Below are 282,422 nucleotides of genomic sequence, written 5' to 3'. Positions count from 1 at the left end.
GTATTATTGGTTTTCAATGGCTAATTTATTTTTTATAACGTTAAATACTCTGGATTAGGTTAAACCCTTTTGATTCAGCAGGAGGGAGCTATTTTAACTCTTCTTCGCATCTGCAGCACCCTATATGCGAAAAATGTTCCATAAATGTGCCTTATGGTGATAACAAATAAGGGAGACCGACTCAGGTCTTTTCCTATTTTCATGCTTCTCCTTTTGCCATTGCCAGTCTCTTTCTGGAGAGAATTGCAAAATAAGTCAAGATGTCCTAAGGCATCTTTGCTTTCTGTCCTTGCTGCCTCCCAGCATCATTGGCAGAGGGGTCTCCTTCCTTAGGCCCTGATGGTCCTATTCCTTTCTAGTAAAACCTGCTCTTGGTTATCTGTAATAAAATTAACGGGTGCTTGGAGAGTTGCCCTTCCAAGGCCTAGAGTTAGAACGGAGGTTACCAACTAAAATTCCCACTGGAGCAGACAAATGACTTAAACAAGGAGAGGGTGGATAGCTCCTTCTCAGCTCCAGTAACTGTGACAAGAAAGGGCATGCTGACCTGGTATTGCCAGTTCTTTCAATTTTTCAGGAAAAGCTGGAAAGCTCAATTTTATGTGAAAGCTCCAAAATTTTTAAGGGAGGCATATAGCATGATACCATTTAGGTAAATTAGACTACAAGCACACGAGCTAGGAGTGGGTTACTCCTAGCTATCTGCCTAATGAAAATGAGTGGATACGTCCATAAAGAACCAAGTATAAGAACGTTCAAAGCAGCTTTACTCATAAAAGCCAAAAATGAGAAACAAGCCAAATGCTCCTTGTTGAATGCTGGTTCCCTAAATTATCACCAAAATCACCTATTTTTGAGATAAACCTGAGTCAAGAATGACTTTGACAAAATCTTTGTAGTATCTCACAGTGGGAAGGGCCAAGGCAAGATAGTTATTGAAATTTTGAAGTCTGCTCTAAGGTGAGTCTTTCAACATAAGGGAGAGGATCTTGGTTAAAAGTAGGTAAGGGTAATGATATACTAGTTTAGGACTGATGGACACCAAAAGCCAAAGGGTTTAAATCAACTAGAAGTATGAATTATTGTTTAATGAGTTTCTTTCAGGAAATTCCTGGAATGAACAAAAAAGGGCTTACAATCTTCTTGCACAAGAGTTTACTAAAATAACAAAATCCATGGGACGCCTGGGTGGCTCAGTCGGTTAAGCGATCGAGTCCTGGATCCTGGGATCCTGGGTCCGAGCCCCACATCGGGCCCCTTGCTCAGTGGGGAACCTGCTTCTCCCTCTGCCTGCAGCTCCCCCTGCCTGTGCTCTTTCTCTCTCTGACAAATAAATACAATCTTAAAAAAAATAAAATAAAATAATAAAATCCCACTGTTAATGCCATTGGAATAGTAGAGTCGTGTTATGTGGACAGTAAGCTGTATGAATGTAAATGATTTGGGTTCTCACCTGCAACAAGAGAATGAATACCTTGCAGTATATTTATAAAATGAACACTACTCAGCAGTAAAAAATGAATAAGTTACTCCTACATGGATGAATTTTATAGGTATAATGGTGAATGAAAAAAGGCAGATGCAGCAGAGCCCATACTGTACGATATGTTCAAGAACAGGTAGAACTAATCTATAGAGGTAGACCCTGAACGGTGGGACCTGTGAGGGGGAGGGGCAGGTGCTAGTTGTATTGCCTGTCAGTACTGCCTGAGAAGGGGCCCGGGACCTTACAGTGTGTTGGAAAAATTCTATGTCTGGGTGGTGGTTACATGGAGATTGAGTTCTATACCTAAGATTAAATTTCTTTATGGACTTTAACATATATGTCTTACCTCAATTAAAAAAAAACACACACGAACACATTCAAAGAAAAAGATACGTATTATACACATGAAAACAGTTGTCCAGGGCTGGGGCAGGGAAAGACTGGGATGTCTAAGGATAAAAGGAAATTATGAAAACAAACAAACAAGAAAGGAACCTTACAAGAATCAAAGATGACAATGCGTCATGAATAGCGATTGTGTAATGATTCACTCAACTTTCTCCTCTTGGGATCCCAAATTATGTGTATTTAAGAGATGATTTTTTAAAAAGATAAAATCAACTATAAAATGTGCATGTATCAAATATTTTGTCTAACTCATTAATGAGGGAACCAGTAAGATGTTACAACCAGTTCAAGAGACAGTTTAACGCGCAGAGACTTTCAGGGAATAAAGACTTTTGAAATGCATTTCCAAATAGAGGCAAAACAGATCTACCCACCAAGTGGATCTATTTATTCATCGATCCAACAATCAGTTGCATTTCACTGGACACAATTAACTTGTATTTATCTGGCAAGAATCATTTATATTATCAGTTTTCTTAAAACTAACAGAATTATAAAAAAAAAAAGACTAAAGACAGTGAATGGAAGAGTTTACTTGGGCAGGTGAGCTAGAGAGGATAAGCACCATTGAGTCTTTCATACTCTTTCTAAATACATATGTATATATACACACATACATTCCATATATATATGTATATATACACACACATGCACATGAATGTAACACTAGGAGGTCTGAGTAAGACTCATATACAGGTCTGTTTTAGCCCTTGAACCTTAAGTTTTCAAGTGCTGATTTAGAAGGCTAAAATGTTCAGGTCCCAAGGGACTTTAAAGTCTCCTAAATGCCTCAGGTTACAGGAATGGCACTTTCTTGCAGATTCTTGACTACCAGTCAGGGGAAAGGATACATTTTAAGAGGCATCTTCGTCTTCCAAATGTCCAGAAATCATCCCCTACCTCCCAGCTGGTGTGGCTGGCCCTGATTCTAAAATCTGGTTTCATTGCATATTTTTATTTTTATTGATTTATTGATTTATTTTTAGTAATCTCTACACCCTACATGGGGCTCGAACCCACAACCCCAAGATCACAAGTCATATGCTCTGCCAACTGACCCAGTCAGGTGCCCCCCATTGCGTATTTTTTAAAAAATACATTATATGAGGGGTGCCTGGGTGGCTCAGTCGTTAAGTGTCTGCCTTCGGTTCAGGTCATGATCCCAGGGTCCTGGGATCGAGCCCCGCATCGGGCTTCCCACTCCACGGAAGCCTGCTTCTCCTTCTCCCTCTCCCACTCCCCCTGCTTGTGTTCCCTCTCTTGCTGTGTCTCTCTCTGTCAAATAAATAAATAAAATCTTTAAAAAAATACATTATATGAGAGGCGCTCATGTAGATTTTTGATAGAATATCAAGATGTCTTTTTCATGGTCATTTGTCTTGTTAGACTTGTGTCTCAGGCAGTGGGAGAAGATGCAGCCCAGTTCTTGATCACGAGCGAAGAGGAAAGGCAGGGAGCTCTCAATTTCACAAAAGGAACAAAGCTTCATTTATAGCATGCCACTGCACATGATAGAATTTCATGAGTCAGTCGATAAGGATAATTAAACGGTGTAGGTCAAGGACTAGACACAACCATTCAACCTCCTTAAAATCCATTAAGCAAAAGCTTGAGAAACATCATTCGAAAGCAGCAATATTAAATCATTGGTGCATTTTTAAAAGTGCCTTATTGCTGCTAAACAATGTCGAGAGAGTAATAAAAATAAGAGCCCAAATCCTCAGCAATATTACTTTACTTCGAAGTTAATTTTTTCATAAAGTAATAATCTTTTCTTCTCCCCCACTGTGTGAATTCCTTCCTCTTGTGCTTTGTTCCTGTGCTTTCCTCTCCTTGGGCTGGCTTCTCTCCTCTTCAAAATCCTTCTTCCAGGAAACATGCCAATTTTTCCCCCACCTTTTTGGCACTGAATCTTTTCAGCAGTTTTCATACATAGTTTCTTCTGGCACTTTTTAACATGTCAGCTTTATTGAACTATAATTCACATAAAATAAAATGTACTCATATTGAACCCAAGTTTGTTGGGTTTTGACAAATGTATACACTGCTATCACCATCACCACAATCAAGAAAGAATGTTTCCATCACCTCAAAAAGTTCTCTCATGCCCTTCGTGGTTAATTTCCCCACGCCACCACCACTTTTGTCCCCAGTTACTGCTGGTCACTATAAATTAGTTTTGCCTGTTCCAAAGTTCCACATAAATGGAATCACGCAGTTTGAACTCTTTGGTGCCTGGCTTATGGGGCTCTGCATATCATTCTTGAGATTGATCTAGGTTGTTATGTATATCCCTATTTTGTTCCTTTTGATAGCTGTGTTGTATTCCACTGTACAGATAGACCCCAATTAGTTGATCCATTCACCTGCTGTTGGAAATTTGGGCTGTTTCCAATGTTTTGCTACTGTAAATAAAGCTGATATGAACATTTGTGTGCAGTTTTTGTGTGGACATGTATTTTCATTTCTCTTTGGTATATACACACACATATATACTCACATGTATATATAAATATATATGTATATATATGCACACACACATACAAATACATATGACTGTATGGTAAATGTATGTTTAACTTTGTAAGAAAACTGCTATTTGTAGTGGTTGTACCATTGTGTATGCTCATACTAGCGGGGTCTGAGACTTTCAGTTCTTTCACATCCTCATCAACACTTGATATTGTCAGATGTAAAATTTTTTTTTAATTTTTATTATATAGCATTTTACTTAAAAAAATCTTTTATTTCACATTAGAAATTCCTACAGTGGGACGCCCGGGTGGCTCAGTCGGTTAAGCAACTGCCTTCGGCTCAGGTCATGATCCCAAGGTCCTAGGATGAGTCCTGCATCGGGCTCCCTGCTCAGTGGGGAGCCTGCTTCTCCCTCTGCCTGCCTCTCCCCCGCTTGTGCTTACTCGTTCTCTCTCTCTCTGACAAATAAATAGAATCTTTAAAAAAAAAAAAAAAGAGGGCGCCTGGGTGGCTCAGATGGTTAAGCATCTGCCTTCGGCTCAGGTCATGATCCCAGGGTCCTAGGATGAGTCCTGCATCGGGCTCCCTGCTCAGAGGGGATCCTGCTTCTCCCTCTGCCTCTCTCTCTCTCTCTGTCTCTCATGAATAAATAAATAAAAACTTAAAAAAATAAATAAAAAAAAGAAATTCCTACAATGGGAAAATAATAATTTATTACTTACAGTTTTATATTTGTGGACAGATCATTTTAGGACAAGTAAAATAAACACATTTGAGGATTAAGTTTCAGTTTAGGATCTGTAGTATTTTGAGACATCTCTAAGGGAAACTCTTCCCTACATGGAGCTTCTCCAGGCTCTTCTTCCTGGGATTTAGAAATTAGTAATGTGAAATACCAGTATTTCCTAATTTTAGTTTCCCTAGGACATATAACCATCCGTAACTGGTATCAACTGAATAGAGAGAGAAGTTGTAAAAAATTAAACACTGACTGATTTTCTGCAAAGTCTTTACTTGTGAATTAACAGCCTTTCCCTTCCTCCACCATTCTCAGGACAGAAACAGAAGTTTGATCAGGTATTGATAGTAATAAAGCTGAATTCCCTTCAAGAATTTGATAAACTAAAAGGCAAAAGCTCATATATAATGTTTAGTTATACTGTGAGTTTTGTGAGAAGCTGGGAGACAACCCCATAAACTCAGCAGAATAAGGTACTCAGTCTCCAAATTTCTTGGATACAATTCCTCTAGAACCTTGTCCTCAGAGACTAAATTCTAAAAAATAACCAGGTGATCAGAGGAGGCCTGTCTTGCCCGTGGGCTTATCTGTTATTTCCTCCTTATTGTGAGTTGAACAGCGTGACCGAGCAGAGGCAAAGAGGTGTATAATCCATTCTCGAAAGTTTGTAAGTCAAAAAGATCAGAGCTTCCAGAGCATGGCAAGAGCTTTGCAGACGCCCACGTCTGAGAGTTGAAATAACAAAGCCCAGTGAGGATGAGAGCAGAGAGTGCCAAAACGCCTGCCCCGGCAGCTTTCTGCAAAGCGTCCCCTTCAACATAGTAACCATTTGTCCAAGGTCCCAGAGGCAGGATTCAAATAAGCAGCTGGAATTAGGCCCAAGAGCAAAACACTGACCACCCTTTCACCAATCCGGTGGAGAGAGGCAGCCTTAGACCCGGAACGGTGGTTTGGTGACAGGTGAATGTGCTGTGTTCTACACCATCCTGGGGGTAGGTTTGTTGTGGAGAAATGCTGAGACATGAGCAGGTCTGGCCACCGGGATTGATGGAGACAGAACTTGGTCCCCTTGTGCACCGCACAGGACACACGGCCTCCAGAGACTCACCATCGATCGCTCTTCTGAAGGCTCAAGGTCACCCCCAGATTTAAAAATGTCTGTTACTCTGATTGTGGTCTTCATCTACATTTGTCTGCACGCTAACGATAGCATGTTTTCCTATGCCTGTATCGTCTTTTGCGAAACTCTGGCACTGTTTGCAGTCTTTTTTCTATTTCTCGAACACTACTAGCTTGCTCCTCCTCACCGGCATTGTTTTGCTTTGCATTTGTTTGAAGTTCTTTCCCCAGATTGTCACAACTGACTCCTTCTCATCAGTGAGATCTCATCTCAAATAACACCTCCTCAGAGACGCGCCTTCACTCTTCATCACCTTACCCTGCTTGGTTATTTTTAGAACACTTTTATAACTATCTGCAATTATCTTATTTACATATTTGTTTACTTTCTGTCATTTTTACATCTATCTCCATCAGGATGTAAACACCACAAGAGTGAGTGGGCCTTTGCCTGGTTCATGGTCAAAAAGGAAAATGAAACCATAAGGACTGGACACAACCAATCAACCTCCTGACCATCCATTAGTTGAGAGCCCAGGAAGCATTATTTAAAAGCTGCAATATTAGATTGTTGGTGCATATTTAAAAGTGCTTTATTGCTGCTGCTAGAACAGTGCATGGACCACTGTAAGTGCTCGATAGGTATTTGCTGAACAAATTGCAGTGTAGATTTCACAAAGTGCTCTCCTAAGAGTCCCACTTCAATCCTCATTTATTCAACTCACATTTGCTGAGAACTATGGAAAAATGCCAACCATTATGTGGATCTAAAGAAGAATAATTATTCCTACTCCCGACTTGCTTATGATCTTTTTTAAAAAATGAATTCTTATTGCAATATTAATATATGTTAATGATAGAAAGTTAAGTGGTACAGAAGAAAAAGTCACTGTTTCTCCAAGCTTCTTCTCAGAGATAACCATTATTGGTAGTTTCCTTTGTATCCTTCTAGAATGTAGATAATCATACACATGTGTATACACACGTAGACACACACACACACACACCCCAAAATGGCATCATAAGAAAGCATAGTTTTAAGTTGCTTATGATCTTATGGTAGAGACTAGGGTTGCCAGACTTAGCGCATAAAAATATAGGGAGCCTAGTTAACTTTGAATTCCAGACAAACGACAAATAAAAATTTTTAGCATAAGTATGTCCCGAATATTGCATGGGATATACTTCTACTGAAAAATTATTGTTGCTTAGCTGAAATTCACATTTAACTTGGCACCCTGTGTTTTACCTGACAACCCTGGGTGGATGCAGACGTTCTAAGGGATAAATTACAATATGGTGCTATATTTGTAGTAACAGAAGTCAAGACACAGGTTGAGGGACCACAGAGGAGAGATTGACACCCTCCATCAGGCAAAAACAGGAAAAACAGACATTTGCACAGGGACCCAATATACGAATAGGAGGTTGATAGTTGGAATTAGAGAAAAATGTCAGGAAAGAGCAAATGCAAATGAAAGAGCTGTGGAGAGATTGGGCAGGTTTGGAAACTAGTATGACATTTATTTTTTTTAAAGATTTTATTTATTTATTCATGAGAGACAGAGGGAGAGAGAGAGAGAGAAGCAGAGGGAGAAGCAGGCTCCCAAGGAGCAGGGAGCCTGATGCGGGACTCGATCCCAGGACCCTGGGATCATGACCTGAACCAAAGGCAGACACTCAACCATCTGAGCCACCCAGGTGCCCACTAGTATGACGTTTAGTGTCAGAGAGGTTTTAGGGCCCAAGAAATTTGTGGGGATAAAATAGCTGGAATGGGAAGAAGGTAAAGGGCAGATGGGATCAGATTATGAAAGATTCTCTATACAAGTTAAAAGAAGGGTTATTATTTTAGAGACCAGCATTTGCCAGACTCTTCTTAACTCTGCCTTTAAAAAAAAATTCTGGAAACCTTTTACAGAAATATATAATCTTGCAAATCCTTTTTGGATTTTTAAAATCAGTTTTATGCTATACTGTAATTGAGTGAACTAAAGCAAAAATATATAACTATGGTATTACAGAGTTTATTTTAAATACACTCCTTAATGTCAGTAATATATGGAGACAAATCTTGACTATTCCCCAATTAACAATGAATGCATGCTGTTTAATTTACTTTTAATTCTGTATTAAGTATGATTTTTCAACTAATAAATTAGGATGTGACATATTATACACAGTGTTTGGCTTTGAGGCCAAGTATATACTAAAGTGTGAAAGTGAAATTTAATTTTGTCCTATATCATCAGAAAGAGTTCAGGTTCTTTTCATGACCTAATGCGTGGAATTCTTGCATTTTTGCAGCTTAAGATATCAACAGATTTGTGTTTATCTTTTAATGTTTTGTTTCTTAATGACAGGATAGGAGACAAGGTTTCAAACTTCTCTTGGTAAATAACACATGGCAGGTATGCAGTATTTACAGTATTTACATCCAGTGAATTAAATTACATTCCAGCCAAAGGGAAAATAATTGCCACTATACTCCCTCTTTTTAACAGTTTTTGTAATTACTTGATGTGCCTTCAAAGCTTTTGATAAGAATCATGCAATTTACAGATCCACTGAAGTTCTACACGAGGCAAATTAGTATTATTATAGTTTTTTCACCCCACCACCTTGTTATATGGCAATATTTATGTTCTACAGGCTTTTTGTCTTTAACCAATGTTTCATACAGCTTAGTGAATTACAAGGCTAACATCCCTGAAATCACCATTCATATCAGAAGACAGAGACTTTCCTACACATGTTCTGTCCCAGTCTCAACTCATCCTTCCCTCAAGACTAAGCACTGTCTTGACTTTATGATATTTGCTTCCTTATTTTTCCTTACAGTTTTATAGCCCAAGTGTGCTAGACTTGAAACTGAATTCTGTAGTTTTGCGTGTTTTTGTTTTAAGGCTTGATTTCTGAGTCTTAATTTACAGGTTTCCTCTTTATCTCTCTTGTTTTTCTCTTTGCTTATTTGTTCTAGAAACATGATGATCGCTCCCATAGCTGCCCACAGCCTGGGTTTGCTGATTATACTCCCTTTTGAACATGTTCTTCTGCTCTCTGTTATTCCTATAAATCGGTATTTGGATCTTGAGGCTTAGTCAGACTCAGATTTAATATTTTTAGTAAGATCATTTCAGAGTTGGGGGTATATTCTTCATTAGGAGGCACATAATGTCCTATGGTCTCTCTTTTAGGCCCTGAGCCACTATAGATGCTTAATGCTCAGATGACTTAATCTTTAGGGCTTGCAAAAAGTAATATTCCCATTCTCGCATTTCTTCTTCATTTATTTGTTAGAAATCATTTATAAAGAGAAAATATATCCTCATCTGTTACTTGATCATGTAGTATATAGTCCATATAGGAAAGGCAGGTTAAAGAATTCTTTCCTTTTACTTACTAATTTTCAAAATGAATAGCATCTCCAAGGTGACCAACTAGCTGTGTGTATGTGTGCACACGTGTGTATGTGATAATGCACTCATGAATGTAAACATTACTGGTGTGTTCAGACCTCCCATAGATATTACCCTCATTCATCCTAAAATTGTCTCATCTTTGGGACAACTCTTCAAGTTGGCTCCCAAGTCCTCAAAAGATATATTTTTGAAGTCTGTTAACAACAAGAATCTGGGTGTCAGAAAAGACCACAAAGGAAATAAGAATTTTGCAACCAAAAGGATTTGGTTTGGCTTGCTTTAAGGAATTTTGTTCTGTAGTCTGTGCCTACTGTATTTCACTGGAAATTGAATTTTCTTTAATACTGTTAGTCTCATACCTGTGTGGGTGGCAAGATTTACCAAAGACAAGCACTGTTAGAAGGTGAATCATAGAAACTCTACCCGACTTTAAGAGAAATCAAAGGTTGTCTGACATCCGAACTATCTTTCTTGCTGCGAAATAACCACGACTGGCCTTGAAGAGGAACCACCCTCTCCTCTAGGTGATGCATAGCTGAGCTTTGGCATAATTCACAGTTTCTGGAGCCCTGGTGCTGTCTGGGTCCGTTTATGTCCTCAAGCCTCTTTGCCCTTAATTGCAGCTTCTCTTCCTAGACTCTGTGTTTAACCCCTTTGAAACTGTTTAGTATAGGGAAGTGTTTGATTTTTTCAGTGAAATATTTTAAACACACAGAAAAACAAAAAAGAGTAATGTTACAAACATCTGTCACTATCTAAAATTCACAGATTTTATTCTTTTGTCATATTTACCTTAGGCCATTTTTAAAAAGAAATACAATATTAAGCATATGGTCCTCTTTGTTCTCTCCACTAGCCCTGCTGACCTCTCTCATTGTAGAAGCAACCACGACTCCAATGTTGATGTATTCTCCTTGCGCATATTTTTATGCTTATGTTTTCTATGTACGTATCTATGAAAAATACTTAGAATTGTTGTATGTTTTCAAAGTGTTTATAAATGTTATCATACCGTACGGCATCTCATCCACTAACTTCCTTTTCTCACTGAACATTTTGTTTTTGGAATCTGTCCATATTGATATATCAAGTTTTTTGACTTTACTGGTACATCGTAGTCCATCATTTGCATATACATGAATATATTTATGTATTCTCTTATTAACGTAAACTGTGTCTCTCGTCTTTCCCTATTGCAACACAATAACATCCTCGAATATGCCTGTGGGAGAGTTTATCTCAGGATATACGATATACGTAGAAGCAGAATTTCTGGGGACACAGGGTATCATAAATCTTCAACTTCACTAGATACTGCCAAATTGCTCTCTGATGTGGTTATATATATTAATTTATATGCTCATCAGCAGGGGTTGAAAGTTCCTATTTCCCCATAGTTAGTGTTATCAGACTTAAATTTTTGTCAGTCTGGGCGCCTGGGTGGCTCAGTCATTAAGCGTCTGCCTTCGGCTCAGGTCATGGTCCCGGGGTCCTGGGATCGAGCCCCTCATCGGGCTCCCTGCTCGGCGGGAAGCCTGCTTCTCCCTCTCCCACTCCCCCTGCTTCTGTTCCCTCTCTCGCTGTGTCTCTCTCTGTCAAATAAATAAAATCTTTAAAAAAAACTAAATTTTTGTCAATCTGATGGATATGAAATAGAACCTCATTGATGCTTTAATTTTTATTTGCCTGATTACTAATGAAGTTGAATATCTTTTCATATATTTGTTGGCCATTCCTTTTTTTTTTTTTTCTGTGAGTTGTAGGGCAGTGCTCTTGAAAATGTCAGAGGGTGCTGACTATAATGGGGATATTTGGGGCAGGAGGTACTACACACCGACGGTCCTCAGTATCCTTCTCCTCAATTTACGTTTTTACCTTAAATCCATGAGACTTCCCTTTCTCCTGTGCTTTTCTTGTGTCAGATATCCAAGAGAATAATATAAGGCAGATCAATGAGACTAAAGAGGAAAAATAAGAAAATGAGCTCAAGGGTAGACATAAAAAGAAAGAGAACAGAGACACTGGAATCTGTTTGCACTTACACATTTCGACTCTGGGCTTGCCTTCATACTCCATAACTTTGCTTTTCAGCATCTCCACTTCTCTCTTTATAGTATTTGAAGGTATGTCTTCATTGTCTGGTGCTTTGGGTAGATGAACAGATTATTCCCAGAGGCGGACAATGTTGTGGGGAAGAGTGGGGCTCTGGAATCAGCTACTAGTTTGATTTCTGGTTCTGTCACTTAGTAGCTTCATCCACTTGAAAAAGTTTGTGAACCATCCTAGATTTCCTTTCTTCAAGACAGCAACAGTACCTACTCCATAGTGTTGTAGTAATGATTTATGGAGTTAATATATGTAAGTACTAAGAACAATGCCTGGGGCACAGTAGGTTCTCAATGCCAGTTATAATTAATCATCGCAAAAAATCACGTAAGGAAAAATATACTATATAAACTCAATGTTCTTATCTTGGGTGGAGAACTTGGAAAGTTCAAATGACATTCCTATAAGTAGATGTGATATTTTCCATGAATGATAGACATAGCAGTAACTTTAGGGTGATTTAAGTGAAAATGATTCAAGTGCTAACAGAATTTCGGCTTGGTGTTGGGGAAAAGATGACTGTATTATGAAAACTTTCATTCATTCATTCATTCATTCATCAAGCATTTATTATGACTTATGATGGACCATGAATGAATGCCCTGTACAAGACAATGGGAAAATAAAAAAGTTAAATGATACTTAGTATCTGCCAGTAAGAAGTTGAGTAGGGGAGGGGCACCTGGGTGGCTCAGTAATTTAGGCGTCCAACTCTTGATTTCAGTTCAGGTCATGATCTCAGGGTCCTGAGACTGAGCCCTACCTCAGGCTCTGCCCTGGGTGTGGAGCCTGCTTGAGATTCTCTCTCTCTCCATCTCCCTCTGCCCCTTTCTCCCCACTTGCACATGCACTCTCTCTAAAAATAAAGTAAAAAGAAGAATCAGAAGAAGAAGAAGAAGAGGAAGAAGAAGAAGAAGAAGAAGAAGAAGAAGAAGAAGAAGAAGAAGAAGAAGAAGAAGAAGAAGAAGAAGAAGAAGAAGTTGTTGTTGAGTAGGGGAAATAACCACATAAGTAAATCAATTAAGTAAAAAAAAATTTACAAGGGTACAGTGGGAGCCTAAAAGAAGAAGTTGCTAATTCTACATGAACATGTTAGGAAAGCTTCTATAGAGAAGCAAGGAAAGAGGAGGGAGACTTCCCCAGTGCCTTTCAAATTCCACAGGTAGCTGCTGTTGGGCTGAACCAGTGGGGAGCTCCGTGGTTACAGGTGGTATTGGAAGGAGAGCCTGGGAACATAGTCAAGGTAAGAGGGTGCTTGAACCAGGTAGTCTGTGGAGTCATCACCAGGTCAGAGATGCAAGGTAGTCATTGGGAGGATTCAAAGTCATGGCCAGGATTGTGAAAGCATGGTTCAGGGCAGGGCCAAGGCCTATCTGGCAATAATCAGTGGAGTTGGGGGTACGGCCCAAAGAAACAAGGGGAGGTTTATTGTCCAAGATCGGGCTGGTGATTTAGGCTCTCTCTTTTTTTTTTTTTTTAATATTTTTTAAACTCTTTGTGTTGAGTTTTTCTTTCTTTCTTTTTTTTTTTTAGATTTTATTTATTTATTTGAGACAGAGAGAATGAGAGAGAGAGAGCACATGAGAGGGGGGAGGGTCGGAGGGAGAGAAGCAGACTCCCCGCTGAGCAGGGAGCCCAATGCTGGACTCGATCCAGGGACTCCAGGATCATGACCTGAGCCGAAGGCAGTCGCTTAACCAACTGAGCCACCCAGGCGTGATTTAGGCTCATTTAATCAATAAGCCTCTTTGGCTGTGCCACGTGCCAGCCTTACCTCAAGGAGCCCTGCCAAGTTGAACAGATGTCACCTAATTTGCCATCTCATAAGTCTGGTTTCCTGGTTATTTTCCCATTTTATTCTAGTTCATGTGGGTACTCTCATCCTGAGCACAATTTTTGCTAATAAGTCCTAAAATTTAAAAATCTTAAGAGTCTCATTTCCATTGGGCCTTATTTAGACATTAAAATACCTGAGTTACCTATATTATGTGAAATGGGTCCTGTGGAAATTGTGTTTAGTGGTTTTGATATAAAATTGCATCATCCTGGGGCTCCTGGGTGGCTCAGTCGTTAAGCGTCTGACTTCGGCTCAGGTCATGATCCCAGGGTCCTGGGATCGAGCCCCGCATTGGGCTCCCTGCTCAGCAGGAAGCCTGCTTCTCCCTCTCCCACTCCCCCTGCTTGTGTTCCCTCTCTCACTGTCTCTCTCTCTGTCAAATAAATAAAATCTTTTTGAAAAAGTTGCATCATCCTATTCAAGGGCTTAATGGAGGATTCCAGGGGAAGGGGACCAAACTGTGATGATTCAATGTGGAGGGTGGCCCAAAAGGAGAGTTGCTTGGAGTCCCAGCTACTGGATTCATGGGCCAGCTTTAAGTGCTAAAAGCATGTCCAGAACTGACATTAATCACCAAAGAAATGCATGCCTGCCTGAGCTGTGGCCACTTGGCAAATAACCCACATTGTATGCCTCGCCTTCTTACTTGTGCTATTAATTTGTTTTCCATGGATCAATGGCTGTAAAGCATGATGAGAATTTTGGCTAGATCAAGAATGATTTATCCATCTCTCCAGCAACGGTCTGCTCACTGGCATTAGCCAGCAGGGCAGTAGCACTTCTGTAACTTGGTTAAAGTTCACAACTGGCGAGAGATAATTAAACCCAGGCATGAAGCTCAGAAGTCTTTGAAAGCTTCTCATAAGGTTACCTTCTACTTCAGGATTTGAGGCTAAATTCCAAAGGTCTTCTTCTGAAAAACTAGAAACTTCCCAAACTGGTGCATTTCAAACAATACTACCAAATAAAACCTCTAGATGGCTTTTTTACCATTAATTCAAAGAACACCTGTCTGTCTCCCTTTATATCTTCTTAATAAATTACTTTTACCCCTAGACAAAGATACCCTCTGTCACTCTGCCAAGTCCTTACCTACGCGCTGGATTCACATTAATAGAAGAACACAGATGGATGTTAATTGCTGCCGTAAGAAAGCTTAGCCTTCTTGGATATGAGGAAATGAGCTTCTTTGTACTGTAGGTCTTTCCTGGAACCCACAGTTAGGCATGGCAAAAGTTACCCTGAATCTAAGGTATAGAACTGGGCAGGAAGAATCTTGCTCACACATGAAGAATAGTTTTAAAATTCTATATTTTCAATTTTCTACTTTAGTGGAAAAGGTTAGGAGTGAAGAGAGAAGCCAGCTCAGCCTTTTTAAGTCTCTATGACCTGAGAGATGAAGGTGTGTGTGTGTGGGGGGGGGGGGGGACAATGGAAGGACATGGTGTGGTACTTACTGTGTTTGAATAAGAATCCAAAGCAAAGAGGAAGATCTACCTAAATGCCATGCGCAGACATGTGAGGGGGTATTACGGGGAAAATCTTGAGGTATGCTGTTGCCAGTTCCGTGCTTTCCTTTGTCTTCTCTACAGCAATGCACAGGAAGGTCAACACACTTAAAGGGACAGTGTGGGATGTGTTTCCTTTTATTTCCTTTGTTCATTTGGCTTTCTGTGTTCTGTTATCATCTGTTTCCAAGGTAAGAAGCAGAATTTCATCACTGTTCTTTCATCCACTCTCTTTCTAGTGAACCAAGCACTGGATCAAGCTTTGATGTCCTTGGAAGCCCACTACATCTTCTCCATCTTGGTTTACTGAGGCTTGGCACTGGGGTATGACGCAGGGGATGAGAGCTTGGTGGCCAGCACATGGTGGAGGCACATGGAAGAGGGGTGCCGGAATACAGGTGATGGAGGAGACTATTTCTGTTTTCCAGAAGTGTTCCTAGCGGAGGTCCTCTAGTCTTTAGTATGGTTATAGTGATAGTATGGCTGTAGTCATAGCCGCTACAGATAGGCTCCTAATTGTTGTGGAAGGGAAAGTTCTGGATAGACGTTGCTGGGAATTATATTGAACTGTTATGGTAACTGGATCTGCCTTTAACTGTTAGGAGTGCTGTCTCAGCAGCTGCACAAGTGGAGAATCTCTGAACCCAAATTTTGTGCTCTATTAGATAAATGGTCTAGGAAGTCCGGGAAAGCAGACAGAATTTTTTTTGAGGTCTTTGAGTAGCATTCTACAAAATAAAAATATAAAGAAGCTACTAGAGTTAGGGATTGTGTTGTTGGCTATTCTATGGAGAGACATTTCCTTGATGATCAAAGAGGCAGTAGCTGATACATATGTTGGAGGAGGACAGTGGTGGAGAGGGAACACACTTTTTTTTTTTTTTTGAGGATAGTCACAAATAGGGTAGTGTTTTTGTTTGGGAAAGGGGAGCAGTCTGAAATGAAGTCCATTGCCAGAATGTCCCCATTTAGATTTAGAGTTGGGCGGGGGGGCGCCTGGGTGGCTCAGTTGGTTAAGCCATCTGCCTTCTGCTCAGGTCATGATCCCAGGGTCCTGGGATCAAGTCCCACATCGGGCTCCCTATCCGGCAGGGCGTTTGCTTCTCCTTCTCCTTCTGCTGCTCCCCCTGCTTGTGCTCTCTCTCTCTCTTCCTCTCTGTCAAATAAATAAATAAAATCTTAAAAAAAAGATTTAGAGTTGGAAAACGATGTATTAGATCTTCACATCACCTTGGCCTATTCCTAACTCAAAGTCTCTGATGATTATGGTTAGGTTTTTTTTTTTATTATTTTATTTTATTTTATTTTTTAAAAGTAATATCTACACCCAGCATGGGGCTCAAACCTATGACCTGGAGATAAAACTTGCACATTCTACCAACGAGCCAGTCAGGTGCTCTAATGGTTACAGTTTTAAATGGAGTCATCTAAGATGGTTTGTGGATGAGAGTCTTTCAGGCTATGAGCAGATCATCCTAGAGACCTTTCAAGCCTTGGCCCTTGGGCCTCCTTAGCAGAGCTCAGGAGCTCTAATAAGACCTATAGCATCGGGCACCTGGGTGGCTCAGTCGTTAAGCGTCTGCCTTCGGCTCAGGTCATGATCCCAGGGTCCTGGGATTGAGTCCTGCATCAGGCTCTTTGCTCCGCAGGAAGCCTGCTTCTCCCTCTCCCACTCCCCCTGCTTGTGTTCCTGCTCTCACTGTCTCTCTCTCTCTATCAAACAAATAAATACAATCTTTAAAAAAAAAAAGACCTATAGCATCTTCTTGGTCAGCTGAAAATTGTGTCTGGATGACTAAAGAGTTCTTATGCCAACAATGTCGCAGGGCCTGGTGGGCTCACAGTGTCATCTATCTTATTTATTATTTATTTATATTTAATTTTTTTTTTTTTTTTTTTTTAGTAATCTCTACACCCAGTGTGGGGCTAAAACTCACAACCCCAAGATCAAGAGTCACATGGTTTTCCGACTGAGCCAGCCAGGTTCCCCATCATCTAGTTTAGATTGAGTTTTCTGCCTGGTGGGGCCATAGCAGAGTGGGGAGAAGCCAAGGATTCAACCTCAGGCTCTCAAGAACTTATTTCCTGGTCTGGCCCCACAGTGGACCTATTGTCATCAGCCAAAGTATACTTAGATCAGGGAGTTTCGTGGTGCCAGGATTGGTGAAGAGATAAGATTATCATCTCTGTCCTGTGGTTCTCAAGCCTAGAGAATCATCAGAGTCACCTGGGGAAGCTTGTAAAATTTACAGAATTTGAAGCCTCTGGAACTTGTTTTACAAAAACAAAAAACACTAACCTTTCTCATGTGGTTCTTATTATCAGCCAGGTTTAGGAACCACCGTATATAATAACTTTCAGATCCAGAATGTTGAACAGAATCCTGTAATTCAGCATATTAATGTTCTTGCAAACCAGGTCATCCAGGGGCCCGGAAGCGCAGGGATCAAAGGGTAATTAAATTGAAGCTGCTGTCATATTTTATACACACTGAGTTTCACATTCATTCTGATACTTATGGAAGCCCTTGTTTTCTGAAGTGCACACTGATGAGAACTTGCCTTGGGATCCATCAGAACACCCTTGTGATGGGCAGGTGGGTGGGAGGGCAGTCACTGAGCTTCCTGGTCTGAAGATATTTCCCAGTAGTCATCATGACCTGATGTTCCAAGAATCTTCCCGGTGGGATGTACCTGCCACCTTTAATTTCATAAGAATGTATTCTCATTTAAACCTGAGGTCAGAATACAATAAGGTACAGGAAATCCCCAAGCAATTTCCTTCCCCTCTATTAACAGGCCAGGTAGGATCAAATAGGTAGGGAAATGAAAAAAGTGTACAGTGATCAAGGCAGAGGAAGTAATGGCAATGGTGGAGTCAGTGGTCATCTTGGTGACATTGGTGGTGGTCATGATGTAGGATTGCTGATTATAATTCAGGTAAATGCCCGAGATAGCGGCTATTGCCCAGGGCTGGCTTTTTTGATCTTTTCACATGATGAGTGGTGAGTCAGCTACTTCTAAAAGGCTAAGAACAGAGTGAACAATATAAATCAAACTTTTATAAATTAAATATTTCCAGTTTGACTCACACTATCATTTCAGTGGCATTAAATCTTTTTTTCTGAATGACCTTTCATTGTCAGTGATGGAAGATTTTAGCCTTAAGTCACTCTGCCCTGTTTGCCTCTGTAACACACAGTTACTTTGCAAAGGAACTCCTAAATGAATACTGGAACTCATATTTAAAGAATCATTTTGTAATGAGTAATTGGCATATGTAACAATTTATTAAATGTTTCTATTTTTTATCAGATAAAACTTTTTTATACTGAGAGTTCTAAGAGAAATATACTATATAATCCATGCCCGAGGCTACATAGCTTATGAGGAATAAATTTAAATTTAAAACATTTTAATTTAATATTTTAAAATATTAAAAGACACATTATATATTCCATTTTTTCTTGGGATGTTGACAGATTATTCAGTTAGGAAATGAAAATAAATAGCAAAAATGTGATAATGACATTCTAGATATTAAAATGACAAAAATAACATTTTGTAGCAACATGAAAATTTTTCTCTCTGAAATTTAAAAGTGCTGAAGACAGGGTACTAGAGAAAAACAGAATGCTTATGAAAGAGAATAATTTCATTAAAAGCCAATTAAAAATACATTCTCCCACAAACTCTCCAATGCAAATTTCAATAAGAAAATGATTTAATAAACCTATAAACGAATAGTCCAATAATTTAAATTATTCTAACTTTCCTATGCTCCCTTTTAGGTTTTTTTGTTTTGTTTTGTTTGTCATTATCATCATCATCCTGCTATTGTTGAGCAATACTGTATGCTTGGCAGTACATTGGACATTTTACATATGGGATTCATTTTAATGCTCACAACAGCCTATGTGATGTCTGTAATTGTCTCCATTTTGTAGACGAAGAAACTGAGGCTCAAAGGTTTTTAAGCAACTGATTCAAGGACACATCGGCAGTGAGTGGTGGAGATAGGAGTGAATCCAAGATCTAAGAACCACTAAGACCAAAATTAAATTCTTAACTACAATGAGATTATTGTCCACAAACATACATATTTTTTACAAGTGTCTGGGTTCTAATTTTTTTTTTCACTTAACATTTTATCACAGACATTTTTCATGTTTGCTACACAATCTTCATCAACCCAACGTTCTGTGATCATTGGCCATGATCCTCCACTGGGATGCACTGCCCTCTAGTGGAATTCTGTTTATAAAGATCTTTTCACCCTTTCCCCAGTCCCCAAGCGTGAAAAGGGATTTTCTATTGCACAAATCTTTATAGTTACTATTTTAATTAATATAAAATATTAAAAGATATTTTTCTATCTTCTTTAATGTGATTATTTCCAATCGGCGGGGGTGGGAAGATAAAGTGAACCCCAGAGGAGTTCAGAAATGCATTCTAAGTAATGAGATAAAAATTCATTGTTCTTGGCATTGAAATCAACATGGCTGCTCTGTTCCCTGAAGTAATAGGATATTTCAAACATCTTCCTTCAAATTACATTAAAGGCTTGAGGAGATGTCAAATTGTGTTAGGACTAACACTGAAAGACAAAGTGGACTCTCCTGGGATCCGTAAAGAACTTGAAAATACATTTAAAACATAGGAAATTAAAACATCAGCATTTGTTATCCTCTGAGGTCACATTAATTTTTCACTTTTATTTTTCTGAGTATCTTTCACTTTGATATCGTTAAAAATCATCATAGTATTAAAATGCATAATTGGGTGGCTTTGGTTTAATTAGGAAGGCCTTGGGTTAATATTGTATTGTTTGGGAGAAAACAACAGGGATAGTTTTTTTATTTTATTTTTTGTTGTTTTTTCTTTAAGTGAATTAGGCCATTATTTCTGCTATTGCTGATCAAAAAAGAAGCCCTGAGCAAAATTGCTGATGCTATCGCCTGGAAAATGGCTGACTGGTGAGTTGTAATTGCTTTGTGTGCAGCCAGCAGGGCATACTGTGGTGAGGAGGGGGAAACCTGCCAGTTTCATCTTTATTAGAGAGCTGGCTCTTTAAAATTAGATGTCTTTTTATGCTTAGTGAATGACCAATAGGAAAAAGGATGAGCAGCAAAGCCAGGCTTATGTGGGATGCATGATTCTTAATAAAAGACAAGAGATGTCCAAGGGTTCTTAAGGAAATTACATTTCTTCATGCCCAACATTAAAATTGTTGATTTCCTTTGAGCTTAGATTTAAAGAGAAAGGAGAGGATGGTCAAAACCTAACAAAAACATTTTTTTAAGACAAATAGTCTAACAAGTAGTACGCAAGTAAAGTACTCGTACAAAGGGTAGTAAGTCCATGACAAAAATGCCCTTTAAGTGTAGAGGTATAAGATAGGTAAAATCATGGAATATTCATTTAATACACTTATTCACTGTGAGTTTTTTCTTTATATCCAGCTACATTGAGGTGTATTTGACATAAAACATTGTGTAAGTTGGAGGTGTTGATTTGATACATATCCTTTTTTTAAAGATTTATTTCTTTATTTTAGAGCAAAAAGAGCATGTGGGCATGTGCACGCACATGGGCATGCTCAGGCACGTGGGCATTCTCACACATGTGCAGAGGAGAAGGGGCAGAGGGAGAGAAGCAGACTCCCTGCCGAGCGTGGAGCCTGACACAGGGCTGGATCTCAGGACCCTGAGATCATGACCCGTGCTGAAATCAAGAGTTGGATGGGTGACCCACTGAGCCACCCAGGTGCCCCAGTTTGATATATACTCCAAATGAATAGCTCCATAATGTAAGCTAACACCTCCATTACCTTACGTAAATACCATTTCTTTTTGTGGTGAAAACGTTTAATATCTACTCTCTTAACAACTTTCTAGCACACAATACAGTTTGAATTACCTTATTGTACATTAGCTTCCCAAAACTTATTCATCTTATAACCAAGAGTGTGTACCCTTTGACCAACACGTGCCTGCTTCCCCTATCATCCTGCCCCTGGTAACCACCACTCTACTCTCTTTTTTTTTTTTTTTTTTTTAGGAGTTCAGCTTCGTTAAACCCCACAAATAAGTGTTATCATATAGTAGTAGTTTTTCTCTGACTTACTTCATTTAGCATAATGCCTTCAAGGTCTATCGATGTTGTCAAAATGGCAGGATTTCCTTCTTTTTCATGGCTGAGTAATATTCTATTGTATATTATACCACATTTCTTTATCCATTCACTTGTTAATGGATATTTAGGTTGTTTCCATATCTTGTCTATGGTGAATAATACTTCAGTGAATATGGAGTGCAGATATCTCTTTGAGATCCTGATTTCATTTCCATTGGATATATACCCAGAAGTGGGATTGTTGGATCACATGGTAGTTCCTTTTTCTTTTTTTTTTTTTTTTTTGTGTGGAACCTCCACACTGTTTTCTTTTCCTTTTTTTTTTTTTTAAAGATTTTATTTATTTGTTTGACAGAGAGAGACACAGCGAGAGAGGGAACACAAGCAGGGGGAGTGGGAGAGGGAGAAGCAGGCTTCCCGAGGAGCAGGGAGCCCGATGTGGGGCTCGATCCCAGGACCCTGGGATCATGACCTGAGCCGAAAGCAGACGCTTAACGACTGAGCCACCCAGGCGCCCCTCCACACTGTTTTCCACAGTGGCTTTACCATGACCAAGTTACATTCCCACCAACAGTGAACAAGGGTTTCCTTTCCTACACATCCTCACCAACACTTTTCATCTCTTGTCTTTTTTTATGATAGCCATTTTAATAGGTATGATGTGATAACTCATTGTGGTTTTGATTTGCATTTCCCCGATGATTGGTGATGTTGAGTACCTTTTCATGTATCTGTTGGCCATCTGTATGTTTTGGAAAAATGTCCATTCAGTTCCTCTGACTGTTTTATAATTGGATTGTTTGTTTTTGCTATTGAAATGTATGAGTTCTTTATATATTTTGATATTTTTAAATATTTACCCCTTATCAGACACATGATTTGCAAATGTTTTCTCCAGTTCTTTAGGGTACTTTTTCATTTTGTTGATTTTTCCTTTGCCGTGCAGTAGCTTTTTAGTTTGACATAGTCCTACTTGCTCATTTTGCTTTTGTTGCTTGTATTTTTGTCATATCCAAAAAAACCATTGCAAAGATCAATGCCTTCTATGTTTTCTTCTATGAGTTTTCTGGTTTCAGGTCTATGTTGAAGTTTTAATCCATTTCAAGTTAATTTTTATGAGTGGTGTAAGATCGGTGTCCAATCTCATTCTGCATGTGCTTATCCTGTTTTTCCGTTATTATTTATTGACAAAACAATCCCTTCCCTATTGAGTCCTCTTGGCTCCTTTGTCAAATATTAGTTAACCATACATGCATGGGTTAATTTTTGGGTTCTCTATTCTGTTCCATTGGTATGTATCCACTTTATGCCAGTACCATGCTGTTTTTATTACTATAGCTTTACCAGTATAGTTTGAAATCAGGAAGTTTATGCCTCCAGCTTTGTTCTTCTTTCTCAGAATTGCTTTGGCTATTTGGAGTCTTTTGTGGTCCCACACAAATTTTAGAATTGTTTTTTCTATTTCTGTGACAAATATCACTGGAATTTTGATAGGGATTGCATTGAATCTATAGATGGCTTTTTGTAGTATAGATATTTTAACAATATTAATTCTTCTGATCCACAAACAGGGGGTTCTTCCATTTATTCATGTTCACTGAGAGTTGATATTCAATGTGTCATATTTGGAATCAAGATTTGCCTAAGTAATGACCTTTGCTATTTGTAGACCATAAATAGTACATAATATCAAATATCAAAGTAAATGTTTCAGTTGGAAGACTTCAGGATTTTGGTGTCTTCTATATGTCCCTCTGCCTTCTATCTAATTATTCTAAATACTGGTAGGATGTTAATACTCTAAGTCAGGATTTCTCAACCTGTGTTGAGGCTAATTCTCTCTGTGTGTGTACATTGTAGGATGCTTAACAGCATCCCTGGCCTCTAACCACTAGATGCCAGTAGCAACCCCTGCCCCACCACCTCATTAGGACAATAAAAAATATCTCTGGACATTGTCAGTATCATCAAAACGCTTGTGGCATGGCTCTTTATTAATGAGGTGGGATAATAGTATAATATGGCAGATTGTGTTTTCCAAAGATCCTTACCCCAATGTAGTATATATACTCCACCCGACTTGGTCTTGTAATATGACCTTGATATGCCTCCATTGAGAGGTGTATGGGTAGGAGATGGGGTCTGTTATATTTTCCCTTGAACCCAGGTGGAACTTTGTAACTGCCTCACCCAGTATAAGGTGGCGGATGTGACATTGTGTCACTGAGGCTAGATTATAAAGAGCAACACAACTTCCCCTTGGCTCTCTCTCTGGAGGCCTGACCTTGGGAACTATCTACTATGTTGTGAGGAAGCCCAGGTCACATGGAGGGGCTTTGAGTGGGTATTACAGCTGACAACTCCAGCTAGGCCTCCATCACAGTCAGCACCCATCTCCAGACTCATGTGAGTTAAAGAAACTTCAGATGATTTCAACCCCCAGCCTTCAAGTCTTTGGCTGAGACCCCAGACTCTGTAGAGACGAGCTCTCCCTGTTTGAATTCCAGATCCACAGAAACCTTAGGAGATAGCAAATTCTTCTTATTTTAAACCACTATGTTTTGTGATAATTTCTTATACAGCCATAGATAATTAAAATATGTAGGTTAAACAGATTCTTAACTATAGAGAACAAACTGATGGTTATCAGGGGGGAGGTGGTTGGGGGGGATGGGTAAAATAGGTGATGGGGATTAAGAGTACATTTACCATGATGAGCACTGAGTAATGTATAGAATTGTTGAATCACTGTATTGCATACCTGAAACTAATATAACACTATATGTTAACTATGTATATATATATATATATATGTAAGTTATACAGATCCCTCCCAAATACATGTATATATACACACACACTATATTATGTATATATATACACACTATATTATATATATAATCAGATTCCTCCCAAATATATATATACGCTATATTATATATACTGTATTATAATATATATACACACTATATATAAATAAATGATAAAGAAAGTCTAATATTACCTTATTAGGATTAGGATTAACCTATAATACTGACGTTACACCATCCATCCCCACAACACAGAGGCATTCCAAAAAGAAAGAATTCTCCGTCTTCCCAAGTTCCATTAAAAACAAAGCAAAACATTCAAAACAACCATATCTATACGCAACTACCAAATTCTTCCCTATACCACCATCTTTATCACTAGTTCACAGAGACATCACAATACCGACTTATAATATGGCAAGTACTGTCAAATTGAATCAATTAACATTTTAGGGGAATTTTCATTCCTACAGGCAAACCACATTCAGCTGCTTAGAAACACATGAACTAAAGGCCATGAGTTTAGTTTTATTTTTTAAGCCACATGGGCATACCCACCTGCTACAAACAAGAGACCTATAAAGGTCAGACTGTAATATAAAAGTCATCTTCAGTGTAATTGCAAACTCTGAATGGCGATGTCCCCTGGAATTAAGTGACTTTAAAATTCTAGAGCAAGATAAATTACTTAGCTTTTTATAGGATTTTATCAGTTAAAGAAGACCTTTCGTGATAAGTAACAGAAAATCCAGCCAACAGCCGGTTAACCAAATGTTTATTTTTCCCACGTAATAAGAAATTTGGAGATTGGGGCCCTTGATATTGGTTCAGAGGCTTGACCGTTATCAGGGCCGGCATTACTGTGATTCTCTTTGCCTTTCCCTTGTGCCTCTTGGATCATGGTCATATTATAAATACTGTAGCTCTGGAGATCCCATCTGTGAGCAAGGCTGGAAGGTCAAAGAGGAAAAGGTAGTGCCAGCAGATTTATTCTTACATGTCTTTGGGCAAAAAAATCCCATGGCCACTCCTAGTGCAAAGGAGACTGGGAAAACATACTTAGCTTTCACAGCCTCTGTGCAAGAGGTAGGCAAGGGAGAAGTTTGTTGGGTGAGCCTGCAGTATCTGAAATTCCTTCAGAAATGACAAGTTATTCTGGTCAAATATTAATAAAAACATTGACTAATAGAATGTATATACATATATAAACTCATCCATCTGGTTATAGCTTATATACATGTACATCTCAGGTTTCAAAACTGGGTGGATTTTTCATTGGCCATTCAATATGTACAGTATGATCCCATTTTTGTGAAAAATAAATACAAACAAATAGGCATTAAAAACAATGTAGAAGAATAGATACATACTAAAGTATTGGCAGAATTGTGCATCTATGCCTTTCTATAATTTCTCACATTTCTACAATAAAACATCAACTTTAAGAAGAAAGAGTGATACATATAGAAAATTAGCATTTAAAATTTTCACTTTAAAAAATAAACACCAATGAGAGAGACTCTCTGTTAACATTAGTATATAGTCTTTCAAATGATATAAACACATATTTGAATATTTAATGTGTAAAAATCCTAATACATGTTGATATTATCTCATTTAATCCAAACAGGCATGTTTTAAAGTTACCACAGAGAATCTTCATTTCTCCTGTATTTATTATCTAATGCCCAAAGTTACAGTGTTGAACACAAAAGCAACAATTATATATAAAAAAAATCACTAATGAACAGATTACTGATAAAATCGCTGCCTGGTCAAATATTGCTGTGCACTCAAAAACTGGCACATGTGTGGGGCACCTGGGTGGCTCAGTCGGTTAAGCATCTGCCTTCAACACAGGTCATGGTCCTGGAGTCCTGGGATCAAGTCCCGGGTCAGGCTTTGGGCTCCCTGCTCAGCCGGGAACCTGCTTCTCCCTTTCCCTCTCCCTCTGCTCCTCCTTCCTGCTCATGTTCTCTCCCTCTCTCTCTCCCCCAAATAAATAAATAAAATTCTTAAAAAAAAAAAAAAACAAAACTAGGGCACCTGGACGGCTCAGTCAGCCTTTGGCTTACATCATGATCCCAGGGTCCTGGGATCAAGTCCCACATCAGGCTCCCTGCTCGGCGGGAAGCCTGCTTCTCCCTCTCCCACTCCCCCTGCTTGTGTTCCCTCTCTCGCTGTCTCTCTCTCTGTTAAAAAATAAATAAAAAATCTTTGAAAAAAAACCTAGCACATATGCTTATTTAACACATCAGTTATCTTTATGTTTCTCATTTACTACTTTTGACTTAATTGAGAATGTGATCTTAGGTAAGTTGTTTACCTCTCTGTGCCTCCATTTTATCATCTGAAAAATGGGGATGTAAAGGTATCTACTTTGTGGATTTCATGGGCAGTTTATTTATTTATTTATTTATTTATTTATTTATTTATTTATTTATTTATTTATTTATTTATTTTAAAGATTTTATTTATCCTACAGTGAGAGACACAGAGACAGGTGTGAGGTGGTGTCTCCTCATGGTTTTGATTTGTATTTCCCTGATGATGAGTGATGTTGAACATTTTTTAGCCATCTGGATGTCTTCTTTGGAAAAATGTCTGTTCATGTCTTCTGCCCGTTTCTTAACTGGATTATTTGTTTTTTGGGGTGTTCAGTTTTATAAGTTCTTTATAGATTTTGGATACTAACCCTTTATCAGATATATCATTTGCAAATATCTTCTCCCATTCTGTAGGTTGCCTTTTAGTTTTGATGATTGTTTCCTTTACTGTGCAGAATATTTTTATCTTGATGAAGTCCCAATAGTTTAATTTTTTTTTGTTTCCCTTGCCTTAGGAGACATATCTAGTAAGAAGTTGCTACCAAAGTGGTTACTGCCTTTGTTCTCCTCTAAGATTTTGATGGTTTCCTGTCTCACATTTAGGTCTCTTATCCATTTTGAGTTTATTTTTGTGTGTGGTGTAAGAAAGTGGTCCATTTTCATTCTTCTGCCTGTTTCTGTACAGTTTTTCCCAATGCCATTTGTTGAAGAGACTTTTTTCCATTGGATATTCTCTCCTCCTTTGTCAAAGATTAGTTGACCATATAGTTGTGGGTCCATTTCTGGGTTTTCTATTTTGTTCCATTGATCTATGTGTCTGTTTTTGTGCCAATACCATACTAAGGACTACAGCTTGGTAATATAGCTTGAAGTCTGGAACTGTGATGCTTCCAACTTTTCTTTTCTTTTTCAAGATGGCTTTGGCTATTTGGGGTCTTTTGTGGTTCCATAAAAATTTTAGGATTATTTGTTCTAGTTTTATGAAAAATGCTGGAGGTATTTTGATAGGGATTGCATTAAATATGTAGATTGCTTTGGAAAGTACAAACATTTTAACAATATTTGTTCTTCCAATCCATGAGTATGGAATGTTTTTCCATTTGTTTGTGTCATCTTCAATTTCTTTCATCAGTGTTTTAAAGTTTTTAGAATGCAGATTTTTTACCTCTTTGGTTAGGTTTATTCCTAGATATATTATTAGTTTTGGTACAATTATTAATGGGATTGATTCTTTGATTTCTCTTTTTGCTGCTTCATTATTGGTGTATAGAAATGCAATAGATTTTTGTATGTTGATTTTGTATGCTGCAACTTTCCTGAATTTCTGTATCAGTTCTAGCAATTTTTTAATGGAGTCTTTTGGGTTTTCTGTATTGAGTATCATGTTGTCCACAAAATAGTGAAAGTTTGACTTCTTCTTTGCTGATATGGATGCATTTTATTTCTTTTTGTTGTCTGATTGCTGAGGCTAGGACTTCCAGTACTATGTTAAATAACAGTGGCGAGGGGCGCCTGGGTGGCTCAGTTGGTTAAGCATCTGCCTTCAGCATGCGTCATGATCCCAGGGTCCTGGGATCGAGACCCACGTTGGGCTCCCTGCTCAGCAAGGAGTCTGCTTCTCCCTCTCCCTCTGCCCCTCCCACCTGCTTGTGCCCTCTCTCTCTCAAATAAATAAATGAAATCTTAAAAAAAAAAAACAGTAGTGAGAGTGGACATCCATGTCTTTTTCCTAATCATAGAGTAAAAGCTCTCAGGTTTTCCCCATTGAGGATGCTATTAGCTATAGGTTTCTTATCTATGGCCTTTATGATGTTGAGGTATATTTCCTCTATCCCTACTTTGTTGAGGGTTTTTATCATAAATGGATGTTGTACTTTGTCAAATGCTTCTTCTGCATCTATTGAGAGGATCATATGGTTCCAACTTTTCTTTTGTTAATGTGATGTATCACCTTGACTGATCTGTGAATACTGAACCACCCTTGAAGCCCAGGAACATATCCCACTTGATAGTGGTGAATGATTCTTTTAACAAACTGTTGGATATGATGTGCTAGTATTTTGTTGAGAATTTTTGCATTTATGTTCAACAGGGATATTGGCCTGTAGTTCTCTTTTTCAGTGGAGTCTTTGGTTTTGGCATAAGGATAATGCTGGCCTCATAGAATGAGTTTGGAAGTTTTCCTTCCATTTCTATTTTTTGGAACAGTTTGAGAAGAATAGGCATTGACTCTTCTTTATTTATTTTTAAAAAATATTTTATTTATTTATTTGAGAGAGAGAATGAGATAGAGCATGAGAGGGGGGAGGGTCAGAAGGAGAAGCAGACTCCCTGCTCAGCAGGGAGCCCGATGCGGGACTCCAGGATCATGACCTGAGCCAAAGGCAGTCGCTTAACCAACTGAGCCACCCAGGCACCCAGGATTAACTCTTCTTTAAATGTCTGGTAGAATTCCCCTGTGAAGCTGTCTGGCCCTGGACTTTGGTTTGTTGGGAGATTTTTGATTACTGATTTAGTTTCTTTGCTGGTTATCGGTCTATTCAAGTTTTCTATTTCTTCCTTTTTCAGTTTTGGTAGTTTACATGTTTCTAGGAATTTATCCATTTCTTCCAGATTGTCTGATTTGTTGGCACATAATTTTTCGTAATATTCTCTTTTAACTGTTTGTATTTCTGTGGTGTTGGTTATTATTTCTCCTCATTTGTGATTTTATTTATTTGGGTCCTTTCTCTTTTCTTTTTGGTTAAGTCTGGCTAGGGGTTTATCAGTTTTATTACTTTTTTCAAAGAATGAACTCCTGGTTTCATTGATCTATCCTACTGTTTTCTTAGTTTCTATATTATTTATTTTTGCTCTAGTCTTTATTATTTCCCTTCTTCCCCTGGCTTTAGGCTTCATTTGTTGTTCTTTTTTTAGCTCCTTTACGTCTAAGTTTAGATTGTTTATTTGATATTTTTCTTGCTTTGTGAGGTAGGCCTGTATTGCAATATACTTCCCTCTTATTACCCCTTTTGCTGCATCTCAAAGGTTTTGGACTGTCATGTTTTCATTTTCATTTGTTTCCATGTATTTTTTAAATTCTTCTTTATTTTCCTGGTTGACCCATTCATTTATTAGTGGCGTGTTGTTTAGCTTCCATGTATTTGTGTTCTTTCCAAATTTTTTCTTGTGATTGACTTCAAGTTTCACAGCATTGTGGTCAGAAAATATGCATGGTATGATCTCGGTCCTCTCGTACTTGTTGAGGCCTGATTTGTGACCTAGTATGTGATCTGTTCTGGAGACTGTGCCATGTGCACTTGAAAAGAATGTATATTCTGCTGCTCTGGGATGAAATGTTCTGACTATATCTGTTAAGTTCATCTGCTCCAGTGTGTCATTCAAATCCATTGTTTCCTTATTGATTTTATGCTTAGATGATCTGTCCATTGCTGTAGGTGGAGTATGAAAATCCCCTACTATTATTGTATTATTATCAAAGAGTTCCTTTATGTTTGTTATTGTTTTATGTATTTGGGTGCTTCCAAGTTGGGGCATAAATATCTACAGTTGTTAGGTCTTCTTGTTGGATAGTCCCCTTTATTATGATATAGTGCCCTTCTTCATCTCTTGTTACAGTCTTTGGTTTAAAATCTAGTTTGTCTGGATGCCTGGGTGGCTCAGTCGGTTAAGCATCTATCTTTGGCTCAGGTCAGGGTGCTGGGATCGAGTCCCGCATCGGGCTCCTTGCTCGATGGGGAGCCTGCTTCTCTCTCCACCTGCTCTGCCTGCAGCTCTCCCTGCTTGTGCTCTCTCTCTCTCTGGCAAATAAATAAATAAAATCTTTTAAAAAAAAATCTAGTTTGTCTTTCTTTTGATGTCCGTTTGCATGATAGATGTTTCTCCATCCCCTCACTTTCAATCTGTTGGTGTCTTTAGGGCTAACCTGAGTCTCTGGTAGGCAGCATATAGATGGATCTTATTTTTTTTTTTTTATCCTTTCTGACACCCTATGTCTTTTGATTGGAGTGTTTAGACCATTTACATTCAGAGTAATTATTGATAGATATGTATTTAGTGCCATTTTATTACTTATTTTGTTATTGTTTCTGGAGATTTTCTCCAGTCCTTTCTGGTCTTTGTCACTTTTGCTCTTTCCTTCCCACTCAAAGGGTCCCCTTTAATATTTCTTTTTTTTTTCCTCTTCGCTCTTTAGTATTTCTTATAGGGCTCACAAACTCCTTTAGTTTTTGGTTGTCTAGGAAACTCTTTATCTCTCCTTTTATTCTGAATGACAGCCTCGCTGGATAGAGTATTCCTGGCTGCAGATTTTTCCATTCAGCCTGTTGAATATATCATGCCACTCTCTTCTGGCTTGTCACGTTTCTGTGGAGAGATCTGTAGCTAGCCTTATGGGTCTTCCCTTGTAAGTTAGGGACATGTTCTGTCTTTCTGCTTTTAGGATTTGTTCTTTATCACTATATTTTGCAAATTTAACTACAATATATCTTAGTGTTGGCCTGCTTTTGTTGATTTTGATGGGAGTTCCCTGAGCCTCCTGGATATAAATGTCTGTTTCTTTCCCCAGATTAGGGAAGTTTTCAGCTATTATTTCCTCAAATAAACCTTACCTTATCTTCCAGTCAAACCCATAGACCCCTAAAACTCCAGTCTTTGAGCCCCACTGGGTGCAAAAACTCATGAAAATCAGCCCCTCTCGTTTTCCCAGCCAATGGCTTTGGGGAGGTGTTCTCCTCGTGCATGTCCCTGTGCACTCTACTCTTTCTTGCCTCTCACCCGTGACCAGGGCTCCCTCCCCACTGTAACTAACACCCATGATCCGTTTCTCCCCCAAACCATGTCTCTGTACTTCCTGCCTTCCTTGATGTGGCGTCTTTTCTCCCTCTAGTTGTGCAGCTTGTTCTGTCAGTCCTTAGGTCGATTTCTTGGGTATTCAGAATGATTTGATTTTATCTAGCTGTGTTCAAGAGATGAGGCAAGCCTAGGGTCCTCCAACTATGCCACCATCTTAGCTCCCTCCAGTGGTAGCTTTTTAAAATTATTATTATATGCTCAAGTATAAACGTCAAATGGATTTTGGATATATGAGCTCAGGGGCTGAGTAAGGGTTTGAGAGAAAAAAAATTAGCATTATCAGCATACTGATATTTAAAGCCACAGAACTGGAAAAAGTCACCTAAAGAGGGAAGTTAGATGGAGATCAAGTAGCTAGAAAAACAGAGGATGCTCTAAGCATACTATTGAATCAATCCCAACTAGTAGGCACCATATTTACTGAATCATTTACTTAACTCTACAGAAAAACTCTGCTCATGATGCCTATTTAACGTGATAATCAATGTATTTTCTACAAAGATTCAAAAGAAAAAAATCCCACCTTGAAGTTGGTCTAGGGAAAATGTCCCGTTTCCCCCGCCCCCCCATATTAATTAGTCTATTTTTCTTTACCAGACAATGGGAACTATGTAAATGACAAATTTACTTTTGAGAATTAGTTGCTGCAATTTCAAAGCTAAATTGAAAATTTATTTGAAGTTCAATTCACTAATTCCAAGTACTATTTCTTTGCTCCTTTTAATAACTATTGATGGAGTGCCTGGGTAGCTCAGTTGGTTAAGTGTCTGCCTTCGGCTCAGGTCATGATCCCAGGGTCCTGGGATGGAGCCCCACATCAGGCTCTCTGATCGGCGGGAAGCCTGCTTCTCCCTCTCCCTCTGCTGTTCCACCTGCTTGTGCTCTCTCTCTCTCTCTCTGTCAAATAAATAAATGAAATCTTTTTAAAAAATAACTTTTTATTTTTTCCATTTTCATCATCTGATTAATTTTGTAAAGTCAGTTCAAATCCTTTGTCAGAGAGCATTGGTGGAGGAATGGAAGTGGAGAAAAAGTGGCAAAGGAATGGCACTGCTAGATGGATTCTGTTTGCCCTCATCCCCCATCACTCACCATCCCTCTCAGTCCCCCAAGTGGCTTTCTCTTTGTTCCTAATCTGTCCAACTTCTCTCCACCAGAAGGCCTTCACATTTACTCTCTCCTCTGCTTAGAAGACTCTATCCCCTACTCTTTTTGTAGCCAAAACCTGCTCATCTCTCAAGTCCCAGATTAAGTGCCAATAGTTCAGGAAGTTCTTCCCTGAATGCACCCCCACTCCCCCATTATATAGTCTCACATACCTTGTACTTTTTCTTCATAGCACTAATTATCTTTATAATTATTTGATTTTTCTGGACAACTATCATCATCTTTTTCTTTTTAAAGATTTTATTTATTTGACAGAGAGACACAGCTAGAGAGAGAACACAAGCAGGGGGAGGGGGAGAGGGAGAAGCAGGCTTTCCGCGGAGCAGGGAGCCAGATGTGGGGCTGGATCCCAGGACCCTGGGACCATGATCTGAACCGAAGGCAGACGCTTAATGATTGAGCCACCCAGGAGCCCCTATCATCTTCTTTTAAAAACTTTATTTAGCCTTTGCATTCCCATTTATTCAAGAACAAAGTTTCACCTAAGGTTACACATTTGAAGGTAACTGGAGGCTAGCTCTCTCTAGTCTGTCTACCAGTCCTTTATATAGACATGAAATAGCTATAGGTCAGGCCACTTTGGTACTTTTAAATAAGATACAGAGAAGCAATAGCAGAATGAAATAATTACCAATTTTAACAACACTTTCTGCCATGTCTTTCCCTCTGAAATACTCATCCCATATTTAAATTTCCCCAAATATGTACATAATACCTTTATAGCTTTTTCTAATCCTGGATTGGATTAAGGTTTGTGCATTGTGTTTGAATTTTGTGTCTCTTTAGAGTCTTTTACTCAAGAAAAGTCTCTCCATTTTTTTCAGGGTATTGACTTTTTGAGGAATCCAGGCTACTGTTCCATTATCTGGTTTTGTCAGATTGTTTCCTGATGGTATTGCTTAAATTATTCCTCTATCTCTTTTATTTTTTATAAGCTGGAAGTTAGGTCCAGAGAAGAGCTATTGAATAAAAATGTGATATGAGCCACTTACATAATATAAAATTATCTGGTAGCCACATTTTAAAAAAGTAAAAAAAAAAGTTTAACTTTAATATTTATTTATCACAACATATCTAAAATATTATTTTAACATATGGTCGATATTAAAAAGATATCAATGAGACTTTCTTCAACTTTTTTGGGCTAAGTTCTTTAAATCCTGGGGGTTTTTTTGTTTGTTTGTTTATTTTTTTGTGAGTAAAGCCACAGAAGCTTATTAAGTGAAGATACAGAAAAAGCTCTCAAGAGTGGGAGGGTTCCCGACAGGGTTGCCAATGAGGGCTTTTAGGGTTGGACTTTTATAGAAAGCTAACCAGGGAACTTAAATCCTTTTAACATTTCTACTGATTTCACCACTGAGCAGGGACTAGTGATAACACCTTCAAGGCTTACTTCCTTTTTAGGGTCTGGTTAGTCTTTGTTGGTCACAGGTGATTATCATTAAAAAAAAAAGACATCCACCCCACGTGCCTAGTACTGGGCGGTCTGGTTTGTTCCTTATCTCTGGTTTCTCCACACCTTCACATTTTTGGGATTTCTGTGAGCCTGATCAAATAGGCCCCTGTCTATCTCTCCCTACCTAGTCCCGCTTGTCCCTTACTCATTCCTCCCCCTGGAATAATAACCCTAACTGCCCTTAGGGAATGGGACAATGACCACTCTGGCTGCTTCCTGTTGAAATGGGGTGGCAAGCTGTGTGGCAGTTAGAATCTATCCAGGGGTCAATCCTAGCGGCTTGTGGTATGGCTCCAGGGGGTCATGGTGGGCAGCAACGGTACATGCATCAGCACATGCAAAAGGATGCACATAAAGTATTAGGCCCAAAATTATGATCACATCCCTTAGATAAGATCCCCAATTACCAATTTTGTCAAATGGATCAGTGGATATCTTGATCTTATTTAATTGATCATAAATGTCCCCTTTTAATTGGGACACCTTGTAGGAGTTAACTGTCATGTTGAAACAACACATGTGAGGAAATTTTTCACACCCCAAAGGGTGTAGCAATAATAGTCTTGAGAAGTCCTTCTCTGACTTCATTTAAATTCTTGGCTGAGTGCATCCAGTGCCTGGGAAGTATCAGTTAGAGTCCTGCTGAGCAAGTATACTGTTTTGCTTATTTTATATTGCAGTTTTAATGTAAGATCTGGAAGTCCCATAGGGAGTTTTGAGGCTCTTTCTACCAGGAGGGCTGTTGGATGCTTGGTTAAAGCCTTTGTTTACAATTGTATGTCAGTAGAGGTGGCTTCTAGGATAAATGACTATCAGGGAGGAAATCATCAAGAAGCCCTTTTTGTTTGAGGTCCAGCCTTAACACTATCCTCATTACAAGGAATCACTGGCAAATGGGAGAAGACTTATCTCAGGAGATAAGGGCATCCCCAAGTGCATCATCCAATCTAATCATAAAGAAAGTGAGGCCATCCATTATCTCCATGGGTACGCTCTGGCTTTTATTTTATTTTATTTTTTTAAATAAATAAAAAAGATTTTATTTATTTATTTGACACAGAGAGAGAGATAGTGAGAGAGAGAGAGCACAAGCGGGGTGAGCAGCAGGCAGAGGGAGAGGGAGAAGCAGGCTTCCCGCTGAGCAGGGAGCCCGATGCAGGACTCGATCCCAGGACCCTCGGATCATGACCTGAGTCAAAGACAGACACTTAACCGACTGAGCCAGCCAGGCGCCCCACTCTGGCTTTTAAAGAGCGATTTTGTCATCCCAGCCACATAGAATTGGTCAAGGTGATAGCTGAGTTAGCTGAGTTATACAATTGTTGGGGAATCTATCCCATTTCCCAGTTCAAGTAATCATATGCCCATGGGGTCCTGTTATCCCCACAGAATAACCAGCAAGGAGATTTTCTATACATGAGCTGTGTGGCAGTTTCTCTGAAGTTTACCTCAGGTTGTCTAGCTTAGGCAAACAAAGACAATCAGAACCAAAATTTAGCATCCAGGGGCGCCTGGGTGGCTCAGTCGTTAAGCGTCTGACTTCGGCTCAGGTCGTGAACCCAGGGTCCTGGGATGGAGCCTCGCATCGGGCTCCCTGCTCTGCGGGAAGCCTGCTTCTCCCCCTCCCACTCCCCCTGGTTGTGTTTCCTCTTTCGCTGTCTCTCTCCCTGTCAAATAGATAAATAAAATAAAATTTAGCGTCCACAAAGGTGTATTATTGAAACATAATTTTTCTCTATAATAACCCTATTTCCAGAGATAGCCAAATAAGACTAATTTGTTTGAAAAACAAGTCCAGTTTTAATGGCATAATTACTTACATAAGCTCAGCAAGAATGATCATATAGATATTTTAGAATCTGCTTTGCTGAAACTTTTATAAGGAATCTCTAGTTTTTTTTTTTTTAAGATTTTATTTATTTACTTGACAGAGAGAGACACAGCGAGAGAGGGAACACAGGCAGGGGGAGTGGCAGAGGGAGAAGCAGGCCTCCCGCAGAGCAGGGAACCTGATGTGGGGCTCGATCCCAGGACCCCGGGACCATGACTTGAGCCGAAGGCAGATGCTTAACGACTGAGCCACCCAGGCTCCCTACACCAAAACTTTTTTAGATAGCAAATTTGTGAATCAGTTAAGCACAAAGCATGTTTACCAACAGACTCAAATATTCTTAGTTTTTTGCCATAAGAACTCAGAATCTTATGTCCAGCAATCAATGCTCTAGCACTTTTCCCATTTGGAAAAGACCTAGATGTCCAATGAATTTATTCCCAAAGTCTTTGAAAGCTATTTTAAGAATTTCATATGAAAACTTTGATGAGACAGACAATCATCATTTTAGTCATCTTTTTTTTTTTTTAAGATTTTATTTATTTATTCATGAGAGACAGAAGGAGAGAGAGAGAGAGAGAAGCAGAGGGAGAAGCAGGCTCCCAAAGAGGAGGGAGCCCGATGCGGGACTCGATCCCACGACCCTGGGATCATGACCTGAGCCGAAGGCAGACGCTTAACCGTCTGAGCCACCCAGGCGCCCTTAGTCATCTTTTTGCTAACAAATTGCAACAGAGATAACACGAGCTTATTTGACCTTTGGCAAACCTCGGCAGAATAAAAGTTTCACATTTGATGCTGATAACTTTAAAGACATGTCTGTCTTAATTAAACCAATAAACTTGGGGTGCCTGGGTGTCTCAGTTGGTTAAGCATCTGCCTTCGGCTCGGGTCATGATCCCGGGGTCCTGGGATTGAGCCCCGCATTGGGCTCTCTGCTCAGGGGAGAGTCTGCTCCTCCCTCTCCCTCTGCTGCTTCCCCTGCTTGTGCTCTCTCTCTCTCGGTCGAATAAATAAATCTAAATAAATAAATAAATAAGCCAATAAACTTAACTTAGTTTAAATACCAAGTTGTGTTCCACCTGGGTCCACTTTTAAAAAGTCAATCAGTTTGGGGCGCCCGGGTGGCTCAGTCGTTAAGCGTCTGCCTTCGGCTCCGGTCATGGTCCCAGGGTCCTGGGATCGAGCCCCGCATCGGGCTCCCCGCTCAGCGGGAAGCCTGCTTCTCCCTCTCCCACTCCCCCTGCTTGTGTTCCCTCTCTCACTGTGCCTCTCTCTCTGTCAAATAAATAAATAAAATCTTAAAAAAAAAAGAATTAAGAACATTAAAAAAAAAAGTCAATCGGTTTGTTCCCTGTTGTCAATTTTTACCTGAGACACTGGTGGGGAAATCTGAAGTGGGAGTGTATGCAGGTGGTACCCAAGGTACAGAAACAGGAGGGGTGGGGCAGACAGAAGAGGCAAAGTGCTTCCAGAAGACAGAGAAAAAGCGTTCCCAGGGCTAAAGCTCATCCACTTGGACAGATGAGTAAATGCCATATTTTTCCACCAACAACTGGGATTAGGCAGTCCATGTCAGGCTGGAGAGGACAGGGGATTTCCCTGAGACAAGGGGAGTTTCAGCAGCTGCTTGGAAATATTCCTTAAAGTCCCTTCCTGAGGTAGACTAACAACAGTTAGCTCTACCCAAGGAGGGAATTACGTTCCCCCATCCAATTCCTCTAACATCTTGGGTTGAGGAGGGGTCAGGCCAGCGGGAGTAGCTACTCTTACCCATCCATCACCTGATCCTCCTTTTCTCCTCCAGCTTCCCCCCATGCCCCCACAAAATCTGGCTCAATCATAAAGGCTTAGTGAGGTTAACAGTTTAAACTTTGATTCAGTTATGTTCCCTCACCTTATCCCTGGGCGCTTTTTCTGTCCGTATGCCTGAGGTCCCATTTGCATGCATGGCCCTGTTGAGGGGTGCAGACCCCGAGATTTAGCATCATCATAATTTCATATTTCTGTTGTTGGAAAAAGAAAGCCTCAACTATATTACCCATTAAAGTCCCAGCTGCTAATGCAACCAATCGAGGAATTGGCTGGGGGTCTATAATTACCTCCTTAATGCCCAAAGAATTCCAGTAAATGCCCAGGAAACACTGGGCTCCCTCTAACTTATATGAAGAGATAGCTCTAATCCTGCTTGCCAATAACTTGGTTCTTGATCCCTGGGCCGTGATTAAACCTAAACTGTACCTAACAGAAAAACATATGTCTTAGCAGGCAGCAAAAGTGAGGAAAAGACTCTCCTCCTAAACAGTTCTCACGAAAGACATCTTTAAATGAAAAAAACCTTGTATCTACATAGGCAACACTCTTCCTGAAATGAATCCCTAATTAAAAGGGCATAGTGATCACCGGAGATCGAAAGGGCCCTACTATAGGCAAAGTCCCTGAGGTGGGAGAAAGCCATTTAAGAAAAGCCGATGAACAGAAAGCAGAACTGGATAGGGTTAGGTCAACATATCCTTCTTTTGAGGAAGGGGGATTGATCAAACCTTTGTCCAGAAGCCTGTCACCTGAGACTTTAAGACCAGTGGCCACGCTATTCACCTGTAGCTGGCTGACGGGTGCCTGATTTTGTTGTTTGTGAGAAGATGTCACCTAAGGGAGAGACATCTCCCAGGAAAGAAGAGTCCGCTTTTACTCACCCTTCGGTGGAAGTGATCCCGGGTTTCAGCACCAAAATGAAGCGGGAGAGCTAGGTTCTTGTCTCACGGAGTCGAAGAATGAATCTTGAGGACAATGGAGAGTGATTAAAGCGATAGAAGTTTATTAAGTGACGATACAGAAAAAGCTCTCAAGGGGCGGGGGGTCCTGACAGGGCTGCCCTAAATCCTGTGTTTTTTATACACTTCTCCATTTTGAGTAGCTGCATTTCAAGTGCTCAATATTCAAATATGGCCAGTGGCTATCATATTGGACAGTGAGGTCTAGAGGCTTGATTGGATTCAGGTTAAACATCCTTGGTAAGAATGCTTCATGGATGATACTGTGTACTGTCCATTGCATTATATCAGGAGCCTCATAGTACCTCTGTCCTACTATTAGTGATATTAAGTTTTATCATTTAGGTAAAGGGTTTGCTTGCCAGAATTTTCCACCATAAAAGATTCATTTTCCCCCCTTCCAAATGTAGAAAGTAATCTGTAGCTATTCCTTGGGCACCATGAGTCTATCCACACCCTTTGCCCAATGATTATGGAATCCATTGACAGTCCTTGTAGGAACCAATTATTATGCTGTAATTACAAAATGGTAATTTCTTATAATTCCCTTTGCATCTGTTAGCTGGCCATCTTCTACAAAAAAAGAAAATGTTTACTATTCACTGGAAGGTGTTGTTTACATTAGGAATTTTCCTTTACTCCTTTTCCTTAGGATGCAAGGATTACAGAGAGTCCACACGGGCACCTCGTAGGACTGGAAGTGCACTGGTGACGTGAGTAGCCAGGAGAGGTAAGGAAGTTTAGAGATCTGGAAGATGAATGGATTGGTTAAGCTAAGACTACTGTGGCAGGTAGATATCAACATTTCACTGGCTTAACACATAGGAGTTTACTTTTGCTTATGTAAAAGTTCTATGTGGGTGTTCCTACTTAACAGGTGGTCTTTCTCCAGGCTGTGATTTGGGGACACATGCCCCTATCATCTGGTGGCTCTGGCATTACCTAAGGCCTTGAAGTCCCTGCATCTAGGCTGAAGGAAAAGAGAGAACAGAGAAGGTCATTCACCTCTTAACTGCCTTGACCTGGAAGTGAAATACATAATTTCCACTTATACTTGCTAGAGAGAGCTAGTCAATTAGCCCCTCTTATATGCAAGGGGTGGGGTATTCCTCTAGTACAGCTACTTTCCTGAAACGTCTATTTTCTGTAGAAGGGACATTTAGTCATCTCTGCCACAATGTAGCTGAGAGGCCGTTGACTAGAGGATAGAAGTGTGTTTGCTGGCTCTTTCTCCTTTTTACTCCACTAGTGGCAAGTAAATTTTATTTTTTGATTTACTCTCAAAAGGACTAGGTGAGATTCCTTTTAAAAAAAGCCTCCTGGGCAGCCATGATTCCTATTTAAAAACAGGAAAAAAAAAAAAAAAGAAAGAATGGGAAAGAAAACCATAGAAGTGAGTATAGAAGTCATACTCTATGTATGAAAAATATTTCACGAATTACTTTACAAAATGTACTGGTGGGGAAAAATAGATGTGGGGAAAATGCAAGAGTGATCTAAATTGAGAGAGATTTATCCCATTTCTACACCGTAAGCTCTCTATTGAAGAGATGTTTAAAGCACTTACATACATGATATCTAGTATCTGAGATATGGATATAATCCTAAAATACTATCTCTAAATAACTGTGTATGTAGCAATTCTTTTTTTTAAAAGATTTTATTTATTTATTTATTTGAGAGAGATAAAGAAAGAGAGCACAGGTGTGCAGGGGGAGGGGGAGAGGGAGAGGGAGAGAAAGAATCTCAAGCAGACTCCCCACTGAGCACAGAGCCTGATGCAGGGCCAGATCTCATGACCCTGAGATCATGACCTGAGCCGAAATCAAGAGTCAGATGCTCAACTGACTGAGCCACCCAGGCACCTCATGTGTGTAGTAATTCTTATAAATATTTTAGACATTCCTAGTCCTAGAACTCATGATCTTGGCCCTAGTGGTCACAAACCTTATAAGGCCACATCTACTGATTCAAATATCTACTGAATGTCTACTGTGTGTCAGATACTATTCTGGTTGCTGAAGATACCTTGGTGAATAAGAATTACACAATCACTCACCTCATGGAGTTAATGGTCAGGTGGGAAAACAGACCTTAAACAAATAGTCAGCTCCCCTTCCCCAAATGAAGTGATTTCAGTAATAATAAGTGCTATGAAGAAAAGTTTTGTGTCGATGAGATTATAAAATGGTGGTGGTGGTGGTGGTGGTGGTGGTGGTGGAGAATTTCAGGAAAGACCTTCCAGGAGTACTGGCACTTAATTTGGGACTTGAAAGAAGAGCAAGTTTTGCTACATTGAGTGGGGGAAAGGGTGTTCTAAGTAGAGAAAAGAGTAAATTTGAAGGCCGAGTGGTAGAGAGAAGTTTGACAAGTTAGGAGCAAAGGGAGGCTATTGTGGGGGACTGAGAGGGACAATGAGTAATGCCAGTTACGGTGGGGTGTAGGGGTAGGAGTCAGATCATGCAGGGTTTTGTAGGCCAAGCTAAGGATTTTTAAGTTTAGCCTAACAACAAGAGAGGAGAATCTGGAAGTATGGAAGCATCCTTATGATTACACGATTATAATCTTTATGATTATAGTTGTAATTAAAAAAGATTACTCTAGCAGTAGCTATGTTAGACATGAAAACATTTTACAATAATTAATACAGTACTGGCAGGTCAATTAAATGGCAACTCAACGTACAGAAGAGAAAGTTCAGCAGAAGACCCACCCAAATATATATAGGAAATTTGTATGTGGTAAATATGACATTTCAAAATAAGTGGGGAGAAAATGGATTACTTATTAACATCTTGGGATACCTGAGTATCCTTCTTGAGAAAGAATAAAGTTGGACCTGTACTTCAGAATTTTTTTTTTATACTGCAGAAATTTAAGAACACAAAATGAAGTCATAAAAAACCCAGAAGAAATCATGGGAAAAGTACAAAAAATAATATTGTGGGTGGGGAATGCCTTTTCTGAGTAGGTTTCAAATCTAGGTATCACAATAATGGTAGCTTGTCCTAGGCCCTGGAGAGATGGCAGTAGATAGCTTCAAGGCATATTTTAGAGGTGGAATCATCAGGATGATGATATTGAATGGGGGTGGATGAAAGAGGGAGAGCGTAGAAAGATGTCTAGGTGACTTAATGACTTCTAAATTTGTAGTTTGAGGAATCCAGTGGGTGGTAATGTTGCCTCCTGAGATGGGGAATAAGGGAGGAGGGATTGCTGCAAGGATGATAAAAAAAAAATTCAGCTTTGTGTTAAAATATTTTGTGCTTCAAAGGACACAACCAAGAAAATGAAAAGACAACACAGAGAAAAACTATTTGCAAACCTGATAGGGGAGTTATATCCAGAATATATAAAGAACTCTTAAAACTCAATAATGAAAGGACAAATAACCCATGAAAAAATGGGCAAAAGATTTGATAGACATTTCTTTAAAGAAGATACATGGATGGCCAATAAGCACACAAAAAGATGATTAACAATATCATTAGTCATTAGGAAAATGCAGATAAAAACCACAATGAGATATTTTACACCCACTAGGATTGCTATAATCAAAAAGGTAGAAACTAACAATAGTAAATGACCATATGGAGAAAATGGAATCCTCCCATATTGCTGGTAGGAACGTAAAATGGTGCAGTAACTTTAAAAAACAGTTTGGCAGCTTATCAATCTGTTAAACATAGAGCTACCATATGATTCCATAATTTCATTCCTATATGCTTACCCTAGAGAAATAACACATGGCCACACGAAGCCTTCTACAGGAATGTTCATACAGCATTATTCATAATCAAAAAGTAGACACAACGCACCAAATGTCCACCAACTAATGAATGGATAAACAAAATGTGGAATCTTTATACAATAGAATATTTGGCAATAAAAAGAAATTTAAGTATTGATACAAGTTACAAGAGAGATAATCCTCAAAAACATGTGAGGTGAGAACAGTCAAAAAACTACATATTGTATACCGTGTATATGAAGTATCCAGAATAGGCAAGTCTATAGAAACAGAATATGGATTAGTAATTACCTAGGGCTGGGACGGGGAGGAGATAGGGAGGGAATAGGAGTGACTACGTATGATTACAAAATTTTTTTTGGGGGGGTAATGAAAATGTTCCAAAATTAAATTATAGAGATGATTGAACCACTCTGTAAATATATAAAAAGCCATTGATTTGTATGTTTTATTTTATTTTTTAAAGATTTTTTATTATTTATTCGAGACGGAGAGTGAGAGAGAGAGCATGAGCAGGGGGAGAGGCAGAGGGAGAAGCAGGCTTCCCGCTGAGCAGGGAGACCGAGGTGGGGCCCGGTCCCAGGACCCCGGATCATGACCTGAGCCGAAGGCAGACGCCCAACCATCTGAGCCACCCAGGCGCCCGAGTTGTATGTTTTAAACAGGTGTACTTTATATTATGTAAATTATATCTCTAATAAAGCTCTTAAAAAAATTCAACTCGTGATATATTAACTTTCTTAAATAAACCTGTGAATTCTCTTAAAGAACTCTGTTCTGGGGATGTCAGAAGCCGCAGAGTTTGGGGAACGATAGAAGACCAGGATGGGAAATAAATTGACAGAACATTTTATTTTCTTCCTCCAGGTGCTTCGAATGAGGCCACGCCCTTTCTTCGTTCCCTAGCAACCAACTCCCTCGGCACTAGCTCTCTTCCTCAAGCCTTACTCTGTCGTCACTTCCGCTCTGCGACGGGAAGTGAGGTTAGAGCCGGCAGCTTTCCCGGGAGTTTGGCGTTTACTGGTCGGCTTCCGCTGAAGAAGTGGTATTTCCCTGCAGCCTTGCGCTCTATCCCGGGTCCCACCTGCCGGCCTGGTGGTGAGGCTCTGGAGTCTAGAGGTCTTCGAGGGTCCAGAGATACGCGCGAGAGGAAGGTGAGGCCCGGGAACGCATGGTTCCCAGGGCAGAGTAGGGTACTGGCGGGGACAACTCTTGGGGTATATGTGGCATCCCTTCAGCTTGGCTTCGTTTATCTACTGCGGCACCGAGAGCTTTTCACTTCTCCCCTGCGGACCACCTTGGTTTCTGGAAATTGGGACTTTTCGGCCTCCCTCCCCCAACGTCCCACCTCCTGCCTTTGAAGGAAGACCCCTCATACAGAAGGCTCGCCCAGGGCTCCCCTGGCTGCTGACTCCCAATCGCGCGCAGACCCTGAAGTGATCCGTCATGACCTCAGTGTGAGCTAGTGACCAACTTGTGACACTTTCCGGAGTCCTAGGGTAAATGTTTATCTGCGCGTATGGTCGTGTGTGTATGAGTGTCCTTTATTTCCTGCAAATTATGAGCTAGGGGAATCCTGGGCTGTGTTTGGCAAGTGTGTGTTTTGGCTTTTCTTTAACTTTTCTGCCAGTGTTTTTTCCTTGTTCTTGCACATCAGACGACTTCATGCCGCCTGTTAGGTGGTAAGAATTAGCACACTGGAATTCCAGCACACTGGAATTAGGCTGGAAGCGCCCAGAAGTTACTGATTTCTTTTTTTTTTTTTGGATCTTAGCTTGGTCTTTGAGGAGTTCAGTGACCTATTTGATTTAGGCGATTTTTAGTCCGTTTTAAGTTTTTATTTTTAATTATTGTCACTTTTTATTTTTAAGTTTTTAATGTGTTTGTGTCTTACATCCAAGACCACAGGTTCTTCTTGGACAGAGACTGTCATATAGTATTGTTGTGACCCTCATAGCCTCAGGCACAATGCTGAACACAGAGTAAAGGCTCATTAATTTTTAAATTTAAATGGTGGAAAATACACATTCTAACATTTTCAACTTAATATTGAAGGGGTCTCTTTAAAGATAGTTCAGCTCCTGGAAAGGAAAACATAAAATAACAAAGTCTTTTTAGATAGATGTGTTTAAAATTTAGAGGCTGCCTAGAAGACTAGATACAGTGCTTTCAGTGGAAGAGAAATGTGCATCTATCTTTTAGGAAGAGAACGTAAATAATGGTGTTTCATTGCTTGTATCTTTTCTTCTCCTCCTCCTCATTCTTTTTATTTTATTTGTCTTTTTTTTTTTAAGTAGGTGTTGTATCCTGACTTACAGACCTAGAGGTGCTTGTTGCCATTATGGGAAATCAGCTTGCTGGCATTGCTCCTTCCCAGATCCTTTCTGTGGAGAGTTATTTCTCAGACATCCATGACTTTGAATATGATAAAAGCCTGGGAAGTACTCGGTTTTTTAAAGTTGCTCGAGCGAAGCACCGAGAAGGCCTGGTGGTTGTGAAGGTCTTTGCAATTCAGGATCCCACATTGCCTTTAACCAGCTATAAACAAGAGCTGGAGGAACTGAAAATCAGGCTTCATTCTGCACAGAACTGTCTACCTTTTCAGAAAGCAGTAGAAAAAGCGTCTGAGAAAGCAGCCATGCTCTTTAGGCAGTATGTGCGAGACAACCTCTATGATCGCATCAGTACCCGTCCATTCTTAAATAACATTGAGAAGCGTTGGATTGCTTTCCAGATCCTAACAGCGGTGGACCAAGCACACAAATCTGGAGTCCGTCATGGGGACATCAAGACTGAGAATGTAATGGTCACCAGTTGGAATTGGGTCCTTCTAACTGATTTCGCCAGTTTTAAGCCCACTTATCTTCCAGAGGACAACCCAGCAGATTTCAACTATTTCTTTGACACTTCTAGGAGGAGAACTTGCTATATTGCTCCTGAACGTTTTGTCGATGGTGGATTGTTTGCCACTGAGTTAGAATATATGAGGGATCCTTCAACTCCACTTGTAGACTTAAATAGTAATCAGAGAACAAGAGGAGAGTTGAAGAGGGCAATGGATATCTTTTCAGCAGGTATTCGAATTGGTCAAATTTGCCAAGGGGGGATGTGCCTATATTTTAACTGGAACATTGAAATGTAGCTTTTAGAAAATCCCATATGTTGAAAAATTATTTTCTTCGTATCTCATACACTATTCAGATAGATACAGCAGTTTTTCTTTGGACATGTTTAATTGCCTAGGAAATGTAGAGTGGTTCATTTATTCAAATATTTAAAAAAGATTTGAATTCTTCTGTATGTATCAGGCATGTCTTTTTTTGTTTGTTTGTTTTTGAAGTAAACTCTACCCCCGATGTGGTGCTCAAACTCATGACTCACGATCAAGAGTCGCATGTTCTACCCACTGAGCCAGCCAGGTACCCCAAGGCACTGTCTTAAGTGCTAGAGGTGGGTGGACAGTTATGACCCTCTTTTCAAGGTGTTTACATTTAATGGGGAGATAGATATATTGAAAAAGGACATTTCAATGCAGAGTGATTTGCTGTGGGGGTGATAAGCACAGGGTGCTGTTATAGGAGTATAGAAATATTTAAGTTAGTCTCCATGGTATGGGTAGAGAGGCAGTATCAGGAAAGGCCTCTTTATTGGAAAGATCATATAAGTTTTTTAAAGATTTATTTATTTTAAAGAGAGAGTGCTCGCTTGTGTGTGCACGAGTTGGGGGAGGGGCAGAGGGAGAGAATCTTCAAGCCAACTCCCCGCTGGGCAGGGAGCTTGACTTTGGGCTTGATCTCAAGACCCAAGAGACATGACTTGAACTGAAACCAAGAGTCAGATGCTTAACTGAGCCCCTGGAAGGATGAAGTTTTTTTTAAGATTTTATTTTAATTATTAGAGAGAGCACAAGAAGGGGTAGAGTCAGAGGGAGAAGCAGACTCCCCACTGAGCAGGGAGCCCGATGCGGGACTCGATCCCAGAACTCTGGCTGGGATGAGGACCTGGGCCGAAGGCAGTCACTTAACCAGCTGAGCCACCTAGGCGCCCTGGAAGGATGATTTTTAAATGGAACTAAAAGATGATAGGGAGCTAGCTATGGCAAAGATAGCTTGTTTCAGGCAGAGTGTTGCTTATACAAAGACTTGAAGACCAGAGCATGAGGCACTGATTTATTAGGACACTTCAAGTAGTTTACTCTATCTGGAACATAGAGTGTAGAGTGTGAGGTAAGCATGCCCCAGATCAGAAAGGGTCTGGCATGCCCGTGCTAGCCTACAGGGGCATTATCAGATAAGTATTTTAGATAAACCCTGTAGCATGGAGAGTAGATTGCAGGAGAGCTACCTTGGAGAGGGGAAAACTAGCTAGAAGTAAACTGCTGTAGCCCAGATAAGACATGACCCTGACAAGCTTAAAGTTGTGATAGAATTGGAGAGGGAGTGGAAAAAAGAATACTTCAGAGGTAAGTAGAATTGTTAGGACTTGGTGATTGATTGGTAGGTGAAATCAAGAACACTCCTTTCACCCTGGCTTGGGAAATTGGGTGGATTGGCAATGATGGTCACTGATGTAGGAGAGATGGGAGGATGAACAGGTAAAGGGGATGGGAAGATGAAGTCTCATTAGATATGTTGAGTTGAAGGTGTCTGGGGGATACCCTGGAGGAGTACAACAGGCAGTTGCTTATAAAGGTTTGGTGCATAGAGGTTTGGGATGGAGTTGGAGATTTGGTAGTTACCAGGAAATAGGTAGTGATTGTAGCCAAGGTAATGGGTTTGTAACCAGTGAGAGTTTGTAGAAAAGTGAATCTTAAGCTTTTTGGGGATCCCCTTAGAGGTTTTGATGAAATCAATGGCCTTCTCTAGAAGAAAGCACCATACATTAATACACATTATTTCATATACACACACCACTTGAAGCCAGGCCATGGAGTCTAGATTCTTTATGAACTTTTGGGAAGAGAAATGGGCTGAAAATGGTATCCTGAGGAATACCATGTGAACTCTGTATGTATCAGTGCCATTTTTCATGAATTTTGCAAAGGTTGGGTTTAATCTGTAGGTCCACTGCAAAGAAAATGTAAATTGAATGGTATTTTAGATTACTTAGGAAAAGTAACGTAATTAATGAAGAAGTGTATTTCATTGAGGGTAGTGAACAAGAATTGTTACACAGGTTTGTAACCTCTTTTGGTCCATTCAGCTTACTGATCTGTGTCCTGAGATAATACTGAGGGGTGTTTTTTGATAAGCTTAGAGTTAGCTTCCAGGCTGTGAATATAACAAGATTAGAAATGTAATTCATCAGAGTCCCAACTTTATTATCAGTGAATTTATCAAAATTTTTGGCAAACCATTTTTACTTTTAAAATTCCTGTAGCTTAGAAATGTGATCACTTTAATCTCAGGATCATTTATAGGCTTTTTTTTTTTTAACTGAGGTATAATTGGCATATAACATTACATCCTTGTGACTTATTTTATAACTAGAAGTTTGTTAGAGTTTTAAAATTTCAAGGGTCAATGAAAAGTTTATCATTTCTGTGTGCATTATAGTTCCATAAACTTGCTCAGCATTTGTTTTTCTAGACTAAGAGTCCTATACTCTATTGGCTGAAGATAGGCCCTTTAAATTTTTTTTTAAGAGGTGGGTGGTATATGTCCACTTTGTACTGCTCCTAAGATTTGATGTAGGCTCTTTGGGTTTTGAATGTTTCTTTTCTCCACCTTGATGCACATCCATGGTTCCTGGCTGCTAGTTTTGGAGAAGGGTATATATTCTCAGTCTCTGGTCACATAAGTGGGCAGAACCCTTTTCCTGGAGATCTTTCATTCATTGCTTGACAAATATTTGAGTATTATCTGTCAATTATGTATGAGACACTGTGTTGTGTACATGTTGGGAATACAGCTCTGAACAAGACAAGTTTTTGCCCTTAAGGAGCTTATGTTCTAGTGAAGTAGAGAGAGAATAAACAAGTAAACACGTTAATTTTCATTAGGTGATAAGTGCTGTGATGGAGTTATGACTTTTAAGTGTTATGACAAAGGTTGGTAGGAGACAACTTTAGATAAAATGGTCAGAGAAGACCTCCTCTATGAGAAGGTAACATTTGAGCTGATACCTGAATTATAAGGACTTAGTGTTGATGAAGACACCTTGAACAATTTGTTCCATAGGGAAATACCACCTAATAACACCTTTTCCAGAAACCATTCTCAAAGTTGCAAGAAAAAAGTCCTATATTCACCTCTGTATTAGTTTGCTAGGGCTGCCATGACAAAATATCTCAGACTTGGTAGCTTAAACAAAATTTATTTTCCCTCCATTCTAGAGGCTGGAAGTCCAAGATCAAGGTGCCAGCAGGCGTGATTTCTCCTGAAGCCACTCTCTTTGGGTTGCAGATGGCCACCTTCTCACTGTGTACTCATAAGGTCTCTTCCTTGGTGCCCCTTAAAAGGACACCAGTCACAGTGGACTTATGACCTTATTTAACTTTAATTACCTTTTTAAAGACCTTGTCACCTGTATTTAGTCAGGTTAAAGGTACTGGGTGTTAGGGCTTAAATATATGAATTTTGGGGAGAGGGAGAGACACAACTCAGTCCATAACAATCCCCATTTAGTTGTAAATAGTCAAATGTAGCTATGTTTCTTTCCGACTTTTTACTTGGAAATTATTTCAAACTTAGAATACTTTAAAAACTTGCAGAAGAGAATCCCCAGATTCACTTGGTTAACATTTTGCTCCACTTGCTTTATCACCTGTACATTTTTTTTGCACCCTGCCCCACCCCCCATGATTTTCCCCTGATTAAGTTACATACATCATGGCCCTTTACTTCTAAATACTTCAGTATATATATCCAAGATCCTATTCTCTTACATAACACATAATTGTATGTTGCAGTTATTAACTGCAGCAAATTTAACATTGATAAAATAATTTACAATTTTAATTCTAATTTGTTTTTGACCCAATAATGTCCCTTACGGCATTTTAACTGCTCCAGGGCGGGACCCAGTCTGGGGTTTGGTATTGCATTTAGTTGTCATGTCTCTTTAGCTTCCTTTGATGTAGAACATCTTCATAGCCATTTTTTGTCATCATGACATTGACATTTTTTGAATACTACCTCTCCCCTTAAATTTTTAAAAATTATTTTTATGCTTTTTATTTTAAATGATAGAAGTTGCAAAAATAGTGAAGAATGCTTCTCCCAGCTTCCCCACTAGTGATATCTTATGTGACCAGTACCACCTCAAAGTCTGGAATTGACACTGGAGCATTATTGTTAACTAGATATAGACCTTACTCAGTTTTCACTGGCTTTTACCTGCATTGTGTGTTTGTGTGTGCTCACGCATGTGCTCATGCACCTCACTCCACCCCTTTGTTTTTTCATAGGATGTACCTCATTTAGGGTTTGTCTGATTTTTCTTTTTGATTCAGATTATTCATTGTCAGTATACCGTATATGTGATGATACATCTTCACAGTATCACATCTAGAGACAAATGATGTTTGTTGGTGATGTTAATTTTGATCACCTGGTCAAGGTCTTGCCTGGTTCTACCCTCTATAGTTACCTTTTGTTTTTTTAATCCCTTGCAACTAATAAGCAGCCTGTGGGAAGAAACTTAAAGACCATGCAAATACAGAAATATGCAAATACAGACCAGTCATCACAACTTCCTTCTTGATTTGGCATCCATTGCTGATTCTTGCCTGATCCAGTCTTTGATTACAAATGATGATTTTCCAACTCTAGTACTTCCTCCACAGTCACCAGTAGGCCCTCAGCATTCTGGCATACTCAAGTGTCCTCTCTTTCCCCTCATTTTTTTTTTTTTTTTTAATTATTGGTATGGACTTACTAATTCCTGCACACAGTTTGCTGGTATTTTTTGGAGGATTTTTGTGTCTATATTCATCAGGAATATTGGTGTGTGTAGTTTTCTTTTCTTGCGATGTCTTTGGTTTGGTACCAGGGTAATTTTGAATGAGTTGGAAAGTGTTCCCTCTTCTCCTGTTTCTTTGGGACAACTTGTGAAGGATGGTTAAGTATTTTAACATTTGACAGACTGTGAAGCCTCTGTTAAGGCATCTTGTCTTAGGCTTTTCTTTTGTGGAATGTTTATTATTAATCCAATTTCTTTACTTTATAAGGTCTATTGAGATTTTGTTTCTTTTTAAATCAGCTTTGGTAATCTGTATCTTTCCAGGAATCTGTCCATTTTATTTAGGTTATCTAATTTGTTGGCATACAGTTGTTCAAAATATAGTTCTTTTTCATTTCTGTAAGGTTGGTAGTGTGTCTCCTTTTTCATACCTTATTTTAGTAGTTTGAGACATCTATCTTTTTAGTCGGAGTCTGTCAATTTTGTTGAGCTTTTCAAAGCACCAACCTTAGATTTTGTCGATGCTCTCTATTGTGTTCTATTCTGTTTCACAAATTTCCATGCCAGTCTTTATTATTCCTTTCCTTCTGTTTGCTTTGGTTTTAGTTTACTTTTCTTGTTTCTTAAGGTTAAGGTTAAGTTATTGTCCTGCACGCTTTTAAAATATAGGTGTTTATAGTTAACACATTTCCTCTAAACATTGTCCTAGTTGCCTCCCATATGTTTTGTATGTTGTGTTTTCATTTTCATTCATCACAAAGTATTTTTCTAATTTCCCTTTGATACATTTATTATTTAGGAATGTGTTGTTTAATTTCTACATATTTGTGAATTTTTCAAGCTTTCTTCTTACTGATCTCTTATTCCATTGTGGTTTGAAGGACATGATTTGTATGATTTCAGTCCTTTTTTAAACTTACTGAGGCTTGTTTTATGGCCTAGCATATGGTCTAACCTGGAGAGTGTTCCATGTGTACCTGCGAAGAATTTGTATTCTGCTGTTGTTGGGTGGAGTGTTCTTTTGATGTCTGTTTAGATCCAGTTGGTTTGTAGTGTTGGTCTGGTCTTCTTTTTTCCTTCTTGCTTATGGTGTTTTTTTTTTTTTAAAGATTTTATTTATTTGTTTATTTGAGAGAGTGAGAATGAGAGAGAGAGAGAGAGAGCACATGAGAGGGGGGAGGGTCAGAGGGAGAAGCAGATTCCCCACTGAGCAGGGAGCCCGATGTGGAACTCGATCCCGGGACTCCAGGATCATGACCTGAGCCGAAGGCAGTCGCTTAACCAGCTGAGCCACCCAGGCGCCCGCTTATGGTGTTTTTAATAGCTATTTTAAGTCTTTTATTCTAAAACTTGTTACAAATAGGTAGAGATTAATTTAAGAACTTTATTAAGTGTTTATTATGTGTCAGGAACTATTTTAGTTCCTGGAAATTTTTTTAGTGAGCAAAATAGATGAAAATCCCTTCCTTGTGGAGTTTACATTCTGGTGGGTATACAAGATGGTAAAGAAAATAAATACATAATATATTTAATTTGGCAGTTGGTGCTGTGTGGAAAAACAGCAGGGAAAGGGAAAAGGAAACATGCCAGTCAAGAAGTATGGGGTAGTTGTGGTGGTGGGGCTTGCCATTTTAAACTGGTTAGTTTACTAACTGCTAATATCCTAAATGACATTTGATGAAGGACCTGAAGAAGGTGGAGGTGTAAATCAGGTGGACATTTTGGGGAGTAGCATTCTAGGTAGAGAGACCAGCAGATGCAGATGCTGTGAACTAAGGTTATTTAAGGATCTTTTTAAGACTTGTGAAATATAGGAGTGCCTGGGTGGCTCAGTTCGTTGAGTGTTTGACTCTTGATTTCAGCTCAGGTCATGATCTCAGAGTCATGAGATCGAGCCCCACATGGGGTTCCACATTGAATCTGGAGCCTGCTTAAGATTCTTTCCCTCTGCCAACCCCCCCTCCCCCGCAATCCCACATGCACCTACACTCTTTCTCTTTCTGTCTTAGAAAAAAAAAGACTTGTGAAATGCAGGTCATATAATTCAGTGAAACTGGTTTGTCCTTTTTGGAATGTGGATAGATTTTTTTTATTCCTTGTTTGAAGGTTATGTAAGTGCAGAATGATTGGGTTATCTTTCCTTCCCTTTCTAGTCTTATACCTATACTTTGTAGCACTCCTCATGTTTGTTTACTTGTTTATTTTATGTCTTCCTAGAATGAAAGCTTCATGAGGATTTTATCTATTATATGCACTGCTAGTGTCTAGTGTATAGTAGACACCTAATAACTTTTTGTTTGATGGTGAATAAATGAGTTGTCAGATGTGAATTCTCAGTTCCTTATGAACTTAATGTCTAAAATAAGTCCATACTTAAAAAAAATCATTATTTCCTGTGACTTGTAATCTATCTGTAAATATATGTATGTATATATTATATACATTCATTTTAAATTAGAGAACTAGGAAGTAATTTCATTTGATTTTTATTTTTTAAGATGGAGAAATACTCATTGGGCTTCTTTTGACTTTACACTGAAACTGATGATAAGGCAATAGACATTTTCCTGTCTTGCTTGATCGTAGTTGTATGTTGCATTAAAATTTTTAATTCAGTTTACTTAGGGATTTTCATTTTGAGTTTTGCAAATTTTCTGAATTCTTGATCTGTATTAAAGATATCTTGTATTGCATATTTAATGGATTTATATCTGTTATTTTCCAGGTTGTGTTATAGCTGAGCTTTTTACAGAAGGTGTACCGCTGTTTGATCTCTCTCAACTTCTGGCTTACAGAAATGGACAGTTTTTCCCGGAACAAGTGCTAAATAAAATTGAAGATCGCAGTATCAGAGAATTGGTAACTATGCTACAAGTATTCTCCACTAGGTTTTAATAGAATTGTGTTCTCACTTTTGCATTAGACAGCTCTCTGGAATTTTATGAATTTGGAACAAAGCAATAAAGCCCCATAGACAATTACGAACAGCCTATTTTTATTTACTTTGTTAGGGAGAAGTGTATAATACTTTACCTCTTTTCAGGCACAGAGCTCATTTGACTAAATTTTATATGTATATAAACCATGCATAATGTTATACACACACACACACACACACACACACACACACACACACACGCACACACGCACATACGCATGTCTTCAGCTCTGCTTTGGATAGATTTGGGAGGAGGTAAAAGAGGTGCCTTAGGGTTAGAGAGGTTGTCCAGGATAGAGCTTGCTAGTAAGAAATGAAGAAGACATACATCTAAAATGAAAGAGACAGGAAACATCACCTTGAATATAATGCAGTATTATAGGGCCATTTCATATAGAAACACCTAGCTTGGTATGTCTCTCTTGAGGGTGTTCTGGAAAGGAAGGCTATAGAATCACTAATTAGTATAGCAGAACAGATATAAAGAATTCTGTGGGAGGTCACATAAGCCATATATCCACCTTACTGTTTGAGGGGATCTTTATTAAGTCCATCAATATAGTAACTGATGGCTTATAATGATGATGACTCTCAGTCATGGAAAGTTATAGTATATTAAAATATTCTGTAGTTAGGTAGGGAAATATAGAATACATTTAATTTCTCTTACAAATGGCAAGTATTAAAAAATAAGATGTTTTAGAGGAAGCCAGTTTAGCTCATCTTCAGTGAACCGTGCACTGGTTTAGGAGTTGGTATACCTGGCTGTTCTGTCTTTGGGTTTGGCACTCATTTGTCACATTACATTGGCTAAGTGACTTCATGAGTTTGGGCCTGCATTTTCTTAACTATGAAAGGAGTGAATCTGATGAATCTTTAAGGCTTAATCTGAATGTAACAGGAATTCTGTTTAAGTCACTTTTCCTGATATTTATAGTTCATTTGATTCTCTGCAAGTTCAATGCTAGGTGCCTATTTAGAATATAAACAGAAAGCTCTAACTAGATATGTTTTTATGATATTTTAAGTATTTAAATAATGACTGATTCACTGAAGATCTAGGAAAAATTAAGCTGTGCTCTGTATATTGAAAGAAAATTATTTCCCTAAGATGTCAGAAAAGATGACAAATTCACATTAGGTATATCATCTCTAGGGTTTATAGGATTTAACATCTCTACTACACTTGAGAAGTTTAAACCACTGATTCCCTTTTTGACTAGATCCTAGAACTACACTTAAACCATGTAGTCCCTTGGACTTGTGGTATTAAGACTCTAAATCAGAACTCTGATATATAAATAGATTTTAGTGGTTCTGTGATTCTTTTCAGACTCATGTGTAATTTTATATGTAAAAATGTTGTGTATACAGTTTTTTTTCTGGAGAAAATCCCATTGTTTTCCTCAAATTCTCAGTGGTATTACCCCACTCAAAAGTGTTTTAAGAATCCTTGAGTTGTGGGCAGCAATGTATTACTCCCCTGTCTTAGTAAATGGGAATGCTGAACAGGGTATATCTCCCTTTGTGTCTGGGCCATCTGTAATACATTACTCTATGATTTCCTGTTGCTCTGTAGGATAGTAGTAGAGTCCGGTTCTGAAAGTAGTTTGAAAGGCAAAGACTGAGAAGAGTCAGAGTTACCTCAAAAATTCTTTATGTCATATTTAAGTTGCCCTTGTAGCTTTCATCTGATTTAATCTGCTGTTCTCAAATCTATTTTTTACTCCTTTTCTCCCCTTGGTGTAGGTAACTCAGATGATTCATCGTGAGCCAGATAAACGTTTAGGGGCAGAAGATTACCTAAAACAGCAGCGTGGCAATGCCTTTCCTGAAATATTTTACACATTCCTTCAGCCCTACATGGCCCAGTTTGCCAAGGAAACATTTCTTTCTGCAGATGAGCGCATTCTGGTTATACGGAAGGATTTGGGCAACATTATTCACAATCTCTGTGGACATGATCTGCCAGAAAAAGCAGAAGGAGAGCCTAAGGAAAATGGGCTGGTTATCTTGGTGTCTGTTATAACGTCCTGTCTGCAGACCCTTAAATACTGTGATTCCAAACTTGCTGCTTTGGAACTTATTTTACATTTGGCCCCAAGATTAAGTGTAGAAATTCTTTTGGATCGTATTACTCCATATCTTTTGCATTTCAGCAATGACTCTGTTCCTAGAGTGAGGGCTGAGGCCTTGAGGACGTTGACCAAAGTTCTTGCTCTTGTCAAAGAGGTTCCTCGCAATGATGTCAATATCTATCCGGAATATATTCTGCCAGGCATAGCCCACTTAGCCCAAGATGATGCTACTATTGTTAGACTAGCCTATGCTGGTAAGAGTTTATTGTTCAAGTAATAGCCGCTCATATTTTTGAAGTTAGTGACTATAATACCTCTTGTTTCTCTGATTTATTTGGGGATTCCAAGAGTGAATTATAGTCCTTGAACTATTTGTGTACATTTTAATAATTTTTGTAGGTTATCTGTTCCTGGGACTCAACTTTTGATTGTACTCATTTTTGAAGTGATCAGAATTATCAAGTGAAAAATATGTAATATTCTATGATTTTACATGGTATACTACATTTAATTTGGAGTGAGACTAATGTTTACAAGTATGTTCTGACTTAGTGTCTTTAGGTCTTTATGAAGTTTCTCTGAACAGATATGCTAGTTTGAATATCAACTGTAGGATACAAGTCTATTGCCATTCAAAAAGATGAATTTTGCTGGATAATTAGGTGTTGAAAGGTTAGCCTATTACCAGATTTTAAGGTCCTTTTAGTTACTATAGTGCTTGAGGTGTGTGGCTTCTTTGTGATGAGGTTATAACACATCCACCTGTTTTATTTGTAATTCTTACTCAAAATTCATGTTTTTACCTCCCCAAATTAATTCTGCATACTTCTTTTTGCATGGAAGATGTCACTGAAACATTAACACAATTCATAATTTATTTCTAATATAATCTGGAAATCACAGATTCTGTTTTGGTCTTTGTAAATAGTACATAAAGTGTGGTGATGATATTGTCACTTTTTTGAAAGGTACTTGCTAGGTTTATTAAATTTACTATTTGCCTGTCATTATTTTAATGGAACATATGAAAAATGGTTTTTGGACTCTGGCCTTTTCTCTAGGTACATCCACAAAGTGGTGGTTGTTGGGTTTTTTATTTTCCCCTATACATATATTTTTATTTATATTTATCCATTGCCTATTATTTATGGTTTCTGATTTCCATAACTGTATAGGTATACATGTCAGGCCTAGAAAATTCAGGATTTCTTTAAGAAAGGTACATTTGAGTTTATAATTTGTAACATAGCATATTTATAATTCACTTGGCAAACATAATTAAACCAGAAAAATAAATAAAAGTTTATAGGTTTTAAAAACAAGCTGTATCTTTCTTTAGAGTTTTATTACCTACTGTTGGTCTTAGTTTGTTCTCAGTTGTGTTAAATGGGTAAGGTTCTGATGTGTAGCTGCTATATCAACATTGTGACAGTCAATTACTAATAGGGATAGCATAAAAATAACTACTATTTATTGAAAAGCCTGTGTCAGAGCATCTGCTGCTCAAGGTTGCAAGGATTTGTTGCAAGAGATATATAAATTTTAAGATAGATTTCAGATTCTAAGATATATGGATTCTAAGATCTATATATCTTTTGCAACTAATCCTTGCAACAACCTTGAGCAATAGATGTTATATTACGTTCATTTTACAAGTGAGGAAATTGGGAATGGGAGACGCTAAACAATATGACCTAAATGTATCTGGTCTCATTCTTTCTCAGTTCTCAGAGCTGCTGTCTGTACCTTGACTCTGAAGCAACTCTGCTTTTCTTTGGTCTTCTGGGTCTTTATGATGAGAGTCTATGGTAACCCAGGGTCAGTGTTGGTACCTTGCAGTGTCCCTTCATCATGGCTTAGTGCATGATAAAGCTGTCTTTTTTTCAGTAGAGCCAGAAGTCTATTTGAACTTTTATGGTTAAGTATAATTAAACCACACACGTCAGTAATTATAAAAATTTAAAATTAATTTTTAAATGTCTTTTACAGTATTCTTTTTAGACTCAGAGGTGGTATAGATTTGTATCTTGTGTAAACTTTCAAGTGTGTTGTGGTGTATGAACCTAAATGGGGAAATAGTCATAGATGTACTCAGATTTTAGAAGTGCCCAGGAAAGTAAGAGACTTTTCCTAATAAAGATACATCCATTAAAGTGGGTACATTCGTCTAGAATTTGACCTTATTATCAGGGGATGGCCCAAACTCTCCCATCTTTAGGGTGAACTTGCATTACAGGTATTCACATCTTGGGTACTTAGAGGTAAATTTTTGTTCTTCAGAACAATGTTGAACCTGTTGCGGGTTGGGAGGGGGTGGGACTCCAAGATAAAAGTAATCACTACATTTGATAGTTTTAGCAATCTCAACTCTTGTGAGATGCACCTCAATTGTAGTGGTGTTAAAAATTAAGGAAAAAGTGAGTCTGAGAATTGATGAAATAAGGTAGTTAATTAAGCTCTGTGTTCGGTGCTGTTTATTGCTAAGGAAAAGAGTGCAGTCTTTTCCTGGTATGGTCATATGTTAAGCACAGAAATGGGAAGGAAGGAAGGATAGAGATATAAATAAAAAATGGAAAGGAGAAGAAAGTGTAAGCAGATCTGATAGCAAATGTGACCGCAGAAATTAGATATTTGCACAGTGGTAAGGAATATCACAGTCTTAGGAGATAACAGAGAAAGGAGAAAATACAACTGCAGAAACATGGCAATGCTTTGGTTCATAAAGAAATTCAGAGTATCACAAGGAAAGCAATCTAATAATGGTTGATTCAGTTTAGTAACAGCTCTTTTGAGGTAGATGTGACCTATGTATGTGTGAAACATACTCATATGTTAAGCAGCCACCTAGTAAGTGTCAGGGGCCGAGATTTGAGACGGGTCTGTGATTCTGAAGCCCAGCTTAGCCTGTTTTTATTTATATTTTAAAGATTTTATTTATTTGTCAGAGAGAGAGAGAGTGAGAGAGAGAGGCAGGCAGAGGGAGATGCAGGCTCCTGCTGAGCAAGGAGCCTGATGCGGGACTTGATCCCAGGACCCTGGGATCATGACCTGAGCCGAAGGCAGACACTCAACTGACTGAGCCACCCAGGCATCCCAGCCTGTTAATTTAATGTGAATGTTTCTCTGTCAGTCTAATGTATATCTTTCACCTGTTAAGATACTGTTTATAGGTCTCCGTAGAAGGATTAAGCTTTTCCCTCAGTAGATTTGAATGCTATATTTTGGGATATTTTGTATTTTTTTTCCCAGTCTTACTGAGATATAATTGACCTGTATTACTGTATAAGTTTAAGGTATAAAGTGTAATGGTTTGACTTACACATATTCTAAAATGATTACCACAAGTTTAGTTGGCTTCCATCCTCTCATATAGGTAAAATGAAAAGAAGCAAAAACAGAAAAAAGTTTTTTTTCTTTGTGATGAGAACTCTTAGAATTTGCTCTCTTAACTTTCATATATATCATACAGCAGAGTTAACTATAGTGTCTATGCTGTACATTTTTGTGTTTTTAAAAGAAGTTTATGTTTCATTATTAAAACTGTTAGTTGTAGGGGTGTTTGGGTGGCTCAGTCGGTTAAGCGTCTGCCTTTGGCTCAGGTCATGATCCCAGAGTCCTGGGATCGAACCCCACATCCTGCTTCGTGCTCAGTAGGGAGTCAGCTTCTCCCTCTGCTCATCACCCCCTTGTGCTCTCTCTCTCATAAATAGATAAAATATTTAAAAAACTGTTAGTTGTAGATTATAAGATTAGTTACCAAAAATCTGATTAGGTTAAGTGCTAAATTGGAAAGTCCTACTTTTCCTCCTTAGTTTTAAGATTGTTATTTATATGTATAAAGACAGGAAGGGAAAGTTATAAACATTACAAGGATTTAAGATTATAATCATAAATTTTCCCTTTTTTGTAGAAAACATAGCTCTGCTGGCTGAAACAGCTTTGAGGTTCCTGGAATTAGTACAGTTAAAAAATCTCAATATGGAAAATGACCCAAATAGTGAAGAAATAGATGAAGTTACGCATCCCAATGGAAATTATGACACAGGTAGTATAATTTTCTCTTCCAGATTTCTTATTATTTGGAATGAATTACTAATGTGGACTTGAAAGAAACTATCATTGTAATTTTCATGTAAGATGAAAGAATACCATATATATATATATGGTGTGTATTTCGTGTGTGTGTGTGTGTGTGTGTGTGTGTGTGTGTGTGTGTATGTGTATGAAAGGTACCTGGTGTTTCATTTTTCTCTCTACTCTGTATACACAGTATGCTAGATACACTGTTACCTAACCAGAAAATGATTAGCTTGTTGCCACAGATTCTAAGTTCAGTTGTTTTTCAGCCACAATTGATTTGTGTCAATAGTAAAGCTAGCTGAATGGTATAATTCTTACAAGATGAAAGAAAAAAACATTGACATCATCATAGCTAAAGCATCTAAGACTTTTCTCCTTATGTGAGTATACTTTGAGTATCCTCAATCATAAACTGTGTTTTTGTTGTACTATCTATGATTTACGGATCAAACCCCACACCTTTTGCTTTAAATGAACAGATGTGATGGTAAACTCTTTGAGGTCAAAGTTTCTGTCTTAAGTTTCTTTACATACAAACAATTCTTAGCAGACTTTTAATTAATGTTTATTGAGTTAAAGATTTAGAAGTAAAATAATACACTTAGATCTGTTCTAGGATATTTCTAGTTCAGGGAAGCTAGAGAAATCTAGTTTTAGATTTTTATGCTATACACAACAGTAATGGCTCTATTACTTATTAGAAGGGCGTCATATTTAGCATATATTCTCTGCAGTTGAAGACAGTGGAATAATTTTGAACTTATAGAAGAATGTATCAGAAAGGAAATCCTCGCTTTTTTCATGGTATTACTTAGAAAATGATACTGTTCTACATTCTATAACCATGTAATTGGATGTTTATAGATAATGAAGTTAGGTGTTAAACCTTTTTTGGAGTTAATCTAAAGTTTGTCTTAATGCAAACATAGTATTTTGCATATCAGACCACCTTTTCTCTTGAAAGTGGCGACACCAGGAGGTGTCCTGGTGTCCTGGTGTCCACTCCACCAGGAGTGGCCTCTGCCTTCATTCATTAAGCCAGCAGATAATTGTTAAACATTGGCTTTGCATTAGGCAATTGCTCTAAGCACTAGAAATACAGCGGTGAATAAGACAGAAAAGATCCTCCTGTTGAGTTTACATTTTAGAAGGAAAAGGAAAAAGGGGGGGTGTGTAGGAGATAAAGTCAGAGAGGAAGGTGGTGGCCTCATCATGTAAAGCCTTGACAGGATTTGCAGTGTATTTTCTGCTTTCTAAAAATTTAATAAAACTGACCTTAAAAATGCTTTTTAAAAGTATTAAATTGTGGGCAAGTATTAAATTGTACCATCAGTTTATATCCTTAACAAGTCTAGTATTTTGAAGTCCTTGATCAAGTTGATTTTACTGGTGGCAGTATGATCTTTTTGGTATTTTCCCATAGTTTTTCTCCTTGAGCCTCAAAAATACATCTGTTTAATTAATGAGTTGGAACCATGCTTGTGGCATATGCTTATCAGGGTGGTGTTCTTCAGGGTTTTTTTTTTTTTTTTTAAGATTTTATTTATTTACTTGACAGAGAGAGACACAGCAAGAGAGGGAACGCAAGCGGGGGAGTGGGAGAGGGAGAAGCAGGCCTCCCGCAGAGCAGGGAACCTGATGTGGGGCTCGATCCCAGGACCCTGGGATCATGACCTGAGCCGAAGGCAGATGCTTAACGACTGAGCCACCCAGGCACCCCTGTTCTTCAGTTTATATTTTGGTTTCCCATCTATCTTTCAGAGCTTTGAACAGTGGAAAAATTTAGTGATTATAGACTTTTTATGGTGGCTTCTCTAATTGTTCTTTTTCCTCCAAGGAGTAAGAAAGAAGCCTAGGTGTATATCTTGGGGGAAAAAAACTGATCCTATCTTTATTTTATTTTTTTTTTTTAGAGCTGCAAGCCTTACATGAAATGGTCCAACAGAAAGTTGTCACTTTGCTAAGTGACCCTGAAAATATTGTGAAACAAACCTTGATGGAAAATGGAATAACACGGCTGTGTGTATTCTTTGGACGTCAGAAAGCCAATGATGTTTTGTTGTCCCACATGATCACTTTCCTAAATGATAAGAACGATTGGCATCTTCGTGGAGCTTTTTTTGATAGTATAGTTGGTATGTTTTACCATTTGTTTTAAAATACATCTTTAAGGTTTTGAATTGTTCTCTCAAGTAGTACTTCTGTGAGGTCTGAAAGATAGGTGACAAGACTACCAATTTCATTAATAATGAAATGAGCTCCTAGTGTTTCTGTCTTTATGCTGCTTTTGGATGATAAAAATATCTTAGCTAATCAAGGGATTGGTTAATTAAATTGTGATTCATTCATATGAAGGAATATCATGTGGTCATTAAAAATAATGTTTTAAAAGAATATTTATGACCTGGGAAAGTACCATGAAATACTATTAAAGTGACCAAAGTATTGGTTCTATTAGGTAATATAACAAATATGTTTATAAAGAAGTCTGGAATATACTAAGATTTGTATAGTGATTATCTCTGGGGCTGGGATTGTAGGTGATTATTTTCTTTATGTTTTTGATATTTGTCAAATTTTTTATAGTAAATATGCATCAGAAAGTAACTTACAGTCAGAAAATAACAGTTAAGCTACAAGTGTAAATGAAAATCAATTTAATTAGGCAGAAAATTAAAGCTTGCAGGCTATGCTTTATGTAAACTGAAAATGTGTGAAAAATTAAGTAGTTTTTTTTCTACTTTTTTCAAAGTGTTAATTTTTTATTTTGTTCATTTGTTTTTCAGATTCCACATATAACTGAAATCATGGTATTTGTCTTTCTCTGACTTTTTTCACTTAGCATAATACCCTCTAGATCCATCCATGTTGTTGCAAATGGCAAGATCTCATTCTTTTTTGTGGCTGAGTAATATTCCATTGTATAGATATACCATATCTTCTTTACCATTCATCTATTGACGGATACTTGGCTTGTTTCCATGTCTTGGTTATTATAAATAATGCTGCAATAAACATAGGGGTACATATATTTTTTCGAATTAGAGTTTTTATTTTCTTTTAGGTAAATACCCAGTAGTGGAATTACTGGATCATATAGTATTTCTCTTAATTTTTTAAGGAACCTCTATACCATTCTCTGCAGTGGCTACACCAATATACATTTCCACCAACAGTGTACAAGGATTCCTTTTTCTTTACATCCTCGCCAACACTTGATGTTTCTTGCTTTTTTGATTCTAGCCATTTTGACAGGTATAAGGTGATGTATCATTGTGGTTTTGATTTGCATTTTCCTGATGATTAGTGATGTTGAACATCTTTTCATGTATCTGTTGGCCATCTGCATGTCATCTTTGGTAAAATGTCTGTTTAGGTCCTCTGCCCAGTTTTTAATCAGATTATTTTTTTGGGTGTTGAGTTGTATAAGTTCTTTATACATGGTAGATACTAACTCCTTATAAGATACATCATTTGTAAATACTTTCTACCATTCAGTAAGTTACCTTTTAGTTTTGTTGATGGTTTCCTTCACTGCAGAAGTTTTTGATTTTGGTGTAGTCCCAATTGTTTATTTTTGCTTTTGTTTCTTTTGCTTGAGGTGACATATCTAGAACGTGTTTCTGTGGCCTGCATCTAAGAAATTACTGCCCATGTTTTCTTCTAGGAGTTTTATGGTTTCATGTTTTACATTTAGGTCTTTAATCCATTTTGAGTTTATTTTGGTGTATGGTTTAAGAAAGTGGTTCAATTTCATTCTTTGCATGTAGCTGTCCAGGTTTGCCAGCACTGTTTGTTGAAGACACTGACTTTTTCCATTGTATATTCTTGACTCCTTTCTCATAGATTAATTGACCATATAGGTGTGGATTTATTCCTGGGCCCTTTATCCTGTTTCATTGATCTGTGTGTCTGTTTTTGTGCCAGTACCACACTGTTTTGATGACTACAACTTTGCAGTATATCTTGAAATCTGGGATTGTGATAGCTCCAGCTTTGTTCTTCTTTCTCAAGATTGCTTTGGCTATTTGGGGTCTTTTGTGGTTTTATAAAAATTTTAATATTTTTCTGGTTCTGTGTAAAATGTTGGCATTTTGATAGGGATTGCATTGAATTTGTAGATTGCTTTGGGTAGTATGGACATTTTAAACAATATTTTTCGAACCCATGAGCATACAGTATCTTTCCATTTGTATCATCTTCCAATTTCTTTCATCAATGTTTTATAGTTTCCAAAATCCAGTTTTTCACCTCCATGGTTAAATTTATTCCTACACATTTTTTTCTTTTCAGTGCAATTGCAGATAGAACTGTCTTCTTACTTTCTCTTTCTGCTGCTTTGTTACTAGTGTGTAGAATTGCAAGATTTCTGTGTATTTTGTATCCTGCAACTTTACTGAATTTATTTTCATAGTGTTTTGGGGAAGTCTTTAGAGTTTACTATATATAGAATCATATTATCTGCAAATAGTGACAGTTTTACTTATTCCTTACCAATTTGGATATCTTTTATTTCTTTTCATGTCCAGTTGCTGCAGCTTGGACTTCCATTACTATGTTGAATAAAAGTGGTGAGAGTGGACGTCCTTGTCTTATTCCTGTTCTTAGAGGAAAAGCTCTTAGTTTTTCACCATTGAGTATGATGTTAGCTATGGGTTTTTTATATATGGCCTCTATTATGTTGAGGTATGTTTCCTCTTAAACCCACTGTGTTGAGAGTTTTTGTCATGAACAGATGTTAAATTTTGTCAAAGGCTTTTTCTGCATCTGTTGAGGTGACCATATCATTTTATCCTTTGGTTTATTAATGTGATGTATTGATTTGCAAATACTGAACCATCCTTGCATCCCTGGAATAAATCCCACTTGATCGTGTGTGGTGAATGATTTTTTTTAATGTATTGTTGAATGCTCATTGAATGGGTTGCTCGTATTTTGTTCACGATTTTTGCATGTATGTTTATCATAGATATTGGCCTACAGTTTTCTTTTTTTTTTTTTTTTTCTTGTGGTGTCTTTGGTTTTGGTGTCAGGGTAATGCTGGCTTTCCTTCCTCTTCTTTTTTTTGGAATAATTTGAGGAGAATAGGTATTAATTCTTTGAATGGTTGGTAAAATTCACTTGTGAATCCATCTGGTTCTGGACTTTGTTCTTTCCGAGTTTTTTTTTATTTAAGATTTTATTGATTTATTTTAGAGAGAGAGAGAGCATGAGCAGGGGGGGGGGAGAGGGACAAGCAGACTCCATGCTGAGCATGGAGTCCAACTTGGGGCTCAATCCCAGGACTCTGAGACACAGTCTGAGCCAAAACCAAGAGTCAGCCACTTACCAGACTGAGCCACCCATGTGCCCCTCTTTGGGAGTTTTTTGATTACTGATTCAGTTTCATTACTAGTAATTGGTCTGTTCAGATTTTCTATTTCTTCTTGATTTACTTTTAGAAAATTATATGTTTCTAGGAATTTATCCATTTCTTCTAGTTTGTCCAGTTTGTTGGCATATAATTATTTATAGTTTTCTCTTATCATCTTTTGGATTTCTGTGGTGTCAGTTGTTACTTCTCCTTTGTTTCCAATTCAGTTATGAAATAGTATATGCCAAAGCCATGTTGTTATGGTTACCAACTAACCTTTTTTTTATATCATTTTGCATATGATTGTAACAGCTTGTCTGTTAGCTTAAAAGATTGAAAAACTATTCTACATATTGGAAAGCTTCACTGGTATCTGAACTTTCTCATGTAGTTGCAGAAAGCTGTAGCGTATAGATTTTGGTTCCCAATAATCTCGGAAAGTAACTGCTAAAAGGTTTGTCTTTGTTTTTTTCCCAAAAAATAAAAAAAGAAAAGAAACTCATATAGCACCAGTATTGATATTTCTGCAAATGCTGCCATGTAATGTTTTGGAGAAAAGGATCCTTTTCTCCTTTTGAAAAGTTTCAAAATTGTATACTGTTCTTGCTTTGTTACTATTGGAGATTATTGATCTCTTTATAGTTAAAAAATTAAAAATTTTTTGATGTATAATTGATATATAATATATTAGTTTCAGATGTACAACAGTGATTCAACATTTACATATATTATAAATGCTCACCACGGTGAGTGTAGTTACTGTCACCAAACAAAGTTATTGCAATATTATTGTTTATATTTTATGTTGTATTTTACATTCCATGACTTACTTATTTTATAGTGAAGTTTGTCCCTCTTAATCCCCTTCACCTATTTCACCCGTCTCCTCACCCCTCTTCTGTCTGGCAACCACCAGTTTGTTCTCTGTATTTATGAGTCTGTTTCTGTTTTGATTTTTCATTTTGTTTTTTAGATACCATATATAAGTGAAGTTATATGTTATTTGTCTTTCTCTGTCTGACTTGTTTAACTTAGCGTAATACCCTCTAGGTCCATCCATGCTGTTACAAATGGCAAGATTTCACTCTTCTGTGACTGAGAAATACTCCATTGTATATATGTACCACATCTTCTTCATCCTTTCATCTGTTTTTTGTTTTTTTTTTTAAAGATTTTATTTATTTATTTGACAGAGACACAGCGAGAGAGGGAACACAGCAGGGGGAGTGGGAGAGGGAGAAGCAGGCTTCCTGTGGAGCAGGGAGCCCAATGTGGGGCTCGATCCCAGGACCCTGGGATAATGACCTGAGCTGAAGGCAGATGCTTTAGCGACTGAGCCACCCAGGTGCCCCCATCCTTTCATCTGTTGATGGACACTTAGGTCCCTTCCATATCTTGGCTATTGTAAATAATGCTGTAATGAAAATGGGAGTACAGATGTCTCTTTGAGAGCCTGAATTCATTTATTTGGATATATACCCAGAAGTAGAATTGCTGGGTAATATGGTATTCCTGTTTTTAAATTTCTGAGGAACTTCCATGCTGTTTTCCATAGTGGCTGTATCAATTTACATGCCCACCAGTAGTGCACAAGGATTCTCTTTTGTCCACATTCAGGTACTTTGCCCATTTTGTAATTGGATTGTCTGTCTTTCTGGTGTTGAGTTGTGTAAGTTCTTTATATATTTTGGATATTAACCCCTTATTGGATATATCATTTGCAAATATTTTTTCCCATTCAGAAAGTTGCCTTTTTGTTTTGGTTTTTTCCACTGTTTGTATAAGTTTATTGATTCATCTCATTCTTGCATCTCAGACTCCTCTAACTCTATTCTTACTTATACTTTGTATCTCACATCTTTGTCTTTCTTGCTTTCTTCTTTCAAATCTTATTTTTATTTCTTTTTTGTGGAAAAGGTGGTGCTTAGAACTTCCATCTGTTGATCAGTTCATGTGTATTTTGAATCATGCCTTAATGTTTTTAATTCTAAAATAATTTTCATTGTTTTTATTTTGTTTATAAAAGTAATACATGTTTGCTGTAGAAAATTTGAAAAATAAAGAAACCAGGAAGAAAATAAATCACCTTTAATCTTAAAATCCTTTATGATGTCTGTTAATGTGTTGGTGTTTTAATTCTGTAGGTCACTCTCTCCTCTTTCCATCCCATTTTTGCTATCTTGTCATATATGTCATGAGGCACTATTGTGTACCTGGTAAGAGTAGGTATTCTGGAGCCATATTGTTGGATTCATGTTTTGGCTTTGTCATTTACTAGTTGTGGTTGATGGGGAAATCATTTAATGTCTTTTTTCCTTAGTTTTTGTATTTGTAAAATGGGCATAATACTAGTACCTATCTGGGGACTCCTGGTTGGCTTAGTCGGTTAAGCGTCTGCCTTTGGCTTGGGTCATGATTCCCAGTCCTGGGATCAAGCCCCGCTTCGCTCCCTGCTTAGCGGGGTGCCTCCACCTGCCCCCCCCCCCCCCCCACCGCTTGTGCGTGCATGCGTGTGTGTGCTCTCTCTCTCAAATAAAATCTTAAGAAAAATAACAGTACCTATCTATTCTGTTGTGAAGATAAAATGAACTAACATATGTAGTAGTGCTGGGCACAGAAGTATTATGTATGTATTATATTACTTTTTAATCTTATTTTTTAATTTTTTTTCTGGTGACATATTCTAAGCATTTTCTCATGTCATTAAAATTTTTTTGAAACCAGCGTGCCTGGGTGGCTCAGTTGGTTAAGCATCTGCCTTTGGCTCAGGTCATGATCCCAGGGTCGTGGGATCGAGCCCCACATCAGTCTCCCTGCTCAGCGGGGAGCCTGCTTCTCCCTCTGCCTCTGCCTGCTGCTCCCCCTGCTTGTGCTCTCTCTGTCAGATAAATAAGTGAAATCTTAAATTTTTTTTTGAAACCATAATTTAATAGATGAAGATATTCCATTATATGGTTTTAGCAAAATTTATCAATTGTGGATATTTAAATTATTTTTGTTTTTTTCCTTTCATATAGAGATAATATTTTACATAAGTATTTGCTGCTTATTATTTTCTGAGGATAGAAGTCTGAAATTTTAATTATTGGGTTAAAGAATATGAATATATTTTTAAAACTCCTGATATATTTTATAAGCATTTCAAAAAACGTTGTATCATTTTCCATTCTGATCAGCATTGTTTGACCCTACTGCATACCCTTTAACATGGAATAGGCTTCACATAATCTTTGCCTGTTGGTATGGTAAAATGATAACTTGTTTTGATGGATATTTCTGTGCTTATTTGTGGAGGTGAAAAATTTCTCATGTTGATGACTCATTCATACTTCTTATTCTGTACTTTTTATTTATTGGTCTTTTTTTTTCTTAAAGATTTTATTTATTTATTTGACAGAGAGAGAGAAAGCAGAAGTAGGCAGAGAGGCAGGCGGAGGGAGAGGGAGAAGCAGTCTCCCCGCTGAGCAGGGAGCCCAGTGCGGGGCTTGATTCTAGGACCCCGGAATCACGACCTGAGCCGAAGGCAGATGCTTAACAACTGAGCCACCCAGGCGCCTCTGTTTTGAGCCTTTTATAAATGTACATTAAAATTTTTAATCAGTGGCAAATACTTTGCTCAAGTAACTTGTTAGGTTAATAATCTGTTGGGTGCACATCTTTTTTTTATAATGCTTTATTTTTCACACTTAACTGTTTAATTGTTCGTTATTTTGGTCTGTGGTATAAAGTGAAATCTGATTTTCCTCAGAAAAATAATCAGTTTTCCTGACACTAAACATTTCATTTCTTTCCCATTGATTGATGAAGCTTATGTTATTATGTGTTGCATGCTTGTGTCTTTCAGTTTTAGTTTTCTTGGTATCTGTTCTGTTCCCTTGATTTCTCATTTGTGTACTCAATTTTATATTCTTTTATTATAGTTATATTTATTATATCATAATTATTATTATTTTTAAAAACTTTTTATTTATTTATTCATGAGAGAGAGAGAGAGAGAGGCAGAGGGAGAAGAAGCAGGCTCCCAAGGAGCAGGGAGCCTGATGCGGGACTCAATCCCAGGACCCTGGGATCATGACCCGAGCCGAAGGCAGACGCTTAACCATCTGAGCCACCCAGGTGCCATAATTATTCTAGATTTATAAGCAACTTTAGTATCTAGTAGGTTAAGCTCTCCAGATGTCAATCTTATTTTCCAAAGGATTTTGAGCTATTTTGGCTCATTATATGTTTCTAACTTTGTAAATTTCCTAAATATAATCCGCTGGGATTTTAGGTAGTATTTTTCCTTTTATTAAAGAAAAAATTTCTGTAATTACTTATCAATTATAGGAGAAATAAGCTTTTGTAAATTATTCAAAGTCTGCAATGTATTAAAAGCAATAGTTGCATTTTCCAGAAGCAACCACTCTGGATTTTGTTTTTAGTTTGATATCTTCAGGTGTTTATTGCCATATCTCTAATATTTTTCTACTACTTTTAAGAATTATTGACTTTAGACTTTAGTCTCTTGACTTTTTTTCTATGCCACATGAAGGTTTTTTTTGTTTTTTTTTTAAGCTTTTATTTATTTATTTGACAGAGAGAGACACAGGAGAGAGGGAACACAAGCAGGGGGAGTGGGAGAAGGAGAAGCAGGCTCCCTGCCGAGCAGGGAGCCTGATGCGGGGCTTGATGCGGGGCTTGATGCGGGCCTTGATCCCAGGACCCTGGGACCATGACCTGAGCTGAAGGCAGACGCTTAACAACTGAGCCACCCAGGCTCCCCTATGCCACATGAAGTTTTAACTCATACCATTTCCTGATCCCTCTTCCCCTCTGGTTTTGAGATGTAGATCACTATTTTCAGTGCTTTAGTTTTTGTGTGTTGTTTTTATAACTTTGAATAATTAAACCTACTTCTTATTGATCTACTTCTGGACTACAAGGAGATGAGTGCCCCTTTCTCTTTCTCCTTTTCCTTGTTGGTTGGTTCTTTCAGCCAATTATTGATTGACAGTTCAACTAACAAATGCATTGCATAGTTGATAATATTTATATTTTGTTCTGTAGTCATAATAAAGTCTTGTGCTTGTATAGACTGATTCTGAAATTTCAAAGCAAAATTTACATGATTATGTGTAAATTTTATTGACTTTAAAACCAAGTAGTGTACTATATTTGCTTCGCCACAGTTCTAATGCCATGACTCCTTTATCACTTGATGAAAATATTTAGCATGTCATCAGTGGATTCTTCTTCCTGTCTTCTGCAGATTATTAAGGATATTGCACATTTTTTAATTTTTATTTATACCATTATTTTCTGGAACAATTTTTTGTTCTGGGCTTTCAGATTCCTTTGTTTTCCTTTCAAAAGAAAGTGATACATCTTCTTTACCTTGTCTAATATCAAGCTTCTTTCTTACCAGTTTTACCTATTGCTTGTAATCTGTTCCATTTTTCTTTTTGATAACATTTTTGAAATTTATTGGCTTTTTGTTCTAATTTGGCTGATTGATTTCTGAATCTTTGCTAGCTATTATCAGTTTATCCCCTTGAATTCCTGGGTTACTGTATCTGTCATTTTTGTATATTCTGCATTTTTTTTTTTATTTTGCTGAAGAACATCCTCAAGAAACTTTCTTAGGTAGGGTTGCATGGGAAGTCAACCTGGTTAGTCTTTGTATGTTTTAAAATGATTTTGTTCTCTTATTTTATTGGCAGTTTAAGTGTAAAGTTTATTTGACAACTTTGGAGGTCTTGCTCTGTTGTGTTCTAGCCTCCATTGTTCCTAAAGATTATATTGTGAAGATCGTTTTCATTGTTCCTCTTTCCTTTTTAGGGGACATATTTTTCTTTCTCTAAGTTCATAAGATCTTTTTTTTTCCCTTGGTGTTCCAGAATTTCTTGGTGATTTGCTTTGGTATGGATCTTTTTCATATATTGTGCTGAGTAGGAAGTGCAATGGCCTATCCTGGATTGTTGCTCAATATATTTGGGTTTTGATTAATTTTATTGTTTAACTTAATGGCATTTGTACTTTCAGGTATAGAATAATCATATAATGTTGCTTCTCTTTCAGGTGTTGCTGCGTATGTTGGTTGGCAGAGCTCCTCAATTCTCAAACCCCTGCTGCAACAAGGTCTTAGTGATGCTGAGGAATTTGTTATTGTTAAAGCTCTTAATGCCCTTACCTGTATGTGCCAGTTAGGGCTGCTGCAAAAACCCCATGTCTATGAATTTGCCAGTGATATTGGTAAGTTTCTGTTTCTTGAAATTAGAAGTAGAAAATTAAGGGTGTCTTAAGAGAAATAACAAATGAGAGAGCGTTGTAAAAATTCTAGGCAATATAGAGTCAGATTTTCAACTTTATTGTCCCTTGTGTGTGTGTGTCTGTGTGCACACTTAAGTGCACGTTCATGTATGCTTGCATGTATACAAGAGACAGGCAGGCAAACAAACAAGATCATTTGGTCCTCTAGCCCAGCTTGGGAAATAGCTCTTTTTTTTTTTTTTTTTAAAGATTTTATTTATTTATTCATGAGAGACAGAGAGATAGAGGCAGAGGGAGAAGCAGGCTCCCAAGGAGCAGGGAGCCCGATGCGGGACTCGATCCCAGGACCCTGGGATCATGACCCGAGGTGAAGGCAGACGCTCAACCATCTGAGCCACCCAGGCACCCCTAGCTCTTTGTTTTTATCTGTACTTAAGTCTTTAACTTGAAAAATAGATTGTTTTGTTTTCTTTTTAACATGATGTAGATAAAGTCTTTAACTGTTTTGGAGAGTCAACCTATTTTTTGAACAATTGATCACTCATCAGGAAGTTGAAATTGAATGTACAGGATTGTCTGTGACATCTGTCATTGCACTGATTGCCACCTAAGAATTCATAGTGTTGAAGTTACTACTAACAATTTTATTAACTGATGAAAAGAATTAATGTTTAACCTTTATAGTACTTAGCCTATTTCCCTCAACTTAAAATTCAGAATAAGGGCAAACAAGTAAATACGACACTTTCTAAAATTAAGAATATCTGGAACTTTTAGTCTTCTTATCACTTCATTTTAAGATAGTAAGCAATATAAGATACTAAGTTGGCTCTGTCTTGAGAGGACATGAAATCTTAGAAAATTGCCTTTTTTGGATAAAATGCTTAATTGCTGCTAAATGCTTTGCCAAAGAAAATTAATAGAAAGCCAATATTGGTTAGATTTGGTTATAGGTTATTCTTGAGGCAGTCATCAGAGAAAAAAGACAAAGGTGTTACGATTTATTTTGATTGTTGAGAAAGTAGGTAGTAGCTTGTAGAGATGTATAAAATTTCTGGAATTTTTTTTTTAAACATTCTGTTTTTTAAGGTTTTATTTATTTGTCAGAGGGAGAGAGCACAAGCAGGGGGAGCGGCAGACAGAGGGAGAGGGAGAAGCAGGCTTCCCGCTGAGCAGGGAGCCCGATGTAGGGACTTGATCCCAGGACGCTGGGATCACGACCCGAGCCGAAGGCAGATGCTTAACCAACTGAGCCACCCAGGCGTCCAAAATTTCTGGAAATTTTGAAGGCATGAATATAGCTTTTTAAAATATATTTGTGGAAAATTTATATGGAGGTTTCTTATTTTACACTCTAAGAGCTATAGTTAGTTGTTCTTTTAGTTTATAATCTTAATTTGGTTTGAATTTTTTATGAATACGTTCAAAATAATTACAAATTTTAGAAATTGTTGAGTATTGGTACCACAATCATGATGAGAATCTCGATTACATTGAATTGTTTTTGGTTTTTCATATAAGCTAAGGAGTGCCGTGTAGTGTAAGGACAGATATAGAAAGCAGTGTTTCCATAATAATATTAAGGAGAAAATGTATTGTCTTAACATGCATGTCATGCTATATGGAATGTTTTCCTGCTCATTTTCATTTTCTGAATTCTCACATAGTGCTTTCTTTTTTCTCCTATGAAAGTGGCATTACCTTTATGGGTCAAGTTTTTCTTGCCTTTGACTTTGATCCTCCTTATTTTAATGAATATTCTCTGTATATAAATATGTACATGTATGTTCTAATTTCATATAATTTTTCTTTTTTTTTAAAAGACTTTACTTGAGAGAGAGAGAGAGCATGAGTTGGTGGGGAGGGGTACAGCGAGAGCAGGGAGCTGAGCAGGGAGCCCGATGCAGGGCTGCATCCCAGGACCCTGGGATCATGACCTGAGCGGAAGGCAGACACTTAACGACTGAGCCACCCAGGCGCCCCTCATATAATACATTTCTTCTATTGCCTAATTACTTGGAAACTTTTTTTGAGACTTAATGTAGCTTATAATTAGCATTTTATTTATCTGAAAAATGGATGTCTCTCAATTTTTAAGCAAAAATCATCATAAATATAGTTTTTTATCCCTCTTCTCAAATTTTACAGAGATTTTTCTGTGTTCTGCTGTTTCTTGTCATTGATCATAGGATGAACATATGGGACACTCTGTATCTTTAGCATTAAAATAAGTGTATCTTTATCTTTAGGTATAGAATAAACTCAATATGGTACAACTTCTTGGATAGGGACCTCCCTTAGAACTGGAACTGAATTTGGTACTATCTGGGGGGGGACAAAGCTTTGCTGAAAAAAATCAAGTAAATAATTATCCGTTGGCATTTTGAACTATTTCAAAGCAAAAACAATTTTTAGTAATTTAGAAACACCTTTAGAACATAAACTGTATACATCTCTCTGTTCTGTTTTTTTATAAATTTTTTATTGTTATGTTAATCACCATACATTACATCATTAGTTTTTGATGTAGTATTCCATGATTCATTGTTTGTGCATAACACCCAGTGCTCCACGCAGAATGTGCCCTCTTTAATACCCATCCCCAGGCTAACCCATCCCCCCACCCCCCTCCCCTCTAGAACCCTCAGTTTGTTTTTCAGAGTCCATTGTCTCTCATGGTTCAACTCCCCCTCTGACTTACTCCCCTTTATTCTTCCCCTCCTGCTATCTTCTCCCATCCAAGTACTAACCAGGCCCGACCCTGCTTAGCTACCGAGATCAGACGAGATCGTCTCCTGCTATCTTCTTCTTTTTCTTTTTTCTATATATGTTGTATTATTTGTTTCAGAAGTACAGATCTATGATTCAACAGTCTTGCACAATTCACAGTGCTCACCATTAGCACATACCCTCCCCACTGTCTATCACCCAGCCACCCCATCCCTCCCACCCCCCCATCACTCTAGCAACCCTCAATTTGTTTCCTGAGATTAAGAATTCCTCATATCAGTGAGGTCATATGATACATGTCTTTCTCTGATTGACTTATTTCACTCAGCATAACACCCTCCAGTTCCATCCACGTCATTGCAAATGGCAAGATCTCATTCCTTTTGATGGCTGCATAACATCCCATTGTGTATATATACCACATCTTCTTTATCCATTCATCTGTCGATGGACATCTTGGCTCTTTCCACAGTTTGGCTATTGTGGACATTGCTGCTATAAACATCGGGGTGCAAGTACCCTTTCGGATCCCTACATTGGTATCTTTGTGGTAAATACCCAGTAGTGCAATTGCTGGATCGTATGGTAGCTCTATTTTCAACTGTTTGAGGAACCTCCATACTGTTTTCCAGAGTGGTTGCACCAGCTTGCATTCCCACCAACAGTGTAGGAGGGTTCCCCTTTCTCCACATCCCCGCCAACATCTGTCGTTTCATGACTTGTTAATTTTAGCCATTCTGACGGGTGTGAGGTGGTATCTCATTGAGGTTTTGATTTGGATTTCCCTGATGTCGAGCGACGTTGAGCACTTTTTCATGTGTCTGTTGGCCATTTGGATGTCTTCTTTGGAAAAATGTCTGTTCATATCTTCTGCCCATTTCTTGATTGGATTATTTGTTCTTTGGGTGTTGTGTTTGATAAGTTCTTTATAGATTTTGGATACTAGCCCTTTATCTGATATGTCATTTGCAAATATTTTCTCCCATTCTGTCGGTTGTCTTTTGGTTTTGTGGACTGTTTCTTTTGCTGTGCAAAAGCTTTTTATCTTGATGAAATCCCAATAGTTCATTTTTGCCCTGGCTTCCCTTGCCTTTGGGGATGTTTCTAGGAAGAAGTTGCTGCAGCTGAGGTCAAAGAGGTTGCTGCCTGTGTTCTCCTTTAGGATTTTGATGGCCTCCTGTCTCACGTTTAGGTCTTTCAACCGTTTGGAGTCTATTTTTGTGTGTGGTGTAAGGAAATGGTCCAGTTTCATTCTTCTGCATGTGGCTCTCCAATTTTCCCAACACCATTTGTTGAAGAGACTGTCTTTTTGCCATTGGACATTCTTTCCTGCTTTGTCAAAGATAAGTTGACCATAGAGTTGAGGGTCCATTTCTGGACTCTCTATTCTGTTCCATTGATCTATGTGTCTGTTTTTGTGCCAGTACCATACTGTCTTGATGATGACAGCTTTGTAATAGAGCTGGAAGTCCGGAATTGGGATGCCGCCAGCTTTGCTTTTCTTTTTCCATATTCCTCTGGCTATTCGGGGTCTCTTCTGGTTCCATACAAATTTTAGGATTATTTGTTCCATTTCTTTGAAAAAAGTGGATGGTATTTTGATGGGGATTGCATTGAATGTGTAGATTGCTCGCATTGACATCTTCACAATGTTGGTTCTTCCAGTCCATGAGCATGGAACGTTTTTCCATTTCTTTGTGTCTTCTTCAATTTCTTTCATGAGTATTTTATAGTTTTCTGAGTACAGATCCTTTGCCTCTTTGGTTAAATTTATTCCTAGGTATCTTATGGTTTTGGGTGCAATTGTAAATGGGATCGACTGCTTGATTTGTCTCTCTTCTGTCTTGTTGTTGGTGTATAGGAATGCCACTGATTTCTGTGCATTGATTTTATAGCCTGCTACTTGACTGAATTCCTGTATGAGTTCTAGCAGTTTTGGGGTGGAGTCTTTTGGGTTTTCCACATACAGTATCCTATCATCTGCAAAGAGTGAGAGTTTGACTTCCTCTTTGCCGATTTGGATGCCTTTGATTTCTTTTTGTTGTCTGATTGCTGTGGCTAGGACTTCTAATACTATGTTGAATAGCAGTGGTAATAGTGGACATCCCTGCCACGTTCCTGACCTTAGGGGAAAAGCTCTTAGCTTTTCCCCATTAAGAATATTCGCTGTAGGTTTTTCATAGATGGCTTTTATGATATTGAGGTATGTATCCCCAACTCTATACTCTGAAGAGTTTTGATCAAGAAAGGATGCTGTCCTTTGTCAAATGCTTTTTCTGCATCTATTGAGAGGATCATATGATTCTTGTTCTTCTTTTGTTAATGTATTGTATCACGTTGATTGATTTGCGGATGTTGAACCATCCTTGCAGCCCAGGGATAAATCCCACTTGGTCGTGGTGAATAATCCTTTTAATGTACTGTTGGATCCTATTGGCGAGTATTTTGGTGAGAACTTTTGCATCCATGTTCATCAAGGATATCGGTCTGTAATTCTCCTTTTTGATGGGGTCTTTGTCTGGTTTTGGGATCAAGGTAATGGTGGCCTCATAAAATGAGTTTGGAAGTTTTCCTTCCATTTCTATTTTTTGGAACAGTTTCAGGAGAATAGGTATTAATTCTATTTTAAATGTTTGATAGAATTCCCCTGGGAAGCCATCTGGCCCTGGGCTTTTGTTTGTTGGGAGATTTTTGATGACTGCTTCAATTTCCTTAGTGGTTATAGGTCTGTTCAGGTTTTCTATTTCTTCCTGGTTCAATTTTGATAGTTGATACATCTCTAGGCATGCACCCATTTCTTCCAGGTTATCTAATTTGCTGGCATAGAGTTGCTCATAATATGTTCTTAGAATTGTTTGTATTTCTTTGGTGTTGGTTGTGATCTCTCCTCTTTCATTCATGATTTTGTTGATTTGGGTCATTTCTGTTTTCTTTTTGATAAGTCTGGCCAGGGGTTTATCAATCTCGTTAATTCTTTCAAAGAACCAGCTCCTAGTTTCGTTGATCTGTTCTACTGTTCTTTTGGTTTCTAGTTCATTGATTTCTGCTCTGATCTTTATGATTTCTCTTCTCCTGCTGGGTTTAGGCTTTATTTGCTGTTCTTTCTCCAGCTCCTTTAGGTGTAGGGTTAGGTTGTGTATTTGAGACCTTTCTTGTTTCTTGAGAAAGGCTTGTATTGCTATATACTTTCCTCTCAGGACTGCCTTTGCTGTATCCCAAAGATTTTGAACAGTTGTGTTTTCATTTTCATTGGTTTCCATGCATTTTTTAAATTCTTCTTTAATTTCCTGATTGACCCATTCATTCTTTAGTAGGATGCTCTTTAGCCTCCATGTATTTGAGTTCTTTCCGACTTTCCTCTTGTGACTGAGTTCTAGTTTCAAAGCATTGTGGTCTGAAAATATGCAGGGAATAATCCCAGTCTTTTGGTACCGGTTGAGACCTGATTTGTGACCTAGGATGTGATCAATTCTGGAGAATGTTCCATGGGCACTAGAGAAGAATGTGTATTCCGTTGCTTTGGGATGGAATGTTCTGAATATGTCTGTGAAGTCCATTTGGTCCAGTGTGTCATTTAAAGTCTTTATTTCCTTGTTGATCTTTTGCTTAGATGATCTGTCCATTTCAGTCAGAGGGGTGTTAAAGTCCCCCACTATTATTGTATTGTTGTCAATGTGTTTCTTCGCTTTGGTTATTAATTGCCTTATAAAATTGGCTGTTCCCATGTTAGGGGCATAGATATTTACAATTGTTAGATCTTCTTGTTGTATAGACCCTTTAAGTAGGATATAGTGTCCTTCTTCGTCTCTTATTACAGTCTTTGTTTTAAAATCTAGTTTGTCTGATATAAGGGTTGCCACCCCAGCTTTCTTTTGGTGTCCATTAGTATGGGAAATGGTTTTCCACCCCCTCACTTTCAATCTGGGGGTGTCTTTGGGTCTAAAATGAGTCTCTTGCAGACAGCATATCGATAGGTCTTGTTTTTTAATCCAATCTGATAGCCTGTGTCTTTTGATTGGGGCATTTAGCCCATTTACATTCAGGGTAACTATTGAAAGGTATGAATTTAGTGCCATGGTATTGCCTGTAAGGTGACTGTGACTGTATATTGTCTGTGTTCCTTTCTGATCTATGCTGCTTTTAGGCTCTCCCTTTGCTTAGAGGACCCCTTTCAATATTTCTTGGAGGGCTGGTTTTGTGTTTGCAAATTCCTTTAGTTTTTGTTTGTCCTGGAAGCTTTTTATCTCTCCTTCAATTTTCAATGAGAGCCTAGCTGGCTATAGTATTCTTGGCTACATATTTTTCTCGTTTAGTATTCTGAAGATCTCATGCCAGTCCTTTCTGGCCTGCCATGTCTCTGTGGATAGGTCTGTTGCCAATCTAATAATTCTACCATTGTAGGTTACATATCTCTTCTCCCGAGCTGCTTTCAGGATTTTCTCTTTGTCTCTGAGACTCCTAAGTTTTAGTATTAAATGTCGGGATGTTGACCTATTATTATTGATTTTGAGAGGGGTTCTCTGTGCCTCCTGGATTTTGATGCCTGTTTCCTTCCCCACATTAGGAAGTTCTCTGCTATTATTTGCTCCAATATACCTTCTGCCCCTCTCTCTCTTTCTTCTTCTTCTGGGATCCCAATTGTTTTGTCTTATCGTATCGCTTATCTCTCGAATTCTGCCCTCGTGATCCTGTAGTTGTTTCTCTCTCTTTTTCTCAGCCTCTTTATTTTCCATCATTTGGTCTTCTCTATCGCTGATTCTCTCTTCTGCCTCATTTATCCTAGCAGTTAGTGCCCCCATTTTTGATTGCACGTCATCAATAGCCTTTTTGATTTCGACTTGGTTAGATTTTAGTTCTTTTATTTCTCCAGAAAGGGTTTCTCTAATAACTTCCACGCTTTTTTCAAGCCCAGCTAGTATCTTTAAAGTCATGATTCTGAACTCTAGGTCCGACATTGTACTAATGTCTGTATTGAGTAGGTCCCTGGCAGACGGTACTACCTCTTGTTCTTTTCGCTGAGGTGATTTTTTTCGTCTTGTCATTTTGTCCAGAGGAGAATAGATGAAGAAGAGAACAAAATGCTAACAGGTTAATAACTTCTCCAGGAAGTATACTCTATACAAATCAGAAAAGATCTGAAACCAGGGGAAAAGAAAGGGAAAGAAAGAAAAAAGAAAGAGAAAAAAAAAACACAAAAAGAAAAAGATAAAAACAAAAACAGAACAATACAAAAAAACCAGAATATGATCAGATATGATCAGGCTAGTGCATAGATCAGTGCCACACAGTAGATTTTGGGCGTATTTTGGTCTGTTAGAAAAAAGTGCCTCCTAAAATTTTAAAGAAAGAAATATATGTACAAAATAAGGGTTGATACAATGAAGAGATGGAAGATGAATGTAAAGATAAAAATTATAAAAGATTTTATAAAAGGAATTGATAAGTTGTTTGAAAAAAGAAAGAAGAAGATTAAAAAAAAAAAAAGGGAGAGAATGTGATCAGGCAGGAGATTAGAACCAAGCCATACACTAGTGATTTAGGGTATATTTTGATCTGTTAGAAGAAACTGTATCTCAAAATTTTAAAGAGAGAACAACTTATATATATATGCCAATAATAAGGGTAACTACTATGAAGGGATAAAATATGACTCTAAAAATGAAAAATAAATGTTTTTTTAAAAAAGGGATTGATAAGGTGTTGGTTGAAAAAGGGAAAAAGAAAAATAAAAAATACAGTTAAAAAAATTAACTTTGAAAAAGTAATAAATCATAGTAAAAAAAGCCATGAATTCTATATGCAGTATTGCCCTAGCGCTGGAGTTCTCCTGTTCTCCTTAATCAGTAAACTTGGTCTTGGCTTGCTGGCTGTTCGTGCTGATCTTCTGGGGGAGGGGCCTGTTGCTGTGGTTTCCAAATGTCTTTGCTGGAGGCGGAATTGCCCCGCCCTTGTCGCTCTGGGCTAAGCAAGCTGCTCGGGTTTGCTCTCAGGAGCTTTCGTTCCCTGCAAGCTCTCGGTACAGCTTTGGAGGACCAGGGTGAAAATGGTGGCCTCCCAATCTCCACTCGGAGGAGCTGAGAACTCGGGGCCCCGCTCCTCAGTGCGCCCCCAGAGAAAAGCAGTCACTCCCGTCTCCCTGGTCCCTGGCTGCACTCCGTGCTCACCCAGCCTGTGACCGAGCATTTCTATCTCTGGCACCGGACCCCGTGTGGAGTCTCCAAACCCAGCAGATCCCTGCGGTGCGCTCCCGCGCCGCTCCTTCCCAGGGAGGAAGGGGAGTCTCCCCGGCTCTGCCGCTTGTTGGGTCCCTGCTGGAAGAGCAGTGGCCTGATTGGGCTGCAGATCACATTTTATGGCCACCCCGAGCTGAGAGCCCGCGCCTCGGCTCTGTCTCTGCAGCCGGCTTCCCTTCTCCGATACCTGGGAGCTCTGCCGCACTCAGGCACCCCTGGTATTTCTGTGACCCCGAGGGTCCTGAGACCACACTGTCCCGCGAGGGTTCCACCCCCCGCTTAGCCACTGGAGCGACGTCCCTCAGCGGAGCCGACTTCTAAAAGTTCCGATTTTGTGCTCCGCCGCTCTATCACTTGCCAGAAGCAGTCGACGGAGGCCCCACTCCCCCGCCTTCTATTCTCCCGAATATCGCCTCGGATTCACTTCTCCGCACGTCCTACCTTCCAGAAAGTGGTCACTTTTCTGTTCAGAGAGTTGTTGCTACTCTCTTCTTTGATCTCCTGTTGAGTTCGTAGGTGTTCAGAATGGTTTGATCCCTATTCAGCTGAATTCCTGAGACCAGACGAAATCCAGGTCTCCTACTCCTCCGCCATCTTGCTCTGCCCCTCTGTTCTGTTTTTATGCATAGACTATTGTGGTGATTATTAAAGGGAATGGTGGTGGTGATAATGGCATCATGATTTCTTTGACAGTTTTGAAAAAAAAACTACACTCTTCCCACTTAGGTATTATGCATACTCCCCTTCCTTCATGCTTGTTCCCATATAATTGGAATGTATTGGATCGAGAAAAGATCAAATACACTGTTTATAGGAAATCCTCTTGAGTGCTTGAGGTTCTTTGTGTCAGGTACTTACTGATACAATGATGCTGTACAACAGTCAACCATAAAATCTCAGTGAATGCTATAGTAAGGTTCTCATCATGAATGTGTGGGCTGCATGAGTGGCTCTGCTTTAGGCTTTGTATCTCCAGATTGTGGTGACAGTGATCCATCTGTCTCATTCTGTGTCCCATGTTAGATGGGCAGCAGTTTCTTGGGTTATGTTGTAGGTGATGGCAGAAGCATGAGACAGGAAGCCTAGCTATGTAGTAAATTTCAGGCCTCTGTAAGTGTTATATCTGCTAATATCCCATTGGCCAGAGCAGGTTGATATGACTGAGCTAAAAGCAAGAGGCAGAAAAGTACCCTTTGTATACCATGAGCACAAAGCAAAGAGTGTGGTTGTGTAACAGAGATAATGTAAAGAATTGGGACCAGTAGTTCAGGCTCATACAGTGCCTAACTCCTGCCATGTCATTTTGGGTTTAGCTACTTTCTGGAGGTTCTTCAGTATTTTTCCAGTCTTCATTTTGCCTGTTGTCAAAGGGAAACTACCAGCCCTCCTTTGTTGTTGTATCAGAGGCTGCATGGTGCTTATGAAATAATCAAAACCTCCTTCATGTATAATTCAAAGAATTGGAAATGGGAGAACTTCAGAGACAGATATTTTGAACAAATTTTTTCTCCTCTCTTTTATATAAGTAATATTGGCATATGACAGTGTTCTTATTTCTCTTTTACCCTACATTTCTTGTAAAATTAATATCCTCTAAATGCTGATGTTTTAGCATACTTAGAACAATTATATATATTCACATGTATTTTTTCTTTTAGAAGTTTTATTCTAAATCAAGGGTTTAAAAGTTTTAATTTTATTCTAAATCTTACTTTGATTAATTGAAGTCATTGATTTTTTTTTAAAGATTTATTTATTTTGAGAGAGTGAGAAGGAGAGAGAGAGAGAGTACATGAGAGGGGGGAGGGTCAGAGGGAGAAGCAGACTCCCTGCTGAGCAGGGAGCCCGATGCGGGACTTGATCCCAGGACTCCAGGATCATGACCTGAGCCAAAGGCAGTTGCTTAACCAACTGAGCCACCCAGGCGCCCTGAAGTCATTGATTTTTAAGTGTAATACACAAGATAGTTAAAAGGGATGAAAAGATATTCATTTACTTTTCTGGTTTAATATATATATATATAAATTTTTATTATTTTTTGAAAGATTTTATTTCCTTGAGAGAGGGAGAGCAGAACGAGAGAGAGAGAAAGAGAGAAAGAGCACAAGCTGGGGTGAGGGGCAGAAGGAGAGGGGCAGAAGGAGAGGGACAAGCGGACTCCCCACTGAGCGGGGAGCCTGATGCCGGGCTCGATCCCAGGACCCTGAGATCATGACCTGAGCTGAAGGCAGACGCTTAAACGACTGAGCCACCCAGGCATCCCTAATCTTATATTTTAAACTCTTTAAGAATGGGCATCATATTTTCTGCCTTTAGTTCTATTCATAATGCCTTGTGAATGAATTTATGAATGATATATTAGGTTTGATCAAACCTGTTCATTTAAAAGAATGTCAGATAAATAGCTCTAAAAATTCTTTTATGGTATTATTGCTGATGTGTATGATAGAGAATATTATAATATTAGTATATTGAGTTGAGTTTATGCCATAGGATAATTGAGTATGTGAAGACAGCTGATAGTAACATTGGGGTATCCCTTTATCAGTTGTGTTATAAAGTGAAAATTTGTTTATCCCAATAGTTTGAAACTGTGAACATGGTTTAAATCCATACCTTTTTCTTTTCCTGTTTAGCCCCATTTCTGTGTCATCCCAATCTATGGATACGCTATGGTGCCGTAGGATTTATCACAGTGGTAGCTCATCAAATAAGTACAGCTGATGTATACTGCAAACTGATGCCTTACCTAGACCCATATATTACTCAACCAATAATACAGGTATGCTTGTTCCAACTTGGCCTCAGTCCTCTCCAAATTGTACCCGTTAAAAAAAAAGGTTTAGAAAGTCCTATTTAATTTAAATTTTTAAAGATCGAATTAGGCTACAGCATTTTAACATTCCTTTAAGCTAGTCAATGTTAATGGAACAGACAGTATTGAAGGTGAGAAAAGTTCAAGAGACGTGTTATACGTCATGTTATGCATAATGTAGCACTCAATAGTTCATGCTTTATTATGTGCAGTGTTGTAAAACGTGCTATTAAAGTGAAATACAGTGGAAATGTATACCGATGGGCCTCTAGTTTTATTGTAAAAAGCATAACTGATTTTAGCCGAAGTTAGCATTTTATAATAAATTGGAAAAAGCCTTTTACAGATGTTCGTTTTCTTTGGACCAGTAACTGGTTCTGTTTTTTTTTTTTTTTTTCCTGTTCTTTTTCATTATTTTAATCTAATATTTTAAAGTCTGATTTAATCTTTTTTTTTTTTTTTAAATCTAATGACTTGTGCCCCCCTCCTCTCTTCCTATAGCATAAATTTCAGGTTTTTGGTTTGTATAAAGCAGTTGTTTACCCAACGTGTCAGCACTTACATGCTTTATCTTCCTAGAAAGCTGACTATCAAAAAATAATCTAAATTGAGTGAACTGTTGAGAGATGATTCTGGCTGTTAAAATACTCTGAAATTTTTTTTCTTTTCTTTCTTTCTTTTTTTTTTTTTTTTTACTAAAACTCTATTTCCCTTTTGCAAATTCACATGCTTCTAGCTTCTGCTACTTTTATATTCCAATGTACCTTTCCCTTGGTTGGAGAAAATGACCTTGGATATATTCTGGAAATGAGAAGGCTTTGGCTGTGCCTTCCATCCTTTTCCCCAGAGATTCATCCTTTTTTGGGGATCATCATTCTTTGTTTCATAGTTTATAGAATTATTAATTTTTATCTTAGCAATTTATATATATACATATATATGAAAGATGGATAATATTACTAGAAAATGTCTTTTTAATTATTTTTAATTTTATTTTTATTTATTTTTTATAATATATTTTTTAACAGAGAGAGACACAGCAAGAGAGGGAATACAAGCAGGGGGAGCAGGAGAGGGAGAAGCAGGCTTCCCGCTGAGCAGGGAGCCCGATGCGGGGCTCCATCCCAGGACCCTGGGATCATGATCTGAGCTGAAGGCAGACGCTTAACGACTGAGCCACCCAGGCGCCCTTAATTAATATTTTTAAAAAGCTTATTTATTTTAGTAGTATCTCAGTACCCAACATGGGGCTCAAACTCACAACCCCGAGATCAAGAGTTGCATGCTCTTCCATCTGAGCCAGCCAGGCAGCGCCCCAGCCTTTTCTATTTCTTTTACGTTAAAATTTTTTTTATATTTTTATTTTTCTTAAAGATTTTATTTATTCATCTGACAGAACACACAAGCAGGGGGAGTGGCAGGCAGAGGGAGAAGCAGGCTCCTCACTGAGCAGGGAGCCCAATGCGGGAATCGATCCCAGGACCCTGGGATCATGACCTGAGCTGAAGGCAGTTGCTTAACTGACTGAGGCACCCAGGCACCCCAGTTTCTTTTGAAGTTCAATAAATTTTTTTGAAATCTGGTCTAGGGATTCTCAATACTTTTGGCTACTTACTCATTTTAGAAGTTTGTTTATTAAACTCTTTTATAACACAACGTGGAGAAAGTATCCCTGGGGAAATAAAAATTGTAGTAACTTAATGGTAGTTTACTGTAGTAAATCTAACATTAAAAAAAATCTGACATTAGGTGGTTTTTAGAAATCTACACCACTCTTTGTTTTCTCGGGAATATTTATGTATTTCTCAGGAGATATATATATATATTTTAGTAGTATCTCAGTACCCAATATGGGGCTCATATTTTTTTTCTTTTTTCTTTTTTCATTGCTTTATTTTTTGAAAGGCTAGGATTGGGAGTTGAGAGGCTAATTATCCATATGTTTTATAAATCTGCCTTTCTACAGTTTGAATTAGACAAAAGATACCCTTTTATGCTAGTTTCCACTGGCCAGCTTATCAGGTAGTTAAATATGTCTAAAGAAAATGATCTTGGTTGTGGTTAGTATGCTCATCCTTTTTATTATATATCCATTGACAGGGAGGGTGTTCTTGGGGATAATAAAAGGAAGGATTTCATGAACTCTGTGGAGAGAGTAATGTTTTTTAGAAGGGGTTGAAGCTACTGGGAAATGTGATGATTGCTGGGCAGCCCTGTGACTGTTGAGCATCTCTTCTCGGTCAGTACCTGCTGGCTGTCAGACCTGTGAGCCACAGGTACTTTTGATCTAGGAGGTCATCTGACATTTTGGCATCCAGAAAAAGTCTCTGTCATTTTCTAGATTTTTCCAGCCTGGGTATATACTATTATTCTTCCAGTATGGAATACACATATGTGTACTCACATGCTAACTATGTAAAGAAAAACCTTAGCTCTTAAAGGTCACTAGTATTCTTTTTTCTTCTAAGCAAAAATTGCAAATGTTGATTTCGCCCATTTTTTAGAAAATAAATACCTATATTAATTTTGCACAGTTTGTATTTACTGAATATGAATATAACTGTACTATATGTTGTATCTTTGGCTAATTCTTTTTATTTTCCTAATATAGATTGAAAGGAAACTTGTTCTACTCAGTGTTTTAAAAGAGCCAGTAAGTCGTTCTATATTTGATTATGCTTTGAGGTCTAAAGATATTACTAGCTTGTTCAGACATCTTCACATGCGCCAGAAGAAACGAAATGGTTCTCTTCCTGACTGCCCTCCACCGGAGGATCCTGCCATAGCACAGCTTCTGAAGAAATTGCTCTCACAGGTTGTATCACCTTTCTGAAATCTTACATTTATTTATTTATTTTTTTCCCCCCAAGATTTTATTTATTTATTTGACAGAGAGAGACACAGCGAGAGGGGAAACACAAGCAGGGGGAGTGGGAGAGGGAGAAGCAGGCTTCCCACAGAGCAGGGAAACTGATCCCAGGATCCTGGGATCATGACCTGAGCTGAAGGCAGCCGCTTAACGACTGAGCCACCCAGGCACCCCTGAAATCTTACATTTAAACAAAAATTTCATAAAAACGTTTAAGCATCCATTTAGTTATTAAAAATATTTTTGGTTGATTAGGTTGCATCACAACAAATGAGTAAATAAACCTGGCAGATATCGTATACATTTACCTTGGAATCTAGGAGATACTAGGATGATGATAAGGCATTGGTTTGAGCTAAATAAGGAATGATGGTAGACCTATTAAGTTTGTTTTGTGATTATTGCCTATATAAATAAGGGAGAGAGTAGATATAACCTTAAATTTGAGTAATATTCTTGATTCAGTTCCATACTTCACCAAAAAAAAAAAAACAAACCAAGAAGAAGAAAAAAATTCAATTAGAAGAAACATTGCAGAGCACAGATGCAGGACAGAAAGATCGTGGTTTATTTCAGTCCAAATTTAGAGAGTTCTCACTTTATGCAAACAGCTGATATAACTGGGATTTATAATGCATCTTAGATTGAATAAACCAGGTACTACTGTATATTAAAAGCCTATGAATTTGGATCAATTAACAAATCTTGTTAGAACTAGGAAGTAATCTTTTTATTATACTTGGAATTAGTAAGGCCTCTTTAGAAATAGTAAATCTAGATTCACTGTCCTGTTTTAAGGACAGTGGGAACTTTAAGTTCCCATATATGGAACTTAAAGAAGTCAAGATAGAAATGAAAATGGTTAGAAATAAAGAATATGATTTCTGAATAAATGCTCCATGAGCCAGAAAGCAAATGAGAGATAACTTTAATGACTGTCTTTAAGTCTGTAGGACATTTTGATTAAGAGAATACTTGTCAGTCATGAGCAGGGAGCCCGATGCGGGACTCCATCCTAGGACCCCAGGATCATGACCTGAGCTGAAGGCAGAAACTTAACTGACTGAGCCACCCAGGTGTCCTGTTCACCATGCCATCTTGCCTCAAAATAAAGGATAGGGAACGAAGGCTGAGAGGCTTACCTAAGTTTTTTATGGGCTTAGGAGGAGTCCCTGTGCAGTTCGTCTCCTCCAGCCCCTTGCATGCTTTTTGTCTGCCTTCACTTCATTTTGGTCCCTGCACTAACCTGAGTTTCTTGGGATTACTGAAAGAGGCTTGGAGTCAGGGGAGACTTTGGAGGTAGGAATTGAATCCCTGTTCCTAATGTCAGGGATATAGAGGGAAGGATGCTTTTAGCCTCTGCAAATGGGAATTCTGAATACTCCTACAAAATATTTTTTAATTGGGGTTTTACAGTGCTCTTTTGTATAGGACTGCACTTGAGATACATCATGGGTGAAATAGGCTTTTCTAGACCAGCCTAGCATTGTCTCTATGGGAAAATATGTTCAGGGTTCTGGTTAATAGATTTTTAAAGTACACTTTTGGAACTTATGGAAGTTAGAATCTGCTTGAACTCCAGATTTTCAATAGAACTTACCATCTGGAGGTGATACATGGCGGGGCTATTTTAGAATCTTGTAGAACATCTACAAGAGCTCTCTGTTTTGTTTGTATCCATTTGATCATGCGCTAATACAGAATAAGAATATTCTGGTTTCACTCCTTTAAAAAATGACAAATACTTCAAATTTTTAATTTTTTAATGATTTTTATTTGGTAGTATAGACACAAGATATAAAATTGAAAAGGTGTTGGAAGATCTATAATAAAATGTAAGTTTTCCTACAATCCCTGATCCTCAGCCACCCAGTTTCTTTCTCTGTTGATTGTGAATTTTATGTTATTAGAGTGCTGAATTCCTTTATATAGTGTCAGATTGTTGTGTTGTACAGTTAAGTTACTTGGAATCACTTTGATCCTTTTAAGTCTTGCTTTTTTTTTCTTTTTAAAATTTTTAAATCTAGTATAGTTAACATACAGTGTTAGTTTCAGTTCAGATTCCATACAAATTTTAATATTATTTGTTCTAGTTCTGTGAAAAATGTTGGTATTGTGATAGGGATTGCATTGAATACAGATTGCTGTAGATTGCTTTGGGTAGTATGGACATTTTAACAATATTAATTCTTCCAATTCATGAGCATAGAATATCTTCTCATTTGTGTTGTCTTCTTCAATTTCTTTCATTGATGTTGTTTAGTTTTCAGAGTATAGGTTGTTCACCTCCTTGGTTAAGTTTATACCTAGGCATTTTATTCCTTTTTACTTACTTATTTATTTGTTTATTTTTATTCTTTTTTTATTAACATATAATGTATTACTTGTTTCATGGGTACAGGTTTGTGATTCATCAGTCTTACACAATACACAGCGCTCACCACAACACATACCCTTCCCAGTGTGCATCACCCAGCCACCCCCATCCCTCCCACCCCCTTCACTCCAGCAACTCTCATTTTGTTTCCTGAGATGAAGAGTCTCTTATGGTTTGTCTCCCTCTCTGGTTTCATCTTGTTTCATTTTTTTACTCTCTTCCCCTATGATCCTCTGCCTTGTTTCTCAAATTCCACATATCAGTGAGATCATATGATAATTGTTTTTCTTTAATTGACTTATTTTGCATAGCACAAGACCCTCTGGTTCTATCCACATCATTGAAAATGGCAAGATATCATTTTTTTGATGGCTGCATAATATTTCATTGTGTGTGTGTGTGTGTGTGTGTGTGTGTGTGTGTGTGTGTGTGTGTACACACACACCACATCTTCTTTATCCATTCATCTGTCGATGGACATCTAGCCTCTTTCTATAGTTTGGCTGTTGCAGACATTGCTGCTATAAACTGGGGTGCAGGTGCCCTTTCAGATCACTACATTTGTATCTTTGGGGTAAATACCAGTAGCGCAGTTGCTGGGTATTAGGGTAGCTCTATTTTCAACTTTTTTTTGAGGAACCTCCATACGGTTTTCTGGAGTGGCTGCACCAGCTTGCATTCCCACCAACAGTGTAGGAGGGTTCCCCTTTCTTTGCATCCTCGCCAGCATCTGTCATTTCCTGACTTGTTAATTTTAGCCATTCTGACTGGTGTGAGGTAGTATCTCATTGTGGTTTTGATTTGTATTTCCCTGATGCCGAAAAAGTTGATCACTTTTTCATATGTCTGTTGGCCATTTGGATGTCTTCTTTGTAGAAATGTCTGTTCATGTCTTCTGCCCATTTCTTGAGTGGATTATATGTTCCTTGGGTGTTGAGTTTGATAAGTTCTTTATAGATTTTGGATACTAGCCTTTTATCTGATATGTCATTTGCAAATATCTTCTCCCATTCTGTCAGTTGTCTTTCAGTTTTGTTGACTGTTTCCTTTGCTGTGCAAAAGCTTTTTATCTTGATGAAGTCCCAATAGTTCTTTTTTGCCGTAGCTTCTCTTGCCTTTGGCGATGTGTCTAGGAAGAAGTTGCTGCAGATGAGGTCGAAGAGGTTGCTGCCTGTGTTCTCCTCAAGGATTTTGATGGATTCCTGTCTTACCTGTCTTACCTAAATAGGTCTTTCGTCCATTTTGAGTCTATTTTTCTGTGTGGTGTACGGAAATGGTCCAGTTTCATTCTTCTGCCTGTGGCTGTCCAGTTTTCCCAACACCATTTGTTGAAGAGACTTTTTTCCATTGGACATTCTTTCCTGCCTTGTTGAAGATTAGTTGACCATAGAGTTGAGGGTCCATTTCTGAGTTCTCTATTCTGTTTCATTGATCTATGTGTCTGTTTTTGTGCCAGTGCCATACTGTCTTGATGATTACAGCTTTGTAATAGAGCTTGAAGTCCAGAATTGTGATGCCACTAGCTTTTCTTTTCTTTTCCAACATTCCTCTGGCTATTCAGGGTCTTTTCTGGTTCCATACAAATTCCTCTCGGTAGCATAGACATTTTCACAATATTTGTTTTTCCAGTCCATGAGCATGGAACGTTTTTCCATTTCTTTGTGTCTTCCTCAATTTCTTTCATGAGTGTTCTATAGTTTTCTGAGTACAGATTTTTTGCCTCTTTGGTTAAATTTATTCCTAGGTATCTTACGGTTTTGGGTACGATTGTAAATGAGATCGACTCCTTAATTTCTCTTTCTTCTGTCTCGTTGTTGTTGTAGAGAGATGCAACTGATTTCTGTGCATTGATTTTATATCCTGCCACTTTACTGAATTCCTGTATGAGTTCTAGCAGTTTTGGGGTAGAGTCCTTTGGGTTTTCCACATAAAGTTTCACATCATCTGCAAAGAGTGAGAGTTTGACTTCTTCTTTGCTGATTCGGATGCCTTTTATTTCTTTTTGTTGTCTGATTGCTGAGGCTAGGACTTCTAGTACTATGTTGAATAGCAGTGGTTATAGTGGACATCCCTGCCATGTTCCTGACCTTAGGGGAAAAGCTCTCAGTTTTTCCCCATTGAGAATGGTATTTGCTGTGGGTTTTTCATGGATGGCTTTTATGATATTGAGGTATGTACCCTCTATCCCTACACTCTGAAGAGTTTTAATCAGGAAAGGATGCTGTGCTTTGTCAAATGCTTTTTCTGCATCTACTGAGAGTACGGTATGGTTCTTGTTCTTTCTTTTACTAATGTAGTGTGTCACATTATTTGATTTGTGGATTGCAGCTCAGGAATAAATCCCACTTGGCCATGGTGAATAATCCTTGTAACGTACTACTGGATAGTATTTTGGTGAGAATTTTTGTATCCATGTTCATCAGGGATATTGGTCTGTAATTCTCCTTTTTGGTGGGATCTTTGTCCAGTTTTGGGATCAAGGTAATGCTGGCCTCATAAAATGAGTTTGGAAGTTTTCCTTCCACTTCTATTTTTTGGAGCAGTTTCAGAAGAATAGGTATTAAATCTTCTTTAAATGTTTGGTAGAATTCCCCTGGGAAGCCATCTGGCCCTGGGCTCTTGTTTGTTGGGAGATTTTTGATTACTGCTTCATTTTTCTTGCTGGTTATGGGTCTGTTCAGGCTTTCTATTTCTTCCTGGCTCAGTTTTGGTAGTTTATATGTCTCTAGGAATACATCCGTTTCTTCCAGATTGTGTAATTTGCTGACATATAGTTGCTCATAATATGTTCTTATAAATGTTTGTATTTCTTTGGTGTTGGTTGTGATCTCTCCTCTTTCATTCATGATTTTATTTGAGTTCTTTCTCTTTTCTTTTTGATAAGTCTGGCCAGGGGTTTTTCAATCTTATTTATTCTTTCAAAGAACAAGCTCCTAGTGTTGTTGATTTGTTCTACTATTCTTTTGGTTTCTGTTTTATTAATTTCTGCTCTAATCTTTATTATTTCTTTTCTCCTGCTGGATTTAGGCTTTATTTGCTGTTCTTTCTCCAGCTCCTTTAGGGGTAGGGTTGGGTTGTGTATTTGAGACCTTTCTTGTTTCTTGAGAAAAGCTTGTATTGCTATATACTTTCCTCTTAGGACCGCCTTTGCTGCATCCCAAAGATTTTGAACAGTTGTGCTTTCATTTTGTTTCCATGAAATTTTTTAATTCTTCTTTAATTTCCTGGTTGACCCATTCATTCTTTAGTAGGATGCTCTTTAGCTTTCATGTATTTAGTTCTTTCCATCTTTCCTCTTGTGATTGAGTTCTAGTTTCAAAGAATTGTGGTCCGAAAATATGCAGGGAATGATCCCAGTCATTTGGTACCGGTTGAGACCTGATTTGTGACCCAGTATGTGATCTATTCTGGAGAATTTTTCATGTGCACTTGAGAAGAATGTGTATTTTGATGCTTTGGGATGGAATGTTTTGAATATATCTGTGAAGTCCATCTGGTCCAGTGTGTCATTTACAGCCCTTATTTCCTTGTTGATCTTTTGCTTAGATGATCTGTCCATTTCAGTGAGGGAGGTGTTCAAGTCCCCTACTATTATTGTGTTGCTGTCGATGTGTTTCTTTGATTTTGTTATTAATTGCTTATGTAATTGGCTGCTCCCATGTTGGCATAAATATTTAAAATTGTTAGATTTGATCTTCTTGTTGAATAGACCCTTTAATTATGGTATAGTGTCCTTCCTCATCTCTTATTACAATCTTTGGTTTAAAATCTAATCTGTCTGATATAAGGATTGCCACCCCAGCTTTCTTTTGATGTCTGTTAGCATATTAAATGATTTTCCATCCCCTCACTTTCAATCTGGAGGTGTCTTTGGGTCTAAAATGAGTCTCTTGCAGAGAGCATATCAGTGGGTCTTGCTTTTTTATCTAATTAGATACTCGTGTCTTTTGATTGGGACATTTAGCCCATTTACATTTCAGGCCTTTTGGTACAATTTTAAATGGAATTGTTTTCTTAATTTCTTTTTCTGCTGCTCTGTTATTAGTGTATAGAAATGCAATTTATTTCTGTGTATTAATTTTGTATCCTGGGGGCGCCTGGGTGGCTCAGTTGTGAAGCGTCTGCCTTCGGCTCGGTTCACGATCCCAGGGTCCTGGGATCGAGCCCTGCATCGGGCTCCCTGCTCAGCGGGAAGCCTGCTTCTCCCTCTCCCATTCCGCCTGCTTGTGTTCCTGCTGTCGCTATCTCTCTGTCAAATAAATAAATAAAATCTAAAAAAAAAAATTTGTATCTGCAACTTAACTGAGTTCATTAGCAGTACTGAAAGTCTTTAGGGCTTTCTCTGTATAGTAACATGTTATCTGCAAATAGTAATAGTTTTCTTAATTCCTTACCAGTTCAGATGCCTTTTATTTCTTTTTCATGTCCAGTTGCTGTAGTTCAGACCTCCATTACTGTGTAGAATAAAAGTGGTGTGAGTGGACATCCTTGTCTTTTACCTGATTTTAGCGGAAAAGCTTTCAGTTTTTCACTATTGAGTGTGATGTTTAGCTGTGTGTTTTTCATATAAGGCCTTTATTATGTTGAGGTATGTTCCAGCTAAAATATTTTGTTGATAGTTTTTTATCATGAGTGGGTGTTGTATTTTATCAAATGCTTTCTCTGCATCTCTTGAGATGATCATATAATTTTTATCCTTCATTTTGTTAATGTATTATATTGATTTGCAAATATTGAACCACCATTGCATCCTCTGGAATAAATCTCATTTGATCATGGTGAATGATTTTTTTTTTTAAATGTATTGTCAAATTCAGTTTGATAATATTTTGTTGAGGATTTTTATACGTATGTTCATCAGAAATTTTGGTCTGTAGTTATCTCTTTTTGTGGTATCTTTGTCTGGTTTTGGTATCATCCCCATAGAATCAATTTGGACATTTCCCTTCCTATTCTAGTTTTTGGAATAGTTTGAGAAGAATAGGTATTAACTCTTCTTTAAATGTTTGGTAGAATTTACCTGTGAAGCCATCTGGTCCTGGGCTTTTGTTTGTTGTGAGTGTTTTGATTACTGATTGTTTTATTTCTAGTAGTTGGTCTGTTCCAATTTTCTATTTTTAATGTGTTAAATAGATTTTTATTATAAAAATACTTTAATAAATGTAAACATATAACATAAGTAATGTAGAGTAATATAAATATTTTATAAAATTTTTATATAGTCTGAATTTTGTTTCCTGATACTGTATTTTTGCATTTAGGTTCATGAATGATTTGTTCTTCAATTTTCCTTTCTTGCAGTATCCTTTAGGTATATATACCATATACTAAAGGAAAAATCCTGACTTATAATCTTGTCTTGAAATTACTCCTAATTCTTAACAGTTCACCTAAATCCTTCCTGTTTAAGGACGATTGCTCCTAGTAATGTCAGTTTGCAATTTCTGATTTAGGTATGTGTCATATGGGAGTCTGGGAAGTCTTAGTATGATTGTATTACTGTTAATACAGAATCCCCCCATGGTGCACTTCTACTGTTTTTTATTGAGATAATTCACATACAAAATAATTCACATTTTCATCATCTTGGAAGGAAACCCCATGCCCATTAGCAGTTATTCCCCATTTACTTCTCCTTCCAGCCCCTGGCAATCACTAAATCTACTTTCTGTTTCTAGGAATTTGCCTATTTTGGATATTTCCTATTAATAGAACTGTACAATATGTGGCATTTTTGTGTCTGGTTTCTCTCACATAGCAAACTGTTTTCAGGGTTGCTCCATGTTACGGCATATGTTAATACTTCATCCTTTTTCTGGTTCTTAGGATGACCCTCTTTGTGTGGACTAAAATAGAGACCTCTCTCTTACGAACTAAAATGTTGTATAACAAAAAGAATAGAACTCTTACTACAGCTGTGAAATTGTCTACATTAGCAAATTTTAGGAGGATAAGTAAAAATAAATGAATTTCAGGCCAATATTGGAAAAAATTCGTCAAGGATCTTTCTGTGATTATTGTACTTTAATACAATTTTATTTTATTGTTTCCTAGCTTTCTAACTTTCTGGGGTTTGTGTCCTATTATGACCGTGGGTTGTGAATATTATTTTAAACTCCAGTAGAATTTGGATTAAGGCCTCGAGAATTGCCATTTTATTAATTTTCTTTCCATTGGCATAATAAAATCATTCTAGAGGATTCTGTGGATGGTTTGAAAGTTTAGAAAAAAATGCAGAACTATTCCTTTTACCAGAATATTTGTTTCACATGGAATTATTTTAATTATTTAGTATTTATTGGCTGTCAGTTTCAAGTGTTCTAAGTGTCTTGGGTAGATTAATTGACTAAATTTTCAAAATAGCCATAAGAATAAAATAAAATTTCAAAATAGCCTTATAAGACTGGTGCTAATAATTATCCTCATTTTCTAGATAAATTAGTAGAGATTTAGGGAAATTGGGTAACTTGCCCAAGGTTACACAATTTGACTGTAATAGAGTTTGACTGTACTTAGGCAGTCTGACCTTAATTATACTGTTATCGTAGGGTGTGTTCCTTGCATTTGAAGTTTAGCCAGCATGTATCAATTTCTGAAGTGTGTAGAATGTTTTATGTATCATAGAGTACCTTCACAGTGTCTCATTTAATATTCTCAGCACCTCTAGGAGCAAGGTTGAAGTAGGTATACTTTCTTTTACTTAATATTGTATTTCCAGAATTTTTTAGATAGTAATGTTTGTTTATTCAGAGTTACATATTAAAGATATACTAGAGGGCGCCTGGGTGGCTCAGATGGTTAAGCGTCTGCCTTCGGCTCAGGTCATGATCCCGGGGTCCTGGGATCGAGTCCCGCATCGGGCTCCCTGCTCCTTGGGAGCCTGCTTCTCCCTCTGCTTCTCTCTCTCTCTCTCTCCCCCTCTCTCATGAATAAATAAATAAAATCTTAAAAAAAAAAAAAGATATACTAGATACCAGGCACTGTATTAAGTTCTTTGGAGAGTTCGAAGATGAATTATACTGAATGCTCCCATTTAGAAAGAAAGTTAGGATATAAATTATGATACAAAATAGAAAGTGCCACAATAACAGGGTGTTCTGGGAGATCAGAATAGTGAGATGTTGTTCTGTATTGATACTTTCTTTTTCTCTTATCTTATTGCTTGTTTTATTTTAGCATTCTAACTCTTAAGATTTCACAGTAATGGCTTGACCATTCAGTTGTTAGTCATTCCAAGGCCTATTATTGCTTTTGAAAATAACCTAGAACATATGTTTTTATTTGGTTTTAGGGAATGACAGAGGAAGAGGAAGACAAACTCTTGGCACTGAAAGACTTCATGATGAAATCTAACAAAGCAAAGGCCAATATAGTAGACCAGAGCCATTTCCATGATAGTAGTCAGAAAGGTGTAATTGACTTAGCAGCATTAGGCATAACTGGGAGACAAGTTGATCTTGTTAAAACCAAACAGGAACCTGATGATAAGCGAGGTTAGTATATTTACTGTGTGTGTGTGTGTGTGTTTGTGTGTGTGTTTGTGTTTAGCTTGTTATTATTATTTACTTCATAAGGCTAGTTGTAGCTAATTAGTAGTAAAATAAAATCACATTTTCCAAATATAGAACATTCAAGTACTGTGGGTGGCTCCATTATGTAGCAAGAAAATTTGGGGGAGGAAAAGTGGAGAATTGAATTAACAGTTAAATGGTTGTATAACCTGTCCAAATCATGGCTCTGTGTGCTTAATTCTGGATTCAAACCAAAGCTTGACTCCAAAGCTCTGCTCTTATAATGAAATCATGTTGCCTTTATAGAGATATATATTGAAGATGAAATCCTATTTTTCAATCCTTTAAACACAAACCCAGGGTCAGCAGTATATGTTAAAATGAGATAGTTATCTAGTTTGTTTTAGTAGGTAATACCCAGTGAATTGAAAAGAACAGTCTTGTTATTAACAATGAAATACAAAAGAGCAGACACCAGAGAAGACTTAATTATTTGAAATCTCAAGATTTAGAACTGTCAGCTATTGTGACAAGGATGTTGATTGACATTGACTGTATGAGGTTTTTAAGATCTTGTGTGTTCTTCCTTTAATCCTTTCTGAGATGTACTTACTTCCAGGTACATGCCTTTAAAAACCATTCTATTCTAGTACCAGATTTTAAGGGCAGCTGAATTATATTTAAAATAAACCTCTAACTGCCAAACTTGGGATAAAGTATTTGGAACTTAATTCTGTGGTTACATTGATAATAAGGAAAACACTGATACAGATTGTAAGAAAAACACAAGTACCCCAAAAGAAAAATATCGAAGGATTTGAACTTCTAACTGATAGAAATGTATGTTTGAAAAGGTAAATAAATGCAAAACAATAAGATGCCATTTTCTGCCAAGTGATTAGCAAAGGCTGATAATACCTATTGTTAGCAAGGGTATAGGGAAATAGGCATTTTCATACACTGTTGGTAGATAAATTGAACATAACTCTTTTTAGAAAGCAATGTCCTTACTCTTTGAGTCACCATTTTCGATTCTGGAAATTCCCAAGAAATACTGACAGGCATGTGAAGAAATAAGTATAAAGAATGTTCTCAGTTTAAAAAAGAGAAATAATTGAAGTGTCCATTAATAGGGGGATAGTTAAATAAACATTCATTGTATTTAGTTAAGAGAAAAACAGGTTGTGAAACACTTTGTACTATTTTATTTTTGAAAAATGATACGGTGTATCATTAAACTATATAGCCTGTGAGGTTTAAAAAGTTATGGAGGCAATTCATATTATATTTTGGTAATGCTAGAACTTTGTGTTATTTAATGTACTTTTCATAATTGGAGAAAGATTTTTTAAAAAGGGTTTCTCTTTACAGTCAAGAACTAAGTGTATAGCAGTTGATTTTTACATTTTGTTTCCTAAATAACTGATAACTAGAAATAGGTCATATTTATCAGTGTGACCAGTGACATTTGAAAAAGTTGTTTTTATTGTTGGTTCTTGAGATAAAACGGTTATTTGAAATTGCGATAGCCTTGGGAAACTATGAAGCAATTAGGTCTAATTATTAATACCATTGAAAGTGCATCTGTTCCATCTGTCCCAGAGATAAAGTGAGAGTTAATGAGTTGATGTGTAAATATAAATAGGAGATCATAAAGAACAAATAGGATGTGAAGCCCATTGCTGTCCTTCCCCCACCAAAAAAAATAAATAAAAGCGTATATTGGTTTTAGAGGTTTCCTTTAGACTGACTATTCTGAATCTGTTTTCATAGCTAGAAAACACGTAAAACAAGACTCAAATGTAAATGAGGAATGGAAAAGCATGTTTGGGTCACTGGAACCACCGAACATCCCACAGGCCCTACCTAAAGGAAGTGACCAGGAGGTGATTCAGACCGGGAAACCACCTCGTTCTGAGTCCTCAGCTGGCATTTCTGTCCCTTTGTCAACTTCTCCACAGGTACTATCACCTAGGCAATAATCCTCCTTTTGTCTTTTCAATACCATTCTACTGTTTTGGGTTGTTTAAAGGCTGTGTACCATAGTGGAAAGATCAATATAGTGAGTTATCCTTTAGGGAGGATATGTTTCTTTTTTTTTCTTCAAATTTTTATTTAAATTCTACTTAGTTAACATATAGTGTAATTTTGTTTTCAGGACTAGAATTTAGTGATTCATCCCTTACATATAACCCCCGGTGCTCAACACAAGTGCCCTTCTTAATGCTCATCACCCATTTAGCCCATCCCCTGTCCACCTCCCCTCCAGTAACCCTCAGTTTGTTCTCTATTGTTAAGGACATGTTTCTTCCTAAAAACAGGTTTATCTTTAATTTTATAGCCAAGGGGAAGTCTGATTATTGAAAGCATCAAAACAGGTCTTGTGTTAGAGTACTCACCAATAAAGTGATCTAAAATTGTGGGTTGAAGACATCATTATGAACGGTGATTATAATTAGGTTATAGTGAACCTTTTAAATCTGCTTTTATTCTTCCTCTAATATGACATATCTGTAAAATAGCAAAAATACTCCTGGAAGAAAAGTCCGTAGTTTGCCATGTGTGAGAAATGTTATGATGATTTTTATACATTTGAAATAAATTTGTAATTTAAGGTAACTCTTCCCTAAGCCAATCATATTTTAAATGAAAAATATTAACTGAATGAACTTATAGAATTCTATTTCTTTTCACTTAAATTAATGAGGATTTTTGTTTAATGTTATTACTGTACTGATAGTTTTTTTTTTTTAATAATGTCGAGGCTTGGAAGTGTAATATTTGTGGTTAGTCTTTTTTTTTTTTAAAGATTTTATTTATTTATTTATTAGAGAGAGAGGGAACAAGCAGGAGGAGCAGCAGAGGGAGAGGGAGAAGCAGACTCCCTGCTGAGCAGGGAGCCCAATGTGGGATTCGATCCCAGGACCTGGGATCATGACCTGAGCCGAAGGCAGATGCTTAACTGACTGAGCCACCCAGGCGTCCCTGTGGTTAGTCTTTATTTTAGTGAGGTTTTTACTGAAAAAATGTCATTGTTTTTAAATGGATTTAAAAATTGGTACATTAATAAGAAAAGCGGATATAATGAACAGACAGAAAGGACATGGGTACAGTTTTATCATTGAGTATACTTTGCTTATGACATAAATAGTTACAATTCTGTTTTCCAGCTTCCAGAAGTGACAAATGCCCAAAATAGAAAACCAACAATACAGGTTTTAAGTAGTACAATTTTACCGTCTACCTACCAGATTCGGATCACAACTTGTAAAACGGAACTTCAGCAGCTCATCCAGCAGAAGAGGGAGCAGTGTAATGCTGAGAGGATAGCTAAGCAGATGATGGAAAATGCGGAATGGGAGAGTAAACCACCACCACCTGGTAAAATGCCACTGCTAGGTAGTTGTATTCTATCCTGGGTGCTGAAGCCTGCAATCTAATGCAGGATAATTAAGGAAGTAACAACAAAACTATCACTTGGAAGCCCAGAGGAAGAAGCATTAAGTGAGAAATTTTAAGTCATTATTTGTGGAGTTTGGATCTTCTTGGCTGTGGGGGCAACTTGCAGTGTCTTGTTGAGGCTCCTTAGTGTTTCAGCCTGTCTGTGGTCCATTTTCTCCATTTATAGTGCTAAGTTTTACCTGCCTGTTTAGTGCCATGCCACTTTTTCATAGACTGTCAGTCTTCTTGGAATAAGCTCCAGCTTTTAATTCGAAGGGTTTAACATCTATTTATTTTCTTTAAAAAACGGTAAAGCATTTGTAAAGTAATGGGTACTTTTATTATTATTATTTTTTAAAAGGTTTTATTTATTTATTTGAGAAAGAGAACAAGCAGGGAGAAGGACAGAGGGAGAGGGAGAGGCAGGCTCCCTGCTGAGCGGGCAGCCTGACATGGGGCTCTATTCCCAGGACCCTGGAATCGTGACCTGAACCGAAGGCAGACGCTTAACCGACTGAGCCACCCAGGCACCCCAGTAATGGGTACTTTTAAAAAAGAAAAAAATCATTTATAATTCCACCACTCAGTGATTATCAACATTAACATTTTGTGGAAACACTGCTATATTTTGAGAAGATTTAAAAGAAACTTAGATATTTCAGATGAAAATGTGGCTCAGCTATGTTAACAGACTTGCCCAGTATAAATGTGGTGGAGCTAGTTTTTGATATTAGATTATGGATTTTAAAAACATTTTTAATGAGTTTTTGTATATAGATTTTAATAATAAAAATTTAACTTAGAAGAAATGCATAGCATGCTTATGTATAGAGATTTAAAATCACATGAATTCCTATGTGCTTCCATGGTGTACTCCAGGGGAAAAAGCTGGTAGAGATAAATGATTTAAAGATTTAAAAAGTATTATTAAGTGGTAAGTGGCATCTCAGGTCAAATAATATCCTGGAATAGAATCTGTCTTTATAAGTAGCATTTTATACTTAAGTGGAGCTATACTCTTTATTCAGTAATCACAAAAAAGGTATCAAGTTTTGAGGTTCAAGAAATGTGCAGTGACTGTTGGACGTTTGAGTTTTTTCTTTCCACACTTGAATGATTGTGTGAAATTGATTTTCTCTGGAGGGAAATATTCAGTCTAGCGTGGCAGATTATTCAGACTTCATGGCAAAGTGTTTTTGATCACCTTCAAATCTAGTATATCCTCCTTAAAAATCACATTCAGCTGTTCTTCCCACACATGTGAGCGAGAAATCCAAGAGGAAACGTTTTTTTTTATCTTAGAGTTTGCCGGGTTTGGCAGTAGTCTTGGTTTCATTTTTGTTTTCTCATAAAAAGAAATAATTTTATCCTAAAATGACATTGTTATCACTTAATTAGACACTCTTCCAAATCCCCATACAGGACCATCTTTAGCATAGCTTTTTGTTTTTTATTTTAAAATTGATTAATATTAAATATTTCACTTAATATAAAAGTTGACTCATCAAACATTGAGGACAGTTATGTGTAAGACCTATACTAGGTACTGTGAATGATTCAGAATGGATAAGACCTGGTCTCTGGCCTCAGCAAATCTATAATTTATTAGAGGAAATTAATCATACACAAAAAGAATATACATAATAAAAGAAGTGTATAGATGTCATAAAGTACTAGAAAATCCATGGGCATTCTGAGGCTATAATTTCATAATACTATTTAATTAACATGTTGATACCACACAATAAATGATTGTAGGTAGAGAAGAAATCAACATTTCGGTGTTTACTGTGGACCTGGGACAATGTTAGACACTTTATACATCTCATTTATCCATATCCACCCTTTGGGTTAAGAAATATTTCCCTCATTTTACATTTGAGGAAATTGAAGCTCAGGTAGTTTAAATAAGTACCCTAAGGTCACACATTGTATTATGGTGGATCTGGGATTTTGAGACTTTGAGAACCAGGTTGCCTCCCTAGTACCCAATTTCTAGGTTTAGGATAGCCATTATCTCTGGCTGTTGAGCAAGTAGTCAGGGTTTTTCCAGGTGGTAAGTGACTGTTGGGCACTAGGCATTAGAGGAGGGCCCCAGCGCAGTCCTTCTAAGGCTCTTTGATCAACACTTAATTGCTATCTTGGATGTCTTAATAAATAATAGTAAACTGTCATGGTCTTATAGACCACTCTGTATTTTTTTTTTTTTAAGATTTTATTTATTTAATAGAGAGAGACAGCGTGAGAGGGAACACAAGCAGGGGGAGTGGGAGAGGGAGAAGCAGGGAGCCTGATGCGGGGCTTGATCCCAGAGCCCTGGGATCATGACCTGAGTTGAAGGCAGTCGCTTAACCAACTGAGCCACCCAGGCGCCCCTAGACCACTCTGTATTGTCTAGCTATTGGTACTCTTTGTTTAGAGAAACATTCTTATGATTGTTCTCATGCTGGTTGTTGATGACTGTAGCTGGAGGTGAGAGGAATATTGTATTTGTAAACTATAGTTTAAGACCTACTCTTTGCTTTTCCTTAGGGTGGCGTCCCAAAGGGCTACTAGTTGCACATCTTCATGAACACAAATCTGCTGTGAATCGAATTAGAGTCTCTGATGAACATTCACTTTTTGCAACATGTTCAAATGATGGCACAGTGAAAATCTGGAACAGTCAAAAGATGGAAGGGAAGACCACCACTACCAGGTAATAATGCTTGGGAGCAGAATCCATTTAGTCAATCAACAAATGTTTATTGAGTGCTCACTCTGACAGGTGCTATTTTAGAACCAGGGATATAGCAATGATAAATGGACAAAAATACCTGTTCTGTGGAGCTTTCCTTCTTGTGAGAGGTAGCAAACAATAAACAGTGTAAATAAGTAAAACATATAGTATGTTAAATGGTAAAAAATGTTATGGAGAAAAATATAGCAGGAAAGAGGGATACGGAATAGAGTAGGGGTTGGGGTAGATAGAATGTTAAATAAATTGACTAGAGACTGCCTCACAGAAAAGATACCATTTGAGGAAAGACCTGAAACAGGTGAAGGAAAGAGTCATATGTATATCTTGGGGAAGAGCATTCTAGGCAGATGAAAGAGGGATTTCAAAGGCCCTGAGGTAGAAATATGTTTGGCATCTTTTGAAGAACAGCCAAAACGTCTGTGTGGCTGGAGCAGAGTGAGCAAGAGGGAGGAGTAAGAGGAGCCAGATTACATAGGGCTTTGTAGGCTACTGTAAAGGACTTTGACTTTTATTCTGAGTGAGATGGGAGCCTTTGGAGGGTTCCAAGCAGAGGAGACATGATCTAAGTTAAATTTTAACAGAATTACTGTGGCTCTTGTATTGAGGATACTGAAGCTGTCAGAGGCTCTTACGGTAATTCAAGCAGAGGTGGAGGTAGTGGGAAATGATCAGATTCTGGATATATTTTGATGGTAGAGCCAACAAGATTTGCTAAATGGGTTAGGTGGAGCATGAGCAAGAGAAAAGTAAAAAATGATGGAATGACTAGCTATGTAAGGAAAACACTTACTATACCATTGCCCCACTGTTATGGTCACGATGGAGACTAGTTTTGACTTGAAATCTCTAAGACTCTTTGTGCATGATGTAGTTTTGGTGAGTGTGGTTTAGATTTGTACACTTTTATAGTTACGTCCCTCCTTGATATGCAGTCTGTTTGTGTGCCAGTTCCCCATTCCCCCATCCCCATTAGTCCTACCATATTCGTATTTGTTCTGTGCCTAAGTTTGGTCTGGGTCTGAATAGAAAGCCACTCGAAATCAAAATTGAATTTCATGTGTAAAAAAGATGTGGATAATCTCTGGTGCTTTTCTCGTTATCAGTTCAGTGACTACAGCTAACCACAAAATCATCAAACAGCTAACCACAAAATCATCAAACAAAATATCTTTGATAACTAAAATAAGTTGAAAGTTTACTCTTAACAAGGTGGTACAGTTTTGTGCTGTTCACTCTTTAAAAGAGCTCTATGTTTTTACTTTATGCCCAATTATTTTCATGTTCATTCTTTCTTGGCTTGCATTGGTTGGAACATAAATCAAAACCAGTAACAGAATCCTGGCTCTGTTTAGTAATTTTTTGTCAACATTTTATTATGAAATTCCAAACCTATAAGTAAAGTTGAAAGAGTTTCACAGTGAACATTCATATACTTGCCACACAGATTCTGTAATTTTACTGTATTTGCTGTGTCATGTAATTATCCATTCTCCTATCAGTTCATCTTCTTAAAATATATTTCACAATAAGTTGCAGACGTTAGTGCATTTCCCCTAAACACTTCAGCTTATTTATCATTAACTAGAGATCGGTACGTGTTTATAATTTTTTTGTTTGGCATGAAATTCATATGGTATAAAACACACAGATCTTAAGTGAACCATTCTATACATAACATAAACTTGGCAACTTAAACCACTCTCAAGATATAGAGTGTAGCCATCACACCAGAAGAATGTCCCCTAATACCCCTTCACAGAAAACCCCTGCCTTCTCCCTGCCTACAACCATTCTTTTGATTTTTTTTTTTCCCACCATTGTTAGCATTTTCATTAGTATTTTAAACACTTCTTCTGGTAATTATTTTTCAAATGGCTATTTGTTGTTATCATCATCAGTTGAATTCATTGTCCCTTTTATTAGGAGGGGAAGTTCAGTTGACATGTGTAAACCTCTCAAGAAACAACTGGAATCATTGATTAAAAAGTCTCATTTGTTAATTCCCAAATGATTTTTATTACTGAGCCGTGCCTTCTGTATTCCATTGTCATATTTTAGAGAGTGGTATCCCAGTGTCACATTTCAGACAGTGGTATCCCAGAAAATGTGGCAATTCAGCTGACTGTATAGTCTTTGGGAAGTTTGTATGATAATTAGAAGATTGGATTTCCTGCAGATGCAGCTTCTCTCTTCGCTTTTCTGAAACACCTGCTGTCTTGTTTGTGGAGTGCTGTAGGCCTTGGCTTGGGGGTGCTTCATTCCACAGTGGGGAAGAGGAGAAGGGAACAGAATGTGTTACCCTTATCATATGCCTTCATGAACTGGATTAGGGGAGAAGCAGGTCATTATTATCGCCAGATCCAAGTGGGGAACAGCTGGTGGCTGGGAAAGAGCAACAAAACTTAGAAAAAGTATTTTCTTAGGAAATGTTACTAGTATATTCTGACTACTGAAGTTTTTCCCCTATGCGTTATGTTGGCTGACCACCCAGTTCCCAGTCCTGACTTTCTCATTGAATATGATTGTGATTTAGGCCACCCAGCTCTTGGCTCTGCCATTTTCTTCTTTCTTGAGTTAAACTTTTGGTTTGTCTGTTGGGGACTAGTCTGTGAAAAATTGCTGTTTTTCTAAACTTTTACATAAAGTTTTTAAAAACGTAATCCTTTATAGCATGGTAAATTATATTTTCCATATATGCTTCTTGTGTTACCCTATTTTTGGCTCATTTAACTTCTCAGTTTTAGAGGAGGTTGATGAATTTGGTACTTCTTGAATGTGATGATAAAACATCTCAGTGGAGTTTTGTTTCAATGAAGAGTTGACACAATTTGAGAGGTGTGCAAGAAAGTCACAGTGTTACATATTTTAGAGTTGCTGATAGTGTTGGAGTTTGAAGTTTTTGAGTGGTGTGGCTACTCTGAAGAAAAGGGAGCATAAAGGCCTATAAAAGGCCTGAGGATGCCTGAGACCTTAATCTTTACCAGTTGAATTTTGGGGACAGGAAGATCGTGGTCAGGAAAGGAGAAAGAAGAAGCCATTTGAGTTACATTAAACTGCAATAGAAGAAAGAGTTTTAAGAAAGGACCTTAGAGGCAGCTCTCAAATGTAATAAAAAAGCCAACTAGCATGAAAACCTAGTAAGGCCATTGGGCATTCTCACACAGTGCCCTTTGGTGGAATGCAATTGATACAGCCATCATCCTTGGAGGGCTTTTTGACAATACAAGCATTTAGGATGTCCATATCTTAAGGAAATGACTAAGAATGAACTCAGAGATTTAGTTTTTAAGGGCTGTTCAGATTGGCTTCCTTTATAATAGTAAAAAATTAGAAACAAACCAGAGGTTCAGCAGTAGAGGTAAAATTGGATAATAAGTCCTGGTGCAAATACAAAATTGATGTTGTGGGAATAAGTTTTTTGATATAAAATATATTGATACATTGTGTGAGAAAGTAGGTTTAAGAAGGAGGTTTAAGAACTCATATAGGGTTTCTATTTTTGGAATGACTAAGGATTTCTAAAAATCTCCTCTTTAATAAAATTAGAACACTGGTAGATACTGTCAAAATCAACCCTTTCAGGGGTACCTGGGTGGCTCAGAGGGTTAAGCGTCTGCCTTCGGCTCAGGTAATGATCCCAGGGTCCTGGGATCAAGCCCTGCATAGGGCTCCCTGCTCAGTGGGGAGCCTGCTCCCCCTCCCTCTGCCTCTCCCCCTGCTCATGCTCTCTCTCTATTTCTGTGTCTCGAATGAATAAATAAAAAAATCTTTAAAAAAATCAATTTTTTCAGAACTCTAGAAATTAACTAAGTCCTGCATTAGTCTGAAGAGTGTTATTCAGGAAAATCAACTGACTCTTAGAACAGTGAGCCATGTGTCTCTAATTTTATCCCCTTTTACCAAGCAGTTCAGTAGCTTTGAAAACTGATAGTCCCCCAACCTTTTATCACGCTGTGCAGTAACTTTGAAAATCAGTCCCATAACTGTGGTAGCCCTGAAAACCAGCAGCTTAGTAGTGACTGGAGGGGTCATAATGGCTGAAAGCCCCATTTCTAGAGAATTGTCACTATTTGACCTTTCTGCCTGTTTGCTGAAAGCTCCATCCTCCTCAGGGTCTATCTTTATTTGATCTGACTCATCCTGTTCTTTGAGAAAAACTCTGGCCACAGGGCATTTGTTGAAATTATCAGTGCTGTTTGTTTAACATTGCAGCAGCCTAAGGTGGCATTAGCAGTTGTAGCTGAAGAAGGCTAACAAAAAACTTACATTAGGGAATGATATGTCTGTAGGGGCCTTTGAAAAGTTCAGACATATTCATGGGTATCTATAAGGCCACATGCATGTATAGGGTTGTGTGCATGCCCAGGAAAGAACTGAGAATACCCTGAGTTCTTGCCTCTGGCTGACCTTGAGGCTCTGTGCAAGCAGGAAATGAAAGATAAGGCAGAATTGTAAACTGCTTTGTTGAAGGTATGCCACAAACACAGAGAACCTCAACAAAGGCTAGAACACTTATCATTTCAAGGCATGTAAGGAAATGTCTGTCTAGTCATTAGCCAACCACTAAGTTAACTGAACAAAGACTTTAGTGGCTATGCATGAGAAAGAATATGGACTTTAGAGAATTAATCCAGGGAGAGTCACTAAATAAACAGCAACAACCTTGGAATATTATTTCCAAAATTTACAGTAGAATATCTAGTTTTGAACAAAAAAATTGCAGGTCAGGAAAAGAAACGGGAAAGTATAGTCTGTATACAGGAAAAAAAGCAGTCAGTGAGTGGAAACTATTCCTCAGTAATCCCAGATATTGGACTTACTAGACAAAGACTTTAGATTAGCTATTAAAAATACTTTCAAAGAATTAAACCATGTCTAAAGAATTTAAAGTAAATTAAGAAAATGTCTCACCAAATACACATATCACTTAGTAGATAGAAGTGATCAATAGAAATTCTGAAGTTGAAAAATAAAATAACTGAGATAATGAAATAAGTGAAATAAATGAAAAATTCACAAGAGAGGCTGAACAGATTTCAGCTGGCAAGAGAAAAAAATCAGCTGAGGATATATCTGTTGACATCCAACCAAAGGTATAAAAACTAAAAAAGAATAAAGAAAAATGGACAGAGCTTCATAGGCCTGTAGAACACCATTAAATGTGCCAACTACACATAGTAGGAGTCCCAGAAGGTGAGGAGAGGGAGAAAAAGGAGGAGAAAGAATATTTGAAGGAACAGTGGCTAAGAACTCCCCAGATTTGGTGGAAAACATTAATCTGCACATTTAAGAAACTCAGTGAACTCCAAGTAGGATGAAAATCAAAGAGAGCCATACTAGACACAAGATAAGCAAACTGTTGAAAGACAGAATCTTGAAAGCAGTGAGAGAAAAGGGACTTACCTCATACAAGGGATCCTCAGTCAGATTCACAGCTGACATTCCATCAGAAATGATGGAGACTGCAAGTCAGTCAGATGACATATTCAAAATGTTGAAAGAAAGACTGTCAACTGATAATGCTATATCCAGCAAAATTGTCCTTCAAAAACAAAGGAGAAATTAAGACATTCCAAGGTCATTAAAAAACATGGAATTTATTGCTAGGAGATTTCCCCAAATGGAATACTTAAAGGTGTTTTTTTGTGCTGAAAGAAGAGGACATGCAACAGTAACTTGAATCCACATGAAGAAATAAAGAACATTGATAAGGTAAATATATAAATAAATATAAAAGACAGTACAAATTATTTTTATAACTCTCTTTACCTGTTGTCTTATTTAAAAGATGACCACATAAAGAAATAATTATAAAACTGTGTTTATGGGCTTATAGTATATAAATATAGAATTTGTGTGACAATAATAGTACAGAAGAGGGAGGAAGGAACAGAGAGATTGGAGAAAGTTTTTGTGTATTAATGAAATTGGTATTAACTTGATCATCTTTAGATATCAAATATATTTCCCAGGGAACCACTGGAAAAAAAACCTTTCAAAAACATGTAGTATAAGAAACAACAAGGGAATTAAAATGGTATACTAGAAAATACATTTTTAACATAAAAGAAGGCAGTGATGGAGGAATACAACAACAATAACAACAAGACCTGTGCAAGCCAGAGAAAACAAATAGCAAAATGTCAAACATAAGTCTTACCTTATTGGTAATCGTATAAATGTAATCAAAAGGCAGAGTTGGCGGAAAGTATGAAAAAACGTGATATGACTATGTGCTGTGTATAAGAGACACACTTTATTTTTATTTATTTTGTTAAAATTTTAATTCCAGTAAACATACAGTGTTATCTTCGTTTCAGGTGTACAATACAGTGATTGAATAATTCTATACGTTACTCAGTGTTCATCATGACAAATGTACTTTTAATCCCCTTCACCTATTTCATCTATCACCCCCACCCACCTCCCTCTGGTAACCATCAGTTCTCTGGAGTTAAGAGTCTGTTTTTTTGGTTTGTCTCCTTTTTTTCTTTGTTCATTTCGTTTCTTTAAATTACACATATGAATGAAATCAGATGGGATTTGTCTTTCTCTGAGTGGCTTATTTCACTTAGCATTGTACTCTTTAGATCCATCTGTATTGTTGCAAATGGCAAGATTTCATTCTTTGAAATGAGTAATAGTCCATTGTGTATATATACCACATCTTTATCTGTTCATCTATCAGTGGACACTTGGGCTACTTCTATATTTTGGCTATTGTAAATAGTGCTGCAGTAAACATAGGGGTGTATATATCTTTTTGAATTAGTGTTTTCATTCTTTGGGTAAATACCCAGTAGTGCAATTTCTGGATCATAGGGTAATCCAATTTTTAATTTTTTTGAGGAACTTACATACTGTTTTTCACAGTGGCTGCACCAGTTTATATTTCCACCAACAGTGTATGAGGGTTCCTTTTTCTCCACTTCTTCACCAACACTTGCTGCTTGTGTTTTTGACTTTAGGCATTCTGACAGGTATGAGGTGATATCTCATAGTAGTTTTGATTTGCATTTCCCTGATGATGAGTTATGTTGAACATCTTTTCATGTGTTCTTTGGCCATCTGTATGTCTTCTGCCCATTTTTTAATTGTATTATTTATGTTTTTGGTGTTGTATAAGTTCTTTATATATTCTGGATACTAACCTTTTATCAGATACGTCATTTGCAAATATCTTCTTTTTTTAAAATTTTTTTAAAGATTTTATTTATTTATTTCACAGAGACAGAGAGAGAGGGAACACGAGCAGGGGCAGAGGGAGAGGGAGAAGCAGGCCTTCCACGGAGCAGGGAGCCTGATGGGGGCATGATCTCAGGACCCTGGGATCATGACCTGAGCTGAAGGCAGATGCTAACGACTGAGCCACCCAGGCGCCCCGCAAATGTCTTCTCCCATTCAGTAGATTGTCTTTTAGTTTTGTTGATTGTTTCCTTTGCTGTGCAGATTCTTTTTTTTTTATTTTTTTATTGTTATGTTAATCACCATATATTACATCATTAGTTTTTGATGTAGTGTTCCATGATTCATTGTTTGTGCATGACACCCAGTGCTCCATGCAGAATGTGCCCTCTTTAATACCCATCTCCAGGCTAACCCATCCCCCTACCCTCCTCCCTTCTAGAACCTTCAGTTTGTTTTTCAGAGTCCATCGTCTCTCATGATTCGTCTCCCCCTCTGACTTACTCCCCTTTATTCTTCCCCTCTTGCTATCTTCTTCTTTTTCTTTTTTCTTAACATATGTTGCATTATTTGTTTCAGAGGTACAGATCTGTGATTCAACAGTCTTGCACAATTCACAGTGCTCACCATAGCACATACCCTACCCAATGTCTTGTCACTCAGCCACCCCATCCCTCCCACCCCCCACCACTGCAGCAACACTCAGTTTGTTTCCTGAGATTAAGAATTCCTCATATCAGTGAGGTCATATGATACATGTCTTTCTCTGATTGACTTATTTGACTCAGCATAACACCCTTCAGTTCCATCCACGTCGTTGCAAATGGCAAGATCTCATTCCTTTTGATGGCTGCATAATATTCCATTGTGTATATATACCACATCTTCTTTATCTATTCATCTGTCGATCGACATCTTGGCTCTTTCCACGGTTTGGCTATTGTGGACATTGCTGCTATAAACATCGGGGTGCACGTACCCCTTCGGATCCCTACATTTGTATCTTTGTGGTAAATACCCAGTAGTGCAATTGCTGGATCGTATGGTAGCTCTATTTTCAACTGTTTGAGGAACCTCCATACTGTTTTCCAGAGGGGTTGCACCAGCTTGCATTCCCACCAACAGTGTAGGAGGGTTCCCCTTTCTCCACATCCCCTCCAACATCTGTCATTTCATGACTTGTTAATTTTAGCCATTCTGACTGGTGTGAGGTGGTATTTCATTGTGGTTTTGATTTGGATTTCCCTGATGCTGAGCGACGTTGAGCACTTTTTCATGTGTCTGTTGGCCATTTGGATGTCTTCTTTGGAAAAATGTCTGTTCATGTCTTCTGCCCATTTCTTGGTTGGATTATTTGTTCTTTGGGTGTTGTGTTTGATAAGTTCTTTATAGATTTTGGATACTAGCCCTTTATCTGATATGTCATTTGCAAATATTTTCTCCCATTCTGTCGGTTATCTTTTGGTTTTGTGGACTGTTTCTTTTGCTGTGCAAAAGCTTTTTATCTTGATGAAATCCCAATAGTTCATTTTTGCCCTGGCTTCCCTTGCCTTTGGGGATGTTTCTAGGAAGAAGTTGCTGCAGCTGAGGTCGAAGAGGTTGCTACCTGTGTTCTCCTTTAGGATTTTGATGGACTTCTGTCTCACGTTTAGGTCTTTCAACCATTTGGAGTCTATTTTTGTGTGTGGTGTAAGGAAATGGTCCAGTTTCATTCTTCTGCATGTAGCTGTCCAGTTTTCCCAACACCACTTGTTGAAGAGACTGTCTTTTTGCCATTGGACATTCTTTCCTGCTTTGTCAAAGATAAGTTGACCATAGAGTTGAGGGTCCATTTCTGGACTCTCTATTCTGTTCCATTGATCTATGTGTCTGTTTTTATGCCAGTACCATACTGTCTTGATGATGACAACTTTGTAATAGAGCTGGAAGTCCGGAATTGGGATGCCACCAGCTTTGCTTTTCTTTTTCCATATTCCTCTGGCTATTCGGGGTCTTTTCTGGTTCCATACAAATTTTAGGATTATTTGTTCCATTTCTTTGAAAAAAGTGGATGGTATTTTGATGGGGATTGCATTGAATGTGTAGATTGCTCTAGGTAGCATTGACATCTTCACAATGTTGGTTCTTCCAGTCCATGAGCATGGAACATTTTTCCATTTCTTTGTGTCTTCTTCAATTTCTTTCATGAGTATTTTATAGTTTTCTGAGTACAGATCCTTTGCTTCTTTGGTTAAATTTATTCCTAGGTATCTTATGGTTTTGGGTGCAATTGTAAATGGGATCGACTGCTTGATTTGTCTCTCTTCTGTCTTGTTGTTGGTGTATAGGAATGCCACTGATTTCTGTGCATTGATTTTTTAGCCTGCTACTTGACTGAATTCCTGTATGAGTTCTAGCAGTTTTGGGGTGGAGTCTTTTGGGTTTTCCACATACAGTATCCTATCATCTGCAAAGAATGAGAGTTTGACTTCCTCTTTGCCGATTTGGATGCCTTTGATTTCTTTTTGTTGTCTGATTGCTGTGGCTAGGACTTCTAATACTATGTTGAATAGCAGTGGTAATAGTGGACATCCCTGCCACGTTCCTGACCTTAGGGGAAAAGCTCTTAGCTTTTCCCCATTGAGAATATTCGCTGTAGGTTTTTCATAGATGGCTTTTATGATATTGAGGTATGTATCCTCTATCTCTATACTCTGAAGAGTTTTGATCAAGAAAGGATGCTGTCCTTTGTCAAATGCTTTTTCTGCATCTATTGAGAGGATCATATGATTCTTGTTCTTCTTTTGTTAATGTATTGTATCACGTTGATTGATTTGCGGATGTTGAACCATCCTTGCAGCCCAGGGATAAATCCCACTTGGTCGTGGTGAATAATCCTTTTAATGTACTGTTGGATCCTATTGGCGAGTATTTTGGTGAGAACTTTTGCATCCATGTTCATCAAGGATATCGGTCTGTAATTCTCCTTTTTGATGGGGTCTTTGTCTGGTTTTGGGATCAAGGTAATGGTGGCCTCATAAAATGAGTTTGGAAGTTTTCCTTCCATTTCTATTTTTTGGAACAGTTTCAGGAGAATAGGTATTAATTCTATTTTAAATGTTTGATAGAATTCCCCTGGGAAGCCATCTGGCCCTGGGCTTTTGTTTGTTGGGAGATTTTTGATGACTGCTTCAATTTCCTTAGTGGTTATAGGTCTGTTCAGGTTTTCTATTTCTTCCTGGTTCAATTTTGATAGTTGATACATCTCTAGGCATGCACCCATTTCTTCCAGGTTATCTAATTTGCTGGCATAGAGTGCTCATAATATGTTCTTAGAATTGTTTGTATTTCTTTGGTGTTGGTTGTGATCTCTCCTCTTTCATTCATGATTTTGTTGATTTGGGTCATTTCTCTTTTCTTTTTGATAAGTCTGGCCAGGGGTTTATCAATCTCGTTAATTCTTTCAAAGAACCAGCTCCTAGTTTCGTTGATCTGTTCTACTGTTCTTTTGGTTTCTAGTTCATTGATTTCTGCTCTGATCTTTATGATTTCTCTTCTCCTGCTGGGTTTAGGCTTTATTTGCTGTTCTTTCTCCAGCTCCTTTAGGTGTAGGGTTAGGTTGTGTATTTGAGACCTTTCTTGTTTCTTGAGAAAGGCTTGTATTGCTATATACTTTCCTCTCAGGACTGCCTTTGCTGTATCCCAAAGATTTTGAACAGTTGTGTTTTCATTTTCATTGGTTTCCATGCATTTTTTTAATTCTTCTTTAATTTCCTGATTGACCCATTCATTCTTTAGTAGGATGCTCTTTAGCCTCCATGTATTTGAGTTCTTTCCGACTTTCCTCTTGTGACTGAGTTCTAGTTTCAAAGCATTGTGGTCTGAAAATATGCAGGGAATGATCCCAATCTTTTGGTACCAGTTGAGACCTGATTTGTGACCTAGGATGTGATCAATTCTGGAGAATGTTCCATGGGTACTAGAGAAGAATGTGTATTCCGTTGCTTTGGGATGGAATGTTCTGAATATGTCTGTGAAGTCCATTTGGTCCAGTGTGTCATTTAAAGTCTTTATTTCCTTGTTGATCTTTTGCTTAGGTGATCTGTCCATTTCAATCAGGGGGCTGTTAAAGTCCCCCACTATTATTCTATTGTTGTCAATGTGTTTCTTTGCTTTGGTTATTAATTGCCTTATATAATTGGCTGCTCCCATGTTCGGGGCATAGATATTTACAACTGTTAGATCTTCTTGTTGGATAGACCCTTTAAGTAGGATATAGTGTCCTTCCTCATCTCTTATTACAGTCTTTGTTTTAAAATCTAATTTGTCTGATGTAAATATTGCCACCCCAGCTTTCTTTTGGTGTCCATTAGTATGGTAAATGGTTTTCCACCCCCTCACTTTCAATCTGGGGGTGTCTTTGGGTCTAAAATGAGTCTCTTGCAGACAGCATATTGATGGGTCTTGTTTTTTAATCCAATCTGATAGCCTGTGTCTTTTGATTGGGGCATTTAGCCCATTTACATTCAGGGTAACTATTGAAAGGTATGAATTTAGTGCCATGGTATTGCCTGTAAGGTGACTGTGACTGTATATTGTCTGTGTTCCTTTCTGATCTATGCTGCTTTTAGGCTCTCCCTTTGCTTAGAGGACCCCTTTTAATATTTCTTGGAGGGCTGGTTTCGTGTTTGCAAATTCCTTTAGTTTTTGTTTGTCCTGGAAGCTTTTTATCTCTCCTTCAATTTTCAATGAGAGCCTAGCTGGCTATAGTATTCTTGCCTGCATATTTTTCTTGTTTAGTGCTCTGAAGATATCTTGCCAATCCTTTCTGGCCTGCCACGTCTCTGTGGATAGGTGTGTTGCCAATCTAATAATTCTACCATTGTAGGTTACATATCTCTTCTCCCGAGCGGCTTTCAGGATTTTCTCTTTGTCTCTGAGACTCCTAAGTTTTACTATTAGATGTCGGGGTGTTGACCTATTATTATTGATTTTGAGAGGGGTTCTCTGTGCCTCCTGGATTTTGATGCCTGTTTCCTTCCCCACATTAGGAAGTTCTCTGCTATTATTTGCTCCAGTATACCTTCTGCCCCTCTCTCTCTTTCTTCTTCTTCTTGGATCCCAATTATTCTAATGTTGTTTTGTCTTATCGTATCGCTTATCTCTCGAATTCTGCCCTCGTGATCCTGTAGTTGTTTCTCTTTTTCTCAGCCTCTTTATTTTCCATCATTTGGTCTTCTCTATCACTGTTTCTCTCTTCTGCCTCATTTATCCTAGCAGTTAGTGCCCCCATTTTTGATTGCACCTCATCAATAGCCTTTTTGATTTCGACTTGGTTAGATTTTAGTTCTTTTATTTCTCCAGAAAGCGTTTCTCTAATAACTTCCACGCTTTTTTCAAGCCCAGCTAGTATCTTTAAAGTCATGATTCTGAACTCTAGGTCTGACATCGTACTAATGTCCGTATTGAGTAGGTCCCTGGCTGACGGTACTACCTCTTGTTGAGGTGATTTTTTTCGTCTTGTCATTTTGTCCAGAGGAGAATAGATGAATGAGAGAACAAAATGCTAACAGGTTTACAACGTCCCCAGCAAATATACTGTATACAAATCAGAAAAGACCTGCAACCAGGGGAAAAGAAAGGGAAGGAAAGAAAAAAGAAAGAGAGAAAAAAAAAAACAAAAAACCAAAAACGGAACACTACAAAAAAAGCAGGATATGATCAAATATGATCAGGCTAGTGCATAGATCAGTGCCACACACTATATTTTGGGCGTATTCTGGTCTGTTAGAAAAAAGTGCCTCCTAAAATTTTAAAGGAAGAAAGACATATATGTACAAAATAAGGGTTGATACAATGAAGGGATGGAAGATGACTGTAAAGATGAAAATTATAAAAGATTTTATAAAAGGAATTGATAAGTTGTTTGAAAAAAGAAAGAAGATTTAAAAAAAAAAAAGAAAAAAGGGAGAGAATGTGATCAGGCAGGAGACTAGAACCAAGCCATACACTAGTGATTTAGGGTATATTTTGATCTGTTAGAAGAAACTCTATCTCAAAATTTTAAAGAGAGAACAACTTATATATATATGCCAAAAATAAGGGTAACTACTATGAAGGGATAAAAATATTACTCTAAAAATGAAAAATAAAAAATGTTTTTTTTAAAAAGGGGATTGATAAGATGTTGGTTGAAAAAGGGAAAAAGAAAAATTAAAAAAAAACAGTTAAAAAAATTAACTTTGATGAACTAGTGAATCATGGTAAAAAAAAAAGCCATGAATTCTATGTGCAGTATTCCCCTAGCGCTGGAGTTCTCCCTTTCTCCTTGATTGGTAAACTTGGTCTTGGCTTGCTGGCTGTTCGTGCTGATCTTCTGGGGGAGGGGCCTGTTGCCGTGGTTCCCACATGTCTTTTCCGGAGGCTGAATTGCCCCGCCCTTGTCTGTCTGGGCTAAGCAAGCTGCTCGGGTTTGCCCTCAGGAGCTTTCGTTCCTTGCAAGCTCTCGGTACAGCTTTGGAGGACCAGGGCGAAAATGGTGGCCTCCCAATCTCCACCCGGAGTAGCTGAGAACTCGGGGCCCCGCTCCTCAGTGCGCCCCCAGAGAAAAGCAGTCACTCCCGTCTCCCCGGTCTCCGGCTGCTCTCCGTGCTCACCCGGCCTGTGACTGAGCGTTTCTATCTCTGGCACCCGACCCCGTGTGGAGTCTCCAAACCCAGCAGATCCCTGCGGTGCGCTCCCGCGCCGCTCCTCCCCGGGACAAAAGGGAGTCTCCCCGGCTCTGTCGTTTGTTGGGTCCCTGCTGGAGGAGCAGTGGCCTGACTGGGCCGTGGATCACAGTTTATGGCAACCCCGAGCTGAGAGCCCACGCCTCGGCTCTGTCTCTGCAGCCGGCTTCCCCGCTCCGATACCTGGGAGCTCTGCCACACACAGGCACCCCCGGTCTTTCTGTGACCCCGAGGGTCCTGAGACCACACTGTCCCGGGAGGATTCCACTCTCCGCTTAGGCACTGTAGCAGCGTCCCTCAGCGGAGCCAACTTCTAAAAGGTCCAATTTTGTGCCCCGCGACTCTTATCACTTGCCAGAAGCAGCTGACGGAGGCCCTCTCCCCCGCCGTCTGTCCTCCCGAATATCGCCTTGGATTCACTTCTCCACACGTCCTACCTTCCAGTAATAGGTCGCTTCTCTGTTCAGAGAGTTGTTGCTATTCTGCTCTTTGATCTCCTGTTTTTTTTTTTTTTTTAAGATTTTATTTATTTATTTGAGAGAGAGAGAATGAGAGATAGAGAGCACGAGAGGGAAGAGGGCCAGAGGGAGAAGCAGACTCCCCGCCGAGCAGGGAGCCCGATGCGGGACTCGATCCCGGGACTCCAGGATCATGACCTGAGCCGAAGGCAGTCGCTTAACCAACTGAGCCACCCAGGCGCCCTGATCTCCTGTTGAGTTCGTAGGTGTTCAGAATGGTTTGATCCTTATTCAGCTGAATTCCTGAGACCAGACGAAATCTAGGTCTCCTACTCCTCCACCATCTTGCTCCGCCCCTCCAGATTCTTTTTATTTTGAAGTATTCCCCATAGTTTGTTTTTGTGTCCCTTGCCTCAGGAGACATAGCTAGAAAAATGTTGCTATGGCCCATGTCCAAGAGATGTACTTTAGATTCAAAGACACAAATTGGTTGAAAGTAAAAGGATACACCATGTAAACAGTACCTAAAAGAGAGCTGGAGCAGTTATATTAATATTGGACAAAATAAACTTTTAAGACAAAAATTGCTACTACAGATAAATAAGTGACATTTTATAATGATAGAAGAGCCAGTGCATCAGGAAAACATAACAATTGCAAACACGTGCACCTGATAACACATCCCCCAGATGAACCAAAAACTGAGAGAATTGAAGGCAAAAGTAAGATAATTCAATAGTAGTTGAGACTTTAATACTCTGCTTTCAGTATGGATAGAACAAGTAGGCATAAGGTCAACAAAGGAAATAGAAGATTTGATCAACAGTACAAACTAACCAGATCTAAAGATTTTAATAGAATACTCCACGCAGCAGTAGCAGAATAAAAATTCTTTTCAAGTGAACATGGAACACTTTCCAGATTAAACCATATATGAGGCCATAGAACAAGCCCCAGTAAATTTAAAAGCATTGAAACATCAACATGTATGTTCTCCAACCACAGTGGAATGAAACTAGATATCAATAACAGAAAGGTTTGAGAAATTGACAAATATGTGGAGATTAAACACCACATGGCTAAATAACCAGTGGTTCATGAAAATGAAAACACAACATGCCAAAACTTACGGAAAGCAGCTAAAGGAGTGTTTAGAGAGAAATTTATAGCTGTAAACATCTATATTTAAAAAGAAAGATCTTAAATCAATTAACTTAGCCTTCACCTTAGGAAACTAGTAAAAGAAGAGCAAAGTAAACCCAAAGCAAGTAGAAGGAAGGACATAATAAAGACTAAAGGGGAAATAAAGAAAAATCAACAAAAGGAAAGGTTTATTCTTTGGAAAGATCAAAATTGTTAAACTTTTTCTTCAGTAACCAGTATAAAAAAGAAAGGACTGAAATTACGAAAATTAGGAATGAGAGAGGAGTATTACTACTGACATGATAAGTAATAAAAGGAATTATGACAAAAATACTATGAACAATTGTATGTCAACAAATAACCTAGATGAAATGGACAAATTCCAAGGAGACGTAAGCTGTCAAAAAATGACTCAAGAAGAGGGACGCCTGGGTGGCTCAGTTGGTTAAGCATCTGCCGTAGGCTCAGGTCATGATCCCAGGGTCCTGGGATCGAGCCCCGCATGGGTCTCCCTGCTCAGTGGGGAGCCTGCTTCTCCCTCTCCCCGTGCATACCTTCCATGTGCTTAGCCTTCGTTAGCCTACAGTTGGGCAAAATCATTTAACACAAGGCCTATTTTATAATAAAGCATTGAATATCTCATGTAATTTGTTGAATACCGAAAGAAAAACAGAATGGTTCATAATGGTTGTAAATATGTTGGTTTTTTACCCTTGTGATCACATGGCTGCCTGGGAGTTGCGGCTCACTGCTGCTGGTCAGCATTATGAGTAGATTGTATGGCGTGTCCTAGCAAGGAAAAGATCAAATTCAAAGTTTAAAGTACGTTTCAACTGAATGCCTGTTGCTTTCATACCATCATAAAGTTGAAAAATGTAAGTCAAGGACCATCTATAGTTGTCAGGAGCTGGGAGGAACAGAGGATTTGGGGAGTGACTGCTGATGTATACGGGGTTTCTTTTTGGGGTGATATAAAGGTTCTTGAATTACATAATGATAATGGTTACAAAACTTAGTGACTACACTATCAATCTCTTTAAAAGAGTGAATTTCATGATAGGTAAATTATATCTCAGTATTAAAAGAGAGGGGGAGAGAGCAAACAAATGCAAGAGACCCTGCAATACTGGTATTCCTTTCTCTCCCAGTGCCTTCTGCCTGGTTCTCTTTACTCATTTACCATACTGGTTGGGTCCTGTAGGCACTATGTTTGAGAAATGTGTCCAAAGACTTATACACAGATATTTACAGCAGCATTATTCATAATAGCTAAAAGGTAGAAACAAATGTTCATCAGCTGATGAATGGATAAAGAAAATGTGGTATTTCCTCGAATGGAATAATATTTGGCTATAAAAACGAATGGATGAACCTTGAAAACACTATGTTAAGTGAAAGAAGCCAGATACAAAAGGCAACATGTAATATATGACTGTGTCCATATGATCTCCAGAATAGGCAAATTCATAGAAAAGAAAATTTGTTTCCAGGGGCTGGCAGGAGAGGAAAATGAGGAGTGAAGGCTAATGGATGTGAGGTAGGTTTCTTTTTTGGGTTTCTTAGGAATGATGAAAATGTAGAATTAGATAGCGATGATCTATGCAGAATTCTGTTAACATACTAAAAATCATGGAATTATACACTTTAAAATATTATTCCTGATGGTATTGTGTCCCAACAAAGCTGTGATTAAGAAAAAGTGAACTAGAGAGTAATGATTAATAAAAAGAAAATACAACATATCATTCCATATTTATTTAAAAAGCAAATATGACTATATTATAATATGCATAGAAAACCCTTTGGAATGTTATATAACAAAATGTAAATAGTGTTTCTGGATAATAGAATTATAAATGTTTTTACTTTTCCATATTTTCTGTAGTTTTAATTTTTTGTAGTATGTATTAGCTTGTATAATAAAATGAAACAAACAGAAAAGATGGAGATGAATAAATTTGGTGATTAGGTAGGGGCTTGTGATCTTTCAGAAGTATGGCCCTGTAGAAGGATGAGTATGCACCTTATGAAGGGGAGGTACTGAAGGTATTGAAAGAGGGAATTGGTGATCATGGGAGGCATCATGTGTAGTTCATATGTTGAAGAAGTTTGGCAGTGAATTTGAGAAAGGGAAGTAGACAGCTTGAGAGGTCAGCATGTATGTGGGAGAGACTGAATATTACAATAAATATTTTGCATTTATGAGTATTTTATTATTTACATATTATTTGAGCTTCTCTGTGTTCCAAGTAGAGAAGTTAGGGCAGTCCTGTTCTGTAGATGAGTAAACTGATAACACAGCAGGGTAAGTGGCTTGACCGAGGTCATATGGGTGGTCAGTACTGGAACTCAGGTCTTTCACTCCAAAGCCAGTGCTTTTCCTGCTGTGGTCAGGCTGCATCCTAGGATTTACAGAATTACTGAAGGGTGCAAGAATAGGGCTTAAGGTATTGCAAGAGTGGAAGGAGACCTGGATGAGGACAACTGAATGGGAGCTCCAATTGTAAAGGAGGATGGACAGTCTTTCTGTGATAGAAGTGTGTGGGGATGGCCATTTGAAAATATAAGAAAAGATTTTGTGCCAGTGCTTTTGAGCAGAATTCTAAGGTTTGTTAGAACAAGGAGGTGAAACAGACCTCAAAGAAGTAATTTTGTTGGTTAATAGCCATGTGGATATTTACTTAATGATAGCAATAGTAATGCTTTTATGGTCATTGCAGAAATGCATTCTGTTTTCTTTCGTGCAGATCTACTCTTACATACAGCCGAATTGGAGGACGTGTCAAGACGCTTACATTCTGCCAGGGGTCCCACTACTTAGCCATTGCGTCTGATAATGGTGCCATCCAGCTTCTTGCGATTGAAGCTTCTAAGCTGCCCAAGTCTCCTAAGATTCAGCCTCTGCAAAGCAGGTATCTATCTTTTGTGTTTTTTTAAACTGCATTTAGTGCACTAGGGTAATTTAATCCTACCTTGCCAGTGTAGTTTGGATCAACTGAGGGCCTATTAGATTGTACTTCTTTTTTTTAGCACATAAAATAAATAAAACTCTGTTTTCAGCTCAAACCTGTCACATGCAGTTAGTTTCAGAAAGCTATGTCTGCGTATCTTTCCTCCGAAAGGTCAGAAGGGCGGCTTTGAACTTGCAGCTCATCCCAGTCTGGAATCTGTTTGAATAACCTAATTATCAGTTGCATCTTCTGTCTCAGCTGTGAAAAGCACAACTCTGGCTTGTTGATTTTGAGAATGTGAATGTTCTTCATTAAAGAAAACTCAAAATGTTGTCAGCATTTTGTCACTTGGCATTAAAATGTCTGAAGGGGATGGGAACATGGAGTGCTGCTTTTAGTCAAATGATTTGCTTATCATTGTAAAACAAAATACTGGCTTTAAAAAAAAATTTATTGTTATGTTAATCACCATACATTACATCATTAGTTTTGGGTGTAGTGTTCCATGATTCATTGTTTGTGCATAACACCCAGTGCTCCACGCAGAACGTGCCCTCTTTAATACCCATCACCAGGCTAACCCATCCCCCCACCCCGCTCCCCTCTAGAACCCTCAGTTTGTTTTTCAGAGTCCGTCGCCTGTCATGGTTGGTCTCCCCCTCCGATTTCCCCCCCTTCATTCTTCCCCTCCTGCTGTCTTCTTCTTCTTTTATATATTGCATTATTTGTTTCAGAGGTACAGATCTGTGATTCAACAGTCTTACACAATTCACAGCACTTACCGTAGCACATATCTTCCCCAATGTCCATCACCCACCCACCCCATCCCTCCCACCCCCCACCACTCCAGCAACCCTCAGTTTGTTTCCTGAGATTAAGAATTCCTCATATCAGTGAGGTCATATGATACATGTCTTTCTCTGATTGACTTATTTCACTCAGCATAACACCCTCCAGTTCCATCCATGTCGTTGTAAATGGCAAGATCTCATTCCTTTTGATGGCTGCATAATATTCCATTATGTATATATACGACATCTTCTTTATCCATTCATCTGTCGATGGACATCTTGGCTCTTTCCACAGTTTGGCTATTGTGGACATTGCTGCTATAAACATCGGGGTGCACGTACCCCTTCGGATCACTACATTTGTATCTTTGGGGTAAATACCCAGTAGTGCAATTGCTGGATCGTATGGTAGCTCTATTTTCAACTGTTTGAGGAACCTCCATACTGTTTTCCAGAGTGTTTGCACCAGCTTGCATTCCCACCAACAGTGTAGGAGGGTTCCCCTTTCTCCACATCCCCGCCAACATCTGTCATTTCCTGACTTGTTAATTTTCTGGCTGGTTTTATTTAAGAATTTCCTTCACTTCTTACAAATTGTGGTTACCCACAGATTAAACACAGGGTAAGACATTTAAAGATAAAGCAGAACAAGTTTTCAACTGACCAGTATGTGCTGCACACCGAGGATTCCAAATACAAATAAGATATATTAGGCTCTCTAAGACACTACAGTCTAAGGGAAGAAGCAGACCAGTTAACAGATGATTTCAGTTGCAGTGTGATCATGTGCCCATGTTATAGGGATGCGGGGAGCCAGCTTGCAGGGGTTAGGGAAGAAGGCCTGGAGGAGGGGAGACCAGATGTGAGTTAGCTAGCCAAAGCAGGGTGGTCGAGAAGGACATGGCAGGCAGAAGGGGTAGATCCCACAGGAGGAAAGCAGAATGAGCGGATTTGTATACTTTCGTGGATTATAAGACACAGCGGTTGGGGTAACTAAGGAAGGAAAGGATGTATGTTGGATCATCTAGGATATATTTATTGTTTATATATTATTTGTAATTTTGTTTTGCCTTTGCAATGAAAAATATGCGTTATGTTTAACACATTCACTGAACAGATTTGGGCAGCTTTTGTTTAGGACATTATATATTGTTTTTGACTGAAGAATACCTGCTGGTTTTCTTTACAATTGTTTCAGCAGAGGATGACTGTACAACAGTATAACTGTTGAGTTCCGTGGACCTTAACCAACAGCTGTTGGCAGATTGTGTCGTGTGACGGCTGTGCTGGCAGGACACACACACAGACGTGCACATTCCTCCTATAGGTACCTCATAGCTGATGGCACTTTCTACTATGAATGTTACTGTCTTTACCCTAAGCAAACATGGACTTTGTAGATTGGGAGATTGTGCCAGAACAGTTTTTCACTCTAGATTTCATTCTGTCTGATAGCAGTTGCTCCAAAGAAACCTTGCCTGAGTCTTTATGTTTGCTTCATTCAGTTGGATCAACTGTTGTCATGCCTTTTTTTTTTTTTTTAAAGATTTTATTTATTTATTCATGAGAGACAGAGGGAGAGAGAGAGGGAGAGAGAGAGAGATAGAGAAGCAGAGGGTGAAGCAGGCTCCCAAGGAGCAGGGAGCCCGATGTGGGACTCGATCCTAGGACCCTGGGATCATGACCTGAGCCGAAGGCAGACGCTTAACCATCTGAGCCACCCAGGCGCCCTGTCATGCCTCTTAATAATTAGAATTTATAGCACCTTTTCACATTTTATTTGGCATTTGGACTTTGCATCATCCCTCTAGGGGAAATACAGTCAGTATTAGAATGTTTGTAAATATAGTTGTTTATCGAAGACACAGAGGCCAGCAAACTATAGCCTGCGGTATGGGCCCATAAGCTAAGAACAATTTTTGCATTTTTAAAAGACTGTAAAAAAATGAATATGCAATAGAGATATGTGACTTGCAAAGCCTAAAATATTTACTCTCTGGCTCATTACAGAAAATGTTTGCTGACTCTTGATCCAAGAGCTAAAACTAAAATAATGTGTGCTGCAAAAGCATGATATATACTGATCAGGGAGGCTGGCCAATATGTTTATGAATTCTTTTTAGTTTAAAAATGCCTCAGCTTGAAAAAAATAGGCATACCCATATAATGGAATAAAAAGGAATCAGTGTTATTTTATTACTTTTATTGTCAGTAATGAAAGGAATAAACTATGGATGAACGCAACAACCAATGAATCCTAAATCCTTTTTGCTAACAAAAGAAGTCAGACCTAAAAGGCCATTTATTGTATGTTTTCAACTGTGTGACATTCTGGAAAACATAAAATTGTAGGGAGGAATTGAGATCAGTGGTAGTCACAGGTTGGGGATGGGGTAGGAGTTGACTACAAAGGGGCTGCACAAGATAATTTTGGGGGTGTGGACTTGTTCTGTGTGGTTCTGTGGTAGAAGATCCATGGCTGTGCATCTGTCATAACACACAGAACTGTATACCACAAAGAGTGACTTTTACTCTAAGTTTAAAAAAAAAAAAACCCAGATACAGGATGAAAGGTAGAATGCAGTCTAAAATCAGTCTACTTATTATACAGAGGAAGCATATAGTCACACTGAAGAGTGTGGGCGATAAAGGAGCCAACCTAATACCTTTGGAACACAGTGGTTTAGTTGGACACTGCAAGGCAAATGACAGAAGGAACTGAACTCAAACACTGTGTTCTAGTTGGTTGTTCACAGGAATATAGTTTATCAATTCCAAAACCACTTTAATTGTATACTAAGGTTGAACAATAGGTAATTATGTAAGTAATGAGAGCCAGGTTTCTCACTGCTGAAGAAAGAAGAAATTCATATTACAAATAGGAAAAGGGGATGGCTAGAATGAACCCTGGTGCTGGATAGATATCAATATGGACTCAGTATTGGGGTGCCTGGGTGGCTCAGTCATTAAGCATCTGTCTTCGGCTCAGGTCATGATGCCAGGGTCCTGGGATTGAGCCCCACATCGGGCTCCCTGCTCGGTGGGAAGCCTGCTTCTCCGTCTCCCACTCCGCCTGCTTGTGTTCCCTCTCTTGCTGTTGCTCTCTCTGTGTCAAATAAATAAAATCTTTAAAAAAAAGTATGGACTCAGTATCAATATGGACTCATGATACATGTATATGCATATGTATATATATGTGTATGTTTGTATACATATGCACACATACACATAAAAAGATACTGAAGTACAGATAATATGTGTAGGCATGAGTGTCGTATCTATATTTTCTAGCTCTGGCCATTGAGAGGGACTGGAGCAGGGACAGCCCCTCATAGCAATGAACACTTAACACACACAGACTTTGGTTTTTAAACACCATTCTCCCAGGCACCTGGGTGGCTCAGTCGGTTGAGCATCTGACTCTTGATTTTGGCTCAGGTCATGATTCTCAGGGTCATGGGATTGAGCCCTGTGTCAGGCTCTGTGCTCAGCAAGATGCTTGATATTCTCTTCTCTCTCTCTCTAATAAATAAATCTTTAAATACCATTCTCCCATAAAAGGAACCAGGGCTCCTTGGAGAACTGGTCGATTCCAGGGCTGGGCAGTGAAAATACAAGATGAGTCTTGAGTATATTGTGATGCCAGAAAGTTAGGAAGTGGTTCAAAAAAGCATATTGAAAGGGCATTGGAGCCAACCTGAGAGAGCTTTCTGTGGCCAAAATTGGAACAACTTGAGCAACAAAACAGTAATAATACTATTACAACTCAGAGAATAAAATAAATATCCATGAGTCCATACTGATATAAATAAGTAAATGAATAAATAAAATTAATGGGGGAAGAAGTGACAATTCTTCTTTATAGAAAAATTCTAATCAGTAAGTATAGAAGGAATGAGGGAAATAGTGACCATTAGAACACCACACCTATGATCTATCAAAGGATCCTAAAATTTGTTGACAAAACTTTAAGCAGAAACGGGATTTTTATATGGTCTCAAAAGTATTTGCCCTAAAGATTAGGAAGTTATAAATGGAAAGATAATTTTACAGTAGTTATAAATGGAAAAATAATTTTACAGTGGAAAATCTTGGTAGACACCACCTTAGCCAGATGATTAAGGTTAACATCACCACTAATATGTTCTAATTAATATCAGGTACCTCCTCATAAATGCACTGAGAAGGATTTTATTTTGTGGTCTTCCAATAAGGCATAAACTGAGAACACATGGGCAAACCCAAATGGAGGGACATTCTCTAAAATAACCAGTAGTCTTGAAAAATGTCACAGTCGTGAAGGACAATCAAAGGCTAGGGACAGATAGAGACATGACAACTAAATGTTATGTGGTATCTTGTTTTGGATCCTGGAACAGTAAAAGGACATGAGTGGAAAGCTAATAAAAATCTGATTATGTTCTATATTTTACTAGTATTGTACCAAGGTTAATTTCTTAGTTTTGATAAATTTTTTATGGTTATGGTAGGGTATTAACATGAGGGGAGCTAGGTGAAGGATATACAAGAATTCTCTGTACTATTTTTGCAACTCTTCTGTAAGTTTGAAGTTATTTTAAAAAATGCCTCAGGTATCAGTGGCTTGATGGGGCAGCGTTGTTATTTCTTGACTATGGTTAGAATATAAATTCATCTTAAATAGAGGCTGGTGCTATGTTTTCAGTGACCAGAAAAGTCTTTACCTTTTGCTTTGTGTATTTCTTTAGAATTCTAGACCAGAAGGACGATGGCTGTGTCGTGGATATGCATCACTTCAACTCCGGGGCACAGTCCGTTCTGGCCTATGCCACTGTGAATGGCTCTCTAGTTGGTTGGGACCTCAGGTCTTCAAGCAATGCGTGGACACTAAAGCATGATCTGAAGTCAGGCCTCATCACTTCCTTTGCTGTGGACATCCACCAGTGCTGGCTCTGCATTGGTGAGCTGACTTCAAAGTCATTGACTGGGTTGCGAATGCCACTGATACCTGGAATTGCCTTCTTGTAGAAGTTTTTTCCTTTTTCTTTATTGATAATTCTCTCTCTCTCTCTCTCTCTTTTTTCTTTTTGGAGAGGAAGAGCACGGGGGTGGTGGTGGGGAAAGGAGAGAGAGAGGGAGAATCTCAACCAGGCTCCACGCTCCGCTCAGAGCCCGACACAGGGCTCAGTCTGACCACCCTGAGATCATGACCTGAGCCAAAACCAAGGCACCTTCCCCATCTCCCTTTTTTTTTTAAGTGATTATTATGTTACAACCACTTCCAATTTAATTTTTTTCATTTAAAAAAAAAAAAAAGGATTTGAAAGGTATCAGTATCCCAATGCATAAAAGTTTCCTTTTTCTCTTTGTTCTTAAATGAGCCTCTTTATAATCATTATAGTGATCAGATTTGGGGCCATTCTGTTATCCTGCAAGGGAAGCAGCAGGCTTGGTTTATGGATGAGAGCATTTGAGTTTGGGCAGACTTGGTTTCAAATTCCAGTAACCCCAGGCAAGCTGCATAACTCCTCTGAGTGTTAGGATCCTCATCTTCAAATGGGGCTAATCCTTTCAAGGGCTGCTCTGAGGATTTAATGAGGTAAAAGCATCCATCACAGGGGGCCTGGTACTGGAGAAGAGCTAAACATCGGTTTATTGCCCTATTATTCCTTCTTGCCTCCCTTTCTTAAAGGCTGAAGGTGTATCATGTGATCTTGCTGGCTGCTTTTCTGTTTTAGTTTCACGTTTTACCCTCATAAGGCTTTGAACCTGCCCCTTGAGAATGTATCACATCTCACTTTTTCCCATTTGCCATACTTTCTGAAGAATTATAATCTGTTGTGCTTGAATTTTGGTTTCTAGATTCCCTAACTTACATTTATGATATTAAGTATCTGCCCTTTTCTTTATTTCTTTTTATATAGTTTATATGGAATACATTGTGTTTGCCTTTTGTGTGAATAAACTGCACGGGTACAGGAAGATGTGATGCCAGGCCTATGAGTAGATATGAAACTCTGTGAGCAACTTAGTAAATGGCAGTGATGGCTCTCAGGTACCCTGATCAGTTTTGAGGGCGCTAACTACCTACGGCTGTTTGAGCCATTGTCCTGCCACTGCAGGGTGACAGAGGGACTCTGTTGCTCTTTTGCCTTTTCACACTCCCAGTATCTCCATTAAATTGGAGACCATTTGCAACGATGTGGATGGAACTAGAGGGTATTAATGGTGAGCGAAATAAGGCAATCAGAGAAAGACAATTGTCATATGATCTCACTGATATGAGAAATTCTTAATCTCAGGAAACAAACTGAGGGTTGCTGGAGTGGAGGGGGTGGGAGGGATGGGGTGGGAGGGATGGGGTGGCTGGGTGATGGAAACTGGGGAGGGTATGTGCTATGGTGAGCACTGTGAATTGTGTAAGACTGTTGAATCACAGACCTGTACCTCTGAAACTAAAAATACATTATATGTTTAAAAAAAAAAAAGAAGATAGTAGGAAGGGAGAAATAAATTGGGGGGAAATCGGTGGGGGAGACAAACCACGAGAGACTATGGACTCTGAGAAACAAACTGAGGGTCTGGGGGGGGTTGGGGGGATGGGTTAGCCTGGGGATGGGTATTAAAGAGGGCACGTTCTGCGTGGAGCCCTGGGTGTTATATGCAAACAATGAATCATGGAACACTACATCAAAAACTAATGATGTAATGTATGGTGATAAACATAACATAAAACAAAACAAAATAAATAAAATAAAAAAGTAATAAACCAGTCCAAGAATACGCTCTGTGCCTCTGTCAGGACCAGCTGTTCAGTGTCAGGGTTGGCATTATTCTTTGGGGATGGGAGGCTTCTCTGTGGGGCTTGTCATGGGCAGATGTGCAGGTACTCCAGTTTCTGCTGTGATTGGCTACCCATACCTGTTTCCAGAATCTTTTGGAGAAAAGGGCACATAGAAATGATTGATGGCTGATGATAGGTACAAAGCTGCTTGCCACTGTGGGGTTGGTAAAGTGGTCACTGAATGCCAGTAAAACATCTTTGGTGATTTAAGGCATTCTGAACATTTTGACCTATCAGATGTGGTTTTATATTTTCTCTAGACCTTTTGTTTTTTGTGTGTGCCTTTGGCAGTTAATACCGGTGTAATTAATGAATTATTCAGTTTCAATTTACATTAGACAGTTATGTAGTAGCATTGTGATGAGCACTTTATATCTTTATTTAACAACTAGAAATGCTGTGTGACACCAGGGAGGCAGCTTCATGAGAACAAAGAGTGAGTAACACATACACAAAGCTAATGCTATTATTTGTATAAATGCAACTTGATGTACTTTAATCATTATATGGTAAGCTTTTTGACTTTTTTTTTTTTCCTTTAAGGTACAAGCAGTGGTACTATGGCTTGTTGGGACATGAGGTTCCAGTTGCCAATTTCCAGTCACTGTCATCCTTCCAGGGCTCGAATCAGACGCCTCTCAATGCACCCTCTCTATCAGTCTTGGGTGATTGCAGGTAAAATGGAGGGCTGGCTTTCAGGTGTTGGGGACTTTTTTTTTTTTGAAAGTGTGTAATATCCTGCTGCCAAGACTCATATTCTTAGAGTTTTTATTTTACATGTGAACCAAATGCTTGATTTTGTTTTGTTCTGATGATGGAAGTTCCTACCACTGCTATCTCACTGTCATTTCAAATTTATTATCTTTAAAAATGATCTTATTGCTACCATTATCTTCCATTTGTTTTCTTTCTCCAATATTTTAAAGCTGCCACCATCTTCTTAGAAATCTAAGTTAGAAAACTTAACTCATCCTTGTCAGTTGCTATTTCTTGTTGATGTGTTTTTGTTGTGTTTTTTGCAAGCTTCCCTTCCGATCCCTCCCCTCATTGGACATTTGGATTTTCTTGTTGGCAGGTTTTTGAAACTTACTTTCCTTATCTGTAAAATGTGGTTAAAAATACTTTTCTAGCGGAGTTGTAAGAATTTGAGAAAACATTGTGAAGCACACAGTCTGGCATACATGTAGTGCTTGATAAATAGTAGCTCTTGTTATTCTTATGTCTTCTCATTGGTTGTCTTGCATCTAGACTCTTTGGTCCCTTCTCATACACATAGACCAGCTCGTACGCTGCTGCTGTCAAAGTCTCTGTTGCCAAATTTGATGGCCATTACTCTGCTCACCTCTCATTTGGTCAGTTGATAGTTTCCTCTTTCTGAACTACTTTCCTTACTTGACTTCAAGGACATCACTTTCTTGCTTCTCCTATTCATTGATTTGCTGCTGATTTCCCGATTTTCTTTTCTTTTTTTTTATTATTTTTTTTTTCGATTTTCTTTTAAATTGTGGCCTGCTCAACTGCCTCAGGGCTCAGTCTTTGGTCCTAAACCCTCTCCTCCTACACTAGCTTTGCTCTGTGATCTTGTCTAGTCCCATGCTTTAAATACGTTTATTCAGTTTTATAGCTACTTAAAATCTCCCCTAAGATGTCTAATAGGCACTTTAAATTTGACATGTCCAAACTGAATACTTGGTTTCTTTACCCTGAGACAAAACCATTCTTCCCACAGTATTATCCCAGTAAATGACAGCTCTTTTATGCACAGTGCTCAGGAAGAAGACTGGTGGTGTCCTTGATTCTTCTCTCTCATCTTCCTTCTAGTCCATCAGCCAATCCTCTATGGTCCTAAAATATATCCAGAATCTGACCACTTTTTACTATTTCCATCACTGTCTCCCTTATCCAAACCACCATAATCTCTTGTCCCTATTAATACACTATGCTTTAACTCCGTTTTAATCCTTACTTCTTAAGACTACTGCTCAGTACCTTCTCGTTCCAAGTTACAGCCAAACTCCTTACTAATGGCCCAGAGGCTTAATGGGTACCTCTCTGACCTTTTTTTATTGGTCAGGGTTCCAACAGGAAACTGATGGCATACTCAAGGTAGGATAATTTGAGGATTTATTTTCAAAGGAACTATTGGTGGAAGTGTGGGTGTAGAGGTATCATAAAAGCCCAATGAAATAGGGCTGGTATCCGAAGACAGGAGGGGAGGGAATGGTTACTGGAGTTTGCAGAGAAGGTGAGTAGAGAGGGCCACCTTGAGAGGAAAGGTGATTTTGACATGAGGGACACAGCCAGTCTGAGGTGAGACATTCATCTCTCCCTTTGGCCTCCTACTGTGTTTTCCATAGGCCTGTATTAGTTTCCTATGACCATTTTATTCTTAGGTAATAATAAATAACCACAAGTTGGTAGCTTAAAATAACACACATTTATTCTCTTAACAGTTCTGGAGGCCAGAGTTTGAAATGAGTTTCGCTGAGCCAAATTCAAGATGGGAGCAGGACCACATTACCCCTGTAGGGTCTAGGGGAGAATCCATTCCCTTGCCTTTTCCTGCTTCTGCAGCTGCTTGCCTTGGCTTGTGGCCCCCTCTTCCATCTTCAGAGCCACCACCATAGCATCTTGCTCCATTGTCCTTTTGTCTTCTGCTGTCAAGTCTGCCTTCCCCTTCTAAGGACACTGTGATTGCATTTAGGGCTCACCTGAACAACCCAGGAAAATCCCATCTCGAGGCCCTTAATTTAATCATATCTGCAAAGTCACTATACGATATAAGGTGACATTTATAGTCTCCGCAGATTAGGGCCTACTTATTTGGGGGGCTTTTAGTTTACCACAGGCCAAGCCCATGTAGAAGCCAGAGGGCACAGCAGCCTGTTGATGTGGCCCCCATGGATCAGCCTTGGAATGGTGAGTGGAATGTGGCTAGCCCTCCTGTGCCTTTTCCTGCCCCTCCCCCATGCTCAGGCTGCCTCAGCTATAGGGGCTTTCTGACTTTCTCCTTGAACTAAGCACATTCCTGATTCAGGGCCTTTGCATTTTTTTTGGTTTATTGTCCCCACTAGAATGTAAGTTCCATGAAACAGGGAATTTTTTGCATTTTTTGCCTCATCTTCCTCAGCTCCTAGGACAGGGATGAGCTCATAGTAAACATTGTTGGTTCAGTAAATGTTAGTGAAGGAATGAAGTATTGTCACTCCTCCTGCTCAAAAATAACTAAGGGATAATGTCTTTCTCGGGCCCACAGTTTCCTTTTTCCATAATCTTTCCCTGCCTTCATCTCCCACCCCTTCTCTCTACCACAGATGTGCTTCAGTCACACCAATTACTCATTTTCCTAAAGAACACAAAGCATTCTTCCTGCCTGAAATGATTTACTTGTATGCCACCAGTATCTGCCCAGCTCTGCTTGTTCTTTCAGTCCCAGTGAGAACGTCTCCACGAGGTGACCCCGATTTTTGCCAACCAAGGGGATCTTTTCCTTGAGTTCAGGGGGAACTCTGCAGTTCTTTTTGCTGTCATTGTCTTAGCTTTTATATATATTTTTTCTCTACTTCTAGACTGTAGGTCTCTTGAGGGTAGAATCTGTTTAGGATTCACCTTTCTACCCCACAGTTCTCTTCACTGTGTTGTACAACAGTAAATATTTACTAGGAAATATTTTTTGCCCTCCAGTCTGGTGACAGGGTCATGATGTTATTTAAAAGTAGAGTGAGCATTTTTTGCAGGATCGGAAAAATGGAAAGCGGTACAGGCTGACGTGGTTATCTACCAAGATGTGGAAGCTCTGAGAGTAGTGCTCTGGTCTGAATGATGGTTCTGGCCTGTTTCCCTCAGCTGTGCAGGGCAACAATGAAGTCTCCATGTGGGACATGGAGACTGGCGACAGAAGATTCACTCTCTGGGCTAGCAGTGCACCACCACTCTCCGAGTTACAGGTTTGCCTCCAGTTTTTATTCTAAAGGCCAGTTGAATTCCCCACATCCCAAGCACTTTCAGGCATTTTACCAAACCTTGTATCTGTTGGGCTTTTGGGTTGTGTTTTAAATTAGTATTAGGTGGCTTTCCTGTTCCTCAGGCTTACTAATGCCTGGGGGGTTTGGTTGCTAGCTCCATAAGGTTGGTGAGGTCTCTGTGGAGCCCCAGTAAAAACCTGGGATAATTGGAACGTGACCCGCTTACCTACACTTTTTTCAGGTTGCCACCCCGGGTGCTTTCTGGGGCAAAGGGTAGGAAAGAGGTTTTTTTCTCCTTTAGTTGGAGTCCTCCCAAATAGAAAATGTTAAGAGGCTGAAGGGGTTTTGCCTCTTTATTCAGAATGATACCAAGCAAATGCATTTTAAGGTCCCAAAGAAAGACGTCTAAAAGATATACATAAATGGTCTCATTTCTTCAGTTAATCAGGTGCCTGGAAAGCTGCCGCCAGTTGACTTGTTTCTAGAAATGGTGCCACTTAGGGAATACACGGTTATCTTTAATTTGATTCCTATTTCTTTCTTTTTAAAGCCCTCTCCTCACAGTGTCCATGGTATCTACTGTAGTCCAGCGGATGGAAATCCCATCCTGCTAACAGCTGGCTCAGACATGAAAATAAGGTACAATATCTGATAAAGGATACTTACTGTGTAACACTTAAAAGGAGAAAGATAATATGTGGATACTCTGGTTAATACCACGGTATTATAAATGTAATGTTTAAAATCTTCCACATCTTGCAGGAATAGCTGTTAATACTTCATTTGTCCCTAATTTTATGCTATTCTACGAAAAATCTCTTCTCCTAATGCCAAAGAAAATAAGTTATGTATTAATGAATGTAAGTTAATGATCATTAGTTCCTCCCCTTCTCCAGAGATGATCAATATTTGTTTCATCTTCCCTAGGTTTTGGGACCTGGCTTACCCAGAGAGGTCCTATGTTGTTGCAGGAAGTACTAGTTCTTCGTCTGTGTCCTACTATAGGAAAATAATTGAAGGCACTGAAGTTGTCCAGGTACAAGCAGTCTTGTTTTCTTTCAACTTCTGTAGGCACAAAAATGACTGGCAGTATTTAAGGAATATGTTTATTTTCTCTTGGCTTTTCTGTTTTTGAAATTCACTTTTATTAAGGTATAATAAACATATTAAAGGCACACACATAAGTACATAGTTTGAAGTAAGCACTTAATGTACTTGCTCAGTCCTCACAACAATTAATAAGTACCTTTATTACTTTCCTTCTACAAATAAGAAAGTTAAGCACCATGAAGTAACTTGTCTAAGATCATCCAGGTATTAGGCAGCAGAGCTGGGATTCAGTCCTGGTTGTTGGAACTCCAAAGCTTGTGTTCTTGAGTTGGGCAAAAACTTCAAGTGAGATAATGAATCTGGAAGTGCCTGTGTCTAGAAGGTGCTCAGTAAATGAATGAAAGCTTCCTTTATGACAGATTAATATTTACGTCAATATTCTGGTCATTTATACCCCTTTATTATAGGCTTTCCCTTTTTCCTTTTGATAGGGACAAAAGGTAATACAGAAAATTTATAAACAGGCCGAGAATCTGTACATATTTATAAGTGGCTACTCGTGGAAAACACTATCATTTTGGACTCTTTACTCAGTTTGTGAAAGGTTGACTACTTCACAGGAAGTTTTAGCTTTAACGACAACAACCTGTCCCAGAAGCAACAATATTAATATGAGGTACAATGTGATACAGGCTTTTAACTTCTGGCTTTCTCCTTTTTTTTTTTTCTTCCTGACTTATAACCATGAAACAGGAGATCCAGAATAAGCAGAAGGTAGGACCGAGTGATGACACCCCTCGGAGGGGCCCAGAATCTCTGCCTGTGGGACATCACGACATCATCACAGATGTGGCCACGTTCCAGACAACACAGGGCTTCATTGTAACTGCATCTAGAGATGGGATTGTTAAGGTGTGGAAATGAAAACCTAGTGGTTTGTATAATTTGTAATAAAGTTATATGTATACTGTAACTTGAGAGCAAAGGTATTTTTAGAGGACAGAAGTGAAATTCATTTCCTTTTCAAAATTATGTATGTATATTACCGTTTCATGATTAAACAGATGCCCTCCAGGGTGGTTAAGGAAGTTGCACTCAACTAATATACTCATGCATATCTCTGCAGGAATCAGCCAGACAACAGTATCTGGGACTTTTTATTGTATAGGTCAAAGAGGTGAGGAATTCAGATTGCTAAGACTTATATTTTACTTTGTATTGAAAAAGATGGTTGTAAGCTATTACGGTGTAAACACATTTTTGCTATTAAAAGTGCTATTCAAACCAGCCAATAAACTGTATTCAGGCATCTGAAGGTTTTTTTGTTTTGTTTTGTTTTTGTTGGTGTTTTAAACAGTAAACTTTGAGCAGAAGAATAAACTCCTCGGCAGTATTTGTTCTGAAGAAATGGACTCAGTGTCACAAAGAATCCGTGACAGAAGTAGGCCTTATACCCTCATTTCTGGACTCTCAGTATTTTGTTCTTTCTGCTTTATCATATCTTCCTGTTTCACAGTCTGCCTTGTTTTTTAACACTAGAACTGATCTGTGTATCGGCCCTCGAAAAATGTCCCTCCTTGGCCATCATTACTATTTTTTATAGGCTCTACTATGAATTCTGAAACTTGGCCCATCAGCTTGCTTTTATCCAGTGTCAGTTATTAAATGCAGGAAAAAGAAAAGGACTAAGCTGTTAAAAACATGCCAAACATCTACACTTTTAAAGACCAAAATTGGCCTTTCCCACAAAATAAACCCCTCAAACTTATCAATTATTATTTGTACATGAACCTAATTGTCTCTTCACATTTAATTGTCATCCATTTGCTAAAGGGTTTATGGTGTTTAAGATACTTCGTTTTTAAGTTAGTTACATGAGTCTGTAAACCAAAAAGTTAAGTAGATAATCTGCCTCTGGGGGAAAATAGTACTTAAATACGCAAATTTACTTTTATGTAATTATATGATTCAGTTATGGTACATGACAATTTGCAGTGCATAGGTCTGACTTCACGATTCAGTGCATTTGGTTTTGTGTTTACCTGTCTAAACTCATCAGAAAACCCTGTCATTCACAGAGGCCTGAGTTAGAGGAGTCTGGACCTTGACAAGGCTAGATAGCTGGTGGAACAGGATTTGCAAATTTGACATTGTCCTGTTACATTGCATCTGCTTCCCTTCGTGTCTGTTAAGACCATATATCCAGAGTTTCTAGCTACGAAGTCAGATTTCGTTCTGCAGAGGCTGGAGGTCACTTGTTTGAGACAAACCTTTGGACCTAGAAGGGCTTCAAGCCTGGAAGCTTAGCGAAGCCACATGACTGACAAAACATGCTGAGGGGAAGATGGAGTGGTCCGATGGAGATGTAATCCTTTTCTCCCCTTATCTTCCTGCCATCCATTCCTCTTCCCACTTAAACTCCCCTTTTAGAAAAGGGGGTCATTTGGTTGAATTGTTACTGAGTATTGCAATCTAAGGTCATGTTGAGTTGCATCTTTTTTTTTTGACTTTTTTTTTTTAACATGTCTTGACTCATAGCTTAGTGCAGAGATAATAGGAGGCATGTCCTTTATAGTCAATTAATTTACATGTCTAAACCAGGAAGCACTACTGCTTATTTGTGTGATTCTTGGTTTAAATAGGGGTTTATTTAATTTACATTCAAATTTTTGCGGCTTTTCCCTTCTAGAGAAAGAGGTAAATCATGGGAAATGCTAAAATTAGGGATTTTAAAAAAGGAACATTTACACTATGTTTCAGACCCTTCATCTGTTAAGGATTAAAAAGACCCAAAATGCTAAAATAATCTCAATTACCAAGGTCAAAAATTTTTGGTGTATTTTACTTATCAATGCAGAAAAAATAGACAAGTACATTCTTAAAGTATCTCTAGCAGTAAACAGGAAGAGTTTTTGCTTAATCCAAAGTTAACCAGAAAAATCCTTTTATTAAAATACCTCTTAGATATTGCTCAATTTCCTTCACTTGAAACAAATTTTTCCTGAACCCCTAAGCACCGCTTAGGATATGAAGAAACCTGATGTGCTCTATTCTCCTCTGTTTCCTGAGTATGAATATGACATTTTAACTCCTTGCCCATCTGAAGACATGGGGAGCTAACTCTATGAAGTTGCCTGAGTAAGGATGGCAGAAGTGGTTTTAAAACACAGTGGAGATGGCCTTTCTTTCCTAGCTTTTATAAAGAGAGATAGAGAAAAGAAAATCACCTACTGGTCTTAGGTTCCAGTAGCCATCTGCCCCATGCATCCAAGCAGGGTCTCCCTCCTTGAAGAGAGTGGTGTTCTGCCAAGCAGGGCCCTTGCTACCAACTCTGGAGCCAGCTCTGGGAATTTGAGGTAAGGACCAAACATTGTGTCTAAATTAAATAACGCTAATTTGGTCTTTAGTTGTTGAAAAATATTAGCCCATCATAAGATTAAGAATTAGTTTTGTGATTTGGAGGTAGGAGGGAGCAAGCCTGTCAGAATGCTCTTGGAGGCTAGGCATTCAGAATGCCTAGCTTTCCTGCTTTAACTTAACTCTCATCTCTGTACATCTCTGCAACCCCAAATGGATTTGTGGATTAAAACATTAACAACTTTATCTTTTCCAAACTCAATATGCATTTAAGCCTCTATTTAGATCTCGGTCAGTCCTGTTTGGTACTGTTCACTATTGACTAAATAGCTACCTGATGGGTAAAAGTTAACTCAGCTTCACCCATGACCAGTTGTCTTTACTCTCCTTGTCTAAAGAATATATGGATTAGTGAAAAATAATATATATATAACAATAATGGTAAAGAATAAAAGTCCATCAAAATAGCCAGGCAGGAGGCTGTATATAATGAGGGAACTTCTAGCTCAAAAGTAATTATGTTTAGGGGGAATTAACAAGTTTTTCAGTGAATTAAGGAGGAATTGGAGCAGAGAAAATTACTCTCTGCTTCTTACCTGTCCAAGCAAACAACTGCAGAAAGTGGGAGGAAACCTTCCAGCATAAGCCTATCAGAAAGCTAGACACTCCACACAGGGACAGTGATGTGTTTAAATGGTATCATGGAAAGCCAAATTATCAAAATTATGACATATAAGCATCAATTTGTAAATGTAAATTTGGGGGTTTTTCAAAACATCAACCTTTGGTTAAACTGATGAGCATTAAACACTAGAGAATGAAACCTTGGTTTGCAGAAAGTGGACTGGACAGATACCTGCAATCAAAAGAATTAGCATTGGCTCATGTATATACTATTTAAAATTTACCTTCAGATTATATCTCCATTGGACTTCTCAGAACACTTCTTTCATTCTTCCATCTTTTAATGATAACAGTTCTTAAATGTATCAGAGTGCTGGAATTATGAGAAGTGCTCAAAGAAATGGACAAGATCAATCTTAATACCAATGAGTGCAAGGGATCAAATTGCCTGATAATCTACAACCTGTGTTTTGTCCAGCTCTCCAGAGTGGACGTCTGGATATGGGTAGATATCCAAATAAAAGTTGCCCATAGTTATGGCAGTGACTTTAGTTACTTAAATCCAGAGTCTTACCATGCTTCCTAAGGCTAAATTCTTCAAGCACGTCCTTTATCATGTTGTTTTGAAGCAGCTTTTATCATCTTTTTTCCATTTTTAAAGGTATGGAATGTGTTTCTGGTAAGATTTCGAATAGTATCATCTCTGCTGCCTCTTGCTACTCTTGAAAGATACTTTTTATCTTGAAAGAACTTTGCCTTCTGTAATGCATCTTCTTTGAAGGTAGTTTTATATGGTCCAGGAACAAAGCTGTACAAGAGAAACATCACAGAAGATAAATGCCATTTCAACTTTAATAGACTAATTAATTTTGTCTTCCTAAATGTTGTCCCCATTCCTTGTTGCATCCTTCCTTCAGGGTAATTTTATTAAGACTATAAAACGAGATTTACACTGGCAGATATATCAGAAGTTGAGACTGAGACATAAGATATTTTGTCAAAATATGCAAAATCATTCCAACAGCAAAGTTCCTTCCTTCATGGAACATGTTCCACCCAGAACTTCATACAGTTGGCTTCTTCTGATTATTCAGGTCAGAGGTCAAATAGTACACCTCATTAGAGACTGCTACATCTATAGTTTTCCTAGTCTACAGTCTCCTGGTTGCTCAGTACAATATGCTCATTTTTCTCATATCACTGTCTGAATTTTTATTTACTTATAAACTTCTTTATGATCTGTTCTCTATTCTACCCTCCCAGACAGAAACCCAGGCAGAAAATTTCACAAGACCATATCTGGTAATCATAGCAATCCCAGGAATCTTAGAAGAGCATATGGTAGATACTCAATAAACATTTATGAATTGTTAAACACTACATCAAAAACTAATATGTTGGCTAACTGAACATAAAAAAAAATCAAACACAATTATCTAATGAAAACATGAGTGAATGCCACTCCCTTCTTCCCTCTCTCCCTCTCACCCATCCATTCTTCCTTCCTTCTGTCTGTCCATCTATCCATCCAACCAAATGTTGACTCTCTATGGAAGGCACTATGTTATGCATAGTGGGGGATACAGAAATAACACCCAGTCTGGCGGGCACATAAAGAGTTTGTCAACAGTAAAGGACAGCTGGGGACGGACTCTGGAAGGCCAGAATGCCAGATTGACAGGTCAAGGAATCATAGAAGCCAAGTGCTGACTGAAAGTCCTAACGTAGCCAATAAAACCGTGCTGGGGGAAATGTCCTATAATCTTCACGGACCAGTATGGCAGCCACTAGCTACATCTATCTGTTGAGCACTTGAAATATGGTTAGTGTGACTGAGGAACAATTTATAATGTCATTTAATTGAAAGCTAGTGGTTACTGTATTAGCGCAGGAAGGGAACCATTTCAGACCACCTTATTTTACAGGAAGGTGGTAGAAAGAGCTTTAAGTCCATAAACCTTCTATTCAAGCTGCTCTACTTACTGGCGGAGCGGCTCCGGGCAAATCACTTTAAACTAGAGTGATCCTTGTGTCTTCAGGTTTTAAATGGGAATAAAAACCACCCATGTTGTGAGCAACATTCAAAATCCCCTAGACTAATTACCATGGTGCTCTATTGCTTACAGATGAGGAAACAGACTGCATGTAGAGGTGAGTATCAGGGACAGAACTGAGACTGTAACTCAACCCTCTTAAGAGCTTGGTGTTACTTCCATTGAACTTGTTTTTTATTTGGGACACCATGGAAAACTATCAAGATATTTATTTTCAAAAAGATTTTATTTGAGAGAGAGTGTGCATGAGAGCACAAGCAGGGGTGCGGAAGGGCAGAGGGAGAGGGAGAAGCAGACTCCCTGCTGAGCTGGCCGAAGGCAACCACTTAACCGAATGAAACACCCAGGTGCCCCAACTATTAAGATATTTAGAATAGGAAAGTGAAATGAAAAAAGTCATGCTATCAGGAACACCTGGATATGGGTGCAGAACCACAGGAAAGCAGATGGCCTGGGGCAGGTTGGACAGTTAAGAAGGTATGAGGTGCTTGGCACATAAGCTCTTTGTAAATATTTTTAGAATGAATGTGTGAGAGCCTGGTAGCATAAGAAGAGTAGGCTTATCAATACTGATAAATCTCAAACATTTGCTGAATTGTGGTCAAGGGAAGAGTCAAGAGAACTCCAAAACATTGACATCAGAAAAACAGTGCCAGTATTCACTATAATCCATTTCTTCATATTTGGATTTTTCTGCTTTTACCAGGCTTAAGTCTGATCTCTCGCAAAAACAAAAATATTTAGAAAATAAGTGAAAGATTAATTAAAATTAGTTCACTTCTTTCTCTCACATACACATGACATACATGTGTATGTGCATACACACACACTCCACATATTCCTTTTGCCTCTATAATGAGAGCTAGAAGCAAAGGAGACATCAAATCAACAAAGAACTATGCCATTATATACTATATGTCTGGGCTTCTGAAACTCAAATCCCAAAGTATATCTCCATTCACTTCCATCAGTGCTATCTGGAATATAGCAAGTTGATCAACAAACTTCTCCCAGTTACCAAGAAAGCTAAATTTCAGTGCAAATACAATTTCTCACACCTCCCATTTTTGCTCGATTTTCTTATTTCCAGAACTAAATATTAGGAGCTCAAATTCTCCAAAGTCATAATTGTTTATATGCATAGAACATGGCTCCACCAATCATGGAGAATGTAATTCTTTTGATTCTGGATCACACCGTTTTCATGTCTTGGGTTCCCCTTCCCCAACTTCCCCCTTTCCATTGGATCCTTTTTATGATAAGTTGTTATCTTTGTTATCTTCCTCCCTCTCTCTGTTAAGAAAAAGCTGCTAAACTGGTAAGTATGACATTGCTATCTTTTTTCCCCCTCAAATACTTTTATTCTCAAAAGGTTGGAACATGGGGCGCCTGGGTGGCTCAGATGGTTAGGCGTCTGCCTTCGGCTCGGGTCGTGATCCCAGGGTCCTGGGATCGAGTCCCGTGTCGGGCTCCCTGCTCCTTGGGAGCCTGCTTCTCCCTCTGCCTCTCTCTCTCTCTGTCTTTCATGAATAAATAAATAAAATTAAAAAAAAAAGGTTGGAACATGATAAATATCGTATCTCTGAACTTTTTTTCACTGTTGTACACAGGAGCTTGTATTTGATAAGCATTTGGTAAGAATCATTTGATTACCCTGTCTGGGAACCATATAGAATTTCTGTTTTTCCTTTTATTCCATATCGTTAAGCTACTTCTTTACTGATTGGTAAGTCCAACAATAGGTAGTCAAGATAAAGAAACAGGAATGAAATACAGCCAATCATTTCACATCTTGTGCCCAACTCCAGGAAAGCTTGTGGAAAGATACGGAGGCTAGACAAAATAAGGTGGGTAGGACTCTGTAGATTTCAGTTCTCTGTGATCACAGATTCCTCCATCTATGCAGATGATCAGGAGTCAAGTATGCTGCATTAACTAGTTGACTGGATGCACTGGAGTAGAAAATGCAGACAAGATCGCCTCTATTTTGAGAATCCTTTTGAATAGGCATTTTGTGTGTCTAGAAAACATACTTTGGAAGGTAGAATTACAACAGATGTATTATTCATATGGCATTGGTGACTGTGCCCATTTTTTACAATTTGATTGTTCTGGCTCTGGTCTATCCGTGCTTGAAGTCTGGCACAAGAGCTTCCCTGCCTGGATGAAGCAATAAGCAGGTGGCTTTCTGTCTTTTATTGTCTCTGAGCGGAACTAAGCACTTACAAAGAGGCTGCCCTACAATCTCACCCTTACTGGCCATCTGTCTCCTTGGTTGCTTGTGTTCAGTTCCTTTCTTTTCTATCTGATAAGAACCAGATTCTACCTGTATTTCTCAAAATCTCACAGTGGAATGATCTAATTCTTATGCAAGTCATTCTGAGGCTTGGCAAGTCATCTTTATGGCCAGGCATCTTGCCTAGCAGGCATTCTCAGCTCCCTCAATTATGTGCTCAATTCTGCCTCACTTCCCTTGAAAGGCTAAGACAGGGAGTTTCAGAAGCAGCTGTGTGGCTTGTTACCTTTTATTATGGTCTTTGGTCACTTAGAGAAGGCCTGGGGTGTCCTAGGCTAAGGCACCATCAGGGAGCCCACCAAGAGTGGTATGGATTTCATGTCTCAATTCCTGATGTTCCAGCCATTTCCTGTCATTTCCCTGTTTCAGATACGTAGGAGAAGCTGAGCCTCCAGAATAGCTGGGCAATGTGAAGAAGGGGAAGAAACATCCTGTCGAAGAGTACTGTGAATCCCCTCTACTCATATTGATCTTTAAACAAAATGTATGGTAGGAATAGTTTCCAGAAATGTCTTTTAATTTGTATAGGCTGGCTTTAGAATCTGCCTTCGGCAGTTAGGGCCAGCTACATATTATGTGGAGCCCAGTGCAAATGCAAATGGGAAGCTCCTTTCCATGCTGCCAGACACCTGCAGCAGGGGGAGCCCTGCTCTTTGAGGACCGACTGTACAGGCCTGGTATAGGCCTGAGTTCAGGAAGCATTTGCTGCTGGACAGTTCCCTACTTCCCAGCAAGGTAAGGAGATTTGAGGCAGAGACTTCTCACAGTTTCTGGAGCTGGGGCATCTGCATTGAGAGTGCCTCTTTGGCCCTGATCACCACACAGAAATGCAGACACTGCACACTAAAAGTAGGCACACACTATCTGAGGCATTTGCCTAAGTGTGATTCCCATGGGCTGGTAGACATTTGATTTTACTCAGATGTGGGGTGCACATGCGTGTGTGGTAGTACAGCATGATTTTCCACTGAAACACTCTCCTAACTACAACTCTAATTCCAAAAAAAAAGTAAGTAATGTTCGTACATGCCAAAAATAGATATGTATATGATTAAGTTTTAAAAGAACTTTTGCCAGATTGGGATCATTCCCTGCATATTTCAGACCACCATGCTTTGAAACTAGAACTCAATCACAAGAGGAAAGTCAGAAAGAACTCAAATACATGGAGGCTAAAGAGCATCCTACTAAAGAATGAATGGGTCAACCAGGAAATTAAAGAAGAATTAGAAAAATTCATGGAAACAAAATAAAATGAAAACACAACTGTTCAAAATCTTTGGGATACAGCAAAGGTGGTCCTAAGAGGAAAGTATATAGTAATACAAGCCTTTCTAAAGAAATAAGAAAGGTCTCAAATACACAACCCTACACCTAAAGAGCTGGAGAAAGAACAGCAAATAAAGCCTAAACCCAGCAGAAGAGAAATAATAAAGATCAGAGCAGAGATCAATGAACTAGAAGCCAAAAGAACAGTAGAACTGATCAACAAAACTAGAAGCTGGTTCTTTGAAAGAATTAATAAGATTGATAAACCCCTGGCCAGACTTATCAAAGAGAAAAGAGAAATGACCCAAATAAATAAAATCATGAATGAAAGAGGAGAGATCACAACCAACACCAAAGAAATACAAACAATTATAAGAACATATTATGAGCAACTATATGTCAGCAAATTAGATAATCTGGAAAAATGGATGCATTCCAAGAGATGTATAAACTACCAAAACTTTACCAGGAAGAAATAGAAAGCCTGAACAGACCCATAACCAGCAGGGAAAATTGAAGCAGTCATCAAAAATCTCCCAACAAACAAGAGCCCAGGGCCAGATGGCTTCCCAGGGGAATTCTACCAAACATTTAAAGAAGATTTAATACCTATTCTTCTGAAACTGCTCCAAAAAATAGAAATGGAAGGAAAACCTCCAAACTCATTTTATGAGGCCAGCATTACCTTGATCCCAAAACTGGACAAAGACCCCCACCAAAAAGAATTACAGACCAATATCCCTGATGAACATGAATGCAAAAATTCTCACCAAAATACTATCCAATAGTACATAAGGATTATTCACCATGACCAAGTGGGATTTATTCCTGGGCTGCAAGGTTGGTTCAACATCTGCAAATCAATCAATGTGATACACTACATTAATAAAAGAAAGAACAAGAACCATATTGTACTCTCAATAGATGCAGAAAAAGCGTTTGACAAAGCACAGCATCCTTTCTTGATTAAAACTCTTTGGAATGTAGGGGTAGAGGGTACATACCTCAATATCATAAAAGTCATCCATGAAAAACCCACAGCAAATATCATTCTCAATGGGGAAAAACTGAGAGCTTTTTCCCTAAGGTCAGGAACATGGCAGGGATATCCACTATCACCACTGCTATTCAACATAGTACTAGAAGTCCTAGCCTCAGCAATCAGACAACAAAAAGAAATAAAAGGCATCCGAATCAGCAAAGAAGAGGTCAAACTCTCACTCCTTAAAGATGATATAATACTTCATGTGGAAAACCCAAAAGACTCCACCCCAAAACTGCTAAAACTCATACAGGAATTCAGCAAAGTGGCAGGATATAAAATCAATGCACAGAAATCAGTTGCATTTCTATACACCAAGAAGACAGAAGAAAGAGAAATTAAGGAGTCGATCCCATTTATAATTGCACCCAAAACCATAAGATACCTAGGAATAAATTTAACCAAAGAGGCAAAGAATCTGTACTCAGAAAACTGTAGAATACTCATGAAAGAAATTGAGGAAGACACAAAGAAAAACATTCCATGCTCATGGATTGGAAGAACAAAGATTGTGAAAATGTCAATGCTACCTAGAGCAATCTACACATTTAATGCAATATCTATCAAAATACCATCCACTTTTTTCAAAGAAATGGAACAAATAATCCTAAAATTTGTATGGAACCAGAAAAGACCCCGAATAGCCAGAGGAATGTTGAAAAAGAAAAGTAAAGCTCGTGGCATCACAATTCTGGACTTCAAGCTCTATTACAAAGCTGTCATCATCAAGACAGTATGGTACTGGCATAAAAACAGACACATAGATCAATGGAACAGAATAGGGAGCCCCGAAATGGACCCTCAACTCTATGGTCAACTAATCTTCGACAAAGCAGGAAAGAATGTCCAATGGAAAAAAGACAACAAATGGTGTTGGGAAAATTGGACAGCCACATGCAGAAGAATGAAACTGGACCATTTCCTTACACCACACAGAAAAATAGACTCAAAATGGATGAAAGACCTAAATGTGAGACAGGAGTCCATCAAAATCCTAGAGGAGAACACAGGCAGCAGCCTCTTTGACCTCAGCCGCAGCAACTTCTTGCTAGACACAGCTCCAAAAGCAAGGGAAGCCAGGGCAAAAATGAGCTATTGGGACTTCATCAAGATAAAAAGCTTTTCCACAGCAAAGGAAACAGACAACAAAACTAAAAGACAACTGACAAAATGGGAGAAGATATTTGCAAATGACATCAGATAAAGGGTTAGTATCCAAAATCTATAAAGAACTTATCAAACTCAACACCCAAAGAACAAATAATCCAATTAAGAAATGGGCAGAAGACATGAACAGACATTTTTCCAAAGAAGACATCCAAATGGCCAACAGACACATGAAAAAGTGCTCAACATCACTCGGCATCAGGGAAATCCAAATCAAAACCTCAATGAGATACCACCTCACACCAGTCAGAATGGCTAAAATTAACAAGTCATGAAACGACAGATGTTGACAAGGATGTGGAGAAAGGGGAACCCTCCTATACTGTTGGTGGGAGCGCAAGCTGGTGCAGCCACTCTGGAAAACAGTGTGGAGTTTCCTCAAAAAGTTGAAAATAGAGGTGCCCTATGACCCAGGACTTGCACTACTGGGTATTTACCCCAAAGATACAAATGTAGTGATCTTAAGGGGTACATGTACCCCAATGTTTATAGCAGCAATGTCCACAATAGCCAAACTATGGAAAGAGCCAAGATGTCCATCAACAGATGAATGGATAAAGAAGATGTGGTATATATATATACAATGGAATATTACGCAGCCATCAAAAAACCCAAAATCTTGCCATTTGCAATGACGTGGATAGAACTAAAGGGTATTATGCTAAGCAAAATAAGTCAATCAGAGAAAGACAAGTATCATATGATCTCACTGATATGAGGAATTCTTAATCTCAGGAAACAAACAGGGTTGCTGGAGTGGTGGGAGGTGGGAGGGATGGGGTGGCTGGGTGATGGACATTGGGGAGGGTATGTGCTATGGTGAGCGTTGTGAATTGTGTATGACTGATGAATCATAGACCTGTACCTCTAAAACAATACAGTATATGTTAAAAAAAAAAAAAGAAGAAGTTAGTAGGAAGGAGGGGAAATCGGAGGGGTAGATGAACCATGAGAGACTATGGACTCTGAGAAACAAACTGACGGTTTTAAAGCGGGGGCAGTGAGGGGATAGGTTAGCCCGGTGATGGATATTAAGGAGGACACATATTGAATGGAACACCGCGTGTTATATGCAAACAGTGAATCATCGAACACTACATCAAAAACTAATGATGTAATGAATGGTGACTAACATAATAAAATTAAAAGAAATAAAAGAACTTTTGCCTTTATTGATACTCCTGAAAATATCATAATTAAAAAATATTAAGTTCCACTCTGATTCCTTTCTTTGGGTGTATATATATATATGTATTTTCTTCTTCTATAATATCTCAAGAGTGATGTTTAGCTCATTAGCTTTTAGAGTTATTAAATTTTCCCTAACACAAGAATTAAGACTATAAACTTTCCTAAATTATGACTTCTGACATATCCCATAAATTTTGACATATAACATCTTGATTATTATACAATTCTAAGTATTTTAAAGTTTTCATTATAATTTTTTACCTTAGTTATTTAGCAATGTGATTTTAATTTAAAAATGTATGGATTTTTAAAATATTTTTATTAATCTCTAACTTAATTGAATTCCGATCAGTTTGGATTGTATGACACTAGTTCTTAGAGCTTTGTTGACAACTGCTTGATAAGTTAAAAACTGTTCATTGAACACCTGGTGAACTCTCCACCTTGATTCAACTAGTTGTTAATGTTACATGTGCTCTTCAGAAGAATGTCTCATTTTTCTATGCAGGGTTCTAAATGAACCTATTAAATCAAGTTTGTTATTTATGATGAAATCTTTAATATCTTTACTCATTTTTGTCGGCCTGACTGATCAGTATGCAAACTGGTGTACCGAAATCTCCAACTCTAATGATAGTTTGATGGCAATTTCTCCTTATAGTTTTTCAATTTCTACTTCGTATATTTTAAGATTATTTTATTACCCTCTTAGAAATTTAGAATTGTTATATCTTCTTCATGAATTGAACGCTTTGTCATCATATAGTGGCTTTTTATCCCCATAGTACTGTTTTGTTAAAGAGAATATTTTACCTGATATTAATATGTTATATTCTAGCTTTATTGTTTTGGTTACTGGTAGGTTTGTATATATCATCTTCTGCATATAGCAGTATATATTATGTTTCCAGATTTTTTTTTTTAATTTGCCTGGTATATTTTTTCCATAATTTTACTTCCAACTTTTCCATGTCCTTATTTTGTGGTGGTGTCTCTATAATTGAAGACAAGTTATAGCTGGATTTTATTTTGTTTCTTAAGTCCATCTATCTCTATAACTGGCATGTTTAGTCGATATTTATTATGACTCCTGATATATTTAAATGGATTTGATTCTGCTGTTTTACTTTGTGCCTTCTACTTGTCCTCCCCCCCTTGCCTTTTTATTTAAAAAAATATTTATGTTGTTGTTTTTATTCTATTTTCCTGCACTACAGTTTTGGTAGTTAGCTACATTCCATTTTTCTTTTTCACAGGTACCATCACAATTTCTAATACATTTTTAAGAGAGTCTAAAGTTTTTCAGTAGTCAGCCCAAACAATTCAAGTTCCTAGAGCCCTTAACTCCATTTACCTCCCGATGACATGTATTATTATTATTGTCCTGTTTTTCAGTACCACCTTTTTTACCCTTCAGGCTCAACTTCATTTTTTTTAAATAAAAGATTATTTTATTGTCCAATATATTTTCTCAAGTTTAAGTAATATTAATATGTATAGTCTTAGTACAACAGTTTTTTTCTGTAAACCACCAGGTGCCTACAAATATCTTATTTTCATACCTTTGTTAACAAGTATGGCTTTTGTGTAACCCTACAAATTAGATATTACTATTGCTTAGAAATCTAACATTTAGGTCTTCCTAAATATTGTCAAGTTTTGATCATTTATTAGTGTTGCATCTCAGCCCTTCCTTCCATAGTCATTTTTATGTTCCTTGAAGTACATACTTTAGAAGTTCCTTTAGCAAAGGTCTTTGTGGTGAACTGTTTTTTGTTTATCCTAATTATTTTTGTTATACCATTATTTTTTAAAGTTGGTTTAAGTTGATAAAAATGTTCTTCCACTACTTTAAAAGTTCTTAACAGTTTTGTGGCTTCCACTATTGCTACTGATAATCCAGCTGCCAACCTAATTGTAGTTTCTTTGTAGATAATCTTCTCTTTCTTTCAGTCTGCCTTTTTCTTTGGCTTGATGTCTGCATTCCACTACGCCATGCCTAACGGCTCTTTTTATTTATCCTGCCTGTTGTACCTTGTCTTTTCTTCACCTTTTAATTCATATCTTTGATAAGTTCTCGAAAATGACCATCTCTTGATGTATTTGAACATTATCTCATTTATTATTTCTATTTTATCTGATTTCAAGAATTCCAATTTGATATAGATCTTTCCATTCTGTTCTGTCTCTAAACTTCTTACATTTATCTTCTCTGCATTCTCAATGATTTCTTCAGCTTTATTCTCCAGTTCACTGTGTTTCTCTTTAGATGTGTCTATTATTCTGTTTAATTCATCCACTGAGTTTTATTTTTTAATTCACAGAATATTGTTAAGAACAAAACCATGAATAAATAAATACCTTTATACTTTTCACCTATTTGGTTCTCCAAATGTTACCATCTTGTTACTCTGTGTGTATACACACACACACACACACATATATATGCATACACACATCCATATATGATGTGCGTACACACACACACACACATAAAACCCCATCCTATTTCCTTTTAGGGAAACCACCTGAAAATAGATTGCAGATATTATACGTGTTACTTTTAAATGCTTCAATATACCTATCTCAAGAACAAAAACATTCTCTCATATGAACATGATAGTATTACTACACATAAGGAAATTCACATGAATTAATAATATCTCCTGACATATTGTTCATACTCAAATTTCCCCAGTTGTCCACCAGAAGTCATTTATATGAGCTTTTTTTCTGACCTGGGATCTAGTCAAGGTTCACACCATTACAATTGATGATTATGTCTCCTTAGTCTCTCCCATTTTAGAATAGTACCCCACAACTCCTTGCTGCTCATGACATTGAAATCTCTGACTAGGTCAGCTGTTCTGAAGAAATCTCCATATTCTGGAACTGTCTAATGGTTTCCTCATTATGAGACTTGGGTCAAACATTCCCTGCAAGAATCTTACATTCAAGGTGATGTATCTCCCCCTGTATCACCTCAGGAAGCACATAATGTCAAATCTTGGCCACAGTGGGAACTGCCAGATCTTACCATGTACATGCATATTTCCTTTCTTTGTAATCAATAAGTTAGTAATATGTGAATGGTCTGGGAGACTGTAAAATAGCCTGTTCCCAAACAACCTGTCACCCAGTGGTTTTAGCATTCCTTGATTCTTATCTAACTCCATTATTACACTGGAGATTACAAATTGGTGATTTTTAAAAAAGATTTATTTATTCACGAGAGAGAGAACATGCATGAGCAGGAGGGGCAGAGGAAGAGGGAGAGAGATTCCCAAGCAGACTCTGCGTTGAGCACAGAGCCCGACACAGGACTTGATCTCACGACTCTGAGATCACGACCTGAGCCAAAATCAAGAGTTGGACACTTAACCAACTGCCCCACCCAGGTGCCTCACAAATTGGTGATTTTTTAAAATTCTACCATTTTCTTCTATATTTATTAGCTAGCATACTTCTATAAAAAAGAGCTTTCACTATGCTCCTCCCTTTTCGGATCTCTATATAGACTTGTAGATTTTGAAAATTCATTCTGTTATAATGCATTACCATTATTCTTTGTGATGTCAAACTGTCCAAAATCAGGCCAGTAGGAATCTTTTCAAGATAGCTCCTTTGTCTTTTTGACATGACATTGCTAGTTTTTTACTACTTCCTTGCTTTCCGGCATAATGAATATTTGAGAGTCATATTGTACTTTCCCTCCTACAGTCTAGAATTAGCTTTTCTCTCTCCAAGAAACCCTGGTTCCTTTGAGTGGGGAATGATATTTAGAAACCACTATCTGGTCATTAATTATGCTCATTGCCACTCAAGTGTCCCATTGGTTGTTTTAGTTCCACATTTAGATTTTCCACTTTTAAAAAATCTCTGGTTGTTTTTCAGATCAACCTGGTCATTTTTTATTATCTCTTATTCCCCAAATTATATTTTAATATCATGTACCTGTAGATTTTGTCCAAATAGGATGGAGAAGGAGGGAGAGGGAGAAAAGGAGGAGGAAGAAATTATAGAGAATGAGGAGAAGAAAGGGGGGCACATTGTTTATCAAGTTTTCTCAAGCTGAAAATACCTTCGCCACTGCCGTGGGGGCGGCTTCAGATCTGTAGAGCTCAGTCTATTGCACTTCATTTTGAAGTTTATGGGTGGATATTTGTTGATTGCACCTAGGAAGAGAAAAGTCTGTGATGAGTCCCTTATTCATGGCTATTAACATTACGGCAATCTGCTCTGTATGCAAAGTATCACTTCACTGTTTTCGATATTCATTAAAGGAAGATACCAACTAAGGTGGCCAACTGAGATGAAAGCAGGTTTCTCAGGGGAGTCTCTAAAACTAGGTTTAGAAAATACATCTCTGCTGAATTTATAGGCAGAGCATTCAACTTATTTTTCAATAAGATGACTTTAGCTGCTAAAGTTGGTCAACGTTAGAGGAGATATTATGAGCTAGTCCTAAAGTCTGGTCTCTAATTGACATGAACTATTCAGAATAGTTATTTTTTATTTGCTCCTTTGCAATATCAAAATGCAAAGGGAAAGCGATATTCCCTTTATGGTTTCTGTGTCATTAACAACAGTAACAATAGTGCCATCTTGGGTTTAATTCATTAGTGGCTCACTTCATTTGGAAGGACAGTGATTTTTTATAATAACAAAGTATGCCCCTTCCCACAAAATTTAAACATTTAAAAGCCATTTTTGATGGGAAACTTCAAAAAATGTATCATTTATTACCTTGAAGCATTAAATTGAACAGACTTGGTAAACACAATTAAATCTCTTCCTTGGTGATCAAGGGTCATTAAATAACAAGTTCGTCCTGGGTTGTGATATAGCACCGTCCCTAAAGCTGCTGTTGCAGAATGGACTGTGTGATTCTAGACTGAATGGCCCAAGACTGTGATGTTGTGCATTTTATTTCTTATCTGTCCTAGTTCTAAGCATCAGGTTGTCAGTTTTGTTTCTCTTAGAAAATGTGTTATTTCGGATGTGGACTGTGCTCGATAGCCGCCTCGATCACAGCATGGTGTTAAATAAGAATCAGAGAGGAAGCTGCACTAGAATCCCCAGGAGGGCAGTGATGGTGTCTGTTTGGTCACTCCTTGGTACCCCCACAATCTGGGGCGCCTGGGAGGCTCTGTTGGTTAAGCATCCAACTTAGTTTTGGCTCAGGTCATGATCTCAGGGTCCTGAGACTGTGCCCTGTGTTGGACCCTGTGCTCAGCGCAGGGTTTGCTTGAGATTCTTTCCCCCCATCTCCCTCCCCCCCTGCTCCTCCCCCATAGCTTGTGCCCTCTAAAATAAATAAATGTTTTTTTTAAAAAAAGATAGCCCCACACCCACATTGTGAGTGGCTCAGAGTAGGTACCTGATACATATGCGTTGATGTAGAATGAGCATGAGTCTGTGGGCTTGTTATATGATTATGTTAAAGCCTTTTTCAACTTCTACTTTTACAGTTGTATTTCAAAGACGGGAGATTTCTAGATCCTTAAGTTCTAGAAAAGTAGTGTATAATTGTGTCACAATTACAGTTTTCTGAAAGCACTTTATATCTCTCTCACCTACCCCAAGTAATTCTTAAAACATCTCTTTTCCTTTCCCTGGGTGGTGATAGGGTGTCATTTTTATCTATTCGTACAGTTTGACTAATTACCATGAAACACCACAAAGAATTTTGGGGGACTGAAGAAGGAAATTCCATCTTAAATGTTCTTTCAATTTTTTTTCCTCACAAGGAGTGTTTCTTTACAAGTTTCTCAGTCTTTCAAAGTGTTCTTTTGTTTTCCCCTTATAAATGCCTTGTAATTACTTTTTTTCAGAATGATTCCTGGCCCCCTTTTTTTTTGCCCTTTTCTCTAGCTCCTCTTTCTGACTTCCTATTCCAAAACACATCCACATAAATTTTATTCTAGGAGCTTGTTTCTCCAGTGTTTCTCAAACCATAACGTGCATATGAATCACCTGGCAATTTGATAAAAATGCAGTTTCTGGTTTAGAATGTCTGGAGTAGGGCATGAAATTCTGCATTTTTCATGAGCTTCCAGGTAATGCTGATGATGTAGGTCCTAGACTCACATTTGGAGAAGCACAGGACTAGGGGACATGACATCAGTACCATCAACAATTTCCCAAGGTTCCTTAGACCTCACCTATAGTGACTAGTCCGTCTTTGCAACCTTAACTCGTCTCACTGTGTAATGTCAGTGACAAGTTTGAGACTCTATCAGAATCTCCTGTAAGCTACACTGGGTGTCCTTCAGCCTGTGTATTTACTTTTCTTCATCTGGACTCTAAGGGCTCATTCACCATGAGAATGTTCAGAAATCTGACGATTTTTCAACCTCCAGAGTCATAGTAGGACATGGCTTCTTTTTACCCATTCCATTGCATACAAAGTGAATTGCATACTTTCAAGGCAAAATTTCTCCAAGAAATACAGCCCATGTTTCTTTTTTATGAGTACCAGTTACACTAATTGCTGGCATCATAAAAAGTCATCAACAAGGCTGAGAAAGTTTTGCAAGGATGTATCTTTCATTCTGACAGGTAAAATGATATCCCCTAATACCTCAAACTCTGCCTTTGGAACTTGTAAAAAAGCAAAGCTGAGAATTGTTGAATTTTTCTTTGGCTCTCTCTTTTGGCGTGTTAACTGATGAAGCTTTCCATCGAAGGGCAGGTGTTAATGTTACATGGCAAGGATTTCTACTTTATAGCTAAGGTCCAGGCGGTAACTTTACACCCCCAGACTATATTGCTCTATGCAGACAGATGTGTGAGCAGCTGCTTGTTATGATTGCTTCTCCATAGGAACCAGAGGCATAAAAAATTTGAGCCAGAAAATTAAATGCTAGGAATCAGAGGTTTCCTCTCTCCACCATTACAAATTTTCCTTTCTGACCCTGCAGTGCCCTTGAAGATAGAGATTTCCAAGAATCCATGTCAGTTCATCAACCCTTCTTTGGGAATACCAAATAATACTCTTAATGTGTAAGAAAGAACAGATTTTATGACTTACGCCTGATTGAGTTTACAAAGGATTTCACAAACTTCACACTGTATCTGTGGTCAGGTTTATGAATTCGGCCAAGCTGGACCAAGTGGTGATCCAAAGGGTAGCTGGCTAGATCTTCTAGTTCCTTGTCATTCCAAGCAGGGCCAAGGGAAAACACAAATAGGGTATAACCTTGACATTTGGCTCTCAAGGATTCTTTCTTTAAGGTTTCCCTGTCCAAGTGACTGGTTTCCCCAGCGGATATCACAAATATGACTTTGTTTCTTCTCATATTGGGTGTATTTAAAAAGATATTGTCCAGGGTCCACTGTAACGCATGACCAATGAAAGCATCTCCATTTAGTTGTTGAACTGATTCTTCCAGGTGCCTCTTCATGAGGCGTTTACTGTTGTAGGTGGTAAGGTTGAACTCAGTTCTAACAGGACTCTTCTGAGTGTTGGGTAGGAAGTTGGGGGGAGCATGGCTTAATAGGGCCACTCGGTCTCCAGTGACAGAGGTCTCAGGCTCTGGGGTGATCTCAAAGTGATCTAACAGTGCTCCCAAAAATTGTCTTATGTCTTCAAATTCAGCACTTCCCATATGCCGGGAGCTGTCCAGAAGGAAAGCAGCATCCACGTAAGACTGTGCAGGGGGTGGTTTGGCTTGATCGCAAAGAGCGTCTGGTTTGCATACATCTGCAGACCAAAAGTCACATAAGGCTACTAAAACAGACTGGACAGAAAAGATAGCATCTCAAATATTCTAACATTTGAAAACTGCATAATCTTTGATATTAAATATCAAAGATTACTAAATGACTTTGATATCAACAACAAAAGATTTCCTAGTCCATAGTTTGCATCTATATTTAAAACGTACAGATTTTACACCCAGTTGGTGTATTGAATTCCATTCGCTAAGGCATTTGACTTTTAAAAATTAGGCTGCTTTCAACAGAAGCTTAATCTTGGCTGTATTTTAAGTTTATAAAGATTGAAGTGGACAGTTTATCTCATATAAGAGTATACCTTATCATGACATAAAAGCTAATGATCTCTCTAGATAGACAAGATACAGGTTAAACCAATTGTCCTTATCATTATGCTCACACTGTTCTACTATGAAATGTAGTATGCTTAACGAGAGTGGGGAAAAAAGCAATGAATTCTTTTACTTCAATTTAAATAAAGGTTTGTAACTCAATGTCCATCTGGGTGTGGACACTAAGGACAAAGCTACAGCTCATGTTTGTCTCTCCAGTGTGCTTATTAGTTCAAAGCTCAATACGTGTTTGTAAAATACATGAATATAAATATTGCATATTAGTAAGCTTTCATAAAATATGGGGTCATTTTAATAGATATGCATATCTCATTTATCAAAAGAATGTGTAGTAATAAAACAGGAGTTAATTCCATTGAATCTGACCACAATGAATATTCAGAGGAATAAAAAAATTTGGAACTGGAAGGATCTTAGAGGTCACCTAATCTAATTTAACAGAAGAAACTGATGGTAAGAGGGTAAAATCATTCTGCCAAACAATACGCAAGTGTTTCTAGAAGTTTCTACATATGAAGTCAGGGTTTATTGTGAGAGACAAGGCCATGTGGTATGGCAGTGGGGAGGCCCCTTGGTCTAAGAGCCAGGATGCCTGGGCTCTGGTCTTACCCAAGTCACCACTGGGCCTCAATTCTGCCCAGTTAGGTGGGTGGGTCAGATTCACCCAGAGAACCCTTCCTGGGCCAACCTCTGCAATCTTGATGTTTCCAGTAATAGTTGCTGGTTAAGGCTGAGAATGCCTCTTTAAAAACTAAAGAGAAGAGAAATGGAATGACAGTGTGTGGACAGCTGGTACTTAGATGTGCGCCTGGGGCAGGAATAAAAGCAGTCAGATGAAAGGTTGAAGATCAGAATGCAGATCCTTGGGGATGTAGCAAACTTCCTCAGTTCAATCTTGCTCATGGACTCCATAAAGATGTGGCTTTGCACAAGTTATGTTGCCCTTACAGAAATTCAGTACAATTTTACAACCATGTTTAATGGTCGAATGACAGAACAGTCAGCTGCGTGCTGGGCAGTTCCTAAAATCAGAGACAGCAGGCTGCCCATTTGCTCAATTTTGTGGTGTTTTTTAATTGCAGGAAACGACAGCCAAAATATCTTCCCTTATATGCCCCAGAGACAAAACAAGGATTTAAGCCAAGAAATGGGGCCAAAATCTCTCCCCGGTCACACATGTACAACTTCTGACTGTAACATACCAGCACACAAGTGTAACTGATGTGTCTGAAAGCCATGCTGAGCCTGGGGTGGGAAGCCCCCCTCACAGAACAGTCAGCCACTGCCTTGAGTAGGAGGGCCAGTGCCTAACCAACCCTGTGCTACTGAGGGGGACAGAAGGAGGGAGGGAGGCAGAGAAGGAAGGGAGAAGGTGGGGCAGGGGTAGAGGGTAAGGGAGGAGAGAGTCTAATGAGTAGAGGGAAGCAGAGGGGGAGACAGAAAGAATAGAGGGGTGTCTGAAGCAATCCCACTTCTCAGAGTTATCACCTCCCTGTGAGGTCACTTACATGGCAAGAATTAGCATCTCATTAATACACATGGAGAAGGAAAGGAATCAATCATTTTCTTCAAGACCAAATACCAAGTCCCAGGGAGAATGACGGGATCTCTGTTACTCATAAACGGTTGCGCTGTGAGGCCAGCCTTCTTGGGTCTCCTCTGGCTGTACCGTCTTTGCAAATTATCTCACCTCTCTAAGCCCCATTTTTGTCATCTGTCAAGTGGATCTAGTAATAGTTCAAATGTCTCGGGGTGATTATAAGGGTGGGATGAGACAATGAGAAGAATGCTTGGAACAGAATAAGCACAATAGCTTCAACATTAACTATCACCAGCACCACCACCAATGTTACATCAAGCAATCAGAACAGCGCATGGTTCATAAATGCCTGGCAACTGTCACAATCACACCCACTGGAGACTGCAGTGGCTTCCACTGTCTTCATAATTATTGGAACACTCAAATTACCAGCATACGCACCCACAGCCGCCTCTCTAGCTAGACGTATAGATGGTATATAAAACACGGCAATGGGCAAACCAGCATGGTCAGTCTTTCTGATGCCTTTTTGCAATGGAAAATGCATGGATTTCTACTAATTCCCACTTGTACTATAAAGCATTTCTTGGGGGGGGTGTTGTGAACGTTTGAGATTTAGAAGACACATAAATATACTTTATAGCATGAAAACCTTGGCAGTGAGACGGCTGAGTTTTTCTAATAATCGTTGTTGTTTCCTGGAAACTGCAGAAGTGTGGAGGGCCTGGAATGCAATCCTCCTGCTTGGATACCTGGGAGGAGCCCTGCTGGCTGGGGCTCTATCTGTGGACCATGCAGAATGAGGAAGTGAACCCAGAGCCCCAGGGAAATCTTCCCAAGGCCACTAGTACCCTTGCTGCCAAGGTCCAGCCATTCCTGCCAACAGTGACTCAGTGTGCTTAACAGGCCTGATCAAATTATAGTCTCTCCGTGGATCTTACCATAGCAGAAAGTACACCGCTGGAGTCTCTCTAATGCTGGCGTGTAGTCGGTCCCGGATGGAACCATTATGAGTTGGAATGTGCCAGTGTCATCAATCTGTAAGAAGCAGAAGCAAGAAAAAGAACAGCTTAGTGGATGGGGCTGCAGGAATCCCCCGGGATTGTTCAGAGCACTGAGATCTTTTGAGTACAACACTGCTCCTTCTAAAGAAGGTCATAGGGAAGCCTAGCGTGTGTCAGGGTGGCCAAGAGCCCTGTTTGGGTTTAAGCCCTGGTGTTCCCTTTAGCTGTAAGTCAGGTTCTTTTGTCTCTGTTTCCTCACCCACAAAATGGGATACTCACACTACAAACTAACAGGAATAGAGTGGGCATTAAATGGGTTCATAATTGAAACGCACGTACTGGCACAGGGTGGGTGCTGTGTGGATCATTAGAAACCACAAAGCACTTTCCTATTCATTACCTCAACAACCCAGTGAGTTTGTTCTTATGTGCATCATGCCCATTTTACAGATGAGGAAGCTGAAGCTCAAAGGAAGGTGAGAGGACTGATCAAAAGACAATGGACATGGAAGCCATTGAAGGAAGAGGGTCAGAGGACACCCCCCCACACACATACACCCCAAGTCCCAGGGAACCAAGTGAAATCACAGAATGTACTTTACAACTGTCTCTGAGTTCCGATTATGAACCAGGCATGGAAGCTAGCTTTGCAGACCCAGATCCACATCCAGGGGCTCCCCTTTGAACAACTCCCAACACCTTCCAGTTCAGTCCCATTGTTAATAACCTCTCTGGGGAGTTTGAGGCTGGAGAGCAGGGATAAAATAGGGAGGCTTCAAATAATGAAGAATAATTAGCTTGTCAGTTAGCAGATTCACAGATCCATTGATGGCTGAGGGGAAGTTATAGATATGGTCTTATCTAATGCCTAAGAGATGGGACAGACAACATTTCCCTACTCTTTCTCAGGAAAGTGTCCTTTGCATACTTTATCCATGAAGATAGGACTTGGGCAGCCATGTTTAAGTGTGTGTTTGGCGGGGGGCTGGGGGGAAGGGGGGCCGGGGGGGAGGGGGGCGGGGGCGGGGGACTCCATCCCTCTGCAGAGGAGATTGCACCAGGAATGAGAATCTGAGCCAATTGGATCCATTCTCTCAGGAATTTGGAACTGGGGTCCTGAGGGCAGTGAGTATGTTAGTCGTAAGCACTAATAAAGCTGTAGGCTGGCCATGTTCTAACTGAGGAGCAATGGGAAGGAAATGAGGGAAATGGGAAGGAGGAAAGGTGGTGGGGGCTTTCGCTAAGGCTTGTCTTTGTTTCTGCCCATCTTTTCTTCTGTGTTTGCCTTCATGAGCTGGATGGGTTAGAGGGGGAGACTCAGAGGAAATATGTGGTAACTGAAGCTTTTGGCATGATTTCTAGGCAAAATATATAGAAAAAAGGATGGTTAGTGTCTGGGAAAGGCTGAGCAGAAAGAAACAGAAAGGAGGGAAGGTGAGCATTGTTGTGGTATGAGAGAAAAAAAAAAGATGCTGTGATGATAGGGCAGTGGAGCTGGGACCGGGGTGGTGGTGCCAAATGGGGACATTCTGCAGTGGAATGCCAAGGTTTCCCATTAAACCCCCTTCCCATTTCAGCTGTCTCCAACCACAAGAATAATCTGTAATGTCAATATTATACTTAATGTTTCTCTCATTTGCAATGCTAAACAGCAGAGTAAAAAGGAAAAAAAGGCTAGCTGCAAAAGAGATTTCTCTTATAAGTCTATTAGAAATAGGGAGACCCAGTCTAAATTAGAATTCTCTATGGGCAGCAAGTAAAATTTCACCAGAAGTAAGAGGTTGTTGCCAAACACACTTAAAGGGGAAAACCTGGAGGCAAAACAAAGCTGAGATTGAGGTTTTCCAGTCAAAAATGGCCTTCTGTTTCAGAAGGGATGAACAGCTCATCACTCAGTTGATACCATCATGAGAAATTTCCAAGAGGGAGGTCACAGTCCGTGTGCTAAGGGAAATCAGTGCCAGTTGTCAGAACATCTGTTTCCAAATGCTGCTGCATGTGCCTGCATGGGGCCTGAATTTCACAGTGGACTGCTGAACTCTCAGACTAATCAAGATTTAGAAAAGCCATGATAATTATGAAACAAATTAGGGTTTTAAAATATGGCCTCCAAATAAAAATTCATTGTCACTAGATTTCTGAGTTCTGTTCCTGAAATAATAAACCACAGTTCAAGTGTAGGGAAGCACAACTGAACAGAATGGATAGAAGAAAGAAAAAGAGGACAAAGGGAGAAGTGGTAACATAATTTCCCTTCTGTAATGCCAGATATCAGTGGTGGGTTCTTATCAACTTGTATACATGCCTCTATTTTGAACCTTTCTAGACAACCCTGCTTCATTCCATCCTCTAATGGCAGCTGCATGAGGGTGTGTCTTTTGGTTTTCCACTTTGGTGTCTCCATAGCCTAGGATAGCACCTGGTATACATGAGGTGCTCACTAAGCATTTGCCGGATGAACGAACCTTGGCACCAATTCTGACTTCTGTATGCCTCTCTAGTTCTACTCAAGAGGTGTTTGGAGCCAATGCTGCTCAGATTTTGGAGGGTCATTGTCAAGAATCTGAATCTTCATTGGTGCTCTTTTGAGATAAAGTCCTTCAAGAAAGGAGCAAAGAGCTTCTAGCTGATTTGACTAGGAACTCTGAGAGACTGTTAACACTCAAAAGATTTTAAAACAAACCAACAAAATATGTTTTCTCAAGTTATAGGCTATGCACACACCTTTGAGTGGGTGGTGAAACTGTTTACTTAAGTTTATATCACCAGTACTATCAATTATTTGTATTAGGATATTGTCTCTTGTTTTGTGACTAAATAAAGCCAAGGGACAATGGGGCTGTCAATAAACAGAAGGAATTATGAGTCTGTGTGTAACCATACCTACTCACAGAATTTTTGAGCTGCTGTGTTTCATAGCAGCTTCATTTATTTGCATGGCATGGCCCAGCCTTTTCTAACTGGTGTGCATTTTCCTTTCTGAGCCTGGTTTATCAACCTGTCCATTTGCATGTTCAATGACACTAATAGCAGCATCAGCTCCTTTACAACATTTTTGTTAAATAGATTTTAGTTCATCATCAAGCAGATAAATAATAGCAATAGCAAGTGGAGCAAAAATTATCATTCTTGAATATTTACTATGCACTAGGCACGGAGGCATGGTGTCCCATCATTTCATCTACACAACAGCTCCAAGGAAACAGGCACTGCTTTCCATACTTTATAGATTAATACTCTATTTCAATTCTGTTGTGCTTATTTGACACCTTCATAGAAAATTATGGAGGTGGAAAGCGCCTCAAAAGACACCTGCAGATTGAAAAGTGAAAGGATGAAGAAACATTTATCATGCAAATGGATGTGAAAAGAAAGCTGGGGTAACAATACTTGTAGCAGACAAAATAGACTTTAAAACAAAAATGGTAACAAAAGACAAAGGACATTAACAAGCAGATATAACAATTATAAATATTTATGCATCCAACATGGGAGCACCTAAATACTTAAAGCAGTTAATAACACAAAGGAAGCAATCAATAATAATGCAGTAATAGTAAAAGACTTTAACATCTCACTTACATCAATGAACAGATCATCCAAACAGAAAAATCAACAAGGAAATGGTGGCTTTGAATGACACATTGGACCAGATGAATTTAACAGATATATTCAGAACATTCCATCCTAAAGCAGCAGAATACACATTCTTCTGAACAGATTCAGAACAGATAACATATTAGGCCATAAAACAAGTCTCAGAAATTCAAAAAGATCGAAGTCAAACCATGCATTTTTTCCTGATCAAAATGCTATGACAGTAGAAATCAGTCACAAGAAAAAAAATCTAGAAGGAGCATAAATACATGGAGGTTAAACAACGTGCTACTAAACAATGAATGGGTCAACCAAGAAATCAAAGAGGAAATGGAAAAATACATGGAGACAAATGAAAATGAAAACACAATAAATAATCCAATTCTTTGGGATGCAGTAAAAGCAGTTCTAGGAAGGAATTTTATAGCAATACAGGCCTACCTTAAGAAGCAAGAAAAATCTCGAACAACCTAATATTACACCAAAAGGAGGTAGAAAAGGAAAAACAAAACCCAAAACCAGTGGAAGGAAGGAAATAATAAAGATTAGAGCATAAATAGATGAAATAGAAACTAAAAAACACAATAGAATGGATCAATGATACCAGGAACTGGTTCTTTGAAAAAGACCAAAAAAAAAAATTTGATAAGCCAGATTCATCAAAACAGAGAGGACTCAAATAAACAAAATCAGAAATGAAAGAGGAGAAATAACAACTGACAGCACAAAGAATTAGAATATTATGAAAAATTATATGCCAACAAATTGGACAGCCTAAAAGAAATGGATAAATTCCTAGGAACATATAACCTCCCAAAACTGAAGCAGGAAGAAATAGAAAATTTGAACAGACCTATTACTAGTAATGAAATTAAGCCACTAATAAAAAATACTCTCAATAAACAAACTCCAGGACAGATGGCTTCACAGGTGACTTTCACCAAACATTTAAAGAGTTAATACCTATTCTTCTCAAACTATTCCAAAAAATAGAGGAAGGAAAGCTTCCAAATTCATTCTATGGGGCCAGCAATACCCTGATGACAAAACCAGATAAAGACACCACAAAGAAAAGAGAAGTACAGGCCAATATCTCTAGTGAACATAGATGCAAAAATCCTTAATAAAATATTAGCAAACTGAATCCAACAATACATGAAAAAAATCATTCACTGTGATCAAGTGGGATTCATTCCTGGAAAGCAAGGGTGGTTCAATATTCACAAATCAATCAATGTTATACATGACATCAATAAGAAAAAGGATAAGAACCATGTGATAATTTCAATAGATGTGGAAAAAACATTTGACAAAGTACAATATCCATTCATGATAAAAACTCTCAACAAAGTAGGTTTAGAGAGAATATATCTCAACATAATAAAGGTCATATATGAAAAACTCACAGCTAGTATCACAATGCTGAAAAATTGAGAACTTTCCCTCTAAGGTGAGGAACAAGGCAAGGATGTCCACTCTTATCACTTTTATTCAAAATAGTACTCGAAGTCCTAGCCACAGCAATCAGACAAGAAAAAGTTATAAAAGGTATCTGTATTGGTAAGGAAGAAGTAAAACTGTCACTATTTGCAGATGACATAAAACTACATATAGAAAACCCTACAGACTCCCCCAAAAGACTACTAGAACTGATAAATGAATTCTGTTAGTTCACAAATACAAAAATCAATGTACAGAAATATATTGTATTTCTATACACCAATAATGAAGCAACAGAGAGAGAAATTAAGAAAGCAATCCCATTTATAACCACACTGAAAAGAATAAAATACCTAGGAATAAACTTAATGTAGGAGATGAAAGACCTTTCTTCTGAAAACTGTAACACATTAATGAGAGAAACTGAATATGACACAAATGGAAAGATATTCTATACTAGTGGATTGGAAGAACAAATATTGTTAAAATGTCAATCCTACCCAAAGCAATCTACAGATTCAATGCAATCCCCATCAAAACACCAACAGCATTTTTCACAGAACCACAAATAATCTTAAAATTTGTATGGAACCACAAAAGACCCCAAATAGCCAAAACAATCTTGAAAAAGAAAAAAAAAGCTGGAGGTATCACAATTCCAGATTTCAAATTATACTGAAAAGCTATGATAATCAAAACAGTATGGTACTGGCACAAAAATAGACACAGATCAATGGAACAGGATAGAAAAGCCCAGAAACAAACCCATGATTAATAGTCAATTAATCTTTGGGAAAAAGACAGACTCTTCAACAAATGGTGTTGGGAAAACTGGACAGCTACAAGCAAAAGAATGAAACTGGACCACTTTCTTACACCATACACAAAAATGAACTCAAAATGGATCAAGGACCTAAATATGAGACCTGAAACCATAAAAATCCTAGAAGATCAAGCACAGGCAATAAGTTCTCTGACATTGGTGCAGCAGCTTTTTTCTAGATACATCTCCTGAGGCAAGGGGAACAAAAGCAAAAATAAACTATCGGGACTACATCAAAATAAGAAATTAATGCACAGTGAAGGAAGCCATCAACAAAACCAAAAGTCAGCCTACTGAATGGGAGAAGATATTTGCAATTGACATATCCCAAGGGCTATGTATTCAAAATTTATAAAAAACTGATATAACTCAACACCTAAAAAACCCAAATAATCCAATTAAAAATAGGCAGAAGACATGAACAGACATCTCTCCAAAGAAAACATCCAGATAGCCAATAGACACATGAAAAGATGCTCAACATCACACAACATCAGGGAAATATAAATCAAAACTACAATGAGATGTTACCTCACACTCATCAGAACTGCTAAAACCAAAACCTCAAGAAATAAGTATTAGCAAGGATGTGTAGAAAAAGGAACTCTCATGCTCTGTTGGTAGGAATGTGAACAGGGGCAGCCACTGTGGGAAATAGTATGGAGGTTCCTCAAAAAGTTAAAAATAGAACTACCTTGGGGCATCTGGGTGGTTCTGTCAGTTAAACATCTGACTCTTGATCTCAGCTCAGGTCTCGATCTCAGGGTTGTAAGTTCAAGCCCCTCATTGGGCTCCATGCTGGACATGGAGCTTACTTTAAAAGAAAAAAAAAAAAGGAGCTACTCTACAATCCAGTAATCACACTACTGGGTATTTACCCAAAGAATATGAAAACACTAATTCAAAGGGATATATGTACCCCTCTGTTTACTGCAGCATTATTATAATAGCCAAATTATGGAAGCAGGCCAAGTATCCAGTGATAGATGAATGGATAAAGAAGACATGGTATTATATACAACAGAATATTATTCAGCCATAAAAAGAATAAAATCTTGCCATTGGCAACAACATGGATGGAGCTAGAGAGTATAATGCTAATTGAAATAAGTCGGTCAGAGAAAGACAAATACCATATGATTTCACTCATATTTATAATTTAAGAAACAAAACAAACAAGCCAAAAAATAAATTCCTAACTATAGAGAGCAAACTGGTGGTTACCAGAGGGGAGGAGGGTAGGGGGGTGGGTGGGGGAAATAAGGGGAATTAAGAATACACCAATCACAGGGTGCCTCCATCGGCATCTGGCTCTTGGTTTCTGCTCAGGTCACAATCACAGGGTTGGGAGATCAAGCCCCACCTCAAGCTCCATGCTCAGCATGGAGTCTGATCCAGATTCTCTCTCTCCCCCTCCGTCTGCCCGTCCCTGCACTCTAGCTCTCTCTCTCTCAAAATAAATAAATCATTTTTTTAAAGAATATACCTATCATGATGATCACTGAGTAATGTATCGAGTTGTTGAATCACTATCTTGTACACCTGAAACTAATATAACACTATATTTACTTTATTGGAATTAAAGTTAAAAACTTAGTAAAAAAGAAAGTTCCCATGACAATAAAAAATTTTTATAACTGTGTACGGTGATAATGTTAACAAGGCTTGTTGTGGTGATCTTTTCACAATATTGACAAATAATAAATCATGTTGCACACCTGAAGCTAATATAATATTATATGTCAGTTTACCTCAAAAAAGGTCCTCTTGATCCCAGGTGGTTTATTTATATAGCCTCCCAACCAAAGAAGCTATAATAACCAGGATGGCTTTTCCTTTATAAAATTTGGATAGTTATATGATTGGTGAAGTTATAAAATCAGCCAATTGGTTTTCATTGTATAGCAACTATTGCAACTGGCCACATAAGTGACATCAGTGAATGTTTACTGGCCTTTCTGATTTAGTAGCTCTATACCAAGAGGCCACTCAGAGAGTTTCTTGGAGAAGCACTAGAATAGCAAACCTGGGGTTCAAGTCCTGACATTGCCACTTCTTAGCCATGTGAACCCAGGCATACAATTTAACCTCTCCAGGCTGTTTTTTCATTGATAAAGTGGGCGTAATTATACCTATGCCTTACATACTACCTGTGAGAATTAAACAGGGTAATGCATACAAAGGGTTTAGCATCTTCCTGGTACACAGAAATAAATAGTGTAGTTCAATACTCTTTTACAGAGGCTTTGGAATATAGCGCCCCCCTCCCCAAAGTGATGTGTAAGGCTTAACCATCTTACCGCAAATGCACGCTTGATGGAGGGCACGTTGCTGAATGCGATCACGACCGGAATGATGTCAAGGGCACTGAATTCCATAGTTGCAGTGGCAATGGTGTGGGCATCTGCCGACTGACCGCTGCTGAAGAAGGTGGCGATTCTTCTTGTGTGAGCCCCTGGAAGCGTTCTCTTGAAGACATTTCTGGAGATAAACCTCATCACTTTGCCGATCTCCCTGATGTCTGAGGACCTCTCGTAAGGAATAGCTTCAATCTCCCTGAGGAGCTGGTTCTTCTTGTAGGCGTCTGAGAAGCGGATGAGGTGCCGGACGTGAGAGGTATAGGTGAGGATAGCTATGCGAGCGCCCACCGGGCAGCTGTTCTCCCGGACCCTGACGCCCCTCACCAGGGAAGATAGCAGCTCCTTCATGCGCTCAAATTCCTGTTTGGTGACATCTCGAGACTGGTCCAAGGCAAACACCAATTCGGTGGGATGCACGGGGCATTCTGGTTTTCCTAAAGGAAAACCTTATGTAGCATGCTTACTTAAACAAATTTTTTTTTAAAAAAAAGATACATAGAGGGCAAAGTAATTTTAAATGTTAAATGTGCAAATATTTAAACAATAAGCATTAAATGCTAAAATGAGCAGTTGAAATATTAAACGTTTAAATCTTGAATGAAAATGCTATTTTAAAAATTGAATTTGCTTTTTTAAATAAAGCCCAAGAGAAAGTATCATTCAATTTGAGTTTTTATGCAATTTGTAAGTTAATGACCAAATTCCTTCTAAGTAATTTCGAAGAATTTGAGTAAGTAATCCTCAAAAGCTCATGGATATGCCCTTTTACTTACAGAAATTGGATCACTGGCATTATGTTTATTGCTGGAACTTTATACAGTTAGCTAAACTAAAACATATGTGTTTTTACTTAATAAGGAAATGTAACAGGAGTTAAGAAAGGAATGGGTCCAAAAGCTCTGTTAATGACTTCAGAGACATTAAGAAGAGAATGGATGTGCAGTATATAGAACAGCCCATCAGATGTGGAGAATAGGTGCTGCAGAGACGTGTTAGAGACCTGACCTGACTATGCACTAGCCATGTGACCTTGTCCCAGCGACTTATCTTCTCTGGGCCTCATTTTGCTCATCTGTAAAATGCCAGTCCTAAGATCGGCCACTGCAAAGCCCTGTACTGAGGATTCAAAAGCACTTAGGACAACAGGGCCTGGCACATGACAGGCGCTCAGTTAATATTAGCCATTACTATTAGAATTATCATTACAGACTTTTTCATTGTGAGAACTATATCATTTAAAAGAATGAGGAAAGCTTTCAGGGATATATTTTTATTTAACAGTTAAAAAGGCAAATTTAACCAATAAATATACCTATTACATAGAGAAACTGAATTGTTAAACTTGAACATTAAATGTTAAATTCAGACTTATTTATTGAACCCAATTCATTCATTTTAATCCCAGTACCCTGCATTTATCACAGTTGGCACTTTATATCTGTCTGATTATCTGATTAATGTTTTCCTCTCCATGAAGTGTGAAGATGGGGACTGTGTCTCTCCTGATCTGCCAGATTATTAGTTCCTGCCATTTATCAGGGTTCTAATAAATGTTGACTGAATGAAGAAGAAGCAAACAAAGGACAGTTCTTTTGCAGCAGGTACAGGAAGAACAGAACTTTTATAATGGGGGAGATTCCTGGTATTGAAATGTAGGTTGGTAAAAGGAAATCTCAATGATGTACTTCTCTTGGAGGGGTGCCTCCTCTCATTCAGATGCCAGCAAGTCAGATTCAGAGATAATAAAAGCAGCTTGAGGCCTACCAGCTCTTTATGAGAACTCAGAAACTCAGATTTGTTGGGGCTGGCCTGGGCTGGTCAAGGAGTGAGTCCTCTGCTGTGACCAGCTGAGCTTCGTTCCCGTCTTGGTGCTAGAGGATTATCTCCTTCTGGTCCTGGACTCTGTGACCTAATAGGCTAACGGACCAGTAAGAATAAACATTTAACCCCAAACCAAACTGCATCTCAGTGGAGACAGGACATAATTTATTAGCCTCTGAGTCTAACTTAGAAGGCTTGAGCAGATGTTAAAAAATATTGAGGTCATGTCAACTTTACAATAAAGGGTGGAAGTTATGACTAAACATGGAAGTGGTTCTGCCAGCTTTTTGTTTGGGCTGTGATTTGCATATGGGAACAACACAACAATAATGCCCCTTCAGGTGCAATTTAGAGATAAAGGGAAAAAAGACTCACAGCACTGGCTGAACTATGAAAAAATTCACGTTTTCAGGAAAAAATACCTAAAAGGTAATTCAACTTGCAAAATACATTTTCTGAAATCCAGCAAGCTGCCAGGAAACCAGAAGATTCTGAAGAACACTGGGCTGGCTTGTGGTGGTACGTAGGAGGCCCTCCTCAAGGCACAGATGACCACATAGAGACCTCGTATGGCTCTGTGGCTATACACCGTACACTGATGGCTACTGGTTGGCACAGAGCAGGTGATGACAAGGACAGGGAAAGAGAAGCCACTGACATGTACCTAACGCTCTGCAATGGCAGCCCTCTTCAGGCCACCATCACATTTGTCTGGAATACCACCACACCCTCCTCACTCGTCCTCGGGCCTTTAAACTTATCCTCCCCTACAGTCTACTCTTCCACAGTAGCCCAAATAAGCGTTCACAAATCCTTCATCAGCTCATGTTCTTCCTTCAATACTTTGAATAAACCCTTTGATACCCTCTCATTGCAATTTGAATCTAAAAAGTTCAGCTTGACCTGGCTTCTGCTTGCTTTATTTTTTCACAAGCCAATCTCCCCTTCCCTCACTGGACTTGCATCATTTCCTAGGAAATGCCTACATCTGTCTTGTATCATGACCGTTGCACTTGCTCTTCTTTCTCCTGGCTCTTGTAAAGCTGGCTTTTTTTTCTTCTTCAGTCCAAACTCTAATGTCACTGCCTCAAAGAGGAGCCCTCCATCCTAAAGCAACTCTCCCCTCCCCTAACATTCTGTGAGAGAGCATCCTATTCTTTATCCCTTTCACAGCAACTATAGGATTCTGTATTTCTTTGACGTGTTTATCATCTGGATCCTCTGCTGGAATGGAAGCTTCTGAAGACAAGAATTATGTCCATCTTAATCAGCCCTGTTCCCCAGTGCCTAGTACACCGTATGCTTTCAATAAATGTTTGTTGAGTGAGTGAAGATGCAACCAGAGGGCATGGATTGATGGGTTTAGACAAAAGGTATAGGGTATAAATGTGTAAGACGGTAACTGTTGTTACATCTACATTCTTAACCACCAGACTACAGAGACAATAGAGAAAATGAAGGGAAGGAGATATGTTATTACAAAAGACCTAATGGTAACATAAATAGTATAATGTTAATCATTAAAATATTAATAAAAAATCAGACTTGGTTGAGAAACAGCTGTGAGACTCAGCTAAAGCAGAATGATTTATTGGAGGCAGGTCTGTGCAACCAGTATGAGGCAGCAAAGACAGCTCAGAAAAAATTTATATCATTTGGCAGGCAACACATTGTTTTAACTCCTCTTTCCAGATGTATGACATTTTGGAACTTCATTATAACTTACTGTAAATAAAGATTACTCACCATGTCTGCCAGCTGGGGGAGAAGAACAAAGGAGATTGGGTTATTATTTGGTAGAACAGAGTTCTGTACTGTGTAGGGAAATCATGGCAGTAGAAGCTCTGCCCTGTATGCTTTTTGTAGGTGACTCAAACATTCAGGCAACAGAAAGGGTCTGGAGAAAAGGCAGACGGGTCCCAGCATCTTGGCAAAAACCAGGCAGGATGGGAGAGGTGGGACAACATACAGCCGTAAATCAGTGGCCTGCAGCCAACTGTCAGAGGGAAAGAACCTTTGCCTGGGAAAGAACGTCACACTGCAGAGAGGTACACTGAATTTGGAAAGGTTAAAAGGGTCTAACCTCTCCTTGTTCTAATTTTTCTCCAAGTAGAGATCTATAGAAATGGATTTTATATATATGCACATATATAATTCTGTACAGATAGGTATTTGTGTGTGTGTATAAACATTAGAGGTGGGTTTACTCTGAAGCAGATGAAGCATAAATATGCTTTAGGTCTGCACTGTCCAATATGGAAGTCACTAGCCACATGTGACTATTTAAATTTTAATTAGAATTAAATGTATTAATTTCAGCTTCTCAGTAGCACTACCTTTCAAGTACCCAAAGTCAAAGGCTAGTGGCTAGTGGCTCCCATATTGAACAGTGTGGTAGAATACCTCCATTACCGCAGTACGTTCTATTGCCTTTGACATCTCACCTTCTCATTTGCCCAGTGCAAGACCCTGAGAGGGGACCTAGCCATGTGTTCACATGATCATGTGCTTTTACAATATGCAAAAGTTGTTGGTTGTGATTTCCTTTCCTGTTCTGAACAACACTTTCTTTTGAAATAATTTTATACCTACTTTTGGATTTATAATTTTGTATTGAGCCTCTTAAATTATAAAAGATTGGGCCTCATCACACTTGGATCTACCTGTGAGTCATTATAGTTCACGTGGCTCTAATGTCAAAAAGTGAACTGTATTAAGTCAGCCCAAAGCAACCAGCCTTCATGACTTATCATATATATTTTGATTTTTCATCATGGGTGGTTCCATTATGGTACAAAAAGCTAGAGTTGAGTCAACACTGCATTCAAAGCTTTAAATAGTCTGTGTCTTTGAGACCAAGGCTCTCTACAGAAATGGGCTCCAAAATACCTCAAAGGAATTTTTCATTCATTGTGTTTATTTGGGAAGTCATTACACATTTGTAAATAAACACTAAATAGTCAATTCTTCCCTCATCTTATATGTGGAATTCCTTTAATGGTGCTAACATATATTTTGATAGAAGACACTGCTATAGGAGTCTTAAAACAAATTCAAAAGAGCATTTGCCAAACCAAAATGCCTTTTTGCTTTAAAAATTTGGAGGGAGAAAAAATATATATGCAAAATGAGTAATTTTATGAGCAAATCAATCATTCCAACAAAAAGTAATCAAGCATACCTTTCCAGAAAAGAATAAACAATAAACCAAAGTAAGTGTTCCCACCCATCAGGACACCTTATTATCACAGCTAGCTTTCACACCAGATGAATTCAATCCTGTGTTACTGTCAGATGTTAATCATTTTTAAAAGTTCAGTGTGACTCTCCATTGATTGATTTCACCATTAGAAGAGTTCTGACCTCATACCTCAATTTTCCCTAGGTTAAAAGCACTAGATATAGTATTAATTAGTGCTTGGAACAGGTTCTAATAGACGTGAAGGCAGTCAGAGAAGGAGTTAATAGTCACCAGTCTATGTTGACTCAAAATATATGCAGTGACATCTCTAATGTTAAGAGATTGGGTAGTAAATTGGCTCAATTCTGAGTGCAGACTTCACTGCTCTTCTTCTACAAATGCTTTGACAACTTGGGTGATCGATTTAAGCAGGATACTTACGGCTGTGGTCCCGTACATACTGAATGAGCTCACACATCTGCAGTTCAAAAATAAAACAAAGAATTAACCGACCGACTGCCAGGTCTTCAAGTCTAAAAATAAATTTAACGGAGTACAGAGCATTCTGTTGGAGTCAGGAGATACATACAGAAAATGAAGCCAATCCTCTGGCCCCTTTCACACCCTAGGAAACAAAAGAAATGTAGTCTCATTGCTCTGCACACACTCATCAGTAGCCAGAATGTGCATTAACCTCAGAAAGTGAAGCTTTCTAAAGTTTTTATTCTTACTAAGTTAGAGGGAAAAAAGAATACATGTAGAATGATCCTCATTGCTGAATTAAGAGTAACATTCATCTAGCAAGCTTGATGAACACAAACCTCCAAAGGCCACCCTCCTCCAGCCCCATCTGTGGACAACAAGGGTCATTCAGAATCTAAGGATGGAGCTGAATACTTAACACTGGCAAGAAGAGCTTTGGAGCAGGTTTATGGCTTAGATATAGATAAGGCTGAACCATCTATTATAACTGCCCATCCTTAAGGGACAGAGTTCCTCAACCCCATACTTTGCCTTGGCCACTGAACAGCAGCTGAACTGAACCTTCCTCTGTTTCCATCACTGGTTGGATGACAAAGGGACCAAACTCAAACTGTATATCTGGAAAGGTAATCCCAATAGTCTTCCAAAAATGAATGAATATATGAATATATACATATATATATGTATATGAATATATACATATATACACACACACACAAGGTGTGTGTGTGTGTGTGTGTGTGTGTGTGTGTGTGTGTGTGTATCTGTCTGGATTGGGAATAGAAAGAACAAAGTGGAATTGGTTTTAATTTCACACATTCAATTCCATCTTTGGAACAGGAAGAGTCTGGCTATTCTCAAAGAGAGACACCCAAGGAAAAATGCAGTGAAGTCCCACCCAAACTCCTGGAGAAAATAAGTTCCATGTGAATACAACTTTGATCATTTATTCCCTGTTTATTAATTTCCTCTCACCTCCCATCATTCACTAACTACTTATTGAATTAGGAAGAGGACAAGGACTGGGCAAATAAAATTCACCAATAATTGAGAAATCACATTTTAGTCCAATACTTTTCATTTCCTCTCTCAAATTCCCCTTGTCTCATAAGAAATGGTGACTGATATTTAATCATTTCCCCCTCATATCTCTAAGCACATAAATGCGGAAAAACAGTGAAAATAGTTACCAAGTGTAAAGACAGAAAGCATGCACATTTGGACAATGAAGACTCCATGCACTTTTTATTTAGAAAAGGATCTGGTGTGATTTATGACTTTTCAACTTACCTTGCGTCCAGGAGGTCCTGGCTCCCCCGGGGATCCCATCTCTCCTGGAGGCCCAGTGGATATCTCAAAGCAAAATTAATTAATTAGTTAATTTATTTATTTAAAGATTTATTTATTCATTTATTTGAGAGAGAGAGAGAGATACAGCGAGAGAGGGAACACAAGCAGGGGGAGTGGGAGAGGGAGAAGCAGGCTTCCCTCAGAGCAGGGAGCTGGATGCAGGGCTCGATCCCAGGACGCTGGGATCATGACCTGAGCTGAAGGCAGCCGCTTAATGACTGAGCCACCCAGGTGCCCCCAAAATTCATTTATTTTAAAATTATATTTATACATATATGTATGTGTTTGTGGGTTTTATTTTTTAAAGATTTATTTATTATTTATTTGACAGAGTGAGCAAGCTTTAATTTGTACAAGCATTACCTATGAGACAGGGAATAACTGTGGATGTCCTTTGGGTATTCGGGTATTCTACAGTGTGCTGAGTTGAGTGAAAAAAAAACCTCACTGGTCATATTTTCTTTAGGAGATATAGACTAACCTCCCAGGAAAAAAAAATGGCAGACTGAACATATGCATTGACTTCTGCTCCCTCTCAATGTCATTAAATTGATAGTAAGTAGATTTTTTTTAAAAGGCCAAAAAAAAAAAAAAATGGGGAGAATGAGAAAGAAGACAATAGCCACAAACCTCCAGAGGCTAGAAAGCAGATGTATATTTGTTAAATGACTTAGCAGATCTGATAAAGCTGTATCCTAAGCCAGTAGCAGGGAAAGCCAAGAATCCATTCCCAGAAGCCTCAAGAATTGGCAGCACCAGGTACCTCCAAAAGAGGAGGTGAAGGGGAGGGGCTAAATAAGGAGGACTGGTTGAAAATCACTTTAGGAATTCTCCAATCTCTCCATTCACTGCAATTGGATGACTATCCCTTTTTCCACTCCAAAACAGACAGAAGTAAAGCTGAGGGATCTGCACCAGGGAACTCCAGGCAGAGTTGAGGGCCCATGGTACCCTCCTGAAAACAGGGTGATCCAATGAAGATATGTGAAATAGACAGGAGACCCCTCAGGGGGTTTCTTTTCCTTGTGGTTTCATGAAAACTACAGCCGGACCTTCATCCTCAGGCAGGAAATTGAAATAATCTTCTCAGGGGAATCTGACCAAAGAAGGAAGACCTAAAGACACAGATATCAGAGATCCGCTAAGTAAAGAATTCAGCCATATCACTCTTCAGTAAAACTTGTAGTTGATTAGCTTTACCAATGTCTTTGGGGCTTCCAATTAGCCTTTTTGTCTTTAATTCTTAAATAGGAAGAGTTAGTCCATTCTCCAGACATGCTGGAAATAGAGATCAATACAGAAAAAAAAAAAAAACTACAGGAAAAAGACTATGTTGGACAAAGAAGACTGTAAAAATACTAATATATATCCTCAGAAAGCTAAGAGAAGATTTTTCAACCATGAAACAAGACAGGACAGTATAAAAAATATTTGGAGAATAAAAACAAGCTCTTTAAAATTAAATCATGAGAGAAGCATTATGAAATAGTCAAAGAAATCTCCCAGAAAAACCCTCAGTTTTTTTCCCAGAGTCCATGGTCTCTCATGTTTCATCTCCCCTTCTGATTCCTTCCCCTTCATTTTCCCCTTCCTTCTCCTAATGTCCTCCTTGCTCTTCCTTATGTGCCACAAATAAGTGAAACCAGATGATAATTGACTTTCCCTGCTTGACTTATTTCACTTAGCATAATCTCCTCCAGTCCCATCCATGTCGATGCAAAAGTTGGGTATTCATCCTTTCTGATGGCTGAGTAATATTCCATTGTATATATGGACCACATCTTTATCCATTCATCTGTTGAAGGGCATCTCGGCTCCTTCCACAATTTGGCTATTGTGGACATTGCTGCTGTGAACATTGGGGGTTGCATGTGGCCCTTCTTTTCATTACATCTGTATCTTTGGGGTAAATGCCCAGTAGTGTAATTCCTAGGTCATAAGGTAGCTCTATTTTTAACTTTTTGAGGAACCTCCACACTGTTTTCCAAAGGAGCTATATAAACTTGCATTCCCCCCAACAGTGTAAGAGGGTTCCCCTTTCTCCACAACCTCTCCAACATTTGTTGTTTTTTTGCCTTGTCAATGATGTACTGTATGGTCACTAACATAATAAAAAAAATTAAAAAAATAAATATTAAAAAAAAAGAAATCTCCCAGAAAAGTAGAGCAAAAAGACAACCTGAGAAATAGGAGAGAAGAAAGAGATAAGGGGCAGAGGGGATTGCCTTTTTTTTTCCCCCTCTCATATGAAACCTTGTGAAATTACTTGACTCTTTAAATCAGTGATTCTCAACTAGGGAGAATTTTGTGCCTCCCCACCTCCCCCAAGGGGAGATCTGACAATGTCTGGAGACATTTTTGGCTATCATAATGGGGAAGGGTGGAGAAGGGCTGTGCCACTGACATCTAGTGGGTAGAGGCCAGGGAAGTTACTAAACATCCTACAATGCACAGGACAGCCCCCACAACTAAGAATTACCCAGCCCAAAATATTAATAGTGCTGAGATGAAGATATCCTGCTTTAAAATATGTGCATCTGTAAAACTGGTAAATACACACACACACACACACACACACACAGAATAAGGTTAAAAATCATGACAAATTAAAAAAATCCTTCAGTTGGGAGGAAAAAACAAGGTGAAAATTTAAAAAACAAACTAAAAATGTAATCATTCCAAGAAAACTGAAGCACTCAAAATTGAAGGTAAAACTTTATCAATAGAAGCTTCTACCAATAGAAACTTCAGCTCTTTCAGAAGGAAAACCTGGAAGTTTTCAGTGTCTAAATTTCAACTTCAAACTCAGAAATATTTACATAGATAGGGGAAAAGCAGCTTGGAAGGTGAAATAATAAGGTACAAACAGTGTTTAATTGTGGGGAAAAAAGAAATTCAAGTAATCAAAGGCCAAAAGAAAAAGTTCACATCTTCCCACTGGTTCATTGTTTTATAAAAATGATTAATGTGGCATTGGGGGCCAAGAACCCAACGAACAGCTGTGAACTTGTTAGCATGCTTCCAATGTTCAAGAGTAAAGTACTTCATTAACAAGCCAAGGGAAAGGATTCAGAGATATTTCAATGCAGATAACATGTGGATTAATTTGAAAGTCTTTTCCAATTATCTTTCTAATTATATCAGTCATTATTTTGAAATCATAATGTTTATTTTTTTTAAAGATTTTATTTATTTATTTGAGAGAGAATGAGATAAAGAAGAGAGAGCATGAGAGGGGGGAGGGTCCAAGGGAGAAGCAGACACCCTGCTGAGCAGGGAGCCCGATGCGGGACTCGATCCCGGGACTCCAGGATCATGACCTGAGCCGAAGACAGTCGCTTAACCAACTGAGCCACCAATGTTAAAGGACAGTCATCCAAAAACATGCATGAGGAAAAGAATTATAGCTGAGATGCAGTCCTCTTAGAAGCAGGATGGAGGGAAAGAGCAGTTTTATTATTTTGTATCCCTAAAAACCCAATAAATAATGACCACATAGGCAAGAGGTGTCTCAGATGGTGTCATAGTTAGACCCTAAACTCACCTCCTCCCAAGGACACACTGAATCTATGACTACCTAGAGAGTAATTCCTCCTGAAAAAGAACTGAGGGCTGACTGAACAGCTTCTGCACAACAAAGGATAAAGGGACCACAAAGAGAATGGCAGGAGAGATGGAGACACAGTAACCATGGAAACCCCACCCCTGATGCTATGAGCTACAGTGCTATGAACATTCTCCAGGATAGATTACATTAGGCTACAAAACAAATATCAATAAATTTAAGAAAACTGAAATTATATCAAGCATCTTTCCCACCCACAATGGGATGAAACTAGAAATCAATCACAAAGAAAACTGGAAAAAACCACAAATACACAGAGGCTAAACAACATGCTATTAAACAGCCAGTGGGTCAATGAAGAAATCAAAGCGGAAATAAAAAAATACCTGGAGACAAATGAAAATTGAAACACAACGATTCAAAATCTTGGGGATGCAGTAAAAGCAGTTCTAAGGGGGAAGTTTGTAACAATACAGGCCTACCTCAATAAAAGAGAAAAATCTCAAATAAATAATCTAACACCTTAGAGAGCAAGGAAAAAAAAAAAAGAACAAAGCAAGTCCAAAGTTAGAAGGAAGGAAATTATAAAGAGCAAAGCAGAAATAAATGAAATAGAGCCTAAAAAATCTATAGGAAACATTAATGAAACTAGGAGCTGGTTCTTTGAAAAGCTAAACAATATTGATAAACCTTAACCAGACTCATCAAGAAAAAAAACTCAAATTAGAAATATGAGAGAAGATACAACTGACACTACAGAGGTACAAAGGATCATAAGAGACTAATCTGAAAAACTATATGCCAACAAATTGGACAACCTAGAAGAAATGGATAAATTCCTAGAAACATTGTTTCCAGGACTGAATCAAAAAAGAAAATCTGAACAGACCAATGACCAGTAATGAAACTGAAAAACTCCAAAAAAACCCCACAAATATCCAGGACCAGGTGGCTTCACAGGTGAATTCTACCAAATGTTTAAGGAAGAATTAATACCTATTCTTCTCAAACTACTCCAAAAAAGAGAAGAGAAAGGAAAACTTCCAAATTCATTCTATGAGGGCAGCATTACCTTAATACCAAAACTGGAAAAAAAAACCAAAACCACTACAAACAAAGAAAATTACAGGCCAATACCCCTGATAAATATAGATGCAAAAATTCTCAAAAAAATATTAGCAAACCTAATTCAACAATACTCATCCACCACAATCAAGTGGGATTTGTTCCAGGGTACAAGACTAGTTCAATACCCACAAATAAAACAACATGATACCAACACATTAACAAATGAATAAAATCATATGACAAAATTCAGCATCCATTTATGACAAAAACTCAACAAAATGAGTTTAGAGGGAATATACCTCAACCTAACAAAAGCCACATATAAAAAATCCACAGCTAACAACATACTCAATGGTAAAAAAAAAAAAAAGCATTTCCTCTAAGATCAGGAACAATACAAGGATGTCCACTCTCACCACCTTTATTCAACATAGTCCTGGAAATCTGAGCTGCAGCAATCAGACAAGTAATAAAAGACATCCAAATTGGTAAGGAAGAATTAAAACTGCCATTATTTGCAGATGACACAATATTAAATATTGAAAACCCTAACAACTCCATCAGAAAATCATTAGATTAAGGAATTCAGTAAAGTCACAGGATACAAAATTAATATAAGAAATTTCTTGCTTTTCTATACATTAATAACAAGGTAGCAGAAAGAGAAATTAAGAAAACAATCCCACTTACAATTGCATCAAAAAGAATAAAATGCCCAGGAAGACATTTAACCAAGGAGGTGAAAGACCTATACTATGAAAATTATATGACATTGATGGATGAAACTGAAGATGACACAAGAGAGTAGAAAGATATCCTATGCTCATGGATTGGAAGAATTAGAATGTTAAAATGTCCATACTACCCAAAGCAATCTACACATTTCAGTGCAATCCCTATCAAAATACCAGTGGTATTTTTCACAGAACTAGAACAAGTAATCCCAAAATTTGTATGGAACCATAAAAGACCCTGAGTAGCAAAGCAACTTTGAGAAAGAAAAACAAAGTTGGAGGTATCACAATGTCAGATTTCAAGATATACCACAAAGCTGTAGTAATCAAAACAATATGGTATTGGCACAAAAATAGACACATAGCTCAACGGAACAGAATGGAAAACCCAGAAATAAACCTATGCTTATATGGTCAATTAATCGATGACCAAAGAGGCAGGTATATACAATGGGGGAAAAGACAGTCTCTTCAACAAATGGTGCTGGGAAAACTGGAAAGATACATGCAAAGAATGACACTGGACCAATGTCTTATACCATACACAAACTCAAAATGGATTAAGGACCTAAATGTAAGACTTGAAATCATAAAACTCCTAAAAGAAAACATAAGCACTAATCTTCTGGATCTGTCTGTAAGGGAAACAAAAGCAAAAATAAATAATTGGGACTACTATCAAACTAAAAAGCATTTGTGCAATGAAGGAAACCTGCAACAAAATGAAAAGGCAACCTACTGAATGAAAGAAGATATTTGCAAATGGTATATCCAATAAAGGGTTAATATCCAAAATATATAAAGAACCCATACAACACACACACACACACACATACAAAAATCTGATCAAAAAATGGGCAGAGGACTTGAACAGACATTTCTCCGAAGCTGTACAGATGGCCAACAGACACATGAAAAGATGCTTAACATCACTAATCATCAGGAAAATGCAAATCAAAACTACAGTGAGATATTACCTTACCAGTCAGAATGACTGGTATCAAAAAGATAAGAAATAACAAGTGTTGTCAAGGGTATGGAGAAAAGGAAACCCTGGTACACTGCTGGCAGAAATGCAAATTGTTGCAGCCAGTATGGAAAACAGTATGGAGGTTCCTCAAAAAATTAAAAATAAAAATAGAAACACAATATGACTCAGTAATTCCACTTCTGGGTGTTCACCCAAAGAAAACAAAAAACAGTAATTTGAGAAGAGACCTGCACCCCTATGTTTACTGCAGTATTATTTACAATATCTAAGATATGGAAGCAATAGATGAGTGGGTAAAGAATGGATATACACACACACACATACATATATATGTATATACACACACACAATGGAATATCATTCAACCATAAAAAAGAATAAAATTTTGCCATTTGTGACAATATGGATGGACCTAGACGGTATTATGCCAAGTGAAATATGTCAGAGAAAGACAAATACCATATGATTTCATTTATATGTGGAATCTAAAAAAACAACACAAAAGAATAAAGAAAAAACCAGAACAGAACAGAAAAACAACAAAAATAGAAACAGACTCATAAATACAGAGGACAAACTGGTTGTTGCCAGAGGGCTGGTGGGTGGAGGAATGGGTGAAATGGGTGAAGGGGATTAAGAGGTACAAACTTCCAGTTATAAAATAAATAAGTCACAGAGATGAAAAGTACAGCATAGGGAATATAGTCAGTATTATTATAATAATATTATATGGTGACAGACGGTGACTACACATCGTGGTGAGCATTTTGTAATCTATATAACCGTTGAATCACTATGTTGTACACCTGAAATTAATCTTGTATATCAACTATATTCAATAAAATTTTAAAAGCCCTGGAAAGAGAGTCATAGAGGTGGAAACAGTCAAGTGTAATGCAAAAGAGAATGAACACATAGGAGGGCAAAGAAGCTGCTACAGGATCCCTTAGAAGAGCGGGCAATTAAACAATGAGCTAGGAAAAACAACAATCTCTGTACATAAAGTTCTTGTTATACTTGATAAAAAATCAGATCAGAATAGAATTCAGTACAATGACAAAACTGGAAAACCACCTCAAGTATCAAGTTAAATCACTTTGTTTTTTCTTTTCCTGCTAGTTAACATGGTGTTAAGATCAGTTTACCCAATAGAGCTGTGCTGAAGAAAAGAAACAAATTTATCGAGAGGCAATTAGTAGAAGAATGTCTCTTTCACAAAGCAGCCAGGTCATTTATACACAGTGTAAATATAGAGTCAACAAATGCAAAAATCCATTCTTAACCCACTGGAACCCAAATATGCTGATGTCTATGAGCTATACTGGACACTTGCGTTCATTCTGAGTGATCCAAAGCTTTAGGAAATTTCCAAGCCCTTCCATGGAATAACAAGGACATATTCAGTCATAAATGGAAACTTTCTCATAAAAATTAAAACATACTCTCTTAAGCTAAATGGGAAGACGACCTTTTAGGGTATACCTCATTAAAAGTAGTTTAACAAAACCTTAATAGTGAAGAACAAGATGCCAGGGGGGCATTAGGCTGCACTAAATCTGCCAAGGAGACGGGATTAAACTAACCATATTTTGCCAGTGCAAAACTGTTTTTGACCACAAGGATTCCTAAAACAAAATCCTATTTCCAGAGTTAAGAATGGTACATTGGCAGGGCGCCTGGGTGGCTCAGTCGTTAAGCGTCTGCCTTCGGCTCAGGTCATGGTCCCAGGGTCCTGGGATCGAGTCCCACATCGGGCTCCCTGCTCCGCAGGAAGCCTGCTTCTCCCTCTCCCACTCCCCCTGCTTGTGTTCCCTCTCTCGCTCATGTCTCTCTCTGTCAAATAAATAAATAAAATCTTAAAAAAAAAAAAAAAAAAAAAGAACGGTACATTGGCAGCCAGAACAGGTGAACTTGTTCACTAAAAGCAAACACTACTTTGCCTTCTTGCTGGTGTTGGAGGATGAGTCATATATCCATCTCCCTTCCCCAGGTTTGCCTTTAAGAATACACACACACACACACACACACACACACACACACACACACACACACACATTTTTCAAGTCTTGGGGGAACAAGTGACAGCTCAAATGAATTTAAAAGCATGAAAAGGACTTCCCAAAGTAGCAGAGGTGGTAAGGCATTAGAATCTAAGAAGCTTACCATCTTGCCTCTAGCTCCCTTGGGCCCAGTTTCTCCTGGACCCCCAGGGTCCCCAGTCTCACCCTAAATAAGTTCAGAAAAATACAATGATAATTAAAATCAAAGAGCTATATCTCAATTTTGTTTTTAAACTTAGTCCAACATGAAGACATTTTTCATACACATTTTAATCTTCAAAGTCATCTTTGAAGCCTCTTCCCTCCTCTCCCCTCTCCCTTCATTTTTATGGCTCTCTGCACAGTACGCTGCAGCCTCACTGTTTGACCTCTGTCTCCCTCTCTCCAGCCACAACACAGCCTCCTCCGAGACATGAACACAGCTCTTTATTTTGTCACCTGATCCTATCACAGGACCTGCCATTTACTGAACTCAGTAAATATTTCTAGTAAAAGTGAAGGCATTAGTAGAAGGCATCATTACTAATGTATTATTGGAAGGTGACTTATAATCACACTGGAAAAACTGAGCCAGGTGAAGAATTCAGATTTTGGTTTTCCTTACATTTTACTTTCCTTTGAGCAAAGAAGAAAATACAAATGAGAGAGGAGAAGGAGTCCATGTGAGAAGAAAAATAAGATTTCTTCCTTTACTTATGAATTTAAAAACTAGAAGTGAAATTTTTTAAAAAGCCTGCTTCTTTCTTCCCCCATTTTCCTCATAAAGGTTTCTTTTCTCTTTTTCTTTTTTTCTTTTCTTTTTTTTTAAGAGAGAGAGAGAACATGTGCATGCAAGTGAGGAGGGGTGGGAGCAGAGGGAGAGAGAGAATCCCACACTGAGTGTAGAGCCCGATGTTGGGCTTGATCTCACAACCTCAAGATCATGACCTAAGCCGAGATCAAGAGTTGGATGCCTAACTGATTGAGCCACCCAGGAGCCCCTGAAGGTTCTTTTTATTCATTTATAATTATTCTTCTATTGTCCTATGATACATTTCATAGCCTCAGGAGTATTTCTGATTGATCTCTGCTTAATATGAAGTACACAGTACCTTAGGTCCACTTTCTCCAGGAAATCCTTCTTGCCCCTATAATTGACAGTATGGAAAATTAATATATGCACACATCACCAAGGTAGGTTCGTGCTGACTTTAATTTTACCTGCTGCCTTATTTGGTTTTAGTATATCTGAATCAAGAAAGGGCCAAATCAACTGAAAATGAAACTGTACAGCACAATTTGAGAAACTAGCTCCAATTTCTAAATTAAGCTATTTACACCAAAATATCATGACAACCTAGATAAATGGATAAATGTGCACATCTCAGGATTTATATAAATCAGCTCTTCTTCTACTGAAGGCACTTGACACGATAGCTGGCTAGATGGAAAAGTGTTTCTGAAACAGTCTTAACACGTATTTCAGTGGAGACGGGTGAGAAGCCTAGAACCTAAACTTGATCACTGGCTTTCTAGTCCTCTGCTTACCCTAGTTAGTCCACAGACTATAATTGAAGACATCTGACAATCTCCCCATTTGATGAAAAAAATTTTATTTAAAATAAAGTTTAGTTTCTATTACAAGTAATATCTCCTCAAACATATATAAAATACAAAAGAATAGAAAGAAGAAAAATCATCTAAAATCTCACTACCCAGAACCATTATAAATGTTTTGTCATATTTTCTTTAAGCTCTTCAAAATGCATTTTTAGCATAATTGGGAAAAATACTCTTGATTTTTTTTTATATCCTGATTTTTTACTTGATAGTGTCACATAATTTCTTTACATGAGTATAAACTTCATAAAAAGTCATTTTAAAGAGTGGCTAATATTCCAGTGCTATAAGCTACTTAATATTTCCCTTTATCAGATACTGAGATTGTTTTCAATTCATTCTCTATTCCAAAGAGAAATTTCACTGGAAATGTCTCATTCATTAGCGATTTCTTTTTTCAAAAAAATTTTAGCTTTTTGGGGTTTGTTTATCCTTCCAGACGGCCTCTTGCATCATTCCTAGTGGGATTTCACTTGGAATTAAATTGATCCTTTATAATGTTTTAGACTTTCCAACAAGAATTTGGATGTCTTCATTTAGTGAAGTTTTATATTTCAGTCATTTTTTTTTTGTCCCAGGTCTCAAACATTTTGCAGAAAGGATATTCTTAACTCTATTATGTTTTTTGTGGGTATTGTTATTATGGTTTCTAAGTGGTAACTGTTAGTATATAGGAATCACTGGTTTTGTAAATTTATCTATCTTACTTCCAGACACTTAAGTATTCAAAATATAAAGTTATAATTCTGAAATGAAGTTAAAAGTTTTTATTTTTGAGTTATTGCTTGGCCCAATGCATTTAGAAAAACCCTGTAAAACCTCTTCCTAATGGTTAAACATATTAAGAAGAGAACAAACTTTGCAATGCATCCCTAAGTAAATCCGAGCACAGAGCTGCTAAGATTGGATGCACTGTTCCGGCTGGAACAAGTCAGGCCCTGGCTGCACATCTTTGCAAAGGAACAGAAAATTAATTTTCAAGTTTCAGTTGTTGCCTGCACCTTAAGCCATCAAATTGTTTTTTCTTTTACCACATTCTCCAAAGGATATCAACAAATAAATTATCAAAATCTATCTCTAAATGTCCAAGACTGCCCTATTCACTGCCTTTTTCCCTCTTAAATATGGCAAAAAAAAAAAAAAGACCAGCAAACCCCAAACAAGCAACAAAAAATAAATGGAAATGCCTAGCTTCCAGTCAATGTGTCTTACCTTTGCTCCTTTACTTCCAATGCTACCATAACCTGGATTGCCATCACCACCCTGTAAACAAAGGCATTAATTACAAATATCCCAGACTACAAATTAGAGACAGGCTTACCACACAAGAACAAAACACCCAGTTTTTTGGTTTGATTAGGAGAAAGTAGGAAGCAGGACTCTCACTCTGGGGCTGGCCACTAACATTTGGTGATAATGGCACTGAAGGCAACTCTCAGTGACAGATATAGACAGTGCACTGTCCCTGAGGCTTACTTGTATCATCTGTAAAATGGGACTAAAAATGATCACTACTCATGGTGTTATTATGAAGACTGAATGGGAAGATTTCAGGCATACAGTAATCTCAATAAAAAGAGGCAGTAGTGTTAGCTCTTCTGTTTGACGCCTGTATTTTAATACCTTAGCTCTAATCCGCTTTCAGTTTTCTAGATGAGAATAAGACCTCCTAAATGCAGTGGCTACTGTCAGATTCTCGCAGAAGCTCTTTGTGAGAAGTCCTGAGCACTGGGGGAGTGTGGGCTGGGTTTCTGATGAATAGGTTCTGATGGGAGGAAAGAATGGAAGAAGGGTTATGGGGATGCTAAAGACAAGTTTTGTCCAATTTATCATTTGGCTTCAAAAGCATCCCTGTCAGGATGTTTTGTACCTGGGAAGTTGTCATCTTAGGAAGTTTGGCCAAGGAACTAATCCAAGTTGAGGATAATATCTCAATTTCCAGAAAGCTATCAGGCTAGACTGGGGTGGTATCTTTAATGCACATGGGATATCTGCTGAACTAAAAGATTCCAAGGGCCAGGTCAAAAGTAGTGATCCAACACAAACCGGCAAGCCTCGAGGACCCGGGAGGCCAATAGCTCCTTTTTCTCCCAAATCTCCAGGTTCTCCCTGTCAAACAGAACAATGAAACATGTCCTCATTAATTTGTTGTTGTTGCTTTTTTTCTTTTGTAAAGGAAACTGAAAGTGATGGTACTAAGACAACAGTTAGGTGCATCCATGTGTATCACACACAGTGACAATAGATTTGTCGTCATGACTGCGAGTTGTATAAGTAATGCAAGGAATTGTTGTTGTTGGCCAGTGAGGTCTCCTCCATTGATGACTGAAGCCCCAGCAAGTCTGATGCATTGTTTAGTGCAAGCTGCCATCTTGGCAGCTCAGTGCCATGAACCACACCCTTGGAAATGTCTTCCATGAGTCAAAGAGGAAACTCTGTACTATTTAAAAAAATTAACAAAATGTTTCCAAGATGATCCATCAAATCATCTGGCTGTCCCCAAAACAACAGACTTACTAATCTAGTTTGAAATGCTAATCAAGATAACCAAGGTAGCACGACATCCATGGCAATAGTTTCTGACTTCTGACTAGTAGAACGTCTACCGTGGGTTATAAATCAATCTCAGTATTACGTTGAGTCAAGTTCAGCTACTTGGGAAAGTTAAAGTTAACACAGCTTTAGAAAAGAAGGTTAACTCCTTTAAAAAAAAAAAATAAAACCTTAAAATTTTAGATTTTAGATTTATAGAAATTTTAAAGTAGTACAGAGAGTTCCTATACACTCAACATCTAGCTTCCCCTATTGTTAACATTGTATTAGTTACATTAGTAGGGCACATTTATCACAATGCATACATGAATATGCATTCAATATTATTAACTAAAGCTCATACTTTATTCAGATTTTTTTTTCAGTTTTTATCTAATATCCCTTTTCTGTTCCAGGGTCCTATCCAGGATACCATATCATGTCTCCTTAAGCCCTTTTAGACTGTGACACGGTTTATCAGATTTTCCTTGTTTTTGATGACCTTGACAGTTGTGAGGAGTACCACTCAGATATTCTGTAAGATGTCCCTCGTTTGGGGTTTTTCTCATGACTAAGTTGGGTTTTATGGGTTTTGGGAGTAAAGACCACAGAGGTAAAGTGCCATTCTCAGCACATGTCAAGAGAACATACTATCAACATGGCTATCATTTTTGATGTTCACCTTGACCATTTGGCTGAGGTAGTGTTGGTCAAGTTTCTCCACTGTCTAGTTATTCCCCCCACCGCCCTTCCCATAATGTACTCTTTGGAAGAAGGAGTGTGGAAGTGTGTGCAGCCCATACTTAAGGAGTGGGAATGTTAACTCATTTTTAAGGATAGAAGGGCAACCCAGTTAAATGTGAAAAGTGCAAATGGAGAAATGTCCACCAGCATTGAACTCTGAGAGTAAAATAGAATAGGGTTCCACAGACGGGAAGCAGAAGATCACCTTCCCTGATATCTTTCTTTCAGGGTAGTGGCTCTCAAAGTATGCTCTGGAGGCCACCTGCCTCATGATTACCTCAGGTCCACACGCAAAGAAAATTCCTGGCCCCCACTGGTATAGAATCTGGTAATGGAGCCCAAGAATATGCCTTCTTAAGATAAGCTTCTCAGCTGGATCTTATACACAGTGAAATGTGAGAACATCTGCATTAAGGTAAGGAAACAAGAGAAGCCATATGGCACGTCCAGGGTCACTTTGTTATTGGTACAACCAGGCATTGAGCCCAGGATTAATTGCTGAGTTGCTTGCCTTCCTGGGAACTTGAGCTTATTGGAATAAGGTAGGAATAAGTGTTTGGGGGCTCATCTCAGTTAACAACGAATCTTGAGGACTCAATGTATCTTGGGACTTTCCAAAGGATTTGGGCTTGCTTTGAGGGTACTTATTTCCAAATTCTTGCCCCTTCCCCTTTGAAAGTCCCTCTTATTAATAATGATCTTTTTGGCACAACTACCCTGCTCCTACCTATCTCCTTCTACACTCTCACCTATAATTGGCCCTAGGAGCCCTCCGTGCCTGCCTACCTCTCTCCCGATTCTTTCTGTCACACCCTTTGGAGTGCTTTCATTTCATAAGCAAACCTTCTCTATGCATCCATGACATCTGCACACATACATCCTTCCTCACTATAAGATAAATTTGGTTCTCATCAGTGACACCACTTCTCCTGCAGCCTTCTTGAGGACAAGAAGGTAGCAATTGTCTATGTTCCAAACCTTCCTTTTCAGACTACTTATTGCTAAAGAGTATGCTCTAGGAATCCTTTCTTGTTGGAGTTGATTATCCCTGTTTTCCACGTATCTCATTTCACCCTCCAGTCAATGGTCCTTGCAACTCAACTGCAGGCCTCCATCATTTCAGTCCTTCTTAGCAGATCTTCATTACAAAGCTAGTCCCTCATTCTCATCCTCTGTGTCAAGAAGCTTCTCCATTAATTATCTACTCTGACGTCTTCAACCTTCTTCTTTCTGTTTTTGTCTTCTCTGCTCATATACTATACAGTCCATCCTATCATTGAAAACAAATACCCAGCTTCAGTCTGTCCTAGCCTGGCAGTTAATGTCCTCCCCAAGCCTAGCTTCTTCAAAGAAGAGTTTATAGCCCTGAATCCATTTCTTTCTCGCCAACACATTACTTAGTCCTTTGTAGGCTGTCTCCCTTTCTTTCTTCCCCTCTCAAGTGCTACATTTTTGAAAATATTCTTTGGAGCATCTTAGCCACCAGAGGCAATGGCTTCTTCATTCCCGCTTCCTTACCTGTTCTGCACCAGCTGATACATTTGACCTCTCATTCCTCAACTCTTCTTCTCAGCATCCAGTATGCATTTGTTTCTTTCCCCTCTTTTCTAATAATTCACTGTCTCCTCTTACCCTTCTCACAAACAGACCCCACCAAGAGTCTTTTTAAAACTCCAAATGCCTCTGAAACTGCATCTCCAACCAGCCCTAAACGCTTTCCTCTATTCCCCCAAACAAGTGGTTCCCTTCATTCCAACACCACTCTTTCTCATGACTTTCCTGCTTCTGGGATGGTATTACACTCATGCCAGAAGTCCACAAGTCATGTAGCCCTCTTCTCTCTACCTTAGTTCCCTACTAGAAGAGTCCTCCAGAATCATCATGAGCCCCTCCTATCCTCACCCTGTTAAGTCATCGATCGCTGCTTGTCTTAGAGACTGTTAGAACATACCCACTTGTCTCCTAGCTGCCAATCCCTCTGCCTTCAAAATATCTCTACACTGAGTAGCCTATTCAAAATCCTCCCAAGTCTGGCTGTGTTCAGACACTCCATTAAAAAAATTGTAAACAGCACTGTACTGGCTACTTAATAAAGCGAGTGACCACAGACATTTTTTATGTCCCTATGAGAAAGGATCATTTTTTTCCCCCAAATACCCACACCCAGGATTTTCCAACCCTGTGCTTTCCTTCACATAATTTCTTCTCCCTGAAATCCTCCATGCCTCCTCTCTGCTTGCCAAAGTCTTTCTTATCTTTTAGGGTCTGCTGCAAGTCTGCATCCTCTACGATGTTTCTTTCCCCAGTCCAGAAATACTTCACTAATACTATATTTAAACCTCCAGTCTCAGACCCATATCCTGGTCTACTTTATGTCATAGATTATTGTCTTGAAAATATTCTTAATTCTGTGGGGATTGATTCCATGTCATATCTATTATACAACCCAGAAATTCTTTCATTAAGCAAATATTTACTAAGCAATTATGTGCCAGGAACTCTTCAAAGTACTAGGGATGCATCAGTGAGTAAACAGTCAAAGATCTCTTCTCTCCTGAAGCTGGGTTTCTAATCCAACAGAATACCAGTAGAGTGAATTTGTCTTACAAGATGTTCAGCAAAGGTTTGTATGCATGGAAGAAACAAAGAAGAAAAGAAGAGAGGAGGGGAGGGAAGAAGAGAGGGGCAAAGGAAGGCCTGCCCCAGAACAGTCTTCTTTCCCTGAGGTCCCCCCGGCTAAGACTGGGTGTAGCCCCTCATGCAATTATGCTGAGCTGGAATCCTTGACCTCATTGTGGTCCACACCCACATCCTTAGATGTTGCTGGCTCTCTAAGAATCAACCTAGGGTGTAGGGCAATAAGAGGCTCTCCTTTGTGTTGAAAGGGCTCTGGCTAACACAACCAGACGTACTTACTTTGAGGAGAAAACCTTAACTTTGGTGGGCTTAAAGAATGTGACCTACTTTATTTCCTTGGCTTCCCAAATGGCCTGGACTCCCTGCTTCTCCTCCTGGTCCTGGAGGCCCCTGAAACAAAACAAGGATTGCAAATATAGCAGAACATAAAGCAACTTTCCCCTAAAATCTTTGTGTCTCTTCTAAGAGGAAAATGAACCACAGATGGGAAAAGAGTTATGGCTTTATTGATTTCTGTTAAGGAAAAAAGTTTCACAGCTGTCAAATAAAAACTAGTACAGAAAATTAATAAAGTAATTCATGCCAGATGTGGCCTAAATGATCATGCTTTCTTGTGAGTCTTCTTTTCCAAAGAGATTTTACATTCTCACTGTTTTGCTTTTACAGCAGATGTTGCTAAAATGTCTAACATTTAAAGAAGGCATTCCAAGTGACATTTGCCTTTAACTGTATTCTGTTTGGTTCCTTGCTTTCGTAGAAAGCATTTTTTAAGGTAAACTTATATTTATTTGCAAATAATACAATTTGTTCAATAGAAAGCTCAAGAAACATCACCAAAATAATTAGCATTAATAACAAGATATGTTCAGGTGTACCAGATAAATATTCTGAAATAGTTTTCTCTTTCCTACTGATAAGTTAGAAAAGTAAATGTACATAAATTCCCATTTACCATTAGAAGAAAAACACCTGTGAATATGTAGAATTTAATAAGAAAGATAAAAGACCTATATAAAGAAAGATTTAAGATCTTACTGAAGAATATAACAAAAGTTAAACAGAGGAATGAACATACCACACATCTATATGGAAAATCTATTTGATATAATAGAAGTCTCCTTAATGTACTAGAAAGCATGTTTTATTGGGATAGCTTTAGAGCTGAACATTTAAAAATCCCAATTCAGAGACAGCCCAACCGCTTTCCTATGTTATTAACACTTGGGATCAGATTTTTCCTCCTTTGGTTAAAATGTTTACATAGGTACTTGTAAATAATCCCAGCACCAGTGAATTTAAATCATTTTCAGATTTTTTTTGGCCATGATTACTGTAATTAAAAAATAAATAAACCAAATCTGTGTAGTAAGCATGATACTTAGCAAATTTTATTCAGAAAAAAATTATGACATTAGTCTTTTTATCTTTAAAAAATTAAAAATGTAGTAAGTTGGACATAAACATTTCCTAATAGGAAAGACTGTTGAACAGTATATTGGTCACTTAGGGAAGATAATAATGATCTTTCCACAACCTTCCATTTTTTTCCTCTCCCTTCTTTATCTCAAAAGAAGAATCTCAATTTCTTCACCTTCCATAGCTCTCAACCCTTTCCCTTCAAACTCTCACTTCCACCAGTGCATGGGGCTAGCTCCCATGACCTTCATATTCAATCCAATTAGACTCTTTTCTGTTCTTACCTTATTTGAATTTGATCACGTATTCTTTGAAACTTTTCCATTAATTTCTCTAACACCATGGACTTCCTCGTCCCTCTCTGGTCTCTTCTCCATTTGCCTCTTAAATTTCCATGTACTCTGAGGTTCCAACCTTGGACCTTATTTTCTCACTTAATTCCTTCTTCCTGAGTGACACCCCTATAGATTCACATACCACTTTACAAAATAACTCCTAAATAGATGGATCTCCTGCCCAAACCACTCAACTAAATGCCAGACTCATATATTAAAATGTCTATTGGATATCCCATAGGAATTGATTACCAGAGATAATTATATTTACTGTAAGTCATGCTTAGTTTCATATTCTCTTTATTAAGGAGTGGTGTCACCCCTTTCCTCCCTGAAACCTAAGCTGGAAACATAGGAATCAACCTATCCCTTCCCTTAGCTCATCTCTCAAAACCTATCAGTTACAAGTCCTACAGATTCTATTTCCTTTCTGTACCCATCTCTCTTCCACTATCACCTACCTTCTCTCTTCCATTTATATTGCTATCACCTACCCTCAGTCCTTCCTGCTTTCTGTCTAAATTCCTGGATTCCCTGACTGTAGCCTGGCCTCTCTCTAATCTATTCTTCTCTCCTTTTCCATTTTGATTTAAAATGTCTGGTTGATGCTGCCACTTTTTATGAAATTCTGAATTCTGAGTAGCTTTCAGAATAAAGTTGATGGTCTTTATTTACTAATATATAAAATCCCTCAAAATGTTGGTATTGCAGGTCTCCATAGTCATCTGGGACTACTTCAATCACTGTATGTTTATGCTCAAACCATCTGAAGTCACCAAATACTTCTTGTTGTCTTAGGTCTTCATAGTTGTGCAAGTTCTTCCCTTAGTTGGTCCATTTTTCTGTCTGGAGGGAGACACAATCTCCCTCTTGTGAAAATCTTACTTTTAGCATCACTGTTTCAAGAACACCTGAGCCCCCTGGCTCTACTGGGTCTCACAACTGTCCCACAGATTCCTCTACTCTCCATGTAATTGTTCCTTTCTTTCTTTCTCTCATCTTCTAGAAAGTATCCTTGAAGGAAGGGCCATGCCCGATTGGCTTCCTATCTCTGGAACTTAGTAAATATCTAGAACCCATCAACCCACCCATCCATTCATTTAGCTATCCATGCACCTATCCAGGAATAGCTCCTGGGGTTATGAAATGATGGGATGAAATGATGTGTTTAATTTGATTTTCCACATGATATTTTTTCTGTAGTTCACAGAAGGATAAAGTAGAAAGATTTCAACTGTCCTTGACAATAAGGGGCAAATTGGAAACCTTGCCTAGGAGCTCACTTTCTGGGCTTCCTTCAGACATAATGAACTCTATGAGATGAAGGAGATTTCGGGGAGATTACCTTATGTGTAGTCACTTCAAGCACATACAAGCACAATGAGAGATTATCCTGTTTGAAAGCCCTCCAAAATGGAAGATTTCTTGGATGGATGGATGCATACATGCAGACAGGGCATGGTCATCAGAACATCAGAAAACCTGATTCTATTTCCTGTGCAGGACCACACAAAATACCAGATTGGTGTTTGTGACTCCTTGAATGGGCCTCAAGCTTCAGTGAATTGTTACCCGGATATATTAACTACTCAAATACTGCTGGTTGTATAGGGGACCATATTTTTAAAGGAAAGATGAAAAACTCCCTGCCACCCCAAGATATCAGAGTCAAAAAGTTGCTTTGATTTGAGGGCAAGAGCATCTATGGAGCATCTATGGAATATAAACAGAAGATCAGGGCATTTAAAGGGAAAGGGCACCAGCTAGAGGTGAAATCTTTATTGGCTTTGTTGTAATGGTAGCGTTTTATTGAGCATTTATTTTGTGCAAAGCACTATGCTAAGAAGTATATATTGACACTATACAGACTTTCTCAATCACAATGAGATACATATTATCGACACCGTTGTTTACCAATAAAATCAGATTGTCAAAGCATTTAACTCCAAATCACCATTAATAGGAGGGTAAGATGGGAACCAAACCTGATTCTGACTCTACACTGAACTCCTGGCCACTCTTCCTGCTGTTTTGAGGCCTGTATCTGGGACAGGATTCCCAAACTCTACTAATCATGCACCACCTGAGACTGGAGTTTTAAAAATGTGAATCTCCAAACTTGATGCAGGAGACTGGGGCCAGATCTACCCTCCACTCTCGGGACTTGGGCTGGGGGTCTTTTGCTCATGTTTAGACTCTGCCACAGAGTCTTCTGCAATCACAACTGCTTAATACAAGTGTTAAGTGATGATAGAAAGGAGATGTTTAGAGTTTAAATGTTTTTAAAAACTGTCCTTAGATAGCATCTTATCAGAAAGGATCGCAGTAGGAGTTTGGGATTAATGGCTGGAGCAGTGCCAAGGACACTAACTTTGGATGGAATATGGCTGGGGAGGTGCAAGAGGTTCTTCTCGTGTTTAAAAGGAATCCTGTCACTTATTTTCACGGGGGTAAAACCCTGCCTACACTGACAATCAGTAAATTGTCAGGCTGGGCTGGAGCCACCCAAGGAGATTAAACCCTCAATATCTTTAGGAGTCAGATATGAGCTAATTCTGAGAAAATAAAAGTCAAGAGGCCAGCAAGGGTGGGCTAATGCAAGAACAAACCCCAAGATACCTGAGATGTTGATCTTGACAGTGCTAGTCTAAGACACAGCCTCTAACCTCAACTTCTAATCCATCATGCATCCTATACTCCTTCCATGTTGAACCATTTATGCTTCCCCAAACTCACTTTGATATCTCTTTTTAGAATACCTGGGTCCTTTTCCCAGATGCCTGTCTCTCCCTTGGTCACCTGGAAAACACCTCCTTATCCTGTAAAAGATAAAACATTCGGACACAGGACCAGAGCATGGGGATCCAGCTAGATGGGATGGCAGGCACAGGGGACCTTCCTAAAGGAAAGGATCAGAAACATTCACAAAGGAAACGAACCATGTTCACTGAGAAACAACTGGCAGATTTAGAATTCTTGTTCAGCAAGAACCCATACCCCGCTCCCAGCCTTCAGAAAGAAATGGCCTCGAAACTGGAGATACATCCCACCGTACTGCAGGTTTGGTTCAAGAACCACAGAGCAAAAGTCAAGAAAGCCAAACAACAGCAATTAGCTGGGGCGGAAGTCAAGGCCCGCTCTTCCAAGAGACACACGGATGCCGCTCCAGGAGCCCCCGATGGTGCCTACCCTGCTTCCCTAGTTTATACAGATCACCCCATACCTTCCTTCCAACTCAGCATATGCTCCAATTTTAAGGCTCTCTCAGACCATCCTTCTGGCCACAAAATAGTCCATTTCGGCTGCTGCCGAGATCCTAACATCTACTCCCTATGTCCCATTACAGAATCCCAAATTCTTTCCACAAGCTTCACTGCTAATTCTTTGGGTTCTTCATCTCCACAAAGAACTTAGTGAGCAAAGCCAGACACAAAAGGTCACCTACTGTAACGATTCTCAGTGATTCCAGACAAGAGACAGAGTCAGGATCTACGCAACATGGAGGCATTTCAGAAACGGGCTTCGTGAAAAAAAAAAAAAGACCCACAAGTGCCCGTGGGGTGGAACTGAGTGGCAAGAGTCGCTCAACAAAGTATTGCGATGGGGATGTTTCATGTTGTAATTCAGATGGCAGGAACCTGCATGTATAAATTCATCCAAAGACACAACTGTAATATTGTATAACATACACCACAATAAAAAAATCATGTGACAGGACGGAAGCATCAGCTAATGCCACTGGCAGTAACCATTTTGCAATATATAAATGTATCAAATCAACACATCATACACCTTACACTTATATCTCAGTAAAGCTGGAGACAACTTTTAAATTATATCTCAATAAATATATACAATGAGACTAAAAAAAAAAAAAAAAAAAAAAAAAAAGATAAAACATTCTTCTCCTGCTCTAATGCCATCCTTGCTCCCACCACTCTACCCTGGGTGTAATTCCATTTTAGCACTTAGTACATCACATCTCAACTATTTGTTTGCGTTGGTGTCCTTTATGAGATTGGGAGCATGTCCTTTTTTTTCTTTCAGATATTTTATTTATTTGAGAGGGGGAGAGAGAGCGCGAGTGCACGTGTAAAAGCAGGGGGAGGGAGAAGCAGACTTCCCACTGAGCAGGGAGCGAAATGACGACACCAACACTGGGGCTGGATCCCAGGATGCTGGGATTGTGACCTGAGCTGAAGGCAGAAGCTTAACCAACTGAGCCACCCAAGTGCCTTGGGAGCATGTCCTTTTATCCTACTATAGGATCCTACTATATATCCTACTATATAGGACCTACACACAGGAAGCACTCAGCAAATATCTGAGTAAAAGGAATGGTTGGTGGATCATCCAACCTAGATTATGCAGAATGATGAAATCTATTCATTGCAGTTCAGATTACATATTGTTTTATTGTTATTATTATCATGGCCTTCCTTGGATTAGAGACTCTCATGCTTTGGGCATAAAATGTCCCTGCTAAATTAGGTAATACTGATGTTATATAGTAATAAACACTTACATAGTGCTTACTATATTGCAGGCACTGTTCTAAGAACCTACCTATATTAAACCATTTAATTTTCACCTGATGAGGTAGCTCTTGGATAATAATAAGTATTATCATCCTTATTTTACAGCAGAGAAAGTTGAGGCACAGAGAGGTTAAATAAATTACCCAAGGCCACACAGCTAAGAAGGTACAAACCTTGCAATCAAACCCAGGCAGCCTGGTTTTAGGCACTATGCCCTTGACCACTATATTATGTTTTGTAAAGATGACAACAGAAATTCTACTTTGTGTCCCAAATTTGCACGGAATAATTCCAATATTTCTTGATATTGCATGTGACATTAGTGAGTATTTCACTAAAAACAACTAAGAATAATTCCAGCACTAACTTGAATTAGAATGTATGCCTGATTTTCCATTCCTTTTCTAGGCATTGATTATATTAGTGCAGTACCCTAGGGTAAACCAAACAAGAAGGGAACAAAAGAAGGTATAAAAGAATATGCCATTCTTTTCAAAGTTATACCTTCTTTTTCATTGTGCCATGGACTATATTTCTTTCATGTCATAGCCATGTACTTGGTTGGATTAGCACCTTTTGATTTATGCAGAATGCCCCAACACTGCATAAATTAATAAGCCTTCAGAACACTGTCAACAGAAATCACATGCCTTTTTCTAAATGTATAGTCTAAGAAAAAAATTAAAGTCTTCAATTAAAAAACACTCCCGTGAGGCGTGCCTGAGTGGCTCAGTTGGTTAAGCATCTGACTCTTGATATCAGCTCAGGTCTTCATCTCAGGGTTGTGAGTTCAAGCCCCATGATGGGCTCTATGCTGGGCATGAGCTTACTTAAACAAAATGAAACAAAAAACACTCCTGTTATTTCACCTAAGTGGCTGGTTCTTAAGCCTATGTCAGTAGATTTATAGAGCCAATAAAGAATAACGCTCTCTTATATATCTGATTGTGTTGGTCTCCCATGGTTTTCCTCTGGAAACAACAATTTGAGATCCCATTTATCATGTCCTGAATATAGAAAATTCTATGTATCTTTGAACTAGCACTTTCACTGTGTTGACAAGGGTATTTCAAGAAAAGCAAGCAAAGAAAGAAAGCCATGATTTCTAGCCAGATAAATAGAAGAGGGAGAGAGAAGTGGTGCCTTTTGACTAACGCTGGCAATGCCAAGAAGTTGAATGATTTATAACTATAACCAATCTTGCCAAAGCAAGATTAAAGGGGTCTCACTCAGACGAGTACACTATAGGGCAAATGGAATAACTTATTTGAGTAACAGCCACTTGGATACAATTTTGGATTCTAGAAGGAGGGAATTACCAAGTTCTTTGGATTTCAACCCATCTACATCTCAATATTTTATATAAACAGTTGAGATAATCACCTGATATATGTTTCCCTTGGCATTTGCTGGGTTTGTGGTTTGTTTTTTTTTTAAATCCCAACTAGTGGTGCCAGCAAGTTTTTAATGATTCAAGGATGTGAATACAAAACCGTTACTTTTCATCAATTTAGTTCTACAATGAAATTTTTAAAGTTTTCATGCTGTTTGAAGGAGTACGTTCATCAAACTGGGAACAAATATCCTCATGAGCAGTAATTAACATGCTTTAAAATATTGTATCATGAGATATAGGTTTATGCAAATAGCTTCTTAAATATTTTGATGATGAGCACATTCACTTAAGTGTTGGGCCACTGCCTAATGGACACAAAGTAATGGATTAACTTTATCCCATTAGTCAAGTGCAAATCCCAATTGTGTCTCATTCATTCATTTACTAATTGATTCATTATATAAATACATGTTGAGCTCTACTGTGTGGCAGCTCTGTTATTCTAGGCTCTGGTATACAGTATAAGCAAAACAAAGTTCTGACCCTCAGGGAGACAAAAAGCTAAACAAATATAATAGCAATTAGGCAATGGCCAGATCATGTAGGGACCTGCTACTCAAAGTGTAGTCTGGGAATGAGTAGCATCAGCACTGCCTGGAATCTCATTGGAAGTGTAGAACCTCAGGCCCCACCCCAGACCTACTGATCAGAATCAGCACTTTAACAAGTTTTCCTGGTGATTCTCAGGGACTCTGAAGTTGGAGAAGTGATGTGGGAAAGTCAGTCCCAACAATGGGTGTGTCTATTAGAATTGCCTGGGGCGAATTTAAAGTTACTGATACCCTGGCCTCACCTTCAGAGATTCTGATTTAAATGGCCTGGAGAGGATTCCAGGTGGTGGAGTGTTTTATAATCTTCCCAGGAGATTATCATGTGTAACTAGGTTGAGGAGCACTGAAGAAAGTTGTATTCTGGGTGCGATGGGAAGACCCTGAGGAGATCAGGGGAGTGGCATGACCTGATTTCTACAGAGGAGAAATTCTTAACCTCACAGTAATGGCTGAGGTGTTGAGGCAAAGAGGGCTAGAAGCTATCTTCCACCTCTGCGTCTGACAGAAAGACAGCCCACTCTGCAAGGTATGTGGCCATCACATTGAACACTGAACTCAAAACTTTGCTGGTTTACAGGCAGTAAATAACTCCTTCTGCAGAAAAGAAACTGCAAGGACATCCATATTAAAGCCAGGATCAGAGCCAGATGCAGTCACTTTCTCTCATTACATACCTGAGGACCTTTACTTCCCAGACCTCCTTTTTCGCCTTTCATACCGGTCTCTCCTCTGGGACCCTACATACAGAGCATACAGAGAATTAAAGCATTATTTTCTTTCTAAAAGAGAACACTTGAATATTAACTTGAATATTAAAGATAGACATGATAAGTCAGTCACATGGACATAAACTGGAAAGAGAACTCCATTCATGCCCTTGGCTCTGTCTTGATCTGTGAGTTGTCCTTCTGTGTGTGTATATAAGGGTCCAATTTGCAATTTAGGCAGTTGGGGGCATTTATAGTCGACTGAATAAATACTGAACTGTTGAATTTTTCAGTATTGCTTTCTAATTATCCTAAGCCTCTTTAGACTCCAAATGTATATATTTCTTATGTGATAAAGAAAATGATTCTTAATTACATAATCTGAAACTGAAATATTAAAATGAATTTTCTATTCAATAACCACACTGAAGACTGGTCATAAGATATAGCATGTGATAAAATGAAATCTGGATATTTCTACTTCTAGAATATTATGTTGCCTATTAATTGTGGCCTCTGTACATTAGGCAGAGAAACCTTCATGCTGTGTTTGGTTTTTCCGTCTCCTTTTAAATTATGTCATGAAGAAAGAGTCTGTAAAGTGGAAGAAGGGATGCTGTCATATTATTTGTTTGGCATGAAATAAAACCAGCCAATCTATTGAAATGCTTCCCCACAACCCCAGTGGCAAATATTTCTCACTTGAAGATAAGAAAAGTGAACTTTCCCCAGCTGGCAAGTAAAACAAAACAAAACAAAAAGCAATCAAGCTCAAAAGGGTCAGAGGTCCAAGGAGGCGGATGGTTTACTGCTCTGAAGTCTTGGTAAAAATGTGAACACAATTTCTTATCTGACATCTAAGGATATTTTGCCCAACTTCCATGCACCAAGCTGCCAACACATAATAGTTAATTTTTTTTTAGATATGTGGATTAAAACTTTGAAAAATTATAGAAACTGCTTGTCCTGCATTTGCCAAACAGCAAAATTATTTCTCAAGATTTCAAAACAAAGTTTGTAGAGAAAAAAATATGTCCTAAACTTTCTATAGTCTGACCTCCTTTCCTTCATCTTAGCATTTTCTAGGACTTCCTTTCCCTTCTCAGTATTATTCCAGGCTCCATTTGGCTCTTTCTGGCACATGCTTCTTTCCCTTCATGTGATCAGTGTAAGAGCCAACCATGGCTTAATTCCTCGCAAAGGAAAAAGTGCTGGAGGCAGCTCTCTGGGGAAGTGAGCAAGAAGGTAGGCTGAGTGCCACACTATAGATCACCCCGCTGAAGACTTCAGCTGTATTTGGAACAATTCTTTCCTAGAGTAGAGCCAGTTTTTCTACCACACAGGCGTCCAGATATGTAACACTGAGTTCTTACTATGCTACATTGACCAAAATTCCTAGTTTTGAGGCTCAACATTTTCTTTGGCTTGAGGTTTCCCCTAGAATATCCTAGCTAGCCTGAACTCATTGCACATCCCTGCATGTTCATTCTCTTTTCACCCCCTGATGGGACAAAACTTAGATAAAGCAGACCAAATTCTGGACAAGTCAAGACTATGGTGCTTCCTTACTTTATTTCCTGAAAACACTTTAAACATCTGTATTTCTGCAAAGAGGTTTGAGGGATTCCATCAAGACTCCAGATTCTTCTTTATGTTCTCAAACCCTGATTAGTTCTGATATGTACCTGAGGGCCCTTAAGTCCCCATGAGCCTTCAAGTCCATCTGGGCCTGGGATGCCTGTTTTCCCCTGTGGTGAGAGAATCAACCTGTTAGCACTGTTTCCTGAGAATTTTGTCTCCTTTATGTACAAGATTATATATTTTCAATCACAATGTCAGTGCAGGATCTTTGGCAAAAATATTAAAAATAAAGAAATAAAAATTTCTATAATCTCATCAAGCAGGGATAACCAGTTACTATGTTGGTATATTTGCTTTCAAGTCTTTATACATATGCACACTCACACAATTTTTTTTTTGGTAATGTTTGTAATATATCTGACTTGGGCATTTGGCCTGAAAAAACTAACAGTTTACTTTACATTTTCTTCAAAAATCTCCAGACATCTTACAACATTATATTTACATTCAAATAGATTAAATATCTATGGGTCAAATGTTGAGAGCATCTTCACATTGTCCTTGAACTCTGACAGAGATAAGAATTCCAAAGAAGAGGAAGGATTAAAAGGTGTAATTTAGTCAACTATTGGGATAGCCTAAGTTTATGACCCAGTTGTTACACAGATGTGATTAAATGTCCCTTGCTAATTGCCTTTTCCTAGAACTCAGAGGAATTTCTCAACACTTTCTCTCCCCAATCTTATTTCATGATATTATTCTGGATTTGCTCTCCTTTTTGTTGAAGTCTAAACTTGAAGTGTGTGTGAGTAATGTCTGTGGATGGTAAACTCTCTTAGTCTTTGTCTGAAAATGTCTACATGTTCTATTCGCAGTTTAGCTAGGTATAAAATTCTAAATTAACAGCTATTTTTCTTCTGCCCCTGCATATATCATTTTGTTTTCTGGCGTGTTTTATTGCCAAATACAAGTCTGCTGCAATCTAATTTGTTATTCCTTTCAGGGGTAAAAATGCTTTCTCGCTCTGGTCATGTTTAAGATGTTTTATCTTTAGCATTCCAGAGTTTCACCATGATGTGATCGAGAGTGGATTTATTGTTTATCCTCATTGTATTTTCAACCTGAGGATGTGTGTTTCCTTGTTTCCTTAATTTCATAAATTCTAAGTCACAATTTCTTTTTCATAAATATTATAGGTACATGAGGCATGTATATCACCAACATGTACAAAGAAGATGTGATACAATATTTGGAATAGTCAACTTTTGAATAAAACAGTCAGAAGTCCAATATGTATTAGGGTTTCACTGTACTCTCAGTTTAAAAAGGGTTTATGCAAATTGTAAGATTTCAGAGTTAATTGAACAAAAATCTACAATATCACTCAACTGAATTATTAGTTTGCACTTGAAACCCAAGGTTAAATTTAATAGTAATTGGGCCAACTAGTGTCTCTTGTCATTAATTTTTAGTCTTTGATTGGAATGCCCAAATCTTCATTTTAAGATTTGAGTTCTTGAAATTGTAGCCTAAAAGATTTCTAACATTTTATTCCACAACCAGTATCATCAAAAAGTGGAAGAACTTTAGTCTTGAAAGAGGTTTCCCAGAGCCTTTATTCTTACTCCTTGATTGGACACAGAATACTTATCATTTGGAGTTAAGAAATAAATAATTGTACCTGTGGGCCTGTATGTCCTCTTCTGCCATGAGCTGCCTAAAATAGGAGGAAAGGTAGGTACTCTTAACTGAAAAAAAATGCTTTTTATATTTAAATTAGTAATGAACACCTTAAGGCACTCACCTTTTTTTTTTAAAGTACCCACATATTGCTTAAAACATTTAATTATCCACTGCACCACGACAGTAAAATGTTGCCAACTCTGCATTTCTTATTCTAGGGCTATAGGTAATTAAAATCACATAGACAACTGAAATCTGTACATACTTAAGAGAACAGATTGTGGTCAATAATTTGTCCTCCATTAAACTATTACTAGAGCTGATCATAAGCTCCAAAATTGGCTGATTTGAATTTAATTTCTTTGCATTTTTCCAAAGTACTATCAAGTAAGCCAAAAATCAGGAGTGGAGTGGCCAAAAGGCAGGAAGCCAGAGGAAAACTTGGGAGAACAGACTCCATTGAACTTTATTATAGATTAATTTCAGAATCTAAATATAACCAGACTAATTTTACCCTCTTCCCCCCAAAAAGCCAAATAATAAGCTTATCTGTCAAAAATTAAAGAATCAGCCCAAGCATTCAGAAGTTCTCAATTCAGTATGTTAATGAAATATTCAATCAAAATAGCAGCACTACATAATCAAGTGAATTTTTCCTAATACTCTCATATGTAAGGTCAGGGTCTGGGTATATTTCAGATCAACATTTTGTAGATCTGGAAATCACACAAAGACATTTTATTGTCTAACTTAGGATGTCTCAGTAAAGTGATAGCAAGACTGACACCAGGATTTGCAAAAATCAGTATATATCAGATGACATTTTCTTGATGGACATTTGAGATATTCAGATCAAAATTCTATGTGAGGCCAGTGCTGCAGACTTTAAATTCTTCTAACCATATTTTAGTTAAAATCTACTGTTATCTAAGAAACAGACTGTGTATATCTGGAGAAATGGAGACCTATCTCTTTAAAACCGTGATGAGCCTTCTTGACATGAGAGTTTAAATCCTCTCTATCAGAGGGAGGAAGAGAAGCTCTCTCCACTCCTTTAGTACAAGGGTTTATCTGTTCTGGTTCAATTCACTATAGTTTCATTCAGAAAAATACCTACCAATAATCTATTACCCACAAAGTATATTGTATGGAAACCACGGGAGCATAAAGATTTCACACACATATACACACGCACAGTTCTTGACCTCAAGGGACCCTCATATTTTGGGTTTGGGGTGTGAAGAGATAAATATTACAATATTTACAAGGCATAGTATGGCAAATGCCATAAGAAGGGGAAGATGGAAATATGGGTTTCAAAGAAAGCAATTCTATCCAGTTTGTCAAATTAGGAAAATATTCCTAGAGGAAGATTGTTTTTCAGTTTGTTTAAGTAATCTCTATACCCAACATGAGGCTTGAACTCACAACCCCGAGATCAAGAGTCATGCTCTACTGACTGAATCAGCCAGATACCCTGGAAGATATTTTTGATACGAGTTTCACAGAATGTGTAGGAGTTTTATTTTTTTTATTTATTTTATTTTTTAAATATTTTATTTATTTATTCATGAGAGACGGGGGGGTGGTGGGGAGAGAAAGAGAAGCAGAGGGAGAAGCAGGCTCCCAAGGAGCAGAGAGCCCGATGTGGGACTCGATCCCAGGACCCTGGGATCATGACCTGAGCCGAAGGCAGGCGCTTAACCATCTGAGCCACCCAGGCGCCCCGTGTAGGAGTTTTATAGGTAGAAGAAAATGAAAGAAGTCTTTCTAGAAAGGGTATAGCCTAAGTAATGAACTAGAGGCAGGAAAAAAGGAAGAGTATTTGATGGTGTGTATTTGACCATTTCTGGGTCAAAGGTGTGAGAAGAGAGGGGTTACTAAGGTTACTAGGGTTACTAAGCTGAAGGGTTCATATTCCCTTTAGCGGAAACCACTGGGGCCCTTAGAGGAGGAAATGTGCATGGCCAGACTTGGGCTTTAAGTGGATACATCTGGGTGTGGTAGGCACAACTGAACCTATATTCAGGCAAAATAAAGAGCTTCCTATAGGATATGATTTAAGGGATATGAAATAGGACCTGACATCCAAAAATCTTTCTCTGGTCCACTGTCACAGTGTTTGAAATAACATCAAGAAACATTTGGTGTCTGTGTCTTTAAGGTTTGACTTTGAAAGGTCTTGATTAAAATTAGTCATCTCAACATTGAGCTCCTGCTCCCTAGAGGCACTGGGGTGAGTGGTAATAAGTAAAAACCGATTTCTGTCCCTAGGCAGGAGTTTATAAGCCTAACAGAAGAGACAGACTTTAATCCACCATTCATGCATAATGGAAACATCTCTAGAAGTCATCACCTAGCACTTTCATTAATGGCTATGTGGGATTTAAACTTTAAATAGAAGTCATAATTTTGAGATACCTTGGGTAAGTGTGAGAGACTGAAAGAAAACAAGGAAATGGGGGAGATAATTTTACACTTTTGTTTTACATTTTTTAATGCTTTAGATGGGAAAGATTAAATCCCAAATGTCTTCATGGTTTACCCATGGGCTTGTAGTTGTCTGGTAACTCATCCAGACAGTCTAACTTATCTGTGAAAGGAAATGTGAATGAGCACATCAAGAAAGAAAATAACCCCAAAGGCATCCTGAGAGTAAGAAGACCCAGAACAGGATACTCAGTCTTGTTGGTCCCTCATAGCCTGGTTTCTGATGGTTTACCAGGACCCACTTTTCCAGATAGGTATGGACTGATTTGAGACACAATCCCCCGGGAAAAAAATAGGACATTCTTAATGGTAAAACACCACATTAATACTGAATCTTAATGGCAAACACTCATTCTCAGTGATGACTGCTTGCCTGCCTGCCTGGGGGCACTTCAAGCTGCCCCTGAAAGTAGTGCCAAGAGAGTTGGAAAGGGAAAAGCGAACTAACAGCCCTCTAGACTGAATAGGACTGAGGGCCATGTTTGAGGCTACAGTTGCTTCTCATGATCCATGGCACAAGAATCTGTTCTAATTCTCAGTCAGGTTTGGCTCAGAAAGAACCAATCTCCCATCCCTACCTCCTGCCCCAGTGCTGTGGCTTTCTGGTCCTGAGCCTACTCCCTCCACCATCCCAATCCAACCCATTAGAGATTGCGGGTAGAGCACCAATTACAGTTGTTATCCCTACAGTTCCATCCCCCTCTACAAGAGTGGTTTCAAACTGCAAGAGGGGGATTTAGCAACCCCCCTTCTCTGGCAACATTTGGCAATGTCTGGAGATGGTTTTCATTGTCACAAGTTGGGGGTGCTGCTGGCACCTAGTGGGTAGAGGCCAGGGATAAAATACTAAACATCCTACGGTGCACAAAACAACTTCCCACAACAAAGAATTATCTGATCCAATGTCAATAATAGGTTGAGACACCATCCCTTGAATCTGTAATATGATTCTAGGTGCCTTGAGAATAAGGACTAGGTCTTATTTGATTTCGTAGCTCTAATAGTAGAGTTGCTGATAGACCTTAGGCGTTCCATAAATGTTTGTCAAATGAATCAAGGTCAGATTTGGTCAACTGCTGTTACTTCCCTGCATGCCACACCCTACCACCATCCTCCAATCACTTTTTAGTTCAGCAGAATCTTACTGCACCAAAGAGTCCTCAATACTTATCATCTATCTATCTTTTAGAGTTTTCCAGTTAGTGGTATAAATTTTTCTTCCTTCTGAAAGGATAATGACTTTACTGTTATTAAAATGATACATGCTGATTTTTAAATATTCAAATGCAGAAAAAAACAGAATAAAAATTTAAGTCATCCCCCCCCCAAAAAATTGAAGTCATCCCAATAAAACTATTGTTAACATTTGGTAATCATGATTCCCAACATCTTCTTATGCATGTTTACAGATAGAGTTCTAAATAGTAGTACTTTTGATTAAGAAAGGATGATGGTATTTATGCTATTTTAAAATTAAAATATTACATTTAATTTTACTTGAATTTAATAGAAGAACAAAATAAATGGGGGCTGTATTGCCTGAATTTTCAAAGGCTTTATCATATTAATTATTATATGTACAAAGAGGACAACTCAGGTGGGTATGAAAATCTTGGACCCCTGGATTTCCTTCAGAAATCTACCTATTCTACTGCTCTCCCTTTTGGCCCTGATTGTTGTGAAGAAGGCTGAAGACAAACTGGGTTTCCTATCTTTTTTGCTTGGAAATTCTTGGAGATTCTTCCTTTACGTAATAAGTTTGGTAATTTCACTAGGATGTAGCTCAGTGTTAAAGTTTTTGTATCAATTTTTTTTCTGAGTCAGAATATGCCTTTTCTTACCTGCACATTTGAGCCTTTTTTACAAGAAATTCTTTTATTATACTTCTGAATATTTTCTACATTAGTCTGTTTAACTCAGTAATGCAAATTGTACAGTTGTTGGCTCTCCATTGTCCACCTCTATCATTGCTTTTGTGGTTTCTTGATTACTATATGCCCAGCTATATTTTCAGTCTTATTTATTCTAATTTTTTTGTTGCTCTTAACCTATCTTGCACGTTCATGACCCCCAAACACTACCAGCTTGCTTTCTTCACTTTCTATGACCTTGTCAGTTCTTTAGACTCTTTTTAGAGCAATCACATTGCCTTAGTTTTTTCGAGACTTTAGAGAACTATTTGCCAGAGTCGTTCTGTCTTTTCCTTGAATAATTCCTCTCCCAATAAGGGTTTATTTGCCCTTTGCTCATGGCATTTTCCTCTTCTTTTTATGCATAAGTCTTAATAATCATTTAATAATGAAGATTAATATTTCTGATTATTAATCACGTTTGAAGAGGGCCACCTATTTACTGAATAACTGTATGTGGTGTAGCTGGACCTAGGTCAGTAGCTTTGATATAGATATGTTGTCTCAAACCCTTTCTCATCATGAAGTATTTCTTTTACCTCATGCTACCTCTCCCTTCAAATCTGGGCATTTAAGAGATTTATGGAACTTACATAAAGCCCCTTAAATCATAGTTTTGCAATAGTCACTGTTTCTTCAATCTTTGCAGCCTCCATGGACCAGACTGCTGGCTGTAGATATTAAAAATGAAATATTCTTTAGTTTCTCATGATTTCTGCCTCCTCTGCCACACTGTTTCTATGGGTATATTCTCTGATCTTCTCAAAACCTGAAAGCTACTTTTAGAAAAATCTGATCCCTGCTTGAGGTCTGAGGTATATGTATAAGCTTTCCAAAGTCTCCCTTCATTAAGATCTAGATTTTAAAAGAACTGGCCAATATTTGCCATCACATGTGGCTTGAAGTTGTGGTCATTCTTTGTTAATCTCTTTTTAATTTCTTGTGTTGTTTTTGGTAAGTTGCACAAAAAGGAATAGTAAAAAAAACCACACTGACTTTGCCATCTTTAGCTGGAAGTCCCACTTTTACTCCTGAATGACACTGCTGAATCTATAATGCAAATGGGGACATATTTCTCAGGAGTTGTGCAGTTTAAATAATACATGGTGATGCTGTGTTAGCCTCTAGAGAGCCTATAGCCTCTATAAAACAATAAAAGTACATCTCCCATGCCAGGAAATCTTGAATGATATTCTTTAAGTTCAAAATATTTTCCCAGGGTATGTAAGCTGGCTACACCCTTTTAGAAAGTGAAATGAATAGCAAATGTATTGCTTTATCTTTAGGTGCATTAACACAGCAGCAGTAGTAAAGTGCTTTCCCAGCAACTAAATTCTGCACACTTTAAATGTAACTTCTGTTTTCATTTCCATTTTCTCTGCCTAGCAAAGAAGAGTTCCAAGCTACAAAAATATCTTCTTGATTAAGTAAAATAGCTGGTTCTATGAACTTCTGCTCAGAAAATACGATGCATAAGTGCAATATATCAAACTAGTTTTTATCTGTGCTCAATAAATAGCAGAAAGAACTGAGGAGGGAGGTGGAGGAAGTTGGAGAAAGTAGGTAACTAAGAATGGAAAGGAAATGCCGCAAAATGAAAAAAGACGGGTCTAATTTAGAACCTGATTCAAGCACTTAAGTGTATTTTATTAGAGTTATCTCTTCTTATTAGATAAAAATTTTCTTTTATAATTTCTGTGCTCTTCCAAGTAGTCAGGCACAGAACTGTTTTCGAAAAGTGCTTGTTGAAAAAATACAACAAAACAAAACAAAATAAATAAGAAAGACCCCAAAAGGTTGCATAAGCAAGTGACCCAATTTCATTCTTAGTATTTCCACAGTATGGAGGTTCCTCAAAAAATTAAACATAGAGCTACCTTATGATCCAGCAATTCCACTTCTGGGTATATATATCCAAAGGAAATCAGAACACTAATAAAAAAGATATCCACACCCCTGTGTTCATTGCAGCATGACTTACATAATAGCCAAGACACGGAAGCAACCTAAGCATCCACTGATGGATGGATGGATAAGGAATATGTGATGTGATATATATATATATATATATAACAAAATGTATATATATATGTATATATAACAGAATATTATTCAGCCAAAAAAAAGGAGATCCTGTCATTTGTGACAACATGGATGGACCCCGAAGGTATTGTACTAAGTGAAATAAGTCAGAGAAAGACAAATACTATATGGTCTTGCTAATATGTAGAATCTCAAAAATACAAAAAAAACCCCCCCAAAAACCAAAAAACAAAATAACTCCAAAAACTTGACTCCTAGACACAGAGAACTTTTGGTAGTTGCCAGAAGTAAGGAGTTGGCAGTGGGGGGGGGGGGGCACTGTGGATGAAATGGGTAAAATGGGTCAAAAGGTACAAACTTCCAGTCACAAAATAAATCATAGGGATGTAATGTACAGCATGGGGACTATTGCTAATAATACCATTTCGTATATTTGAAAGTTGCTAAGAAAGTAGATCTTAAAAGTTTTCAGTACAAGGAAAAATTTGTAACTACACGTGGTGATGAGTGTTAATTAGATTTATTGTGGTGATTATTTCACAACCACATATACAAATCATGTTATACACCTGAAACTAATGTTATACATCAACTAAATCTCAATTAGTACTATACATATATGCTTTAAAATTGAGCACAAATAGAAACCAGTTTAGTATACTGTATTTATTATGCACTGTATTGTCTGAGAAGTTCACAGAATCAGCTATTATACTCCACACAAAGAAAATGTTTTTGTGTCTTGGAACACACACCTTCCTTGCAAGGCAGAGAATGTAGAAGTAAGAACAGAGGACTTATACCAGGACTGACTTTCCTAAGTAGTTATAAAATTGGCAGAGGAATGGAGTTTGGGACTTAAAATGACATCACTGGCAATGGCAGTTAGCCTAGTGAGAAGGCCAAACTTTCACCACTCTTTCCCTAGTTGGCTGCTTTTTTGTTCTCTTTGCCCAGGCTTTTCTCCTGATTGGTAATTTTCCTTGCAACCAGCACCTTCCTGCCTCAGCTTTTCAGGGGCTTTCCACAAGCACTTCGCCAGCTGTGTTCTCAGAGCTATCCCAAGTGTCCCCACGGTCACGAGCCCCAGCAGAACCATCCCGCCCACTCCCCACAATCGGCCATTTTTATCACAATATAGGCTACCAGAGCAGTGGGTCTCCTTGTCTAGAAGGGCTCTTACTGTCTTTCTTCTGGAGCCTGGTGTTCCAGGGGGTCCTGGCCAGCCTCTTCTACCCTGTCAAGTGAAAAGACAGACAGGTGACAGTAATTACACAGCACTGACATATTTCCTCTTCAACATCTGCTTGTGCTGCAGGGAGGATGGATGGGTACACACCAGCTAGGGAGCTATCCTCCCTTTGGATGTGGATTACTTCTACTGTTTATAAACCATATGTCTATGCAGGAAATGAGAGACTACAGGACAAAATGCTAATGACATGGCTTCATCTGTTCATCACCACTGTCTAACTTGTCTTTGGGTATAAGTTATAGAGTATCTGCATCAAACTGTCTCCCACTGTGTTGCCACAGAGTGGATAAATGAAGCACGCCATGTGTCAGGTATGGCTACTACTGGTTTGGATTTCTACCTTTGGACTTCTTGTTCTGTTTGGCTAACCTGTGTAGATTCACACCTGCATGTGAATAAAATCCCACAATACTCATGCGTCTTCCCGAAACAGAAAATGAAGGAAATTTATGAATCTATAATGAGACATGTGAGACTTACATTTCCCACTTAGTAAAAATGGCAGGTAGCATTTACTGAAGGTTTACGATGCGGCAAGGTCAGTCACTGAATTCCCACCATAACCTTTAAAAGTAGGCTATTTATCCTATTTTGCAGATGAGAAAATTGAGGTTTACAGAAAGTGGCCCAAGGCCACAGAGCTGGTAAGGCACAGAGCATGAAACAGGACCTGGGCCTGTCCCCAAAGTAAAGTTCTTCCTACCACATCAGAGCTCTCCCCCAGGTGAAGTCACCAAGGGAACTTCCTCATCAAAAAGATCCAGAGAAACACATTTTCCAGATAATTACACTTTTAAAAAATTCCAAAAAACAAGGTAAGATGATCAAATTGTGGTTTGTGAGATTTCATGGGATTAATCCTAAGAGATTTGCCTTGAGCATGTAAGCTGTATAGATCTACCGGATCGTTTTCTTTTTATCATGTCTTCTTAGGGTATATGACTCCTGTATCCTGGGAAGGCCAACAATTTACTGGCTTGTTCTTTCCATCAGCTAGCCCTGCATTTTAAGATGGGAATTAGATGTTTGCATTCATAAATGAAGACCTCAAGGGCAGGGCTTGGTGAAGCAAGTCACCCCAAATTCAGAAGAACAAGGGAATGTTTTTTGAATCCTAGAGTAGCAGATAAAGAGGAGAAGATATTTTTGCTCCTAAAGATGTTTTTTCTGCAGCAAGTATGTCACATCATTACAAGTTTACTTTCAAATGCCCACATAATTACTTGTCTTCCACGTTCTCCTTTCAAGCCCTTAGGTCCTTCTATGGTATTGTCAAATCCAGGAACTCCCTAAAAAACACAAAATAAAGAGAAAAATTTTGAATCTCTCTCCTTAAAAATATAACTGCATGTAACACATTTACTCACTCCCCCCTTTAGAAAATTGACAAAACTGGTCCAATCCATTTAAAAGCATAGATAGGTAGAAATTACAAATGGCTTACACATGATTTCTTTTCCTCCTGTGTTCTGCATTATCAGAAGAGAGTGGCGACCTAAGGTGAGTGTTGGGGGGATGTGGCAGGGTGGGGGGAGCAAGAGCTCACCATAGAAGGCATTGCCAAGAGAAGCAAGGGTGACATGTCTTGTGTTTATGACAATTCTCAACCTGGGTCTGGAGGTACCCCTTCTTACTACTGCCATCCTTTCTCTTAATATTTGCTCTCCTTTCTTGGGGCCTACACAGGTTTATACTTGAGGTTGTTAGATTTTTACTTTCCCCTACCTTTGGGTGAAGGGAGACGGTTTGTAAGGGGCTCCACCAAAAGAACACAAGTACACTGAGCAGCACTGAGGACTGTATCTGCCATCCATTCTCTCTTTCTCCTCTTGAACTTCTGGCAGCTTTCTAGCCCCATATGTTCACTGCTACTTTTCCAGTTTTCAGAAAATTCTGGCATCTTGAGTTTCCCCCAATATTCACACAAACATTCTAGCAGGAACTCATTGTGGGACATTATCCTTAGCAGGCCAAACAGAAAGCTTTCTATCTTGGATAGTTAGGACCACCGATAGAGCAGTATCCCCATGATGCTGGGACAATCAATTGAGCCAGTCAGTTCAGTCAACACTCCAATAAATTGAGAGGGGACAAGAATTATCCAGTCCTGCTGCGTGCCAGCTGCTGGGCTGTTTGGCTGATAGCAGCCCAGATTACCTTCATCAATCAATAAGTAATTTGAGATCACCAACAGGGACATGTCATTGTTCCAAATACTGAGAAAGATTTTTAAACAAATAGTTTCTACACTTACAGTTTATAGGCTACCAGAGAGAAAAAGATGAGCTTAGAATTTACTTTATAACTGAGATTACCAGAATTTATGTGAAAACTTAGTTCTTTCCCCCCACATACCAAAGCCAAAGATTATTTTCTATAATTTCTGTTTTTAGTTTAAATATTTGTCTGTTAAGTTCTCCAAGCATGGTATACCTAAATCACAATATTAGAGATTGTATTTTGGCAAAAAAGGGAGAAGGAAGATAATGTAAAGTCCAAAATTTTATTCCACTGGATGTATAAATAACTTATTGAGGCCCAACTCCAAACTATTTAATTGAAGAGCTGGCATTTAAAAAGTCATACGCTAGCATATTCTACAGAATAGAATATCCTAGTTGTTTGGTCAGTCTGAAGATGATCTGTCCAGTCTTTCAGTTTTTTTCTATGCAACTGGACAAAAGAACATCATCTAACACAAATTTAAGATTTAGCATGGGCTTCTAATGATGATATGTTTTAGAATCATGAACCGTACTACACTCTGTAGCTCAAATGATCTGGTTCAGTTTTCTCCCCAGTATCACATGAGATTACATGAGATTTTTACAAATGGGAAATTCCAAATGGCCAAACTAGCTTTCACGTGATCGGAAGTTCTGTCTGAATAAGCACAGATTTTCAGGAATTTGTGCCATTTGTATGCATTCCTACGAATAATCTGATCATGTGTGGGTTCTATTTATTCAATCAATCTTGCTCTCCCAAATTTTTCCTGAAATAGTAACCCATAAAAACCACATGTAAAAAGACTCAGAGAATTGTCTTCGATTTGAGATGTATACTCCCAAGAGGGTGGGAAGAATTATCATGCATTAAAAAACTAAAATTAGTATCGTGACAAACAGCACATTACAGAAGTTCTAGTGGGTTGAATTTTCAGCCATCTCAAAGTCATAGAACCTTAAAAAAAAAAAAAAAACCCGTCTTACATTATTCAGATTCTTCTGGAAGTGTTAAGTAATCATACAGACAATTTGGCAGACAACTGGGGGGATTCTGACCAAAGTACATGGCAATTTTATAGCAATATCCCAAGGAAATTTTTGGCCTTCATATATAGATGACTGAAATGTCTTTGAACTATTATTTATTATTTTTATTTATGGATAGTTTTTTATTTCTAATTAGATACTTAGAAGTTGTTTCAAAACTCTCAGGTCATCAGACTATTATCAGAAAACATCACTTATTAAACAATGTAGTCTTCAAGAGCCAATTCCTCTGCTTTTAAAATAGTTATCTTCAATGTACACCTAAGATTTATATTTCTCAATATATTGCACTAAATTCTTTCTCAGATCAATCCAGTGTCTTTAATAACTCCTCCTCCAATAGACAAAGTCCTGTGAGTTTCCCAGTTGCTCCACTTATCGGCACTTGTTATTGTCAGTTTTTTAAAAAAATTAGCCATTCTGATGTGTGTGTGTGTGTAGTACACTGCTATGGTATTTTGCTGGTGGAAGTGTAAATTAGTACGGAGTTTTTTGAAAACTGGTTTAAAAGGTTTAAGCTTAATGAGACTGAATGAACTATTGTTACTGACAACTATGTGGATAAATCTCACAAGCATAAACTTGAGCAAAAGAAGCCAGAAACAGAAGAGTGTATCCTATATGATTCTACTTACTTAAAGTTCAGGGATATTGGTAAAACTAATTTAAGGTTTTAGGACAGTGATTACCTTTGGGAGAGGCTGGTAGTGATTAAAGTAGACATGGGGGGCAGTTTCTGGGATGTCCTATTTCTTTACCTGGGTGGTGATTACACAGGCACATTTACATTCATCAAGCTGTGCATGTGTAACATGTGTACTTTTCTGAGGTTACAGTTCAAAACTAAGTTCTAGAGATAATGGCCAGCATAGTGACTATAGATAACAATACTGTATCATATGCTTCAAAGTTGCTAAGAGACTAGATCTTATTTGTAATCATCACAAAAAAAGAAATGATAATTCTGTGACACGATACAGGAGTTAGCTAACCTTGTGGTCATAATCATATTGCAATATATAAATTTACCAAATAAATATCTTATAACAACTTAAGTTTACACCATGTTCTATGTCAATTATATCTCAGTAGAAAAGTTTAATAAACAAACCTAAATCCTAATTCATTAAGATTTTGGAGACTTACTTTTGTGTGGGTGGGGTGATGGAAGTCCTATAGTACTGATGTTTCACTGGACTTGGCATATCCCCTACATTGGTGTGGGTCATGCCTATTTAGCCAGGTTATATCCAGGAAAGCAGGCACCTTTGTGTCATAGGTTTTGCCTGAAATGGTCCTAGCTGGCTTGGATTCAAGAAAATTAAGTTCATATTCTTTTTTTTTTTTTTTTTAAAGATTTTATTTATTTGACAGAGACAGAGACAGCGAGAGCAGGAACACAAGCAGGGGGAGTGCGAGAGGGAGAAGCGGGCTTCCCCCCGAGGAGGGAGCCTGATGTGGGACTCGATCCCAGGACCCTGGGATCATGACCTGAGCCGAAGGAAGATGCTTAATGACTGAGCCACCCAGGCGCCCAAGTTCATATTCTTAACTGACAAAGACCCTTGGAGAATGGAAGAAAAGAGATGGCTTTGTTTCTTCCACCCTATCCATATTTTGAGGTACTCAGAGGAGGAGAATGGAAGGGACTAGAATTCCTTCGTGGCTCTGAAGCACAATAACAATTCTGAATATGTATTCTCAAAAAAAAAACCAAATGCACCAATGATGGACAAGATCTTCTCACTGCCCATGCTCATTCCATAGATGAAGAGGATCTAGCACAAGGGAAATGCTTTTAAAATTCCACAACAGTTGTGCTTGTGATGATCTAAACTCAGGATTGCTATTGTAGTAACGTAAAGTGGGGCTCTCTTCTTATCAGAAGCTGAGGGGAACCAAGCCCTGTTTAGCTTACAGCCCACGCAGCGCCAGCACTTACAGGGTCTCCTCGCTGGCCCTTTGCACCTCGGTCACCAGAAACCCCTCGCTTTCCTGGGCTTCCCTAAAGATAATACAAATCAGAAGAAGGATAAGAAAAGAATTTTTAATAACATTAGCAAAAACAAAGAGCTTGTCTTCTCCCTCATTTGAATAATTAAAATTTTTCTACTAGAGTTATTATTTTTTAAGATTTTACTTATTTGACATAGAGAGAGAGAGACACCCAGAGAGAGAACACAAGCATGGGGAGTGGGAGAGGGAGAGGCAGGCTTCCTGCAGAGCGGGGAGCCCAACGTGCGGCTCGATCCCAGGACCCTGGGATCATGACCTGAGCCGAAGGCAGACACTTAACCATCTGAGCCACCCAGGTGCCCCTAGAGTTATTTTTAAGCTGGACAGACGGACAACCAAAAAATAGTTTCAGGCATCATGTAAATAATTTAAGAGTGATCTCAATTATTTACCACAGTGAGGAAGTCTGTGTTCCAGACACATTTGTTGTCTTAGTTTTTACAGCTACTTTATAAACCAGGTATTGTTTGTATATTTCTTTTAACGAAGCAGCTGAGATTCAGAGACGTTATCCGTTTTCTCCAAGGTGGTTGTATCAGCTAGAAACTGGGTTTCTGACTCAGCTGTTCACACCCCAAAGACAGACAAAGTGGATGATGGAAGTATGGCTGCTGTTGGTGTCTGTTCTAAATGGGAACGAGTGGCATACACTTGTAGTGTGCTGCCCCACCCTACAGACTCTTGTTAACACCCTGCTGCCATTCTTAGTGTGGTAGCTGCTTTTCATTAATGGCCCTAATTCTTTACTTCTGTATCTATGCCCTTTGCCATGTGACTCTGTAATGCTTTCCAGCTGTAGTGGGACAAGACTCCCTAACTCCCGAGTTTGGCCATGACTTAATCTGGCCAACAGAAAGAGATGGAAGTGTTGCTATGAGAGCTCCAAGTCTAGGTCTTAAGAGACCTTGAGAGAACCTGTGTGTTTCTACTTGCTCCCTTGTGCATCTGCCATGGCCATGAAAAGGTGATGGAAAACAAAGCCAGACAATGCTTCCTGGTCCTAGGAGGAAGATAAGAGACATGTGGAATAAGGCTGCCAGCCAATCTACAGACACCTGAGCCAAGATCAGCCACGCTTAGCCTAGACCAGGGATCTGGGTTACAAACCTCAGACACATAGGAAATAAATGTTTATTATTGCATGCAGTTGAGGTTTTGTGATTGTCACAAAGCAATTTTGTGGTGCTCACTGACTGATACATTTAGCGTAGCTGTTTTACTCTGTTAGTCAGACCTCTAATTGCCAGGACATTTTTCATGTTGTCTCTTTATTGAATCTCTACCTGGGATCCTTCATCACCCTTTTCTCCTTTTTCTCCAGGAAGACCACTCTCACCCTAAAAAACAGAAGAATAAACTCAAATTTCCATTTTCTTGATGAGAAATAGTTCAGAAGGGCCTTTTTGGGACAAAGAGAAGGCTTTACCTGTTCTCCATTTAACCCGCCAATTCCACTTTCTCCAACTTCTCCCTGAAAAGACAGATGTGATCAGAATAGAGTGTATTACACATTCAGGTGGAAAGAAGTCAGACCCCAAACAAAAGTCTAGTTTTGTCTTTCCTATACAGCCTAGTCCTGAGTAATAACAAAGATTACTGAGTAATAGAAACTGTGAACAAATAATACACATGGCCTGCAATAAAAGACAAGAATAAGCAAAATCAAATGGCTGGCAATAAAGGAAGATCAAGAGAAACTTCATTTGTATGATCTACTGTTCAGTAGTTTCAAAAATTAAAATATGTCTAGATAAGAGATGGGCAGATAAATGGATACCATTGGTACCATACCTCCTGTCCATTTAGTCCCCTGTTTCCCTGAAAATAGAAAGGAGAATAGTGGTTAGTGTGAGAAAGTGGAATTAATGTTGGGAAGACTTATCAATGCCTAATGCAACCCTTACCTTAGGACCTTTGGCGCCATAGCATCCCTTAGTACCTTGCTCTCCCACTGGTCCACTGGTTCCTCTGTCTCCCTGAGAAAGAGAACATACCTAGATGAGCTTTTTCCATTGTACTCTGGATTCTTAGAAATTGTACAAGTTTTGTGTTGGAAAAAAATGTGTAACTGCTCATGGTTTACAATCCAGAATTCATGCTTATTAAACCGGAGAATGGAAGTAAATCAGAACTACTCTGATGAAGCCCTTTGCTTTGGATCCCACCTGGATACTGCCCTGGGTAGGGTGGTATCTAAATAAAACAGACATACAAACAAGTGGCAGCTAAAATGTATTCTCAAAATTTCAGCAGCTATTCCAGGAACAGATAATGAAGAATTGGTGAGGCACCAGAGAAGGATGCTCTAGGTATGATCTAACTAAAATCTAAGCATGATTTCTAATCCAAAATCCATATTCCTTCTCTTTCTTTAACCAAATTATCATTCCTACAATCCTTGTCTTGGTAACCCCACTAGTCTGTGCGGTCTTGTGATCTGGAAACAAAGAGATCATCCTCTGCTTCTCTCTCCCCAGGTCACAATTACTTACATTCATCCTCTTTAACATACCCCCGTATACTGCCCCCAACTAAGATTAGGACTGCTTTGTCCTACACCTACTACTGCAAGGCTTCTACCTGTAACCCCTGCCTTATTAGCATCCATACATTGCCCGAGTATGCTTTCTAAACCCATGCCCCCATCATTTTTACTCCTGTGCTTAATATCATCCAACGACTGCCCATCAACTGGAAGACACCAAATCTTCTGTAGGATATTCAAGATTCCCAATGACTCTGGGTCTTGCTTGTCACGTAACCTCCTCACTGTGTCCTGGGTTCCAACCATGTTGGCTATGTGCCATTCTACACACACACACACACACACACACACACACACACACGCAAATTCTCTGACTCAATCACATACCCTTGAACACATTGTTCTCTCTCTAGTAATATGTTCTCCCCCACAAACTTTGTCTGAAGAAATACCTATTTGTCCTTCAGATGTCTGCCCAAGCATTACCCCTTGTTTGCAGCCTTCCCCTCCCAAGCCTTAACTACTACCAAGGCTGTTAGGTATTTGCTCTGCTATGCTTTGCCACAATGCACCTCATTGTACCATTAGAAGACTTGTTGTGGTTAGCAGCTGGAAACATGGTTGTCTCATTTGCCTTTCCACTCATCTGAAGTTACCTGAGATAGGAATCATATTTTTTCTTTTCCTTATTTTTTTATTTCTAGGGTCTAGACACTGTGCCTGAAACATGGTAGAATGCCTTAATATATATTTGTTAGATGAATACATGAGTGGAGAAGTTCATTTATTATGGTAAATGGTAAGATGCTCAATATATAATTGTTAAATGAATGCACAGATGGAAGGAAGAAAGGAAGAAGGATGGATGGATGGATGAATGGATGGGTGGATGGATGTGAGAAAGAGTGGAGGTCCTTGATAAATAATGTGGGGAGTTGGTTTACCTGTGCAAAATGGATCAGGAAGGGGGAAATGGCAGTGATTTGAGTCCCCTGGTGAAGAGAATAACTTTCGCATTAAGTTCATTGTGCAGCGTTGGTGAACAGCCAAAGAGGAGACAGTAGGTTAATAAACCATTATTGACCACCAGAAGCAAAGCCCGATGAGAATTAGAAAAGACCTCAGATTTTGTACATGAATTCTTAGACTCTGACTTTTCTTGTTTCCTTCTGAATTGACACAAACGATTTCCTATTTGCAGATATGTTCTCAGGAATAAATAGAGGTGAAATAAACCTTGACTTACAGTAATGCCTTCCTCTCCCAGATAGCCCTCACTGCCTTTAAAACCTGGGGATCCCTGGAAATAAGGAAACAAAGAATGCATTAGAACTCCACAGACCAAAAAACAAAGGTAATCAAGCAAAGATCTTTAACTATAGTTTTACTTTATGTAGAATTACAGGAGTTTGAAAAAAAAAATAATCCTCCCCCCACAACCTAGGCTGTATTTATACACATAAAAATAAATGTAGTTTTGAAACAACTATCCAGATAACTCAAGGGTGTGTGCATGTGTGGATCATAATGCTGTTCATAACTCTCTCTGGGGTTATATATAGTGCTGGAATATTTTTTCTCAGACAAACCTTCAAGTGAACACAGCTATATTTGCCCTTAACAGACTAGAATTATCCTCTTTTCATTAAAAAAAATCTTTTAGGATTTATGCTATACATAGAAAAATAGACCACACACATTTCATTCTTTCTGAGCCTGGCTTTTTTTTTTTTTTTTTTCTTTTAAATCTACCATTCTCCTTACATAAAGTTGAAGCATTCAGGAAATAGTCTGAAAATTTTCTTCAGAGACACAAACATGTTGATTTGGGAGTTATGGTGCTATCTACAAATTATTCACAAATCGAACACACATGTAAATAAGCAGTATTGAAATTATTAAACACATCCACAGTATGTTTATGCATATTTTAGCATTTCCTAAAGCCCCAAATCATATTTTTTTATGAGTACATATATTTTTTTTTGGTTAGGAAATACATAAATCTATTTTTGGCTACTGTTTTATGATTGGCATTTTTGTGCATACATCTGTGAGATTTTTGGTCTGGCTAAAGCTGACTGAAACATTGCCACATCTTCTGTGAGGACAGGGTGAGCTGACCTAATTTGCTTATCAGCAGACTTACCCAAAACATACCCTACTTCATTTAAATGACTCTGCAGTCATTAAAAATGGAAATCGAAAGGACACTGATATTCAGGAGGTTTTCATTATTCAACACAGAGATCACCGTTGATTTCTGGGCGTCGTTGTCATCCCTGCTGGAACACTAGATAATCAAGGATCTTGGCAGTTGTCCCTCCTGACACTTGTATTGAAAGTTTTTTAGAAGACTCCAATTTAGAATGCCAAGGGAAAGCCAAGCCTATCTAGTTGTCATGGAGAATAAGTGGTTACCTCAGAGGCTCTATCTAGAAGCTAAAATCATCCTTTATTTCCACCTAACCCCATGTCTGAAAGACATACTACATTCAAATAAGGTGAGCCATAAATCTTAACTAAAATCACCTTTTTCCCTGGTGGTCCAGGATCCCCCATTATGCCATCCCCTCCAATGCACTTGCAGAATAAACAGCAGCACGTCCTTTCAGCAACATTAACCTTGGGGAAGAGTAAGAAATACATGACATTGGGTGGCATTGCTTCCCAAATCACACATACATGCTCAACGGTGTCATTCAGACTTCTTCCACAGTTTCAGAAACCTGTTCCCCATTAAAGTAACCATGCTTCAGAGAGAGTGCATGAGACATTCTTTAGCTGCTATCCTTCCTTCTGTGGTCTGCATTCTCCACCCTATGAGGACTTCAGAATCAACTCAAAGAGGTTCCTTTTATTTTTTTAATTTAAATTGTAGGTAGTTAACATACAGTACAATATTGGCTTCTGGAGTAGAATTCAGTGATTCATCACTCACATACAACACCCAGTGCTCATCATAACAAGTGCCCTCCTTAATCCCATCACCCATCTAGCCCATCCCCCACCTCCTATCAACCCTCTGTTCTCTGTTAAGAGTCTCTTACGGCTTGTTTCCTCAAAGAGGTTTTTGTATCCTCAAAATGCTATTAGCTTAGCCATGGCCAACTCAGTGCATACTAATTTATTAATGTGATCTCCTGATCCCACCCCATCCCAGCATTGGCCATGGTGTTGCTGATTACCTTATACAATTCTGCCCCCAATATTTTGTTCAATAAAATGAATGCTGTTTTCTCCTTTCCCTATTTTGTGAAATTTTTGCATGCTAAAGGATTTAGACAGTGCCCGATGTCATAGTGCTTAGAATGGAGTCCAATGGTAAACACTTCCAGGAAAGTTTTTGTGACAGGATTTCAAAAACACCAACTACACACTCCACATTTCCAAAACCCTTGCTGTAGACAATGGGGGAATGGGGAGAAGATTCCCCTTTATACCCTGGCTGAAAAACCATATTATATATTGAAAAATATCAGTGAATTTTATCCTGAACCTAGTCATCCTTTGAAAAATTGACATATTCCACTGCATTTGTACAATTAACCCACAAGATTTATTTTTAGGAAAATTTGCAGTAAACACCGTGCTTGGCCTTGGTGGGGTAGAATTAATCTTTATGTTGAAAAGTTTCCCATCAAAAATCTAGTGTGATGAAAAATGAAAATATTTTGTCATAATAGTCATTTAGCAATTGTGCTTCTATGTCTATTATATAATGTTCCTTTTCAGCCATTAGAAAAAAATTTTCCACTGAAAATATCAGAAAAACCAATAAAACTTGAAATGTGTGAAATCAAATAACAAACTGGATTCTTTGATTTTATATTAGATAATACCAATTTTCTTCGGATCACTAAAACCCTACAGCATTAGATCTTTTATTATTAATGTTAAAATTGAACTGTTTCTAAAATTAAGTTTTTCTTTGACAATCTAGCATTGATGTGATACTGAAACACTGACAGGCTTGTTTTGAGGAATAACTTCCTCCCTCTATGAATTACCAATACGAATTTCAAAGACGGGGGAAAAAATAGTAGGGAAAAAAAGACCTTTTGTAAAAGAGACAGTCTTCCCATGTAGAAAAAGCAATTCCAACAAAACTTCCATATTCTTGAAGTAATTATTTTCACATAATTACTACACTTAACAAATGGTGTTTAAACATCTATTTATATACAAATCCTACAGGTGAAAAATACCAGGAGCTAGTGTGTTATTGGAAAGTGTCTTAATGTGCTGATTACAGAATTCATAAATCATAAGCAAATGAGAGATCATTAGCCAGTTATTAAGGTGAAAGTGGTGCCACATAATCTGGTAATCCTTCACCACTCTAGTTTGAATCCTTGTACATTTCTGAAAGAAATAGGACTAGGCTGCACTTATGTAGACGTTAGGTTCTAAAAAGAGTTCACAAGGCGAACATTGCAGTCAAGACATTTACAAAGCTTTTGATCGCACATACAGTACAACATAGAAGGAGGTCCGTTATCATGTTGCTCTGTTCTTCCTCCAACATCGGGGCAGGTTGCTCTTCCTTTGGTTGAACTCCAAGTGCAATCGGCTCTCCCTTACAAGCCATGTTGCAGGGAAAATACACATCTTAAACACGAGAGTTATACTCACTGCGGTGAGCTGTGACACTTAGGATCCACAAGGGGTGTGAAAACCAGCTGGCTGAGGGAGAAGTAGATTCACCCTGTCACCTCAGATTCCCTCCAGCGCTTACATTCAGTGACTGTAATTCAGGCAGGATTGTAGGTGCTATAAATTTCTTCCCTTTTTTGCCAGCATATTAATTAAACATGCTTTGATGTATCTCTACCGTATTACATTTTTTTTCCCAAAACATCCTCTTATTTAGGCTGTTTACTAATTCAGAAAAGCCTTTTTTTCATACCCAAGTGAACAAAATTAGTTCAAATTCATAAGCATAAATACTAAATCTATATACAAAACAAATAGAAAATTTAAACTCATCAGCCTTTTCTAAGTAACTTACCAGTTGCTTTGACAGTCGGCTCCCAAGGTCCCTCATTCCAATAGTGAGCTGGGTCCTGTACTCAAACCCTTTCCCGAATTCAATGTAGAGGAGATCAGCCAGGTCACTTGAATCTGTGGCTCCATCCAGAGCAACAGTTATGAGGGCATTCAGGCCTATCCAACACAGTTTACAATTCTCTGGGTAAGGTGGTTTTGGCTATTTTAATCTTTTTGCATATGTATCTAAACTGTTATTCTAGAAAAACAGTTGCAAGAGGAACACTCATTTTATTGTCTACTTCCCCCAACCGTGCAATGTATAACTGACAAGTGACAAGACTATCATCAGAGAACAAAAGGAATTACATTTTTCAAAGCTAATTAAATTGGAGGCAGGGGATATTACAACAGAACTTCCAATTCCTGGATGATTTGAAGTGAGATATAATGATTTAAAAAGGGTCCATACAGTATACTAAGATACAGAAGAACTGATATATCAAGAAAGCAAATGTTCTAAATTTTTGCCATTCAAAGGGGCATCCTTGGGCAGCAGCACTTACATCACCTGGGAACTTCTCAGAAATACAGAATTACCTACAGAATCAGAATCACCACATGATTTATGTGCACATTAAAGTTTGAGAAGCACAGATATAATGACCTCTTAAGGATTCAAGAATCCAGTTGGAATTATAGTAGGAGACTGTAAGACCGTAAGAGACCTCTTGTCAGGCAGTTAGAAACAAATGACATATAATCATCCAGAGCTGTAGCTCATAAACTTTAGAATTTTATAGACCATTATAGACCAGAATATTTCAAAGAAAACTGTAAGGGACTAACAGAGGGTTTTGACTTACTTAGCCAAGTATTAATTGATACAAACATGAAATGATAAAGTACTGATTGATATAAACATGAAATGACACCAGTAATAATCCTGGCAATCCTTATGGTGGAGGTAACCATAGTAACAACTGTGCTCTCATTTATTAATAGTTACTATGTGCCTGGAAGTCAGTTAAGTGCTTTCCATGCATTAGCTTACTTGTAAGCTACAAATCCAACTGTATGAATATGTAGAATTATAGCCATATTTTACAGATAAGAAAACTGAGGCTTGGAAAGGTTATTTGACTGGCTTGAGTGGTATTTTTAGTTTTTCACCTGGACAACCTGATTCCAAAGCCTACAATCAAAAGACATTTTAATAACAAAAGTATACTAAGGACATAATCAGAGTAAACAGCAGTCCTAAAATTGAATAAACTTAGCTTTATTGGCATAAGTTTCCTCATTTCGTTATGGATGAGTGAAGACATCTTTAGATGGGACTTGGAAGCCAATGGACTAGAATAAGGAAATGTTCACAGACCCGAGAATTAAGAATGTTTTCTAAGTGTATGTATGATTCTGAATGAATGATTTTGGGTGAGAGGAAGAAGAGAATGAGGAGAATAAAGTTTCAGGGACATATTGGGGAGGCTCAAGTTCTAGGAGAGGAAAACAGAGAGGTTGGCTGAAGCGGAATAAATGAAGAAACACCAAAGAATAGGGTGACCAGCTTGTCCTGATTTACCAGGACTTCCCTCATTTTAGTGTTGATATCTCTGGCTTGTCTCAAATAAACAAGGTGTTAGTCACTCTTCTAGGAATGAGAATGACAAGGAGACAAGGGACGGCGGAGTGGGCTGGGATAGACAGTGAGGAATGCTGAGCTCATCAAAAGAATTTACTGATCAAGAGAAGGCAGGCTAATAGATCTATTTATAAGGGGGGAAATCTCACATCTGATTTTTCTTGTAAGCTCCGAGATGTGTGAAAATGTAAGAATTATGAGAACCATGGGATTGTTGATCTGCCGCAAATAATGCATATAACTATTATTTGTAACTGCTTTCCTCAGGATGGGGGACTCTGATCCTGCTCCTTTCAGACTCATCCAATAATAAGACAAAAGATTTTAAATACAATTCCTAAAAATAAATTAAGGAAGAAAATATTTCAAAAATTGAAAGAATGTAAGAATCACTATTTAAAGAAATGAAATGAATTCAAACCCCAATTCATGTGGATTAGTTAGAAAGCCACATCCACCACTGAGTATCCTTTTCTCCAGGTCTCCTCTTGTCTCATGATGAGTGCACAGTTTATACACATAGATACCTGGCCCCAAATTCGGGAGGCTCTCCTAGGCTAATGGATCATAGGGCCAAGCATCAACTGAAATCATGTATGTTTAAACATGGGAAGCCAGAGCTAGAGGTACTCCTTGTCCATATTGAGAGCCATTTAACACTTTTCAAAAAACATTATGGCCATCATCCCTTTATCTCTCCCATTCAGAGATTCTGAATTTTTGAGGATATTAAAAATCTAGCTTCTGAAGTTGAAACTCATTTAATAGTTTTTCTTTGGGAGTTGGGAAAAAGAAGGTTGGTCTTAGAAATCTGGGTGTTCTGAGGGAAACTTCCTGAAGAAAACTCTTACGTTGTTTGCAAAAGATACATCTTTTTCACCACAAAAGCTGAAATTATAAAAAAAAAAATCACACCCCAAAAAACAAAACCCTACCCACCAAATTAAGCACTCTAGGGTCTTATTCTTAGTCTTCATTAATATCTCCATTGTAGATCATAAAGAAAGTCCAGGACTTGAAAGAGTAAAAAGAAAGCAGCTTTAGCAAATAAAGGGCAAAATAAAAAGTCGTACTTTACAGCTGTAAATACAGCTAATTTTGCAATTTGTTTAAGATTGAGGAGAGAGAACAAACAGAAAGGACTGATCTCCCTAGCTTCTAGTAGCTAACCTGGGAGCAGCCTAAGCAACTGTCTTAGGCCAGGTTCTCTAGAAGCAGAGGCTGAGAAAGGGATTTGGATGCATACAATTTATTGAGGAAGCACTCTTTGAAGAAGGGGTTAAAAAAGCAAGATAGAGCAGGGGAAGGAGCTGAGCAAGACAGTGTTTCAGCTGAAGACTAGCTGAAGACTGATCCCATGGGGAACTCTGGAACATAAATTATACCACAGAACTGGGGCCATTTTGAGGTAGGGTCCAATTCCGTGTACTCTACCTGCTGCCTAGGGGTGGGGTAGGGAGTAACCTTCCAGGTGACATGGCTTCCACTGGTCAACAGCAATTCTTCAGAGAAAGGAGAACCTGTGAGTTTCTGGCAGCCAACAGTCACAGTAGCTGGAGGATGGGGAAAACTGCTTAGAAAGGGGGCACTGATAGCATCCACTTACAGGAAAAGTATTTCTATTCTTAGTCAAACCAGAACACATGGGTTCATTTTTCTTCCACTGATCCATATTTTGTAAGAACTGACAGTAAGTCAGACTGGGCATTTGTTCCTAAAGCAAAAAGCCCAGAGCCAATGCTTTAAAAACTCCTAAGCACCATGGTTGGTCCATCTGTGGTCTGAAGGAAGGAACTAATTAGAAAACTCCAAAATATGAGTAGACTTGTCCAACAATGCTTGAGATTGGAATGAAACTCTAACAGTGTCAAAAGAAAATAATCCAATTCTTCTATTCCTTGGTCAAGGAGAAATACACTGTTCACTTCTGCAGACCCTAAAGAAGTAGCAATATTAGATGATGTGGGCCAAGGGATACAGGAATATTCTCCAGGAAAGCTTAGGAAGACATACAGTATTATAAGAGAAAGGGTAGGACTTTATATTCAGTGCTGTTTCACATACATAGTGTAAGAAGAAAAAAGTAGATGCCAGAATGTTCTGAGAGCTCATTTGCTCTCCCAAGAGCATATTGGTGGACAAATTCAGGGTTATTTGAGTGCTTAAAAACTTAAGAGCCAGAATTGAGTTCTGAGGTTATAAACTCAGTAAACATTCCTTTCCCACTCTTCCCCATGCTCAATACCTTCATTTCTAAGTTCATCAGATTTTTGTTCAAGCTTTTCAATGTCATCATCCAATCCATCTGAAAATAAGAGAACCACCTAGGAAAGTATTCAAAAAGAAAATTGAGTAAAAAGGATGTCATCGCAACCATAGACCAGCAGATATAGTAAAACCAGCTTACCTTTCCTCGAGTAGCTGATTTATTCTGAAATGCATCCCATAGAGAACTCAAGAGGTTTGCGTTGAGAAGAGATGGTCCTTTAACTGTTACATCCTTCAAGCTGTTCAGTATATTTTCGCTATAGATCTCAAACTTGGGTGAATATTTTTTCATGGCATTGGTCACTTGAAAAGCCACACTAACTTGAGTCTCTGTGCCCACCTCACAGCTTACCCCATTGAGGGAGCTGATGGTACGTAAGATGTCTTGAAGGTAGGTTTCTATCCAAGACTGACCTTCAAGCAAAGTCTGCCCATTTTCATGAGTTGAGATGTCAAATCCCACCACAACGTCCACAAAACAATCTAGGGTTCAAGGGAAAATAATATCTTATTAGACCAACAGATACCTTTATTTGGCTTGTTTGCCATATCTGAATCAAGGTATTTGAAATTCTTATTTTGATTCCATTTATAAAGTTGGAAAACAAGGAAGAACATGACTGAATAAAGGAAGAAGCTTAGAATCACTCTTTTATAACCGGTAAAAGTGTAAGTATAGAATATATTTTTAAGCTGGTATAAAATCTAGATGATTTTGTAACAAAGTTCTGAAAGACTTTATTGGGGCCACTGAAAAAGCCACACAAAATCATTTAAGTATCTAAAGTTGTATGTGGAAGTGTTAATAGTCTGAAAGAGGAAATTCATACCATGCTACTTACCAATTGAGGTCACTTGACAAATATTAAATTATAACTATAAGGGAAGTATAAAAATATTTGAATAGTCATTTAGAAAAAAATAAATCACAAGGGACTTGTCTAAAGGAATGACTGTGAAGATTTATCTCTCTAAAAACAATCTCTGATTCTTCTTTTTGTCTTCTAACATCCACTCAGAAAAGAAAAAGGAAAAAAGAAAAACTCCAAGAGATCCTTTGGCATCTTGCTTAGTTTATGTCAAAGATGGCATTGCCTTCAGAGCTCAGGCACTCAGGAAGCTGAAGCCATTGCCATTTGGAGATTCAATAAATACCTAGAGAGGTTTCCCATTTAGAGTGCTTTGCTTTTATCCTTATTAGGGCCAGGGACATGTTAAGCATTGGAGAAACTAGAAGGGGCTTGATAATTTAAGCTGAGCCTCCTAAAGGGGAGATAATCAGAGGAGGATAAAATGATAATTCATATGCACTCTTCTTTCCAGAACTTTTAGGTTGGCTAAAAACTTCAAATTTTCCAGCAAATTCAGTTGGATACAAATTCAGCAAAGCTGAATTTAACTAGCTTGGTTGGCTAAAAAAAAAAAAAAAGGCAGGGGGAGGTGGGAGGAAGAATATGTATTTTTAGTTTGCTTTGTTCAGATAAGCAGTTTTTCAGATAGCTGTTGTGTGGACAAATGCCCACCTATACTACCTCCAGACACACTGGTCAGTTGTACATTTGCAAGTCTTTGAAATCAAAATGTCACTTTCTAATTTTAAAATAAGGGCCAGAAGCTTGATTCATTTTTTTCCCCACTCCCTTGTACCCTGATTCCCGTTTAATGAGAAAAGAGTTGGGTGAGGGAAAATAAATCCTTATCTGATAATCAATTTTCACCATGACATTTCAGGTAAATCAATGTTATCAAAACATCTGAAAGGTGGGTTTTCTTTAGTTTTTCTTTATTTCTTATTTTGCCATAGGAACTTTCTTAGAAAAATCTCTTCTCTGATATTTGGAAAGGGAGATGAGGAGAAAGAAACTGGTCAGAAGGAAGCATCAGAATATGTCCTTTCCAAAATTCCTCTTGAATCAATATCCTATCATTTCAATCTTGAGACTGTTGAAAAACGAACATTGGCAGATATGGCAAAATGTCATTGAGTGATCCTGGGAACGGTCCCCTCTAAAAATTTAGTGTTTTAATTTTTTGTATAGATTAGTAAATAAGTTCCTTGTGTTTATTTAATTCAAATTGACAAATTATTCCATAATAATGTGATCAAAGGAATAACTGTGAGGCACAAATCCAGAGTTGGCAGCCACATGTCTAAATACAATAGACTAGGCCATATTAATCAAGTGGGCTCTCTTGGAAGGAAGGGTCTTACCAACTCTACAGAGACATCTGCCCTCAAATCAGGAGCCCTCACAGCTAACAAGAGGCAAGGATGGTTTTGGAAGTGAGCTAGGGAGAAGGCTAACACTGGATTTCCAAGAGAAATAATGAAGGATTAACCTAGGATAGCAGGAGGGGGAATTGAAAAATGGCGATAAACGTAGGGCAACTTGAGAAGGGAGTCCACAGCACTGCTGCGGAGGGTGATAACAAGGAGAAGCAAAACTAGTGTTTTGAGTGTTTGACTTGTCCTCACAAACCACAGTGTGGAAGTCTGGATGGGGGGAGGTCTTTAAGTGGGAAGACTCCATGTTTAATTTTAGTCATGGACTGGCCAAGACGTTACTACTGCTAGATAACTTTTGGCAAGTCTCTTAACCTTTCTGGGTTATAAAAATGAGATTATAAAATTTTCCTGTTTATAAAAATGAGATTATATAGTCCAAAATAAAAATAAAAATAACAGAGCAGAGTGGATTGGACTAAACAGGTGGTTTGACAGTTCCCTGCCAGACTTAAAAGTGGATTTTAATTATCTGACTTACAAAGTCCATAATTAGAGTTGATGATGGCAGATTCTTAGTATTAAGAAATACTGTCAAGAAGGTAGGATATATCAGTAAGATTAGAAAAAATTTCTTAAATACTTTAAAGGGGAAAGTTGGGCTATTGGCAGTTATTGGTTGGGATAAGAGAGAAATTTGGGGCTTTTGAAAGAAGGGGTATCTTAGATGAAAAAAAGAATGATCTAGAAAATAGGTAGTGTAAGAGACCCAGTTTATGTATTTCCCAGATTTGCTACCTCCTCCCCACCCAATCCAGGACTTGGACATTTACCCACTGGATAGCCTCAGCTGCCACCATCATCTGGTCTCCCAAAAGTGTGCAGGGGATGGAAACCAGGCTTTGTCATGGCCTCCATCATCCTCAGGGCAGGAGGGTCAGGATGACTCTGGTTCCCATGTCCAAACCAACTGAATTCATGGGAACTCTGGCTCCTTCTACCACTTCCAGTCACAGATATAATCCACTGTGGGTCCCATGTCTGGTTTCCCCAAAGCACAGATAACACAACCCAGTAGGGTAGGAGAATTAACTCTCCATGAGGGTAAACTCTGATCGATGAGAGGCAGTAGCTGGGAGGAAACTGGCAGACAGATCCTCTTCTTTATTCTCACTGATGGGCCCATCTATGTGTTGGTTCCACACACTTCCTTGGTGATATTCTACATGAATGATGCACCAATTTTGCTTTCTTAAGAACCTGTAGCACGCTTAGTAATATACCATCTTGTATTTATTTTTTTCTCCTTTCCTGTATCACTTCCCTTACACTCACTCTTGCTTCCCTGTGATTGCACTCTCAAAGTATTAGCATCTAAAGTATTAGCATATAAACTTTGCTTTGAGGTCCGTTTTCTAAAGAACCCAATTAAGACAGAAACCTAAGAGATCCTTGTCAAGGAAAGTTGGCAATGACCATCTATTTTTGTCCTTACATTTCTCACATTCCTTGAATCAAATCCTGAATAAAATCCTCCCCCAGACTAGCTTCTCACTTAACTCTCCTTTTTGATGTATCTATCCATGATGATGCAAATGATAAGAGATAAGAAAAGATATTGATTCTTTTGCTACCTAATCATGGCTCAATGAAAAAGGTAGCATTTCTATATCCTGAACACTGCCTGATAATCTCTAGGTGATCAGAATAGCCAGGTTCAAAGAAAAATCAGGAAAATAAACATGAATGAAGGTAAGAAAACAGACTTTGGAGTTTAGTTGCCTAAGAGAATTTGTTGTCTGCTAAGACATTCAATTCGAATATAGCTCTGAACTGTTGCAAAAAATATTAACGTTCCTAAACCAAGGAATTCTTGGTAAGTTGTCCTTCTGTGAACTAACCCCATGACTCCATGTATTTGTATATTTATAAGATCATTACAAGATACTTCTCCAAAGTTATACCTATTTTAATAAGAAGCAAAGCTAGATGCTTAGGCTCTAAGTCTGATTTGCTTTGAGTCATACCAAACTGTTGTTGAATTTCTTGGACTCGGGGTGGGGGTTGTAGTTTAAGAAGAACTGGTATTCTCTAGTATATCTGCACATGCCTTTGGAGCTTTCTCACTGTTCATTCCAGCCTCTTCAGTCCTCAGCCCGCAGCTTGGCTACAAAAGTCTCACATTCTTGTTTGCTGCAGTAATGACTTCAAGTTTATCTTAATATAGAGGACTTTTATTTATTTATTTTTACATTCATGACTATTTCCTTTAAAGATAACTTACTACGTGGGAGTGCATACTCCTGGTTTTCACTTTCCACATGGTTTTCTTTCACTCTCTCTAGAAGAGAGCTATTTCATTTGAAATAGGAAATTAATGTGGAAGTTTTGGCTGAGGTCACCAGACATTCCAAAGTATGAGGATATCATGAAGCAGGATTTACGAAGACAGTAGTCCCTAATCAATGACGGGACTCTTAACCTTTAGCTGTACACCAGGTCTTATAAAGGGTTTGAGCTTAGAGTTTAGAAGAGCATTTTGGGGGAGAGAACTGTTGATGTGTTGGGAGGTGTCTCACTACCTGCACACAAACACACACATAGAAGGAAAGGAGGTAATTTCCTCTAAGTCAGGTAAGAGGAGGTCTAAGAGAGAACTCAGAGATGAGACAAGCCTAGAAATTCTAAGGAATGAACCACAAGAATGACACACTGCTCTCTCTGCAAAGGAGAGGTGACCACATTGAAGGCCTGTAACTTCTAGTATTTACTGGGGCAACTGATATGTAATTGTTTCCCATGGAGTTGATATGTCCACATGTAAGAAGGAGCTGTTGTGGACTCCTTTGATCTCCTATCTAAGGCGGCTAACTGGAGGACCAAAGAGATGGCAGCAGAATAAAGCTGAAGGCATCACCAGATGCCCAGAGGCTGAGGAAGGCATAAGGGAACATCTGGAATTGAGACATGTTTACCTTTCTCAAAGGAACTATGGTTGAGAGATCCCCTGCCAAATATGGAGGGCAGGAGGGAAAGTCTTTGGAAGACCCATGAATGGATCCAGATTTAGATATGGGCTATTGTCACAGAAAACCAATTCTTGCCAAGCATCACCAAGTAGGAAATTTTCTGTACTTCTTTAGCTCTTCTCCCTTCCCCAACCCGTTCTGGAACCATGGCTAGCAGCAAGAGGGCAGGGCCTAGGAGAAGGGGGTAGAAGTGAAAGGTGGGCAACAATGGGTAAAATGCCAACCACGTGTGACCTCCTCTGTCATGGCCAGTGAGCAGCCTGTGGGAGGCTGGGAAAGTGGAGTAACCTTGAATGAAGTTTTTAGTTTTAACAGTTACCTTTTGATAGACATATTAATCACCAAGAAAATGTTCACTTATTTCCTGAAAGTGACTAGGGGCAAAGGAAGAGCTGGCCCCCATGAATAAATTTAATGGATCAGTGGTAGACAAAAATGAAGTGACTTTACATTGAGTAAGCATGACACCTGGGATGTAATTATAAAGTTTAAATGCACATTTTCTCATTTAATCTTGACAATGATCTTTGAACTAGGTGCTGCTATTGCTCACATTTTATAGATGAGAAAATTAAACAGAAAAGTTAAGCAACTTGTCCAAGAAAAAAATGGCCATTGAAGGATTGGTAGCCAGGCTCTCTGTCTCCAGAGCTGCCTCCTAGCAACCAGATAGCTTTCCTTGTCCTGGTGAAAATCTAGAGTTTCTGTTTACCATAGATAGTTACACAGACCCACAGCCAACCCACTGGGCACATCTACAAAAATAGAAAAAAAAATCATCCTTCTTTCAAGATCTTTCCTTCCATCTGTTGGAAAATGTCAAAATAGACTAACTTTTAAGAAGGTATTTACTAACTTCTGCAGTAAAAAGTTTTCATAATAAAGATCTAAATCTTCAAGGCTCTTCGTCCTTTATACACCTGTACCACAGCATTTGGAAGCCTGAAGGCCCTATTGCCAGGCAACCAACACCTGTCAAATAGTTTACTTCTTTGAGACAGGGTCTCCAACCTATGAAACCAGTGAGATTGTAAACAATGGCCTTTTCCTCATGCCACAGCATTCCTATTTGCAAAGTGGGCATGGGCTCTGGGGCAGGGGGTGTGGAGGATGGGGGGTGGTGTATGAGACAAAAGGCTCTCAGATGTCCTGTTTTTCAATCCACAAATCACAAAGAAATACCTGATGACTGTGAAAAGTTCAATCTGAAATCTAGAGGCACAAATCTAAATTCTCCTACCAGCCCCTGGGGATGTAAACAGAGATTGAGGAGAGTGTCAGCAAAGACAGGGAAGGAAAAAATATGAAGGACACATTAAATACTTACTGCTCTCACCCCCCGAGGTACAGATGTTGCGAACTATCCTTTTTTTGACCTTTGTCAGTTCATCAAAGTTATGAACCGTTAGTTTTTTATCGGCAGTCCCGGTGATCTGAATGAGCTGCTGATCATCCACGTCCCCAATGCCCACAGAGTAAATGTCAATACCTTTGTGTCTCAAGTCTTCAGCAGCTTGGGCCACCTCATCTTGGGACTGGCCATCTGTGAGGACCAGCAACACCTGCGGGGTACCTGCATTTATCCGGCTGCCCATGTCTGGCTGGAAGTAATGCCTCACATGCCGGAGTGCAGCGCCAATGTGTGTGTATCCAAAGATCTGCTGGATGTTTTCAATCTGAAATGATATCTCCTTTTTGCCTATGAAAGTACCCAGTGGAAATTCTGGCCGATAGGTATGGCTAAACTGGGCAGCACCTATACGTACTCTGTTGACACTGACATCAAAGTCTTGCACAACAGATGCAAGGAATTCCTTCATCTTCTTGAAGTCATCTGGATGAATGCTATTTGAACCATCCATGAGGAAAACAAGATCTACTTTTTCAATTTCACAATCTACAAAGAAGAGGAAAGGGAATAACAACAACAAAAATCAGGTTATTTTTTCTTTAACCTGGCCAGTGCAGATTATGTGTTTGTAGCTATATAGAAATGTTATTTCTGAAGACGGTTTCTTATCATATGCCATCCAGTGGTCACATTAATTGAGAGGAAATAAAAACAATCCATTCATAAAGGCACAAACAACTCACACATCCCTTTAGGTCTCTCTTGGGATTTCCATTTGGTCTTTTTTTTTAAATTTTTTAAATTTTATTTTATTATGTTAGTCACCATACATTACATGTTCCATGATTCCTTGTTTGCGTATAACACCCAGTGCTCCATTCAATACATGCCCTCCTTAATACCCATCCCCAGGCTAACCCGACCCCCCACCCCCTCCCCTCTAGAACCCTCAGTTTGTTTCTCAGAGTCCATCGTCTCTCATGGTTCATTTGGCCTTACACCATTTTCTTTTCAAAGATGCCAGAGAAATGGGGGTGGTGCCACAGAAAACTCATTCTTACCTGCAGTGTAGCCTTAACCCCTTCCAGAAAGCCCAGGGACGGTAGTAGCACAGCAAGAGAAAACAAAATAGCACACAGCCACTTAGGGACTCAAACAAAAAGACAGATGGTCTGTATGATTCACTTGGCCTCAATGGCTAGTTAAGCCAAGCAATACTTTTCTGATTATTATCAGGGCGAACTGAGGTTTTAAAATCATGCCTTCCAGCCTATATCGTGTCTGTTTTCCTCTCATTCAGTTCCCTTGCTGGTGCATATAGGCAAAAATAGGTACTTGAGAAAAATATTTTTGGGCAATGCAATATAGTTTAGAGATGCTTCCTTTGTATTAATACAACAAATACAAAACAAAAAGAACAGGAAAAACCACTGCCAATGAATGAGTTATGCTTGGCACATGCTCATGTGTGTTCTGGTAAACATTATCATTTCCTTGAATTCCCCCAGAGATCTCACCATTGACTTAACTTAATTAATTCTTGTTAGCCTAAGATTAAAGGTATCAGAGATTCCCGCAGTCAAGATAAGCAAGGAAGAGATAAAGAGAAATATGGTAAATAGATCATTTAGGAACTAGTTAACTCATTGAATTCCTGTTTCAGTTTCATATAAGGGAAATAAAGCACTTTTTTTTTTTTTCTAACACACCCAAGCGAGAACTTTCAATACAGAAAATCAAGGTCAACTTCTGCAGCAGGCTTAAAAGGACATATTGAATTTTAGGCACAGGCCAACAGAAGCTAAGATTTGTCCCAGTTTTCAGTGAGACCCAAACAGATTTCATTAGTTTTATGAAAGAAAAAGGTAGGAGCTGTCTTCTAAGGAGGCAAGACATATGAAAGCCAGAAAAGTTAAATAATTTTTATAAGGAACTATACCCAAGATGTTGGAATCCTGGATTAATAGCAATTCATCTAATAATACTTAGTTATTTTAGTAAAACACACCTAAATAAAAAATACTAAGGAATTTAAAAAAAAATTTTATTTAAAGTCAATCAGAGAAAGACATGTATCATATGACCTCACTGATATGAGGAATTCTTAATCTCAGGAAACAAACTGAGGGTTGCTGGAGTGGTGGGGGGTGGGAGGGATGGGGTGGCTGGGTGATAGACATTGGGGAGGGTATGTGCTATGGTGAGCGCTGTGAATTGTGCAAGACTGTTGAATCACAGATCTGTACTTCTGAAACAAATAATGCAATATATGTTAAGAAAAAAAAAGAAGAAGAAGATAGCAGGAGGGGAAGAATGAAGGGGAGTAAGTCGGAGGGGGAGACGAACCATGAGAGACAATGGACTCTGAAAAACAAACTGAGGGTTCTAGAGGGGAGGGGGGTGGGGGGATGGGTTAGCCTGGTGATGGGTATTAAAGAGGGCACGTTCTGCGTGGAGCACTGGGTGTTATGCACAAACAATGAATCATGGAACACTACATCAAAAACTAATGATGTAATGTATGGTGATTAACCTAACAATAAAAAAATTAAAAAAAACCAAAATAAAGAAAAATTTAATTGACAAATCTTACCTACTTTTGAAGAGTTACATACACTGGCTGACACATCTGAAAATATCCCCTTCAGGCCTCCAAACGTCTCCACAAAGAAGTACTTGTCACTTGATCCTGCCATGGCTAGCAGCTCCACGGGATTAGCACCAGCAATCCCCACAGCCAGGACAAGAATGCCTTTGTCCCTCAAGGCCTTGGCTGTGGCATTGAGCTTATCAGCATCATGGGATTCCCCATCGGTGATCACAATGAGGACTTGGGGGACCCCTTTTTGCAGACGGCTACCTCGGGCTTCACTGAACATGTGGTCTGAGAAGCCTAAGGCCTCGGCAGTGTAAGTATTGCCCCCCATGGGCTGGTCCTTCTGGAGCACCGAAATCACCTCCCATTTTGTGCCAAGGTCACCCAGATAAAACAGCACCTCTGGGTCATCAGCATACTTCAGAGCCCCAAACCGGACCTGATTCTTGCCAACATCAGCTTTTTTCACCAAGTCAACCATAAAGTCTTTCATGATATTATATTCATCATGGTCAATGCTTCCAGAGCTGTCAATTACAAACACAACATCCAAAACTTCAATCCTCTTGCATTCTAAAAGAGGAGGAAAAAGGAAAACCACATGAGATTAGCTTTGGACATCATGGGAGACTCTTCCTCCCACACCTGTTTTTTAATTACCAGGGTCTTGTCTGCATGGGATCAAGCTGTACATTAGAATGTCCATTCCCTGGGTAACAGACAATACACATACGTTTGTGCTGCCAGTATGTAGAAATAGTAAGGTAAGCTTTTAGGACAAGGCAGACATGAAGCCTACTGTAGGAGGTATGAGGGGGGCAATAGTCACAGGATCATAGGAATAAACACTTCAAATGCTTTGGACAAAAAGGAAAAAATAGAATTCTGCAGAAATTCTCCTGTATAAACAGTTTCTTCAACATGTGCTTTCATGTACACAAATTCTTTTTTTTTTTTTTTAAGCCCAGGGAGGAGATTTTATTCTTTTTTTTTATTTTTTTTTAATTTTTTTTAAAGATTTTATTTATTTATTTGAGAGAGAGAATGAGATAGAGAGAGAGAGCATGAGACGGGGGAGGGTCAGAGGGAGAAGCAGACTCCCCGCTGAGCAGGGAGCCTGATGTGGGACTCGATCCTGGGACTCCAGGATCATGACCTGAGCCGAAGGCAGTTGCTTAACCAACTGAGCCACCCAGGCGCCCCGAGGAGATTTTATTCTTAAGATAAACCTTCGGGAAATGACCACATGAAAATGAATTTGGCAACACTGTATATTTTTCCCACAGTTTTATGATAGCTAATTCTTCAAGGTTACATTTCCTCCCTTTTTAACTTTCCTGAACATTATCTATTTTCATTGTTGGGCCTCATCATAGAAATAAGCTCAATTCACACTTGGCCTAACTCAGTGGTCCTAGCATGACACACCTGTTAACTTTTCAAACTTTGGGTCAATGGCATGGAAAAGTAAAGCAGGAAAGACCCCACTAATACTTAATCCATGTGTGTGTAACATATTCTATCTAAAGGTGCAGAGTTCCAAATTCCAACTCATTCATTCTGGAGAAGTGGAATGTCAGTTGGTTAATGATTTAGTCCTTATGTAGCACAGTCTCTCTATAGGCCTTGGAAAGGTATGTTCCAAATATTAACTCACCAGTTCTGGAGAAATGGAATGGCAACAGAGTAGCCATCTTCCCTAAAGGCTCATCCTATTTCCTTCCTCTGCCAGCCACCTGCTTGCTATGTGGCAGGGCTGTTGAAAACTCTAGAGCCAATGTAACTACCCCACTGACTAGAGGCCAGGTTGTACATAGCCATAAACCAAATTCTCAAGAAAGGCTGGTTCTAAAAAAGAAGACACTACATCTCTCTGGCTTTTGGCTACCCTGAGGAGCCTCCCTGGATTACCCAACGGACTGGGCGGGGGAGGTAGATTTCTCAGTGTTGGCACACTTTGAAGAGTTCAGATTCGTTCTGCGTAGAATTATCAGGAAATACAACCCAGGTATATTTTTCACAGAGCACAGGCTACCCACAATCACCAAACCTTCCAGTGGAAATTGAACAGAACTGTGATTTGAAAAACATGGTTCCTCTCTTTCCTCAAAACTCCGTTAAGATCCATCTCCTTCGTAGAGATTTTTCAAAATGCCTCTGTCATCAAGGCCCATGGATCATAGTGTAAATCAGTCCCTTACATTTGCTGAACTTGTTTTGTAACTTGTATGACTCTGCAGTTTCATGGAAGGAGGATGGGGACTATACTATTTACTTCCTTTGAGGCATCCATGGTTCAAGTTCCCATACTATACTCCTCTTTTAATATCACAGTGTTTTTACCAACATTATCTCAGTTTATAGAAGTATTGGTTTTCAAATATTGTAAAAACAAACAAACATCTACATTGGATGTTAGGTCAAAGGGGAGCCACCTTGCTCGGGAGGTTATGCTCTTGTATTGCTTGCCTCACATGGAGCCCAAGGACACAGGTTCTAGGAGGCTGGCCCCTTGCCTCCAGGTGGACAGACTCTGTGGTATAATTCATGCTCTAGAGTTCCCCATGGGATTGGGCTGAAGCTATACTCTAGCTGAGACCACCTCGTTGCTTACGTCCTACACGTGTCCCATCCTGCAATCCTTACTCCCCTTCTGAAAATGCCTCTTCAATAAATCACTTCCACAAGAACCCCTGACTCAGCTTCTGCTTCCAGGGAACCAGACCTAAGATATCGCCTTAAGGCTCTCTGCCTACAAAAGGGAAACAATCTAGGTGGACCAAAATTGTTCTATATTAATTCAACAGTTCTGTTGAGGAAAGGAGCATTTTTTAATATGTAGGTCAAAATCTACTAGGATGAACATTTCAATTAAGCAAAAAGTTTGCAATGTTCAAATAGTATTCTACTTAATTCCAGACATAATGGCTAACATGGATGTATGTTTGGATAATCCCACTAGTGCAGGACACCTACCTTCACGGGGGCTGCATATTCCAAAAACAAGATCATCTTCAATGTGCTGCAGAATATCAAAATTCTCAACATAAAAAACCATCTCTGGCCTCCCGCTGATTTCCTCGAGCTGGGTGACATTGGAACCAAACACCCCGACAGAGTAGATAATTATGCCTTCTTGTCGAAGTGCTACTGCTGGGTCCTTGACTATGTCCTGAGCTTCACCGTCAGTGATGAGGATGAGAAACCTTCTAACATTGGGCCGGGCCCCCTTGGCAGGGCTGAAGTACTGAGACACAAAGGTCAGGGCACTACCAGTCAAGGTGGTTTCTCCAATATGAGTCATCCGGTCTATTGCATCTGAAATCTCATTTTGGGACATATATCTGTTGAGCTGAAATTCCTCCTTATTGATGTCGCTGAACTGGACTACACCGATTTGTACCCGATCTGGCCCAATCTGAGATTTGCTCACCAGGTTTTTCATAAATGTTTTCATTTTGATGAAATTTTCAAGTCCTATACTGCCAGAACTGTCCACCAGAAACATGATGTCCGCTTTCATCTCTTTGCAGGCTGTATGGGAGAAGGCAAGAAGTTTACTCAAGGTGGCTTCGGGTAAAAAGATTAATGGTAAACAAGAAAATCCAAAACACAAATAATTCTATATTGAAGTTAAGTGTGAGCTTGGTAAGGATTGCTAGCAAGTAAATAAAGCACTGAAGGCAATAAAAACAAGACTACTCTGTTATTTGTTATTAATATATAATTCAGGACATCTTCAGCACTATTGACAATTTGGGCTGGATAATTTTTATTGTGGAGGGCAGTCCTACAGTATCCTATAATGCATGGACATTTAGCAGTATCCCGACCCCTACCTGTTAGATACCAGGAACACTCACTCAGTTATGACAACCAAAAATTTCTCTAGACATTGAAGATATCCCCCAAGGGGGCCAAAATCACCCCTGGTTGAAGACTACTGATAGAGTTCTAAAAGGTTTCATAAAAGTTTTATTAAAAAGCAATTTAAATAACCTGAGGTACTCCTTCAAAATCAGAAATCATTTGCAGTGTCTAATTATAAGTCTATCCTAGCAGGGATTTGTGGGAAGAGGCTAATCAATATTTACTAGGGAGAACTCCTTCAAACATCTTTCTTATGCTTCAGATATTAATTAGAACAACACTATAATGGGCTCCTAGTTTTGCTCTGGAGAACAAACACAGCTACACAAGTCAACAAACCTTGACCTGGAAATTTATGCTGTTTCTCTAAATAAGGGATATCATACCGCAGGGAGGTAACTTATGAGCTGAAGTCAAAAGGTAAAACCACCATGTCCCCTACCTTCTTCAGCACAGATTTCTTGAACAACTTGGTTTCTTATGTCTTTCAAAGCATCGAAGTCATGCACGTAGTATACCCTCTTCTCCTCGCCTGCAATTTCTCGCAGTTGTGTTTGGTTGGCCTCCTTGACCCCAATGGCATAGACACGAATGAGTTCTTCTCTCAGTCTGTTAGCAGGCTCCAAGATGCTATCCTTGGACATGCCATTCGTCAGGACAACAAGATGACAAGGCACTCGGTTTCCTCGCTGCTTCTTTGCTTTTTGCAAAAGCCCTAGTGTGAAATTCAGGGCTGCCCCCATGTTTGTGTTCCCACCCATCTGCCGGATGTTCTCAATGGCCTTTCCCAAGTCGTGCTTGTTAGTGTATTTATTGATCTCAAATTCCAAGTCCCAGCTGTCAGCGTACTGGACAGCCCCAACCCGCACCTTTTGGGGAGCGATGTTGAACATCCCTACCACCTCTGACAGGAAGGTCTTCATTTCGTGGAAGTCTGTGGCCTGGGTGCTTCCAGAGCCATCAATGAGCAGATAAATGTCTGCTTCTTCAGTATCCACACAACCTAAAATGGAACCAGAAAGTTGGCTGTGGCCCTGAGGCAAGTGTGAAGAAGGAATGGGAAGAGATGGGAAGTAGAACAGTGCAAGTGTCTTCAGACAGAAAAATGGAAAATAGCTTCCAGGCGTAAAAGATACTCTGCTAGCCTAATGTAGGGAAATCTTAGCATCACGTGGGCCAAATGAATTGCTTCTGACAGTTTAAGACTATTTGGATAGTTCTCGGTCATGAATCAGAGCAAATCTGGATACAATAAAAGATTAGAAAGAAAACTTGAAGATGATTTTTACAAGTTACTTTCCTCATTAGTGAATAACTGCTTAGCAAACAGGCAAGCGGTATGCTGGGAAACAGAAGGTATTTAATGGCATATTGTGGACAGAGGAGCTTTCTTTTTTGAAAACTTGAACAAACTACTCCTCATCTACTCCTAGCCAATTCACAAACCTAGGGGTATCGTCAATGGCCTTATTTGCGTAGAACAAGGACACTTTTATAGTAAACATGCTAGAAATTTTTGTTGATGAATGTATACATATATACACACACATAAATTATATAGTACGCATGTGTATATGTGAAATATTTAAAATGCATCACTGTCCGTCTCTCCAAACTCACAAATAGCAGAATAGCATTTCACAACAAATCACTCAGTCCTCAAACCAAATCATGCTTCCGGTTTCTTCTCCAAGTTGGAATTTGAGGATAGTGGGAGAAAAGGAGGGAAAAGTTCAAAAAGAAAAAAAGTAAAGGCAAGAGCAGGGGAACACAAGAGGCAAAGGAGAAAAAGGAAAAAGTAAAAGGCAGAAAAATAACAAAGGATGGTGCTCTGGGGTGTTTAGAAGTCATGAAGAATCCTGGTAAAGCTGCACAAAAGAGCAAGTAAAAAGGGAAATCCCTCCTCCCCATTCCAGCACCTCAATGGCTTTCATTCTCCCCCAGTTTACACTTCCTATGAGCAAGCAAAGGTAGGGAATCAGGAACTTATTCTCCCTACCCACAGCATCCCCTGCCAACCCCTTCTCTACGTAGGATACCTGAGAGACAGGAGACAAGAAAAGGCTCTGAATCATTCTTCTCTCAGCTAAGGACTTTACCGGATTTGAGAGTTTCAGTGCGCTCTGAAAAAACAGAGACTGTGTGTGTTATCTGGTTCCGCAGCTTCTTCAGAAACGTCTGGTTGTGAGCGGCCAGGTCAGAGAAGGTTTTCAGTTTGGACACGTGCTGCTCGGCAGGGTGAGAGGCGATCTTTTCTAGCTGGCTGTCGCTGGCCCCCTCGATGCCCATGGTGAAAATGGTCACGCCCTCGCGCCGAAGGTTCACGGCTGCCTTGGTCACGTTATCCTCTGAGGGTCTGTGGGTCACCAGCACGGCAATCTGGGGCACCCCCTGATTCTTCCGACTGCCATTGCGTGCACTGAACACTTCCTTCCTGATCTTTCTGATGGCAGCTCCTGTGTAAGCCTTCCCAGCCTGGGGAGAGAGGTTCTGAATATTCTGGAGAACCTCTGACTTATTTACGCCCCTGCTGAGTGAATTTATCACTTTCGTCTCATTGCTGTAGGTCACGAGGCCAACCCTCATGCAGTTTTCCTTTATGTCAAGAGCAGATACACTCTCTTCCAGGAATTCCTTAAGATATTCAAAGTTCTCCTGGCTGTCATTGACAGACACATCCAGCAGGAACACCACATCTGCCACAGACGGGCCTTGGCAAACTGTATGGACAAGGAATGAACAAGCACAACTTTAGCTGGAGGTTTGGCATCTCTGCTCAGCATTACAAGGCACAGAGAACAACTACCAGAACCTGGTTACACACTTAAAGAAAGAAGGCCGTGCACAAAAGGATCATGAAGCTGAGATCACAAGGTCCTAGATTCAAATACTAGACCTTAGCTCAACTCCCAGCTTTAATTTCCTTATCTGTAAAAACAGTATTTATCTCATGAAATTGTGATGGGGATTACATGTGATAATGTGCTTAGCATGGGGCCAGGTACAGAAAAGTTGCTCAGTGAACAGCTGTTACTGTGATCATAATTAAAATGTCATTAAAATCAATAGGTAGAGTCCAAATATTCTTGTTATGGTAATGGACTAGCAATTGCACTTTCCATTATTTTATTTGGGAAAGAGGCTTATAAGAGGATTCATATTTTCCTAGAATAAATAAGAAAAGCATTCTCCATTATCAATTAGACAATTATACTGTCTCGTTCAAATGGATTTAACTGGCAATAATGTGAGTTTCCTACGTTACTTATTTATACTTGTACAGTTTGAGCAAATTGTTTTTTACTGGCTCTCTCCTGCCCCTCACCTGAATGATGTTCATAAACACCTGGCCATTCTTATTAATACAAGAGGACAGAGCCGGACAGCAAGTTGGAGGTGGAAGAGAACCCAGGGAAGCTGAGCAGCAGGAGGGAGGCAGTATGGGGCTGTAGCTCTGAGGGCCTGGGGAACCCAGGGGCCTGATCTACCCAATTTCAAATGGCAGCCTGGCCTGGGGCCAGGCCATGTCACCTCAAAGGATCCCTGCAAGCTTCTCTCTGTAGAAGCAGGAGTTTGGTCTACCTGAAGTTGTTTCTAGCCCTAACATTCCATGATTGCGTTATGTGGTTTCAGCAGGCAAGGATTTCTTTAGGAAAATTTACCTTTTAAATGAGCCAGGAATAAAACTACATAGCAACAAAAGCCCAGGGAGGCCAAAACCTCCGAGATAAGCTGGGTGTTAGGGAGGTGTCCCTGAATTTTAAGATGTGTCGATGACATGCAACATAAGTGAGACATAGAAAGTCAAGACTTGTGGGTTCACTGGATTTACAATGGCCACAATCATTGGGTCCCCTTGAACATATGAATATTTAACATCTGAAAATGCAGCCCGGCTTTTGGGGAAAGGGGTGTTCATAGTTTCAATCCTCTTCCCATACTGATTTTTCAAAAGCATTTAAATTTAATCATCATTCCTATACATGTGCCCTAAACCCACCTTCTACAAGAATATCATCAGCTGCTCCATCCCTGTACTGGGTGGCTTCCTTGATGATCTGTGTCATGTTTTGGGAAAATGTGCCAAGGTCCCTGACCGACCGGAGCTTGAAATGGAACTGAGCAGTGGCCATGGCCTTCAGCTCCTCCTCAGAAGCATCCTGCAGCCCCACAGAGACGATCCTCACCCCATCTCTCTGCAGGGCCTTGGAGGCCTCTTCCACGTCATCCTCAGACTCCGCGGAAGCCAGGACCACCAGAATTGGGGGAAACTGCTTCCTGTCCCTCCTGCTGGCCGGTGCAGAGAAGTAGGTCCTGTGAGCCTCCCGGAGAGCGTTGCCCATCCTCAGGGAGCCGCCAATGAAGCCGAAGTTCTTCCTGAGGTGGTTCAGCATGGGGTTCCTGCTCTTGAAGGTGCTCAGCTGGAACACACTGTGGAGCTGGTTGCTGTACTGGCCCAGGGCCACACGGTACTTGTGGGCCTCTATGGGCAGACTGCTGATCATTTTGTTGATGAACGCTTTCACAAAGGGGAAGGAGTTAGTTCCCAGGTGATCAGAGCTGTCCACCAGAAACACGACATCTGCATACTCAGGGCCTACAAACCCAGAAACACATAAACAAAGCAAAAATTTTAGAAATTTACTACCCCGTTGAATGCCAACCATTTGTAGAAAAACTTACTCTCCTTTATTTGTATGTTTAATACCTTCCCAATGAACTGAAAATAATAGCCTGAAATTAACATTCTCTCAAGAAAAGAAATCTCTGTTTCTTGGGCTGATTCCTTCCATACACCCTCTCGTTTGAACTCATCACAAATTAAGCATTACTTTTGTATGGAATTAATTAGAAATAGATAAATTTACAGAAGTAAAAAAAATCCTGGGTTTTTATACCTTTAGTGGCTGATTCACCCCCCCTTTTTTGCTTTTAGAATTTGATCTCCATTTATATCAATAAAAATTTTAATTGAGAATCACATTGCTTTGAATTTGTTAGAATGGAGAAATCTGAATGATACTCTTTCATTGTGATTCCTCTTTAAGCAATGCAACAGTGATCTGATTAACTTACATCCTATTAGTTTTGTATTCCCAAGTGTTAAATTGATGACGTTTAAAAAATACCTAAAAATCACAAAAATGTGGCAAATTTAAAGTTCTTTATAATATTTTTTGATGAACCATATGAGTGAACATTATAATTGGTCAATTTACTCTTACATAAGTAAAACTTGATAGAAACCAGAATGCCTTAAGCTAGGAAAGGGATTATAGTCTCAGTTAGTAGTAACATCATAATTTTTATATAGGAATACAATACTTTGTTGAACTTTTAAGGCTGCATTCAATGCCAGTGTCAATGCTAGGTATATAAAATGAGATTTTTATGTGATAGAGAATCACTGGGTTTAAGCACAAAAATGTTGTTTATTGGTGATCTGCTGGTTTGAATTCAGAGTTCTCCCCACTTTAGTAGAAGATCTATTTCCTGTCTGGGGAAGAGAGGGAACGGTCTATCTGTTTGATGGTGTAGCTTTAAGAAAATACGGTATAATGGAACAAAGAACCGAAGTCCTGACTTTGTTATCAGCTAACTCCACCCGCTCTGTCAAACCATTCAACATACTTGGGCCCCGGGTTCCTCACCTTTAAAAATGAGTGGATTCAACTAGAAAATATCTACAGTTCTTTCTCATTCAGATTCTGATGAGCTGAAGTGGTTGTGAGATAAATTCTAATGAAATTAAAGTAACTTCTACCTCTTCCTGTCTACAATTGCTAGGAAACAGGCGTTGGCACCCCACGTGTGATTTCGTTCTCTTGATAGCAGTTTGATCAAGGCATAGAGGATAATACTCTTTCCTGTCTTGTAAAGAACCTAATTTCAACCAGTTTGAGACTCCTCTGATGACCATATACCCAGCAGTGACTTTAAGGGAAGAAATAAGTGAGGGTGAATTAACAATGTCTTCCAAGAGAAGGCTGGAACCCCTGTGAGGACTGTCAGGGGAGCCCTGCCCAGGATGGCTTGACTTGTGATCAAAAGTGATCTTTCTATTCATGAATAATCCCCCACTCCTCCTGTGGAGAAAGGAAATGTAGACAACTAGCACATGAGATAGAGTCATGTTCTGATATGGTCCAACATTATTTCTGAACCATGGGACAGTGGGGGAAAAGCACTGCTTCTCTTTAAAAAGCTTAATATCAAGCCCAGTGAGATAGCAAAGGAACATGTTTATAGAACAAAGTCTAGTTTCTGTCTTCAGAAGGTCTTGACTTGCTTCCAAGGTCAGAGTCCTTGAGAAAACTGTGAAAGCCAATATAGGTGGCCTCGGACATGAAGTGGCCAGTGTGAGAACTCACTATTTAGAGGCGGTGGTGGCAGTGAAGGGTATGCCAGTACTTTGACTTCATGTCCACTGGACAAAGACTACTGACAGACAGCTATGGAGCTTTCTCTTCAGGGCAAAAGCACTTCCTTTACAATAAGCAAACATTTTAAACTGGAGCAAAATCTGGATACTTAACTAAGACAATGTTTTGGCACAAATGAACTAGGAAGAGACATGCCAAATTTTCCAGGCCTGAATCTAATATTAAAAGATAGAATTTTCATGCAAACTCCCAACAGACCTCGCAGGGGTTGAAATTGAGGACAAAATAACAGCTCTTATATCTTTGTATCATAACCAAGGAATAAGGTCCAGAAACAAATGATCTTTAAAGGAACACAGGTTGACATCAAAAAGAAATTGAGCTACTATCTATACCTTTACCACCATCAAAATCAAATAAAAGCAAAACTCTTAACTTTTAAGTAGGTCAAATCATATTATCTATTTTCCATAATGAAAATTAAGGAAAATAATTCTTTCCTTTTTTTTTTTTTTTTTTTTTTTACTTACCAGGATCTTTGTTCATAGAGACATGGGAACAAATTATTATGAGGAACAAAATCAGCAGCATTTTCATATTATGACCTAAAATATTTTCCAACTTGAAATCTGAAAGGCAAAAATATAAACACCTAAAATTGTTGTGGATATTATTTTGGAATCAAGACACACACATAGGAGCACACAAAATTTTATAGCAAACTGGATGCAATAGAAGGCAGAATCCCTGAGTTTCTGATCCGTGAAGTACCTTAGGGAAAAAGATCCACAAGCATTTACACAATCATAAAAGTTTTTCCTGGTCTAAGACCCTGTAGAAACATGAAATTTTGGATTTCAATGGAGGTAGCCGGATGCATTCTAGTTCCAACAATATTTTGTGTCTCTATTACTCATTTTCCCCATACCCTAGTGTTACCCTTGGTCCTTTCACTGCCAAGACAATTCAGAATTCATGGCTGGGACACAGTCTAAGACTTGATTTGTAATTTCTCTATCATGAACATGTAGGTGTGTTTCATATTTGAGCAGTAAGCATTTTTAGATTTGGTCAAAATTCCTTGTTTTTTCCTTTTCCTACACTAACCATTTCCCTTTATCCTTAAATTTGAGAGAAGACATAAAAGTAGTGGCCCTCCATTTTCCATAATGATATCTTGCTCCTCCAAATGACTCAGTTTGCACCAATTTACTTCCAACTACCTAGAACTGTGTGAGGCAAGGGTTTTCCAATTCTACTTTGACTTAAAGCATTTTCGGCCATCTAGAATTACTCATTTCATAGAATGAAATAAAATATTAAAGATACTGAAAATAAATATTTTTATGAAGCAAGTTGGGTTCATTTATTCATTCATTCATCCACTCAGTGAAAAATCAATTGATCCATATTAATAAACTAGTATCTCTGTTCTTGCTGAATTCTTACTCAAACATGAATTTGCAATATTATATATGGCTCTCTCACTCCTTGTCAGGCAGGCCCCTAGTGCTTAGTACTTCACCCCTTCAGAAAAGGGACCTGTGCCACGCGAAATTCCATCCCCATTTCCTCACCTACTCCATCATCCCTCTGACATTCTGGAATTTGGAACTCTGCTTTCTTCCTTCATAAGCCTAGATGATATAAACTTTTCAGGCTGTAAGTCAATTTATCAACTTATTCCGAGGTAATCAGTAAACTGGAAGGGGCTCATAAGAGGTTGTTTTTAGTTCAACCCTTCCATTTTAGAGGCATGTTAGTCCTAACACGGATTGCCCAAAATGAAAACCAATTCGTAATATCTGCAAATTTTCTACAAATGTGTATAACAACAACAAATTCCAACATTTGTTGAGTCTTTGCTATGTGTCATGCCCTGTGCTAACTGCCTTACATTTGTTCTCCTATTTGATATTGATAACAAACCTAGTAGCAGGTGATATTAATCTTATTTTGCAGATAAAGAAACATTCATAAAGCAGAAGTAAGTAATAGGCTCAATCACATTGATAAAATGGGCCACAGCTGGATGTACAGCCCACAAAAATCTGTCTTTGCAAACTCTGTTACCCTGCATCCCAAACTCAACATTGTGAACATGAAAAGTGTCTCCAAGTTTCTTTCTGAAAGTTAAAACCTGAATAGAAAAGTGAGGATTAGGAAAGGCCACAATAATCCCAAAGCAGCATGAAGCATCTGGAAATTTCCCCATGCAGATGATCAATACCAGTGATACAATAAAAGTTGAGTTCTTCAGAATAGCATCTTGTGAAATAACTTTCTTGCACCCTTTAAATGGAATCCCAAATCTGGTGTGTTACAAAGCTATACAGTGTGGAATCCACATGCAAAAGTTTCTCTTAAAGTGTATATGTGCCGTGTTTTGTGTATACGGTAAGACTTGTAGTGGGCTAAGCCTCCAAGCTCATGCTTAGAAGACTTGGGATCATTTTGACCACATCAAAACATGGATGAACTGCCTATAATCTGTTTGCTGTTCTACTCCCAGACATGACCAGGATTTACATAAATTTTTAAATATCCGAATATTTAAAAACAATTAAAAAAATACCCAAAGACATGAGTGGAGAACAAAGGAGAGATTTACTTAAAGTAACAACATAAAATTTAAATTCATTGTACACTCCATCTTAACAATGAGATTGATTGTTATAGAAATACTCCCAAAGGTACAGTTCTCTTTAATCTAAATTTTGCTGTAATTCATTTATTCTGAATCAAACAAGCTGAAGCCAATCTATTTCTTCTGGAAATTGTATGCTATAAAAAGCTTTAAAAAATCTGGATCTCTGTAAATTTTCTGTTGAGAACGTAGAATGTTTCTAATTTAAACCACAGCTGCAAAAGCAACACAGCCACCAAACCCTTGGCTTCAAACCCAGAATGTTTAGAACTTGTGCAACACCTCTCTTGAGGCTATTAAGAACAAGGGGTTTCAGGGAGACCTCTGCCCCATGTAAGCCAATTCATAATCTAGGACATGTCTTCAAAAAAATATTAACAGCCCAGAAGGGATACTAAAGAGACTTCAGCAAAATTAAGATAAATGCCATTTTTTCCTTTAAAATGAGCTTGCAAGATACATCATTTCCAAGCATATGGATTTTATTTTTTAGAAACAAGAATATTGTCAGCGGTTGCACTGTAAGAAACTATACTGGGTCTGTGCTGCAAAGTTCAGGATAAATTGTCATTTGCTTATTTACCAGCCCCCCCAATCTCTTCCACTATTTCCCTTTCTTCAGCCGTTCTACTTCTCAGAAATCAAAAGGTAGAAAGAAAAATATCCAAAGAGAGACAACGTTCACACTGAAATGCTACGGCACAAATCCTTGGCACACAATTGGAACAAATAAACAGTGAATCAATGATGGTAAGCAATACAAAACACACAAGCACTCTTGGGGCAAGCAAGCTGCAGTTTTACTAATGTCATGTTTTTCCTAATTGCAGTTTCTAGAATCACAAAGAGAGGCTGCGTAGACTGATCATATTGAACAAGGTCATTAGGACCTTGCCATTTTGTAAAATTGACACTCGTGTGTGTGGAGGAATGCTTGATTCAATGGAAAGAGCACAAAGTCTCATGACCTGGGTTTCACTCTGTTCCTCAGTGGTTGTGTCACTGGACACCCCACCTCACTTCTGTGGGTTCCTAATCTGAAGCACAAGGGATTACATCCTCCAAATTCCAACTGTCATACATTGACTGTTCTTTGATCTAACAAATAGTACTAGAAGTACTATTTGACTAAGACCAGTTAAGCCAAGAGCACACTGAAATATCAAGCACATGTTCTGAAACAGTCTTAGGGAGGAAAGTCGTCCTTAGACAACCACCTGTGCAGGTCCTGTGTTAGAGGGACTACGACAGCAAGAGAAGGAGCAGGTCTCAGTTATTGACCCCTTCTGGGTCAGAAGCTCTGCTGGAATCCTTCCAGACCCAAGGACATCAACATAAGGGGACTGAAATTTCAATAAGGCAAACCTTATTTTATTTAATCTGGGAGTTAAATGACCCACTTAAAAATGAGGAAAATATAGAGTAAATCCAAAAGAAATATAAAAATACTAAAAATTTGAGCAGAAATCAGCAACTAAAAAACAAAGATAAAAGAAACTCAAGAATTGAAAACACCCACCTCACAAGACTAATAAAAAAAGAGAGAAGACACAGGTAACTGTATGAATGAAAAAGGAGACAAAACTATAGATAAGGCAGAGACTTAAAAAATTGAAGCAGTAGTTAAAAATATTCACAGAAAACTCCAAGCCTACGTGATTTTACTGGCAAGTTCCAAACTTTCAAGAAACATATCATTTGGGCGCCTGGGTGGCTCAGTCGTTAAATGTCTGCCTTCGGCTCAGGTCACGATCCCAGGGTCCTGGGATCGAGTTCCGCATCAGGCTCCCTGCTCGGCAGGAAGCCCGCTTCTCCCTCTCCCACTCCCTCTGCTTGTGTTCCTGCTCTCGTTCTCTCTCTCTCTGTCAAATAAATAAATAAAATCTTAAAAAAAAAGAAACATATCATTTGAATCTTCCACAAATTCTTTCAGAGACCAGAAAAGGAGGAATATTAGCCATTTCCTTTTTTGGGGGCCTATAAAATCTTGATATGTAAATTAGACAAGGACAGTATGAGAAAGGAAAATTAAACACCCATTTTACTGATGAATATAAATATCAACAATAGCCAAATTATGGAAAGAGCCCAGATGTCCATCGATGGATGAATGGATAAAGAAGATGTGGTATATATACATTTGTGCTGCCCCTCCTGCATTGCAGAGTTGTCACCGCACCATGTCTGCAAGCTGGGGATGGCCTGTCCCAAGACCCAGTTGCAAGGGCTAAATGATGGCATTCTGGCCAGGAGAACATGAGCGGAAATGATATCACCCACTTCCCAGCCTGGCTTTATACCCACAGGGTGCTCTCCCATCACCTTTTCCCTTCCAGTTGGCTGGAACAGAGACAACCTCAAAAAACAAATGTTGACAATGGCCTGGGGACCCCATGACTGTGTGGAAAGGGGCTGCCCCATGAATGTGTTGATATGCCTACTTCTGTTAAATCACGGGTAATGTAAATTACTATTGTGTTTTCCAGTATAGATTATTGGGTTTATTTGCTACAGAATTAAATGTCCCTCAAGCCAAGGAAGCTCCCAACACTTGTAATGGTAGGATAGCACAAAATAGTAGGGGCAGGAAAGAATTTGTGATCAGGGCATAGGAAAATTCCCGAGGCGCAAGGGGACTCACTCCAATAATGACTGTGCGGTCACACTGGAATTATTCAATGATCCAGCTGTATGTAGGCTGTGTAGCCTCATGGTCAAACTCACAGACAGGGTCTGGCATCAGACTACCTAATTAAAATCCTGCTTGGGTGGCCCACTAACTGAGTGACCAGGCAAGTAATGTAATCCCTTTGTACCTATCTCTCATCTATAAAAAGGTGTTAGGACCCACATCCACTCAAGGGACTGCTGTGGCGGTTACACGGACTGATGATACATATACAGGAGTTGGTGCAGCCTCTGCCTTGCCATAGATAGTAAACAAATGATAGCTGTCATTTTTATTCTTGTTATTTCCATCTTTACAACGGGACAGCTTGTGAGGAGAGCAATCTAGACAAGACCTGGCTAAGGAATACCCTGGAAAAGAGCTCTGTGTACTCCCTGTCCTCAAGTCCTTCCCTCACACACTTCCCAGCCATAGCGTTTGTACGGGCTGGGATAGGTACAACATTGTACACCTTTCCGTGCCTCTTCATGACCACTATCTCCCCAAATCCTGACAGCACACCTGTGAGGTAGGTAGGGATTATTATTCGTATTTCACAAAAGAAACATCTGAGGCTTAGCAATGTTGAGCATTTCTCCAAGCTACACCAGTCTCGAGGCTCTGAGGCCAGGACTCTTCCCACTACGTTATATTGCTTTTCTTGAGGCAAAGCCTTGCGTGCTATCTAGTTCTCTGAGGATGAATAACTTTATGTGTCAGAATGCATCAGTTAATCTATGTTTGTATTTTTTTTTAATGGAAATTGTTTCTTCGAATTGTTTTCCTTCTCAAGAATATCAACTGCTGTGAATTTCTGCTCTTTACAGCAGATCCCGTTAAGTCTGAATAGAGGTTTCTCACCTCCAAGTTGCTGTTTTTCCCTGTCTGGCTGAACCTACAAAAGGGCAGCCATACTGACACAATTCACAAAAGCCAACAATGACATCAGCTAGTCTGAGATCTGTCCAACAATACCCAAAAGGACCAGGGAGGTAATGAAATATGTTGGGTCATTGATAAAATATTTATTCATTGCAGCCAAATCAAAAGCATACATGGCTTAGGATGGCAGGAAGTAGAAATTAGGTCTAAATGGTCCCCTTTAATATCCTGGCAGTTAAGCCCAAAGTAGATATTTGACTAATACCTACTAATTGCTGACCTCTTAAGTTTCAGGCTTAGAAAAGCACAAAGTAACTGAAGAGATTCAGACACAGAGTAGCATTCTAAACTTGGATTTTTCTCTATCAGCTTTGAAAAATATTAGAAATCTTTGGAAAATATTCTGACTTGTATTAAGCAAACAAAAAGAGTGACTCATAACATCCCCGGTTTGACAGACTATATCGGAGCGGGGGAGGGGGACAGGGGAGGTTTTCCAGAAAGAATAAGAAAAGCAGATACTTACCGAGTACTTACTATGTGTCAGGCCTGTCTAAGGGCTACACTTAATCCTCTCAACAACCCAGTGAATATCAATAAATACTACTCACTTTATAGGTGAGATTGAGTCAGAGGATTAAGTAGCTTGCCAAAAGTCATACAGCTATTAATTAATAGAAGTGGAATCAACTAATCAAATGTGAATATAGTGTCCCCAACTGTTAGCCTACACCGAGGGACATAGACCTAAATCTAATTGTTGAACTGTAACAAATACACTAAATAAATAACATGCATAATTTAACAGTTAATTGTTGACTATAACTGACGTCTCAGTAAAAAAGTTGCCCAGGCTAGAAACAAAGGGAGTTATCATAAATTCCTCACCTTCATACCCCTAAGCAAACAGCGTTAATTTTATTTTAAGACATAGATCTCAAATCCAGCCAGTTCTCAACACTTTGACTTCTACCTTAATCTAAGACACCCCATTGTCTCACCTGGATTTTAGCAAAAGCCTCCTAATTAGACTTCCTGCTTCTACTCTCTCCAACTACTGACTCTTCTAGAGTGCTTTAAGTCAAAAAAGGAGACAATATCACACATTTACTCAGAATTCCTTACCTTGTCCATCCAGGCCCTACGTGCTCAGGATCCTACTAATGCACTCATCTCATCTCCTTATCTTCCCCTCCCCCACCCCACTCCAGCTTCACTCATCTGGCTCTTCCTTGAACAGGACAAGCTTGTTCTACCTCAAAGTAGAACATTTGCATTTTCTGCTTCCTTACTTTGCTTAGATGTTTGTTTAAATATCAGATCCTCCTTAGACTTTTGGTTAGCATCCTATTGAAAATAATTTCCCCTTATATACCTTCCCCCATCTCCAACATAATACTGACTGTGGAAAAAATAAATTTGGGGTGTTTTTAAAATAAAGTCTAACTAAAATATTTGACAACAAGATGAAAGAAGGAGGATATTATTCAAGAAAAAGCACAGATATTTACCAAGGTTAAACTCTGATAAAGCAAAAAACTGTCCAGAAGCAGTATGACAAAATACAAAATCATTACTCCGGAATAAATTCTTAAAGAAGACACAGTCAAGTACAGCCTATAAAGGAGTGAATGTAACTATGTTAAAATGTTAAATGTTTGACAAAAGACATCATAAATAATAAGCAACTAGACCACTAAACCCAACAGAAAAATGGACAGTGGATATGAGCAGGCAGTTCACAGCAGAGGTAATCTGAATGGTCAACAGAAAAATGAAAAGATCCTTAACCTTACCGGTGACAGGGAAATGCATGCTGAAACAATAAGATATCATTTCCCTAGGAGACTGGCAAAAATTAAAGAGACTGACAATATTAAGGTTGATCGGATGTAGGAAAATTAGAGCTCATGTACATGGCTGGTGGGAATTTAATATACTAACTTTGGAGAGCCATTTAGCAATCATCTAGTAAAATTAAACATGACCTAGAAATTTCATTTAAAGTGAATGCCCTAGGGTGCCTGGGTGGCTCAGTTGGTTAAGCATCTGCCTTTGACTCAGGTCATGATCTCAGGGTCCTGGGACTGAGCCCCTCATCAGGTTCCCTGCTCAGCAGGGAACCTTCTTCTCTGTCTCCCTCTGCCTGCCACTCCCCTTGCTTGTGCTCCCGCGCATGCTCTGTCAAATAAATAAAATCTTAAAAAATAAAGTGAATGCCCTAGAGAAATTCTGGTACATGTGCACAAGAAGATTTCTATGAACATTTGTAAAAATTGCGAATCATTCAAATGTTTGTGAAGAGGAAAATGGAGTAATTAAGCTGGGATGTACACACACATGAAGATATGTTTCAGGTGTTAAATGATTTAGCTCTACATGCCTTAATAGGAATAAATCTCAAAACAGAGGGAAAGCACTACATATAGGTTGGTGTGAATTACCCACAGCAGAACTCCCATTCCTGGATGAAAGGATCAGGCAAGAAGTCCCAGAAGTAGTACGATGCCATCCATGTAAAATGATTAAAACACATCAAAATACTATTTTTTAAAAAAGCCTGTGTATATTAAAGCAAAGCTGTGGATAACACAAAACTGCTTAAGAGCAATGGTTCTTGGGGCGCCTGGGTGGCTCAGTCATTAAGCGTCTGCCTTCAGCTCAGGTCATGATCTTGGGGTTCTGGGATCGAGTCCCATATCGGGCTCCCTGCTCAGTGAGAAGCCTGCTTCTCCCTCTCCCATTCCCCCCTGCTTGTGTTCCCTTTCTCACTGTGTCTCTCTCTCTCTGTCAAATAAATAAATAAATAAATAAAATCTTAAAAAAAAAAAAGACAATGGTTCTTAAGACAAAATAGGAATAGGAAGACAAAATGGAAAACAGGATCTGGGAGAGGGATCAAGAGGCTTCAACCGTAGTATATGTAATATTTTATTTAACAAAGTCTGAAACAAACATTGCGTGATGTTAAGTGTTAAATCTGGGTAGCAGATTTATTATTTATTATTCTTTCTAGTTGTATATTTCATGAATAAGGAAGGAAAAAGAATGCTAAACAATATAATGCAGGAAGTAAGAAGGAACCAACCAAGGATCTTGAAAAGGGAGCTTCCATGTCTTATGAAAACCAAACTGGTAAGGAAATTAAGTATCCTAAAATAATGAACAAAAGAATTTCTATTTTCATTCCAACATATGTTCTTTAAAAAAACTCCTAAGATGTAAGGATATAAAAGGATCATTGACAGAGTCAAGAAACTACTTGTTAGGATGTGTGGTAGATGGGGTGCCTGGGTGGCTCAGTCATTAAGCGTCTGCCTTCGGCTCAGGTCATGATCCCAGCATCCTGGGATCGAGCCCTGTATCGGGCTCCCTGCTCGGCGGGGAGTCTGCTTCTCCCTCTCCCATTCCCTCTGCTTGTGTTCCCTCTCTTGCTGTGTCTCTCTCTGTCAAATAAATAAATAAAATCTTAAAAAAAAAAAGAATATGTGGTAGACTGCTGGTGGGAATGCAAGCTGGTGCAGCCACTCTGGAAAACAGTATGGAGGTTCCTCAAAAAGCTGAAAATAGAGCTACCCTATGACCCAGCAATTGCACTACTGGGTATTTACCCCAAAGATACAAATGTAGTGATCCGAAGGGCCACGTGCACTCCAATGTTTACAGCAGCAATGTCCACAGTAGCCAAACTATGGGAAGAGCCTAGATGTCCACCAACAGATGAATGGATAAAGAAGATGTGGTATACATATATACAATGGAATATTATGCAGCCATCAAAAATTGAAATCTTGCCATTTGCAGTGACGTGGATGGAATTAGAGGGTATTACGCTAAGTGAAATAAACGAATCAGAGAAAGACAAGTATCATATGATCTCACTGATATGAGGATTTGAGAAACAAGACACAGGATCATAGGGGAAGGGGGGGGGAAATGAAACAAGATGAAACCAGAGAGGGAGATAGACCGTAAGAGACTCTTAATCTCAGGAAACAAACTGAGGGGTGCTGGAGTGAAGGGGGTTGGGAGGGATGGGGTGGCTGGGTGATGGACATTGGGGAGGGTATGTGCTATGGTGAGCACTGTATATTGTGTAAGACTGATGATATAGACTGGTACCCCTGGAACAAATAATACATTATATGTTAATTTAAAAAAATTAAAAAAAAATAGAACATGTGGTAGATTAAATACAGCCATGAATTCGTTGCTACTGCTCCCACTGAAAAGGGGATCTAATTTCCCTCACTTTGAAGCTGGGTTGCCTTATGACTTACTTGATCAATAGAATGTGGCACAAGCAATGTCTTGAAACTTTTAATACTATGTCATAAGAAGCCTTGTGGCTTCCACTCAGGCTCATGAAACTCTTGGAGCATGAGAAGCAGCGGCCAATCATCAGGTAAGAAGTTCCACAATTCTGGGACCGCCATATTGTGAAGCCCAAGCTAGACCCATGAAGGGTCTATGTGGGGAGAAAAGAGAGAGATTCTTCACCAGACCTCATATGATCCAGCCATCCAGTCCAATAGGTGATTGAAAAAGCTTTCTGTTGACTCCAGCCCCAGCCACCACCTGACTGAAACCTTGAGCAAGGACTGTCCGGAATAGACCAGTCAACCCACACAACCATGAGACGTAAATTATTTTTAGGCCACCATATTTTGGAATGGTTTGTTTTGCAAAATTAGGTAACTGGTACGGAGAGGAAGGTCCAGGCTTTTTTTGTTTTTTGTTTTTCGTTTTTTTTGGAAGGCGGAGTTTGAGATGTCTACATGTCATGGAAATGGAGACATCCTGCAGACAGATGCACACATAGTATTGTGGCCCTAGTGACCCTCTTCATACTCATGAGTACAGTCACATGCTTTGGCCCAACAGTACATTGGCCTTTGGGAATACAAATCCACTAAAAACAGACCTGGACCTCATGAACTTAATCTGATAGGGGAGGAAGGGAGGCAGATCTGTGCTATGATGCTGGTGAGCAAGTCCAGAGGGCTCCAGGAAATCAGAAAAGAAGCATCTTGTTGCCTTGGGAGGGAAGGGGGCTTAGGGGTGCAGAGAGGATTTTTCTGGAAAAGTACTGCTTCAGCCAGTTCTGAAGGAAGGTACTTGATCTCAAGCATGAGTGCTCCCTAAGGAAATAAAGATGTTGACAACAGGGGTAGCAGAGTTATTGATGAATGCCATCATTTCCAGGAACTTGAGACCAATAACTAGGCAAATTGCATTGCCTTGGCAACTGCCCCATTAGGTAATTTCTATATTAATCTCCAAAGGACACAGGAAGGACCCTGCCTACGTTACTTTAAAAGCTATCAGAAAAAGAAAATAAATTAAACAAAATGCAAAATACAGTATGCAAATTCATGTACTTGTTTGTTCATTTAACATTTTTCAAGGTCATATTTCATCCTAAATTCCCCCTGTACTGGTTATTCTCTTACAAAAAAGATATAAAAGCCAAAGTTTCACCATTTTTTAGGGGGGAAAGCCTTTATTTTTATAGTTCAAAAAGTGCTTGGCCTTATAACCACTCTATGAAGTAGACCCGACTATTCCCATTTTATAGCTATTAATACTGAAACTCAGGAAGGTTGAGTGACTATCCCAAGGTCACTAACTGGCAAACAGCAGGATTTGGACTCAAAATTATCCACTCCTCCTGTGAGGGTAGCCCCTTGCTTTGAAGAGGTTCATTGTAAGTAGCAAACATAGTACACATACGTAGAGTTGTGAGAAGACCACTGGAAAACAGTATGATCAAGTGAAATGGGTATAAGGGAAAGACAGGCATAGAAGTGGGATTTGAAGGAGGGAGGACTAGGAGGGCCACCTTTGGTGGCAGTGGGTTTTGAGCAAGATTTTGTGTCAAGTGATAAACTGCTTTTGATAGGGAAGGGGCAAATGTGTGGGCCACAGAGGCAGCAGGGCAGCGCTGGTTTAATGGGAGTGCACTAGAGAGAAACAGCTCCTGCATTTTCATAGTTATTTATAGCAGTGGTTCTCAATTGGAGATTTTGTCCTCAGGGGACATTTGGCAATGTTTGAAAAGATTTTTTATTTTTCCTGCTGGGGGAGGGGGCAATGCTACGGGCATCTAGCGGGTAGAGGCCGGGGATGCTGCTGAACATCCTACAACACGCAGGACAGTCCTCCACAACAAAGAATTATCTTAACCAAAATGTCAATAGCTGGAAAACTACACAGGTTGAGAAATTCTGACCTATACATCTTTACCACATTGTATTAGGGCTTTCAAGAGAAATAGAACCAATAGGGTGTGTGTAATATATAGTGTATATGTGTGTCTTTCTATGGAGAGAGAAGGACTTGACTCATGTGAGGTGGGGACTGGCAAAAGAAGTCTTGAGGGCGGGCTGAAAATTCTGGCAGGAGCGGATGTCACAGTTCTGAGTGGGAAGACAGTCTTCCCTGGAGACTTGTGAGCCTCAGCATTCCCTTGTAGAGTCTTCAACTGATCTGGATGAGGCCACTCAAATTATGGAGGATAAGCTGCTTTACCCAAAGTCCAGTGACTTAGATGTTAGTCACTTCTATACAATCTCTTTACAGTAACATCTTGGTTAGTGTTTGGTCAAATATCTGGGCACCAGAGCCTTACCAAATTGATGCATTTAGTTTAAAGATAAAGATAAAGAAGGTACAAAAAAGAGCTACCAATGGCCAAGAGACACATGGAAAGATGCTCAACATCACTCATTAGAGATATTCAAATCAAAACCACAGTGAGATATCACCTCACATCTGTCAAAATGACTAGACTAAAAATGATAAGAAACACGTGTTGGTAAGGATGCGGAGGAAAAGGAACTCTTACAAACTACTGGTGGAAATGCAAACTGCTGCAGACCCTGTGGAAGACAGTGTGGCGATTCCTCAAAAATTAAAAATAGAAGTGCCACATGATCCAGTAATTCCACTACTGGGTATTTATCCAAAGAATACAAAAATACAAATTTGAAAAGATATACGTACCCCTATGTTTATTGCAGCATTATTTACAATACCCAAGATATGGGAGCAGCCCAAATGTCCATCCATAAATAAATGGAATACTAGTCAGCCATAAAAAGAATGAAATTTTGCTATTTGTGACAACATGGATGGACCTAGAGGGCATTTTACTAAGTGAAATAAATCAAAGACAAATATCATAGGATTTCACTTATATATGGAATCTAAAAAAGCAAAAACAAAAAGCAGAAAGAGACCCATGAATACAGAGATCAAACCAATGGTAACCAGAAGGGAGGAGGGCGGGGATGGGCAAAATGGGCGAAGGGGAGAGGGAAACACAGGCTTCCAGTTATGGAATGAATGAGTCACGGAAATAAAAGGCACAGGATAGGGAATATAGTCACTGATACTGTAATAGCATTGTATGGTGACAGACAGTAGCTACATTTGTGGTGAGCATAGCATAATATATAGAGTCGTGAGATCACTATATTGTACCCCTGAAACTAATTTAACATTGTGTGTCAACTAAACTTCCATAAAAAATACATATATACGTAAAGGTAAAAAAAATAAAGATGAAGGGAGTAATTTCAGAGGAGTTAATGAATGTTCCCATATTTGCACAGCTAATACTACTGTTAAGTATTTTGAGCACTCCCTGTGAGCAGGTGTTGTGCTAACAGCTATTATTAATCCAATTAAGGTGGCTACTATTTTTATCACCTCTATTTTATAGAGGGAAACACAGAGATACAGAAAGGCAATGTAAATTTCCCAGAGCCAAGCAATGTTTTAAGCAACAGAGCCAGGATTTGAAGCCAGGCAGCCTGGCTTTAGGGCCCATACCCTGTGGTTCTCACCCAGAATTGCCAGGAGGACTAATTGAAACAAATTATGGGGTCACATCCCTGAGACTGAATCAGCAAGTCTGGGATGGGCCTAAAGATTTGCATTTCTAACAGTCTCCCAGGTGATGCTAATGTGACATGCCTGGAGACCTGCTTTGGGAAGAATCACTCTCGAGTACTGTGCTACACTCTGCTTTAAATAAGGACAGCAGTACTGGGCCAAAATGCATTCATTCCACAAATATTCCTGAGGCCCTGCTATAGACAAGCATAGAAGTTCTGGTCACTAATCTGGGGTGTGTGTGTGTGTGTGTGTGTGTGTGTGTTGGAGGGTGTGTTCCACACCTCCAAACATTGTGTGTGTGTGTGTTGGAGGGTGCATTCCACACCTCTGAACATTCACTAATACCAGCTTCATGTCCTACAATCCAACTCAATTCCGATACTATCCACCTAGAGATCGTGTCGGATCCCACAGGTTAAGGGCTCAGTCCCACAAAACTCCCCCTCACCACCCCCACTTCAGATGCCAATGGCAAGTCCAAGTTGTTACCTGGGCTTCTGACTGGCTGGCTATAAATCAGAGGTTCCCATGACCCTTTCCTTGGGATCAATTAATTTGCTAGCGTGGCCCACAGAACTCAGGAAAACATTTTACTTAGGATTTTCAGCTTGTTGTGAAAGGATAGAACTCAGGAAAGCCAGATGGGAGACAAGCATAGAGCAAAGCATGGGGAAAAGGCGAACTTCAATGCCCTCCGTGAGCGTGCCATTCCCCCCTCCCGCATCTCCACGAATTCAGCAACCTGGAAGTTCCCCAAACCCATTCCTTTTAGGTTTTTAATGAGGGCTTTATTACATAGGCATGGTTGATTAGGTCACTGACCATCGCTGACTGGTTCAACCTCCAGTCCTCTTCCCTTCTGGAAATCAGGGGGTGGAACTAAAATTTCAACCCTCTCTTCCTGGTTGGTTTCCCTGGCAACCAGGCCCCTTCCTTAGGTGCTTTCAGTAAGTCAACTATATTAACGTAAACCCAGTTCTGGTGGAAAGGGACTCATTATGAGTAACGAGACGCCATTTCACCTTTACAGCTCAGGAACTGAGGACAAGAGACCAAATATTATGACAAAAGATGCTTCCCATTGCTCTTATTGCTCAAGAAAATCCAAGGATTTGGGGAACTGTGAGCCAGGAACTATAGATGAAGACAAAATACATATTTATTATAAATCACAATATCACACCAGGTAAAGAGATAAAACGATGAGAAGCCAATCATGGTTCCTGCCGTCATGACTTCTCCCAGGCCTGGAGGATGTCTGTATAGACAGAAAGAGCCTAGGCTTTGACGGGGCACTCTACGAGGGGCAGGAGGCACTCCCAGCAGAGGCCTCTCCCCTGATTGTGGGGTCAGGGAGGACACCCCAGAAGAAGCAGACAGCTAAACTGAGACCTGACATAGAAGCAGGAATTAGGAGATTCTAAGGGGGAAATGAAGTGTGTCTAAAGCGGTGGGGGGACTAGCATGCACCTGCAGAGAGGCCCAGCTGGGAAGGAAGGGCTTGCACATTGGCGGAACCAAAGGCAGTTCAGTGAGTTAAAGTCAGAAAATTTTGCCTACATCGTCTTGGCACATCATCATATAATCTGTACATCTTCTATGCTTCATTTTCCTCATCTGAATAATAGTGAGGAAAATACCATATTTCTTGGATTCAAAGTACACATTGACCGCCTCCCCACCACCGCATTTTAACATTCATGAAATCAGAATCTGTTACTATAGATTTGTATATTCCCTGCTACATTTCCTTTTCCTTGAAAGCTTTTGGGCAACTGATGGTGTCTCAGAATTAAGGAAAGGTGAGTTATTTTTACCTTCCCTACCTCCTAGGGCTAAGAGAATACAGACTATCAAATAAGATGCAGGTCTAACAACGGCTCTCAGCCCAGGCTGCACCTTAGGATCACCTAGGCAGCTTTTCAACTTTACTCATGCCTTGGCTCCATCCCCAAGGATCCTGATTTTATTGAGCCAGAATAGGGGCCTCATGGATATTTTTTGAAACCCAGGTGATTCTAACGTACAGTCAAGGTTGAGAACTGATAGCACCTTATCCTATGGCAGGAGCCAGCAAACTACCACCTTCAAGCCAAATCTGACTCTGTTTTGCTAAACACAGTTTTACTGAAACAGTCACACCCATACATTTACATGTTTTCTATAGCTGCTTTTACATCACAATGGCCCAGTGGAATAGTTGCAGCAGAGACAGTGTGACCCACAAAGTCTAAGATTTGTCTTCTCTATCTCTCTACAGAAAGAACTTTGCCAACCCTGGTCCTGCACTGTTGCTACGCAAAGTGTGGTTCAGGCTAAGCACCTTCAGCATGGCTGGGAGCTGGTTGGAAACGCTGAATCCCAGTTTTAGTGCATTAGTCTGCAGTGGAACAAGATCCCCAGGGGGTTCGTGTGCACAGCAAAGTTTGAGAAGTGCTGCCCCTGCCCATCTGACCCAGCCACTTTTTGCCCTGTACCCTTGCTCCTGCTCAGTCCTCATCCTCCATGACTTTGTTGCAATACTACTTGCTCAGAGAGGTCCTCTCCTGTCATAAATTAGATCTCCTTTGTGATTTTTCTCTCATGGCATCTTTTTGTTTTTCTTCCTAGCATGTCATCTCAAATCTGTGAACAAACATTCATTTGAGTGTTTATCTCATTAATGTCTGGCCCCTCACTAGACTAGAAACCTTGGGGCGGGGGGTGGGGGGTGGTGAAGACTGGCTCCAGGACAGGAGAAAGGGCTTTGAAAGGTACAAAGCACATTGAGTGCTGCTTCCAAGAAGGAATAATGAAAAGAGGAAAGGTAATGTTGGAAGTAGCTTGATGGGAAAGAACAGAACCGATTACCATACAGACCAGGGAGGGTGCAACCTAGAAGGTCCTGGATGATGAGCAGCTAGCAGATTTAATTTCCTCTTTTTGTATTCCAAGGTTAAATATTAGTATTCAAACACACAGAAATACTCAAGTACTTTGGTAAACCTCTGCAGACCAAGGATCCAATTTTACCAGCTGTTCATTAAATGAAATATCCATATATATGTATCAGGAATTTAATTAGAAAGGCAGCAGTCCAAGAATGTGATCATTGCTTGAGAAAGTTACATTTCAGGCAGCTTTTCCCTTCCAAGAGAACTGAGGAAACTCTTAATTGCCTTCTATTCTTTTTTTTCCCTATTAATCACAGTTTGCCTCAACTGATTTTTTTTTTCTTTCAAAATGCCCTTGGAGAGTGAACATTTTTGAATGGCTAAGTTTTATATGGAGATTATGCACACCAGCTGCTCTTGTCCAAAGTTGTAGGGCCTTTCATAACAGAACACAAGTCAGATGGCTTAGGAGGACCAGCTTCAGGCCCTAGGCATAACATTCATTAATAGTGGGATAAGATCAATGGTTTTTCTGGAGAAGTAAACACGCTCAAAGGAGGAAAGAAGAAATATCACAAACTCAGGTTGCCCCCAAAGAGCCTCAGAAGTGATTAGAACACTGCTGGCTACAACTGGTGGGTGTCTGCCTAAACAGACGAATTACCCATTACAAATACTTGAAGTTCATTTTGGTAATCCCTCCCTCCCCAAATAAAAGAGCATGGTGTTTGGAAGGGGCTCCAGGGCAAGACGGAAAACAGCCTGAATGAGGAGTATGGAGACGTGGTTTCTAGTTCAAGTTGAGAAACCTTAGGCCAGTCCTTTAACTTAACCTCTCAGAGACTCATTTTGCTCATCTGTAAGATAAGGTGGTTTTAGCATACTTATCTGTCCATTAATTTATTTATAGGCACTGTGTTAGGTAGCAGGTAGGTAATGAAAAGTAAAACCAGACATAGTCTTTGTTGTCATAGATCTTACAGTCCATTGAGGGACCAAGTTATTTTTGAAAGAATTATATTAAGTGTAAAATTACAACTATGTTACATACTATAAAGAAGAGATTTCTCTAAAAGACTCTGTAGCCAAACCATCAGTAAGTCTGGTCAACAGTACCTTTGAAATAGACATTCTAGATCTAATCACTTCTCACCACCCCCCACCATACCCATGCCTCCTTTGCTTCTTGCCCAGATTCTTATTCTAATAGAACTCCATGCTTTGACTCTTGACTTTCTTAACGTATTCTTCACACAGCAGTGAGAGTGATCTTTGAAGACCTACATGAGGTCAATATCTCCCTGTTCAAAATTTCCAGTGACTTTCCATCTGGCTTAGATTAAACTCCAATACCATATATATGTGGCCCATGGGCTCGACATGATATTGGCCATGGCCCATGATCTCCAATCTCATCCTCTTCACTGTGCTTCTTGTTCCCTCCACTCCAGCCACACCTGTCTCCTTGCTTTTCTTGAACATGCCGAAGTTGTCTCTGCTAGGAAATATCCTTTCCTTTCCCCTCAGGCAGCCTCATTTTACGCCTGTGTTCACTCAGGTCTCTGCCCAAATGTCACCTCCTTAGAGAGGCCTCCCAACCACCCCATCAAAAACAACCTTTCACTTCCTTAGAGTCAGTCACTGACCCCTTAAATAACTCTGTGGTTTTTTATTGGCATTTAATACCACCGGGGAGTTATCTGTGGCCTTCTTCATTGTTTATATCTTCCCTGGAGGAGGGGGGCTTGTCCATCTTGTTTTCCCAAACCTAAAATAAGGCTTATACGTGAAAAGGTACTTAATGTATTTGTTTGAAATATTATATACTGTGATGACATATAATAGGGAGAATTGATAACTCAAGCAAGGCTTCCTTGAGGGACTGCTGTTTAAGCTAGTGTCTAGAGGAAGGTGAGAACGAACCTGCCTAAGAGGGGTATGATGTTCCAGAAGAGAGGAAAGCTCGTGTAAAGGTCCTGTAGTAGGAAGGAGAACACAGTGGTCAAGGAACCAAAGGAATTCCAGTATGAATAGAGTACAGAGCAAAGCATGACATTTGATGAGGCTGGAAAAGAAGTGGCCAATGCATGGCTTTGCAGGATCTATCAATGATTTCTATCTTTATCTCAAGAACAGTGAGAAATCATTAAAGGCTTTTTAATTGTGGGAAAGGGTAGGGGAGGAACCAAACACTTAGTTTACAAAAAAAAATAGCTGAAATGATTTAAAGACCCATTTTTGCCCTGAAATTCTAGGATTCTATGAAAAGTCAATCAGCAAAATGAGAATGGACTTTTGAAAATATTAACCAAAGTCAATTTCAGTGACAGAGATTCAAGCTACTGAGTTTTGTAGCTACTCAAACATCATCTCTTTGGGATTTTATGTTCATGCTGAATTCAGCACTCTCCCTTTCTTCCCTCCCCTAAAAAAAAAAAAAAAAAAGAGTCAAAATTTCCATTTACCAATGAAAATATGACTTCTGAACTATTATTCTAATCATGCAGGGATCTAAGTTGAGCATTAGCATTGGAAGCTTCTAGGCTTTTGAAACACACGTTTTTTAGCTTACCCCACCAAACAGACAGGTAGGAGTGTCAAGGCCTGTGTTACCACATCCTGAATTCAGATCCTCCACTGGTCAGCAACTGATGCACCTTGAAACCTCAGACTCTCATCTGTAGGAGGGGGATGATGATGAATTGTTGTGAGGATCAAATGTGATGATGTAGATAAGGTGCTTAATAAGTGCTGAGGTAGTTGATGTAACCCCCTTGATTGGAGTATTCAAAGATCCAATGGGTGAAGAAACCTGTAACCAACCATCTCCATCTACCTGGACTGGTTCTAGCCCAGCCACCTCTTGCTTACTGCCTGAAGCCAATGACATAGCTACAGCTCCAAATGCAGGACACACGTCTCCTTTCTCAGTGGAGAGTTGGGCAGATATGCAATGTATGAAATCGCAACCTCTCTTTCAGTGTCCAATGCACTACCCAACTCAATAACTTTTATAGCTGCTGACTGAGATGACAATGAAATTGCGACTTTCTCCATGAAGAAATTGAAAGAACTGTTGGGGCACTGAGACATAAATGAACAGATAAATGAAAACCTCCAAGCTTTGGGGAGAAAACAGACACCTACCTAAAGTATTTTGCATCTAGGGATACGTATTTATGGATTTATGAGGTGGGTCTCTAACAGACAACACCATCAACCATCAAATTACTTCTTCTTAGTATAATGACTGTTAATTACAAAGGACTATGTGTGCCCAAATTGTTGGCATATGTAGAAACAAAGGGGGTTTATAAATTGTATGTGTCAAAAGGGGGACAGGGCACCCCTGGCTGGTGAGCTTTAAAAGTGGATTACCATAGATTTAAGTAAGTGTGCCAAAGCAGTATTTTACCAAATGATACCTGAAAGTCTTTACATTGTAGAGATAGCTCTCTGAGGTGCTATTACTCTAATTTCCAACCCAGTTGTGTATTTGACTCACTCCCCACTAATAAAATCTAAAAAGTTCTTTGCCTTAATCATTGACCAGTGCAAAGCCATTAATTTTTTAGTACTCGCCTCTACCCAGTTAAATCGCTTATAAATGTACATCAGGGTTTGTGAACATTTTCATGATGGGTCCCTGGAGGCCCAACGATTAGGTGCTTACTGTTTTTGTTTCAGGATGATGACAGTCATCATGGAAAAGGGGGGAAATCAAGGAGAAATTGCAGTTGGGAATAGTTTTTTAAGGCAAAGTTCTTGGAAAAGCTCCTCCATTTGGAAACTGGTTTCATGGCATTAATCCAGAGAATGCAGATGTTGAAGCTCAAGGAGAAGAATTGTTTGGAAGATACTAGGTAAAGGAATTAGATGCCATTATGTGTTATTGTATCAATTTCATTTCCAAAAACACACTTCATGCATGGTTTGAAAGGACATCTGACAAGCAGGATTTTTTTTTTTTTTTTTTTTTTTTTTAGCTAAATGACATTTCTTTTCTCTGGGTTCCACCCAAAGCCCTTATAGCAAAGTGCCCTTTTAGCTTATACCTCCTGGATGTGGTCTTTACTGTCTCAAAACATCACAGGATCAAGTTCAGCATAGTACCTATCTTGCTGAATCCAAAGGAACTATTATTTACTGAGTGCCAACTATGTGTTAAGAACCCAAAATCCATAAGCTCAGCAAATGTCCCCAGTCATCCTGTGCTTGGATAGGGTTTTTACTTTAGATGAGGAAATTAAAGTTCAGAGAATTTATGTGACTTGCATATGGTCATCAGCTAGTAATCTCAGCTCATTTATTCATACAACAGATATAGCTACTAAGTGGCTAGCCCTGAAGATAGCCTAGTGAACACTTAAGATGAAATAATCACAGTTTAATGGAAGAGCAATATGACTGGAAGTCTAGGGTACTGTGGGGACCCAGGGTAGGGTACCTTACCTAAGAACAGGAGGTCCAGTAACATTTTCTCAAGGAATGGACATATTAGCTGAGCCTTAAAGGGAGAAAAGGAGTTAGACAGCTTCAGAGTCTAGAGAACACTGTTCTAGGAATTCTAGGAATTCTGGAGGGAATTCCAAATGCAAATAGCGGGAGGTGGGAGAGGGCAAGGGTTTGTTTTTTGTTTTTTGTCTTTTGTGTTTTTGTTTTGTTTTGTTTTGTTTTTAAACTGGAGGATTGGGAGTGGTGGCAAAGAAATAGAAAGGCATGAGGAAGGAGAGGTAGATAAAGTTGGATGGTGGGAGAATTCTCAACCACAGTAAGGAGTTTGGATTATATCCAAAGGCACTGGAATAAGCAGAGGAAAATACAGGTTTTGAAGCTCATCAAGGCTGAAATATGGAGAATGCCAGAAGAGGAACAAGACTAGAGGGAGGGAGGTGGACTAGAAGGCAATTGTTTTCTGGGTGAAAGAAAGGATGGTGTTTGGGAACTAGGAGCACAGATATAGGGAGATTATTAGGAAATTAAATTCTTAGGACTTGGGGACTGATAAGATGGGATTGTTGATGATGGCTGAGAGAAGGACAGGACTTCAAGACTACTCCAGAGTCTTCTGGTGGGGCCATTCGGTTGTGCCATATGTAGGAAGAAGGGAAGGTATGTGGGGAAGATAGTAAATGCCATTTGGCACTTGGGTTTGTAGTGGAAGATGTTCAAGTGCCTTGTGGGCAGTGAGATATCTGGGTCTAGAGTTCTGAAGAGACGTCTGGCTTGGGGGGGATGAGTTAGGAAGTACCTGGTAAATTTGATGGGTAATTTTATGTGTCAACCTGACTGAGCTAAGGGATGGTAGACATTATTTTTGGGTGTGCCTTGGAGTTATTTCCAGAAGAGATTAGTATTTGAATCAATAGAATGAGTAAAGAAGATCACTTTCACTGAAGCAAGTGAGCATTATTCAACCCATTGACAGTCTGAATAGAACAAAAAGGCAGAGGAAGGGCAAATTTGCTCTTTTTGCTTGAGTTGGAACATCCATTTACTACTGCCCTCAGACATTGGCACTCCTGGCTCTCAGGCCTTCAGACTTGGACTGAATTACACCATCGGCATTCCTGGTTCTCTGGTTTGCAAATGGCAGATCACTGGACTTCTCAACTTCCATAATCATGTGATAATTCCTATAATAAATCTCCTCTTATATATTTCTTTTTTTTAAGATTTTATTTATTTATTTGACACAGAGAGAGAGAGAACAAGCAGGGGGAGCGGCAGGCAGAGGGAGAAGCAGACTCCCCGCTGAGCAGGGAGCCCGATGTGGGACTCGATCCCAGGACCCTGGGATCATGACCTGAGCCGAAGGCATATGCTTAACCGACTGAGCCACCCAGGCGCCCTCCTCTTATATATTTCTGTATATCTAACTATCGGTCCTGTTTCTCTGAAGAACTCTAACATAGTAAGCAAATGGTGACCAAACCTGAGGGAGAGACTGAAACACCCAACAGAAATATAGAGAGGCCAATTCCATCTTTACAGAGCATGTGTTTGAGCTGCTTCTCATAACCAGCAGAATATGCTCTTTCTCTAATGACGGGGTCACCTGAGTCCTTACTAATATCTCCCTCCATGTCTCCCCCAACATAGCCCTCAAAGGGCTATTGGGAATTCAGGACTAGGTCATGGCCAGCAAACTAACTTCTCCAGACACAAGTCAAACAGCACTATCTAGGGACAAAATTCTGTTCCTTAGTGTGAAAAGCAAGAATTTCATTCTTGATTCAATTTTTGGCTAGAGCGGAATCTGCAGTATCCTTATATATAAACCACTGCATTTACTGAAATAGCTAACAAACTTATGGTAGGTTGGGTTTCCCCAAAAGCTGATTCTGGACTAGAATTTGTGCAATTACTTTATTTAGGAAGTGATCTCTGGAAGCCCTTGTAGAGGAGCAGGGGAGTGAGACAGAAAAGGGAAGGAAGCCAATGTAGAATTGTTAGTAGACAGATAGGTTGCCATTTTGGGCAGCTGGAGCTCATTCCCTTGGGGGCACCTCTGGAAGAATGTACAGATCATACTTCAAGAGTGGCCTCTCCCAAGGTGTGAGAAAGCTTGGATATTCACCAACTGTCATGTGTTACTGGGTGAGGGGTTCCTCTTGGGGGTGTTAATGCCAGGCCCTTCTGGCCTACTCCACATGAGTCAGTCACGCTCCCAAGGCCAGAGAAAGCCCACAGGCCTTCACAGGTGCTTGAAGTAAGAAGCCTACAGTGTGTACCAAAACAGTGGAAGCAGAAGGAATGTGGGGAGGGCTCTGACATCATCCGCTAGCCAGGAGAAAAGCCTGGACATGAGGGAAATCGGCTACAATGTATAACATCATCTTCTTAGTATTATAGATATTATAACCGACCCAGACAAGTGTGGAAGTAAATGTGAGTAAAGAGTTAATTACACATGCTGGCTATGGTGAGGTAGGGTACCAAAAGATGGCATGTGGATCATTTGGCACACTGTGGGATTATTTTCCACCAAACAGTAATAGCCAAATGTGACTATGACTTGCTCATGATCTTCAAAGTTCTATTGTATTTGGACTCATGTAATGGAGACTTTTAGTCAGAATTTCTTGCCAAACATTAATCAACTTGTTTTTAAAGAACTCAATAAGTGATTAGCTTATGGTTTTTTAAGCCAACACAAAAGGCTTTGCCAACTAAGTCTGGCAAAATCATTCCCCTCTAAAGTCTAGGATATAGTACTTAGAGCATTACAAAAACATTTTCGAGTCAAATCGATACTCAATCCTTAATTGTAAATGGTTGGAGAATGGTTAAATGTATATTTATTATGCATTTGTGACTCGAGGGGAATGTTGAGGTTTCCATTCATAATACCAGGCTACTTTGTATGCTGTATCTCTCTTCCCACCCCTCTACTGCTTGAGTATTTGGGGGAAAACTTCCTATTCATAGCAAAACTAAACCAGTAAATCTCCTTGGACTTGTTATTTGGAAACATAAAAAGTATTACTTTTTAGGTTTATCTCAGTCCGTGAAGACAACTCATAAAAGTAAGATTTATAGTCCGCTGTTTTTGCTTTAGAAAACTGAAGGTCAGAAGCTGAGACACAAGCAGAGCCCATACTGCTTCCTTCATCTTGCCTGAGGTTTCGCATGTTAGTGGATTTTCTGAATGCAACTGCTCCAGATCTACACGAGAAGCATCCTTCAGCCAGACTTCTGAAATTTTAGGTCATTCACTTATCGCATAGTTACTGAGTACATACTAGTGCCAGGTACTGTGGAAGCGTGAGGGATATGAGAGACACAAGAGCTCTTTTCTTCTGCACATGGTTTATGTTAGCCAAACAGTATCCATTTTTATTGATGTAATCCCTTCCAAATTCCCCTGCCAGGGCCTTGGGGTCACCCCAAGAAAAAACAAGTTTGGAAGGAGGGTGAAGAATCAAGACAGGGAGTGAGACCAAGTCTCTCTAACTATTCTTTCTTCCTTAAACATGTTGGCCTTCAACTAGTTGCTGTTTTGTAAATGATCCTTTATGATTTTTTAACTCTCCATTCCCTTGAAGAACTTCAGGTTGATTGGGGGTCTTTATTTTAAAATTCTGAAAATGTCATACCTTCCTGCTGAAAGCAGCAAGATGCTTTTGTTATCCCAGAATCATTATCCAAAGAAACAAAAACACTGAGTGTGCTTCTCCCGGGCTTCTACCTGCGGGAACGATTCAACTGCTCTAGAAAAAGTTTCCCAGAATTGTAAAGCATAAGATATGAAGAAATACATAGTGAAGTCAGGATAGGCACACCTCGCAAACACCTCCTCTAGGACAGCGTCACGCCCAAGTGATGGGTCTTTCCTTAAATGATCTCTGCAAACTGGAAGGCTTCCAGGGGAAAAGGGAGATTACAATGTTTGGCGAGTTAGGCATTTCTGTTAATCATGTGTTATACTCCATGGAAACAAGGTATTTCAGGGAGGTCAAAACATGGAATAAAACTGGGCTCAACATTAACTGAATTACTGGGAACACTTTTATTTGCCCTGAACCGTAGGTATTAACCATCACCATCACTGCCACCTCCATTTAGTGAGGACTCACACCTGGCATTATCTAAGGATCTTCTTTATTCCTTACACATGCCTGTGAGGTAGGTAGGGATCACTGCTCTGCATGACAGGTGCAAGAAGCCTCGGGGAGGTTAAATGATTGTCCCAGCTAGTCTATAACTTGAACCTAGACCCATTTCAGAGCAAAGCTAAACCACTTCCTACTTTAAATAACAAGGACAACAACAAAAAGGTCGGCAAGGAAGGGGGAAAAAGAAAAGATACTGGCTAACATTTGATCACCCTGGAAAAGTCTTATATTCATCATGCTCATTAAATTGGAAGTACAGAAAATCAAATCTTCATACTTATTTCTTGGGACTGTGGAAGTGACCAATCTCTGGTCATAAAAACATCTTCATTAGTCTGGACTACTTTTATTTATTTACGGATGGTATAGGTGGCAATCACATATTTTTCAGAAATTCCAGTGATGGGGATATTTACTGACAGGGAAGATTTTTTCAGTCATGTTTAAGACTGTTCTATGAGTGGGATGATGCATACTGTGTACATATAGATGAGTAAATAACACCAACTTTTATTCACAATTCTTGTAATGTGAACTTCATTTGGTGACTTAATTAGCTGCCCTTAACACTGTCTATGTAAATAAGTAAATCTTTTCTTTATAAACACTCCAATGAGTCAAACTTTTCTGCAGTTCGAACTATCTGAATGGAATAGGAAAATGGAAAATTGCAAGTATGTAATATTTAACAACGGTCTTTTTAAAGAATTGTTTCACAAGAAGATTCAGTAAAATCAGAAGGCTTTTTTTTTTAATTTAAAAAAAGGAAGCTGAAGATTGTTCCTCAGTGGCTGTTTCACATAAAGTCTTTTATGTAAATCATAAAGTTTTATTTCACACGGCACAAGGTCTAAAATCACATGGACTTCTGAGGAACAGAAAAGCTTTCTTTTCAGATTATCCTGGGCACTTCTACTATTTTGGAATAAAATGAGGAAGGAGGAAGGAAATTGACAACTTTTATCAGGAAAAAAACTCGTAAGGCCAAGTGCTTTAAAACACTTCATTTTGACTCTTCAGGATTTTTATGTAGGTGATCTCATCAATTGGGACACTAAATAGTAAGTTTACATTGTAACTTCAAAATGGCATACTTGAACATTTCCTATTAAAATACTACTCATCAAATAGATCCTTTCTTTAAAAAGAAATGTGACTGCTGATTCTGTAACTATGGAAATTCTTGACATAAGACTTCTAATATTCTTGTATCTCAAGTCTTCATGATTTCCACCAACATCTCAGATATTCCTATTCAGCATCACCACCCCTCACTCCTACCAAAACTTTTTCTCCCACTGGCAAAGATCACCTTTAAATATCTCCATAGAGTAGACCTCTGAAAAGAGAAACGAGAAGTCTTTCATCAAGAAAGAAAACAAGAGAAATCACTTTCTTGTTCCAGTGTTTTTCCCTCTTCCCTCCTGCCTCCTCCCCTCATCAAAACTATTTGCACATTTGATACTGATCCAGGTCGCTGGGGTACCACTCATTGCAAGATGTTACTGGGCATTCATAAATCGGTGCTTTTTTTTTTTTTTTTCCTGTGTTCGGTCCTCTCCTCAGACGATAATAAAAACCCAACCATCTTGAATAAATTTGGGTGAGGTCCAGAAGCAAAGGTACCGCCTGGGTCTGTACAGACATGGGAGTGACTTTTCCGGCCCCTGGCTGGTTAACCTCATTCATCCTTTCCATAGTCTTAGGTGCCTGCCACAGGCCAGTCCCTCTCTAGGCTCGGGGATAGTATTGGGTGAGGCAACTTTCAGCCTTCAAGGCACATGAGTATGCAGTGGGGAAAAGGGAGCCCGGAGCAGAGAGTGACAACAGAATGTGCGCGAAGAGAGGGATGCAGAAGACTAAAAGACGGGGTGAGAAGGGCTAACCACTCCGAGGAGGTGAAAAAAACGGAAGGAGGCGATTTTGAGTTTCTGAAATTCACTTCTTTCCTTCCCCGCAGCCTTCACGCAGTGCCCCCCGCCTCCATCTGGCCCGTCCCTCCCATGCAATTACTGACTACTTGCAAACAGCTTCAGGACTTACCTCGGGGAAACTTCCACACAGCCCCCAGCCCTGCGCTTGCCAAGCCCTGCGTGAGTTTCCTCCCGGCGCGCCCTGAGCGCACCGCCGGGAGCGCAGCGCCGAGTGCAGCCGACCGCCGGGAGACGGTGGGGACCTCGGGTGGAGACCTCGGGAACCGGGAAAGGAACTGGAGGCGCCACGGGCAGCCTCTCGCCTGCCGGTGTCCCGCAGGCGGGCGGTAGCTCCCACGCCCCTCCTTGACGCTATATAAACGCTTCTCCCCGCCCCGGCCCGACCCTTCCCCGCCCAGGCGGCCCCGGGCCCAGCTCACGTCTCTAGGGAGGGGGGCGGGTGACGGAAGCGGGAGTTGGGGGTTTAGGGGGCTGTAACTGCCCCACACACTTCTCCCCTGCGGGAAACCCCGACCCTCAGCTCCAAACCCTGGAAGGATACTGAGGGCGGGGAGATTGGGGCGTTCGCCGTGCGCGCCTTCTCTGCACCCAGCGGACCCGCAGGGCGCGGGATCCAAGGGGCACGAAAGATGGCAGCTCTGTTCCTACTGCTGGAACTGTCGCTGGGCGACTTTGTCCCTGTCCTGGGGTCTTCTTGAAGAAAGCAGGGGCTAGCAAGGGAGCCCCAGAGTCTTTGGGTGGTGGGAATTTCCTCTTGCCTGGGAATGGAGACCAGCCACTGTGCGCCCCACGTTTGAGGTCAAGCGCCTTCGGAGGCCCCAATCAAAATTTAGGGTTTTGAGAATATCCTTGACTCTTTTTGTCTACTGACTTTTTATCGCTTGCTGTCCATTCATTTATTTATCCATTTATTCGTTTCTCAAATATCTGAGCACCTAGTTTGTGCCACTGTTAGGTGTTTGGGATACAAAACCAACTCTGGCTTTTGGCTGCCCGTCTCAGTGGGGGTCAGGCGTGGCAACAGGGAATGGGGATGGGGTAAACACTGCCATGGGAACACGCAAGAAGGAATCCTAACTCAACCTTGGAAGGCCAAAGGAAGATCTCTGAGTAAATTAAGCCCAGACTGAAATGTAAAGAGTGAGCGAGGTATAAAAGCAGGGAAAAGAGGGTCGGAGACAAATGGATCAGCAGCTGCAAAGGCTGGGAAGAGAGAGGGAAGCACTGCTCCTCTTCAGGGGAACAAAGAGTGTTTTTTTTTTTTTTTTTTAATTTGCTGTTTACTGTCATCCTAAGTAAAAAAAAATTAAATTTAAAGAATGGTAATCTTAAACAAAAAAAAAATTAAAGAAAAAAAGAATGGTAATCTTGTAAGTGGTAGAACTGGTACCTTGAATGTAGGCAGTCTAGCTCTGGAGTACGCTTTAATAGCATGGATTGTCAACTTGGCAAACGACAAGTTCAAAACAGAGATTGTTCCCAAGGAATGGGGATTCTCTGGAATCAGGCATAACTCAAGTCTCAGCGAGACCATCACCAAGTGTAACTTTGGCCAGGTCATTAACCTCAATTTCTTCCCCAGTGGAATAAGACTTTCTCATGTGCCTCATTGAGTGCCCTGGATCATGAGACTTCGTGTTCTGGTTCATAGACATGGCAGAGAAGCACCAGGACAGGTGACTTTGAAATGGTGACTCCTCCATGGGTCCTTTGGCTTTGGTGCAAAGGAAGCTGGGAGAACATTAGACCAACGACAGAAATAGCAAAGCAAACATTGGAACATCTCAAATTATTATTGCTTTTACCTAAAATGATTACGAGTAAGTAATTCAAGTTTTCATATTCTCATACAGTGTTATTATTTTTTATAATGCACTTCAAAACACAAGTATACTTTTCTTATCCCAGGTTATTATTGAAAGAGACAGATGTGATTTCTGATGGCAGGGTTTGTAGCCAATTGCCAGCCCACCCAAAGCTCCTTTTAAAAGTATACCACGCATACAAAAAAATGCCGATTCTATTAGCCCCATAGCAAACAGCAGGCTGATAGAAGGGCTTCTGGGAGTCACATGCCTGTGACCCATGGCTCAGCGAGGACCAATGATCATGTCAGTTCAATGGAAAGGCTTGATAGCACTGCCTTAAGAACAAGCCAAGTACCCCTGACATCTTGGTTTTTTTTTTTTTTTTAAGATTTTATTTATTTATTTGCCAGAGAGAGAGAGAGAGAGAGTGTGTGTGAGAGCACAAGCAGGGGGAGCGGCAGGCAGAGGGAGAAGCAGGCCTCCTGCTGAGCAGGGACCCCAATATGGGACTCGATCCCAGGACCCTGGGATCATGACCTGAGCTGAAGGCAGACACTTAACCGACTGAGCCACCCAGGCATCCCTCCCTGACATCTTATTTTGGGGCATCTCAAATCATTCTATCTTGTGGTCTGGATCTTTGGATGTCCAAACTAACTTTCATGACTGGATCAAACTTTGACCAGCACTCAAAGAATTAGGCTTCCTTTCACCTAGAATACAGCAAAAAGGCAGAAAAAGAAGAAAAGTTCTTGGATCTTATAAATGCAGATGTTTGCCTAGAATGACCCTAGTTTTTTCCATTATGCAATCCTTGATTTCTGGAGAAATGATAAGTAGCCAGTGCTCTTTGCTATATTTCTGGACCTTTTTTATGAGCATCTGTAACTTAAGTGGAAGTGTGGGTGCTATACGTACTTGAATGGGTTTTTGGAGCCCATGACAACTTCATCAAAACTAGACATTAATTACATCAGAAGACAACAGCAGCCATTAACCTAAGCCATACATATGAGCTGGTTTCCCATGACAGTGTTGGGGCTTTGGGAACCTTGTCCATTCATAGTTCAGCCTTTGGGAGGAAGTCACTTTGGGAAGATCCATGTTGAAAATGTCTCCAGAGCTCAACCTGGCTAGATCTTCATCACTCAGACCCTCAAGCTACTGAAGTTGTCTTCTATTTGATCTTCCAAAGTCCAATCCTCTTTCACCTAACTCCACTCCTGCCAATTCATCCTTCATTCTTTTGACAGAAGGATCTTCCCAAACCACAAATCTCATCAATCACTCCACTGACTTAATGTTATAAAGGGCTCTCCACTGCTTGTAGAGCCGAGTTCAAACTCAAGGCACTTTCTCTCTCTCCCCATTCTTCCTTCTTGCCTCATGTCTCGCCATCCAGCCACACTTCCACCACTAATTGTGAGCTCCACTGTCCTAGTATTGACTCACATTGATTGATCTCATGCTGCTTTCATACCTCTTGCCATTGTCAAGACTGTTTCCTCTGTATTTATTTATTCATTTATTCAGCAAAATATATAATGAATATTTACTCTGGACCAAGAACTGTGAGGGATTGGAATTGTTTTTATGATGATAATCTATATATTTTTTGTCATAAGTTAGAATAATATACTTAATACAGGGATCTTATTTGGTTTACTAGGATCTGTTTATAAAACACGTTTTAAACACCTGCTATGTGGAAGATACTGTATTAGACATCAGAATGTGATCAGCCATAGTATCCGCTCTTAGGACTTCAGAGCCTAGTGTTGGAGTTGGATAAATCATCTGATTATTAATGTGAGAGTGGTCTGTATGTACTGGGTACTATGGGAGAAGCCCTGGAAAGAAGGTGATGCTTGTGATAAACATTGGACCTAGGGCTGAGTAAGGAAGGTTGGGGGTGCAGTGGATAACAAGGTAGAGGGGGCAGCATGTATGAAAGCTTGGAAGTCAGTGTTGGCTGGACAATGAAGGGATGCACTGTGAAACGAGGTTAGAGAAGTAGGTGGGGGCAGGTGTTGGATTGAATGTGACTGAGTGAGTAGGTGAGTAGGAGGAGTCCAGAAAAACTCTCAGGCTTCTGGCTTGCCACTCTGCAGGGGTAACACCATTTACTGAAATAGTAAACATAAGAGGAGGAGGAGGTTTGAGGAGGAAGGTGAAAGAAAATAGTTCTATTTTGACTATTTTGAGTTGGAGATGCCTGGGAGCTGTCCAAGTAGTGATGCCTAGTGGCCAGATGGATACATATAGGTCTGGGGCCTGGGACTGAGGTGTCAACTGGAGATTTGGATTAGGGTTCATCATAAAATTGATAGCTAAAGCCATAGACAGGTGTGAGATGATATAGGGAGAATTCATTTATTCATCATTCACTGAGGAAATATTCCTTGAGTACATACCACTTGGGAGGCACTGTCCTAGACCCTGACCAAACAAATAAGATTCCTTCTCTTCTGGTGCTTGAGGAAAGAAGACTGGGAACATCTTACTGGATGGCGGGAGAGGATTACAATTTTAATGCAGTCAGAAGGTAGCTTTGAGCAAAGTCCTGGATGAAGATGAGAAGTCAGTCCTGAGAGATAGCAGAAGCAACAGTCAATGCAAAGGCCCTGAGGCTAGTGCATTTAAGCAATGGGTAGAGGCCAGTGTTGCTGAAACAGGGTGAGTAAAGGGAGAAGGAAAATGACACTAAGTGAGAGAGGTAATGGGAAGGGGTCGGTTTGTGGGGATCAATGGAGGGTTGTTTTTTTTTTAAGATTTTATTGATTTATTTGACCGATAAGAGACATAGTGAGAGAGGGAACATAAGCAGGGGGAGTGGGAGAGGGAGAAGCAGGCTTCTCATGGAGCAGGGAGCCCGATGCGGTGCTCGATCCCAGGACCCTGGGGCCATGACCTGAGCCGAAGGCAGACGCTTAATGACTGAGCCACCCAGGTGCCCCTCAATGAGGGTTTTGAGCAGAAGAGTGATATGATATGATTCCCATTTAAAAGGATAATAGACTATAAGAGACTGAAGCAGAGTCCTGGGAAATAGCTGACATTGAAGGAATGGGCAGGAAAAAAAGATCGTTCAGGGCAGTGAGAATGTTGCTAAAGGGTCAGATCCCGGTGATCTTAAGGATGTTAAGAATTTAAGACTCGAGGACATGAGGACAGGTTGTGCAAGAATAGCCAGTGAGGCAAGAGGGGGACCAGGGAAGAACCTTCTTTCAAAACCAGGGAAGGGTAGCTATGTAGGAAGCGATTCGTATTTGGTGCCAAGGGTCACAGAGAGGTCAGAAAGGAGAAGGATTGGGGTGCATCTTTTGGATTTGGCTCTACAGAGAGTCCTGTGGCTGCTGCTGTAGCAATGAGGGGGAGGGGTTGTAGTTAGAACTTGGAGCCCATAGAGTGAATGGGAGATGAATGTGTTGCAGAAGAGTTAACTCTTCCAAGAAGTATGACAGAGAAAGAAGAGTTAGGGTTGTAACTTCCCCAAGGACTGGTATTATTTATTTATTTATTTATTTATTTATTCATTCATTTATTTATTATTTAGATATTTTATTTATTTATTTGAGAGAGAGAAAGAGAGAGAGAGTATGAGAGTGGGTGAGGACGAGAGGGAGAAGCAGACTCCCTGCTGAGCAGGGAGCCTGACGTGGGGCTTGATTCCAGCACCCTGGGGTCATGACCTGAGCCAAAGGCAGATGCTTAACTGACTGAGCGACCCAGGCGCCCCCAAAGACTGGTACTGAGGGGATGCTCATCTTATTGATGATGGCATAGCTTTTCTCTCTCTCTCCTCTCTATGTAGACATAGCTTCTCTCTCTCTGTGCTCATCAGTGGGCCAGGAATAGGAAGAGGAGCATGCAGAAGATGTCCACATTATAGAAGTTCAGAGTGTGCACTTTTCAAGGCTTGCCATCTTTTTTATCTTTCAAAAGGAGATCTAAAAATAAGGATACACTAAATAGTCTTAGAGTCAACAGTCAGGAGATAGGAAGAACTCTAGGACAATCTCTAATTGTATCTTGGGGATTTTAAAGTAGCACAGTAAAACTCCAGGTAGGGTAGGTGGATTTGGGTGTATCACCATTGGCTATTGGCTCCTAATCCCTAGTCGATCCTCCTCAGACTTAAGTGGCCTCGAGTTCTTATCATGGTTGGTAGAGAGAGACCAGTTAGGAAATGACTATCTTGTGGTCACTGGGGAATTTCCAGGTATATGGTGAGTCACAAACAGTATAAATTTCATTATCTTTGCTTTTTGCCCTCTGAGGCCATATAGAATGTCCAGAAACATTGGTTATCACTAACCTGGTACTACTGCAATTGATTTTCAGATGCCACTTACCATATTGTAGGAGGTGTTTAACAGTACAATTACTTACTTAATGAGTGTGTTGAACTAGTCAGAGAGAGATTTTTTTTAAGTCCTGAGATTTTTCAATCAGCTGTGAAGTCAGAGTAGAACAAGACTCCCCCTCGCCCATTCAGTCCAATAAATAATAAGAAACTGAAGGCATTGAGCCAGATATTCTCATTGTTTGATTTACTTCTCTGGTACAATTCTATGAGAGGTCAATTCACTTTTATAGTCCATTAGGATATAATTAGGAGTCAGCGGACATTTTCTAAATCTTCTTCTGAAGACTAAATGGTATGTACTCCATTTTTAAAGGGACAAAAAAAAAAGTTAAACCCATAATGGAGCAAAATTTCTTTTATCTTCTGTAAGAATATCCACTAGGTCCTATAATCAAATCAAACCATAATCCTCCAAGGATGGCAAGGGAGGAGGAGCTAGACTTTGTGATTCTGGCCATGACTCCGAGATTTATCTTGTTTATGGGAGCTTTCCCTCATGGATGTTGCTACCACTGTGAAGTACCTCACCTTAACCATTTGGCCCAGCAAGAGGTTCATAAACTTTCCCCTAATTTCTGGATCACAATCAGGAAATGCTAAGACAGCCCTATAGGACTGTCTAAAGACGCAGGAGAACAGCAGAGACATAACATTGACAAAAACAATTAGCCAACCCCATGAGGTAGGTAGGTGTCTTTTACAGAAGAGGAAGCAGGCACAGAAAGTCAAGGAGGCCGTCCAAGCTTACTTGCTCAACTACTATCTGTTGAAGCCAAGATTGAAACCCAGGAAATGAACCAGGAAGTGAAAACAGGGGTAACAGACAAACAACCAAGTGACCTGCTGTACAAGGTATGGGTGGGAGATCGTGTTTCTGAAGATGGTTACAGCAATCTCTCTCATGTTTTTGTCTCTGCAATTTGAGTAAACACCATTTCATGGTCTTTTCTATGCTAGGTGTGGAGACTGTCTTAGTTTTCCCTCTCACTCCCACTCAAAAGGCAGCCTCTGAAACAAGGATTCATGTACAAGTAGTTTATTTTGGAGGTGATTCTAGAAAGCACTGCTAAGGGAGTAAAACAGGAAAGGGAAGGCCGCCAATGAAGGGAGTGTTAACTAAGCAAGTGACCACTGTGGACAACTTCAGCTCAGTCCTACTGAGGAATGCTGGGAAACAGTACAGAACACGCATCAGTTTTTTATCCACCTAATCTCTATGTGTTACTGGCTAAGAGATGCTCCCAGAAGGATTAGCTCTCTGGCACAGACAAAGCAGCCTTTAGCGTATAGGATTGAGTGTGGAGGGGTGGGGAGACGCAGTGACATCTGCTGGAGAGACCTTTTGAGTCTGTGTGCTTGGGTCCCTGTGTAAGCTCCCAGCAACAGCCAAGAAAATTAAAACATAATGAAGGCTCACATTACCCAACTCAAACAGAATAAAAAATCCTCTTGCAGTGGTGTGCAGGTATGTTCCCACACTGGCCCCTGTCACTTTTCTCTCTGAATCTTTCCAAAATGTTCTCCCACTTGGTTCCCATCTGCCCCTGCCAGTCCTTGGTACTAATGGTGGAGGACGGTGAACATCTATCTGCCCACAGGAATGTTACTTTAGAAGCATTTATATCTGGAACCTCAACATGGAAGAAGTGCCATGCATTGGTCAAGGAGGCATGCCATGTGCTTTGTGCAACATGGGGCTTGTTGGGGTTATTAATTCTAGCTAAGTTTAATTGAAAATTATTGGAAAAGCACACATTAAAAGCTAGTTACAAATGTGATTTGCCTTTATCTAAAAGAATTTTTTGTCTTGGTTATATGTAAAATAATTCAATGTTGATGGAGTCCCCAACCCAGATGACCAAATCTTTCCAAATTGGAAATTACTTAAAAGCTTTGAGAAAGGTTTAAACTCATAATCTGAGTGCCTTAATATATATGTATTTCCTTTTCACAAAGAAGTGCATTTATCTATCACAGTGCATTTTCCAGAGTTTTTCATTTTTAAAATGACAATGCCAAGAATTTTCTTCTACTTAAATTTTATGACAGGACTCTGAGGTCCTGAGAGGAAATTTGAGAGGAAATCCCTTAGTAAGATACATGATACTCTTTGGAGGCAAGTTTGCTTCATTTGAGATTCCTTATCACTTTCCTTAAACTTAGGAGTTTAAGTTAAGGCAGACTGTGTTTTATTTTTTTATTTTTAATTTTTTTAAGATTTTATTTATTTATTTGAGAAAGAGAGAATGAGAGACAGAGAGCACGAGAGGGAAGAGGGTCAGAGGGAGAAGCAGACTCCCTGCTGAGCAGGGACCCCCAATGTGGGACTCCATCCCGGGACTCCAGGATCATGACCTGAGCCGAAGGCAGTCGCTTAACCAACTGAGCCACCCAGGTGCCCACAGACTGTGTTTTATACACTGACCACAAATACAGATTTTTCCCAGACTACGGTTTCAGATTATTAATAATGAGATCTCGGATTTCAGACAAATACTGAATAGCTAGCAAGTGTAATCTCTCCACGTGCCAGCATGTCTTTTAACCATTATTTAAGGACACTGAGGACAGCGGCTGTTATGTGTCATGTAGACAGCACACCACGCTCCCCTGGAAAGCTGTGGCCCCTGCTCTCCATTCACATGGAGCTTAGAATTATTACAGAGAACATAAAGGGGCCTATTGAATTTTGAGGGAAGCACATGGTAGGCACGTAGTAAAAAGAGTTCAGATAAGTTTTACTAAAATTTTATCTTTGGTTTCTCATGCAGGTAGGGGTGGACACCTGACTCTGGAGAAGCCCTACTCTGACCTTCGGCCCAGTCAGAAGAGATGGTGTTATTCCAACTGCCCGAACTAAGGCCCCATTTTAAGCATCTGGAGAAGCAGCCAATCGCTGTTGTAAAAAATAAGTAAGTAAGTAAGTCAGATTTTCAGCAGAGCACCATTTATCCACTTAAGAACAATGAACTATAGCATTTTGGTGTAAATTTTTAGTATAAAGCATATATATATATATATATATATATATATATAGTAACTATGTTTCATCTATGCATCTAACTATGCAACTATGTTGCATCATTTGTCCACTTAAGAAAAACAAACTATAGCATTTTGGTGTAAATTGTTAGTATAATGTATTTATATATTATATATAGTAACTATGTTTTTAGTAGTTTTTAATCGTCTAATAATAGGCTAGAATATGACCAAAAAATATAAATAATTAAAAACTTCGACGAATTTTGTTTTGGAGCAAGAGCAACTGACATTACTGCAACTGGTCATTTTTCTGTAAGGAAGATTACTGAATAAATATGTATAAACAGCTCAGTTTTTTTAAATTTATTCCAGGGAAGCCCTTATAAGAAATAATTTACATTTTTCTCCAAAGTCTCACAAAACCAACTCCTTCTTGTATATTCTTCCCATTCCTAGGTCCCTCATGTTGGAGTTTTTTGTTATTAAACATTGGATATGATGTTCTTCTCCCACCCTTTTCCCCAAAAGTTCTGAGGAAGTTCAGATTTATTGTGATTAGTCACCCATCCTCTGGGATTCTGGTGCTGAATTATACATATTCACACACACGCACACATGCACATGTATACACACACTCCCTGTAGAAATTTATACATGCACTCCTCCCATTTGCAGAGGCTGTGGTTTCTGGGAACACACTCCAAATTCCCTCTGTACAGTCATTGCAGGAGTGGTGGGGAAAATAGTTATGGCCATGTATATAATAAAAATTTGCCTGGAGAAATGGAACACTGTAAATGCATCCAAGGGTCAAAAATTTATTTCCTATGACATAAGCTTGGGGCTTATCTGGTCAGCATTTTGCTGAGAGCAGGGCCTCAGAGCACTCTCTCTTCTTAATTAGAACATTGAGAACTTGCTTGCGTTAAGTCCCCTCCTGCACATACACTATGCCCCTCTCACCTTTGTAGCTGATCCCTTCCACTTAAAATTCGGGAGATGAGGAACAAATGATACAGGTACATTTTCCTGCTGACATTGTGGCTCACATGAATTCTAAGCTGGGAGTAATTTTCTATTCCTGGGAAAGAATTCTAAGACATGTCTTTTTATTTATCCTTACTAAGATCCAGAACAGTTTCTGTTGCTGTTGTTGCTAAGGGAACATTATGCAAAAGTGGAAAAATCCATGATTTCTATTCTAGCTTTTTGAGGAGTGGGTCATTTAATAGGGGAGAATAGTAATTAGCAATCAGAAGTATACATCATGGCATTATTTCCATCTTTCCAGGAGAGCAGCTTTTTCTGTATTTGTGCTTGGCCTCACGGGTGATGAATTAAAAACAACAACAACAACAAAAACCCACAACTAACTTCAAGATGATCTAGTCCAAGCTCTTCCTTTCTCACCTGAAGTAATGGAGGTGCGGGGAGGGTGAGCAAGGTGACACAGCATTTGGTGGCAGAGCCAAGCCTCAAACTACTGTCCCCCTCATCTCTTCTCTATGACCTGCTGTTTCTTACTTCATGACCTGCTATGCTTCAAAATTTACAACCCAAACCAGTTTTTCTTTCCCAGGTAATCTCCTTCTACTCTTGCTTGATTCCTTATTGGGAAATCACTTAATTTTCCATAAGCCAATTTAGAGCCCAGAAAAGTATAGACTTTACTATTTAGTTTAAAAACAATATGTCACACTAGGCTTCAGTTTTCACATATTTTGTCCAGAAATATGCTACCTGAAGTGAACAATGAGATTCTTCTAACAGAAATAATTGGCTCTCTTATTTTGTTGCTGCCCAAAGAATATGGTTCAATCTCTTTGCTAGGTGAGTGTGTCAGACAGCTGGTTTTTCCACCAAAGATCTGTGTTCCACCTTGCACAGTGTGAAGTTTTTACTGGGAAGCTAAGAACCACAATTTACAGGCTCCTTGGCATCTGTATGTGGGCATATGGCTAGTTTTGCCCAATAGAAATGCAAGTGAAAGCGATGTTTTTTTTCCCCAGACCAAAGAGCATAACAAGCAAATTTTCCTTCACTTACTTTTTCACTTACTCTTTCCTCATAAAACAACTGAATCCATAAGGGGAAGATGGAGTCAGAAGATGGAAGAAGTAAGTATCCTTAAAATCTCAAAATTCCCATGCAGAAGCCTCCTTGCTAACCAATACACCAGTACTATATCATGAACAAGAAATAAATGTCTAAAAGTATTATGCTCTGTCATCTTTTGCTGTGCAATAAGCCATTCCAGAACTTAGAGGCTTAAAATGACAGCAATCATTTATTTTACTCACAAAACTAATTTTGATAGGGCTCTGAGGGACAGTAGTCCCCTGCTCTACATGGCATCAGCTAGGGCAGGAGGACCTACTTTTAAGATGCATTACTCACATGACTTGTAAGTAACTGCTGAGTGTTGGCTGAAGTCAGCTGAGGCTGAGGGCTGGTGGCCCCCAGTTTCTCTTCATTCTGGCCTTTCCACTGGCTATTTGCCAAC

General features: G+C 39.0%; 3 protein-coding genes across 9 annotated transcripts; 2 read left to right on the top strand and 1 right to left on the bottom strand.

Annotated features, from left to right (window-relative positions):
• The first annotated feature begins 43,182 nt into the window (after nt 1–43,182).
• On the top strand, nt 43,183–133,922 carry PIK3R4 (phosphoinositide-3-kinase regulatory subunit 4). 7 transcript variants are annotated; one of them, XM_027585641.1, is made up of 20 exons: nt 43,183–43,358; nt 44,502–45,278; nt 52,832–52,965; nt 54,794–55,376; nt 59,033–59,167; nt 61,116–61,337; nt 70,616–70,789; nt 82,407–82,552; nt 85,197–85,400; nt 95,123–95,324; nt 97,116–97,303; nt 98,513–98,723; nt 101,316–101,481; nt 119,764–119,928; nt 125,486–125,697; nt 128,125–128,256; nt 131,428–131,528; nt 132,097–132,185; nt 132,474–132,582; nt 133,350–133,922. In XM_027585641.1, the coding sequence occupies exons 2-20, from the start codon at nt 44,546–44,548 to the stop codon at nt 133,518–133,520; spliced, it is 4,077 nt and encodes a 1,358-aa protein (XP_027441442.1). In that variant the 5' UTR covers nt 43,183–43,358; nt 44,502–44,545; the 3' UTR covers nt 133,521–133,922. The 7 variants fall into 7 exon arrangements, 6 of the variants coding, with proteins under 6 accessions (XP_027441442.1, XP_027441443.1, XP_027441441.1 ...); XM_027585642.1 differs by having other exon boundaries at nt 43,183–43,703; nt 98,594–98,723; XM_027585640.1 differs by having other exon boundaries at nt 43,183–43,703; nt 44,499–45,278.
• Nucleotides 133,923–137,027: 3,105 nt separating this feature from the next.
• Nucleotides 137,028–267,839, bottom strand: COL6A6 (collagen type VI alpha 6 chain). Its single transcript, XM_035727836.1, has 37 exons — nt 267,695–267,839; nt 243,764–243,862; nt 240,851–241,447; nt 238,950–239,570; nt 237,293–237,853; nt 235,957–236,514; nt 232,978–233,553; nt 230,361–230,930; nt 223,920–224,263; nt 223,758–223,836; nt 219,890–220,044; nt 217,411–217,503; nt 216,125–216,178; nt 214,298–214,369; nt 214,185–214,211; nt 213,820–213,864; nt 213,677–213,730; nt 212,320–212,382; nt 208,326–208,391; nt 207,031–207,084; nt 199,403–199,438; nt 197,826–197,888; nt 196,108–196,170; nt 187,525–187,587; nt 183,331–183,393; nt 182,497–182,547; nt 180,777–180,812; nt 179,789–179,851; nt 171,208–171,270; nt 170,024–170,059; nt 169,876–169,912; nt 168,000–168,011; nt 164,373–164,866; nt 156,150–156,246; nt 152,630–153,301; nt 149,678–149,771; nt 137,028–137,385 (listed from the first exon to the last, which is right to left on the bottom strand). Exons 1-37 carry the CDS (start codon nt 267,837–267,839, stop codon nt 137,175–137,177), a joined length of 6,987 nt encoding a protein of 2,328 aa, XP_035583729.1. The 3' UTR covers nt 137,028–137,174.
• On the top strand, nt 191,826–192,782 carry LOC118356004 (divergent paired-related homeobox-like). The gene has a single exon (XM_035722163.1). The coding sequence runs from the start codon at nt 191,826–191,828 to the stop codon at nt 192,360–192,362; it is 537 nt and encodes a 178-aa protein (XP_035578056.1). The 3' UTR covers nt 192,363–192,782.
• Nucleotides 267,840–282,422: the final 14,583 nt, after the last annotated feature.

This window comes from Zalophus californianus, chromosome 1 (assembly GCF_009762305.2).
Source record: "Zalophus californianus isolate mZalCal1 chromosome 1, mZalCal1.pri.v2, whole genome shotgun sequence".
Lineage (NCBI taxonomy): Eukaryota > Metazoa > Chordata > Mammalia > Carnivora > Otariidae > Zalophus > Zalophus californianus.
The sequence above is the reverse complement of the archived record's forward strand: the minus strand, read 5'-3'. Positions and strand labels throughout refer to the sequence as shown.

Coding starts and splice junctions, on each gene's coding strand:
- COL6A6 (XM_035727836.1), bottom strand. CDS start 267,839: ATGCGAAACCTCAGGCAAGATGAAGGAAGCAGTATGGGCTCTGCTTGT. Junction 212,383..213,676: donor AGGGTGATGAAGGATCCCAG/GTAGAGATTCAA, acceptor TATTATCTTTAG/GGAAGCCCAGGAAAGCGAGG. Junction 149,772..152,629: donor CTTTGTAAACTCAATCAGGC/GTAAGTCATAAA, acceptor TTCTCTTCCTAG/GTGCAATCAACAAATATCCA.
- LOC118356004 (XM_035722163.1), top strand. CDS start 191,826: ATGGCAGGCACAGGGGACCTTCCTAAAGGAAAGGATCAGAAACATTCA.
- PIK3R4 (XM_027585641.1), top strand. CDS start 44,546: ATGGGAAATCAGCTTGCTGGCATTGCTCCTTCCCAGATCCTTTCTGTG. Junction 70,790..82,406: donor TGAATTTGCCAGTGATATTG/GTAAGTTTCTGT, acceptor TTTCCTGTTTAG/CCCCATTTCTGTGTCATCCC. Junction 128,257..131,427: donor TCAGTCTTGGGTGATTGCAG/GTAAAATGGAGG, acceptor TGTTTCCCTCAG/CTGTGCAGGGCAACAATGAA.